Genomic DNA, 288,358 nt, shown 5'->3' with positions numbered 1-288,358 from the left:
CTGGGCCCCTAATATACAGTATATACTGTGCCATTGGGCCCCTAATATACAGCATATACAGTGCCATTGGGCCCCTAATATACAGCATATACAGTTCCATTGGGCCCCTAATATACAGTATATACAGTGCCATTGGGCCCCTAATATACAGTATATACAGTGCCATTGGGCCCCTAATATACAGTATATACAGTGCCATTGGGCCCCTAATATAACAGTATATACAGTGCAATAGGGTTCCCATACGGGGACAGTCTGGACTTTGGTTCTGCATAGGTATGAAACTCCAGAGTTGAATTCTGAACAATGGCACCATGATAATACTCAGAACCCACAGGTTGCCAGTCCAGGCCTGTTTGGCCATACCATTTGAGAGCCCAACGTTTGGCTAGGATTTGGCCACCCATGCACCGGGGCTGTATCAGACTTATCCAATTGCTGGCCTGGGCCCAATGATCAGCTTCTCACTGATGGTATTGTATAACCTGCCTGACAGATATCCGGCTACTTTACAGGCAGGTACTGGTCCGACAGGCCCTACTGTGTGCCACATACAGGGGCCAATAAGGCAGCACCTCAAAGGGTGGTTCCTTAAGCTGTAGGGTTTTGTGTATTATTTATATTATACCCCCTGACCTGTGTAATGGATCAGAAGAACTTTTCTACCTGCTTCTCATAACATCCCACTATATTCTGGTGATAAATCTCCCGCGAGTAGGATCCTATGGAACAGGCCAAGAAGATATATCGGCCTCAGGGGAGTAGGAGCCTACAGGCAGGGTGGGATGGTTGAGGGCAGCAGGGAATATTAGGAGCCTATTTGCAGGATAGAAGGGAAGCCATTCCTTATTAATCACACCCAAGTAATCTGTAGGTTGCTAAGCGGCACCATTAAGTCTATAGGTTAATCCTGGATGTAGGAACGTACCACCTTGCCCACCATTCCACACATCTGATTACTCTATTGTTGCTGCGGTGTGTGTGTGTGTGAGGAGCTTGACCGAAGGATGCCTTCCTATTGGGATTAATACCGTGTAGGGAAATTCCAAATATATTTTGACATTTTCACGCCCCATTAAAGGAACAAGTACTCTTTTCCGCCTTTCCCCTTTTATGTTGTTGAGCGCCGGCAGCCAGCATAGGAAGCCACTTGTGCCTCTCTGAGTGACTCAGTCTAGCGGCGGCGCCTGTTCAAAGGAGATCGGGGAAGTCTCTGCTCGACTGCAGTAAGGAGTGAAAACCCCAACTCCTGGGGAACACCATTCCCTGAGCTGTGCCATTCCCTGAGCTGTGCCATTCCCTGAGCTGTGCCATTCCCTGAGCTCTGCCATTCCCTGAGCTGTGCCATTCCCTGAGCTGTGCCATTCCCTGAGCTCTGCCATTCCCTGAGCTCTGCCATTCCCTGAGCTGTGCCATTCCCTGAGCTGTGCCATTCCCTGAGCTCTGCCATTCCCTGAGCTGTGCCATTCCCTGAGCTGTGCCATTCCCTGAGCTCTGCCATTCCCTGAGCTCTGCCATTCCCTGAGCTGTGCCATTCCCTGAGCTGTGCCATTCCCTGAGCTGTGCCATTCCCTGAGCTCTGCCATTCCCTGAGCTCTGCCATTCCCTGAGCTCTGCCATTCCCTGAGCTCTGCCATTCCCTCACAGTTATAACATGACTAGTCACGTCTATACCCCTCGTCCACCATGCTGACTAAAGATGGACACCTCACTGAGAGCCTCCGATATGAAGAGAGACATGAGAGTGTTACATGAACACCCAGGAAGGATCGGGTTTCTAGTAAGGAGATTGGATCACAAGGCCTCTCCTAATATCAGTTCACCTCTAACCTCACCAGTTCCACCCAACTGCCCCTTGTGTAAATACAGCCGGACATGTTGCGCTTGGTTGCTGACCAATACACGGGAAGCTGGGATTTCATAGATGAATCAGTAGAAATAGCTAGTAACGGTGCATAAAGTTCTATTATTAGACCTGAAAGGTGTCCTGGGGTATTATGTATAACTTTGCTACTATGGGTACATTTTGCCCAAACTCAGAAGAACACCCAATGCCGGCCACAAACTGCCAGATCCGTTCATTTGGACAGACCAGGGCATATCAATGTGTCGATGCAGTTCTCATCCAATGGGATTTTCAAATCTCCCCCCACCCCGGTAGTCCAGCTTTTTGACAGGCCCAGGGTTACAGTCAGTAATCATGGGGGGCCCATACTACTACTCCCTCCCTCCAGGGCTCTAACTCAGGGGTCCTCAAACTTTTTGGACAGGGGACCGGTTCACAGTCCCTCAGACTGTTGGGGGGCCGGTCTACTCCTGTGTCGGCGTTCTGCTCTGCCCAGCGCGTCACGTGGCGATACGGTGATGTGCTGGGCAGAGCAGAACACCGACACAGTAGTAGACGGAGGAGGAGACTGCCTCCAACTCATTTATGCCTCAAACTATAGGCCACGGGGGTGGGGGGCCGAGTAAATGGCCCGCAGGAGGCCAGGTAAATGGCCTGCGGGAGGCTGAGTAAATGGCCCGCGGGAGGCCGGGTAAAAGGCCAGCGGGCCATAGTTTGAGGACCCCTGCTCTAACTATTAGTCCACTAGTCACCTGGGCCCCCTGGGTGATGGGCCATTCCATCAATCAATACAGGGCCCTATTGCAAACAGAAAGCCCCTTGCTTGTATGTCTGTGCCCCTGATCCACCTCAGCTACCCCCAAATTATGGTAAAACCCAGCCTATATTTCTCCCAAACCCCACAATCCCACGGCTCCGTCTCAGCCCCCCCGTCAGGGGACCCCACCTTACATATAAATAGCAATATGCAGCCCCTACAATGACATTGGAAGAGAGTGGTGGGACGGGGCGCCCAAGGAGCAAACCATGGCAATAATGCAGCAGAGAAGCTGTTCTGCCCCACTGCTTTCCCGTAAGTGGGTATTGATTGCCCCAGCCTCCCGCGGCACAGTGCATTTAACACTATGAGAGCAGGCACGCACCCGGCGCCTCTACAGGAGGAAAGTGCCAGAATATTTCCAGAGGTTAATAAAATTCTCTTTAGCAACAGGGGCCGGGGATGAATGACAAATAAGCAGATTAAATTGCAGCCTTAAATAAACTGGGAAGTGGGAGAGTCCCCATCTAGTGGATGTGCTAATGGACGAGCGGCCCCTCTGTTCCACCTAATGGGCTGCCCTATAATGATTTTGCTCAGCTGCTCAGGGCGCCTTAGGGAGACAGGTGCACGGCGTTCCTCCTCAGGCGCTGGCTGCGAGCACCGCCAAAGCCAAAGCCGATATGTGATATTCCCGCCTGGATGTGTCACGGCACAGAGTCGTGCCTCTCAGCCTCCGGGGCTCCTGCCTTCTTAATTTAATTAGTCATCCTCTAATTACTTGTTAGCAGAGATGCTCAGCGCCTGGGTGGCTTCCCATTACTCACAGCTTGGAAACACAAATAGACTGTTAGCTCTTTGACTCAGGGGCCTGCTTTGTAGTTCAACTCTAGCTGCGTATTATTTGCCTAGCTCTTACATGCACAGTTCTCCTCTAGTGTAATGGCCGGAGCCCAGAGCAAGGTGGCCCAGTAGAACAAGTCAGTACCAAATACATTTTCCAAACTCTTATTTTGGCCCCTGCTAAAGGCACAACGGTTTCTCTCTGAATAGTTTAGTTGGGCTTTTGTCTAATTCTGATGAATCACCCTGTGCTTCTAATTCATTGGCCTGTCCTCCTGACTGATCCCGCTCTCCTCCTGACTGATCCTGCTCTGCTCCTACTGATCCCGCTCTGCTCCTACTGATCCCGCTCTGCTCCTACTGATCCCGTTCTGCTCCTACTGATCCCGCTCTGCTCCTACTGATCCCGTTCTGCTCCTACTGATCCCGCTCTCCTCCTGACTGATCCTGCTCTGCTCCTACTGATCCCGCTCTGCTCCTACTGATCCCGCTCTGCTCCTACTGATCCCGTTCTGCTCCTACTGATCCCGCTCTGCTCCTGACTGATCCTGCTCTGCTCCTACTGATCCCGCTCTGCTCCTGATTGATCCCGCTCTCCTCCTGACTGATCCCGCTCTGCTCCTGATTGATCCCGCTCTCCTCTTGACTGATCCTGCTCTGCTCCTACTGATCGCGCTCTACTCCTGATTGATCCCGCTCTGCTCCTGACTAATCCCGCTCTGCTCCTACTGATCCCGCTCTGCTCCTACTGATCCCGCTCTGCTCCTGATTGATCACGCTCTGCTCCTGACTGATCCCGCTCTCCTCCTGATTGATCCTGCTCTCCTCCTGATTGATCCCGCTCTGCTCCTGACTGATCCCGCTCTGCTCCTGATAAATCCCGCTCTTCTCCTGACTGATCCTGCTTTGTTCCTGATTGATCCCGCTCTGCTCCTGATTGATCCCGCTCTCCTCCTGATTGATCCCGCTCTCCTCCTGACTAATCTCGCTCTGCTCCTGACTGATCCCGCTCTGCTCCTGATTGATCCCACTCTGCTCCTGATTGATTCCGCTCTGCTCCTGACTGATCCCGCTCTGCTCCTGACTGATCTCGCTCTGCTCCTGATTGATTCCGCTCTGCTCCTGACTGATCCTGCTCTCCTCCTGATTGATTCCGCTCTGCTCCTGATTGATTCCGCTCTGCTCCTGACTGATCCCGCTCTGCTCCTGATTGATCCCGCTCTGCTCCTGACTAATCCCATTCTGCTCCTTATTGATCCCGCTCTTCTCCTGACTGATCTCGCTCTGCTCCTGATTGATCCTGCTCTGCTCCTGACTGATCCCGCTCTGCTCCTGACTGATCCCGCTCTGCTCCTGATTGATCCCGCTCTGCTCCTGACTGATCCCGCTCTGCTCCTGATTGATCCCGCTCTGCTCCTGACTGATCTCGCTCTGCTCCTGATTGATTCCGCTCTGCTCCTGACTGATCCCGCTCTGCTCCTGACTGATCCCGCTCTGCTCCTGATTGATCCCGCTCTGCTCCTGACTGATCTCGCTCTGCTCCTGATTGATCCCGCTCTGCTCCGGACTGATCCCGCTCTGCTCCTGATCGATCCTGCTCTGCTCCTGACTGATCCCACGCTGCTCCTGATTGATCTCGCTCTTCTCCTGACTGATCCCACACTGCTGCTGATTGATCTCGCTCTTCTCCTGACTGATCCCCATCCACAGAGAACCTGAGCCCATTTTGGTGCATTCTGGGTACAAGACAGCCATACACTCTGCCATAGGTTCTGCTGCATCTTGCACCCACACACTGTGGATCTCAGGCAGAGCCGTATCCATAGGAAAGGTACATGTCTTTGCACTCCATCTGAGGACCACAACCCATAAGGCAGAGTGTAAATCACAAAAAATATAGTGCAGAAAGGCAGATAAAACATAATAATAAGGACCAATTGCAGACTTGTATATGGAAAATCACTGGCTCCTTTGTGCACCCACAGAGGTGCAAATCCAGTTTTTCCTTCTGTGGTTTAGTGTAATTAGGTGCCTATCACATGACCAATATTATTCTTAGAGCCAATGACAGGGCCCTTAGTGTATAACGCTCTTATGGCTGACACCTAGGAATCACTCTACCTAGATCCAGCCCCTGCCGACATCCAACAGAATGAACCTGTATCCCACTCTGTGCCAGTGATGCCCCCGTGCCCGGGCGGTGGGTGGGCAGGAGGAAACTGGAACACTGCAGTCCTTAATTTGTCATCTAAAATGAGCTTCCCGTTCCTTTTATAATCTCATTGTTGTCAGATGGTTCTGCGGTGCATTAAACTGCTTCGTTAGCGTTTGTCATTAATTAGCCGGAGCCCATTTATAGACTCAGTGTCACGTAGCCATGATTAAAGGGAGCTGCCCTCCCACATAAATATATGTGCCATGCTACGCACAGGATTCAGAGTAGGATGTTACATAAAAACCCTGACTCTATGGGCTGCTAAACCCCGGGGGCTTCGAGGAACTCACCAAAGCCACAACCTCTGACTCTGCAGCTACTCGGCCAGCCGGGCAGTACCAACAGGTTGCTTATGTCTCCTACAACCTGCAGGGAAGATCCAGACAACATTATTAAAGGGAAACTAAATAGGAAATAATGCATACTATTTTTAAATACTGAAGTTTTACTGAGTCACTTGACATCAGTAAGCACTTATCAGTAATGCATATGGATATCATTTACAGCATATTGATGGCTCCTGTGTGTTATATGCAAGGGATAATGTACCCCCTAATGTAAATGATGTAAGAAGGATAAATACAGTGCCAATCCCATGTATAATACCCCAGAACACACGGCAGGATAAATACAGTGCCAATTCCATGTATAATACCCCAGAACACACGGCAGGATAAATACAGTGCCAATCCCATGTATAATACCCCAGAACCCACAGCAGGATAAATACAGTGCCAATTCCATGTATAATACCCCAGAACACACGGCAGGATAAATACAGTGCCAATTCCATTAGTGCTGGGCGGTATACTGCCATATACTGAATACCGTTTTTTTAAAAAAAAAAACTGATAATCATTTTTTAAATACCCCCATACGTCACGTTGCACCCCGTGCGTACGTGACGTCAGTACGCATGGGCACTAAGTTCCATGTATAATACCCCAGAACACACGGCAGTATAAATACAGTGCCAATTCCATGTATAATACCCCAGAACCCACAGCAGGATAAATACAGTGCCAATTCCATGAATAATACCCCAGAACACACAGCAGGATAAATACAGTGCCAATTCCATGTATAATACCCCAGAACCCACAGCAGGATAAATACAGTGCCAATTCCATGTATAATACCCCAGAACCCAAAGCAGGATAAATACAGGGCCAATTCCATGTATAATACCCCAGAACCCACAGCAGGATAAATACAGTGCCAATTCCATGTATAATACCCCAGAACACACGGCAGGATAAATACAGTGCCAATTCCATGTATAATACCCCAGAACACACAGCAGGATAAATACAGTGCCAATTCCATGTATAATACCCCAGAACACATGGCAGGATAAATACAGTGCCAATTCCATGTATAATACCCCAGAACACACAGCAGGATAAATACAGTGCCAATTCCATGTATAATACCCCAGAACCCACAGCAGGATAAATACAGTGCCAATTCCATGTATAATACCCCAGAACCCACAGCAGGATAAATACAGTGCCAATTCCATGTATAATACCCCAGAACCCACAGCAGGATAAATACAGTGCCAATTCCATGTATAATACCCCAGAACCCACGGCAGGATAAATACAGTGCCAATTCCATGTATAATACCCCAGAACCCACAGCAGGATAAATACAGTGCCAATTCCATGTATAATACCCCAGAACACACGGCAGGATAAATACAGTGCCAATTCCATGTATAATACCCCAAAACCCACAGCAGGATAAATACAGTGCCAATTCCATGTATAATACCCCAGAACCCACAGCAGGATAAATACAGTGCCAATTCCATGTATAATACCCCAGAACCCACAGCAGGATAAATACAGTGCCAATTCCATGTATAATACCCCAGAACACACGCCAGGATAAATACAGTGCCAATTCCATGTATAATACCCCAGAACCCACAGCAGGATAAATACAGTGCCAATTCCATGTATAATACCCCAGAACCCACAGCAGGATAAATACAGTGCCAATTCCATGTATAATACCCCAGAACCCACAGCAGGATAAATACAGTGCCAATTCCATGTATAATACCCCAGAACCCACAGCAGGATAAATACAGTGCCAATTCCATGTATAATACCCCAGAACCCACAGCAGGATAAATACAGTACCAATTCCATGTATAATACCCCAGAACCCACAGCAGGATAAATACAGTGCCAATTCCATGTATAATACCCCAGAACACACAGCAGGATAAATACAGTGCCAATTCCATGTATAATACCCCAGAACACATAGCAGGATAAATACAGTGCCAATTCCATGTATAATACCCCAGAACCCACAGCAGGATAAATACAGTGCCAATTCCATGTATAATACCCCAGAACACATAGCAGGATAAATACAGTGCCAATTCCATGTATAATACCCCAGAACCCACAGCAGGATAAATACAGTGCCAATTCCATGTACAGGTATCGGACCCCTTATCCGGAAACCCGTTATCCAGAAAGCTCCGAATTACGGAAAGCCCGTCTCCCATAGACTCCATTATAAGCAAATAATTCAGAATTTTAAAACTGATTTTCTTTTTTTATGTAGAAATAAAACAGAACCTTGTAATTGATCCCAACTAAGATATAAATAATCCTTATTGGATGCAAAACAATCCTATTGGGTTTAATTAATGTTTTATTAATTTTTTAGTAGACTTAAGGTGTGGAGATCCAAATTATGGAAAGACCCCTTATCCGGAATACCCTTGGTCCCAAGCATTCTGGATAATGGGTCCTATACCTGTATAATACCCCAGAACCCACAGCAGGATAAATACAGTGCCAATTCCATGTATAATACCCCAGAACACACAACAGGATAAATACAGCGCCAATTCCATGTATAATACCCCAGAACCCACAGCAGGATAAATACAGTGCCAATTCCATGTATAATACCCCAGAACACACAACAGGATAAATACAGCGCCAATTCCATGTATAATACCCCAGAACCCACAGCAGGATAAATACAGTGCCAATTCCATGTATAATACCCCAGAACACACAGCAGGATAAATACAGTGCCAATTCCATGTATAATACCCCAGAACACACGGCAGGATAAATACAGTGCCAATTCCAAACCTTAATTAAAATCCACCCATGGGCCTGGCCCCACAAGTGCCGTAATGTCACAAATATTTATAAAACAGACCACTGAGACTTGCGACAGTAAGGCACGAAGGCAAAGTGTGCTCATGGCGCCTATATTTTTTGCACTTTTCACACTACCTAGGAGGTCATCAATGATCCCTCATATCTAACAATACTTATCCCCTGTGCTAATTGCACTCACCTACAACCACCTTTAAAAACAATGACTAACGATCACTATTATCACTAAGAACAGTTCTAAGCTCTGCTTGTATCCCGTAAGGATGGCTCAGCTAATGGAATTGCCACCCGCTGGTCCGTATTGTGTCACCCAGACATTCTGCACCTAACAGCTATTTGCTGCTCCAACACCCCTTGTGTCGCGCATCACCTTCAGCCACCTAGATCCTGGGTGCGAACGGCCATACCATTGTGCTTTATGGGCCCTGTCTGCAGTCACATTTTATGGAAAGGTTTATGAATGGAAGAGGGTGCTAAGGAGGAGCTGAGTGGTTTGAAAATAAGTTGTTAAAATCCCTTTATCTTTAAAGCAATTCTGCATTTCTGAAGGTGTCAGAGGTGCTGCAAATTCTTTCTTCATAACAATGTGCAAATACCTGTAAAGTAACAGCGTGATCCATCCCAAGGCCGCTATTACTGGTACTGAGTCCTGGGACAAAATACGTTTGAGTGGATCTCCACTTTAAATATATATATATATATATACATACATAATAGAACTGTCCAGGTACTGCGCATTAGCTACTCTAATCAGTAGCTGCTATAGGCACCATCTCTCCCTACTATACCTGCTATCCCACAGCCCCAGTCCCTTCCCAGGGGCTATTATCCCCCCACTGCTACTATAGGCACCATCTCTCCCTACTATACCTGCTATCCCACAGCCCCAGTCCCTTCCCAGAGGCTATTATCCCCCCACTGCTACTATAGGCACCATCTCCCCCTACTATACCTGCGCTGCTACTATAGGCACCATCTCTCCCAACTATACCTGCTATCCCACAGCCACAGTCCCTTCCCAGAGGTTATTATCCCCACACTGCTACTATAGGCACCATCTCTCCCTACTATACCTGCTATCCCACAGCCCCAGTCCCTTCCCAGAGACTATTATCCCACTGCTACTATAGGCACCATCTCTCCCTACTATACCTGCTATCCCACAGCCCCAGTCCCTTCCCAGAGGCTATTATCCCCCCACTGCTACTATAGGCACCATCTCTCCCTACTATACCTGCTATCCCACAGCCCCAGTCCCTTCCCAGAGGCTATTATCCCCACTGCTACTATAGGCACCATCTCTCCCTACTATACCTGCTATCCCACAGCCCCAGTCCCTTCCCAGAGGCTATTATCCCCCCACTGCTACTATAGGCACCATCTCTCCCTACTATACCTGCTATCCCACAGCCCCAGTCCCTTCCCAGAGGCTATTATCCCCCCACTGCTACTATAGGCACCATCTCTCCCTACTATACCTGCTATCCCACAGCCCCAGTCCCTTCCCAGAGGCTATTATCCCACTGCTACTATAGGCACCATCTCTCCCTACTATACCTGCTATCCCACAGCCCCAGTCCCTTCCCAGAGGCTATTATCCCCCCACTGCTACTACAGGCACCATCTCTCCCTACTATACCTGCTATCCCACAGCCCCAGTCCCTTCCCAGAGGCTATTATCCCCCCACTGCTACTATAGGCACCATCTCTCCGTACTATTGCTGTAATGCCTACACAAAAGGTCAATTTATGTTGTGTTTTGTAGCTTTTTTCTTCTCGTACCTACAGTTGCTGATTGAGGGGACCCACTATGTGTGGGGCCCAGGGCATTCACTTCTGAAGGACCCTCTTAAAGACAGCTCTGACTATGTACTTCAAGTATCACCACAAACAACTTGGGGTAATTTGGCCACTGGTTCCCTAACTAATTAGTTTATAGCTCGTTCACATTCATTAAATGAGAAATGGAGACTCCTGTCCCCAGGAGCTATTAGGTGGCTGTAAATACTGAGGCTTTGATCAGACAAACAGTTGACAGTGCTATGCCATCAGCCTTTCATAATGACAAAGCATGAGTGAATGAGGCTCGCTGTAAAGGCGCATCCCTACTTCATCTATTTGTCTATGAGAAAACACCTACCTGTGACTTATCCACAGCTCATTCAGGGGCATCAACCATAACTTTCCCCACCGCAAACCCCCCACCTCTGATCCTGCTACAGACCCATAGAAATGTTTACATGAACTACAAAGGAACTTTGTACTCGTGCAAAATTAAAAACCTCTGAGAGAGTTGGGATCCCTTATTATCTAAGTTTTTTCACAAGTCTTTTAGCTCCTTCCTTCTCAAAGAGCTCCCAAAACAAACACACACACACAAACAAAGCTAAAAAAAGAAGAGAAAGAATGGAATGGGTTCCTGAAAGGATCTAAGCAAGTCATGGATTGACACCCGGCTGTGCTGGGAGACCCCATGGCAATCGGCTCCATCGCGCTGTGTGCTTGCAAGGAACGCAAAAATACAGCTCAAGGAGGAAGCTAACCAAACAGCCTATAGTAACCAAGGGACTGGAACTGCTCAGTAGAGTAAAGGGGGCCATACACGGGCCAATTGTAGCTGCCAATATCGGTCCCTTAAGGTCAACATACATCTTCAGATCCACTCGCTTGGCAATGTTGCCAAGCGTGCGGATCTTCTCCCGATATCCCCCACCTATGGGTGGCCGATATCGGGAGAATCCAAGCTAATTCGATTGTTTGGCCCTGGGGCAAAACGATCGAATTATAACGACGGGCATAGGAAAAGCATCAACCCATCCGACTAGGTTTTTTAACCTGCCCAATCGAGATCTGCCCGATTCCAGGTCAGATATTGGTCAGGCAGGCCCGTCGGTAGCGTCTATACATGGGCCGATTAGCTGCCGAATCGCTCTAAGGGACTGATATCGGCAGCTAGAATCGGCCCGTGTATGGGGGCTCATTGATTCAGTCCCCGAACTGACTGCGCCCATTACCGTCGTTATAATTTGATCGTTTGGCCCCAGGGACCAAATTAGTCTAAATTTGCCCGATATAGGTAAGGATATGGGGAGAAGATCCGCTTGTTTGGCGACCTCGCCAAGCGAGCGGATCTTAACGTGTATGGCCACCTTAAAGTTAATCACAGATTATTTCATGGGTTCCTTCAGCACGGATGCCATTGACTATTCTGCACAGGGTCCTTTTTGTCTTTTATATCTATATATCAGCGGAAGCAGCCATGCTTTTTCATTTTCAGAGCAACCAAGTGTCACTGATAGACTCCAGGGGGATGATGCCCTCTGGTGGCCAAATGGCAGATGCTTCCCAAGGGATTTAAAAGATGGCACTTCTTATGCAATGTTGCACCCTTGTTTGAATCAGATGGCAGGAGAAATAAAGGGATTTATAAAGAATAAACATGGCTGCTCCCATTCAAGACTGATTATTAAAAACGTCCCTTTAACATTGGGTTCAATGTCAGTTCCATGCAGATACACCCTAAGCTAGCCATACACAGGCAGACCGATTCGGCATCTGGCTTTGTATGGCGCCCTCCAACCAATATCCAGCCAAAAGTCACACAGATGGTAAAGAGCTAGGTTTGTTTTTTCGGTCAGATCAAGGACCACATTGGCTCGTTGATGCGGCCCTCACTCGATCACACAATTTTTTTTGCCCAAGGAGTCTACTTTCCTTTCTCTTTTAACCCATAATTCCAACAATACCTAGGATATCAAGTTATCACCCACAATCTTATCCTCATTGAGCTATCAGCTGGGTTCTAGGTGTAAGGTGTATATAGAAGAACAAAACTTCTATATACTGTGTTTAATGCTCCCAACTCCAATTGCAGGAACAGAGAACATGGAGCCGGATTTATACAGATCAGCTGGGATTCTCATTGGGTGTTTCCATTGATATGACTTTATCTAATATAAATATTACATTTAGAATACAGGGAATGAACAGCTTTATGGGATCTCCTCAGCCCAACTGTCACCTCTATATCTAAACGCCACACAGAGAAGTCGTAGAGCAATTTGGGAAGGCCATTAAGTTTTTATTGAAGCCGAAAGCTGTTTTACAGCCGTCGCTCCACAAACAGAAGGAGCCTCACCTTTATGTTCCCAAGCGATGGGAGCGCAGCACAATGTCGGCCGCCCGTTGCACGCACTTGTCAAGTATTCGCCTGTGGGAAATCTGGTGAGAAATTCTTCTTCTTTTTTTCTCTCTTTTAGCCATGGAAGACACCTCTGTTTCTTTACCCTTTGCAATAAACAGCTGCCCGCTAATTGCAGATAATTAGCACTTGCTATTTATGGGGCTCTTTACAGACCGATGTACATTGGGAAACTCAGTGTGTGAACAGCAGGTTCCAAAGGGAGATGTTAGCATTTCTTTTGTCGCAAGAATTTGGCATGCCCCTGGAAGTGGGACGCAATGAGACAGGGAAGCTTGCACTCTTTTATGAGGGGAGCGTTTGCTGCAAAGTAGGCCGACGGACTTCCCAAGCCTCCGACTGGCACAGAGCCTTAATACACGTCCCATACATAAGGGTCTCGCCAACGTATTCCTCTAGAATCCTCTCAGAAACACTCTGCTAAGCAATGAAGCACCATTACTTTGTAATTGTATTTCAGGCACTTTTTCCCAGCATGCTTTCTCACAGCCACTGAATTACCCCCAAGTGCCGCATCTCCTCAAATTTAAGGGGCTTAGTGAAACATACAAGGCCATTAGTCCACATAACTACTCTGTACCGGGCCCCCCGGCAAAATAATCTTCAGAGGGACCCGGCACAGAGTAGCAAACTTACCGGGCCCCATCGCCCTGATGCCACTGGCACCTGGTTGTGGGCTGAGGTTGGCTTCTAAAGCTTTTCAATGCATGGAACCCCCAAGGGATCAGAATAAGCACTCACCCCAAATCTCCCTTAACTGGCCTTCAGGCTGGGCCCCCTTAGCTCATAACGAGGTTACAGATATATAGAAACATTGGGGTAACAGTCACCCTGCTATAGTTCCAGGGGTACCCAGGGCACAAATAAGCACTCACCCCAAATCCCCCCTTCACTGGCCTTCAGGCTGGGCCCCCTTAGCCCATAACAAGGTTACAGATATATAGAAACATTGGGGTAACAGTCACCCTGCTATAGTTCCAGGGGTACCCAGGGCACAAATAAGCACTCACCCCAAATCTCCCCCTAACTGGCCTTCAGGCTGGGCCCCCTTAGCCCATAACAAGGTTACAGATATATAGAAACATTGGGGTAACAGTCACCCCAATGTATATGAAACAGAGGAAGACAAGGTTCTTTCTGTGCCAGTATTCAGATCGATGCTCTCATTCCCATCCCATATATAAGATGTCTGGAGGCAAAAATTCTAAGGTTCTAGGTTGGATCAGTATCAGTCGGCATGTGCCATTAATACCCCGGGGGGGGGGGGGGTGCTGCTGTTATAATATATTATTATAGCAGATGAGCTAAGAGTTAATTAACTCCTGTGTGCCCTCATTGTGTAGATCAGGGAGGTCTCTGCCCTGCAAGAAATGGAATCTCATTCTTTAGGGACCTTATTTGAGGAAAAAAACGTGCGTCACTGCGAGCGAGCCCCCCCCATGCCCATAGTTTGGTGTTTAGCCATTATCAGGCTTCCCCCCCCCACCGGGCATTAGTGCAGAGAGGTGACCTCCCAGAAGGTGCCTATTATTAGGGATTTTCAGAAAGCCCTCGGCGGGATGTGCATTGTGATAAGGGGCTGTGTTGATCCCAGGGAATGCGACTTTTTTCTTCCCGTGATACCTTTTGTGAGACTATAATACAATATAATACAGGGGCTGGAGAGCTGGAATGCCTGCGCGGCAGCCCCACAAGGCTTCAGGTTCTGCAGGTATTTTCCCACCAAAAACAAATGCCACGGGCAGTGACTGGGAGCAGAGCGGCCCCTGAACTGGTTCCCAGGCTGAGGGATTGGGGTTTGTCCCACACTAGCGCCGGGGTGCCTGTCTCCTACTGCCCCTGCTAGGGGTACTGTTAGATCTCAGTATCTGTGCTTATTGGGCCCAGGGTGGGGGGCACGGCACACTAATGGGTTTATCAGAATCAGGATATATAATTACTTATCCAACTCCCATGAGAATCAGCATTAACTGTGGCTGCTCCATGGGCAGAAGGGAGGTTTAATATAAGCCTTAATCACCAACTAACCAATGGTGCTGCCCACAGTATCAAAAGTCACCCCTCTCCTTACCCCCGGCCATTCTATACTATACTCTATACTGGCATATGGGGGAGCTATTTGTAGCACAGTGGTTGGCTCAGCTGCTATGCTGGGTCATGTTCAGAATATACAATTCTAAGCAGGGCAGTAGGTGCTTAGATTTGTAATATTTACCCTTTTTATATATATATATATATATATATATATATATATGTGACACTGAGTTGAAGAGTCATGAGAAACACTTTGCTGAGCCTTCTGGTCCACCTTTCTGATAACTGGCACCTAAATGTGACAGCTAGGTTTGCTTGTGTTTCGTAAGGGAGAAACAGCACCACCTGGTGGAAGAGCAGCAACACTACAGCCTACAATTATAGGAAGGGGTTTAGTTACTGCACCACTGTAGATACTAAGAATTAACTGAGGTCATTTGAAAATGGAAGGCAAGTGCAAAAATTGGGCACAATCTGCCATCTTTTTGCCACAGGTTCCAGCAGTCCATGGTAGAGCACAAAGACCTTAAGCCACCCTCATGAATACATTGCTGCCGTCTTATCAGCAGTGCTGTACTCATGAGGGCTGGCACGTAGGTATCTGCTCCGGTGAACTACAAACACCCCACAGCAAGGCATCTTACGGGGGCAATGAGTAAGACTTAAGGATTAAGTCAGTGGCACACTAGGCTTTTTCTAAGCACAGGAATGCCCCATTCCCCAAACCCTAACTGATTATCAGTTATACAGACCACTAGGCCCTCTGTACCCCTGGGCCCCTTCCAGAGAGCCAATTGTCTGCCTTTAGTGCCAAGCCACAGTATTGCCATAGGATTCCTACAGTTTGTAGTAGAACTACACAGCACGACTACCCATAGTTACTATCCCTGCGCTCTACCCCGACAGTGAGCAAACTGTATGGAGGCAAATTCCTTCCCAGTGGTTCAGGTGTCTCTTGCACTGGATGTTCCAAAAGTCCGGATAATGTGAATTATAGATGTGAGGCTAAAGTATCCCCGGGAGCTGGGCTAAGGTGATAGTGTTACTGTCATTCATTATTCACGAGTGCACGGGGTCATTCATTCTTAGTGTGGGGGGGGGCTGCAATGGATTCTTCTGCCAGCGCCACATCAGCACGTGGCTGTAGGGTTATTTGTTGGATATTTTAGAAACTATTGGTCTTTGTTGTACCCAAAGCTGCTGTGTTTTTACTCTGAAACACAAGATCCATGCCAACAAAAGATAGAGATGACCCCTAACAGCAGCAGTGTCTGGGGGGGGGGTAACTAGGTACATCGGGGTGCAACCTTTATGAAAGGCTTTGGGTGTCGGGAAATGCAATTTAACATGGTTGAAGGTAGGACACTTTTACCCCAAGGACTTATGTCCCCAGTGACCAACCAGCTGCTTAATTCCACCCCTTCATTTACCCTTTAATGCCTCTCAGTGGTCCCTTTACTGCATTTGATTCCTCCAAACTTATACCGACCTATGGGGCCGCATTAGTTCCCAGGGTCAGGGGGCTGTAGCAACCACTGCCGCCCCTGCTGTAAATACAACCAATAGCGACCCTGCTGCGGCAGATACACTAGAGTTCTGTAAAGAAAAAAACAACTGCATTATTGGTAAAAAAAAAAAATTGGGGTGTAATTTCACACTTCCCGCTATGTTAGTGAATGAGCCCTGAAGGAAGGAAAGTTGGGAGAGCTTGTCACTGGCTCCCTGCTACAGGGAAACACGGCCTTATCTTAGGTGTCATTCACCCTCCAGAGCCGGGCAATAAACTGGGTACGGGCCATAAATGTCAGGAACACACAGGTGGCACCAGGCCCTCCAACCATGTGACCCCTGGCGTCTGGTTTATTTATTTACAAAGAATGTTTCCACCTGAACTGCTACATTGCTCTACGCTGACTTGTTTACCTGCCGGGAAGCAGAAAAGGGTTTTTCTTCTGACTGTTGGTAACACCAGGGAAGAACTGCAGTAACCTTGTAGCGGGGCTGGAATTCAGGGAATGAGCAGGGAGGCAGCAAGGAATCCAGGGGCAATTGTGCCCTTTCCTAGTTACATATATTGTATGGGCAAGTGGGTAACTACAAGTCACTTATCCCCACTCTCAAATGGCAGCATAGTCAGCAATAGCCCACTTGGCTGCTTTGTGACTCCCACTACTGTCATGTATTGACATCACATCTGTGCACAGAAAATATATACATTACAGGTTTCTGCCATTCAGGATACTTAGATTCTCCCCATCAGCTCCCCATCCTGGATCTTGTTAGGCCATCTTTTGTGTGTCAGTGGCACTGCTCATGCTCAGTGGGCTCTAGGAAGTTCAGTATTTTATTCAGCCTGCCTACATTATACAGGCCCCATTGTATACTAACTCCATAGGCACCCTCTCTCCCACAGCCCCAGTCCCTTCCCAGAGGCTATTATCCCCCCACTGCTACTATAGGCACCATCTCTCCCTACTATACCTGCTATCCCACAGCCCCAGTCCCTTCCCAGAGGCTATTATCCCCCCACTGCTACTATAGGCACCATCTCTCCCTACTATACCTGCTATCCCACAGCCCCAGTCCCTTCCCAGAGGCTATTATCCCCCCACTGCTACTATAGGCACCATCTCTCCCTACTATACCTGCTATCCCACAGCCCCAGTCCCTTCCCAGAGGCTATTATCCCCCCACTGCTACTATAGGCACCATCTCTCCCTACTATACCTGCTATCCCACAGCCCCAGTCCCTTCCCAGAGGCTATTATCCCCCCACTGCTACTATAGGCACCATCTCTCCCTACTATACCTGCGATCCCACAGCCCCAGTCCCTTCCCAGAGGCTATTATCCCCCCACTGCTAATATAGGCATCATCTCTCCCTACTATACCTGCTATCCCACAGCCCCAGTCCCTTCCCAGAGGCTATTATCCCCCCACTGCTACTATAGGCACCATCTCTCCCTACTATACCTGCTATCCCACAGCCCCAGTCCCTTCCCAGAGGCTATTATCCCCCCACTGCTACTATAGGCACCATCTCTCCCTACTATACCTGCTATCCCACAGCCCCAGTCCCTTCCCAGAGGCTATTATCCCCCCACTGCTACTATAGGCACCATCTCTCCCTACTATACCTGCTATCCCACAGCCCCAGTCTCTTCCCAGAGGCTATTATCCCCCCACTGCTACTATAGGCACCATCTCTCCCTACTATACCTGCTATCCCACAGCCCCAGTCCCTTCCCAGAGGCTATTATCCCCCCCCCTGCTACTATAGGCACCATCTCTCCCTACTATACCTGCTATCCCACAGCCCCAGTCCCTTCCCAGAGGCTATTATCCCCCCACTGCTACTATAGGCACCATCTCTCCCTACTATACCTGCTATCCCACAGCCCCAGTCCCTTCCCAGAGGCTATTATCCCACTGCTACTATAGGCACCATCTCTCCCTACTATACCTGCTATCCCACAGCCCCAGTCCCTTCCCAGAGGCTATTATCCCCCCACTGCTACTATAGGCACCATCTCTCCCTACTATACCTGCTATCCCACAGCCCCAGTCCCTTCCCAGAGGCTATTATCCCCCCACTGCTACTATAGGCACCATCTCTCCCTACTATACCTGCTATCCCACAGTCCCTTCCCAGAGGCTATTACGCTACCATCACAGGCACCATACAAATAATTTAATATTTCAATGTATCTTTTGTATAAATATTGAATATAACGTTCTTACATGATTACCAATATATAAGAAATAGTTCATTGCGGCCGGGAGTTCATTGTTCCAAAGCCGCATTATAATGCAACGGAACAGCTCAGTCAGTGAGTATGCAGTAGGCTGAATGCCTCAGTGTGACCCCGAATACTTTACGACTCACCGGTGAAACATTCCAAACATTGGGAAACCCTCCCTTCCCTTTATGCAACAATGTCATCATCAGCATCCGGAAAGCTCTGCAATATCAGTGTAGTTAGTGTATCATTATCCCTGTGCCGCTGCCTATAGCAATAGCCCAGCAGAGCCCCCTGCAGGTCACAGTGAGTACTGCGCTTTCCCGCCCAATGCGCTCATTATAGAGCCCTGTATAATTCATGTCACAGCCAATGGCCTTCGTGTTAAAGGAACCAGATTTATTTTATTTTATTTTGGTAGATAGCACAGACAATATCAATTGATCTTAATACGGCGACTCACCTCTACATTACCTGCCACTACCAGCTACAATTTTATGCTTTTACGGCGCTTATCTGGTTTATGGCCGATAAGTGTGGTGAGTAACACGAGGCGGTGTCAGGAGCCACAGCACTCCTCGTACAATAAACGGCTCCTGAGCCGCGGCCAGCAAGGTTGATTCTACTATGACAGCACTTCGCTATTTGGATAATTACTGATGCGAATACAATTTTCAAGGGGAACATTCCAAGCGCGAGACTGTGCCAGGGTAGATGGTGTTCGGCAGAAGGGAGCGATTGCTTTATGGCCCTGCAAGAAACTAAATAAACCCTTATCTTTGTGATAATAAAATCAGACCTGATATTGAGACAGTAGCCTAACATCTATGTGACCTGTCTTCATATGGGCCTCGCAATGACCTCTGGATCGTTCCCTCGGGAACCGCCATTGAGCGGCGATACCGGTAGAATGTGTTTTGTGTGGGATGAGACTTTTATCCCTGTCCCTATTTCCTGGAGCACTGAGTGTACCGACGGATATGTTGGAGAAAACAAGCAGGCAACGTTATAGAGTTGGGGTACCAAATAGATATTGGGGCAGCAAGGGGGTTGGGCATGCAGAGAGAGGGCTGGGTTTTTATGAATAGTAGGTGGGGCTTTGGCATAATCAGGGGCTTGGTCATAAGCGCTCAGATCCTTTTCTGTTTTTTGGTAGGGTTCAAGGGGCAGAGGTGACCAATGGTTTAATAACTGGGGGACCCCTTGGGTGGAGGGCCCTGCTAACTTGTATGGGGCGCTGTGATTCCTGTGGTGGCCTGTGTCCACCCTTTCAGGTCATCTTAAGCGATGGGATCTATTCATAGCCAGACAAGTATCTATGGATAGGGCAGGCCAACTATTCATGTCTATGCAAAATGGCCTGGTAGAAACTGATAGTGATAGGACTGGGGCTGATACAGCAATTTATTGAATGTATCCTCTGCACCTCCATTCGGGAAATGATACAGTCAGCAAAGGGCCCCTGTGCAGAAGCAGTGTAAGGGCCCTGCTGAACACATGCAGTTTGGTTCTATGCGCAGCAGGGGGTGCTAGAGCCACTCAGTGCTGTCACCTGCTACACAATGAACCCATACACCCCAAAAGATCTACTTTCTTAGCTTCTACTCACTGTAGGGTTGCCGGGAAGGAGGTTTTGACCCTGCACTGCCCAGTTTTGCTATAGAAGTTACCAAAAAACATAATTATAGATGCAAGAATATTAACCAATGAGAATTCTACTGATAAAAAACTTTATTATACTGTACATTCAAAAGAACTGACCAATGAGAATGCTGATTCCCAGCACAGTGTCAGGCCCCTTGCTGGTACCTTACATATAGAGATAATGATGGCATTTTCCCCTCATTATATGGCACAGGAATCAGACATGGGGATAAGGGCAGACTTGTTCAGTGCTGGGAAACTGGGTTTAATGCTCCCAACTCCAATTGCAGGAACAGAGAACATGGAGCCGGATTTATACAGATCAGCTGGGATTCTCATTGGGGGATTTTTTGCATTTTAAAGCAGTCGCTGGCTGTGGGGATTCGGGGGAAAGTTTTATTGTGCGATATTGCTTTAAGAATACAACCCTGATGTTGCTGGACTACAGCTCCCAGCATGCCTCTGTCTTCATTATATGTTACATTATTCTGGGATTTGTAGTCCAGCAACAACTGAGTAAAGTTTGGTTGAGCAGTGCTGTGCAGCAGGGTTTACATCCCCTTTAAAGAATGAAATATAAATCCACTGAGAGTGGGCCCTTATCTGAAGATGAGGATTATGGATACAGTTAGGGGTTCATGGAAGAAAGTAGTGCGAGTGAGTACACAGGCAGTGCTGAGCAAAGTTTACACCAGTGAGGATGAGAAGGGATTACCCAGTAGTAGAATGGTTCCATGACTCAGGCTTTAGGTCACACCGAGTGCCCCCAATCAGTGAGGCTGAGGAGGTCAATGAACCAACGTGAGTAACAAGGGAAGGGTGGGAAGCGCCTTCTCCACTTGGCACCTTGTTATTGACATTGTGACAGATGAACTGTAAGTGTAAGGGACTCAGCAGGAGAATTGCATCAGCTCTGGAAGTGGCGCGTAGGGCACACTCATTTATCACTCTCAGCATTTACCCTTTCACGGGTGACTGAATACTTGCGCAATAATCTCCTTAGAAAACAAATAAAATAGAAATTAATGGCAGGAGGGTCCTCAGGTGCCCTTATTTATTTTCTCGGTTTTGGGGTATTTGACCTTTCATGTGATATCACTAAATAACATGCTACTGCGGCTACTGCCTCCTCAAAGGTGTTGGTCGCTCCATGGCTCCAGGGTACTTGTGCCTACTGATACTGGGGGGAGTCGGGGCTACTGCCGCCTCAAAAGTGTCGGTCACTCCATGGCTCCCAAAGCGGCCGGCATCGATAGATACAGGGTACTTGTGCCTACTGATACTGGGGGGAGTCAGGGGCTACTGCCGCCTCGAAGGTGTCGGTCGCTCCATGGCTCCCATAGCAGCTGGCATCGATAGATACAGGGTACTTGTGCCTACTGATACTGGGGGGGGTCAGGGGCTACTGCCGCCTCAAAGGTGTTGGTCGCTCCATGGCTCCCAAAGCGGCTGGCATCGATAGATACAGGGTACTTATGCCTACTGATACTGGGGGGAGTCAGGGGCTACTATGGGTATGCGGGGGCATGTTGGGACACCCAGGTTTAGTTACACCAATGAACACCTATAAGGGCACCGGTATAGGAAATGTATTACACGCCAAGGCTTAACGTCACACTAAATGCACATCAGTGCGGCTGCACAGGTCAGTGAACCGGCGTGAGTAACGGCACGAGGGAGGGAAGGGCTTCTCCCATTGGCACCTTGCTATTGACTTAATGACAGATAAACTGGACATATCAGGGCGACTCAGATTGAGAGCAATAGAACTGTTCATTATTTCGTATTTGTTCATTATACAAACAAAGAGACTGTAACAACTGTCAGTTGGAGCCGTTGGATCCTTTATCATTAAAAAGGGAGTTTGCACAGGATTTCGAGTTTCACCTGTGACTAAAAAATGTTGCAATGAAAAAGTCCCGATGGGTCGATGTCTCTGAAGGTTCTCTGAGTAGCGTTAACGAACAGTAATCCACATGGCGGGAAGACACCAGGAGCCACACATTCCAGATAATAGATGTACTAATGGTAGTTGTATCACATAAAACTTGTGTATAACAGAAATGGTGTTACCCCTGTTATAAAATATCAGGATATTAGAAGGAATCATGAAAGAGTGATCTGTATTGAATCCCTCAGCCCTGTGCCTTAATATGGTCAAGGGAAACTCTGCAGGCTTCTGATTCCTCTTTAGATTTTAAAATAAGGGGTACAGTATGCCATATATCATGGTCATTGGAAAAGGTGCCCCAGATGCATTGAAAGCTGCCACTAGGAATGTCAGGTCCTTCATGTGCTGCAATGTCTTACTCACACGTTGCCTTTTCTTTCTTTTTAAACTCACTGTGGTCTATTTTACTCTAGGCTATTCTATACACTTTCTTCTACCAGTATCATTTTGTTTTATATAGATGATTGGCCTCACTGGAAAACCAGGTGAACTGCTGTTCTCCATAACCATACATATATATATTTATATACCCAACCCATTTAGTAATCCTGTGGTCCTATCAGCTGTATGAGAGCAAATTGGACATCAACTAATGTGTTGAAATTGTACAACATTGATCAAATCCTCCAATGAGTGATTATGGAATAGCAGGTATAGTAGGGAAAGATGGTACCTATAGTAGCAGTGGGATAATAGCCTCTGGGAAGGGACTGTGACTGTGGGATTGCAGGTATAGTAGGGTGAGATGATGCCTATAGTAGCAGTGGGGGGATAATAGCCTCTGGGAAGGGACTGTGGATGTGGGATAGCAGGTATAGTAGGGAGAGATGGTGCCTATAGTAGCAGTGGGGGTATAATAGCCTCTGGGAAGGGACTGGGGCTGTGGGATAGCAGGTATAGTAGGGAGAGATGGTGCCTATAGTAGCAGTGGGATAATAGCCTCTGGGAAGGGACTGGGGCTGTGGGATAGCAGGTATAGTAGGGAGAGATGGTGCCTATAGTAGCAGTGGGGTATAATAGCCTCTGGGAAGGGACTGGGGCTGTGGGATAGCAGGTATAGTAGGGAGAGATGGTGCCTATAGTAGCAGTGGGATAATAGCCTCTGGGAAGGGACTGGGGCTGTGGGATAGCAGGTATAGTAGGGAGAGATGGTGCCTATAGTAGCAGTGGGGGATAATAGCCTCTGGGAAGGGACTGTGACTGTAGGATAGCAGGTATAGTAGGGAGAGATGGTGCCTATAGTAGCAGTGGGATAATAGCCTCTGGGAAGGGACTGGGCCTGTGGGATAGCAGGTATAGTAGGGAGAGATGGTGCCTATAGTAGCAGTGGGGGGATAATAGCCTCTGGGAAGGGACTGGGGCTGTGGGATAGCAGGTATAGTAGGGAGAGATGGTGCCTATAGTAGCAGTGGGGGGATAATAGCCTCTGGGAAGGGACTGGGGCTGTGGGATAGCAGGTATAGTAGGGAGAGATAGTGCCTATAGTAGCAGTGGGGGGATAATAGCCTCTGAGAAGGGACTGTGGCTGTGGGATAGCAGGTATAGTAGGGAGAGATGGTGCCTATAGTAGCAGTGGGGATAATAGCCTCTGGGAAGGGACTGGGGCTGTGGGATAGCAGGTATAGTAGGGAGAGATGGTGCCTTTAGTAGCAGTGGGGGGATAATAGCCTCTGGGAAGGGACTGGGGCTGTGGGATAGCAGGTATAGTAGGGAGAGATGGTGCCTAAAATAGCAGTGGGGGGATAATAGCCTCTGGGAAGGGACTGGGGCTGTGGGATAGCAGGTATAGTAGGGAGAGATGGTGCCTATAGTAGCAGTGGGGGGATAATAACCTCTGGGAAGGGACTGTGGCTGTGGGATAGCAGGTATAGTAGGGAGAGATGGTGCCTATAGTAGCAGTGGGGGGATAGTAGCCTCTGGGAAGGACTGGGGCTGTGGGATAGCAGGTATAGTAGGGAGAGATGGTGCCTATAGTAGCAGTGGGGGGATAATAGCCTCTGGGAAGGGACTGGGGCTGTGGGATAGCAGGTATAGTAGGGAGAGATGGTGCCTATAGTAGCAGTGGGGGGATAGTAGCCTCTGGGAAGGACTGGGGCTGTGGGATAGCAGGTCTAGTAGGGAGAGATGGTGCCTATAGTAGCAGTGGGGGGATAATAGCCTCTGGGAAGGGACTGTGGCTGTGGGATAGCAGGTATAGTAGGGAGAGATGGTGCCTATAGTAGCAGTGGGGGGATAATAGCCTCTGGGAAGGGACTGGGGCTGTGGGATAGCAGGTATAGTAGGGAGAGATGGTGCCTATAGTAGCAGTGGGGGGATAGTAGCCTCTGGGAAGGACTGGGGCTGTGGGACAGACATACTGGCAGATGAATGCATTCCTGGCTAATGTGATAACAGTCTAGATTATTAACGTTAGATTAGTGGGTCAGTGACTGGCACAAAAGCCCAGACATAGCAGTGTTCAGAAGTCGCTATCTAATCTTAATCAAAATAAAAATATAACCATATCAGGTTTCCATCTATTTGATTTGATATCGTTCCACATTCTGTTGGTTCCCCTGCAGTGCACTCTCCCTACAGTCTAGTAATATGGGGGCGTTACATACAGTCCTGTATAAAGGCCTCTAAAATGTAGACTTGTGCCAGTTTGTTTTAAAGGGATACTATCATGATTTTTATAGGGTAATTTTTATTTATAAATGACCCTGTTACACAGCAAATAATTCCCTCAGCCATTTAAACTTTTATTCTTGAACCAACAAATGTATTTGTAGCTGTAATATTGGTGTTTAGGCGCCATCTCAGTGCCTTGTGCCTTTCAGCCAGCGCTACACATTAGAACTGCTTTCAGCTAACCTATTGTTTCTCCTACTCCCATGTAACTGGAGGAGTCCCAAGCCGGACTTGGATTTCTTACTATTGAGTGCTATTCTGATACCTACTGGGAGCTGTTATCTTGCTCCCTTCCCATTGTTCTGCTGATCGGCTGCTGGGGGTGAGGGGGGGGGATATCACAATTACAATTGTATCTCGTTGCAGGGGGCGAGTATTCTGGGCTCTGCCAAAAGCTACTTTTCTAATTAAGTTTAAGAAACTTTGTATGTTTTTTAGCATGCAACGGCCAGATATTTTCCTACACAACTGGGAAACAGTGGCGAGACTGATAGTTAATAACCTTTATAAAGAACAAGGGGCTCACAGTACTGACCCAATCAGCTGTAGCACCAAGGGGAGCAGTAGGGCGCCCCCTAGGGCCCATACAGGGAGCACCAGTGTTATGTATGTATGTTCTAGTGTAGTATATAGGAAGTGGGGCAGTTACCCTGCATGACCTTGCTAAAAAATTACCCCTGGGTAAAGGAATTTTTCTGTTTATTTTATTTGCATAATTTATTGGTGCCATTTACCTTAGTCATGAGCTGGGAGCAACACAAATACAGGTTGTTCCCAGAATAAATAAGCAACGCGTTTGAACCCACAGCCGCCAGGTGCCCATTAGCACATACCTCGCATAATTATTATTATTGGTCATATAAATACCGAAGACATTTTTGTGTTGTTTGTATATTTGCACTGGCTCTGCTGTATGCTTTTCCGTACTAAGCAGCCATAAAAGCTCTATTCCCCTGAAGCCTACTCATCAGCCCAGTAGGGATCTGTCTGCACAACCTCCAACCTACAAGTAGATGACATCAACTGCCATTCCAGCATCGAGGCTCCTACTCACCTCCTCATAAAAGGCGACTAAATTAGTCTGGCAAGATCTGTTACGCATAAAACCATGCTGGCACAAACTAATAGTCTTGTGATTTGCAATGTATTCAAGTACCCTATCCCTTATTACCCCTTCCAAAAGCTTTCCCACTACTGATGTCAGACTAACAGGCCTATAGTTTTCAGGCTGAGAACGGGATCCTTTTATTAATAACGGCACCACATTAACAATCCGCCAGTCTCTCGGCACCATGCCAGACCTCAATGAATCCTGAAAAATTAAGTGAAGAGGTTTGGCAATCACAGCGCTCAGCTCATTTAATACCCTGGGATGAATCCAATCCGGCCCTGGACCTTTGTTTACCTTTACATGTTCAAGTCTCTTTTGAATTTCCTCCCGAGTGACCCACACGTCAGTAGCTAAATTACTAGCACTGGGTATATTAAAAGGAAAGCCTTCATTAGCTGGCTCCTCACAGACAGATGAAAAATAAGAGTTCAAAATTTCTGCTTTTTCCCTGTTCTCATCAACCATCTGACCCCCCCCCCTGTGATAATAAGAGTCCCGCCTCTTGATGCTTCATTTTTTTTACTATTCACCGGATTCGGCCGAATCCATGGCCCTGGCCGAACTGAATCCTAAAAAATACAACTTTTTGTCATGTTAACACGGAAGTAGTCGGATTCGGTTACAGCGGATTCGGGGAAAAACTGGATTTGGTGCATCCCTAATTTCTACTTTAGCTGCTTGATAGCTTTTTTGCTGCTTTATATGCTTCCTTGTACCTGATGAAAGTTTCTGCTGTCCCAGCTACCGGTAACTTGAATGCTTTAAAAGCATGTTTTTTTCTTACCAACTTCAACACTATCACTTTTATTAAACCATAAAGGTTTTGCTTTTCGATACCTTTCCTTGGTTACAAGGGAAATATACTGACCTGTATCAGCTCCCAGCATCCTCAGTCACAGTACTGAAACATTAAATCTAATTTGTAGAGTGTAAGCTCTTTTGGGCAGGGCTCTCTTCACCTCTTGTATCGGTTATTGGTTGCTTTATATGTTACTCTGTATGTCCAATGTATGTAACCCACTTATTGTACAGCGCTGCGGGATATGTTGGCGCTTTATAAATAAATGTTAATAATAATAATAAATCTTATGTGTTTTAATCCCCAGCTGATTTATGCCATATTGAAGGTCTTTACTGCCATCTAGTGGGCAGCACAAGAATGTACACACCCAAATGATTTCAACACTCCTGAGCTCATAAACAATTGACCCAGGTGCTACCAAGTGAGCATTTTAGGTACAAATATAAGAATACATAAGACCTATCTATGAAGCACTGAGGTTGGTGGAACAGTCAAAGCATTTTCCACCTTCCCCAATCCAGCAAGGTAAAACAAGCTATAATATATCACCCCTATATACAGTAATGTATAGAGGTTATTACAGAAAAAAGTGCAAAAAAATGATATTATTATAAAATCTCTTCTAATTCCTTGACCTCAGTGTGTGACTTGTGCTTCTCTAACCATACAATGTTGTGATGCCATTTATTAAGAGTAGGTGCTACATTACCCTAAAGCTTTACATTACAGCATTAGCAGCCTGGAGCTTCCACCCATTGCTTTGGAGGGAAGGGTAGCCCCACAGTTAGGGTATCTCTGAGATACTGATGGATGGGGGGGGCATAATACATGTACAGCTAATGGTTGCTTGGTAACGTTTATGAGTTGGGCTCCCAATTACACACAAGTACCAAATTCTGTTCCACATTAATGAAATATTACCAGCAGGGGGTGCCTCATTACTGTCACATTTTATTGCGATTTGTTTTAGCAAATCTTTCAAAGCTTTCCCCCAGCTTGAGACATTCATGCAGACCCTTCTGAATTCATGGAAAGCCCTATGTATTTTTAGCCCCCAATGTCTCTTCAAAGACCATTGCCAATAATAATAATGACTGCTGAGGGGATGCAGGTTGGACACAAGGTTGCCACCTGGCTGTTTTTTAGTGGCCTGGCCAGTAAAAATTATGTTTGATAGCGTTATTATTATTAGTTGTTGCCGAACTACAAATCCCAGAATAATGTAACATATAATGAAGGGTGAGGCATGCTGGGAGCTGTAGTCCAGCAACACCAGGGTTGTATTCTTAAAGCAATATTGCACAATAAAACTTTTTCTAAACTTTTCCCCAAATCCCCACATCCTCCAATGAGAGGAACAAGTCTGTGCTTATCCCCCTATCTGATTCCTGTGATCCCAGCACTGTGTCAGGCCCCTTGCTGGTACCTTACATATAGAGATAATGATGGCATTTTCCCCTCATTATATGGCACAGGAATCAGACATGGGGATAAGGGCAGACTTGTTCAGTGCTGGGAAACTGGGTTTAATGCTCCCAACTCCAATTGCAGGAACAGAGAACATGGAGCCGGATTTATACAGATCAGCTGGGATTCTCATTGGGGGATTTTTTGCATTTTAAAGCAGTTGCTGTGTAAAGATTGGTTAAGCAGGGTTTACATCCCCTTTAATGAATCAGATAAGTGAGTATAGGATTGGCTAGACCAGGGATGACTTTGAAGCAGTTGACCGGCTTCAATATATTGCGAAAAAAACAAGGCATCCTCTGCACTCACCCATTATCAATATACTGTATATAGGACATTAAGCTACCAGCAATTCCCTCCCCTTTAAGCAAAACAGGGATTGTTTGTCAAACAATAGACTATTTGACAAACAATCCCTGTTTTGCTTAAAGGGGAGGGCATTGCTGGTAGCTTAATGCACAGAATGGCTTAATGCCCTATATATACTGATAATGGGGGAGTGCAGGGGGGCTCTTGTTGTTGTCTATATGTATTTTGTGGTCACAGCCTCATTGCACCCCCGCCTAATGATTGAATATTTAGTGGTTAAGCACAAGTTTGCCTTTTTTTGCTATAGTACATCATTTGACATATCCAGAATAGAAATGGTTTGTGCCTTTACACTATACATCCTTGAGCTGTAGGAGAAATCCTGGGAGTCCCACAAGCTCTCGAGGTCGAGGTTTAGTAGGTAAGGGAAGCATTTCATCCACGGATCATCGTTTCGTTGCACGATCATAACCCACAGCTCATGGGATCGGGCCGGCCGGCTGCGGTGTATTTGGCAGCAAATCATGGGAAGCTTTTAATTAAGGATGTGGCCGAGATCGCGCCAGTAAACAATCTTATATAAAAGGAAGACAAAGAGCAGGTATAATGCAGACCCTGGCCATTCCGTTATTTATCATTTCCTAAATGAAGCTCATGAAATGGCTCTCCTTGAAGATTAGAAGTGCTCATTTCCCCTACTTGGATAAACACGAGCAGCTCCAGACTCCTCTCCGTCATGACAAATTGCTTCCCATGTGTCAACACAAAGGAAGTTGTTCTTCATGGCTGGTCTAAATCTGCCTGCTCTGACATATCCTGTAACTGCCGGCGCTGCTGCCTCGCTCTTCCCAGCCTCTAATTCACTCGGCGCGTCCTGTGGGACCAGACTTTCCCTCGCCGCTCTCTCTCCTAACGCACAAGGTCACATATCGGAACTGGAGATTTGGGATAACACATCCTGCCTGACTTATGGCACAGTTTATAATGATACGCTTGGGGGCCGCTGTCAGGCAAAGCCGAGGGCAGACAGCCTGTTACTCTGGGGTCCCATCCCCATTCTCACAGGGGTCCCCCTCAGCAGAGAATGTCCCTGGCAAAACTACAAATGGCATAACATTACATTGTGTAATAATTCTTATTTGCTTGCCCTTACTTCAAGGATGTTCAACCTGCGCCCCTGCAGCTGTTTTTTAAGTACAAACATCTGTCATTCAGATAATGGATTGGTCCTTTGTTGATTGGAGCCCGAGTTTTGCTATAGAAGTTGCCAAAAACATAATTACAGATGCAAAAAAATTCACCAATAAGAATTCAATAAGAATAAAAAACTTCATTATAAATGCAGAAGAAGTGACCAATGAGAATGCTGATTCCCAGCACTGTGTCAGGCCCCTTGCTGGTACCTTACATATAGAGATAATGATGGCATTTTCCCCTCATTATATGGCACAGGAATCAGACATGGGGATAAGGGCAGACTTGTTCAGTGCTGGGAAACTGGGTTTAATGCTCCCAACTCCAATTGCAGGAACAGAGAACATGGAGCCGGATTTATACAGATCAGCTGGGATTCTCATTGGGGGATTTTTCACATTTTAAAGAAGTTACTGGCTGTAGAATTCTCATTGGGAATTTTTTTTGCATCTATAATAATGTTTTTTACCAACTTCTATAGCAAAAATGTAATTACACATGGAAACCCATTCACCAATGAAAATTCTACTGACCAAAAACTTAATTAAAGATTCAAGATTGCTGGACAACAAATCCCAGAATAACGTAACATATAATGAAGGTTGAGGCATGCTGGGAGCTGTAGTCCAGCAACATCACTGGTCAGTTCTTTTACATTTGTAATTATGTTTTTTTATCAGTAGAATTCTCATTGGTGAATTTTCTTGCATCTATAATTATGTATTTTGGCAGCTTCTATAGCAAAACTAGGGGGCTCAGTGGGACAGCATCATGGCTGGGTTTGTATCCCCTTTAATGAAATAAAGAAAGTCCAAAGAGTGACTAATCTGATAAAGGCCATGAAAGATCTCTGTGAAATAAATCTGGGCAAGCTATCATTGGTAACACTGAAGAAGAGGCGCTTAAGGTGCTTGGCTTCATTCTCTACTACTACTACTACCAAAGGTTGCACTTATCATCATAGTTCTGTTAAAGTTAGCTATATCTCCCAATTCCATCAATTCTACCTTTGCCAACATAGAAACTTAGTCCTAGACCTAATCCTTACACCCCCACTCCCCCAGAATGGGATCTATTTTTCTCAAGATCAAAGAGTTTGCCAAAGCCTTCCAGGAATCCACTTCCAAACCTGCCATGGCCTTACCCCTCCACCACGCCTTTGCGAAATAGCATTTTTATTTTGTTCAGTACCTTGGAGAGCAGCTAAGCCTGTTTGAGTCACTAACTGACACTTAGTCCCTCGCTGCCACTCCCATTTACCCAAGCATACTGCCCAGAACCCACAAGGCTAAATCAGTGTTTCTCTGTGTGGAAGGTTCCTCCATTTTGTAATAACACAGGCTTCTAAATAACAAAATTCTGCATCAAAGCGCTCAGAATTTTAGCATATAACTTACTAGTGAAAGCAATGAAGGGCAGCTTACAGGTATGGGACCTGTTATCCAGAATGCTCGGGACCTGGGGGTTTCTGGATAAGGGATCTTTCCGTAATTTGGATCTCCATAACTTAAGTCTGCTAAAAATCATTCAAATATTAAATACACCCAATAGGGCTGCTCTGCCCCCAATAAGGGGTAATTATATCTTAGTTGGGATCAAGTACAGGTACTGTTTTATTATTACAGAGAAAAGGGAATCATTTAACCATGAAATAAACCCAATAGGGCTGTTCTGCCCCCAATAAGGGGTAATTATATCTTAGTTGGGATCAAGTACAGGTACTGTTTTATTATTACAGAGAAAAGGGAATCATTTAACCATTAAATAAACCCAATAGGGCTGTCCTGCCCCCAATAAGGGGTAATTATATCTTAGTTGGGATCAAGTACAGGTACTGTTTTATTATTACAGAGAAAAGGGAATCATTTAACCAATAAATAAACCCAACAGGGCTGTTCTGCCCCAATAAGGGGTAATTATATCTTAGTTGGGATCAAGTACAGGTACTGTTTTATTATTACAGAGAAAAAGGAATCATTTAACCATTAAATAAACCCAATAGGGCTGTTCTGCCCCCAATAAGGGGTAATTATATCTTAGTTGGGATCAAGTACAGGTTCTGTTTTATTATTACAAAGAAAAAGGAAATCCTTTTTAAAAATTAGAATTAATTGCTTATAATGGAGTCTATGGGAGATGGCCTTTCTGTAATTCAGAACTTTCTGGCTAATGGGTTTCCGGATAAGGGATCTCATACATGTCCTACTTCTTTTTTAAGCGTTAGTTGTCCTTTAATGTCCTGTTTTACAACAAGTCATCTAATGGCATCCCCTGTACGTGTATTTCCCCTGTCCGACCGTCTCTCCTATTACCAGAAGTGCCAGCTCATTCAGCGTCGCAGTCAGAGTTTATTTTTGCTGTTCTATATTGTCCCTATTGCGTAGAGGATGTTTTCCTGGATGAAGTAAATTATAAAAAACAAAACAAAACAAAAAGTAAAGAAAAAACATCCGTGTTTTATTTTTCAGATGCCCTTTGATGAGTCACGTTATTAGAAGCGCAGATTTCTATTTTGAAAGGAAGGCGGCGCCAGAGAAGAAGAACAGCCAATCGGAAGCACAGAAAGTGGCTCTTATGGAGCTAAATATATTTTGTTCCCATCACTAGGGATATATATGTATATCAAACAAACAAACAAACAAGAGCAAACATCTGTCTCCCATCCTTGCTGGAGGGGGAGAGGATACTGACAATAATGAGAATTTCACTTACCTCTTATCGTAAATTCCATTTCTTCTAGTCCCGACATGTCAGTACGCATGGGCAGTATTGCCCCCACAGCTAGGAGGTAGGACCTATATACCAAAGCCAATCAAAATTAGCCCTTACCTATAAGACCATGTGACTTCCTCCTCACCACTGTTATACATTTGCCAAGCAATACAAGAAGCAAATAATTGGGATGGGAAACCCCGTACTGACATGTCGGGACTAGAAGAAATGGAATTTACGATAAGAGGTAAGTGAAATTCTCATTTTCTTCTTCGTCCCTTCCATGTCAGTACGCATGGGATCTACCAAGCCATGCCCCTAAAATATAAGGGGTGGGAATAATAATATCAACAGATGCTAAAAACAAATCAAGCATCACAAGAAAAAACGGACCATTCCCGGCTACAAGAATCCTCTCAGGGACCAGAGGGATTTCCACACTACGGTTGCCAAAAACATCCAAGCCCGGCTCGGGAGGATCCTCTGCCAACAAGAAGAAAATGGTCACAATCATAACTCTGACACTGGGCAGTTCACTGGTGTTACCAGCCCCGCAGCAACCGACCAGTTAACCACAACTCTGATGCATTATCCACTAGAGCTGTCTCTATGCCCCCAATCCTTAGCACTAACCTGGGGCCCTAGAAAAATAATTGTGACACACAAGCCTCTAGCTCCAAAGCACACCGGTATCAGCTTAAATTGGTGTTGAGAGCCGTCAAACTCAACACCCCCAGAGATCAGCCAAAGATAATCCAAGCACAGATCTGAAGCAACGAACAGTGAAAGGGCACACTAGCCATCAAGCCCCCCTATGGCACAAACAAGCTAGGGACTCCAGCCTGTAACAGAGCATGACAGGCTGAAACCCAACTTCCTACCACTCACTGTAGCTACCAACCTTGAGAGGCTTCCTAACCAGCAATGTTAGGGCCAGGTTTAGGAACTGTACACGACCTGCAGATGGAAGATCAGCTAACCAGTAAAACATGACTGGAATCAACTGGAAAACATGCATGGAACGACTGGTGCACAGCCAGCCCATACTCAATGTACCATCTAGCCACCCTGCATGAAAGTCAGAAGCGCCATATACTATGCATGCTAAACAACCAGCGGACAAACCAACACCCTGCCAGAAAGCAGCGGTGGACATGTCAAGAAAAGCACCAGCTGCCATCCCTGCATGCAAGAGCCTAGAGTGAAAGACAGCTAACACACAAGCAATAGCAAAAAAAACTAGCGCTATGCTTGCAATACATGACTCTGCAACCACTGACGGACTGTTCAGATACTGTAACTGCAAAGAAACCGCTCCCCAAACTAGCCACTGCTAGTAAGGAGTGGAATACAAGGTGAAAAACAAGCACCCACACATGCCAAGAAAGCAGCTAAGGTAGACAGCCACAAGCGCCAAGGCACACCATGACATGAACCAAAGACCATATCAAAGGCAGCCAACCACATGCCTGCACCAAGGACCACAGCATGACTGGCAACCATATACGCCAAGGACTAAGCCAAGGCCAGCAGCCACCTGCGCCAAGGAGCACACCAAAACTGGCAGCCTCCTAAACAATTGCCAGCATCCTATGAGCCTAAGCTCCTAACCAGGGCCAGTCTCCCTGGGAGCCAAAGGACAGAAAACAGGGCAAGTTGGCAAGCAAACCAAGGCTAAAACCGGGGTCAAATGAGCCACAAACCAGGACCAAAGGCCAAAATTGGTAAAACGCCAAGCAAGCCAAAGGCCAGAACTAGAGCCAACGGCCAAGCAAGCCAAAGGGCAGAAACAGAGCCAACAGCCAAGCAAGCCAAAGGCCAAAACCAAAACTGGAGCCAATGGCCAAAACCTGAGCCAATGGCCAGGCAAGCTGAAGGCCAAAAACAGAGCCAAAAGGCCAATCAAGCCAAAGGTCAAAACCTGAGCCAAAAGGCCAGAACCAGAGCCAAAGGCCAAGCAAGCCAAAGGCCAGAACCAGAGCCAAGCAAGCCAAAGGCCAGAATCAGAGCCAATGGCCAAGCAAGCCAAAGACCAGAACCGGGCCAACGGTCACACCAGCCAAAGGCCAAAACCAATGGGTAAGTGAGCCAAAAGGTCAAAACTGGAGCCAATGGCCAAAACCAGAGTCAATGGCCAAGTAAACTAAGGCCCAAAACAGAGCCAAAAGGCTGAAACCAGAGCCAAAGGTCTGAACCAATGGACCAAGCAAGTCAAAGACTAAACTAATGTCCAAGCGAGCCAAAGGTCAAAACTGGAACCAATGGGCAAGCAAGCCAAAGGCCAAAATCAGATCCCACTGCCGAGCAAGCCAAAGGACAGAACTGGGAAAAACGGCCAAGCAAACCAGAAGACAGAACCAGCGGCCAAGTGAGCTAAAAGCCAGAATGGAAGAAGCAGCCAAGTGAGTCAAGGCCAGAACCAGGGCCAGCGACCAAGCAAAGAAAACTGCCAAACCAAGGACCAGTGGCCACTCAAGCCAACAAGGACCAGCAGGCAAGCAAGCCAGAGTCCAAAACAAGGACCAGCAGGCAAGCCTATAGCAAAAATTCTGCTGCCAGGGGTGAGAGGCAGTAGCAAAGCAAGCCAAAGGCCATAACCCGGAACCACAGCCAAGGGCAACAAAAGCCATAAACAGACCCAACAGCCAAGCAAGCCAAAGACCGTAATCTGGGCCAACAGGCACACAAGGCAAAGTCCATGACAAGGACCGGCAGCCAAGCAAGCCAAGGCTATAGCAGAAAGTCTGATGCCAGGGGTCAGAGGCAGTAGACAGATGAGCTCGAGGCCATAAGCAGAAACTGCAGCCAAGTTAGGCAAAGGCCATAGACCGAACCAACAGCCAAGCAAGCCAAAGACCATAATCAGGGCCAACAGACACACAAGGCAAAGTCCATGAAAAGGACCAGCAGCCAAGCAAGTCAGGGCTATAGCAGAAAGTCTGATGCCAGGGGTCAGAGGCAGTAGACAGATGAGCCGGAGGCCATAAGCAGGAACTGCAGCCAAGTGAGGCAAAGGCCATAGACATAACCAACGGCCAAGCAAACCAAAAACAATAATCACGGCCAGGGTCAGGCACACAAGGCAAAGCCCAAAACAAGGAACATCAGTCATGCAAGCCAGAGACATAGCAAAAAACTGGCTAACAGGGACCAAGAACAGCAGTCACGCTGACCAAAGGCCATAACCAGGACAACGACCAACAGGCACGTAAGCAAAGGTCATAGCACAAGCCGGCAGTCATGCAAAATGACAGTCACAGAGCAATCAAACATTTACTAATGTTGGCTCCTATCATGCTAGCAGACAGAAATATGCCTGTAAACACACCAGAAAGAAAAAGGAGTTGTTGAACTACAACTCTGTTCATACCTGGTAGGAAAAAACTGCCTTTTAAGCCAAAGACCCAACCAGGGCCTGCAGAAATAAAATAAGCAGGAAAAGGTACAACACTGCCACAGCAGAAACCCCAGTTAAACCAGGAAGCCCCTGATGAAATAAGAGCTGCTATACCTGCTGTGTCTGCACAGTAGATTTGACTCACAAGGAATTCTACATATATGAAATAGCAATAGCAAGGAGCCCAAGAAGCATACAAGCACCTAACAAGATAACACTGGCTTGTAGGTAAAGGCAAATTCCAGTCAGAACCCTGGAGGAAGACTGGTTAAAAGGTGCAGACTCCCTGTGAGAAAAGGAGATACCATACTGCTACAGCAGTGCAACTCCCAGCCAGTCTGGGCACACCTGGTGTAATAATGAGCTCCCATACCTGCAGAGTCCGCATGGTAGACTCAAAGAAAAGCTAACAATATGAAACAGCAATAGCAAGGAGGCCTAGAAGCATACAAACACCTTACAGGATAAAATTGGCTTGTAGGCAAAATGCAAACTCCAGTCAGAACCGTGGAGAAAGGTTGGTTATAAGGTTCAGACTCCCTGTGAGAAAAGGAGATACCATACTGCTACAGCAGTGCAACTCCCAGCCAGTCTGGATGTACCCAGTGTAATAATGAGCCCCAATACCTGCAGAGTTTGCATGGCAGACTCGACTCACCAAGAAACGCTAACAATATGAAACAGCAATAGCAAGGAGGCCTAGAAGCACACAAACACCTTACAGGATAAAATTGGCTTGTAGGCAAAATGCAAACTCCAGTCAGAACCCTGGAGAAAGGCTGGTTATAAGGTGCAGACTCCCCGTAAGAAAAGGAGATACCATACTGCTACAGCAGTGCAACTCCTAGAACAGTCTTGGAAGCACCTGGTGTAAATGAGCACCCATACGAGCACCAATACCTGCACCCATACCTGCTGTGTCTGCACAGAGGACTCAGGCTTACAGTAAAAACACTAAAGATATCAATAGCAAAGTGCCCTAAAGGAGCACTTACACCTTACCAGATAGCAGTGAGTAGTCAGCAGCATGGCAACTCCCACAGGAACCCAGACAGCCTTCAGCTGAGGGACATAATTAGCTCATTAGTATGCAGGCCTCTCAGTGCACTGAGCATTTCAAACACACAGTGAGACTGAAGATTCATACTCACCAGATTCAGGCTTAGTTATCACTAGCCCATATCCATACCCATGGCCCTTTAGTCCGAAATGTCTTCAAAGGCTCAAAACACCATAGGAAAAAGGAGACTCAATTGATCACAGGCAGGAAAGTGGAAATACCCACGCCTGTATACTTTCCCACTAAGCAGCTGTTCACATACTGTGCAAACATGGGAATAGAGCAGGGGGCTATTTTAGCACAAGGCTAGGACCATGGGTATGCCCACACCTGCATTTCTTCCCAATAGGTGAAAGTTTGATTACTTTACTTATTGGGGCATCAGGTAAAATCTTCTCCATTACCTGGGAATCATCCCTCTATGTATACACAGAGGTAAAAAATAAAATAAATAAATAAAATGACAAAAACAAAAGAAAAATCAAACTGTGAAATCACAAAATGGTGAGGAGGGAGATCCTACCTCCTGTTCAGTAGGACAAAAAATAACAGTGGTGAGGAGGAAGTCACATGGTCTTATAGGTAAGGGCTAATTTTGATTGGCTTTGGTATATAGGTCCTACCTCCTAGCTGTGGGGGCAATACTGCCCATGCGTACTGACATGGAAGGGACGAAGAAGAAAACTTATTTCCACAAACATGAAAATAATCCACAAATAGACAGTTCTCTTCAAGGCAAGATAAATCACTAAGAGGCCCCATTTGCTCAATGGAATACAATGGTAGTAATATTTCTGGTCACTATCCTGTCACCCTAAATCCTAATGGGAGCCGGCCCAAAGGGTTTCCAGAAGTTCAACTGCAACAGGGGATTCAAGGGATTCTGACACTGTTACACAGCAAATAATTCCCTCTGCCATTTAACAAATGTATTTGTAGCTGTAATATTGGTGTGTAGGCGCCATCTCAGTGCCTTGTGCCTGAGTCTGAGCTTTCAGCCAGCGCTACACATTAGAACTGCTTTCAGCTAACCTATTGTTTCTCCTACTCCCATGTAACTGGAGCAAACCCAAGCCGGACTTGGATTTCTTACTATTGAGTGCTATTCTGATACCTACTGGGAGCTGCTATCTTGCTCCCTTCCCATTGTTCTGCTGATAGGCTGCTGGGGGTGAGGGGGGGGGGATATCACGCCAACTTGCAGCACAGCAGTAAAGTGTGCCTGACTCTGAGCTTTCAGAAGGAGCCAGCACAACACATTAGAACTGCTTTCAGCTAACCTATTGTTTCTCCTACTCCCATGTAACTGGAGGAGTCCCAAGCCGGACTTGGATTTCTTACTATTGAGTGCTATTCTGATACCTACTGGGAGCTGCTATCTTGCTCCCTTCCCATTGTTCTGCTGATCGGCTGCTGGGGATGAGGGAGAGAATATCACTCCAACTTGCAGCGCAGCAGTAAAGTGTGACTGAAGTTTATCAGAGCACAGGTCACGTGGCAGTGGCACCCTGGGAAATGAAGAATATGGCTAGCCCCATGGGAAAAACAGATTACAATGCAGGATTCTGCTGGAGAAGCTCTATTAACTGATGTTTTCCCCTTTAATGAAAAACTGTTTGTTTTTTCTTTACATAGCATAAAGTATTGGTTAAAAAAATGCCCACTAAGTCAAAATCACATTCCATTTAGTGCATTTTTACTATCTTGTGTTAGTGGCCCTTTAATGCAGGAAACATACATTTTTCATTTGGTTCCCATGTTTAAAGGAAGTTATAGAAAGCAGCTGAGCATCACCATCATATGATCATAAATAACAGATGCTCTTTTATTGTTCTTTACAGAGAATGTCTATTCCAGAGCAGCAAGGAATGTTCTGTGCTTCGCTTTATTCAAGTATATAGGGATATGCTGGAAAACCTGAGGCCCAATAACACTGCACAACACACCAAGTACCTTCCTAGAAGGGGTAAAACACATTAAAGGGCATGTAAACCCTGATGCACTGCACAACCAAACCTTACTCAGCTGTTGCTGAACTACAAATTCCAGAATAATGTAACATATAATGAAGGTTGAAGAATGCTGGGAGCTGTAGTTGAGCAACATCAGGGTTGTATTTTTAAAGGGGATGTAAACCCAGCCATGATGCTGTCCCACTGCGCCCCCTAGTTTTGCTATAGAAGTCAAGAAAATTCACCAATGAGAATTCTACTGATAAAAAAACCTCATTATACACATTTTCCTGCACAGTAAACAGACTTGGCTTTACCCAATAGATTTCTTCAGTAACAGGAAACATTAAAGACACAGTAAACTTTGTCTTTCCAATAAATTCATCACCCTTTCGCCCATTTTAGTTAAGTGCCAATGGGTGTCTCTCATACAGGGTAGCCACTCTTGGAACCTTTAAAAGCCTAATTTCCGCTTATTAAGGGGGAACTGTGGCTCTTCAAATATAGAGAGTGCAACTGCCCTATTTAAAGGAGAAGGAAAGGCATTTTACTGCCAATAGATTCGCCACATCAGTGCCACCTAGAATGCTATATATCTCCAGAAAGCTTTACCATACCTGAGTAAAGAGCCCTAGAAGCTCCATCTGTTTGTTTAGGATAGCAGCTGCATTTTAGCTCGGTCTTAGTATTTTCCGTGCTGCAGCTTTAGCTGTTGGCAGCTCAGATCACACATTCTGATGGGAGGGGGAGTGAATTATTATGGGAGGGGGGGAGCAGGAGAAGGGAGAGAGGAAGGAGCTGCCCAGGGAATTAAGGGTTTATCTGAGAGAGGAAGTCTGATACCAAAGAACATGTTTACACAAAGGAGACTTGGACCAACTGGCAATCTGGGCAGCTAAGTGGCAGATGAGATTTAATGTGGATAAATGTAAGGTCATGCACCTGGGATGTAAAAATATGCAAGCCCCGTATACCCTTAATGGGACTGCACTAGGCAAATCCATAATGGAGAAGGACCTTGGAGTCCTTGTAGATAATAAACTTGGCTGTAGCAAGCAATGCCAGGCAGCAGCTGCAAGGGCAAACAAGGTTTTGAGCTGTATTAAATGGGGTATAGATTCACGGGAGGAGGGGGTTATTCTTCCCCTTTACAGAGCGCTGGTAAGGCCCCATCTAGAATATGCTGTTCAGTTTTGGTCTCCAGTGCTCAAACGGGACGTTATTGAGTTAGAGAGGGTCCAGAGAAGGGCAACTAAGCTGGTAACGGGTATGGAAAGTCTCAGTTATGGGGAAAGACTGGCCCAGTTGGGTCTGTTTACACTGGAGAAGAGGCGCTTAAGAGGTGACATGATAACTATGTATAAATATATAAAGGGATCATATATTATGGTTGAACTTGATGGAAGTATGTCTTTTTTCAACCCAACTTACTATGTTACTATGAGACAAGAAATCAGGTGTTTCTTTTGATAGAGGACTCAGTGCAGTGTTTCTGTGAGTGCTTATGGCTGTATTTACAATAGACCTTTCTGATTAAGCTTACTTAGTTTTTACCTTTACTTCTCCTTTAAATGCAGTCCATTTGGTTGTAAACTGTTAAAATTTGATACTCCAGAAAGTCTTTTTAAAAAAACACCCCTTCTAACACTTGCTGATATCTTTTCAGCAGGTGTTTCCCCTTGGGGTCTCCGTAAATAATGTTCTGCATAATGTTGAGATAAATATAATATATATATATAGATTCTGGTGCTCACAGCAAGTTTGGTCCGTCCCACGTGCAATTTTTAAAATGCTCAAATGATTAACTGTACAACAGTGAGCTATGTATTAAATAAGAAAATAGAAGTCACTGAGGAGTTCCACGACTATATGAAAGCAATAGGTCGAGTTTGTTTAAACAGGTCACAGAGAAAAGGAGATCCTTACGGTTTAACAGTATTACATCATTTTTTTTTATAGTACAGGTATCGGACCCCTTATCCGGAAACCCATTATCCGGAAACCCAGAAAGCTCCAAATTACGGAAAGCCTGTTTCCCATAGACTCCATTTTAATCAAGTAATTTAGATTTTTAAAATTGATTTCCTTTTTCTCTGTAATAATAAAACAGTACCTTTTATTTGATCCCAACTAAGATATAATTACCCCTTATTGGGGGCAGAACAGCCCTATTGGGTTTATTTAATGGTTAAATGATTCCCTTTTCTCTGTAATAATAAAACAGTACCTGTACTTGATCCCAGCTAAGATATAATTACCCCTTATTGGGGGCATAACAGCCCTATTGGGTTTATTTAATGGTTAAATGATTCCCTTTTCTCTGTAATAATAAAACAGTACCTGTACTTGATCCCAGCTAAGATATAATTACCCCTTATTGGGGGCATAACAGCCCTATTACATAGTTACATAGTTACATAGTTACATAGGGTTGAAAAAAGACCTGTGTCCATCAAGTTCAACCCATCCAAGTAAATCCAGCACATCTAACCCACACCTACCAATCTATACACTCACATACATAAACTATAAATACAACCACTAGTACTAACTGTAGATATTAGTATCACAATAGCCTTGGATATTCTGATTGATCAAGAACTCATCCAGGCCCCTCTTAAAGGCATTAACAGAATCTGCCATTACCACATCACTAGGAAGGGCATTCCATAACCTCACTGCCCTCACCGTGAAAAACCACCTACGCTGCTTCAAATGGAAACTCCTTTCCTCTAATCTAAAGGGGTGACCTCTGGTGCGTTGATTGTTTTTATGGGAAAAAAGAACATCCCCCAACTGCCTATAATCCCCTCTAATGTACTTGTACAGAGTAATCATGTCCCCTCGCAAGCGCCTCTTTTCCAGAGAAAACAACCCCAACCTCGACAGTCTAACCTCATAGTTTAAATCTTCCATCCCCTTAACCAGTTTAGTTGCACGTCTCTGCACTCTCTCCAGCTCATTAATATCCTTCTTAAGGACTGGAGCCCAAAACTGCACTGCATACTCAAGGTGAGGCCTTACCAGGGACCTATAAAGGGGCAAAATTATGTTCTCATCCCTTGAGTCAATGCCCTTTTTTATACAAGACAGCACTTTATTTGCTTTAGTAGCCACAGAATGACACTGCCTGGAATTAGACAACTTGTTATCAACAAAAACCCCTAGATCCTTCTCCATTAAGGATACCCCCAACACACTACCATTCAGTAGATAGTTTGCGTTTATATTATTTCTACCAAAGTGCATAACTTTGCACTTATCAACATTGAACCTCATTTTCCAGTTTGCTGCCCAGTTATCTAATTTTGTCAAATCGCTCTGCAAAGCGGCAGCATCCTGCATGGAACTTATAGTTTTGCACAATTTAGTGTCATCAGCAAAAATAGAAACAATACTGTCTATGCCCACCTCCAGGTCATTAATAAACAAGTTAAACAGCAAAGGACCAAGGACTGACCCCTGCGGTACTCCACTAACCACACTGGTCCAATTAGAAAATGTTCCATTTACAACCACTCTTTGTACTCTATCCTTCAGCCAGTTCTCTATCCAATTACAAATATTATGTTCTAGGCCAATATTCCTTAATTTGATCATTAACCTTCTGTGAGGTACTGTATCAAACGCTTTAGCAAAGTCCAAGTAGATGACATCAACTGCCATTCCAGCATCAAGGTTCCTACTCACCTCCTCATAAAAGGCAACTAAATTAGTCTGGCAAGATCTGTTACGCATAAAACCATGCTGGCACAAACTAATAGTATTGTGAACTGCAATGTATTCAAGTACCCTATCCCTTATTACCCCTTCCAAAAGTTTTCCTACTACTGATGTCAGACTAACAGGCCTATAGTTTTCAGGCTGAGAACGGGATCCCTTTTTAAATAACGGCACCACATTAGCAATCCGCCAGTCTCTTGGCACCATGCCAGACCTCAATGAATCCTGAAAAATTAAGTGAAGAGGTTTGGCAATCACAGCGCTCAGCTCATTTAATACCCTGGGATGAATCCCATCCGGCCCTGGACCTTTGTTTACCTTTACATGTTCAAGTCTCTTTTGAATTTCCTCCCGAGTGACCCACGCGTCAGTAGCTAAATTACTAGAACTGGGCATATTACAAGGGAAGCCTTCATTATCTGGCTCCTCAGATGTATAGACAGATGAAAAATAAGAGTTCAAAATTTCAGCTTTTTCCCCGTTTTCATCAACCAACGTACCCCCCCGTGATAATAAAGTTCCCACCCCTTCTTGCTTCATTTTTTTACTATTCACATAATTAAAAAATAATTTTGGATTCTTTTTACTCCTAGCTGCAATATCCCTTTCCATCTCTATTTTAGCTTGCCTGATAGCTTTTTTGCATGCTTTATTTGCTTCCTTGTACCTGATGAAAGTTTCCGCTGTCCCAGCTAACTTGAATGCCCTAAAAGCACGTTTTTTCTTACCAACCTCGACAATAACACTTTTATTCAGCCATAAAGGTTTTGCTTTGCGATGCCTCTCCTTGCTTACTAGGGGGATATACTGTTGTGTATACCTACAAAGCAATGTTTTAAAGATGTTCCATTTTCCTTCTGTGTCTAACCCCATGAAAAGCCTTTCCCAGTTGACACATTGCAGAGATGCCCTTATACTGGCAAAGTCTGCACGTCTAAAATTGAGTGTTTTAGTTACTCCCTTATAGCGCTGTCTCTGCAGCATTATCTCAAAGGAGACCATGTTGTGATCACTGTTCCCCAAATGCTCACCCACACAAATGTTAGAGATAAGTTCATTATTATTAGAAATCACCAGGTCCAAAATAGCGTCATTCCTAGTGGGTTCTTGAACTGCCTGAAATAAAAAGTTGTCATTTAGCATATTTACAAACCTACTAGCTTTTTCTGACTTAGCCACCCCATTACTCCAGTCAATGTCCGGATAATTAAAGTCCCCCATAACAACAACTTGACCCAGTTTTGAAGCCTCCTCCATTTGCAACAATAGCTGGGCCTCATCCCCCTCATCTATACGGGGTGGTTTATAACATACACCAATGATCATTTTCTTTGTGACCTTCAGCCCTACTGAAATTTCTACCCAAAGAGATTCGACGTTTTCATTGGTAATGTCTTTATTACATGGCTTTAAGTCTGACTTTACGTAAAGACAAACCCCTCCACCCTTTTTAATCTCTCTGTCCCTCCTAAAAAGTGTATAACCATTTAAATTCACAGCCCAGTCGCATTTATCATCCCACCAGGTCTCAGTGATACCTATTAAATCATAATTTTCAATACATGCAATAGCTTGCAGCTCCCCTAATTTACCCGACAAGCTACGCGCATTAGCCAGCATGCAGCGGAGATTATTACTTCTCCCTCTGGGTATAATTAATGGTTAAATGATTCCCTTTTCTCTGTAATAATAAAACAGTACCTGTACTTGATCCCAACTAAGATATAATTACCCCTTATTGGGGGCAGAACAGCCCTATTGGGTTTATTTAATGGTTAAATGATTCCCTTTTCTCTGTAATAATAAAACAGTACCTGTACTTGATCCCAACTAAGATATAATTACCCCTTATTGGGGGCAGAACAGCCCTATTGGGTTTATTTAATGGGTAAATGATTCCCTTTTCTCTGTAATAATAAAACAGTACCTGTACTTGATCCCAACTAAGATATAATTACCCCTTATTGGAGGCAAAACAACCCTATTGGGTATAATTAATGTTTTATTGGTTTTTCAGTAGACTTAAGGTATGAAGATCCAAATTACAGAAAGACCCCTTATCCGGAATACCCTTGGTCCCGAGCATTCTGGATAACGGGTCCTATACCTGTACAGTGAATTAGATGGCACAATTTACATCATTAGCAATTGTTATAGATGACATCACTAATTACATTATAAATACTAAAAAAAAAAAAATTTTAATTAAGTTTGGGAAACATTGTATCTTTTTTTAGTGTTCAGTGCAGGAGATCAAATGGAAATGAGCAACTTTTCAGAAAGAGTCCTGCACTGTGGGCTAAGCTGTCAAAATCGGGATAATTGGGAGGTATGTTTTTATTTGCTTTAAAAATAGATTCCCTTATGTTCCGACTCATTAGAAGAGTATATTAACAAAAATACAAAAATGTAAACTACTGATACTGATAGGCTGCAATAAAACAATGCAACTAGTGCACCAACTGTAGAATGGCAGTACTTTATCTATAAGACATTGCAGAAACTTCATTTCAATTCGAGGGAGCAGATTATACTTACCCTTTAAGAAGCAGCAGTCATTTTTTTTTTTATCCAGCACAGAATTTGGAAGTGCTTCCTCAGGCTCTTCTTTTAATTGGTCTGTTCTGTGTGTCCTGTCATAGCCGAGGGCCATATCCTTGTCAAACAAACTCTGCAAAGGTCTTGCGTACTTTACATGCCTGCCAGCTAGCCCACTGTCCGGCATTTGTTGCAAATATTTTGTTTAAACAGTTATTTATGTATACGTATTCAGTACTGGGGGGTTTGTTTAATGTGATGCTGACACTTTGCAAAAACAAATATTGCATTTAGCCTTTTTCCTGATCTCAGCCCCCGCTCACCTGTCCGGATCCTGGATGAGCGGGACTTGTCAGAGCAATGCTTTCTGCTCCAACTTATACAATAATGAAGATCTCTAGGCTTGTTTTGCTGGTTGATGTATTTACAAAAAGTTTAAAGGGGACCCGTCACCCTAAGAAATAATTTCAAATCATTTTCTATCATGTTAGTTGAGCAAAATAAACTTTACTTACACTATATAAATAATTTTTTTTTTATTTTCCCTTCAGCCTTGGAATTGACAGTCACAGCCAGCAGGCCGCCGCCATTTTGTGAACACTGTTATTAAGGCAAAGCTTTGTATCACCCCAAAATCTTATGCATTTGCCATCTGCTATCTAGGAAGTGCTGAATGGAAAGTTAAAGTTATTGTAATTAAACATCTAAACTGTCAATCATATATTGCCTGCCCCGTCTCTATGCCGCAGGCTTAAGGTCCCCATACACGGGCCGACTATAGCTGCCGATATGGGTCCCTTGGACTGATTCGGCAGCTAATCGGCCCGTGTATGGGCAGAACAGAGCGGCCTGGCCGACCGATATCTGGCCTGAAATTGGCCAGATCTCGATCGGCCAGGTTAGAAAATCCGGTCGGATCGGGGACCGCATCGGCTCGTTGATGCGGTCCCCGATCCGACTGCCCCATTGCCGGCCACATAATCCGATCGTTTGGCCCCAGGGCCAAACGATCGGATTATTTTTTTTTTACCTAAATGCTCCCCGATATCGCCCACCCGTAGGTGGGGATATCGGGGGAAGATCCGCTCGCTTGGCGACATCGTGTATGGCCACCTTTAGAAAAGACTCATCTAATACATCAGAACTATGGGGCACATTTACAAATGCACGAACGCTCCGCGACTTTGTCAACTCCCGCGCAACTTTTTCATACGCTGGCATGACTTTTCCGTACACTTGCACAAAAAAAACAGAAAGGTTTTCCCACTGTTCACAATCGTTTGGTACGAAAATTTTGTGACTTTCGGATCGCCAATATGATATTATCGTGACTAATACAATTTTTTCGTAAGCATTTTCGTGAAATTTTCGTATCCAATCCGAATTTATTCTATTCAGGATTCGAACTTGTGAGATAAATCTGCCCCTATGTCTTTGTCTTTCATGATTTTGTGTCTCATTTTTACTATGTTTCAGCTTTTCAAATACATCAGAATAAGCAGAGACTATGGTGGTTAATACATCTGAGATTGCAAACAACACTTAAGTGGCTATACTCCCAGTCACTCCTCACCACCACATAGGACCCCATTTTAACAATCATAAAAAAGGGCCATAAAAAATGTAAGATTTCTAGCCTTTATAAATATCTAGTTAAGGCTAGATGTGAATCTGATACCTTGAAATGCAGAGCTATGTGGGAGGACGACCCGGGGTACCTAACAATGGAATGAGGTGTTGGTATCTACTAAGCAGGTATCAATTAACTGTAGGCATGAGATGCTCCAACTGTACCTGGGGATATTGTACCCCAGAGAAGCTTCATAAAATATACCCAGAGGTATCTGACCAGTGCCCTAGATGCTGAAATAACATTGGCACCCTATTACACATGCTTTGGTTATGCCCCCCAGTTGCACAGCTAGTGGGCCAGTATTCTGGATAAAATAGGCACTGTAACGAACCAAAGTATCACCCTTGATCCCAAGCTATGCATACTGGGGATCACCACGGGTCAGAATCTAAATACTAACACAAAATTATTCTAAACCAAAGTGTTCTTTCAGGCCCGTAGGCTTATCACTCTTAACTGCAAGTCTCAATTTGCACCCACCTATGAGGCCTGGCTCAAGGCCGTTAACGTTGCATGTTATCAGGAAAAATACCCCCTGAGGAGGAGAGGCAAATCCAACACCTTTGATAACATCTGGGATAACTGGCTCTCTTGCCACCCCTAAATGCCACCGCACAATGGGAATTATAACTCCCCCTCCTCCAGGTACTGTACATTCAACCTCAGCTGCACTTAAGGTCCCCATACACTGGTAGATCCGCTCGCTTGGCGATGTCGCCAAGCGACCAGATCTTCTCACAATATCCCCCACCTATGAGTGGGCGATATCGGGAGAATACAGGGTAATTCGATAGTTTTGGCCCTGGGGCCAAATGATCAAATTACAATGACGGGCATAGGCAAAGACGGTCCGGGGACCGCATCAATGTGCCGATGAGGTCCCCGATCCGACTAGATTTTCTAACCTACCCGATCGAGATCTGGCCGATTTCAGGCCAGATATCGGTCGGGCAGGCCCGTCGGGAGTGCCCATACACGGGACCGAGGATCCAAGGGACCGATATCGGCAGCTACTATCGGTCTGTGTATGGGGACCTTAACCAAAATCAGGAAAATTGTCTCCCAATACATTTCTAATTCTGATGTAACCACTGGATGTCTGTTTATATCTGAATACAAAACAATAACTCTATGGAATCTCCTTTGACCTGTGATATTATATCTGTGAATGCCTACAATGTTTTGTCATCTGTACAATAAAGACTTACCTGAACAAAAAAAAAAAAAAGCAGAGACTATGGCTATTTTCATGTTGCCCCCAGTGTGCTGAGTTTAAGTAAATTTGACTACTTTTAATGGAACATCAGAAAGATGAATATATATATACTTTTTTACATTTGACCATTTCTGCATGGCCTGTATTATGTTTGCCAGTTGCATCCTTATGGGGCAACTGTAGAGTACTGCTGGTCCGTTGCAAAGCAATATTTTGGGCCTGTAAAGACCTTATTCCATTTCTGAGAGAATTCATTTTGCTTTGTAATTCCATTTCTCTCAGAATTTGTTTCCTGTGTTCCGTCTTTAGGGCAGTTCCTAGGGCATGTACTGTCCAATGTTTGGCATGTATAACACGGGGTTGCTGTTTGCATATTCCTGTTAAAGGCATGCCTTTGGGCACTGTTTGTGTTTGTTACTTTGGGTAGTGTCATTGGAATGACTGTCTTTGTTTATAACACAGATACATGGAAGGAATTTCCAGTTACGCCTATTGTATTTACATTTCCATTTCTTGATCTGAATGGCTTACATTTCTGTAAAACACTAAGGGGTATATTTATCATATTGTGTAAAAAGTGGAGTGGAACATTACCGGTGATCCGATGCTTTGGTTTGGTTTTGTAACTGTTGAAATCTAATTGTTGTTTGATTGCCCCGGGCAACATCACCGGTAATGATTCACTCCACTTTTTACACAGCGTGATAAATATACCCCTAAAACATTGTTGCATTAATCCAAAAATCTCATCATAAGCAATGTTTAAAAATTCACATTTTACCTTAACGTTTGGATTAGCAGTGCAAATTAACAAATTCTTGTATTCAGGGCCATCTCTATTGCCAACGTGGAAAACTGCCCATAGCCTCTTAGCAAAGACCAATGGATTCTCATTTTGCCTTGTATTGTATGAGGCCGATACCAAATGGATGTAATATTGTTAGTAATTCATCCACTGTATCATCATAACGTCCTTTGCCTTATTTAATAAAACTTTTGCTTGGTCAGTGGGGTTTGTAACCAAGCAATTTGCAAGACAATAGTTGCATGGAAAGTAATATGTACTTTAGGCTGTAATTTACCAATATCATTTGGAAATCATCCATGTTTAATTATAATAAATACATACAAAACAGCACTAAATCTAAATACAATATATAACTGATATTTACAAAGGTAATTATAAGTGTGGATATGTTACATATAATCCCACTGCCTCCCTTATACTCATCCTTCCACTGAGTCAGGCATCTGTGTCTATTATTTGTAGTCCTCTGGTACATACCTAATAATGTGAACTCTCTGACAAAGAATACTGCAAGAAATAATGGGACAAAGGCTCTAACTGATAACTTATACAACAAATTATTAAATAAATTATTGTCAAGACCCTTCACTCAAAAGATCACATTTTCAAAGCACTCAGATTATAGAACAAATTCAGAACTTTTTACACAGCTGGAACGGGCCATTTCCTGCAAACATGGCAGGTAAAGTGACTAATGTCAGTCCTTTAGAACGATCCGCCAGCTTATCTGCCTGTGTCGGGGCACTAACGACGGGCCTGCCCAACCGACATCTGGTCCGAAATCGTCCAGATCTCGATCAGGCAGGTTTGATTTTTGTGTCGGACTGGGGGCCGCATCGGCTCGTTGATGCGGACCCCGAATTCATGGTACCTATACCCGCCATTTTGGCCCTAGGGCCAAACGACCGAATTAGGGTCATTTGGATATCAACTTTCAAACATGTAATCTAGAAATGATCAACTCATAAACTGTCTCCAAACGAAACTACGAAACAGTACTATATTATCATAATAAGGAAAGACCCTTTATCCGGAAAACAGCAGGTCCTAAATCTGGATAATAGATCCTATCTCTGTAGTATAAATTCCAGAAAGATATAGGAATATAAATAGCTCTGGCGCATTTGTCACGGACTCCTTTGGCCTACAGATGAAGCCCCATAATATGGAGACCTCGGAATAAAAATATAAAACAGATAGATATTTTAGTTATAGATGATGAAGGTACTGCTTCTGTTAGTATTAGTAGTCGTACTAACACAAGAAACTCTACTAGTTATAAATCAATAGAAAGAAATATAACCGGGTTGCACTATGCTGCTATTTTGGCCACTAGACCTGAAAGTCAAAACCCTGACACCAGCATGCCAAATAACACGCGTCATTTCTACTCATCTGTTATCCAATAACAGCTGCCATGCTGTGTTTTTTTTAACCCATAATCATCCCCCCCATGAAACCATCCTGTTCCAAGGGATATCAATACTCTTTAGTGGTGCCGGTAAGCATTAGGTAGCTTCTAAATTCCACTTTTTATTCCACTTATATACTTACACCCCTGCAATTGGTGGTGTACACATGGAGCTCCTTCAGATCCCTGACGATCCCCTTTAAAGGAAAACTATACCCTCAAACAATGTAGGCCTCTATAAAAATACATTGCATAAACAAGCTCATATGTAAAACCCTGCTTCATCTAAATCAGGGGTGGCCAATATGTCGATCACGGTCCACCAGTCGATCCCAGTGGATTTCTGGTGGACTGCGATCGAGCCGGGGATGCGGAAGTGCTGCATGAATGCGTTCGTACTCTGCATCGTGTACATACGCATTCACACTGCACTTCCGCATTCCGCGTCGGTCCGGTCAATCGCGACTGGACTGAGCCTGGCCACCCCTGATCTAAATAAACCATTTTCATAAAAATATACATTTTTAGTAGTATGTGCCATTGGGTAATCCTAAATAGGAAACTGCCATTTTAAGAATTAAAGGCCGCCCCCTGGGATCATAGGATTCACAGTGCACACAAACAAGCCAAGGCACACATACATGTTGGGTCCCATCAGCCAATGAATGGGCAGAGTTCTCCCTTTTGCTTCCACACTACTTCCTGTACAGCTGCATTATTTCCTGACAGCTGATCTCTGAGGGAGCACACAGCCCATCACAAAATGGCGGCTCAAGGGAAAGGATGTAAAAGGGCAATATTTACTGATATATATATTCCAGTTTGGGTGAGATTCTTTAATAGGTCACTTAACATAATATAAACTATCTGTTGGTTACATATTCATTCTGGGGGTATAGTTTCCCTTTAACCCCTTACAGTCACAACCCTGCTGCCTGTCCAAGGTCCCGCTCAACACGCTGAAATTCCAAGCGTGGTGAAACACGAAATATCTAAATGTGAATGTCAGCTATGTTAAAGGAGCCAAGGAAATGAACGCAGACTTGTTCCGAACATTTCTCCAAGCTGGTCTGTTCCATTTCCTGAAAACATGGCAGCTGAAACAAACAGAATTTTGCAGCAGCGCTCGCCTTTGAAACGCTCTTGGCCGATCATGGTAGGGACGATTACACAGACACAAATTGTAACATCACTTCCAGATTTGCCTTTGTTCTCTGTCACTAAAACATTATGTTCTGTGACACGGTTCCATTAGGACCTCATCCAAACCAAGGTCACGCACTGTACCTTAAACAAAGATTTTCAAGTATTTGGCTGTACAAATCTGTAGCACCCCAGCACCCTGCCAGGCAGAACGTGATTATGCAATAAATATATCTGCTGAAGAAAATTGCAGAAGGACGGAAGGCTGCGGATAGTTTGGGCGAATTTGATTTCACCAAAAAAGGAAAGCCAGCATTTAAGGTATTACAATGTTTATAATATGAACATGATTTATGGAGCTCCACATTGCGAAAGAAAACACATTTCAAAGCTTTAGGTTCAATAGAAAATGCAGCTGACATTCGAGGCTTTAATCATTCTTAAACAAATGTGTTAAAAAGTGACTTCACTTTTACACTATAAGAAACATTGTATGAGAAATATTTATTTAAGGGATAATCTGAATAAGAAGAGGCTGCTGGGCAACAGATAAAGAAAAGCAATGTTCCGACTGAAACAAAAAGCAAAAAGTATCTGCACACTCAGAAAAAGTAAACACAAAAAGAAAATGTATTAATTACAAAATCATATCATAAGAAAACAAAGCCCAACACATTTCAACCCAATAAAGGGTCTTCATCAGAGGCAAAAAAATGAAAAAAAGGGGCCCCTGATGAAGACCCTTGGGTTGAAACGTGCTGGGCCTTGTTTTCTTATGATATGATTTTGAAATTTTCTTTTTGTATTTACTTTTTCTGAGAGTGCAGATACTTTTTGCTTTTGTGATTATCTTTGGAGTTACTGAATGGGTTTTCTCCAGTGTCTTTGCACCTCCATTATTTATGATAAGGTGTGCATTTTGCAATGAAAATGTAGCATTAGCCGACCTTTTCCAGGGTCTTTCTATTAGGGATGCACTGAATCCACAATCTTACAATCTTACAATATACAGAATTACACACAGGGAGGACAAGTGTTATAATAAATACAATAAATAAGTATAAATACACAGGGAGTAAGTGCCATGTGGTATGAAACACAGTAGGAAGGAGATCCCTGCCCTGTAGAGCTTACAAACTAAGTAGACTTAAGGTGGCCGACGGTACCTATAACTGCCATTCTAATTCGATTGTTTGGCCCCCTAGCCACCTACCGTGTACCTTTAAGGTATGGAAAACCAAATAACAAAAGACTCCTTATCCGGAAAACCCAGGTCCCTAGCATTCCATAAAATAGATCCCATACCTTTTACTATATAGTATCCTTTCCATTGCCAAATTTCACGACATGAACATACAGAACTGTATAATCCAGATATCAATATTCATCTGACCCATTTTCAAGTGTCACAGATATGTGTGTCATACTGGTGGAAATTACAATTGTTAGAAACGTGAGAAATGAATAATTAGAGAAAATCCAACAAATTGTGCCACTACGACTTTTCTAGTTGAAAAGTTGTGACTATAAAGCAAAACTATTTGAATCTAATATAAGTATATAATTTTTAGATATTTGTTAAAGGGAATGTAAACCCTGCTGCACTGCACTACCAAACTTTAGTTGTTGCTGAACTACAAATCCCAGAATAATGTAATATATCATGAAGGGTGAGGCATGCTGGGAGCTGTAGTCCAACAACATCAGGGTTGTATTAAAGCAATACTGCAATAAAACTTTTCTTGAACATTTCCCCAAATCCCCACAGCCAGCGACTGCTTTAAAATGTGAAAAACCCTCCAATGAGAATCCCAGCTGATCTGTATAAATCTGGCTCCATGTTCTCTGTTCCTGCAATTGGAGTTGGGAGCATTAAACCCAGTTTCCCAGCACTGAACAAGTCTGCCCTTATCCCCATGTCTGATTCCTGTGCCATATAATGAGGGGAAAATGCCATCATTATCTCTATATGTAAGGTACCAGCAAGGGGCCTGACACAGTGCTGGGAATCAGCATTCTCATTGGTCACTTCTTCTGCATTTATAAAGTTTTTTTATCAGTAGAATTCCCATTTGTGAATTCTCTTGCATGTTTAATTATGTTTTTTGGCAGCTTCTATAGCAAAACTAGGGGGCGCAGTGGGACAGCATCAGTTACATACCCAGACAGGGGGTGTTGATTTTACAGCTATTACTTGAGTTAAAACTTGGATTAATGGGTGATGACATACATTTAGAATCATGTCCCTGATGCTCAAGGCTGTCCTTGGTCTCCATAGATTTATTTTTCATAGTTTTGCCTTGAAATAGTCAGTAATTCATCCAGAAAAGCAGTTGTATAATTTCACTGGATTAAATAACTGCAATTCTACTGTGTAAACAGATACATGTGTTTAACTGGCTTATTATAAGTCATTATAATTCTGCATGACTCTGTATACAGAACTGTCTTTTCAGTCAACAATAAATATGTCTGTGCAAATAGAGATAATTTTTCATTGGTTGGTGATACTTCCTTGGCAATAGGTCTTGTCTCTTTAAGTCTTCCATCCTCCAGTTTTCCTGTGAAGCCACCCACCACATACAGTACAGCCTATTTCTGGGGAATAAGTAGCTGAATTCTTTGGTGTAGTATTCTGATGAATTTACTGTTAAACACATGTGCCAGCTATTATTCCAGCTAAAAGCCGTTTGTCCATAATATAAATGTCCTGCCCAGAAGAAATGCTATGCTGCAGACCCTATGCACTGCTGTAGGTCAGAATCCCACCCGGGTATTCAGTTTCCTTTATTCCATTTCCATTATTCATTACATATTTGCCATATCAGCTCCGATAAAATGGCAGAAAATAGAATAAACAGAGTTTCTGTAACTGCTATTTTTACTGTATCAGTTATTTTACTTTTGATAAAAGGGACTGAAAACTGCATGGAATGTGGAGTCGTGCGCTAGGCACTTTTATGGCAGAGGTTAGTGTGATTCAGTTTAATCTGATATGGATTATAGAGGTGGATGTGGCCCTGGGCAAAGTAGTGAAATTGGGGCCAGCTAAAGCTGTATGCCTCACACTGACGTTTCTATTGATGCCGCTGAATTTTCATGAACTGGGGCTCCTCATAAAATGGATGTGGTCCTCAGTACAAAGTGGAGAACCTTGTTCACAATCCAGCTGTGGCGTTTTGGGTAATGCTAAAGGTCATATTTATCAAAGAGTGAAAATAGGGCTTCCTCTACAGTATTGTAGGGGGATCAGAGAACTCTTTCCCATGTTTTTCTGTCTGTGACATCATCCACCCCGTTTACAGACCGGAGAAAAAATCCGATTGCCTGGGAGCCCCAGTGCACTTCTGGGAGAAAGGAAGCGCCTGAATTTGGAGCCAAAAATCAGGGGTGGGGCCAGCAGGTTATAAAAGGAGCCCCTGCTGTATTGCCGGCCAGAGAGAACCAGATCCGGAGTGAGAAACCAGCCACTTTGCTTTGCATCGAGCTTCAGACTATAAAGAGAGAGGTCTACTTAGTTGCTGGTGACTTTCTTTACCTCCATGTGAATCTCCAGTGTGTGTTCCCTGTGCGAGGACAGGTGTTTACCGAGTGTCTGCTACATGTGGGCAACTGCCTATCCAAAGGTAGAGGTATTTTGGGGCAGGTAGTGCTACCAAATGTTACCTAAAGATGGCCATACACGGCCAGATTTAAGTTGCCAATTTGAGTCCTTTTGAGACCAATTTGGCAGCTTATCTGCTCATGAATAGGGACCCCTTACAGGCCTCCCCAATTGATATCTGCCCAAGAATCGGCCAGGTGTCGATCAGGTAGGTTTGATGTTTTTCTGTTGTTGGCCACAGGGCCAAATGATCGAATTTCAATGGCGGGTGTAGGAAGCCTTTTGACCGAGGACCACATTGGCTTATTGATGCGGTCCTTGGTCCGATGCATTCTTCACCCATCATCGTAATTTGATTGTTGTGCCCTAGGGACAAACATTTGAATTAGCTCAATATCGCCCACCTCAGGTGGGCACATCAGAAGAAGGTCCACTCATTTGCCGACCCCGCCTGCAACACCCGGGACTCGCGGTTTGGGTGGGTTCAACAACGCAACATCAAAAACATTGCAGGTGTGGTTTGAGCCTTTCAGCCTCCTTCCCGGCCTATAGCAATAGCAGTATTGGGGAGCTTGAGAAAGGGTCCGGAGGGGCCCGAAACGTTGCTCTTGGTTTTTATATGTACTTGGGCAAATAAAATAAATTTTTTTCACGGCTTGCATCTTCAGTGTGCTACTGGATTTTTTTTGCTCCTTCCTGGCCTATGACCTAACTGAGTACCGCTTCCAGGTCTGGCGGCATCTATTTATAGGCACGTGCCTGCCCTGCCCCGTAGTGATGTCATATGTGGGTTGGGTTTGGGTCTATAAATAGATGCAAAGTCACGGGATGGTTCAGGTGGAGAAGGGGCTGGTTAGGGTTGGGTGCGGGTCAACAATTTGCCGTCCGCACATCACTAATGGCCACCTTAAGAAAAAAGAAGTAATCAATACCAGAAATATGGATGCGATTAAGATCCTTCTGGCGTTTCCACATCACTTACTAAAAATGTAAACACTGATAATAAATATACACCATGGGATGCCTGGAAAGGTAGCGCTATTATAGAAAATATCCTAAGCCGGCATCATGGCTATACAGTCAGTACTTCTGTCAGCGGAGAAAGAATGTGAAAGACTGGCTTAAGTATGTTACAGAATGGCAGACTGCTCGGAGGTATTTAAAAACAAGAACCAAACCAGGAACACTTGATGTACATCAGTATGACTGTATGATTTGTCTAACATATCTAGTGCACAAACCTCTGGCCCTCCAACCTTGTACACATTTCATAATACATTCATTATGCCTCAGTGCCTATGTTTCAGCAGTGGGAACTCCTTTCTGTATGAATGTGAATCGCCCCATAGATAGTTGTTACTCACAGGAGCAATATTTCAACACTTGCCTTGCACAATAGACATGTACAATAATGGGGATTTGACCAACCAGAATGACAGCCTCCCGTGTAGACCTGTTTTTATTTTATTGCTCTATTTTTCCCCTTTGTACTGTTTTTATAGAGGTCACTCGTGCAGCATAGGAACAATCCTATGTTTGTTCTGTTTAGCTACACAGTATTTTACAGTTTAACTAAGAAATCAAAGCAACGACATGAATTACACCGTTGTTAATCTTCTCTGTATCAATAACCGTGACATTTATAAGCTTGTATAATATCATTTGCTTCTGCCGAGAATTACTTTAAATCTGGTGTTGTTTGCTCTGGTAGTCAATCGGCTTAATTGACACAGATAAGAAGCCATGGGTAGCCCTCACAGGTCACATGTCCCCCTTGTGCAGTATTTATTCACATACATTTAGTAGATATATAGACAGAGCAGAGTGCGCAATGAGTATCGGCGCAGACGTCATTATCTTTCCCACAATGATCAAATAGCCAATAATGTAAAATATTCTTCTCCAGTTCAGGTAAAAATGTTTTCTTTGAAGCAGAAGTCCTGCTTTTCACTGCATTATCTTTGCTACCCATCCACATACTAAACAGCGGCATAACTATATGGGCAGCAGACTTGTAATCCCCAAAATCTATAGCCACCAATAACCACCAGACTTTCTATCTAATCATATCTCTCAATGTCTTTGTAAATACTTGTACATCGCCCTTTTTTAAACCACAATTAATTTCCATCAGAAAAGATCTCATTATTTAATCTCATGGGGCCACAGATAGTAACCTGGATCCACGAAAGTGGGTCATCTAGGAGGTGCCTGCAACCAAGTGAGGAAACTTCTGGGGATGCACCGAATCCAGGATTCCACATTTCCTCATGTTGTGGTGACCCCCAACCATAAAATTATTCCCAAGACCATCGGAAATATGTGTTTTCCGATGATCTTAGGCGACCCCCAAAGGGGTCCCGACCCACAGGTTGAGAACCGCTGATCTAAACTATGTCTGAGCTTATAAATGATATGTTCACTTTATTTAGAATAGCACAAGTCTGCTCTAGGTATAGTAGCCCACATCAACCAATCAGATCTATTTTCATCTGGTTGTTGCTTGCTATGGGTTAATACAGCTGTAACCAGTTTTATTGATGCTCTGTCCCTTTAGAGATTGGCTATAGGAGATAAAACATAGGGGCCCATTTACTAAACAATTTTGAGATAAATTCGTATTTTTTCTAAATTATAGAACATTTCCAAATGTATACAAAAGAGTTTTTCGTGGTTTTGATAAATTTCCACTAAAAAAAATCATATTTTGCATACAGAATACGAACATTTTGGAATTCGTTAATGCTTTGGTTACACTTTCATCGGGGCTATATTTTCGCCAGGTTTGATCTGCCATATTCATATGGAAAGGTTCCAGAGCCAGCAATGGAAGGCTTCAAAGCCAGAACTGTTTTCGTAGCGTTTACGAACTTTTTGCCCTGAAAATTTAGTGACTTCTAGAACGCTAAAAGCATTGTCGATACATTTTAGAACTACAGAAACTATTGTGGTTACTTCGAATTTATACCATATCGAGTTTCAAGGCCAGAGAAAAATGCATTTTAGTAAATGTGCCCCACAGACTTACTAAACCCTTATACTAAACAAATATAGTTGAAAAATACCAATGATGTAATATAACTATATTATAGGCTTGATAAAGGGCTGGTTTAAGCCCGAAACGTTGCTGTGTGCACTTGAGTAAAGTCACTTTTTTCTACAACATTTCCGGAGTGCTGCTGTTTTTTCATTTTATCCTGGATAACTATATTATAGATACTAAGGGGCTGATTTACTTACCCACGAACAGGTCGAATTGAGTCCGATTGCGTTTTTTTCGTAATGATCGGTATTTTGCGATTTTTTCGTATGTTTTGCGATTTTTTCGGATTCTTTACGAATTTTTCGTTACCAATACGATTTTTGCGTAAAAACGCGAGTTTTTCGTATCCATTACGAAAGTTGCGTAAAAAGTTGCGCATTTTTCGTAGCGTTAAAACTTACGCGAAAAGTTGCGCATTTTTCGTAGCGTTAAAACTTAAAAGGTGCAAAGTTTCGCATAAGTTTTAACGCTACGAAAAATGCGCAACTTTTTACGCAACTTTCGTAATGGATACGAAAAACTCGCGTTTTTGCGCAAAAATCGTATTGGTAACGAAAAATTCGTAAAGAATCCGAAAAAATCGCAAAACATACGAAAAAGTCGCAAAATGTTCGTTTTCAAGTCGGAACTTTTCCAATTCGGGTCGGATTCGTGGGTTAGTAAATCAGCCCCTAAGAAGCAGAGTTATCAAAATGTGCGATTAAACAGAAAAACACACCCACTTTCTATTCATTCCTATGGGCAAACGGTGAACTCTAATTTTCACACATTTATACATGTGCTTCTAAAAATCCCATAGAAATGACTAGAAAGTGGGTGAATTTTTCTGTGGTGACCTCTAATCTGACATCTAAGTAGTTTTATGCCCATCATAAAACACAAATTATGTTTAGTATGCCTTCCAACTAAAGGTGGCCATACACGTTAAGATCCGCTCGCCTGGTAAGGTCGCTAAGCGAGTGGATCTTCTCTCGATATCCCCACCTGCGGGTGGGCGATATCGGGTGAATTCAGGCTAATTTGATCGTTTGGCCCTGGGGTCAAACGATCGAATTAGAACGATGGAATAGGTCCAATTGGTTTGGCGCCCGCATCAATGAGCCAATGCGGTCCCCGATCCGACTTGATTTTTTAACCTGCCCGATCGATATCTGTCTGGTTTCAGGCCAGATATCGGTTGGGCAGGCCCGTCGGTAGTCGCCATACATGGGCCGATAAACTGCCGAATCAGTTTAAGGGACCCATATCGGCAGCTACAATCGGCCCGTGTATGGGGACCTTTAGTCTGGTTTATATAAAATACACCACAAAAAGTATTACATAAACACTGGAGGTGACATTACATTTGCCTTGCGGGGTTCTGTCTGGACCCTGGGGAGTTTTATTTTTCTGTAAATGTATGGATTATATAGGCACCGAGGGCGATTCTGGGCCAAACCCTGCCTGAGGCACGTACATTGCTAGTAAATGTGTAACACAAGTCCCCCAGCCTTAGTATGTTACCTGAGAGACCAGTGAGATACTGGCCAGGGGGCAACCATATAAGTGAATACAGGTCACTACACATGACTATAACCATAACACATTAACTGTAACATTACAATGAGAATGCCAAGGTGTAACACATGTAGTGGCAGTAAGAACATACCCGGGACTAGTCCCCCCATACACCCTGTAAGGGACAAGAAAAGCAATTACCTGTGAGGCAGCTTCTTTCCTTCAGGCTGGCATCCACAGCGCGGGAAAATCGCCTTCCTTTGGGCGTGGCTCTATCCTTAGCAGTTTGGCGATGGGTTCCTGTCAGGGCAGGGCCTTGTTTGTGGCCCTCGTCTCACTGCCAATCAGAGCAGGGGGCGTGTCTCCAGGTGTAATCTGTGCGGAACGTTTCCCCGCCTCTGAGTAAGGCCAGGCGGATAGGGTGATTGGGCCCCGAAGGTACCATTGGTGGTGCGCACAGTATATAGAATATAGCCGGACTGCTGGGCATTCTTACACCGCGGGAAATGGCCGCCAGAGACGGTAAGGAAGGATTTATTGCTATTGCACTGCCTAAAGGATTGGGCCTGTAACTCTGGGGGTGAGGGGTGAGGAATTACAGGGTGAAGGGTAACTTAGCCATATATAAAATACACGGAGAAACAACAATTAGTTTGAGCAAAGAAAGTGGGTTGAAGATACTGAGGGGCCCCTGAGGGTGAATGGGAATTGTGAGGTGAAGGGTTAACTGCAACTGTCAATGAGAAAATGGTTTCCAGGGATTGTGAGGCATGAAATGTGAGGGAAAAGGCAGTGGGGCCTTTGGGCAGGGATTGTGGGGGGAGGAAAACGAGGGACAAGTAAATATATAATATGGGCAGGAATTGAGGGGAGGAAGGTAGGGGGGGAGTAAATATATAATATGGGCAGGAATTGAGGGGAGGAAGGTAGGGGGGGAGTAAATATATAATATGGGCAGGAATTGAGGGGAGGAAGGTAGGGGGAAAGTAAATATATAATATGGGCAGGAATTGAGGGGAGGAAGGTAGGGGGAAAGTAAATATATAATATGGGCAGGAATTGAGGTGAGGAAGATAGGGGGGGGAGTAAATATATAATATGGGCAGGAATTGAGGGGAGGAAGGTAGGGGGAAAGTAAATATATAATATGGGCAGGAATTGAGGTGAGGAAGGTAGGGGGGGAGTAAATATATAATATGGGCAGGAATTGAGGTGAGGAAGGTAGGGGGAAAGTAAATATATAATATGGGCAGGAATTGAGGTGAGGAAGATAGGGGGGGGGAGTAAATATATAATATGGGCAGGAATTGAGGGGAGGAAGGTAGGGGGGGAGTAAATATATAATATGGGCAGGAATTGAGGGGAGGAAGGTAGGGGGGGAGTAAATATATAATATGGGCAGGAATTGAGGTGAGGAAGATAGGGGGGGAGTAAATATATAATATGGGCAGGAATTGAGGTGAGGAAGGTAGGGGGGGAGTAAATATATAATATGGGCAGGAATTGAGGTGAGGAAGATAGGGGGGGAGTAAATATATAATATGGGCAGGAATTGAGGTGAGGAAGATAGGGGGGGGAGTAAATATATAATATGGGCAGGAATTGAGGTGAGGAAGGTAGGGGGGAGTAAATATATAATATGGGCAGGAATTGAGGTGAGGAAGATAGGGGGGGAGTAAATATATAATATGGGCAGGAATTGAGGTGAGGAAGGTAGGGGGGGAGTAAATATATAATATGGGCAAGAATTGAGGTGAGGAAGATAGGGGGGGAGTAAATATATAATATGGGCAGGAATTGAGGTGAGGAAGGTAGGGGGGGAGTAAATATATAATATGGGCAGGAATTGAGGTGAGGAAGGTAGGGGGGGAGTAAATATATAATATGGGCAAGAATTGAGGTGAGGAAGATAGGGGGGGAGTAAATATATAATATGGGCAGGAATTGAGGTGAGGAAGGTAGGGGGAAAGTAAATATATAATATGGGCAGGAATTGAGGGGAGGAAGGTAGGGGGAAAGTAAATATATAATATGGGCAGGAATTGAGGGGAGGAAGGTAGGGGGAAAGTAAATATATAATATGGGCAGGAATTGAGGGGAGGAAGGTAGGGGGGGAGTAAATATATAATATGGGCAGGAATTGAGGTGAGGAAGATAGGGGGGGAGTAAATATATAATATGGGCAGGAATTGAGGTGAGGAAGATAGGGGGGGAGTAAATATATAATATGGGCAGGAATTGAGGTGAGGAAGGTAGGGGGAAAGTAAATATATAATATGGGCAGGAATTGAGGGGAGGAAGGTAGGGGGAAAGTAAATATATAATATGGGCAGGAATTGAGGGGAGGAAGGTAGGGGGAAAGTAAATATATAATATGGGCAGGAATTGAGGGGAGGAAGGTAGGGGGAAAGTAAATATATAATATGGGCAGGAATTGAGGGGAGGAAGGTAGGGGGAAAGTAAATATATAATATGGGCAGGAATTGAGGGGAGGAAGGTAGGGGGAAAGTAAATATATAATATGGGCAGGAATTGAGGGGAGTAAGGTAGGGGGAAAGTAAATATATAATATGGGCAGGAGAAGGCATGATGTAGAAATGGAATGATAGTGACAGTGTCAATAAGTTATTTTGAGTATCCATACTAATTTCTATAGGAGTGGATCTACAGAATCTAAGGATGAGGCTGGACTGGACAAAGTTTATTATCATAATGATTTACTACTGGAAGGTAGTGCTCGTCAATATGAATGTTTAATGTGGATAAAGTGGGGCAGAAGTAAAGAGTAAGGAGTAAATAGCCAGTGGCTATTTGAAGGAGGTGGAGCAGCGAGTACTTATAGTGCACTTACGCTTACACTGCCAGTGCATATCATATGGATCACTAGCAGCCCAATGAGTCCCCATGATATTTAATGTGGTGTCTCTGCTATCACCTCTAGGTCAAACTTTTCCTTATATTACATTGTAGCCAAGTGAATAATTTGAAACTCACAGAGAAAAGGGGTTTGAAACACTGACAAAGCGCATGGAAACTGTGGTCTATACAGGTAAGCGCTCTCTAGAGATATACACTGTATGCACATTTGCTTTGCTCCTTACTCTTTCTGTCTCGTTCCTTAGTGCTGTGCATGACTTGTTTTGTACATTGCATAATGAACAATGATATTAACTAATGTCAATATTCTTCTGTAAATTGTATGCAAGAAACTATACACGTGCTGATGTACCTGGTATGCAACATTGTAAGTCTATGTCGAATGAGATGCTGAAAATTCTATTATCTGTTTTGCTGCTCCAGACTGTGACAAAAGGGTTTTACAGTAAGGGCTGATACATTCATTGGGTCTCATGTGCATTTGTAATGATTTTTAACGCATTGAAAATGCATAAAATATTGTGCAATCTAAAGTAATTCATAAATACTCCCAAGTTCTTATTCAAGGCATTTAAACCGTCACCTTTTTTTAGGGTGTTTTCCTATTTTTGTTGCCAGGAGAATCACAAACCTGTTATTTATACATCCAACCTTTTAAAGTAGAAAATTGACTTAGTCTTTAAAGGACATGGCAACCACAAAAATAATTTTTTGCCTAATAAAAGAAAACATAACTCTAAGCAACTTGGAATAAACATCCATTATATATTTGTAATGGTTTTTGAGTTATTTTTATATATAATTGCTATTGAAAGCAGTGTCTGCCTGTCCTTTTCTATTCTCTGCCCTGGGGGCTCTGGCGTGTTAAACAATGTAACACAAGGCAGCAGATTTTACAGACCTGACTCAATGGAGGAGCCTGGACTTTGCAACATTGTTTAAAAGGTAACAACCAGGAGTTCAGCAAATGCTGCTTTCCATGATGTTTTCTTTTATTAGGCAAAAAATTATTTTTAGGGTTGATTATCTAATTAGCTAATTAGAGTCCTTTAAAGGTTATGGCATATGGTAGCCATACAAGTTAAGATCTGCTCGTTTTGCGAGGTCGCCAAATGAGCAGATCTTCTCCCAATATGTTCCCTAAAGGTGGCCATACACAGGGCGATTCTAGCTGACGATATTGGTCCCTTAGACCAATTCTGCAGCTTATCGGCCCGTGTAGGGGCAGCAATGATGGGCCTGATATCGGGCAGATATCAATCGGGCAGGTTAAAAAATGTAGTCGGATCAGGGACCGCATTGGCTCGTTCATGCAGTCCCCTAACCGACTGTGCCCATTACCGTCATTATAATTCGATCGTTTGTCCCCAGGGCCCTATTAGCCTAAGTTCGCCCGATATCGGCCACCTGTAGGTGGGGATATCGGGAGAAGATCTGCTTACTTGGCGACCTTGCCAAGCGAGCGGATCTTAACTTGTATGGCCACCTTAAGGTGGGTGACATTGGTCTAATTTGATCATTTTCCCCCCATCATCTTGGGTCACATGGGGCCCTCCGTGTCCACATAGTGTAAAATAAAGTTTGTTAGTGTAAAAAGTGTGTGTTTATACACACGCTTTTTACACTAACAAACTTTATTTTACACTAACATATACAGTTTTTTGGGAGGTGAATGGTGTTGCACAAACCTATGCACATTCAGCACAGTTTGACAAGTGTATTAATACTTTTTTAATACTCTAAAGTTTTTAATTGCCCAGTGTGACTAGCTTGCCCAGAAATCACACTGCATAATTACCTTTTACATTTTATATCAGTAAGTTTTTTTTTATTGCATATTCAGTTCTGTATTGATTACGTTTTTCTGCCTGTAAAATAAATATTGCACAGCAAGGCTAGAGAAACTGGAATTCTAACCACTGATCTTACTTTGCCTTGATTCATTTTTGGGGATTTTTAGTTTTTGATTTAAAATTTTCGATATAATTGCATTTTGCATTGTTCTTGCTATTAAAAATGTTATGCTCAATATTTTAATTCCATTCAACATGCATATTGGGTATCAAACTGTTTAGAGCAGTGATCCCCAACCAGTGGCTCGGGGTAACATGTTGCTCCCCAACCCCTTGGATGTTGCTCTCAGTGCCCCCAAACCAGGGAGTTATTTTTGAATTCCTGACTTGGGGGCAAGTTTTGGTTGAATAAAAACAAGATTTCCTACCAAATAAAGCCCCCTGTAAGCTGATAGTGTGCATAGAGGCTGCCTAATAGCCAATCACAGCCCTTATTTGGCTCCTCCATAAACTTTTATGGTGCTTGTGTTGCTTTCCAAGTCTTTTTACATTTGGCTGATGAGTAAGAAAGGTTGGGGATCCCTGCTTTAGAAGAACACATCTACTAACCTATTTTACATACTTTGAACTTTTACAATGTGTAATTTCCAAAAAGATTTGATTTTATGGCATTTACTTATTCTAAGGTGTCTATTGGCCTTGCAGTATAAAGTATACGTATTTCTTGGTTTGATGCTTTTATGTAGCATACTGTTGTAGGAATTCTCATTTGGTAATGACATTCTCTTGGGACATGGGACTTTTTTGTCATAGAAGAATTATGCAAACATTGAGGTAGATTTAAAAAACATAGGTTGTTCTGGAAAAATAGTATATAGTTTTCCTATGTAAACGAAAACTTCCCCTCAGTAAAGTCCCTTGAAATAAGAATTTACAAAATGCTAAACAGGCCAGTAGGCGCAGGGCTTTTAGCACCTGTTTCTCAAATAGTTTTTTTTCCATGACAATTTACAGTGATAATTGCATCAGGAAACAGTTTCTTCATTAGTAAATTCTGTCAGGCCCTGCCTCAACCAGCAGAGGGCACTCCTGTTACTGATCATGATGTTGGCAGTGTCAAAACTGTTAAAATAATGAAATCGAAACAAAATATATTTAAATTGCAAAAGTGCTTAAAAGAGCCCTGGGCAATATTACAATTTGTATGTGTAGGTATAGGTCCCCTTCCATAGCTGCATGTGTAATCAAGACCATATGCTGTTTTGTGATAGTGGTAATACCAGTTTATACCTTTACATTATAATTACTGTTGGCTGAAGCATTAACTGAATTGATTGTTGTTATCAAGGCTCAAATGTCAAAGGGACGTACTGTAAATATTGAGCTTGTTTTCTGCCCAGGCCATTTCTTTATTGCTTTTATTATTGTTAGTTCTTTAGATAAACAGCTTGCTGCTATAGAGTTTATAATAATGCAGCATTTGCCCTTTTACTCTCTGGCCACTGAGGCTATAGTAAGGGGCCCATTCATGAAACTATGATTTTTTTTTTTTCTAATTTTTAGAACTTTCACGATAATATTGTTAAAATTGCAATTTTCATGGTTTTCGTTAACTTCCTCGAAAAAAGTCGTAATTTTCGCAAAGACTACGAACATTTCGGATTTCATTCAAGCTTTGGTATCGTGACTATATATTGGCCAGGTTGGAGCTGCAGAGTGCCATTGAGCCCTATGGGAGACTTTCCTTGGGCCGGGTTGGGGCTGCAGAGTGCCATTGAGCCCTATGGGAGACTTTCCTTGGGCCAGGTTGGAGCTGCAGAGTGCCATTGAGCCCTATGGGAGACTTTCCTTGGGCCGGGTTGGAGCTGCAGAGTGCCATTGAGCCCTATGGGAGACTTTCCTTGGGCCGGGTTGGAGCTGCAGAGTGCCATTGAGCCCTATGGGAGACTTTCCTTGGGCCAGGTTGGAGCTGCAGAGTGCCATTGAGCCCTATGGGAGACTTTCCTTGGGCCGGGTTGGAGCTGCAGAGTGCCATTGAGCCCTATGGGAGACTTTCCTTGGGCAGGGTTGGAGCTGCAGAGTGCCATTGAGCCCTATGGGAGACTTTCCTTGGGCCGGGTTGGAGCTGCAGAGTGCCATTGAGCCCTATGGGAGACTTTCCTTGGGCCGGGTTGGAGCTGCAGAGTGCCATTGAGCCCTATGGGAGACTTTCCTTGGGCCAGGTTGGAGCTGCAGAGTGCCATTGAGCCCTATGAGAGACTTTCCTTGGGCCGGGTTGGAGCTGCAGAGTGCCATTGAGCCCTATGGGAGACTTTCCTTGGGCCAGGTTGGAGCTGCAGAGTGCCATTGAGCCCTATGGGAGACTTTCCTTGGGCCGGGTTGGAGCTGCAGAGTGCCATTGAGCCTTATGGGAGACTTTCCTTGGGCCGGGTTGGAGCTGCAGAGTGCCATTGAGCCCTATGGGAGACTTTCCTTGGGCCGGGTTGGAGCTGCAGAGTGCCATTGATTCCTATGGGAGGCTTCCAAAATCATGCACTAAAGTTTCAAAGCCAGAAAGGTTTTTGTGCCGTTTACGATTGTTTGGATCCGAAAATTTTGTGACTTTCGGATCGCAACCACAATCCCAATTGTGCTTTTAAACAACCAAAAATTGTTTAGTGAATGGGCCCCTAAGTTTACCTTCAATGTCCTGTGCTAATCAGGAAGGTAGGACGACAGAATAATTATACAAGACCTTATAATCAGACAACAGAGTGATGTATGGGATAAATTTAATGTACTGGGTATGTTCTATGGAAGCACAAAGACTAGTTCTTACAGCACTTGTCATTCCATAACATTGCATCACTTTTGAGCTGTTTTGACTTGTCATTTTCATCTATTTTAGGGTGACTTCCTCTAGTGGCTTTTTCCTTGGAATAAAAGAACGGTTAAATTAGCTATTAGTCACTGGGAACTAAGAGGGTTCTACTCAAATGTAGCCGATGGCTGTGGCCTGTGGAATCTGGCAGCCTACTCACTGCTTGTGCTGTCATGCCACTTTCTCACAGTAAGGGGTGTGCTCTTGTGACAAGCCAGTTTTAGAAGCAGTATTGGATCAAACAGTCCCTTTTGATTGGCCAAAATAGTAATACTAACTACAAATACTGGATTTACTTTATGCACAATAAAAAGTCTATAAAGCTGTATCCATATACTGTACGGTTTTGGCCTATCCATTTGGCATTATTTGTGTGAATACTGAATACAGGTATGGGACCTGTTATCCAGAATGCTCGGGACCTGGGGTTTTCTGGATAAGGGGGTCTTTCGTAATTTGGATCTCCATAATTTAAGTCTGCTAAAAATCATTTAAATATTGAATAAACCCAATAGGATTGTTTTGTCTCCATTAAGGATTAATTATATCTTAGTTGGGATCAAGTACAGGTACTGTTTTATTATTACAGAGAAAAGGGAATCATTTAACCATGAAATAAACCCAATAGGGCTGTTCTGCCCCAATAAGGGGTAATTATATCTTAGTTGGGATCAAGTACAGGTACTGTTTTATTATTACAGAGAAAAGGGAATCATTTAACCATTAAATAAACCCAATAGGGCTGTTCTGCCCCCAATAAGGGGTAATTATATCTTAGTTGGGATCAAGTACAGGTACTGTTTTATTATTACAGAGAAAAAAGGAATCATTTTATAAAATAAAATTATTTGCTTATAATGGAGTCTATGGGAGATGGCCTTTCCGTAATTCGGAACTTTCTGGATAATGGGTTTCCAGATAAGGGATCCCATACCTGTACTTGAATATTGGCCTTCTTAATGTAAAAGAGAACAATAAAAGTAGGACACTAATGTAGCCAAGAAACAGCAGAGAGAAAGAGAGGTTTAGTGTTAGGAACACTATGTGATCCAAAGGCAAGGGGACTCAAAGGTATTTATTGTCAGAAGATGTGTTAGAAATGTAGATGCCTCCTCTGTTTTTCCTATGTTTTAAATATTATTAAGTAATGTATCTGTTAAGTGCCCTGCCAAAAATGTGTTTAAAGTAGCATTTCAGTGTCCTCATATTCCCTTTTTCATTTTAAAGTGGCGGTTCACCTTTAAGTTAACCTTTAGTATTTTATAGAATGGCCAGTTCTAAGCAACTTTTCAATTGTTCTTCATTATTTATTTTGATAGTTTTTTTTAATTATTTGCCTTCTTCTTCTTCTTCTAAATCTTTGCAGCTTTCTAACTATTGCTTTGTGAAACTACAGTTTAATTGTTATTACTTTTTAATACTTATTTATCTGTTCAAGTCCTCCCCTACTCATATATCAGTCTTTCATTCAAACTATACCCTTGTTGCTAATTTGGATCCTAACAACCAAATAGCTTCTTAAACTCCAAACGGCTGAGCTGCAGAACAAAAACTGAACTAATTTAAAAACGACAAGTAATAAAAAATAAAGACCAATTGCAAATTGTTTTAGAAAATTACTCTCTACATTACTCTAAAAGTTAACGCAAAGGCGATCAACCCTTTAATGCTCAGCTCTTTGCACTTAAAGTCTTAGTTTGGTACCTAAGGAGCTGGGAGATTGTGATTTACCTTCAGTGAAGTGAAATACAGGTAAATTGTTTTGGGGCTATAGATGACTTTTAAAGGGACTATAAAGCCTACATAAAACTGTTCTGCAATAAATGCAGAAAAATGAGTTACAGATGCAGTAATTATATAGTGACATTTTCAACTTTATTTAAACACCTTAACAAACACGTTAACCTGCTATTTTACCATAATACAGAAATGTACATAGTCGCAACAGTATGAATTATTGTCCCCTGTTTGTACTGTCAGTTTAAAGATGTGGCCGAGGCAGATGCTGGAACATTAGCCTAAAGGTGGCCATACACATTAAAGTGATACTGACACTAAAAAACGACTCCTCGAAATATGAATGTACATAAAAAGTTGCCTATAGGTCATGTTGACTGATTTTCGCTGAGAGATTTGCTTTTGTAAATAATTGTTGCTTGAAGTTCCTAAACCTGACTGTTTTGCCAACTTGACTGTCCCTTCTTAGCCTGTCAGTTACAGCTTCTAATGCTAACAGACATCTGCTGCACAAATATGGCCGCCCCCTTATAGTTGAACATGGGGTATCAGACAGGTAATATAAAAGCATTGGGCAAATATTTTATGGCAAAAATAAAGGTCATGTAAAGACAATGTTATGATAGATGTAAAAAAAGGTTTAATTTCTGGTGTCAGTATCTCTTTAACATCTGTTCGCTTGGCCAGGTCACCAAGCAAGCGGATCTTCTCCCGATATCCCCACCTACGGGCGGGCGAATTTAGGCTAATTTGGTCGTTTGGCCTTGGGGCTAAACGATCGAATTAGAATGACGGTAATGGGCGCAGTCGGTTGCAGTCTGATTCAATTTTTTTAAATATTTCCCTCGTTGCTGCCCCTACACGGGCTGATAAGCTGCCGAATCGGTCTAAGGGATCAATATCAGCAGCCATGTGGCCATCTTAACAGTGTGGGGTTTGGCTCAGTTTTAAATTTAGTCAATGGGCTCATTTACAACTACAGTTCATGGTGCAAATATCGGTTATAGATCTCCAATAGCAGTCACTGAGTGAAGATAAGAGGGTTGATTCAGTAAAGGTCGCTAAGTTTTATCGCTAAAGTATTAACGTATGCGTTAAGTTGCATATCGCGCGTTAAATTTCGCGTTACCGCATGGGTTAATTTGCGCGCCAAAATAATACTAACGCATGATTCACAAACACTTAGACCCACTAAATATCGCATTTGTCTTGGGGCAGGCGGTAATTATAGAAAAGTACAGTTCATGAGCTTTTGGCAACACAATATGGACTTTGCAGTGGGATTTATTCAAGTCTGTGTTGGCCCTAGAGTGATGCAGCCTCCAGTTTGTATGGGCATTTTCATAAAAGTAGTTTTACGAAAGTAATGCCGTGCGTTTTTTCGCACGCGACGACTATTTATGCGCGATGCGTTGATTAACGCACGTTCCGTCAAATACCGCAGGAAAATAGTCTTTGCGACTTAAATAAAGCAAAAAGCATTGCGTCTAAATTAACGCATATATACTTTTAGTGAATCGTGTGTTAAAACGCGAAAAATTAGACGCAATAACATTTTTAACGCATTCTATAAATAGCGCACGTTTTAACGCACTTTAGTGAATCAACCCTAAGGTGTTTTCGCAGCCAGCCTAGCCCCTCCCTGACCCATATGTTCTGACTGCCAACCCCAATACCGAATGGACAGCATCAATACATATTGATCCAAACAGTACACAAAAATGATTTCTCTTGGCAGCAGAACCTAAGCCCGTGCTAAACATGCTTTCTAACTTGATGCTTTGCCAACAACTAAGGTATCAAATTATAACAGCTGCTCTATTAGACTTAACCACAGCAAGAAATAAATGCACCTAATGCTTCAAATTGTAATGCTTTGAGGGACACCCAGGCTAACTGGTCTGCTACTGGGAATTGGGGTAAAACTCATTATTCTTTAAAAACATACATTTAGAAAAACGGAAAGCGATTGAAACAGTTATTATTTGCTGGATTCTATTTGAAAGCAATGTGTTTTTTCTGAAGGTGAATTAGCCCTTTAAGCAAAAGCAACAATAAAATGATAAGTTACATGATGTTGAAAAAATTCAAAGACAGAGGACAACGTGCTGTAGAACAAGAGCACCAATTATGTTTTCCATGGGAAACAAAATTATTTTGCTTTTCAAATAACAAATGCCCAACTTAACCATGAGAATCTGCACCAAATCACAAGCAGCGTGATGCTACAAATTAAAGTGACCCTGTCAACACTAACACATTTATTCTTAGATAGAGGTTTCCTACATCTGTGTATATATATATATATATAGCATAGTAGAGGGAGGGCACACACCAGAAAATGTCTGGGTGCCGGGTGAAACGTTGGAATTACATGACTCAGCACTAGGGATGCACCAAATCCAGGATTCAGTTCGGTATTCAGCCAGGATTCAGCCTTTTTCATCAGGGTTCAAATTCGGCCGAATCCACGGTCCTGGCCAAAATCAAATCCGGAATCCAAATTCTTTCAGGTCCTAAATAGTGTTGATTTTTCCACATTTAACAGTTTCAGGTCCTAAATTGTGACCAAAACGTTGATTTTTGCACATTAAAGAATATTTTGTTTTTCACCAAGACCTGTGAATGCTGAGTCCTCTGTTTCCTATATATAGCTATATATATTTATATATCTATATATAACTCACGGTCAATGCAGCCGGCACTTGCGTATACTGTAGAGTAGGATGCCTGAGTGCAGTCCAGTATCACTGGTGGATTTATATATATATATATATACAGTGGTGTGAAAAACTATTTGCCCCCTTCCTGATTTCTTATTCTTTTGCATGTTTGTCACACTTAAATGTTTCTGCTCATCAAAAACCGTTAACTATTAGTCAAAGATAACATAATTAAACACAAAATGCAGTTTTTAAATGAAGGTTTACATTATTAAGGAAGAAAAAAAACTCCAAATCTACATGGCCCTGTGTGAAAAAGTGATTGCCCCCCTTGTTAAAAAATAACTTAACTGTGGTTTATCAATTTCAATTTTCAATTTCAATATCAATTTCTGTAGTCACCCCCAGGCCTGATTACTGCCACACCTGTTTCAATCAAGAAATCACTTAAATAGGAGCTACCTGACACAGAGAAGTTGACCAAAAGCACCTCAAAAGCTAGACATCATGCCAAGATCCAAAGAAATTCAGGAACAAATGAGAACAAAAGTAATTGAGATCTATCAGTCTGGTAAAGGTTATAAAGCCATTTCTAAAGCTTTGGGACTCCAGCGAACCACAAATGGCAAAAACATGGCAAAAACATGGAACAGTGGTGAACCTTCCCAGGAGTGGCCGGCCGACCAAAATTACCCCAAGAGCGCAGAGTCAACTCATCCGAGAGGCCACAGAAGACCCCAGGACAACATCTAAAGAACTGCAGGCCTCACTTGCCTCAATTAAGGTCAGTGTTCACGACTCCACCATAAGAAAGAGACTGGGCAAAAACGGCCTGCATGGCAGATTTCCAAGGCGCAAACCACTTTTAAGCAAAAAGAACATTATGGCTCGTCTCAATTTTGCTAAAAAACATCTCAATGATTGCCAAGACTTTTGAGAAAATACCTTGTGGACCGACGAGACAAAAGTTGAACTTTTTGGAAGGTGCGTTACCCGTTACATCTGGCGTAAAAGTAACACAGCATTTCAGAAAAAGAACATCATACCAACAGCAAAATATGGTGGTGGTAGTGTGATGGTCTGGGGTTGTTTTGCTGCTTCAGGACCTGGAAGGCTTGCTGTGATAGATGGAACCATGAATTCTACTGTCTACCAAAAAATCCTGAAGGAGAATGTCCGGCCATCTGTTCGTCAACTCAAGCTGAAGCGATCTTGGGTGCTGCAGCAGGACAATGACCCAAAACACACCAGCAAATCCACCTCTGAATGGCTGAAGAAAAACAAAATGAAGACTTTGGAGTGGCCTAGTCAAAGTCCTGACCTGAATCCTATTGAGATGTTGTGGCATGACCTTAAAAAGGCGGTTCATGCTAGAAAACCCTCAAATAAAGCTGAATTACAACAATTCTGCAAAGATGAGTGGGCCAAAATTCCTCCAGAGCGCTGTAAAAGACTGGTTGCAAGTTATCGCAAATGCTTGATTGCAGTTATTGCTGCTAAGGGTGGCCCAACCAGTTATTAGGTTCAGGGGGCAATTACTTTTTCACACAGGGCCATGTAGGTTTGGATTTTTTTTCTCCCTAAATAATAAAAACCCTCATTTAAAAACTGCATTTTGTGTTTACTTGTGTTATCTTTGACTAATAGTTAAATGTGTTTGATGATCAGAAACATTTTGTGTGACAAACATGCAAAAGAATAAGAAATCAGGAAGGGGGCAAATAGTTTTTCACACCACTGTATATATATATATATATATAGAGAGAGAGAGAGAGTTTGAAAGGCAGTGCACTCACCCAAAAAAAGGCAAGAAAGGCCCAGGTTCTACCGCAAAAAATAATATCAATATGTAGAACAGTCATAGGACTTACTGTAAATTATGTGCAAAAATTTTAATGGTGTAGGTCAACGTTTCGGTCCTACACAGAGAACTACTGGTGAGTGAATTTGTCCCGTTTTGCCGAAAAATTTGCGAAACAGGCAAATTTGTGAAACGGTAAAAAATCCGCGAAACACGTTTGTCACAATGCTTTTTTTTATGAGCAACAGATTTTTCGCGAAACAATTTGCCAATGGTGAAATGCGGAAATTTGCTGCAAATCCATGGCTGGTGAAATAATTCACTCATCACTACAAAGGACCTTTATCATATATATGTATATATATATATATATATATAATACACAAGAGCTATGAATATCCTGTAAATTATATTCTTATAAACAGAGTACTCCCACAACACAATGTGCCATTTGTATCGTAAGGAGACATGCAGTCTAATCTGTGTATGTATCTGTCTCAATGGGTTCCCCCTGCAACTTACTCGACGTCTGTATCTGTAACTCCTTGGTGACTTATACTATCCTTATAAATGACAGTAGGAGGTACATCATGCACAGCGTATCTTCTGTGTATATATACTGTGTATATATAGCCCCATCCTGGGGAAATAAGGATGAAAGATGAGGCATTCCCTTCTTATGAACTGTGATGAACTCAGTTTCAGCTCTTTTTTTAAATATACCCCAGAGATGTAATTGAGTATCAATTAGTAATAGTTATTAGCAATTAAGCCATTTTGAAATAGGCTTTTAGAACCTTTTGAATCACAGATTGTTTCTTTTTTTGGCCTGAGTGCAATAATAACCAGAATGCAATAATTCGTCCCATAAAATGACTTAAGCTTTAAGACCTGTATCTTTCCAGCAATAGAATTTACACAGTGTCAGCATGAAACATTTAAAGCCTTGTTTATGAAAAGTACAAATAAACAGCTGCCTGCTTTTGGCATTTTACACCTTGGCCTGATACAGTTCGCATTTGGCACCAGAAGTGGTGTACAATGGCTTGCACCTCTCTCTATAGCAGTCATCAGTATTGGGCTCCCTTGCACCTGTCCCGGCTTGCCTCTACTGGCGTGAATGGCGGCACCGGAGGGGCTGTGCTAAAGTGTTTCTACATTGGGCTCTATGAGCCTTGATTTTGCATCCCTGCGCTTGCACCTAACCTTAGTAAGTAACCAGAGACCAAACTCAGAGGCCTTTACCATGATGGTGTCAATAAGATAACTGTTATTCAGAATAATGGTTACCCATTATTGAGCCTGATTTGGTTCTAGTTAGGGATGCACCAAATCCAAATATTTTCGAATTTAGCCAAACCTCAAATCCTTCGTAAAAGTTTGCATAGGTAAATTAGGATATGAAAGGGTTAAAGAGAGAGAATGTTTCAACTTCCGTGTTTATGTGACAAAAAGTCATGTGATTTTAAGGATTCGGTTCAGCCAGGAGCGTGGATTTGGCTGAATGTGAATCCTGCTGAAAAAGGCCGAATCCTGGATTCGGTGCATAACTAGTTCTAGTTATATCTGATAAATATTTTCCCATCAGGTGTTCACTCAAGGTTATATTCTGTGGCTGAATATAAATATAATATATAAAAATAACTGTTCACTGAAGTTTTCGGTGGCAGAGTCACTTCTATACACTGCAGTACTGAATACAAACATACAGATTACATACAAAAATACAATCGATAACCAAAATTGATTTACCAAGAGGTAAAGAGGGCCCTACTCAATAGAGCTTTTAAGGGGGTAAAAGGCACGAGGTGTGGGGAATAAGCAGTGAATTTAATGATGTATATATCGTTTTTCAACTTCTTGTGTAGAAACAAGATAAAAAATGTGTGCTTATTGGCCGACGAAATGCACAAGAGAAAGGGATCTTCAGGGCCCACAGGAAATAGATACAAGCTGCAAAGCTCCAGAAACAACATAAGGAATGTGCTGACAGCAGAAAGACAACAAATCCCAAAGGGGTCATCTTAGATCAGAGGCCACCAAGCTGGGTAGGCTGCTTTGGTGCATATTCCCTGGCCTACATAGGGTATGCATTAGGTACTATGGCATGGCTGGTAGGCAGTGTTTTATATTCATGTAATATTGTTGTGAGACCATAACCATCACTGCACTGATGAATCTGCTTTTTAAGCTGTACTGAACTACAGGTATGGAATCCATTATCTGGAAACCTGTTATCCAGAAAGCTCTGAATTATTATTAACATTTATTTATAAAGCGCCAACATATCCCGCAGCGCTGTACAATAAGTGGGTTTCATACATTGGACATACAGAGTAACATATAAAGCAATCAATAACCGATACAAGGGGTGAAGAGAGCCCTGCCCAAAAGAGCTTACAATGTACATGGAAAGCCTGTCACCCATATACTCCATTTTTATCAAGTAATTCAGATTTTTAAAATTGATTTCCTTTTTCTCTGTAATAATAAAACAGTACCTGTACTTGATCCCAACTAAGATATAATTACCCCTTATTGGGGGCAGAACAGCCCTATTGGGTTTATTTCATGGTTAAATTATTCCCTTTTCTCTGTAATAATAAAACAGTACCTGTACTTTATCCCAACTAAGATATAATTACCCCTTATTGGGGCAGAACAGCCCTATTGGGTTTACTTCATGGTTAAATGATTCCCTTTTCTCTGTAATAATAAAACAGTACCTGTACTTGATCCCAAATAAGATATAATTACCCCTTATTGGGGGCAGAACAGCCCTATTGGGTTTATTTCATGGTTAAATGATCCCCTTTTCTCTGTAATAATAAAACAGTACCTGTACTTGATCCCAACTAAGATATAATTACCCCTTATTGGAGGCAGAACAGCCCTATTGGGTTTATTTAATGGTTAAATTATTCCCTTTTCTCTGTAATAATAAAACAGTACCTGTACTTGATCCCAACTAAGATATAATTACCCCTTATTGGGGGCAGAACAGCCCTATTGGGTTTATTTAATGGTTAAATGATTCCCTTTTCTCTGTAATAATAAAACAGTACCTGTACGCTTCCAACTAAGATATAATTACCCCTTATTTGGGCAGAACAGCCCTATTGGGTTTATTTCATGGTTAAATGATTCCCTTTTCTCTGTAATAATAAAACAGTACCTGTACTTGATCCCAACTAAGATATAATTACCCCTTATTGGGGCAGAACAGCCCTATTGGGTTTATTTAATGGTTAAATGATTCCCTTTTCTCTGTAATAATAAAACAGTACCTGTACTTGATCCCAACTAAGATATAATTACCCCTTATTGGGGCAGAACAGCCCTATTGGGTTTATTTAATGGTTAAATGATTCCCTTTTCTCTGTAATAATAAAACAGTACCTGTACTTGATCCCAACTAAGACATAAATAATGCATGCAAAACAATTCTATTGGGTTTAATTAACATTGTATTGATTTTTTAGTAGACTTAAGGCATGAAGATCCAAATTACGGAAAGAACCCTTATCCAGAAAACCTTTGGTCCCCAGCTTTCTGGATAATGTGTCCTATACTTGTACTGCCTATGTAGCATATAAGCACCCACATGCAAACTGAGGCCCCATCTCTAGTTACCTCTCAGCACAGGTGTTTCAGTACCTCACTAGATCATGGCACATAAATATACTGCACATATGGGATCCCATATCAGAAAACCCAATATCCAGAAAGCAATGAATCATGGGAAGGCCATCTGCCATAGAGTCCATTTTCAGCAAATATATATTTTTTTTAATTATCCATTTCACTGTAATAACAAAATTTACCTTGTACTTGATTATAACAAAGTTGCATAAGTCTATGTTTGGCTTATGTAAAGTTTAAATGTTTAAACTTAGTTTAAGCATAAACTTATGTTAAAGTGATCCTAATTACAGAAAAAACCCTTATCTGGAAAGCCACAGGCCCCAAGCATTTTGGATAAGGGATCCCTTACCTGTATCTGTAATATACAATTTATTTATTTACAGTGTCTGTAATGAAGTATTGGGCAGTTGGTTAGCACCGGGGAACATTAATGCCACATCCATGTATCCTAATATTTGCTGCCAATTTTGCCCAAAGTGGAATTTACACTAAAGCTGGCCTTTGGTTAAAGGGGATCTAAAGATACAATAAGATACAATTTCTGCTACTTGTGTTGCTTGAGGAACGAATATAAAAATTAGATGTACAAAATTCGAGCTTGAATAATTCAACAGGAGATTTTGCACTATTGGGGAACTTTTGAAATTTGGGGAACATTTAAAATGGAAAATGGAAGCCATTTATTGAAAGAACTGGTACAGGTATAGGACCCGTTATCCACCTCCAGCTTTATTAGAGAGAAATATGCCATGGGCAGCCTGAGGATAATGACAATCATAGTTCAACAGTAGTAGAACTGTATTTAATGGTAATTAGCACTTGTGCTTTCATACCTATTATTGGAAGTGATGATTGGATCCAGGGATGATTGGATCGAGTTTTTAGACTCTCTGATGTTTCTAAACTGCAACTCTCCGAACCTTCTTAACAGCTAGCAGATGCAATTTATTGCCCAGCGTGCATTTGAATGTGTCCAGATATGTCTATTTTTAATGCAGTATTAATCCCTGGCCCATTCCAAAAACAGCTGTGCGTGTCTGTAATTATCTGCCAGGTTTTGTCCATGATTGTACTAGTGTGGAAATGCAACTACTCTTACGAATGTGGGCATTTACATAAGGTAAATCCAAGCATGGCATTATCTGTGTGTGATAAAAAGATACATGTCGTAGTGACCTTTCAGTACTGGATCTCCCTTCATGCCCAGCTGCTGCTGCCTCTCACCCGGCTTCAAGGTCAGCCCCTGGCACAACACGTTGCTTATGGCAGAATAAGGACTGGATTTACTGTGTTAATCTTATTTACATGGCAGAGCCAGTGGTTGCATTTTATGGTATACACATCGGCGCCTTGTTCCCTGGTTTTATATGCCAGACTGGCTGCTTGGATCCAGACAACAAGGCAAGGTATTAGTGGCTGTCTGACATACACGAAACATCAGGACTATACAGAAAATGCCACCCTTCAATTTAGCCTCCATAATGTACACAGACAAATCGTTATGTATATACATATCTCAGACACTGATGCATTTTTACAGTTTGTAACAGCCAGAAGTTCTGAGCTAAAGCTCGTCTTACTGCAGTTTAAACAAATGGTGCACCTGGAATGGGCAAATCTATACATTTACTTTTTCTCCAGCAAAACATGACTGTGTAAGGCACAAAAGGACAAGGCTGCATGTCAGAATTTAGGCTGATGCCACACGTGACGTTTTTACGCTGCATATTTTCTAATTCTCTCAGCGGCTGAAAAACGCCCGATATCATCATCCATAGAAATCACTTGAAAAGACTCGAAGCAAACCACACAATGCGGAAATACGCTAGAAAAAGCCTTAGCACGGATTTTTCAAGCGTTGGCCGAAATACGCCAGTATTTGCACAGCAAGCTATTCCTATGTATACACAGAGGCAGCTGCTAGACCTAGCGGAAATACGCGGCGTTTTTTACTATTTCACACTATTAGCACCATGGAAACGGGATTTGCGACGTCACCAGTACTAGGCTGAAAACGCCATAGTCAGGGGCTGTGTGGCTTGTGTGGCGTTTTGAGGCTGAGAAAAAACGCAGCGTAAAAACGCCACGTGTGGCATCAGCCTTACACCTGACACACCCAATGGAGGAGAGTTATAGCGCACAGAAAAAATATGCTAACTCCTGTGAAACTAGTAAAATACTTGTATGGGGGTCTGTTTTATGGCTGTATGCCATTGGCATTTCCCAACGAGTACCATTTTAACATGCAGTTCTTTATTTTATTATTTATTAGGGACATGCTTTTTCTCTGAAATATAAGAAGGATCTTCAAGGAAAGGAAGGGACCTCTGTCATCGGCTTCTACGTGACTTTTTTTTCTGCATAGTTTAGTGCTAAAAATCCAAATCAAGAAAAAAAAAACCCATGGTTAGTAAATAGGCACTTGGACACTACCAACCCCCGAATTACCACCACCATCCTATAAATGTTTCACTTTTTGGTTGAGTCTACTATATATATGCAGCTGACTTCCACCTAGCAAATGCTAATACTATATCCTAGAAATGATGCAATCCCCACTTACATGGAAACCCCAACTTGTGCATGATTTTACAAAAATTGTGTCTAAATTAGCACCACAATTTGCACAATTTGTTGAGACCACAACCTAGTGGATGCCTTAAAAGATACTGGGAATTTAATTATAGGGAAAAAAAATTATGGGTAAAAAAACATGGGAATTTGCACCAAAAAAATTATACTTTACACCATACAAGGGTGGTCCTAAACTGTATACACACAAATCCATTATCTGGTACCCAGTGACCTGAGGTTACCCTTAAGGGTAAAGACACACGGAGCTACTAGTAGCAGCTACTTGTCGTGGCTACTAAAATAGACAATGCTGATCATTTACTGATAATTGTCTCTTCCTGTGTTTTAGCAGAGGCAATTCTCAGTATTGTCTATGGCAGGGGATTTTCTGGTATTTAGTAGCTGTTACATGTAGCTGCTACTAAGTAGCTCTGTGTATATTCACCCTAATACTACTAATTGTAGTTGAACACTAAGGGGCAGATTTATTAAGACATGAATGCTTGGAGCGTTCATTCGAGCGCTCCGAGCGTATTTCCGCTGAATTTTTCATGTCTTGCGTGACTTTTTCGATACCCATGCAACTTTTTCGTACGCTTGCGTGACTTTTTCGAACACTTGCGCGAAAAAATCGGAAAGGTTTTCCTGCTGTTTACAATCGTTCGGTACGAAAAATTTGTGACTTTCGGATTGCCAATACGATATTATCGTGACTAATACGATTTTTTTCTTTAGCATTTTCGTGATATTTGCGATCTTCAGAAATTTTTGTATCCAATCCATGAATGTGCCCCCAAAACTTGTTAAAAGCAAGCTTTGACTGATTGGACTGAAACTCCTGCTTCCTTCAGATCTGGGTAAGAGAAGGTAGAGAGAGCCAGCAGATACATCTGTATCCAACATATTATTAAGGTTAGTAAATGGCTTTGCCCCAGGTGTGTAAGGCCTTGTGGTATACAAAGGGTTGCCACCTCTGCTGGTGTTTGGGGGGGTCAGTGACAACAGGGGGGTGGGGAAGAGGCGGGGCCTCGACATCATGGGACGTGGAAGAGGTGGGCCCGTGACGTCACTGGGTGGGGCTATGATCCCCGATCACTATGTTAATCTCAGTTCCTAATTTGGAAAACTGGGCAGGAGGTTTTGACCAGGACAGCCCTTCCGAAAACTGGGCTGTCTGGGTCAAAACCGGACAGGTGGCAACCCTAGGTATGCAATGTAGGGATGCTGTACTTTTAGTAATTTGGCCCCACTGATATTTTAATTTTTTCAAGAGAGAAGTGTGAAGATTTGAAAATAAATGTATATATACCTTTTTTTTACCTATATGCAAAATGCATACAAAGGTCAGGAAAAAAAAGTCTCCAATGTTTTGGCCTTATGAAAGGGTATATCTCCATTTTAATTCATTGCTGTTGAGCAAGGAGCTTGTGCCATGCTGAACTTTAAGACTAATGTTTGGAATATATCCACTCGCAGGGGTCCTGTCTAAATATTTATTAGAGCAGTGGCAGTTTAAGGCTGTGTATCCTATTGCCACTGATACACGGTCCTGCTCTTCCCCTCCCAGCCATAAAGATTCCGCTGAGTGCTTAGAAAAGGGAATAGAATGTGGGAAGGCAAAGAGAGAAATTTGTGAGGCTGAAATGAGTTGGAAGGCATGAGTGCGGAACAAAGAAGTACGAATTTAGCGATGAACAACTGAAACGGAACCCTGAGAGAAAAGCAGAGAAAGTCGGAGAAACTCAGCTTGGCTAATTCAGGAAGGATCTACTTTCCGGACTTTCTGATGAGTCGGACTCAGCACCCATATTAATCACAGGCTGGAGAGCAGCTGGTTTCTTGATCAAGAGTTTGTTACTGAGAACTTTGTCACTTTCTGAACTCTGTCCTGTCATCGCTCTTCCAAGCCCTCTTTTATGTGCAAGTCTTTTACTGTGTTGGACACTGATTGCTAAGGCACTTTTTTCAGTCGCCATAGATTTGCCCATCCCTTGCAGAGGGTGAGTTTATCAAAGAGAGCACATGAAGGGTGAAATTTGTTTAATCACAACCATAAAAGAAACCATAAAAGGGAGGGGGCATGATTTGCTGTTGATTTCGAGCTAAATGACTTAATAAAAATGGATGAGAAGAAATTTGCATTCCATGAAGACATCTCATTGGTGTAAATGAGCTTGGATGCAGGTCAGTGCAATGAACTCTTGTAATATGGGTGTGAAAAGAGAAAGGATGGGGAAGGATTTGAATAGTCACTGAGACAGCTGAGAAAGGGGTGTAACACAAGTCAGTGGTTAAAGAGTGATTAAGCTTGCTAGGGAGTAGAAAAGATTTAGGGGTATCACTTAGCTCATAACTCATGAGTTACTCTCAAAAATCACAGTGCAGCGTGGTTTCACATTGCAAAGTATTGTCTGTTTTCTTAGCTTGTGTACATTAATGTTTGTCTATAGCAGTGGTTCTCAACCTTCCTAATGCCGCGACCCTTTAATACAGTTCCTCATGTTGTGGTGACCCCCAACCATAGAGGAGCGGTGTCTCGGTTCCTAAGACCATCGGAATGTGTTTTCTGATGGTCTTAGGTGACCCCTGTGAAAGGGTCTTTCGACCCCCAAAGGGGTCCTGACCCACAGGTTGAGAACCGCTGGTCTATAGAGCTCATTGTTTCATATGCCAGCTCTGGGGCTAGGAGCCATTCCAATACCTGTTTCTAGAGTGGAGTTTTAACTGTGCTCTAGAGCTGGAGCTGGCCTGGAACTGAATCAGAGCTGAAGGCAGAATGGAAAAGGGCTCAGAATGTAGGAGTTAATGATAGTGTTTTAGGACTATTCAATTTCTTCTGGTTTAATGTGTTGCTATATGAATGCAAATTGCATTGTCTTTGCTGAACATGGTAAAAAGTAGCTGGAGTAACAATACAAAGCTGCTCTGGAAAAGCTCCTGGTCAGGAAAAGGGCTTTTTGGAACAGCCAGGGAATGAAGCTGACCATTTGTCATGGCTGTGGAGCCAGCTTGAGTCTAGTCAGAGCTAGACTGATGGAGCCAGTGAGGAGCGGGGGCAAGCAAACCCACAGCCTTGCCAACCCTATTTCGTGCCATGGAGTAGAGATGGTGCTTGGCAGCTTTCCAGCTGGGATTGATTTTCAGCACCCAAAATGTATGGTAATGACATACAGTGGTGTGAAATTCTTCAGAATAGTTGAAAAGGAATAAAAAAAAAAAATATGAATTAGTTGTGTAGAGAAGCAACTTGAAAGGATATGAGATGAGATTATGATTATTTATATAGAACCATCCTCTCCTGCAATGTTTTACAGAGGGAAAACAGATACAAGATAAAACAGTTTCATATACAGACAAGCATTTCAGCAGAATATATGCACAGTCACAACTGCATAGTTAGGAGACAGTTGGGTGAGGGCCCTGCTCATGAGAGCCAACATGATGTAAAGATTAGTTGTACCGATGGTATATTATCAGCTTGAAATTGGGGAAAGCTAAACCAACAGGCAATCATAAAAAATGACAGCAAGATTATTTTCTTTTTTAATCCAGGTACAAAAAGTTTTATGGTTTTTCAAATGAGATCAGCCTTATGCATCTAATTCAATTAGATTCATACTAAATGGAGTTCCTGATTGGCTTGGATAGGTACGGGAGAATCTATAGTTAACGAATCATATCTTAAAGGGGACTTGTTAACCATAATACGCTGTACAGCTGTACACCTTATCCAAAAACCTGTTATCCACAAAGCTCCGAATTACAAGAAGACCATCTCCCATAGACTCTATTTTAAACAAATAATTACATTTTTTTTTTAAATTATTTTCTTATTTATATGTAATAATAAAACAGTACCTTGTGCCTTGAGCCTAACAAATATATAATTAATCCTTATTGGAGGCAATACAACACTTAATTTAATGTTACAATTTTTTTGATTAGTAGACTCACAGTATGGTACCGTATATACTCGAGTATAAGCCGATCCGAATATAAGCCGAGGTACCGAATTTTACCTAAGAAAACTGGAAAAACGTATTGACTCGAGTATAAGCCTAGGGTGGGAAATGCAGCAGCTACTGCTAAGTTCCAATAATCAAAATAAATACCAATAAAATTAGGGGCATCAGTGGGGTATATGTTTTTTAATATATATTTCAAAGAGCGGAGAAGCGGAGAACAATAGGCACTGGATGGTCTGGTTACGGGTGGCCTAATTTGCACACAAAGGACAGAGGGTGCTAGTCTGGAGGGACCCATGGCACCCAACTCGACTTTTTCAGCACATTTTGGGTGCTGAAAAACTAGGCTTATACTCGAGTATATACAGTAATCAAAATTATAGAAGGATCCCTCATCAGGTCCCAAGCATTCTGAATAACAGGTCCCTTTGCAAATTAAACATGAAATTCCTGTTATAGCTGTATTTCTGAGCAGTTAGTCATCTCCTGACTGCCCTGCCTGAGGCATAGAGGCAGGGCAGGCAGTTACCTTCACTTTCAATTCATCACTTCATAGATGTCACTGCAATCCTCCCATTCCCCCTTACTCTGTGCATGGGGATTAGGCCCTTATTCCGGCACATACACAAGATTTTGGGGTGATACTAAACTTACCTTAATAACAGCGTCCACAAAATGGCACCTTCCTGCTTGCTGTGATTGTGAATTTAAAGAATGAAGGAAACAACATTTAAATAATTTTTATAATGTGAGTAAAGTTTATTTTGCCCAACTAACATGATCGAATAGGATTTGGAATTATTTCTTAGGGTGACAGTTCTCCTGTAATGTGAGATTTGTTGCCATAGTTCACCTAGGCAGCTGGGTTGGGAGTACTGGGACAATGTTTATCATGCTGAACAATGATGAACCATAACACATAACCTTTTAAAAGAGATATAAAGCCAAAATGATGGTATATATATTTTATTTAAAACCACCAAAAAGTGGTAATTAATGTCTATGGTTTCTGTTTTGTTTCGAGCTAAACAGGGCAAACAGGGAAAATGAAGTGTTTACCAGGATGCAGGCACCCTTCCCTTCACCCTTTGTTGTAATTGTTTTAGTAGCTTGACCAAAACAATTTTGGTAACTTATGCAGGGAGAGGAAATCTAATTATCAAACTGTAAAGACCAAACATGGCAAAGCTTCAGTTTCCCTGTTTAGCTCAAAAGATAACAAAAGCCATAGCTGTTTAATGATCCAGACAAAAAAAAGTGTGTTCAGCGCAAGCATCCCACACTGCCACACACTGAGATTCCCATGCAGGAAGCCAGCCTTTTTCTCCCTCTCAATTAGAAAACAGGGCCCCTATCTCACACAGAATCACCACAGAAGCTCAGAAAGGACTGTACTGTACAAAACAAAACACTGTCATGATTTTTATGGGGTACTTTCTATTTCTAAATTACACTGTTTACATAGCAAATAATTCCCTCTGCCATTTAACATTTTATTCTGGAACCAACAAATGTATTTGTAGCTGTAATATTGGTGTGTAGGCGCCATCTCAGTGCATTGTGCCTGAGTCTGAGCTTTCAGCCAGCGCTACACATTAGAACTGCTTTCAGCTAACCTATTGTTTCTCCTACTCCCATGTAACTGGAGGAGTCCCAAGCCGGACTTGGATTTCTTACTATTGAGTGCTATTCTGATACCTACTGGGAGCTGCTATCTTGCTCCCTTCCCATTGTTCTGCTGATCGGCTGCTGGGAAGGAGGGGGGGGTATCACTCCAACTTGCAGCTCAGAAGTAAAGTGTGACTGAAGTTTATCAGAGCACAGGTCACATGGCGGTGGCACCCTGGGAAATTAAGAATATGGCTAGCCCCATGGGAAAAACAGATTACAATGCAGGATTCTGGCAGAGAAGCTCTATTAACTGATGGGTTTTAAAATAAACATGTTTTCCCATGACAGTGTTCCTTTAAGAGGTAAACCCGATATCCAGAAAGCTCCGAATTATGGAAAGTCTGTCTCCCATAGACCCCATTTTAATCAAATAATTCAGATTTTTTAAAAATGATTTCCTTTTTCTCTGTAAAAAAACAAAACAGTGCTTTGTATTTGATCCCTACTAAGATGTAATTAATCCTTACTGGATGTAAAATAATCCTATTGGGTTTAATTAATGTTTTATTGATTTCTTAGTAGACTTAAGGTATGAAGATCCAAATTACGGAAAGACCCCTTATCCGGAATACCCTTGGTCCTGAGCATTCTGGATAACGGGTCCTATACCTGTACCTGCTAGCTGGACCGGAGTGTACAACATAGAGCTACCAGTGGCTCCTGAACAGGGCAGTTCTTGTTTGCAGCAGGTACTGGCATGTAATACAATGAGGAGAGTAGGGGTTTGCCTGCAAACAGAAAATACAAAACATACAAGATCTTGCTATGATGAGGGATTAAGAGAGACTATTTATTTTGTGGGTGCGGATACTATGTGTAATACCTGCTCATTTAGATGGTATTATTGAGAAAAGAAATGTGCGTGCATGTTTTGTGGTTAAGCAGTCTTTACAATTATTACAATGAAAAGGAAAAATTGTGTGTGAAATTCTTTAGGTGTGTGATGATTTATGAGTAATAGTGGATAGTTTGTGTTGTACTACATAGTAACATAGGAAAATCGTAATTAGGTTAAAAAAAGATGCACGTCCATCAAGTTTAACCTTATTGCCTACAAATATAACCTGCCTAACTGCGATCCAGAGGAAGGCAAAAAAAAAACCATCTGAAGCCTCTCTAATTTGCCTCCCATAACCCTGTATTCCCTCACTTGCTAAATACCCACCCAACCCCTCCTTGTACCTTTCTAATATATCAGCCAGTACGACTGATTCGGGGAGAGAATTCCACAACCTCACAGCTCTCACAGTAAAAAATCCTTTTTTAAATGGAGTGGGTGCCCTCGTGTCAGCTGGAAGGACCTACTGGTAAGTAAAGCATTAATGAGGTTATTATATGATCCCCTTATATATTTATACATAGTTATCATGTCACCTCTTAAGCGCCTCTTCTCCAGTGTAAACAGACCCAACTTGGCCAGTCTTTACCCATAACTGAGACTTTCCATGCCCTTTACCAGCTTAGTTGCCCTTCTCTGGACCCTCTCTAATTCAATCAAAATGTCCTATTTGGGCACTTGAGACCAAAACTGAACAGCATATTCTAGATGGGGCCTTACCAGCCCTTAAGGGTGACGACAAATGGGGCTACTAGTAGCAGCTACTTGTCGTGGCTACTAAAATAGACAATGCTGATCATTTACTGATAATTGTCTCGACGTGTGTTTTAGTAGAGGCAATTCTTAGTATTGTCTATGATAGGGTATTTTCTGGCATTTAGTAGCCATGACAAGTAGTATGTATGTCTGTATGTCTTCACCCTTACTCCTTTGAATGGCTACCCTACACAGCAGGGTATTTATATAAACTATAGTAGGGTTTCTGTAGCAAACACCCCAGCTGTACCAGTGCAGGAACGGCTGCCCCCGGGGCTACAGAGCGGGGTATTTATATAAACTATAGTAGGGTTTCTGTAGCAAAACCCCAGCTGTACCAGTGCAGGAACGGCTGTCCCCGGGGCTACACAGCGGGGTATTTATATAAACTATAGTAGGGTTTCTGTAGCAAACACCCCAGCTGTACCAGTGCAGGAACGGCTGCCCCCGGGGCTACACAGCGGGGTATTTATATAAACTATAGTAGGGTTTCTGTAGCAAACACCCCAGCTGTACCATTGCAGAGATGGCTGCCCCCGGGGCTACACAGCGGGGTATTTATATAAACTATAGTAGGGTTTCTGTAGCAAACACCCCAGCTGTACCATTGCAGAGATGGCTGCCCCCGGGGCTACACAGCGGGGTATTTATATAAACTATAGTAGGGTTTCTGTAGCAAACACCCCAGCTGTACCAGTGCAGGAATGGCTTCCCCCGTGGCTACACAACGGGGTATTTATATAAACTATAGTAGGGTTTCTGTAGCAAACACCCCAGCTGTACCAGGGCAGGAATGGCTGCCCCCGGGGCTACACAGCGGGGTATTTATATAAACTATAGTAGGGTTTCTGTAGCAAACACCCCAGTTGTACCATTGCAGAGATGGCTGCCCCCGGGGCTACACAGCGGGGTATTTATATAAACTATAGTAGGGTTTCTGTAGCAAACACCCCAGCTGTACCAGTGCAGGAATGGCTGCCCCCGGGGCTACACAGCGGGGTATTTATATAAACTATAGTAGGGTTTCTGTAGCAAACACCCCAGCTGTACCAGTGCAGGAATGGCTGCCCCTGTGGCTACACAGCGGGGTATTTATATAAACTATAGTAGGGTTTCTGTAGCAAACACCCCAGCTGTACCAGTGCAGGAATGGCTGCCCCCGGGGCTACACAGCGGGGTATTTATATAAACTATAGTAGGGTTTCTGTAGCAAACACCCCAGCTGTACCAGTGCAGGAATGGCTGCCCCCGGGGCTACACAGCGGGGTATTTATATAAACTATAGTAGGGTTTCTGTAGCAAACACCCCAGCTGTACCGGTGCAGGAATGGCTGCCCCCGGGGCTACACAGAGGGGTATTTATATAAACTATAGTAGGGTTTCTGTAGCAAACACCCCAGCTGTACCGGTGCAGGAATGGCTGCCCCCGTGGCTACACAGCGGGGTATTTATATAAACTATAGTAGGGTTTCTGTAGCAAACACCCCAGCTGTACCAGTGCAGGAATGGCTGCCCCCGGGGCTACACAGCAGGGTTGTACCAGTGCAGGGCAATGCAATATCATATTTTATGACCATTTTTGGTGTTACTGTTCCTTTAAGACAATGACAGCTTCAGCAAAACTAAAATGTCAAGCTGATCCAGTTATACCTTCAGGGATACAACACTATGGGAAAATAATAAAATAATCACCCATTAACCTGTTAGATATGGAAATACCATTAAATACAAAGTAAAAAAAGCAACAAAAAGTAATTGGGCTGTAGAATTTTTTCTTAATTGGGTTTCTAGCTGGAAGGGTATTTCTAAAGGATGTCCAGAAAGCTTTGTGTTTTATTAGTTTTTTTTTTTGCCCACCTCTGCTCTGGGAATTTGCAGTGTGCAGAGAGGGTAAAAACAGAATCTAATATGTTATGAAATGTGGTATCTAATAGTTTGGCACGTGAATGTAAATATAAACACTCCAACCGTGTGTGTGCAAGACTGAGGCGGAAGAAGTGGTAAGCTGATTTCTATGTCTAAACACCACTGCATACCTTCCTGTCTCTTATATATGTTTGAAATTCCATTTGCCCAGCATTCACAAACCATAAAGACTGTGCCTGGATCATGTGATGCCAGTTATGCCCTTACAAACTGTATATTAATTATACATGGTGCCCGACACTGATTTACTCTTTGTAGTGCTGTTTCCATTAGATTGAATTTACTGTTTCACTTGATTCTTTAGTGACACTGCCACATATGCCTATTGATGGAACACATGACTTGACCACTGTCTGTCCGCCTTAGGTGTCAGTGAGGTGGCAGATAGACAGGCAGAGATCACCGTTATCTAGTAGGTAACCTGCCAGAAAAGAGAAAGTGCTACAGTAAAGTTAAATGCAGTAGAGACATACAGGGGGTGTCTAAAATACCCTAAAGGAATTAGATTTACCTTAGGATGTATGGCTTTTCCTGCAGTGTGTCGTAAGTTGGATTTTATATATCAACTGATTCTGCAGATAGGAGTTTAAGGGGAGCTTCATGGTATTTTGCTGCCTGTGGCACCAGACCTAGTGCTATTGCAAAGCTCTAATTCTGCTAAAATAGCAGATTTTCTGGGTTTAGAAAAAATGTTTAGGTTATACATTACCAGAGAGCATCAAGTTCAACCCTTCCAAGTAAACCCAGCACACACAAACTATACTTACCTATCTATCCACTCACCTACAGACCCATACTGACCTATCTATCCACTCACATACAGACCAACACTGACCTATCTATCCACTCACATACAGACCCACACTGACCTATCTATCCACTCACATACAGACCCACACTGACCTATCTATCCACTCACATACAGACCCACACTGACCTATCTATCAACTCACATACAGACCCATACTGACCTATCTATCCACTCTTATACAGACCCATACTGACCTATCTATCCACTCACATACAGACCCATACTGACCTATCTATCCACTTACATACAGACCCATACTGACCTATCTATCCCCTCACATACAGACCCATACTGACCTATCTATCCACTCACATACAGACCCACACTGACCTATCTATCCACTCACATACAGACCCACACTGACCTATCTATCAACTCACATACAGACCCACACTGACCTATCTATCCACTCACATACTGACCTATCTATCCACTCACATACAGACCCATACTGACCAATCTATCCGCTCACATACAGACCCACACTGACCTATCTATCCACTCACATACTGACCTATCTATCCACTCACATACAGACCCACACTGACCTATCTATCCACTCACATACAGACCCATACTGACCTATCTATCCACTCACATAGAGACCCATACTGACCTATCTATCCACTCACATACAGACCCATACTGACATATCTATCCACTCACATACAGACAGACCCACACTGACCTATCTATCCACTCACATTCAGACCCACACTGACCTATCTATACACTCACATACAGACCACACTGACCTATCTATCCACTCACATACAGACCCACACTGACCTATCCACTCACATACAGACCCATACTGACCTATCTATCCACTCACATACAGACCCATACTGACCTATCTATACACTCACATACAGACCCATACTGACCTATCTATACACTCACATACAGACCCATACTGACCTATCTATCCACTCACATACAGACCCATACTGACCTATCTATCCACTCACATACAGACCCATACTGACCTATCTATCCACTCACATACAGACCCATACTGACCTATCTATATACTCACATACAGACCCATACTGACCTATCTATCCACTCACATACAGACCCATACTGACATATCTATCCACTCACATACAGACAGACCCACACTGACCTATCTATACACTCACATACAGACCACACTGACCTATCTATCCACCCACATACAGACCCACACTGACCTATCTATCCACTCACATACAGACCCATACTGACCTATCTATCCACTCACATACAGACCCACACTGACCTATCCACTCACATACAGACCCATACTGACCTATCTATCCACTCACATACAGACCCATACTGACCTATCTATCCACTCACATACAGACAGACCCACACTGACCTATCTATCCACTCACATACAGACCCACACTGACCTATCCACTCACATACAGACCCATACTGACCTATCTATCCACTCACATACAGACCCATACTTACCTATCTATCCACTCACATACAGACCCATACTGACCTATCTATCCACTCACATACAGACCCACACTGACCTATCTATCCACTCACATACTGACCTATCTATCCACTCACATACAGACCCACACTGACCTATCTATCCACTCACATACAGACCCATACTGACCTATCTATCCACTCACATACAGACCCATACTGACCTATCTATCCACTCACATACAGACCCATACTGACCTATCTATACACTCACACACAGACCCATACTGACCTATCTATACACTCACACACAGACCCACACTGACCTATCTATACACTCACACACAGACCCACACTGACCTATCTATCCACTCACATACAGACCCATACTGACCTATCTATCCACTCACATACAGACCCATACTGACCTATCTATACACTCACATACAGACCCATACTGACCTATCTATCCACTCACATACAGACCCATACTGACCTATCTATCCACTCACAGACCCATACTGACCTATCTATCCACTCACATACAGACCCACACTGACCTATCTATCCACTCACATACAGACCCATACTGACCTATCTATCCACTCACATACAGACCCATACTGACCTATCTATCCACTCACATACAGACCCACACTGACCTATCTATACACTCACATACAGACCCACACTGACCTATCTATCCACTCACATTCAGACCCATACTTACCTATCTATACACTCACATACAGACCCACACTGACCTATCTATCCACTCACATACAGACCCATACTTACCTATCTATACACTCACATACAGACCCACACTGACCTATCTATCCACTCACATTCAGACCCATACTGACCTATCTATCCACTCACATACAGACCCATACTGACCTATCTATACACTTATATACATAAACCCATACTGACCTACCTATTCATCAATACTAACTGTAGATTTTAGTATCACAATAGCCTTGGATACTATGCATGTTCAAGAACCCATCCAATCTGCCATCACAACATCACTAGGAAGGGCATTCCCCAACCTCACTGTGAAAACCCCCTTATGCTGCTTCATATGAAAGTTCCTTTCCTCTAATCTAAAGGGGTGCCTCTGGTGCGCTGATTTTATGTTTTTATGGCCCATGTGTGATGACCATGGATAGAAATCCTTGACTGTGAAACAGAAATGTAGGTAGATAGATGAATGGTAGAATGGCTAAGAAAGGTAGAATGGGAAAGTACAAGGATCTTGCTTTTGTTTTTGTATTGTACTTTGCATGTTAAATCCCATGAAGACTACAGAAATAAAATTAGATATGGATCTTCGTGTCATTCCCATGTTTTCCAGTTAAGAGCTGTTGTTGCTAAGAATAGACATGGGGAGCCCTTTGAGCTGCTAATTTCTCGTCTTAATTCCCACGGAGGCTGCTGTTCAGATGAGCGTATGTTTAGACAGTGGCGCTATTTAGTTGGAGCAGTGCCGACTTCCACAACATCAGTAAATGTTCCTCAAAACTCAGAGCAGCCAGCATGTCTCAGGAACGAAAAATAACCTCTTAAGACATCAGCCAGACACAAAGCAGCTGGACGCAGAACTAAAATATTACTCTTTTATTGTATATCTCTTGTGGCCCTGAGATAACATATTTATAGAGTATAAACAGACTCAAAATAACATTGGCTGCTCCGGCAAACCCCAAAGGGCGAATTCCACGCAGAGATAAATATCTTCAGCAGGAACAAGATGTGTGAGCAAAAACTACACTGCCAGATGAGACAAGTGTATAGATATAGCCATCTTCTCTTTTTACTAAAGAGTCTGAAAGGTAGCCCATAATCTGTGCCTACAGTCATTTAATAATATATTGTTCTTTTATTGGGGGTAACTGTAACTGATGCAGCTTGTTCTGGTGAGGGAGAGCACAGGCAGAGTGGTGGCTCATAGCTGGTGCTGATAGTCGCTGTGATCCATTTCTTCCTCTAATTCATACCAGTTGACAGTTTTGGCCTACAAGCAGCAATTTAAATTGGCATGAAGTGTGCGCTACTAGGGAAATGCAGCCTGCATGGTGTGTGTATCATTAGACACTTATGTAGCTGTGGTGTTGCTAAAGTCACCTATCAACCCTGGTTGCCCTTTTAGAGTAAGCCACGTGAATGTCCCACTCCTCCCACCCGACAATCCACTCCCCTCCCCTGCCCTTACCAGCTGGCTTGTATGCCACCATGCCAGTAAATGACAATAAATTATACTGTCAATTAGAACCCTTGCATATTAAGCTTCATTTGCACCAGTAATACAGGTATAGGACCTGTTATCCAGAATGCTCGGGACAAATGGTATTCCGGATAAGGGGTCTTTCCGTAATTTGGATCATCATACCTTAAGTCTTCTAAGAAATCAATAAAACATTAATTAAAACCCAATAGGATTATTTTACATCCAGTAAGGATTAATTATGTCTTATTTGGGATCAAATACAAAGCACTGTTTTATTTTTACAGAGAAAAAGGAAATCAATTTTCAAAATCTGAATTATTTGATTAAAATGGGGTCTATGGGAGACAGGCTTTCCAGAATTAGGAGCTTTCTGGATATCGGGTTTCCAGATAAGGGATCCCATACCTGTATATACTTGGTGCCAAATTTAAATGTGAATGTGGAGCAAGCTGCAGTGTATGGTTTTAAGAAGTAAATACTATAATCTTTTTTTTTTTTTTTTGGAATTCGTTCTGTCCTGAGAATTTGTGATTTCTAGAAAACTAAGCCAATAGGAATTCTGGGTGTAGTGCTTTTACACGTGTCAGTAATTTTGGGGTGTAATTGATGGACGTGAGTATACATTAAAAAGATACTGACATCACCTACTTTCTCTATGAGGAGGCAGTCAGGTTTATAAAACAGTCAGTGGTAGAAACGTCAAGTAACAATTACTTACAAAAATAGATCAGCGAAAAACTATCAATATGACCAATTGGTAACTTTTAGGGGCACATTTAAAAATGCTCAAGCCTTTGGGCTTGAACATTCAGATACTAAAACCACATGAGAGTTCTTCATCCTTCATCATCCTTTAGTGAGTCCAAAGGCTCAAGCATTCTTAAATGTGCCCCCTAATGTACATTAATATTTTTAAGAATAGTTTTTAAGTGCCAGTATCACTTTAAGATGGATATAAGGAAACACCTTTGAATGTTCTTTTGAGGCACATCTAATAGATAAGGCTTCATAGGAAGTACAAAGGTATCTTTATGTTATAAATGGGCTACTGTTCAGCTTTATAGTTTGGTCTATTGTAAACACAGAGTGAACCAAAACATATTTTTTTTACAATGCAATTGTGTAGCGTGATGGCATTTAGATTGGCAAACAGTGGTTTCTTGGGTAATAATCAATTGTAGGGTGTAAGAGAAGTTGTCTAGTGAGCAGGTAAATTGCAAGTGTGCTTTATTTGCAGCCGGAATAAGAGAGCTCACATCTCAGAGGGTGCATAAGAGTGGGGTTGGCATGTTAGTAAAGCAAACTGAGTCACAGCTATCTATCCTATAATATTGGCTTTACATTATGATCCTTTTTTATATATGTGTGTTCCCTACCCTAAATTGGAAACCTGAAAACAGACTAAAGCTGGCCATACACGGGCAGATCCGCTCGCTTGGCGATGTCGCCAAGCGAGCGGATCTTCACCCGATATCCCCACCTACGGGTGGCGATATCGGGGAGGCATGTTGGTGAATTCGATCGTTTGGCCCTGGGGCCAAACAATAGAATTTTGCACCTGGCAATGGGGCAGTCGGTTCGGGGACCGCATCAACGAGCCGATGCAGTCCCCGATCCGACTGGATTTTCTAACCTGGCCTATCGATATCTGGCCAATTTCAGGCCAGATATCGGTCGGCCAGGCCCCTCGGTTCTGCCCCTACACGGGCCGATAAGCTGCCGAATCGGCCCAAGGGACCCATGTCAGCAGCTATAATCGGCCCGTGTATGGGGACCTTAACAGTCTTATTTTGTTTAAGGCAGTGATCCCCAACCAGTGGCTCGGGGGCAACATGTTGCTTCCCAACCCCTTGAATGTTGCTCTCAGGGCCCCCAAACCAGGTAGTTATTTTTGAATTCCTGACTTGGGGGCAAGTTTTGGTTGAATAAAAACAAGATTTACTACCAAATAAAGCCCCCTGTAAGCTGATAGGGTGCATAGAGGCCCCGAATAGCCAATCACAGCCCTTATTTGGCTCCTCCATGAACTTTTATGGTGCTTGTGTTGCTCTGGCTGTGGCTCACGAGTAAGAAAGGTGGGATCCTTGGTATAAGGTATAGGTCACCAAGTTTTCTGCCTCTTTTGCCACCAAAAACCATAGCTTTACACCCTTATCTCTTCCATAGAAAGATGGGAATAAAGTGTAAGCATTATGACTGATGCTTTTTGGTTAATTCTTTCACACCCAATGGCAACAGTCACACAATTCCCATTGAACATAACAGAGGGTGGCAGTGGGCTTTTTATAGCCATGAGGTTTTTAGGCAGCAAAAAAACACAGTTTATAATCCACAAATTGACTTATATGTCTTATTCAAAATATTCAAAATAAAAGTTACTGCCAAGAAATATTTAGTTTGAAATTGCTGAACCGACAGATATAATCTGCTGGTCAGTTCTTCCATTTAAGGAATGTATATTCAAAAAGAGGTTGAAATGAAAAGCCTGAAAATCATTTAGGCCTTAGAACAGTTTCCTCTGATATGTAGAAAATAAAAATACTATTTAAAACCTGTTTATCATCAGTTCTACTACCGTTGTGTTCAGAATAACATATATTGTCACTTGCTTTTCTGTGCAGTGGGGGGTTCTGATTTTTAAAATAATGAAGTAAAAGCCTTCTGTAGTAGAAACTGACCCGCCTTGGCTGGAGGGGAGCTGGCTTCTGCTACATTGCTTCTAGAACTGCGGTTCTCAACCTGTGGGTCAGGACCCCTTGGGGGGTTTAACGACCCTTTCACAGGGGTCGCCTAAGACCATTTGAAAACACATATTTCCGATGGTCTTAGGAAAAATTTTATGTTTGGGGGGCACCCCAACATAAGGAGCTGTATTAAAGGGTCGCGGCATTAGGAAGGTTGGGAACCACTGTTCTAGAATCAAAACCAAGAATGCAGAGAGGGTCAAACAGATATTGATTTCATTTACAGGTAGTTCTAAAATCAATGTAGATGTTTAATACGCATTGGACTGTTGTATTAGGTTTGATCATGTGTGCAGGAAAAACAGCAGCAGCACAGACGAGGGCTGTCCAACTGCGGCCTTCCACAAGATTTTTATGGCACATAGGTTGCTCAAGAGCTCTACTGACTGTTTTGGATGACATTTTATTGTACTCAGGCTTAGTAATTTGTGGGGCAACAAAAACTCAACTTGCACCCAACCCTGACCTGCAAAATGTTGCCATTGTAGGACAGGCACCCAAGCCATACCTGCGTCTCTCCGCTCTGTACATTAATTCTACCTGTACCTTAGGTTCCAAGGAGAAGAGAAAAAGTGTGCTTACCCAGTCTGACCCATACCCAAACCTGCAATAGTTGCTCAGATTTCAACCCTAATCTGCCCCTAACCCGCCTGATCAACCTGCACATCCAATGGCCCCTGAAATGACTAACAAGCTCGATATCTGGAAAAGTTAGACAACACTAGAACATTCTAGCTCTGGTAGAGACTTTATAGAGGTTAATGTTTCCTATAATCCGATCCTTTTTGGTAGCTTCAACACCCCCACCCATGTTTGAAAATGACAATGGTTTGTATTTGCACGACCAGGAACAGTAAACTGGATGTGATGTTACAAAATAGTTACTTTTCTTGGCTTTGGGGTGGAAATGGAACAGTGACAGTTGATCGGTACATTGTCGCTGTATTGTAAATTTCAACATATCTTAGGAGCTGTGTTTCACAACGATAAAAGCTAATCATTACATATCATTACTTATCTTTCTATTCAGCCCCCTACTATTCATATATCTGCCAATCTCTCAAACCACTCCCTGGTTACTAAGGTAAATTGGACCATAGCAACCAGATAACTGCTGAAATTCCAAATGGAGAGCTGTAGAACAAAAAGTAAATTAATTAAGAAACTACCAATAATAAAAAATGAAGATCAATTGCAAATTACTCTCTACATCATACTTAAATATAACTCAAAGGCGAGCAACCCCTTTTAATACATTACTACCTCTTGAGCATCAAATAGTTAATATTAGCCTCATTTGAATCTAATGTAAGTATCTATGGCCTGTCGAGAGCTATTTGGAAGTGTAAGTTGGCTGCAGAGGCACAGTTTGCAGATCCATGATAATTAGAAATAACATTTATTCCTGTATTCTCTAGTAACTGGAGTGCTGTAACTCCCTCTTATTGCTCCACTTATCCCAAGAGCCTCAGTAAGAGGCTCAGTCGCTGATTAGGAAGTTCTCTGTTGAAGTGCCATGCTAATGTTGTCTCTCAGAACATAAATACGCCAAGATTAGTCTGTCTCCAGTGAGAATTCAAATGGTTCTTTCAAGATTCAGTATTATTTTTGTATGCTTTTCTTTTTCACTTTTTTTTGTCTGTTTTTGCAATTTAATAAAGTGTCTTCTCTTCTCTCAGAACTAGTACAGGTATAGGACCTATTATCCAGAATGCTTGGGACAAAGGATATACCGGATAAGGGGTCTTTCCATACCTTAACTCTACTAAAAAAATTAATTAAATATTAATTAAACCCAATAGGATTGTTCTGCCCCCAATAAGGGGTAATTATATCTTAGTTGGGATCAAGTACAGGTACTGTTTTATTATTACAGAGAAAAGGGAATCATTTAACCATTAAATAAACCCAATAGGGCTGTTCTGCCCCAATAAGGGGTAATTATATCTTAGTTGGGATCAAGTACAGGTATTGTTTTATTATTACAGAGAAAAGGGAATCATTTAACCATTAAATAAACCCAATAGGGCTGTTCTGCCCCCAATAAGGGGTCATTATATCTTAGTTGGGATCAAGTACAGGTACTGTTTTATTATTACAGAGAAAAGAGAATCATTTAACCATTAAATAAACCCAATAGGGCTGTTCTGCCCCCCAATAAGGGGTAATTATATCTTAGTTGGGATCAAGTACAGGTACTGTTTTATTATTACAGAGAAAAGGGAATCATTTATCCATTAAATATACCCAATAGGGCTGTTCTGCCCCCAATAAGGGGTAATTATATCTTAGTTGGGATCAAGTACAGGTACTGTTTTATTATTACAGAGAAAAGGGAATCATTTAACCATTAAATAAACCCAATAGGATTGTTCTGCCCCCAATAAGGGGTAATTATATCTTAGTTGGGATCAAGTACAGGTACTGTTTTATTATTACAGAGAAAAGGGAATCATTTAACCATTAAATAAACCCAATAGGGCTGTTCTGCCCCCAATAAGGGGTAATTATATCTTAGTTGGGATCAATTACAAGGTACTGTTTTTATACTACAGAGAAAAAGGAAATCACTTTTAAAATTCTGAATTATTTGATTAAAATGGAGTCCATGGGAGACAGGCTTTTCGTAATTTGGAGCTTTCTTGATAACGGGTTTCTGGATAAGGGATCCCATACCTGTAATACCAGCATTAAGTAACCCTTGTTTTTTTGCATTAACGCTCTTACTTATTGAGCTTGTTTAACCCATTTAACAAGGGGAAAAAAAAACTACAATTCTAATAATTTAACTATGGATACTCAGGGGGAAATTAAGAGACTAGAACAGGTAAAGGTTAAGAAAGGTTCGGGACCAGATGGTATTCATCCAAGGGTACTAAACAAGCTCTACACTGAGATTGCCAAACCTCTTTTCTTAATTTTTCAGTATTCTAGGTGTGGCACGTGGCAAACTACTAATGTGGTTCCACTATTCAAAAAGGAATCTTCTTCTAAGCCTAAAAAACAATAGGCCCATGGGCGCTGCTGCCATGAGTCAAGTTGAGAAACCCGCCTCAGGCAGCAGCAGCCCCCAAGTTACCAGAGCTGCCAAAAAGCCACTCCTGGTAACTTCAAGACTTCAAGGCTGTTGTGATCTCTGCACTAGCAATATGGGCGAGGTGGCATCCAAAAGGTCACCTCAGAATAGCCAAATGGCCAGAAATGCCCCTGAATAGGCCTTTTAATCTGATTAAAGTGATAGGACCGCTTTTATAATGGTTAATAAAGGGATAAGATACTTTAATACATGGAAAATAACAATATGATGAGTTTGTAGCAGCATAGTTTTATGCATGCGTAATAGATCTTGCTAGACTTATTTAATTGCCTTGTATGAGAAGGTGAGCAGGTAGAAAATATATAACACCAGAAAATATACTGAGAATTGCCTCTGCTAAAACACACATAGAGGCAATTATCAGTAAATGATCAGCATTGTCTATTTTAGTAGCCATGGCAAGTAGCTGCTACTAGTAGCTCTGTGTGTCTTCAACCTTATTCTCATTTATGGATGATCTGTTGGTTCAGTGCCATTTGACCACATATGCACTATGTTGTGTTCTGTTTTATTGTAGACATTGTTATCTGGCTATGCCGATATATCTGTGTGTGGGGATATATTCTGTTTGTTGGACATGGAACCAGACTACCCTGTAAGTGCAGGAACTACTTCCATAAACTTTCAAACATTTATATCTTTCAAAAATTACAAAACCCCCTGGGGACTAATCACCATTATCCGGAAACATTTTGTGTGTGGGAGCAGAAGATGAAAAACAAGCAATATACAATGCCAGAAATAGCACAGGCTATTAGTTTTGTGCTAAGAACACATGCATTATAACAGAGAACAGTAGGTGAGGCCTATAAACCCTATACCTGCGTGGCTTCATCCATAGGCACCCATACATTTATACTTACATTCTTATTAGATCAGATATGTGGACATTTCATAATATTAGACACTTAGGGGCCGATTCATTAAAACACGAGTTCGAATCCCGAATGGGAAAAATTCGGGTTGGATACGATCATTTCTGAAGATCACGACTTTTTCGTCGCCGCCGCGACTTTTTTGTATCTTGCGCAAATTTTACGTCGCCGTCGCGACTTTTTTGTATTGAACGATCGTAAAACCTTTTCGACTTTGATCCTTCTGTGCATGATTTTGGAAGCCTCCCATAGGAATCAATGGCACTCTGCAGCTCCAACCCAGCCCAAGGAAAGTCTCCCATAGGGCTCAATGGCACTCTGCAGCTCCAACCCGGCCCAAGGAAAGTCTCCCATAGGGCTCAATGGCACTCTGCAGCTCCAACCTGGCCCAAGGAAAGTCTCCCATAGGGCTCAATGGCACTCTGCAGCTCCAACCCGGCCCAAGGAAAGTCTCCCATAGGGCTCAATGGCACTCTGCAGCTCCAACCTGGCCCAAGGAAAGTCTCCCATAGGGCTCAATGGCACTCTGCAGCTCCAACCCGGCCCAAGGAAAGTCTCCCATAGGGCTCAATGGCACTCTGCAGCTCCAACCTGGCCCAAGGAAAGTCTCCCATAGGGCTCAATGGCACTCTGCAGCTCCAACCCGGCCCAAGGAAAGTCTCCCATAGGGCTCAATGGCACTCTGCAGCTCCAACCTGGCCCAAGGAAAGTCTCCCATAGGGCTCAATGGCACTCTGCAGCTCCAACCTGGCCCAAGGAAAGCCTCCCATAGGGCTCAATGGCACTCTGCAGCTCCAACCCGGCCCAAGGAAAGCCTCCCATAGGGCTCAATGGCACTCTGCAGCTCCAACCCGACCCAAGGAAAGTCTCCCATAGGGCTCAATGGCACTCTGCAGCTCCAACCCGGCCCAAGAAAAGTCTCCCATAGGGCTCAATGGCACTCTGCAGCTCCAACCTGGCCCAAGGAAAGTCTCCCATAGGGCTCAATGGCACTCTGCAGCTCCAACCTGGCCCAAGGAAATTCTCCCATAGGGCTCAATGGCATTCTGCAGCTCCAACCCGGCCCAAGGAAAGTCTCCCATAGGGCTCAATGGCACTCTGCAGCTCCAACCTGGCCCAAGGAAAGTCTCCCATAGGGCTCAATGGCACTCTGCTGCTCCAACCCGGCCCAAGGAAAGTCTCCCATAGGGCTCAATGGCACTCTGCAGCTCCAACCCGGCCCAAGGAAAGTCTCCCATAGGGCTCAATGGCATTCTGCAGCTCCAACCCGGCCCAAGGAAAGTCTCCCATAGGGCTCAATGGCACTCTGCAGCTCCAACCCGGCCCAAGGAAAGTCTCCCATAGGGCTCAATGGCACTCTGCAGCTCCAACCCGGCCCAAGGAAAGTCTCCCATAGGGCTCAATGGCACTCTGCAGCTCCAACCCGGCCCAAGGAAAGTCTCCCATAGGGCTCAATGGCACTCTGCAGCTCCAACCCGGCCCAAGGAAAGTCTCCCATAGGGCTCAATGGAACTCTGCAGCTCCAACCTGGCCCAAGGAAAGTCTCCCATAGGGCTCAATGGCACTCTGCAGCTCCAACCCGGCCCAAGGAAAGTCTCCCATAGGGCTCAATGGCACTCTGCAGCTCCAACCCGGCCCAAGGAAAGTCTCCCATAGGGCTCAATGGCACTCTGCAGCTCCAACTTGGCCCAAGGAAAGTCTCCCATAGGGCTCAATGGCACTCTGCAGCTCCAACCTGGCCCAAGGAAAGTCTCCCATAGGGCTCAATGGCACTCTGCAGCTCCAACCTGGCCCAAGGGAAGCCTCCCATAGGAATCAATGGCACTCTGCAGCTCCAACCCGGCCCAAGGAAAGTCTCCCATAGGGCTCAATGGCACTCTGCAGCTCCAACCCGGCCCAAGGAAAGCCTCCCATAGGGCTCAATGGCACTCTGCAGCTCCAACCTGGCCCAAGGAAAGTCTCCCATAGGGCTCAATGGCACTCTGCAGCTCCAACCTGGCCCAAGGAAAGTCTCCCATAGGGCTCAATGGCACTCTGCAGCTCCAACTTGGCCCAAGGAAAGTCTCCCATAGGGCTCAATGGCACTCTGCAGCTCCAACCCGGCCCAATGAAAGTCTCCCATAGGGCTCAATGGCACTCTGCAGCTCCAACCCGGCCCAAGGAAAGTCTCCCATAGGGCTCAATGGCACTCTGCAGCTCCAACCTGGCCCAAGGAAAGTCTCCCATAGGGCTCAATGGCACTCTGCAGCTCCAACCTGGCCCAAGGAAAGTCACGGTACCGAAGCTTGAATGAATCCGAAGCTTTCGTACTCAGCGCGACAATACGAATTTGTTGCGTCAGCGTCGAAAAATTTGCACAAGATACGAAAAAGTCGCGACGGCGACGAAAAATTCGCACAAGATACGAAAAAGTCGCGACGGCGACGAAATTGTCGCAAAAATAACGATCATTACGAAAAAAACGCATTCGGAGCGTTCGTGGATTGATAAATCTCCCCCATAGGGTAAAGACACACAGAGCTACTAGTAGTAACTACTTGTCATGGCTACTAAACACCAGAATATCCCCTGCCATAGACAATACTGAGAATTGCCTCTGCTAAAACACATGTACAGACAATTATCTGTAAATGATCAGCACTATCAGCGCTGCGGAATATGTTGGCGCTTTATAAATAAATGTTAATGTAATGTATCTATTGTATTAGCCACGACAAGTAGCTGCTACTAGTAGCTCCGTGTGTCTTCTCCTTATAGAAAGACTGTATTGGGTGGAATGGAAAAACGACAGTACGTGATATGAGTAATAAACGTGTGTTTAGCTGCTGGGGCCGCGTTAATCTTTTAGGCTTTAGACATATTTTGTGGTCAGTGATCAAGTGTTTGTAGATGTTTGTCTTTGTTTTAAGTAGGTTTTTTTAAGTAGGCAGATTAATGGGATGGGTATTTCCTTGGCAGCTGCATCCCTCTAAGGTATGAGATCAATGTTCTGGTCTTAAAGGCCCAAGATACTCCTATCTTCTGCATGAACAAAAATAAATAGGGCTTGTGCTTCTTTTAATTAATAAAAGATTTTTACTAGGCAGTGTATATACAAAAACAAACCTTAAAATGAAGTTTGCCATAGTTTCTAAGGGCCAATTCTACATTGACTGCAAGATATTAACCTACATATGTATCAGTTTTAATTTATATTGACTAAATATTTGTATACATTTTAATATATTTTTGGGATGGATAAGCTTGTTTTCATTGTACGCTCATAGCTAAAATAAAGTTTATATCTTTCATTGTAGCAGCATATGGGAGCTAGTCGTAAATATTGGAAAAATCTGTTTCCTTGTATTTGCTACTGTATATCCTGTATTAATGTATATTTGCTGTCTGCGTGGCTACAGTTGTGCATGATCCCCACACAAACACAGTGGCCTTATGAGAGTAATTGCGCCTTTTTAGTGTATTTGGAAATAAAGTTCATACTGTATCAAATTCCTTCTTTGAATGACATAAGTTTTGCGCCCCTTGGTGCTCTCCTCTCTTCCCAAGATATTTTTACATTAATGATAGAGCTCAGAAATGTGATCCTGTATACAAAGCTTGAACATTCCCTGACATTCCTGCATTTTAAGTTGTCCCCCATTTAACACTGCTATTTTGTGTCCCACCATTTCAGTGGGGGCTTTACACAAGGTTTCCCACATTTTAGAACAAAAATGTTTCACAGCTTTGCTAAAAATAGCTGAAAAATAGCTGTTTGGCCTATGTGAATGCTATTTTTAGTGACAATAAGCTATTTAAGATACCACTGGGCTCTTTTAGTATATAGATTGTAAGCTCTACGGGGCAGGGACCTCCATTCTCTTGTGTCTTTGTCTCTTAACTTGTTGCAACTGTATTTATCTTGTATCTATCTGTATTTATTGTTATACTTTGTATTTATCTATTATTATCTTAATAACACCCTGTTTGTATTAATGTATTCTACTGTACAGTGCTGCGTACATAAGTAGCACTTCATAAATAAGGATATACATACATTAGTTTGCACCTCCCATGGCCATACACAAATCATTTATTGCATAGGTAAATATATATATTATAGGTAGTCCAGCTTGCAAAACCTGTCTCTTAGGGGCCCATTCATGAAAGCACAATTCTTTTTTTTCAGAAAAAATCATATTTTTTCTAAGCTAAAGAACTTTTCATAATGACCATGATAATATTGTTAAAATTATGGGACTTTTTCGTGGTTTGCGTTAACTTTTACGAAAAAGTCATATTTTTCGCAAAGACTATGACCATTTTGGAATTCATTCAAGTTTCGGTATCGTGACTATCTTTTGGCCAGGTTGGAGCTGCCATTGAGTCCTATGGAAAGCTTCCAAAATCATGCACTGAAGTTTGTAAGCTTTTCTAATTTTTCTGAAGTTTTTCCCGCCGTTTACGATCGTTCGGATCTGGAAATTTTGTGACTTTCGGATCGCAACCACAATATTTCCATATGACCAAGAAAAGAATTTTCGCACATCAGACATGATTGTGGCTACTCTGAATTTTTTCCAATTGTGCTGTTAACTAGCGAAAATTGGTGCTTTAATGAATGGGCCCCTTAGTCTACACCACAGTTTCCTGGATTTTACACCGTTTTTTCAAGGTTCCCTAAAAAAAAACAAAAAATGGGGATTCTACCGTACCTGCCGTTCATGTATTCTTAGTGCAAGGGTAAAAGGGGAGGATATCTGCAGACTGACAATCTGCCCCTACCAGGGCCGGAACTAGGGGTAGGCAGAAGAGGCAGCTGCCTAGGGCGCAACGATTGGGGGGCGCCAGGCAGCCTCTCCTGCCTACCCCTAGTGCTACTTTGTCATTGCCTCCGCCGCTTGTCATTAGCGGCGGAGGCAATGACCGATCTAATCGCACCGCCCCCCCCCCTGCGCCTCCCCCTATGCTTTGGCGCGCATGCGCTGTTGGGGGGGGTGGGCGGAGTTGGCCGACCAGGTTGCCTAGGGCGCCCGGTCGGCTTGACCCGCCCCACTTATAAAATCTTCTATTTGCGCCTGCAACACAAAGCATTGAATCCACCCAGGTGCAGGCACACACAGCCGAAATCCGCCAACACCGAGGGACAGATTTACTAAAACTCTAACATTTCTCATATTTTTATTTCTAAAAATTCGACCAAACTTATTTCCACGAATGTCTGACATTTACTAAAAAATTCGAAATGAAAAAAGTCCGTGTGGGGAAAAAGTTGCAGAAACTGTGACCTGTTTTTAAATTGTCGTCCCGAAAGCTCGAATTCTTCATATTGTCACATAAAAACCAGCATCAAAAATCCAATATGGATACAGTTTTGAGGCAAAAGAAGGATCTTTCTGGAAAGGGACATCTGCCATTGACTTCTACATGATCTCGGCAAGTTTTAGCTGGTGATTGTTGGATTCGGATTTTTAGCCATTTGGACATCTAAAAAGTCGCAACTTTAAGCGCTAAAATTTTTTCAGCGTAGGGGGGAAATGTCATTTTGTGCTTATCCACAGTCTTACAATCCGCACTGCATGCCCTTGCCCTTAGTCAACTTTTGTGCTGACTAAATGTAAGGGAAATATGTTTACTTACTAAAATAGGTGCTAAATTGCATCAATTTCAAATAGTAATCAGCAGTAGTAAATTTTGCTTAGTCTTCTAAATTTGAAAAAGGAAAGCAAGATTCTAATTGGTTGCTATTGGTTGCCGTGTAGTTGTGTACTAGAAATGAGCTTCATGGTCTCAATACAATATATTACATCACTACAGTTAACTGTATCTATAGAGCAAGGGGGGATCGGCAGGATCCACTCTGTCATTACAGGGCAGGAATGTTCCATTTTAAAAAGGCTATATATTACTTGCTAACACAAATGCGCCTCTTATGTGCTCCTTTCTCACAACAGGAAGTGGCCATGTACAGACAAATACTTTTTTTAAAAAAAATCTGGAGCTATTTATATTATTATCTTATATGGGAAAATGTCTATTTATCAAATCCATAAATCAGTTCTAACAGATGTCCTGTTGTGGCCTCTTTGTGGGCAGACTAGAATACTTCTGCCCCTTAATTTCTAATTGAAGAAAACAGATTATTTCACGTGGTCTCTTGGAACAAAACACTAATTAGTAACAAGTTGTGCTTAATTATAACAAAAAGAGTAATGGGCTGATATTATAGGAACCACACGCAAGCATTGTCCCAATGTCAGAAAGGCGCCTCGAAACAGGTCTCCCAGTTTCTGGAGATGAACCAGTCCCATATTACAGGTATGGGATCTGTTATCCGGAAACCCATTATCCAGAGAGTTCCGAATTATGGAATGCCTGTCTCCCATAGATTCCATTTTAATGAAATAATTCAGATTTTTAAAATTGATTTCCTTTCTCTCTGTAATAATAAAACAAAACGTTGTACTTGATTGTACTTGATCCCAATGTTTAAATGATTCCCTTTTCTCTGTAATAATAAAACAGTACCTGTACTTGATCCCAACTAAGATATAATTACCCCTTATTGGGGGCAGAACAGCCCTATTGGGTTTATTTAATGGTTAAATGATTCCCTTTTCTCTGTAATAATAAAACAGTACCTGTACTTGATCCCAACTAAGATATAATTACCCCTTATTGGGGGCAGAACAGCCCTATTGGGTTTATTTAATGGTTAAATGATTCCCTTTTCTCTGTAATAATAAAACAGTACCTGTACTTGATCCCAACTAAGATATAATTACCCCTTATTGGGGCAGAACAGTCCTATTGGGTTTATTTAATGGTTAAATGATTCCCTTTTCTATGTAATAATAAAACAGTACCTGTACTTGATCCCAACTAAGATATAATTACCCCTTATTGGGGGCAGAACAGCCCTATTGGGTTTATTTAATGGTTAAATGATTCCCTTTTCTCTGTAATAATAAAACAGTACCTGTACTTGATCCCAACTAAGATATAATTACCCCTTATTGGGGGCAGAACAATCCTATTGGGTTTAGTTATTGTTTTTTTAGTAGACTTAAGATATGGAGGTCCAAATTACGGAAAGACCCCTTATCCGGAATACATTTGGTCCCGAGCATTCTGGATAACGGGTCCCATACCTGTATAATAAGGATGTAATGGGATCATATTCCATAATTTCTTAATAAATTGTATATTGTTCTGTAGACTGCCTTTTTTTCAGACACATAAATGAACCCAGCCCATTGTTTTCTATAGAGTCCCAGACTCACCGTGCTTTGGGTTGTCATCTGACCATTATTTTACTGGCCTGACTGGTAAAAATGATACTTGACGCCAATGTTATTATAGGAAAGAATGATAAACAGTATAGAAATAAATGATTTTGCCACAATAATGAAACATTGCATACTTTTTATCTAAATAAACAGGTCCCTTAAGCCCTAGGGTTACGGGTGGTAGCTATTTTAAATATATCTTAAATCTTATCTTAAATTATCTGAAACAGTAATATGTCTTACTAGTTTGCCCGTGTAGCATGTTATGATCTAATCTGGAAGGTCACAATAGGCATTTATGTACAACTAAACGTTTGTTGTTTAACTTATAATACAAGGGGAGGGCCGGCAGGTCCATGTATGTGTATTTGTGTATTGTGTCACTGGAGCCAAACTAAACTGTACTGGTTTGTTGTTCTAGTTTTATTGGCAATTATCTTCCAAGAAAGCTGCAAGCAAACAGCAGAGAAGCTTTCCTTTCCTTCACTCGCCCCAAATCCTGAATGTAGCCATGTCGGTACAATATAAGAAATGGCAAATGCCTCTACGAGTTGTTGGCTTACCATGCGTGTTATGTCATGGATATATTTTTTATATTTACTTGTGAATGTTAGAATATGCGCCTGTAAAAATGTTCATTTGTGCTGCAGTATTAGCATTATATTTCAGTTCCATATGCAAGCCTACAGGGCCATACCCTTCTGAGAAGCAGCCAAGAACACCTCTGTGCTTTGGGTCTAATGGACAGTATGGTTCACTTACACTGAGTAGCCACTTGGGGAGCTGACCATCTGTAATCATGGGGCCCCATATTACTAAGTTAGCAGGCCTCTCTCCACAGGGGACTCCAGTTATTAGACCAGTGGCTACCGGGGCCTCCTAGAGTAATGTCCCTGGCATGCATGCCCACACCCCTGATCCACCATGGATCATTTATTGCAAACTTTACCCCTAACTTGTCCGGGCTGCTTCCCAATTATTTCAAACTCTTCCCACAGCACTCCAAAACCATGCCCACTCACAATAAGCCACACCTCTTTTTAAATCCACGCATATGAGGCCCTTGACTATAGTACCCTTATATTCCCCTGATAGTAGTATTGGGCAGGGAAGCCGAGTGACATGTTTTCAAATCATTTTCAAATATTTTCGATTTTCTAGGAGTAAACTTTGCGATATCTGGAGCAGTGTTCAATGAATGAACTGAGTAGAACCAAAGCAGTCTGTAAAATGCTTTTTTTTTTTAGAAGGTGCAAGAGACAGTACTCTTTAAACAGTTTCACTTCATTGAGACATGTAAAATACATAGGACATGTATACTTCATAGTTCATACATTCCTGATGTGAACTTTACGGGGAGTATTTCTGTGTTAGGTATTTCTGTGAGCACCTGAGGGCATTACATAGCTGAAATAGTCACAAATCACTGCCAGAAGCGGCTTAGTAATTCATTGTGTACTAGGGAGCAATATGTGCTCCGTGAGTAGGTGAAGAGCAGGGGCAGACAGTGATGGGAGCACCTATGGGTGTAGTCTGAGATACTTCAAATGCCACCACGTCCTTAAGCTGGCCATACACGCACCGAAACAAGGTTTGGTATAATATTTGGTGCATGTTTGGGGGATTGACAAGGCGACCAATTTCACAAAAGCAGGACAAAAGATTGTGTTCAGGGGTCGTTGAAGGCGTCTGAGCAAAAGCTGCGTTTACAGCTGAATCATTAGATAGGGGTAGAATATTGTTGTTTTTTTTGTATACTTTTATTTTTATTAGTTTTTAACATATTTTGTAGACATAGCATATTGTTTGCTGGATGCATTATCAAGCTTAGAGAATCTTTTACATTCAATTGCATATTTACGTGCATAATATGGGAGGGGGGGGATAAAGAGGGAAGGAGAAAAAAGAAAGAAAAAAAAAAACAGAAATCAACATAACTTTTTGCGCTCTAGGTTTCAGTGTTAGTATGAGATATTCATTGTTATTGGTTTACGTTCTCCCACATTTGTCTATTATTTTTTTTCAGGTTGAAGGTAAGGACCCTACCCATAGCTTTGTGTTCTAGAGAGACTGTCTTTATTTAGTATCCAGGTGTCCCATATCTGCAGATATATATTCAGTTTTTAGAATATTGTTTTTAAAGGTGGCCATACACGTAATGATCCGCTCGCCTGGCGAGGTCGCCAAGGGAGCGGATCTTTTCCCGATATCCCCACCTACGGGGGGGGGGGGGGGGGTGGCGATATTGGGGGAAATTAGGCTAATTCAGTCTTTTGGCTCTGGCCATTATAACGACTGTTAAGGGCGCAGTCGGCTCGGGGACTGCATCAATGAGCTGATGTGGTCCCCGATCCGACTGAATTTTTTAACCTGCCCAATCGATATCTGCGCGACTTCAGGCCAGATATCAGTCGGGCAGGCCCGTCATTAGTGCCCATACATGGGCCAATCAGCTGCCGAATCGGTCTAAGGGACCAATATCGGCAGCTACAATCGACCCGCGTATGGCCACCTTAACTCCATATCTGACTCTTCAGCCCTGAACATTAAGGTGGCCATACACGTGGCGATCTGACGATGTTTCGTACGACCATCGGTCGCACGAAACATCGTAAGATCCGCCACACACCATTCAGGGCTGAATCGGCAGGTAAGGAGGTAGAAACAATAGGATTTCTACCTCCTTCTGCCGATTCAGCTCTGAAGGGAGAATTTTGGTCAGGCGCCTTCTATGGCGCCCGATCAAAATTTTCAAACTTGTCCGATCGGCGAGTCGTCCGATATCGGCAGCTTCCTGCGATATCGGTCGACTCGCCGACATGCCATACACGCACCGATTATCGTACGAAACAAGGTTGCGTGTATGGCCACCTATAGTGGAGGTTATGAGCAATCGTAATTGTAACATGTATGGCCACCTTTAGGCCACAGTTCACTACAGCCGTACATTTACTAATGACATGTACAGTGGTGTGAAAAACTATTTGCCCCCTTCCTGATTTCTTATTCTTTTGCATGTTTGTCACACAAAATGTTTCTGATCATCAAACACATTTAACTATTAGTCAAAGATAACACAAGTAAACACAAAATGCAGTTTTTAAATGAGGGTTTTTATTATTTAGGGAGAAAAAAAATCCAAACCTACATGGCCCTGTGTGAAAAAGTAATTGCCCCCTGAACCTAATAACTGGTTGGGCCACCCTTAGCAGCAATAGCTGCAATCAAGCGTTTGCGATAACTTGCAACGAGTCTTTTACAGCGCTCTGGAGGAATTTTGGCCCACTCATCTTTGCAGAATTGTTGTAATTCAGCTTTATTTGAGGGTTTTCTAGCATGAACCGCCTTTTTAAGGTCATGCCACAACATCTCAATAGGATTCAGGTCAGGACTTTGACTAGGCCACTCCAAAGTCTTCATTTTGTTTTTCTTCAGCCATTCAGAGGTGGATTTGCTGGTGTGTTTTGGGTCATTGTCCTGCTGCAGCACCCAAGATCGCTTCAGCTTGAGTTGACGAACAGATGGCCGGACATTCTCCTTCAGGATTTTTTGGTAGACAGTAGAATTCATGGTTCCATCTATCACAGCAAGCCTTTCAGGTCCTGAAGCAGCAAAACAACCCCAGACCATCACACTACCACCACCATATTTTACTGTTGGTATGATGTTCTTTTTCTGAAATGCTGTGTTACTTTTACGCCAGATGTAACGGGACACGCACCTTCCAAAAAGTTCAACTTTTGTCTCGTCGGTCCACAAGATATTTTCCCAAAAGTCTTGGCAATCATTGAGATGTTTTTTAGCAAAATTGAGACGAGCCTTAATGTTCTTTTTGCTTAAAAGTGGTTTGCGCCTTGGAAATCTGCCATGCAGGTCGTTTTTGCCCAGTCTCTTTCTTATGGTGGAGTCGTGAACACTGACCTTAATTGAGGCAAGTGAGGCCTGCAGTTCTTTAGATGTTGTCCTGGGGTCTTTTGTGGCCTCTCGGATGAGTTGTCTCTGCGCTCTTGGGGTAATTTTGGTCGGCCGGCCACTCCTGGGAAGGTTCACCACTGTTCCATGTTTTTGCCATTTGTGGATAATGGCTCTCACTGTGGTTCGCTGGAGTCCCAAAGCTTTAGAAATGGCTTTATAACTTTTACCAGACTGATAGATCTCAATTACTTTTGTTCTCATTTGTTCCTGAATTTCTTTGGATCTTGGCATGATGTCTAGCTTTTGAGGTGCTTTTGGTCTACTTCTCTGTGCCAGGTAGCTCCTATTTAAGTGATTTCTTGATTGAAACAGGTGTGGCAGTAATCAGGCCTGGGGGTGACTACAGAAATTGATATTGAAATTGAAAATTGAAATTGATAAACCACAGTTAAGTTATTTTTTAACAAGGGGGGCAATTACTTTTTCACACAGGGCCATGTAGATTTGGAGTTTTTTTTCTCCTTTAATAACGTAAACCTTCATTTAAAAACTGCATTTTGTGTTCAATTATGTTATCTTTCACTAATACTTAAACGGTTTTTGATGAGCAGAAACATTTAAGTGTGACAAACATGCAAAAGAATAAGAAATCAGGAAGGGGGCAAATAGTTTTTCACACCACTGTATGTTTTTGTACAACTGTTTTAACTGGAAGTTTCATTTCTCTACACCTGAGAAAAATGCACAAAGCATAAAAAAGGATTGATAAAAAGGATTAAAGGAAGGATGTAATCCACCATTTGCTATTATTTTCTCAATGGGCCATTGTTCTTGCTGCTGTACCTGCTGTACTAGAGAAGATAAAATGGGTAAAACAAACACAGAAATAAATTAGGCAGGTGAAGCTTACAGAATGACAGTGCCAGTATTTGCCCTCCCAGCATTCATGCTCATATTATCCAGGATGCAGATGGAATAAAGGATTTTTCATTTTTTTAACTTATATGGTGCTGTTTACTACATATATGGTTTGTATTGTTGCACTAAGGAAACTTACACAAGTTGTATAAAATTGTGGTGAAGTTTTGTGCTAGATTTTTTCTGTACACTTCAACAAGTTTACAGATGACCTGTACTACAATGTTTAATGTATAAAATGCTCTGCACTACACCTTACAGTAGGTTGTGGTTATTTGGAATTTTGTTTCTCTAATTGCCAAGTGATGTTTGAATATTAAAATCAAATTTTCAAGTTACACCCAATACCTACCTCCCAACATTTGGAAAATTTAAAGATGGACAAAAAGAAATGGCCTGCTATGTGCGGCAATAATAATGACCTAAACATCCGATTGGCTGGACCATCTCTAAATAATCTGATTACATCAGAGAAATAACAGTACTGTGAAACAATGTATGTGTATTGGGAATATTATTTGTTAAATCATATTCGAGGAACAGATTATATTAAGGGTGAAGACACACAGAGCTACTAGTAGCAGCTACTTGTCATAGCTACTAATATAGACAATGCTGATCATTTACTGATAATTGTCTCTACGTGTGTTTTAGCAGAGGCAATTCTCAGTATTGTCTATGGCAGGGTATTATCTGGAGTTTAGTAGCCTTGAAAAAGTATCTGCTACTAGTAGCTTAGTGTGTCTTCACCCTATAAGGTTGATCTTAAACAAAGAAGCAAATGGAGAAGAGTATTTGTGTGGGAAGGGGGGGGGGGAGCATACATATCCTGGCTCATTCTCTGACTTTGTGGGTACTGAGTGGGAAATTGCTAGGGTGTCTGTATCATACAATGCTGGGGCCACTGTGTAAAGCAATGTGTTGGCCACTGTGTCTTCAAATGTTGTGGCCAGTGTGTGATGAAATGCTGGAGCTACTGTGTCATAAAATGCAGGGACCCCTTTTTGATACCCCCTATTTATTTTAAAATATTTAGGACATTTGCTAATAATAAAGTTATAAAGTGTAGTGTCAGGCTCGGCACAATTGAGTTGAGCTTTATATACCCGTTACATATGTTATTCCCAGGGTTGTATGTAGCAATCATAGGAATATCAGATCATGGGAAAATATACTAGTAAAGTTGTATTGTGTGCTTTATACCAGTGGGCCTGATGAGATCTGTGCGCTTGGTCCCAGCCCATATTGGCCACCTACCGGGCTAAGACCAAACAAGTGATTCTCACCATGTATGGCCAGTCTGGGTCAGTGTTATAGGTTTTTATATTACATTTTTAGTTATTTATTTGCTTTTTAGGCTATTGTTTAACTTCATATGCATATATATTACCTGCATATCCATAGGATAGAACTTCCTTTTAAGGCACTTGTAAAATCATAAATAAATAAATAAAGATTTATTATCCTCTACGAAGCCTTAACCTTGCAGTCATTTATCTTCAAGTTGACCAATAGCATACATTTCAAACAAATATTTCCTAGAATGTTTGCAACGCCTGTTTTATTAATGAGTTGGCGTAGACCAGGGTGGGGCCCCTGCGATGGAGGTCACTGGGGTCTGTTTGCTTCCCAGGCCAAAATTGCCAGTCCTCCCCTGCATGCAAGTATGCAGAAAAGGAAAGATCTGTGTGCACAGTAAGCTATTTTCTTAGCTTTTTATTTAATTCTATGTAATAAAAAATGAATGAAACGTTAAACACTATAGAGATGATCTTATTAAAGGGAAACTTTACCCCCAGAATGAATACGTAACCAACAGATAGTTTATATTACGTTAAGTGACATATTACAGAATGTTACCAAACTGGAATAGATATATCAGTAAATATTGCCCTTTTACATCCTTTCCCTTGAGCCGCCATTTTGTGATGTGTGCTCCCTCAGAGATCAGCTGACAGGAAATAATGCAGCTGTACAGGAAGTAGTGTGGGAGCAAAAGGCAGGACTCTGCACATTCATTGGCTGATGTGCCCTGGGCAGCTGCATCTTCTGCCTACCTTACCTCCGGCCCTTTTGGAAAGGTTGGTGTTACTTATAAACAGATAATGGTGCTGCTAACCAGACCCAGTTAGAAAATGCTGTGAACTCAATAGTGGGGTATCCCAAGGGATCATTTACTGACAGCAGGGCAGGGAGCAACGTGCAAAAGCCAGATGCAAGCCACCATGTTTTTTTGCACTTTGCAACAAGAACTTATTGACACAGACAGAGGCAAGGCAGGGGGAGGCACAAAGATCAGTCAAGGATCAGGCAATCAAGAAATAAGAGTTGAGAATCTGCATTGCCTTACATAAATGATGCTGGATTTTGAGCAAATTTAAAAATGCAAGTTTGGCCACATGGCCAGGTTTAATGTGGAGGTTTAATAGATTAATAGTCAGTAGTACAATCTCTAATTGGACTAGGGCTCTGAGTGGTGGGATTGCCTACATTGAAGAAGATGTATCATAGGTATGATAATTATGGATAAATATATAAGAGGACTGCATAAATGTCTCTGAAACATCATTTACCATAGATCAGTGCTTGTCAAACCTCTCTTGTAGATCCAACATTTTCAGGGTCCCGTTTACTTTATAATAGTTTTACAGATATAGGGAGGTCCGCCCCACAGTGATCAACTGCCATAGATTCTTGCCGAGGATACAAGGGCATCCCTTGAGATTAAAAGGAAGTAAATTCCATTTAAAGGGATTTTTTTACAGTAAGTAAAAAATTGTTGTCCTCTCCTATTCATCTTTTGGTCTCTCACTCAAACCATAACAAGGTTGCTAGGGTAAGTTAGAACCTAGCAACCAGATCGCAACAGAAATTTTAAACTGGAAAGCTAGTACTTTACTTAAATGTTTTTTTAAAAATGAACTTTAGTTTTAGTTTTAAAGCTGATCTACAGGTCCCTGTTTCTAAAGCATTTACAATGTAATTCAGTAGGGTAAAGGTGTTGTAAGACTTTAAAAAGTAAGGTAAAATTGCTCAGAGTTCATTTTTGTAAGAATATTGCACCTAACTAATTAACTGGATGTCATGGTGGAATGGAGACTGAGGTAAATGGCTTGTTGATTAAAGAGTTTTATCTAAGATTTAAACATTTTTACTGCTGTCTTTCCCGTGTTTTATTATGTAGTTTTCCAATGTGGGCATTTACTATACTACCTGGTTGCTAGCACAGTAGACCCCAGCAGCCAGGCTCAAATTTAAAAGACAATCTGAAAATGAATAGGGGAAATAAAAGGGGTGAAATACAGTTATGGTAACACAAATCTATGAAAGAAAGTCTGATATTTTAGCGATGCTTACGACATAGTAACACTTTAGTTGAATTCTCCAGTTAAAAAAAGGATCCATCTTGCATGGCTATTGGAGGATGCTGGGAGCTGTACCATAGCCAGTGTTCAGACCTGAACTTTGGTGCTCTTGCCTCATCCAGGGACTCCCTTTAGCAGCCACATCATTAAATTAGTGAGCTGCTTGCTCTTTGTTACTCTTTGACAAACAATTCCAAAGGGACTTAATCTGGCTCCGACTGCTGCGCAGCACAAGGAAGGCAGAGCTTGGGAGAGCAGGTTTTTTAGAGGCGTGGGAGAGACGGGCTCAGATCACTGGCTCAGCTGGATGTGTTGTTCTTCTCTCTTCCAGACCAGCGCGCTGCCTGCGGAGGCTTCCAGCATTCTTCTGAGCCCAGAGCAACTTCCAATGAAACAATGAGGGAAAGTCAGAAGGAGTATGCGGACGATAATGACAACGGTATCCACATTATCAATATCAAGGCTATTGAAGACATTGGATATGTCCAGTCTGATGGCATGGTAAGTTGCACGTGTTCCAACAAAGTCTGTTAGATTTGTAGCACATATGTTACTTTGGTACCAGACGCCAAGTGTTGGGATAGTGGAAAATACTCCTCCTCTCATTCTATTTCAGCATAATGGGAAAGTACAGGTATAGGAGCAGTTATCCGTACACCCGTTATTCAGACAGTTCCGAATTACATTTAAACAAATGATTCTTATTTTTAGAAATTATTACCTTTTTTTCTGTAATAATAAAACAGTACCTGTACTTGATCCCAACTAAGATATAATTACCCCTTATTGGGGGCAGAACAGTCCTATTGGGTTTATTTAATGGTTAAATGATTCCCTTTTCTATGTAATAATAAAACAGTACCTGTACTTGATCCCAACTAAGATATAATTACCCCTTATTGAATGGAAACAATCCTATTTCATGTTTAATTGATTTTTTAATAAACTAAAAGCATGGAGATCCAAACTACAGAAAGATCTCTTATCCGGAAAGCCCAGTTCCCGAGCTTTCTGGATAACAGGTTCCCTACCTGCACCTGGAATCTTGTAATATAGCAAACAGATAGTTTTAAAATCTTGATAGAACATTATAACTTTTACATCTCTCTCACTTGGGACCATGCCGTTAGGGCGGCAGATTGTGCTGTTCCACGGCTTCCTGAACACTAGTGTAGGTGGCATTTATTTAAATTTTGCATCTCACCATTTCCTTAAACTTTTAGCTCCAGCAGAAACTTCTGACTGTACACAGAATTCATGTAACTATATATTCAAGCCTAAAAATATATCCTGTTCTTGGGAACGTTGCCCTTAGTTGCAGTTGAAAAGGAAATGCGCCCTTGCTGTATAAGGGGTTAACCATGGCTGCTTGGGGATTGTTATAGTGATTACTTATTAGATCTATATCTCAACCAAGCAAGCTGGACTGATAGGTTTCTGGTTCTGTGCCTCTACTTGTAATGTGAACCCCTTAATCTGATAATCATACACAGGCACCCCATGGATGAAATAGTTAAGGCCTCATATCTGCCCAAAACTAAGGTTTCAGTAAACAGATATGATTGGCTCTACCCTAGAACTAATCCCTTCTACAAATCATTTTAACCCTTTTGTCTGGGCTAAGTCACACTCTTTAATGTCATTGCAGCCTCTGTAGTGTCTGGTCTGCTTTGCACCCATTTTTGTCAGTGTAGGAACCTTCGTGTTAACGTCTGTCAATGAATTTATATTTAAGAACTGCACAAGAATAGAATGGAGAATTCCGGATGTCAACATCATTGCGTTTCTCATGTGCAACTTCCCTGTATAAAAAGGAAAGTTCCTTTAGCATACAATCACCAGTGAATTTATACAATTCTTCAAGATAGGCTTAATAAGTAAATGCATGATAAGTTTTGCACACCAGGCCTTCAGGGTCAGTTTAAAGGAACAGTAACACCGAAAAATTTAAGTTTTTGAAAGTAATTAAAATATAATGTACTGCTGCCCTGCACTGGTACAGCGGGGGGGTTTGCTACAGTAAAGGTGGCCATACACGGGCAGATCCGCTCGCTTGGCGATGTCGCCAAGCGAGCGGATCTTCACCCGATATCCCCACCTACGGGTGGCGATATCGGGGAGGCATGTCGGTGAATTCGATTGTTTGACCCTGGGGCCAAACGATCGAATTCTGCACGCGGCAATGGGGCAGTCGGTTCGGGGACCGCATCAACGAGCCGATGCGGTCCCCGATCCGACTGGATTTTCTAACCTGGCCGACTGATATCTGGCCAATTTCAGGCCAGATATCGGTCGGCCAGTCCGAACGTTTCCGCCCCTACACGGGCTGATAAGCTGTCGAGTCGGTCCAAGGGACCGATATCGGCAGCTTCTATCGGCCCATGTATGGGACCTTAAGACTACTATAGTTTATATAAACAAAGCTGCTGTGTAGCCATGGGGGCAGCCATTCAAGCTGGAAAAAGGCACAGGTTACATAGCAAATAACAATCTCTGTAGAATACAATGGTGTTTTATCTACCTGCTATGTAACCTGTGCCTTTTCTCCTTTGTTTATATAAACTATAGTAGTCTTACTGAGGCAAACACACCGGTTGTACCAGTGCAGGGCAGCAGTAAATTATATTTTAATTATTTTTATACACTTTCATTGTTTGGTGTTACTGTTCCTTTAACAACTTGACAATAATATCTAGTAATATAGTGGGGCTTTGCTACTAATAGCTGTCATGCTTTCTAGGCATAATTTGATTACTACAGGTATCTTTCCAGGTACGGGCACATGGGGCACTTTGAGTGTTGTGTTGTTAAATGGGAAGTTCACCTTGAATCTAACTTATAGGGGCTGATTTACTAAGACACGATTTAGAATCCGAATTGGAAAAATTCCGATTGGAAACGAACATTTTGCGACTTTTTCGTATTTTTTGCGATTTTTTCGGCGTCTTTACGATTTTTGCGTAAAAACGCGATTTTTTTCAGCGTCTTTACGATTTTTGCGTAAAAATGCGAGTTTTTCGGCGTCTTTACGAAAGTTGCGCAAAGTCGTGATTTTTCGTAGCGTTAACACTTGCGCGAAACGTCGCGCCTTTTAAGTTTTAACGCTACGAAAAAGGCGCAACTTTGCGTGCAAGTGTTAACGCTACGAAAAATCACGACTTTGCGCAACTTTCGTAATGACGCCGAAAAACTCGCGTTTTTACGCAAAAATCATAAAGAAGCCGAAAAACTCGCGTTTTTACGCAAAAATCGTAAAGACGCCGAAAAAATCGCAAAATTACCGATCATTACGAAAAAAACGCAATCGGACGCATTCGGCCCGTTCGTGGGTTAGTAAATGTGCCCCTTAGTGTGTTATAGAATGGCTAATTCTAAGCAACTTTTCAGTTGGTTTTCATTTTTTCTTTTTTTATAGTTTTTGAATTATTTGCCTTCTTTTCCTTCTTCTGCCTCTTTCCAGCTTTCAAATGGGGGTCACTGACCTGCAAGTTTATTGTTACTGTTTTTATTACTTACCTATCTATTCATCTCCTATTGATAGTCTACTCTCTCATTCAAATCAAAGTCTGGTTGCTAGGGTAGTTTGGATCTTACCAACGAGATAACTGTTGAAATTCCAAACTGGGGAGGTGCTATATAAAAAACTAAATAAACTACAAATAATAAAAAACAAAGACCAACTGCTAATCGTCTCAGAATAGCCTCCCTCATAGTGTTGCACTGAAATCACCTTCAGGGCTTGTAGCAGTGCCTGTCAGGTATTAATTGCCTGGAAACCCTTTAATATAGTTTAACGAGCAATAGTCGCCTAACATGCACTGGCACAAACCTTTGCTGCTAACTTGAGCACAAGTCCATGGGGTTTGGGTGCTATAGAACATCTTTGTAATTAAATAAAACCGCTGTAGTCAAACTGGCCAAAAGCACCCGCTGTGCTATGGCAGTATTAGTGTTGTCTGAAATACACAATATGCCCTCACCTATAACTGCTAACATACCTTGGGCATCTTGGCTGTGATTTGCTGGTCCCCCAGCCTCTGCTTCAGCTGACAATTCATTGGGAATATATCCTGATCTGCAATATTGTGATCAGGGGTTGAGAAACTCACCTCAAGCCCCAGTGCCCCTAAAGTTACCAGGGGGGGCAAAAAGCTGCAGTCAAAATTCTGATTTTTGAATTAAAATTTCGGCTCTTCTAGTGCAGAGAGTGCAATTGTACAGGTATGGGATCCCTTATCCGGAAACCCGTTATCTAGAAAGGCCATCTCCCATAGACTCCATTATAAGCAGATAATTCTAATTTTTAAAAATGATTTCCTTCTTGATCCCAACTAAGATATAATTACCCCTTATTGGGGGCAGAAGAGCCCTATTGGATTTATTTAATGGTTAAATGATTCCCTTTTCTCTGTAATAATAAAACAGTACCTGTACTTGATCCCAACTAAGATATAATTACCCCTTATTGGGGGCAGAACAGCCCTATTGGGTTTATTTAATGGTTAAATGATTCCCTTTTCTCTGTAATAATAAAACAGTACCTGTACTTGATCCCAACTAAGATATAATTACCCCTTATTGGGGGCAGAACAGCCCTATTGGGTTTATTTAATGGTTAAATGATTCCCTTTTCTCTGTAATAATAAAACAGTACCTGTACTTGATCCCAACTAAGATATAATTACCCCTTATTGGGGGCAGAACAGCCCTATTGGGTTTATTTAATGGTTAAATGATTCCCTTTTCTCTGTAATAATAAAACAGTACCTGTACTTGATCCCAACTAAGATATAATTACCCCTTATTGGGGCAGAACAGCCCTATTGGGTTTATTTAATGGTTAAATGATTCCCTTTTCTCTGTAATAATAAAACAGTACCTGTACTTGATCCCAACTAAGATATAATTACCCCTTATTGGGGCAGAACAGTCCTATTGGGTTTATTTAATGGTTAAATGATTCCCTTTTCTCTGTAATAATAAAACAGTACCTGTACTTGATCCCAACTAAGATATAATTACCCCTTATTGGGGCAGAACAGTCCTATTGGGTTTATTTAATGGTTAAATGATTCCCTTTTCTCTGTAATAATAAAACAGTACCTGTACTTGATCCCAACTAAAATATAATTACCCCTTATTGGGGGCAGAACTAGTGCTGGGCGGTATGACCAAAAATTTATATCACGGTATTTTTTTTATTATATCGGTATCACGGTATTTGACGGTATTTTTTTTTCCCCATGCATGATTAGGTGACCACCCCAAACACCCCCCCCAACCCCAAACACCCCCCCATCCGCACCCCCCACCCCAAACAACCCCTCCATCCCCTTCACATAAATATAACTTACTGGCCAGGCAGCCGCAGGCACCCCCGACAGCTCACAGAGCCTCCTGGCAATTTTTCTTACTATTTCCGGGTTGCGCGCGTGACGTCAGCACGCACAACCCGGAAATAGTAAGAAAAATTGCCAGGAGGCGCCCACACCGGTATGCCGGTAAGTTAAAAATTTTTATCATTTTTTAAAAAAAAAAAAACGGTGTTCGGTGTATACCGCCCAGCACTAGGCAGAACAGCCCTATTGGGTTTATTTAATGGTTAAATGATTCCCTTTTCTCTGTAATAATAAAACAGTACCTGTACTTGATCCCAACTAAGATATAATTACCCCTTATTGGGGCAGAACAGTCCTATTGGGTTTATTTAATGGTTAAATGATTCCCTTTTCTCTGTAATAATAAAACAGTACCTGTACTTGATCCCAACTAAGATATAATTACCCCTTATTGGGGCAGAACAGTCCTATTGGGTTTATTTAATGGTTAAATGATTCCCTTTTCTCTGTAATAATAAAACAGTACCTGTACTTGATCCCAACTAAGATATAATTACCCCTTATTGGGGCAGAACAGTCCTATTGGGTTTATTTAATGGTTAAATGATTCCCTTTTCTCTGTAATAATAAAACAGTACCTGTACTTGATCCCAACTAAGATATAATTACCCCTTATTGGGGCAGAACAGTCCTATTGGGTTTATTTAATGGTTAAATGATTCCCTTTTCTCTGTAATAATAAAACAGTACCTGTACTTGATCCCAACTAAAATATAATTACCCCTTATTGGGGGCAGAACTAGTGCTGGGCGGTATGACCAAAAATTTATATCACGGTATTTTTTTTATTATATCGGTATCACGGTATTTGACGGTATTTTTTTTTCCCCATGCATGATTAGGTGACCACCCCAAACACCCCCCCAACCCCAAACACCCCCCCATCCGCACCCCCCACCCCAAACAACCCCCCATCCCCTTCACATAAATATAACTTACTGGCCAGGCAGCCGCAGGCACCCCCGACAGCTCACAGAGCCTCCTGGCAATTTTTCTTACTATTTCCGGGTTGCGCGCGTGACGTCAGCACGCACAACCCGGAAATAGTAAGAAAAATTGCCAGGAGGCGCCCACACCGGTATGCCGGTAAGTTAAAAATTTTTATCATTTTTTAAAAAAAAAACGGTGTTCGGTGTATACCGCCCAGCACTAGGCAGAACAGCCCTATTGGGTTTATTTAATGGTTAAATGATTCCCTTTTCTCTGTAATAATAAAACAGTACCTGTACTTGATCCCAACTAAGATATAATTACCCCTTATTGGGGCAGAACAGTCCTATTGGGTTTATTTAATGGTTAAATGATTCCCTTTTCTCTGTAATAATAAAACAGTACCTGTACTTGATCCCAACTAAGATATAATTACCCCTTATTGGGGGCAGAACAGCCCTATTGGGTTTATTTAATGGTTAAATGATTCCCTTTTCTCTGTAATAATAAAACAGTACCTGTACTTGATCCCAACTAAGATATAATTACCCCTTATTGGGGCAGAACAGCCCTATTGGGTTTATTTAATGGTTAAATGATTCCCTTTTCTCTGTAATAATAAAACAGTACCTGTACTTGATCCCAACTAAGATATAATTACCCCTAATTGGGGGCAGAACAAGCCTATTTGGTTTATTCAATAATTAAATGATTTTTAGCAGACTTAAGTTATGGAGATCCAAATTACGGAAAGATCCCTTTATCTGGAAAACCCCAGGTCCCATACCTGTACTATCTGCACTAGCAATGTGGCCCCGCTCTGTGAGTGGGAGTGGCATTCCCTAGGCCGCCTCAGGGTGGCAGTAGGATAAGAGCTTAGTACAGATATTTTTGCAAGGTCTCCACAAATATTTTTTTTAATAACAAGCCAACAGATAAGCATGTATAATACACTAAAAAGGTTGCATGCATTATTGCTAAAGTTCACATATCTCCTAGTTTTTAATTATTAATAAATCATAACAGCAATTTAATTATATTTTCTTTGAGTTTATTTAAAGGCTTCCCTTAACCATTGTACTGTAAGCTTGCCAAACCGGTTTCTCCAGTCTCACATTGACTTTTACGGTAAAAAGGGAAAGTCGTTCTTACCGCTAAATCATTTTTCAGTGATATAGGTTGTGGGGACAATGAGGGTGTAACCAAACAGTTTAAACAATATAAATTGTGTGCACTAACCCCGGGGCGGGCCAAGCCGCCGGGCGCCCTAGGCAACCCGGTCGGCCACCTCGCCCGCCCCGCCCCCTCCGTTGGCGCGCATGCGCAGTTCGGGGGGGTGCGATGCCGTGGGTCATTGCCCCCGCCGCTTGTCATTAGCGACGGGTGCAATGGCAAAGTAGGAGAACTAGTGGTAGGCAGCAGAGGCTTCTGCCTGGCGCCCCATAATCATTGCGCCCTAGGCAGCTGCCTCTTCTGCCTACCCCTAGTTCCGGCCCTGACTAACCCTATAAATATGGGTTTGGGCTATAATAGGTTTGGGCTAATAGAACCCACAATCTGGTTGGGGGAAATGACAAATTCAAAAAAAAAACAAAAAACAGTCCCGCCTCTTCTAGGCTCCCAGAACATTGCCACCGGCATTGGGAGCACCTGATGCTGGCGGCCATGTTATTCAGCGTGTATGCACATAATGAGCGAGACACTAGTGATGTGCGGGGTCAGTGACCCCCATTTAAAACTGCAAAGAGTTGGTAGAAGAAGGCTTTCCCCAGCAGGCCTAATGCCAAGTGTAGGGCTGAGCAGCTATGCAGAAGGCAGGTTACTCATTCACACTGACTCATTCAGTCATCCTTTCAACTGTTCAGGTGACTCCAGACACTCAATCAATGCTGGGAATCGCTGAAAAACACCGCTATTGTGAAATACTACTAATGTTTGCACCATCCTATATGATTTTCCCCAACCATATTATATTCAGGACTATAGCACGCATTTCCGAATGCAGCCGCAAGCGTAGTTGTGCTATTGTTCATTCAGTTGCTCTCCTTACAGTTATCTGCACCATTGCCCCCTAGTAGTCTGTCTGATGAATGGCACACAATGCCTATTGATGCCAGAAAGCCCTGAAGCTACCACCACCCTGAACATGGCAGAAAACCCAGGGTTAAAAAAACATGGCTAACTGCAAGTGCAGTGTGCAAAGGGAAAATTCGGGCACATGTTGCCATGTTATTTTTCCCACAATGCACAATTTCAGTCAGTGCACTCAACACAGGAGGTGGGGCAAGGCAGTGGTGCTGAGCGCAACTATGCAGAACTGCAACAAGCACCTTCAGAACATTTAAAAGGGATGTAAACCCTGCTGCACAGCACTGCTCAACCAAGCTTTACTTGACTACAAATCCCAGAATAATGTAACATATAATGAAGGGTGAGGTATGCTGGGAGCTGTAGTCCAGCAACATCAGGGTTGTATTCTTAAAGGAGACATATTGGATAAATGGGAAAAATGCTTATTTTGTAGGCAATTATGAATAATATCTGGTGCTGGTTTCACTTTGTGCTAAAAATTAATCCTCTCTGTAAAAATGGCCCATTTATTGGAGCTCCCTATAGATCCTATCCAGTCCAGATCCATCCAGTGTCAAATGAAGAGTGGGCGTGTCCTAACGGTCCCTGCCAGAAGCACAGTAGGAGGGGGAGAGCCAATCACAGCCCTGCACTCACACAAACAAAGACAGGCTTCAGTTCCCTATCAGGTCAGCCTAGCTGCTGATTGGTTGCTATCCTACAGTGCAGTGTATGGAGGGCTGCCGGCTCCCCAGCTCATCCTGAGAATTCAGCCAGCAGGAAGTGGAACAGATGGGCGGGGCTAGTGGGGGTTTTGTTGAATTTCTTAATAAATCAGTCAGAAACACAACTCAGAACAATCCTTCTATATCTAGAGGAGTATAATTCACTGGTACATTCATAATTTTTATAGGAAATGTCTCCTTTAAAGCAATATTGCACAATAAAACTTTTCCTAAACTTTTCCCCAAATCCCCACAGCCAGCGACTGCTTTAAAATGCAAAAAAATCCCCCAATGAGAATCCCAGCTGATCTGTATAAATCCGGCTCCATGTTCTCTGTTCCTGCAATTGGAGTTGGGAGCATTAAACCCAGTTTCCCAGCACTGAACAAGTCTGCCCTTATCCCCATGTCTGATTCCTGTGCCATATAATGAGGGGAAAATGCCATCATTATCTCTATATGTAAGGTACCAGCAAGGGGCCTGACACAGTGCTGGGAATCAGCATTCTCATTGGTCACTTCTTTTGCATTTGTAATGAAGTTTTTTATCAGTAGAATTCTCATTGGTGAATTTTCTTGCATCTATAATTATGTATTTTGGCAGCTTCTATAGCAAAACTGGGGGCGCAGTGGGACAGCATCATGGCTGGGTTTACATTCCCTTTAAAGATGGCGTCAAATCACAGAAACTTAGCAGGATAACAACTGCAGTAGCACTTTGTGAATTACATATTTGCAGATTGATTATTTGAGTCAGGGATCAGAATTAGATCTGACTCACTGAAGTAGGAATTTTACATGATGCCTTTACTGTCACTGATGCTGTATTTTCACATTTTATTTGCGGTCTTTAGTTACTCTCTAAGTTTAGCGCCACACGTGACATTTCCTTGGCACTTTTTTTGCAGAGAAAAGTCACATCGACAGAACACAGAGAATTTTCACTGGCAGCCTCCATTAACCAGAATGAAATGCAGCGGGTAAGGAGAAATATGCCTGCCTGCAGTTACAGGTGATAATTACACTGTTGCCATGTCCCTTGGGTTCTTCTAATTTCAAGGGATGCTGTGGTGTGAAAAATGGTTTCTGCCCTATAGTTTGGATTGAAAGCTACTATTATGAATACAGGGTCAGACTAGGGGGTGCAGGGCCCACCGGGCTGCCGCCCCAGGGGCCCCGCACCGCCCCCCAAGGTGCCTCCTCTGGCCGCGTCCCCCCCCACTGCCGGGCACCCCTAACCCCCCCCCCCCCCCCCCGAACGACGTCCTCCCCTGAACGCGCCTATGTTTAACACGTCAGGGGAGGACATTGGAGGCCAGAGGAATCGGCAATAGGGTTGGGTCTGGGTCTGTGGGGCCCACCGGGTATTTTCCCGGTGTCCCGGCGGCCCAGTCCGGCCCTGTATGAATATCATACCCAGTGGGCTTTTGGATGGAAAAACTTACTACCCTAAGAACTTTCGCTGTTGATCTTTTTTTGTTCTGTAGTCCTTATTATTTGATTTTTGTATTATAAGCCTATCTCACATAAACCTGGAATATCAGAGGGGTCAATTACAAACATGCAGGAGGTCCAAAACTGATGCAACGAAGAACACAAAAAGTACTTGTGCCCAAACATGTTCCTGCACTTCCCCGTGGTTGCAAGTACGCCTAAGTATGCTGAGAATGTTGCACAAGTGCGCTGAGAAACCCTGGATTTTCTGCTACCCTGAAACTGGCAATAGACTCAACAGATCTGTGTCAAAATGCATGTGCAATTGCAATCATGTTGGCGCATCAGGCACATTTGCGTAGGATGCAGCTTACTGAGTGACCGCAATTATGCCGGAATTATGGGGAAAACACTGCATTATGGGTGAAGCACATGAAGATTATAGCAAACAATAAGATACAGGTATTGGACCTGTTATCCAGAATGCTAGTTTTCCAGATAAAGGGTCTTTCTGTAATTTGGATCTCCATACTTAAATAATAAATAAATCTAATAGGATAGTTTTGCTTCCACTAAGGATTAATAATATTCATATTTGCTTGGTATATCTGCAGTGTCTCGCTACCTATGGGCTTGTACCCATGTTCCCAGAGTTCCCAGATTACTAAATACATAGGAAACAGGTTTCAATTTCCTTTTCCACTGACTGCCTCCTTGTTTACCAAAATACATTACCTGGATTAACATCAGCTTTATTTGGCCTGACAGCACACCTCATATTACTGAGTCATTATAACCCAAAGGAAAGTTCAACTCACAGCTGACCCTTAGGGGCAGATTTAGAGCTGAGCACAGTAAAGTTCCCGCTCTCCACTCATTCTGATGGGATTTTAAGAGGCGTCAAGGGGCTCATCATTTGGGAAATATGCATCTAAAATTCCCATAGGAATGAAAAAGGAAGTGGGGGAATTTTACTGCGGTGAGCTCTAATTTCACACATTAATACGACTGCCCCTGTGTCAGTAGGCAGGGCCAAGCGATTTGCAGTGCAATGTTAAAAAGAAAATGGGCAAAATAGACAGATTGCGCAGAGTAAAAAATGTTTTGAATATAGTAAATGTAATCTATAAAGGCTGGAGTGGGCAGATGTCTAACATAATAGCCAGAACACTACTTCCTGCTTTCAGCTCTCTAAGCTCTTAGCAGTCAGTGACTTTAGGGAGGTTGGGGTCATATAGGACATAACTGTTCAGTTAGTTTGAAAAAAGTCACTGACTAACTAAGAGATTAGAGAGCAGGAATAAGTATTTAATTACAATTACTTTCCATTCAGCACTTCCTAGATAGCACCTAGATGGCAAACCGAGATGGTTACACATGGGCACAGCATGCCCCCAATCAAAGCAAAACTAGAACCTGTTTAACCCTTTCTGTTTGACCCGGTCGTGTTGCATACAAACCGGAAAGGAACAATCTACTGAACCATTAATGTATCCAGCGTGTAAAGGGGCAATGCTTCACATGCTCTGACAAACGGAACCATATGTTTCAGCAGCCTGTAAATCTAATATCAACAATATTTTTTCTAAATAAAACATTACGTTGATTTCAGCTTGTGCCTTGAGTGGATACCCCGTGTCCCTGGGGCATGGCAGATCTGTGCCTGGGTTTTGGTCTCATAGGCAGCCTGTTTATTAGATTTGGCTGCTTTCACTCTCTAGCAATTAGTTTCTTCAAGGATCCTCCACTGGTTGCCTGAGTGCAGAGCCCCTGGGGCCGACGCTGTGTGAAGCTTCTGTCTGCAGGAAGCCTGAGCTTTAAAGATACCGGAAAGTTGTCAGACAGAACTTTTTACCACTTATAAATGCTGATTCTCCGATTTTAAACCTGATAGAGTTCGTTTTATTTAAGACATATCTATTGCTTTTGTTATTTCTGACACTAAACAAGGAAATGAAACCAGTTTCACTTTAGCAATCCCTGTCACTTCCTGGTCCCAAAGAGCAGATGAAAAGCTGATAGAACAATTACCAGTCCACTGAAAGCCCCTGATAGTGAACTGTTCAGAGTCTTAGCTTAGGTTTTGTTTGTTCAAAGGTAGATAAGGCGCTTTAAACAAATTGCCATGTTTATTAAGGGAGTGGGGGAGGAAGTTTAGTAAAACAAAAGCCCAAATTTGAATTAGTGTTAAAAGAATAGGCAGAAAACAGAAGTCCTATTTGTTGTGCTCATTTTTAGCAAATTTGTTTTGGGTGTATACTTTCCCTTTATTAAATTTGTTGTTGTAGAATTTTCATAAAAAGGTAGAGTTTTGGGGAGCTGGTTAACTTAAGATGTATTTCAATATGCAACATCAATGGTTGGGCTACAGCTTACTGAGTGGTGTGGGTTCTAATGTTTCTCTTCCCCTTTAAACATTTTAAACATCAAAGTATTAGATGAAAGATTAATGCAAGTTCATTAATTTCTATTCAAGCCTAAGCCTATTGCAACAAAAACTGATACTTTTGACAGTTTGGATTATGGGTCATTTACCAAACCGTGTTGATGGGCCAGTCCAGGTGCTGCACCCTAGAACCTGTAGCAGGCTGGGTGGGAGTCTAATAAAATCAGTGCACCAGTCAACATGCACTTCAGGGACTCATTGGTTTCAGTAAAATCAAGTTTATTTCCCATCTAAAATGATGTGTAACCTTAGACATTATAATGTTTACACATAACTCATTCTACCATTTAACATTTTATTCTTGAACCAACAAATATATTTGTAGCTGTAATATTGGTGTGTAGGCGCCATCTCAGTGCCTTGTGCCTGAGTCTGAGCTTTCAGCCAGCGCTACACATTAGAACTGCTTTCAGCTAACCTATTGTTTCTCCTACTCCCATGTAACTGGAGGAGTCCCAAGCCGGACTTGGATTTCTTACTATTGAGTGCTATTCTGATACCTACTGGGAGCTGCTCTCTTGCTCCCTTCCCATTGTTCTGCTGATGGGCTGCTGGGGGGATATTTCCCATGACTATATTACAAAAGTTGTCTACCCTACCGGGACCCTCCATGCAGGGTATGCAGCTGAGAAATGGTGCAGGTGTCATTTCCCTCAGTTCCGGCTTCCCCAATACAATAAAGGCTGGGAGAGAACACAGAACAAATCTGTGATTATTGAGTGAAATTATTTGAGTAAATAGAATATGTTTTTGAAACTAAAAATAGTGAGTACACAATGCTCGATGTCCAGGGGAAATCCCCTTGTGCTAATTGCAGTGAGAGGTTTAACCTGTGCCAGTCATATATTTGCTAAGCACATCACTAACCCAGCAAACATTGCACTATTGTTACCATCCAGTATAAATGGAAAGAGCTGTGTTATCCTAAGCCAAAAGTAGGCCTTTTCTTTAAAGGGGTGCTTCACATTTGAACTTTTTAATATGTTATAGAATGGCAAATCCTATACCTGTAGAGGTATAGGATCCGTTATACGGAAACTCATTGTCTAGAAAGTTCGGAATTATGGAAAGCAATCTCCCATAGACTCCATTTTAAACAAATGATTCTAATTTTTAGAAATTATTTCCCTTTTCTCTGTAATAATAAAACAGTACCTGTACTTGATCCCAACTAAGATATAATTACCCCTTATTGGGGCAGAACAGCCCTATTGGGTTTATTTAATGGTTAAATGATTCCCTTTTCTCTGTAATAATAAAACAGTACCTGTACTTGATCCCAACTAAGATATAATTACCCCTTATTGGGGGCAGAACAGCCCTATTGGGTTTATTTAATGGTTAAATGATTCCCTTTTCTCTGTAATAATAAAACAGTACCTGTACTTGATCCCAACTAAGATATAATTACCCCTTATTGGGGCAGAACAGCCCTATTGGGTTTATTTAATGGTTAAATGATTCCCTTTTCTCTGTAATAATAAAACAGTACCTGTACTTGATCCCAACTAAGATATAATTACCCCTTATTGGTAATCCAAACTACAGAAAGATCCCTTATCCGGAAGACCCCAGGTCCTGAGCATTCTGGATAACAGATCCCATATCTGTACTTCCATTTAGCGTGCAGAGGTATTAAGGTTTAAAAACCCTGGACTGGATTGTTATCACCCTAATAACATGGGGTTATAGAGACTTTCACAATGCATAGAATATGACTGCTACAAACACCGTAATTATAAGAGAATATTATAGGCTAGGTACAGGTGCTGCATATGTGAACAGTATACTATCCAGCCCTGTATAATGTATTGTTGTTATTGGACTCTTTTTGAATAACCAGCTAGAGGATTTTTTTAAAACCCTGGAACCTGGATGCATTCCCTTCTGAATCTGGATAAACACCAAAGCAACAGAATCCTTTCCAGGTTTATGGAAAGCCGGTATTCAGGCTCGTTAATTGCCCATGGCTGGAAGTAATTGCTGACTTGCGCTGGTTCTGAACACTTACGGGGAATGGCTGCTTTTCTGATAGAAGGGAAGATTTTGTAGACGTAATGATATTTGGGAACTGGCGGTGGGACCCGGCCCTCCATGGCAAGGGAACACCTTTACCTGAGAACAACTGAAAATGATTCAGGTTTTTAAGACTTAAAAGCAGATGATGTGCTGGAAGTCAATCTGACACCAAGGGAGATACTGGGAGTTACTGGCTCGGTGCAAGACTCCTGTGGTTTTGTTTTCCGTAACCCTGTGGATTGATTGTTGCCTTGCTATGTACCGGATCCCAAGATACCTACGATAATGGCTGCTGTACTTGATGAGTGCGTGCACGAATCTCCCATACCCATGAACAACATAAATGTCGATCTGCTAAGCCAGGTTGGACTTACTAATGTAAGTAATTATACATTATTTGGCTTACACTGGCTATCTATCTAGATATTCTGGCGAATACCAGAGGGGCTGCTGTACGCTGCCATAGAACTACTTTCCATTGGACCTGTGGGAATGTGGGGGTGCTTATGGGCCTCATTGTGCTTTATATGCCAGGGCATATTTTGAATGTCAGGGCTTGCCTGGGATTGGCCAATCATAGTGGGGCACTAAAGCAATACTGACTTTTAAATGTGGCCTATTTACAAGGGAAGTTAAATGGACTCTCTTATTTTGAATTAAATATTGAATAACAACGTAATGTGTATTGAACATTCTTATTTTGCATGTTTACCTTTGTGTGAGTTGCCCTATTGCCATTGCTGCTCAGGGGTCCTAGCTGCCTGAGGTGGCCAAGTTCTTGTTGCGTCAGAAGGGGGCTGATGGGGGCCTAATCACAATATTGTTCTCTGCACTAGAAGAGCCAAAATTCTGATTTAAAAATCGGAATTTCGGCTCTTAAAGTTACCAGGAGCAGCTTTTTGGCACCCCTGGTAAATTTCCAGGCACTGCTGCCTGAGGCGGCCTATTGCATGCCTTATCCCACACATTCGCCATTATACTGAAAGGAATATATCGCCATTTTTGGTCAGTATTATTTACAAGAGGATCCTGGGTTTAAAAGTTATTGAATTATATGAGTTGTTCACCTTTCAGTTAACTTTTATTATAGTATGTCCTATTCCTAGCAACTTTGCAATTGGTCCTCATTAATTTTAATAGTTTCATTATTTGCCTTCCCCATCTACACCTTTCCAGCCTTCAAATATTTTCACCTACCCTGGCAGCAAAAAACTGATGCTCTTTGATCTTACAATTTTATTGTTTTTATTCCTTAAGTTTCTATTCAGCCCCTTTCCTATTCATATTTTATTCTCTCATTCACAGCACTGCCTGGTTGCTAAGGTAAACAAGACCATAGCAACCGAGTAGCTGCTGAAATTTCAAATTGAAGAGCTGCTGAACAAAAACCTAAATAACCCCAAAAATGAAAACCAGTTGAAAATTGTCTCGAAATATCTCTCCAGATTGGAATATAAACTACAATATGATTACTAGGTTTTGGAATGAAAGATGAATAGAAGAGGGCCTTAGTACAAAAATAAGAGTTCAAATCCTATCTGCCAGGTTAGCTAAACCCAACATCCCTGCAGAGTCAGACTAATAATGCAAAACATAACAATAGAAGGCCAGCTAGGGAAATAAATGTCTACACTAATAGATACTAAGGGGCCGATTTATCAAAATGTGAGTTTAGAGCTTAATACATAAAAACTCACCCACGTTCTGTTTATTCCTATGGGATTATTAGAAGTGTATTTATCAATTAGTGTGTTCTTACTTTCCCCCATTGATAAATGTGCTTCTAAAAATCCCATAGGAATAAATAGAATGTTGTATTAAGCTCTAAACTCAATTTGATAAATCTGCTCCCAATAGTTAACTGAACTTACCAGTTAGTTGCAGTACCACTTTTCCACCAGATTTGGCCCCAGACAGTTATGTGTGCTTGCTGATATGATACTGAGGTTTGAAAAGGCAAGTCATTTTGCATTACTTACATGGTTCCAGTTTCATTTAGAATTTCAATGTGTTAGAGTCCCCACCAGTCATTTATTCTGCACATATATAAACTATAGTAGGGTTTGTAGCAAACACCCCAGCTGTACCGGTGCAGGAATGGCTGCCCCCGGGGCTACACAGTGGGGTATTCAGGCCCGGATTTGTGGAGAGGCCACAAAGGCCCGGGCCTAGGGCGGCAGAAGTTTAGGGGCGGCATGCCGCCCCGCCGCAAGAACATTTTTTAATTTTGCTCCCATACGGAGCAGTCGGGACCTCTCCCCACTGCTCCGTATGGGAGTTAAAAAGAGCGTTCGCGCATGCGCTGGCGCTTTGCGCATGCGCAATGGGGAGCTGGCGCTTTGCGCATGCGCACTGGGGGCGCGTTTGCGCATGCGCACCGGAGGCGCGTTTGCGCATGCGCACTGGGGTGCGCGTTCGCGCATGCGCATGGGGGACTCCCACAGGGGCGGCCTCGGGGCGCACCGAAGAGAAATCCGGCCCTGGGGGTATTTATATAAACTATAGTAGGGTTTCTGTAGCAAACACCCCAGCTGTACCAGTGCAGGAATGGCTGCCCCCGGGGCTACACAGCGGGGTATTTATATAAACTATAGTAGGGTTTCTGTAGCAAACACCCCAGCTGTACCGGTGCAGGAATGGCTGCCCCCGGGGCTACACAGCAGGGTATTTATATAAACTATAGTAGGGTTTCTGTAGCAAACACCCCAGCTTTACCAGTGCAGGAATGGCTGCCCCCGGGGCTACACAGCGGGGTATTTATATAAACTATAGTAGGGTTTCTGTAGCAAACACCCCAACTGTACCAGTGCAGGAATGGCTGCCCCTGGGGCTACACAGCGGGGTATTTATATAAACTATAGTAGGGTTTCTGTAGCAAACACCCCAGCTGTACCAGTGCAGGAATGGCTGCCCCCGGGGCTACACAGTGGGGTATTTATATAAACTATAGTAGGGTTTCTGTAGCAAACACCCCAGCTGTACCAGTGCAGGAACGGCTGCCCCCGGGGCTACACAGTGGGGTATTTATATAAACTATAGTAGGGTTTCTGTAGCAAACACCCCAGCTGTACCAGTGCAGGAATGGCTGCCCCGGGGCTACACAGCGGGGTATTTATATAAACTATAGTAGGGTTTCTGTAGCAAACACCCCAGCTGTACCAGTGCAGAAATGGCTGCCCCGGGGCTACACAGCGGGGTATTTATATAAACTATAGTAGGGTTTCTGTAGCAAACACCCCAGCTGTACCAGTGCAGGAACGGCTGCCCCCGGGGCTACACAGTGGGGTATTTATATAAACTATAGTAGGGTTTCTGTAGCAAACACCCCAGCTGTACCAGTGCAGGAATGGCTGCCCCGGGGCTACACAGCGGGGTATTTATATAAACTATAGTAGGGTTTCTGTAGCAAACACCCCAGCTGTACCAGTGCAGGAATGACTGCCCCCGGGGCTACACAGTGGGGTATTTATATAAACTATAGTAGGGTTCTGTAGCAAACACCCCAGCTGTACCAGTGCAGGAATGACTGCCCCCGGGGCTACACAGCGGGGTATTTATATAAACTATAGTAGGGTTTCTGTAGCAAACACCCCAGCTGTACCAGTGCAGGAATGGCTGCCCCCGGGGCTACACAGTGGGGTATTTATATAAACTATAGTAGGGTTTCTGCAGCAAACACCCCAGCTGTACCAGGGCAGGAATGGCTGCCCCGGGGCTACACAGCGGGGTATTTATATAAACTATAGTAGGGTTTCTGTAGCAAACACCCCAGCTGTACCAGTGCAGGAATGGCTGCCCCCGGGGCTACACAGCGGGGTATTTATATAAACTATAGTAGGGTTTCTGTAGCAAACACCCCAGCTGTACCAGTGCAGGAATGGCTGCCCCCGGGCTACACAGCGGGGTATTTATATAAACTATAGTAGGGTTTCTGTAGCAAACACCCCAGCTGTACCAGTGCAGGAATGGCTGCCCCCGGGGCTACACAGCGGGGTATTTATATAAACTATAGTAGGGTTTCTGTAGCAAACACCCCAGCTGTACCAGTGCAGGACTGGCTGCCCCCGGGGCTACACAGCAGGGTATTTATATAAACTATAGTAGGGTTTCTGTAGCAAACACCCCAGCTGTACCAGTGCAGGAATGGCTGCCCCCGGGGCTACACAGCAGGGTATTTATATAAACTATAGTAGGGTTTCTGTAGCAAACACCCCAGCTGTACCAGTGCAGGAATGGCTGCCCCCGGGGCTACACAGCAGGGTATTTATATAAACTATAGTAGGGTTCTGTAGCAAACACCCCAGCTGTACCAGTGCAGGAATGGCTGCCCCCGGGGCTACACAGCGGGGTATTTATATATAAACTATAGTAGGGTTTCTGTAGCAAACACCCCAGCTGTACCAGTGCAGGAATGGCTGCCCCCGGGGCTACACAGCGGGGTATTTATATATAAACTATAGTAGGGTTTCTGTAGCAAACACCCCAGCTGTACCAGTGCAGGAATGGCTGCCCCCGGGGCTACACAGCAGGGTATTTATATAAACTATAGTAGGGTTTCTGTAGCAAACACCCCAGCTTTTTATTTTTCATTACAGTAAAAATAGAAATGGTTATTGTATAAAAAAAAAAAAACTTGTCCCCAGAGCTTACAGTCTAAGTGGCATGTGTAGTGATTGAGAGATTTCGAATGAAGTGCAGCAGAGGGCAGTGCCTGACTTCTTTGGTTGCAAGTGATTAAACTGGGTGTGGAGAAATGCAGATAGGGGACCGGTTCCACTGACAAGGTGCTGCATGGGTTTCCCTGGGACCTGCCTGCTCTGGGCTCTACTCACTCTCTTACAGATGTTTGTATTGTGTGTAAACCATTTGCGTTTATGAGGGGGGAGTGGGGCGACGCTGGAGCCCACCCACCTCTCCCTGCTGGGCAGTTACACCGGTTAGGTTTCCTCAGTCACACACTGCTGCTCTCATTGCTTCTCAACACTTGGAGACAGAGGGACGAAAAGAGATTTCAACTTTGATTCCAGAGCAGTTTGCTGTGTCTCAATGGTTTCTGTCACAGTGAGTATCAACTTGTCATTCTTTCTTTTAGGCACTGGAAGTCTGTGTTTACTGTGAGTTTTAAAGGTATTTAAATACCTTTTTTTTCCCTATATTTGGATTTCTTTTGACATGTTTCATTGCATCTTTGCAATGAAATACAAAATAAGATTTTATTATGATTTTCCGTATCTCAAACATTTGCCTTTTCCTTAGGAAACTGCTGATGTTTTTAGCCCTTTAGTTGACAGATACAATTTTTACCTTGATAAGTCATTTTAGTAGTTCCGTGTATTTTAATCACTGAATGAAACGTTATCCACTTTGAATAACAAAAACAAAGTAACATCTTGCAATTAAACTGCTTTAGGAAAAATACAGGTATGGGATCTGTTATCCGGAAACCCACTATCCAGAAATTTCTAAATTACATCTCCCATAGACTCCATTATAAGCAAATCTTTTTAAAAGTTATTTTCTTTTTCTCTGTAATAATAAAACAGTACCTGTACTTGATCCCAACTAAGCTATAATTACCCCTTATTGGGGGCAGAACAGCCCTATTGGGTTTATTTCATGGTTAAATGATTCCCTTTTCTCTGTAATAATAAAACAGTACCTGTACTTGATCCCCAACTAAGATATAATTACCCCTTATTGGGGGCAGAACAGCCCTATTGGGTTTATTTAATGGTTAAATGATTCCCTTTTCTCTGTAATAATAAAACAGTACCTGTACTTGATCCCAACTAAGATATAATTACCCCTTATTGGGGGCAGAACAGCCCTATTGGGTTTATTTAATGGTTAAATGATTCCCTTTTCTCTGTAACAATAAAACAGTACCTTGAACAAACTAAGATATATCTGATCCTTATTGGGGGCAAAACAATCCTATGGGCTTTATTTCATGTTTAAGTGATTTTTCTTATGGTATAGAAATCCTAATTATGGAAAGACCCTTTATCCGGAAAACCCCAGGTCCCCTGAGCTTTGTGGATAATAGATCCCATACCTGTACTGTTTTGTATTAGATAAAAAGGAAACATTTTATATATATAATAGCTATCCATGTAACTGGAAGCATTATAATGATCTCTGTAAGATTCAGCTCTTTTAATTGAATGATCTGTGCCTGACATGCACACAGGGATGCCTCCGGATAGGTTTATAAGGAGAGAGATCATTCTTTAGGAAGTTTGGCATGAAGAAACTTGCGCTGCCCTGCTTATCTGAATAAAACTGTACTAAGCAGGAACTGAGCTGTTACAGTACATTTGTGCCGGCTGCGCTTGATAGCCGCCTTAAGTTTCTATCCTGCTCTTATCCTGCTTGTAGCAGCAAAACCACACAGACTTTTTTTATAAAGGCCCCGGCTGTATCTCAGTCCCACCGTGGGGTCTGCCTTTGTGCACTTTCAGGCTAAGAAACCGACAAGTATAAGGTATAGGCAAATGAAAATGTTGTTAAATGGGTCATTTGCTGTACAATTGAGTAATTTATCTAACAAAGTAACATTTCCTCCCACCCTACTCATCCCACTGCCCTGCAACGATGAACCCGGATACGTTAGCCTTTGTGTAAAGCATTAGTGTGTGAAATGTCTGTTTTGTAACTGTATAACATTCTTAAGTAAACTATACCGTGTACTGCATTCTTTACCATATGAAAAAGTGAGATTCCTGTAATATTTATAATTCTAGGCTTTGTTTAACTATCAGTCACTTGGAAACAAATGGTTTAATTCCTATTGTTATAATTTAAAAACAGATTTGTGGAATGGAAACCCCCTTCCATCGGCTGACTTGAAATGGGATGCACAGTGTATAGTGTGATTGCCGCACCCATTGCATTTAGGAACATCTGATTATTATCTAAAAATCAATAGTAGTGGGGTTGATAAGGCTTAGGGGCTGATTTACTAACCCACGAATCCGACCCGAATTGGAAAAGTTCCGACTTGAAAACGAACACTTTGCGACTTTTTCGTATGTTTTGCGATTTTTTCGGATTCTTTATGAATTTTTCGTTACCAATACGATTTTTGCGTAAAAACGCGAGTTTTTTAAAACTTAACGCTACGAAAAATGCGCAACTTTTCGCGTAAGTTTTAACGCTACGAAAAATGCGCAACTTTTTCCGCAACTTTCGTAAAGGATACGAAAACTCGCGTTTTTACGCAAAAATCGTATTGGTAACGAAAAATTCGTAAAGAATCCGAAAAAATCGCAAAACATACAAAAAAATCGCAAAATACCGATCATTACGAAAAAAACGCAATCGGACTCCATTCGTGGGTAAGTAAATCAGCCCCTTAGAGTTGAATATTTTAGTATTGGACTAGATTCATTTTCAACCTGCTTCCAGAGCTAGGACAAATGCTCAAATCCAGTTCTAGAACTGCACTAGAGCAGCTACACGTTGTAGCAGGTGTAAAAGTACTTGAAGCAGCAATGTCCAACATGGCAGAAGATAAACATTCTAGTAAGAAATGAGCTACTCCAAAGCCCCTGCTGCATAACCTTACTCCATTCTGACTTCTCAGCTCTACTTTGGCAGCAGCAGCACATAGTAATAAATTATTTCAATTAGTAGCGCTACCCTGACTCCAGATCTTTTGAGTTGGAGTACTGCCTATCCTAAAGGTTTGTTTTGCCTTTATTATCAAGCGCCGCTTCAGAAGCAATACTTCAGACCTATTCATTACAGCTTCTTGTTCTGGCTGCAGTTCAGCTTGTTTTTCCGTGGCTTTGTATAAAATTACTTGGGTAAATAAGCATATGATCAGCAATAAACAATGGTTTGTAAGCAGTTGCTTTGTAAACGGTTCAGTAAAGCAGCTGAAAAAAATGCATCCTGCAGTCTTATTGGATTGGTCCTGTGGAGAGTTTTTGGTAAGCATGGTAATTCATAGTACAGGTATGGGATCCCTTATACGGAAACATGTTATCCATAAAGTTCTGAATTACGGAAAGGCTATCTGCCATGGACTCTATTATAAGCAAATGATTCAAATTTTTAAAAATGATTCCTTTTTCTCTGTAATAATAAAACAGTACCTGTACTTGATCCCAACTAAGATATAATTACCCCTTATTGGGGCAGAACAGCCCTATTGGGTTTATTTAATGGTTAAATGATTCCCTTTTCTCTGTAATAATAAAACAGTACCTGTACTTGATCCCAACTAAGATATAATTAATCCTTTTTGGATTCAAAACAATCCCATTAGGTTTATTTAATATTTAAATGATTTTTTTAGCAGACTTTAGTTACGGAGATCCAAATTACTGAAGCACCCTTATCCGGAAAACCCCAGGTCCTGAGCATTCTGGATAACAGGTCCCATACCTGTACCAGTTCATCTCCATTGCTTGTGTCCAGTTGTGCTGATCGCAATACTAATGTTGGTTAAGTGCCACTGGTGCTATTAGCCTTACATATACATAATACAAAATATATATTATTATATTAATTTATATACATATATATGCAGACAAGTTTTACCTCTCTTTACCTCTATTAGTTGGGAAACGCATAAGACCAAAATGTATTCGATTTATTTCCAGGTATGAAAAACCCACTAGGATCTGTGCGACTTGGCTTGTTTGGGCAGAGACCAGGAATAATTTGTTTACTTTTTGTTTCTTTTATTTGCAGTTACTAAAATCCTTGGGAACAGATCAGGATAGCGCCTGTAAACATGGCTTATACTTTAGAGATGGGCAGAAGAAGGTGGATTATATCCTGGCATATACCTACAAGAAATCCTCCGGCAGCAGAACACCAAACAAAAAAAACCATCACAGCAACTCCGTACATAGCTTGCACAGCACAAAGGATGATCACCATCTCCCCGGGGGAGCAGCCGACCTGGAGGCAATGGAAGCAGAGCCTAAAATGGATTATCATGAAGACGACAAGCGTTTCCGCAGGGAAGAGTATGAAGGCAACCTGATCGAGACTGGTCTAGAACTGGAAAGAGATGAAGAGGTAAAAAGAATGAACATTATTATGTTAGTGTGTGTAATCGCCAGGCAATCCATAGAGACAACTTAAGGATGTAGATTCTGAAATGAAAACATGTTTCCCTGATCTACCACCCACATAGTTAGCCAGATGGTGACTCTGATTGTTCGGCTCTTCGAACAAGTCCAGCTGTGTAGCAGTCTTTATAGATTCTCTACATGACCTGATCAGTATCTGCCAGAATTTATTTCTTGCTCCAAACTCTGTCCATGTTGGGCCCTGCCAATTTACTGGCTGAACAAACACTGGTTGAAGCTCAAACAGGTGATATGGTCATTTTAATATTTGTGCAATTTACAGAATGCATGTGGGAAAGTAAGGTAAACCTTTCTCAAGAAGTTAGGAGCAGCAAGACTGGGGTTTACTATAAGAGATGTGTATAAATGTGGGTAGTATGGAAAGGTAGTGGCTCTTAGGGGAATGGAGGAAATGACCAGGAATATACAGAGAGACTATACATACCTGTACAAGGAGACAATAGACAGTAGGGATGCACTGAATCCAGCTTTTTTTTTTTTTTTTAAAGATTCCATTTCGGACGAATCTACAGTCCTGGGTGAACCAAATCCTAATTAGGATAAATTTACATATGCTAATTAGCGTTCAAAAGGGTTAAATGGTAGGGCAATTTTTAACCCTCCTGAAAATTTGGAGTTCGGGGATTCGGCCGAACCCAGAAAAGTGGGTTCAGTATATCTCTAATAGACAGTAGTGAGGTAAAGAGGAATAATGGGTTTTGAAAAAAGGAAAGAAAGGTTTGGAAGTCAGGAGTTGTCTAGTACTAGAATTTAAGAAAGATTGAGGAGGGAGTGGTGCAGGGTCGGACTGGGCCGCCGGGACACCGGGAAAAATCCCGGTGGGCCCCAGCGGCCCAGTCTGACCTTTGCCGGCGCTCCCCCTACTGACTGTTCCTCCCCGATGCGTTCAAGTTATACGCGCTCTGGGAGGACGTCAGGCGCCCTGGGGGTGGTTAGAGGACACGGCTGGGGCACCCACAGGGCCCCTGGGGCGGGAGCCCCGGTGGGCCCTGCACCCCCTAGTCCGACCCTGGAGTGGTGGTAGTCTGGGAGGCCAGATGGCAATAGGTCACAGTAGCATAAAAATGGCCATGGCCAAGGATAAAATAACACTGCAATTCCAAAAAATGCGCTGGCACACCGTGGCAATTCAAAGCAGGGAAACCCCCTGCGTATTTATTAGTGCAAGTCCCCGCTTTGAATTGCAACGGTGTGCCAGCGCATTTTTTGGAATTGCAGTGTTGTTTGAGAGGGTGCCGATCCCTCTTTTGCGCATCGAGCACCCACCCGGCTATGTTTTTTTTTGGAAGGTCAGTGTGTGCGGGTGAGTGCTTTCTCAAATCAAGAATAAAATAAGGCAATGGCCAAGTGTATTTGTTTCTTGAGAGATAAAGGGACTGATCTATGTTAGATTATGAAGGAGAAATGACTGATTGTATTTATAGGATTAGAGAATAAAAGGTAAGAGTCAGATATTACCCCAAGGCAGTGTACTGAATACACAGGCTATATGAGCTTGCCTTCAGTATTAACTGTAAAAGGAAGTAGGGTCGGGATTGGGAAGAAGGACAACCAGTTCAGTTTTTGCTATAGTCGTTTGAAATAGTGTTTATTTGTCCTGAAGTAGCTATCACGGAGGCCAGTTATAGATAAGGGTTAATGAAAGTCTGAATGTCATCACCATAGAAATGAAATTTAAAGCTAAACATGCAAGGTCTCCCAAAGGGTATGTACAGGGAGAACAGTTCAGAATCTTGGGCCATAACCCAGGCCCGGACTGGCAACCTGTGGGTTCTGGCAAATGCCAGAGGGGCTGCTTTAAGATGCCATAGACACTCAGGGCTTATTTTGAAGTCCAGACCTGGTCCAACCCTTCTCTTGTAAATAAGATGGTGGCGGCAGTCGGGAACCTGACTGCCGGCAGCAATGAATTAAAAATTCCTATGTTTCTCCTGAAAGTATTTGTCGCCCTGTGGTGTCTGTGAACAAATGGCATAACAAGATCAAACAGCCCCGGTAGGCAAATAGAACTAGACAGGGCTAGGAGTCCCCCCCCAGCTAATATATGCTATACTAATACACACCTTGTTTGTCCCTTTGCAATATGCATCTCATCTTTACAACCAGTTGACTGTTTTTTTCTTCCATTATGAATAACGAAGTCCCTGCTGTACTGGTGCTTTTCTTTTCACTTGCACAGTTAAGATTGAAAAGTAACTTATGGAGTTCATGTAAAAGAAATGTTGAGTTCATTCACAGAAAACGTGTGCCTATATAGGTGGTTACTGGGCAGGAGTATTGGTCTCCTAATAGGCAGTTGTTTCAAAGCATGATTTATTTGGCTTTAGTTGTCCTTTAAAAAAAAAATATATGTTGTGTTTCCTGAGAAGTAGATGGGAGCTGAAGTAAGTGTAATATAATATTTAACTTGCACACTGAGCTGTTATCATGTGTGCTGAGAGACTAATAAACGTCAGCTGAACAGCTAGCAGTGTATCATGTAGAAAGTCACTCGCTCTGTAAAGCTGGTAAACAAAACTGTGAGCTTTTGTGCTTTCCCCTAAAGGCTTTTCTCTTAAGGTGGCCATACAAGGGGCGATTCTAGCTGCCGATATCAGTCCCTTACACCCACTTGGCAGCTAATCGGCCCGTGTAGGGGCACTAACGACGGGCCTGCCCAACCGATATCTGGCCAGATATTGATCGGCAGGTTTAAAAAATTTAGTTGGATCAGAGCTGATGCAGTCCCTGAACTAACTGCGCCTATACCCATCATTGTAGCCTGAAATAGCCCAATATCGCCCATCCGTAGGTGTTGCTCACCAACCCCTTGGATGTTGCTTTCAGTGCCCCCAAACCATGTGCTTATTTTTAATTCTTGGCTAGGAGACCAGTTTTGGCTGCATAAAAACCAAGTACAGGTCCTTTTCAAAAAATTAGCATATTGTGATAAAGTTCATTATTTTCTGTAATGTACTGATAAACATTAGACCTTCATATATTTTAGATTCATCACACACAACTGAAGTAGTTCAAGCCTTTTCTTGTTTTAATATTGATGATTGTGGCATACAGCTCATGAAAACCCAAAATTCCTATCTCAAAAAATTAGCATATCATGAAAAGGTTCTCTAAACAATCTATTAACCTAATCATCTGAATCAACTAAGTAACTCTAAAAACCTGCAAAAGATTCCTGAGGCTTTTAAAAACTCCCAGCCTGGTTCATTACTCAAAACCGCAATCATGGGTAAGACTGGCGACCTGACTGCTGTCCAGAAGGCCATCATTGACACCCTCAAGCAAGAGGGTAAGACACAGAAAGAAATTTCTGAATGAATAGGCTGTTCCCAAAGTGCTGTATCAAGGCACCTCAGTGGGAAGTCTGTGGGAAGTCTGTGGGAAGTCTGTGGGAAGGAAAAAGTGTTGCAGAAAACGCTGCACAACGAGAAGAGGTGATCGGGCCCTGAGGAAAATTGTGGAGAAGGACCGATTCCAGACCTTGGGGGACCTGCGGAAGCAGTGGACTGAGTCTGGAGTAGAAACATCCAGAGCCACCGTGTACAGGCGTGTGCAGGAAATGGGCTACAGGTGCCGCATTCCCCAGGTCAAGCCACTTTTGAACCAGAAACAGCGGCAGAAGCGCCTGACCTGGGCTACAGAGAAGCAGCACTGGACTGTTGCTCAGTGGTCCAAAGTATGTCATTTGGAAATCAAGGTGCCAGAGTCTGGAGGAAGACTGGGGAGAGGGAAATGCCAAAATGCCTGAAGTCCAGTGTCAAGTACCTACAGTCAGTGATGGTCTGGGGTGCCATGTCAGCTGCTGGTGTTGGTCCACTGTGTTTTATCAAGGGCAGGGTCGATGCAGCTAGCTATCAGGAGATTTTGGAGCACTTCATGCTTCCATCTGCTGAAAAGCTTTATGGAGATGAAGATTTCATTTTTCAGCACGACCTGGCACCTGCTCACAGTGCCAAAACCACTGGTAAATGGTTTACTGACCATGGTATTACTGTGCTCAACTGGCCTGCCAACTCTCCTGACCTGAACCCCATAGAGAATCTGTGGGATATTGTGAGGAGAAAGTTGAGAGACACAAGACCCAACACTCTGGATGAGCTTAAAGCCGCTATTGAAGCATCCTGGGCCTCCATAACACCTGAGCAGTGCCACAGGCTGATTGCCTCCATGCCACGCCGCACTGAAGCAGTCATTTCTGCAAAAGGATTCCCGACCAAGTATTGAGTGCATAACTGAACATAATTATTTGAAGGTTGACTTTTTTTGTATTAAAAACACTTTTCTTTTATTGGTCGGATGAAATATGCTAATTTTTTGAGATAGGAATTTTGGGTTTTCATGAGCTGTATGCCACAATCATCAATATTAAAACAAGAAAAGGCTTGAACTACTTCAGTTGTGTGTAATGAATCTAAAATATATGAAAGTCTAATGTTTATCAGTACATTACAGAAAATAATGAACTTTATCACAATATGCTAATTTTTTGAAAAGGACCTGTATAATGCCAAACAGATCCTTCTGTAGGCTGCCAGTCCACATAGAGGCTATTAAATAGCCAATTATTGCTCTTGGCACTACCAGGAACCTTTTTTTCATGCTTGTGTTGCTCTCCAATACTTTCCCCATTTGAATGTGGCTCACGGGTATAAATGTTTGGGGACCCCTGGTGTATGGGCACCTTTACACTGCTCCCGGTGCTGTCTTGCTTGTATGGCCCCATTCTAACACCACAGTGAAGGAAACTTTAGTAAGCCATCTACTGTCTGAAGGCTCTAGGGCAGTGATCCATAACCAGTGGCTCGAGAGCAGCATATTGCTCACCAACCCCTTTCACGTTGCTCCCAGTAACCTTAAATTAACCTCTTAATTTCTTGGAGGCAAGTGGACTTGGAGACACATTTTGGAGGCATAAAACAATGTATACTGCCAGACAGAGCCTCCTGTTGTCTGCCCATCCTCAAGGGGCTAGCCAATAACCATCCACAGCCCTTACTGGGCACCTCCAGATACTTTTTTCATGATTGTGTTGCTCCCAAACTTTTTTTTATGTTTAAATGTGGCTCTTTGGTAAAAAAAAAAAAGGTTGGGGAACTGTTGTAGGCAACACTCTGTACCTACACTGTTGCCAACGACAGTTCCTTGGACCATATGACCAGATGCTTCTTTACATGCCCACTGTTCTAAAAGTAGCGCTGCTTGCATTACAGTGTGGCGTTAGGTTCAGAGGGTGCTTATTTTCTATTGCTTTGATGGACATTACATTGCGCCAGTATATAAGAAGTGTGCTGGTAGCACAATTATGCTGTATATACTAGTATACTTTAGCCAACATTAGCTCATTTAGCTATTAGCCATATGATTTCTCTCTCATGCCACGGATGGTCGTATCCAGTGTAGTGCTGGGTTACATTTTAAGACCATATGTGTTCTCTTCTGCTGTTAACCTTAGATGCATGCCTGATGATGGTGAATAAGCAGTTCAGGCTCTGAATGATTATATCAGCGATCCCCTACCAGTCACTTGTGAGTAACATGTTGCTCACCAACCTATTAGATCAGTGCTGTCCAACTGGCGGCCCGCGACCCCCCTCTGTGTGGCCCCCCACCTGTCTGGCTGCTTTGATGGCTTACTCTTGTGTAAGCTTTAATGGTATCAGTACTGTGATTAACTGCCCCCCCTGCATGGTTCTCACCTCAGATTCAGGCTGTAATCAGGCTGTATTGTTTGAATATGTAATCCCCTGTACTGTTCACACCTTTTAATATCTGCATTGTTCACCCCCTGCAGTGTTCACACCTCAGGCTCAGTCTGTAATCACCCCCATTGTTCCCCTGTTCACACCTCAGGAGCAGTAGAAACCCACAAATAATCCCTGCACACTACAAACAGAACATATACTGAGGTGGTACTGCAATTAAAAAGTTTTTTAATATATAGTTATTGTGCAGACTGTAGGAGCAGTGCCAGCATTGTGTCACTGTAGGCTGCCTGTGTGTGCCATACACACAGGCATCATATGACAAGCAGAGTATGGCACACACAGGCAGGATAGGGAAGGCAGAGTTTGGCACACACAGGCAGAGTAGGGAAGGCAGAGTATGGCACACACAGGCAGGGTAGGGCAGGCAGAGTATGGCACACACAGGCAGGGTAGGGAAGGCAGAGTATGGCACACACAGGCAGAGTAGGGCAGGCAGAGTATGGCACACAGGCCAAGTTTGGCACAAACCAGCCAAGAATGGCACACACAGTGAAAGTATGGCACACGCAGGCAGGGTAGGGAAGGCAGAGTGTGGCACACACAGGCAGAGTAGGGAAGGCAGAGTATGGCACACACAGGCCAAGTATGGCACAAACCAGCCAAGAATGGCACACACAGTGAAAGTATGGCACGCAGGCAGGGTAGGGCAGGCAGAGTATGGCACACACAAAGGCAGGGTAGGGAAGGCAGAGTATGGCACACACAGGCAGAGTAGGGCAGGCAGAGTATGGCACACACAGGCCAAGTTTGGCACAAACCAGCCAAGAATGGCACACACAGTGAAAGTATGGCACACGCAGGCAGGGTAGGAAAGGCAGAGTATGGCACACACAGGCAGAGTAGGGCAGGCAGAGTATGGCACACACAGGCCAAGTATGGCACAAACCAGCCAAGAATGGCACACACAGTGAAAGTATGGCACGCAGGCAGGGTAGGGCAGGCAGAGTATGGCACACACAAAGGCAGGGTAGGGCAGGCAGAGTATGGCACACACAAAGGCAGGGTAGGGCAGGCAGAGTATGGCACACAGGCAGGGTAGGGCAGGCAGAGTATGGCAGGTTTTTGCTGTACTACAACCATTAATATGGGTATGGTCATGTGATAACATGGGTGTGGTTTCAAGTAGGTGTGGTTTCAAAAAGGGGAGTGGTCAAAACTGGCTTCCATTATCGGCCCTCCACCATGTAGGTCGGAAAAATTCCGGCCCTCGGTACAACAGAAGTTGGACAGCACTGTATTAGATGCTTTAAGTTCTTAGCTCTGGGGCAGGTTTTGGTTGCATAAAGACTGTTTTTTTTTTTTTGAAACCGATATGAATTTTCTACATACCCCCATACCGGTGTGCGTGAATACTTCCGGGTGCGCACGTGACGTCAGCGCGCACACTCTACAAAAGCGCCATCGCTAGGACGCATTCAGAGTCAGATACCAATGTGAGCTGTCGGGGGGTGCCTGGCCAGTAATTATATTTTATGTGAAGGGGATGGGGGGGGGTGTTTGGGGTGGGGGTGGGTGGGTTATACTTATGTGAAGGGGATGGGGTTGTGTGTGGGGGGGTGGGATGGGGTGGGGTGGGGGGTTATATTTATGTGAAGGGGATGGGGGGTGTTTGGGGTGGGGGGGGTGTGTGCGGATGGGGGGTGTGTGGGGGGGTGGGGGGGGGTGTGTGCGGATGGGGGGGTGTGTGGGGTGGGGTTGGGGGGGGGTGTGTGGGGTTGGGGGGGGTGTGCGGATGGGGGGGTTTTTGGGGTGGGGGGGGTGCGTGCGGATGGGGGGGTGCGTGCGGATGGGGGGGGTGGGGGGCTGCGTGCGGATGGGGGGGTGTTTGGGGGTGGCGGGGGGGGTGTTTGGGGTGGCGGGGGGGGGGTGCGGGTGGCGGGTGTTTGGGGTGGTCACCTAATCATGCATGGGGAAAAAAAAATACCGTCAAATACCGTGATACCGATATAATTTTGAAAAATACCGTGATATAAATTTTTGGTCATACCGCCCAGCACTATTACTATGTTACTATGTAGGCTGCCAGGGGCTACCACATAGCCAATCACAGCCCTTTTTTGGAACTCCAAGAACATTTTTCATGCTTGTGTTGCTCCCTAACCCTTTATACATTTGAATGTGGCTAATGGGTAAAAAAAAAAAAAAAAGGTTGGGGATCCCCGGTTTCTATAAAGGTACTCCTTTGCAGGTAGGTTTAGGTGCTACAAAGAAGCAAGATTAATCCTTAGGAGAATTTCTCCTGGGCTAGGCTTTAGCAGCACAAACTTGCCTTTGTTAGCAATAAATGTAATTAAGGTTTGAAAGCCATGGCGTCTGTTATTGCAGGGGAAGATATTGAACATCCTACAGTGATGTGCAACTTGCAAGCTTGGGAAACCCTATACCACTAAATATTTGGCAACACCCTGGCAATGCATTTCCATGCCCACAGTGGCCAATACTGATTTCATAAATACCACCAGCCTTATTAAACAGGAAAGCATTCTTTGTTTTGACGAGGCAACTTCGGTTGACTTTGGAGAATGAAGCACCACATAAGTTTTCCCACTGGCGATTTACTTTACTGCTATAGGAAAGCATTTTAGGGAGATTTTTTGCCCGCAGTAGCACAGATCTAACCACAGGCGACATCTCCCCATTTACCATAAGCCTAATAATTACAGAGAATCTACAGCCAGAACTAATGTATATTTATTCACTATTGCCATCGGCACTTAAGGTGCTGTCTCCCCCATTTGCGTGATCTAGTCAATTTTTGTGTTTCATAGGAACACCCCAAACAAGGTACAATTCTGACTAAAGGCCTGAAGTGAATTTATTTCCATGTGAAGCTGGCATGGAGGTTGGACCCTGCAGGGCATAAAATCATATATCTCATAACAGCTAGTGAAAAGTCAGGTCAAATTGCACTCATTATGCCATGCCAGAGACTCAGCGATGCATGCTGTAGAGCTATGTGCAGAAGTATTTGTTTCAGGGGATGCTACATACCATCCCTACCCTACGTAAATAATCTTACACCCTAAAAGTAATTCAGTGTGTGACTGTAAACTTACAGGATTCTTACTGTAAGTCTAAAAATACTTGCACGGAACAAAAAAAAAAAAAGCTTAAATCTATATCCCAGAATGTCCAAATATCTAAACTTTTTATTTGTAAAATGTTATTTATGTCAGGGCTGTGGAGTCGGTAGATAAATTCTCCGACTCCAACTCCTCAGTTTCTGATACTTCCGACTCCTCTGTTTCTGATACTTCCGACTCAGACTCCTCTGTTTCTGATACTTCCGACTCCTCTGTTTCTGATACTTCCGACTCCTCTGTTTCTGATACTTCCGACTCCTCTGTTTCTGATACTTCCGACTCCGACTCCTCTGTTTTTAATATGCTAATGTATTTTATACATACATACATTTAACCACAGAACTACTGGCTAGGAAGCCAGCACTCTACTGTATTCCCCAATTAAAGCAAAAGACAAACACAATGAAAACAACAAGGTTTTGTTTTGTGGCTGGATAGTAATAGCTGGCATAAAAATCAGGAACAGCAACTTTACCAGTTCAAAACAAACCACATTCTTTGGTAGTTTTAAGTTTAAGAATGTGGTTTGTTTTGAACTGGTAAAGTTGCTGTTCCTGATTTTTATGCCAGCTATTACTATCCAGCCACTTTAAAAAAAAAAATTCATTAGTTATCAGTGAGAGTTAAGGTGCCCATACACTATATCAGTGCTGTCCAACTTCTGTTGTACCGAGGGCCGGAATTTTTCCGACCTACGTGGTGGAGGGCCGATAATGGAAGGCAGTTTTGACCACTCCCCTTTTTGAAACCGCACCTACTTGTTATCACATGACCATACCCATATTAATGGTTGTAGTACAGCAAAAACCTGCCATACTCTGCCTGCCCCACCCTGCCTGTGTGTGTGCCATACTCTGCCTTCCCTACCCTGCCTGTGTGTGCCATACTCTGCCTTCCCTACCCTGCCTGTGTGCCATACATTCACTGTGTGTGCCATTCTTGGCTGGTTTGTGCCAAACTTGGCCTGTGTGTGCCATACTCTGCCTTCCCTACCCTGCCTGTGTGTGCCATACTCTGTCTGACGAAGGGGCGTGCCCCCGAAACGTTACATGGTTTGCTACTATTAAAATCAGCAGGGTTAATCCCGCTAAAACAAATCCTGTTGTGCCGGTATTTTGTGCAGTTTTGGACCATACTCTGCCTTCCCTACCCTGCCTGTGTGTGCCATACTCTGCCTTCCCTACCCTGCCTGTGTGTGCCATACTCTGCCTTCCCTACCCTGCCTGTGTGTGCCATACTCTGCTTGCCCTATGCTGCCTGTGTGTGCCATACTCTGCTTGCCCTATGCTGCCTGTGTGTATGGCACACACAGGCAGCCTACAGTGACACAATGCTGGCACTGCTCCTACAGTCTGCACAATAACTATATATTAAAAAACTTTTTAATTGCAGTACCACCTCAGTATATGTTCTTTTTGTAGTATGCAGGGATTATTTGTGGGTTTCTACTGCTCCTGAGGTGTGAACAGGGGAACAATGGGGGTGATTACAGACTGAGCCTGAGGTGTGAACACTGCAGGGGGTGAACAATGCAGAGATTAAAAGGAGTGAGCAACACAGGGGATTACATATTTAAACAATACAGCCTGATTACAGCCTGAATCTGAGGTGAGAACCATGCAGGGGGGCAGTTAATCACAGTACTGATACCATTTAAATCTTACACAAAGGTAAGCCATCAAAGCAGCCAGACAGGTGGGGGGCCACACAGAGGACAGTGGACAGCACTGCACTATATGATCCGCTCGCTTGGCGATGTCGCCAAGCGAGCGGATCTTCACCCGATATCCCCACCTACGGGTGGGCGATATTGGGTAGCAAGTAACTTAAAAAAAAAATAATCCGACGATCGGATTACATTTGTGGTTATGGGGCAGTCGGTTCGGGGACCGCATTCTAACCTGGCCGATCAAGATCTGGCCAATTTCAGGCCAGATATCGGTCGGCCAGGCCGCTCTGTTCTGCCCATACACGGGCCGATTAGCTGCCGAATCGGTTCAAGGGACCCATATCGGCAGCTATAGTCGGCCTGTGTATGGGGACCTTTAGGCTAGGTTCCCAGTGGGCATTGTGTTCCCTGTAACAGAGGAAAACGACGCAGTGGAGCTGCCACACCGTAACTGTGCGTTACGTTCCATTTAGTGAAGCATACAGTCAATGAAAAGCTTCATGGTCGCTCAGCGTGTTCGTTTATGCACTGCGTGCATTGGGCTTTATTCTTATAGCAGAGAAGTAATTAATTATGACTGTTTGTGAATTGGGACATTTAAACTTGCTTTATTTTTTTTTTTATTCCCATTTAAATTTAGTAGGAGTCGGTTCATTTTTTTCCGACTCCAGGTACCCAAAATTGCCTCCGACTCCTCGACTCCGACTCCACAGCCCTGATTTATGTGTCATTTATTTTAGTGGTTGTGTAGATACAATTTCATTGGTGCAAAATGGTATTCGCCATCCTTTTGATACAATATCTACTTAGGTAAAGCGATATCAGAATCTGATATTTCTGGCTCAACATTGTGCATCATATAAAATGGATTTAAAATTAAAAGTGAGCGTGGCTTTGGCAACCGTTTAATTCAAGCCATATAGCACCACATATACTGTTGTCTACTGCATATGGTGGCAGTTGGGAATTGAACTCCATACTTTGCACTCGCGGCATACCTTGTATGTATATTTTGGCAAATGTGCAGTATTGTGATCCTATGCCACATGGGAAAAACCAACTAATTTCAATTCACTTCTTATCCTTTTGCTGCAGACTAAACAGCACGGCGTTGGCTTTGTAAAGATCCACGCTCCTTGGAATGTTCTGTGCAGAGAAGCTGAGTTTATGAAACTCAAGATGCCCACAAAAAAGGTATGTGCTCACAACATGGGCTCTGACTGCTTTACAGCGGCAGATACTCATAAATAACATTGGGACACACTTATATATAGTGCCCTTTCTGTCTAGATTGCTGTTAGGCCCACATCATCTTAAAAGGAAAAAAGTATCTAACGGATAAGTTTGGGATATTGAACTCATGTACACACCCTAAAATAGTGAGATAGTTACTGCTTGTGGGGATACACAGGCTTTCTAAACAAGCTTGTTTTTGGTGAAAGTTGGCCTTTAGTAAGGTCACACTATTCTTTTGGAAGAACAAATGTTATAAAAAAAAAATTATAACAAACACTATTCCAATAATAACTGCAAAACCCATACAATGTTTAAATTCAACTATTTGGAAGCCATGATGTTGCTTTGTTTGTTTCAGTTCTATCAAATCAACCAGACTCCAGGCCTGATGCAGAAACTGAGCTCTTTTATTCAGAAAATAAGCGAACCAATTCAGCCCAAGGTTGCTGGGCTCCGACCCCAGACAGTAAAGCCTCTCTCCTACCCCTTCTCCAGGGAGAAGCAGCACTTGTGAGTATTACTTGTACTATTTACATCTCTTTGTTGGGTAAAACGTGGAGGCATAATTAGCTGCTTTTTCCCATTGGTTCTCTGCATAGGTCCAACATGCTGCTTTTTTCTGTAAGTTTGTACCCAGCCTTCAAGGTTCTATAAATCATTCTATGGAACAGGCAAAATCTGTATAAATAAATCTTTGACCTGTTCTTTAAGTACATTGTAACTTAAAGGGGTAGTTCACCTTTACATTAACTTTTGTTATATTATAGAATGTCCTATTCCTTGCAGTTGGTCCTTATTTTTTTTTATATTATGCTATATCTTTTATAGTTTTCAAGCTATTTGGCTTCCACTTCTACATTTTTCCAGCTTTCAAATGGGGGTCACTGACCCCGACAGCCAAAAACTATTTCTCTATTGCCCTCTCCTATTCATTCTTTCCTTTAACCCACTGTCTGGTTGCTAAGGTAATCAAGACCCTAGCAACCAATTAGCTACTGAAATTCCAAACTGGAGAGCTGCTGAACAAAAAGTTCAAATAACGGAAAAACCACAAAAAAATAAAACGTGAAGACCAATAGCAAATTGCTTCAGAATATCAATCTATAGTCACAGTATGAGTTTATGCAAATAATTGGTTGTTTCCATGTGTCTCTCTGTATGGTAGATTTAAAGGAACAGTTCAGTATAAAAATGAAACTGGGTAAAACAGACTGCGCAAAATAAAAAATATTTGTAATACAGTTAGGTAAAAATGTGATCTATAAAGGCTGGAGTGAGCAGATGTCTAACATAATAGCCAGAACACTACTTCCTGCTTTCAGCTCTCTAACCAGTGACTTTAGAGAGGGGCACATGGGACATAACTGTTCATCAGTTTGTTTGTGAGCACACAGGTCAGATTCAAAAGCAAACTAAATGAACAGTTATGTCCCATATACCCCCCCTCAAGTCGCTGATTGGCTACTGACTGCTAACAGCTTATAGAGCTGTAAAGGAGCAAGTAGTGTTATGGTGACTTAAGGGAGGGGGGGCATATTGGACATAACTGGTTAGTTAGTTTGCATTTGAATCTGACCTGTGTGCTCACAAATAAACTGATGAAAAGTTATGTCCCATGTGGCCCCCCTGGTTAGAGAGCTGAAAGCAGGAAGAAGTGTTCTGGCTATTATGTTAGACATCTGCCCACCCCAGCCTTTATAGATTACATTTTTGCCTAACTAACTATATTAAAAACATTTTTTAATTTGTGCAGTCTGACTATTTTACCCATTTTCATTTTTACACTTTAACCTGTGTGTTGCCTACTGAGTGTGTGGATTCACAGCAGTGCCGCTTTCCATTTAATTCTGCTGCACTGGCAAGTGTCCTGGTTATGTACCATCATTTATGTAACACATTTACACATACCCAAAGCGTTAACCTTTTGCCTTTTTTTTACTGCTTTGTTGAACAGATTCGATATGTCAGACAAGGACTCGTTTTTTGACAGCAAAACAAGAAGTTCCATTGTAAGTGTTACAGATCTAACACCTACTAAATGAGATAAGTGTTAATTGCTCCCTTATTCACTTTTAGCAATGATTAAAGCTCCGCAGCATCTGGTTCCCAATTAAACAGAAATAAAGAGCGAGCGCTTCCCCATGAGTATTATGCCTCCGGGAACTGATCTTATAAAAGCACCCACATCTTCTTAGTGTTTTGTGTCTTTATTTGGTCTCTGTAGACTTTCCACCATTCCACTCAGAGGACTTATATCTTGCACTTTACCTGTTTTGTTGGCAGGTTTTCAAATAACTACTGTCCTCTAACCAACAGGTGTATGAAATCCTCAAGCGAACAACCTGCACCAAAGCTAAATACAGCATGGGTAAGGATAAAATGAGAGATCTCTGACCGTTTATGGCTAAGGTTACTAAGTTTTGAAATGGGGTCTCCCCATAGGACAGTGGTTCTCAACCTTCCTAATGTCGCGACCCTTGAATACAGCTCCTTATGTTGTGGTGACCCCCAACCATAACATTATTCCTAAGACCATCGGAAATATGTGTTTTCCGATGGTCTTAGGTGACCCCGTAAAAGGGTCATTCGACCCCCAAAGGGGTCCCAACCCACAGGTTGAGAACTGCTGCCATAGGGTGCGCAGAGCAGTGGTTTAGGGCCCAGTTGTGATGATTAATGTGGCCATAAGGTTCCCATACACGGCCCGATTCTAGCTGCCGATATGGGTCCCTTAGACCGCTTCGGCAGCTAATCGGCCCGTGTAGGGGCACTACCGACAGGCCTGCCCGACTGATATCTGGCCTGAAATCGGCCAGATCTCAATCGGGCAGGTTAGAAAATCTAGTCGGATCGGGGACCACATCGGCTCGTTGATGCGGTCCCCGGACTGACTTTGCCTATACCCGTCGTTATAATTCAATTGTTTGGCCCAAGGGCCAAATGATTGAATTAGCCTGGATTCTCCCAATATCGCCCACCCGTGGGTGGGGGATATTGGGAGAAGATCCGCTCGCTTGGCAACATTGCCAAGCGAGCGGATCTGAAGGTGTATGGGCACCTTTTACTCTGAAAAATTCTGGGATAAACATCTCCATGTTGCTTCAGGGGTTTCCGTGATACTGACACTATTTCTTTTAAAAGTGTCCTTTCCTATAGCTGCAGCAGTTTTTACATGTTCACGTGAAATACTCTTCATAAAACAGATTGGCAACCACACAACTTCTCCCATACCTGCATGTAAAAGGCATAGAAGTCTATACACGCACCGTCACTGAGGCATGTCCCACACCCTTTGCTGTTGGTTATACGTTTAAGACACTTCTTTGTTACTACAGATCAAGGAAACATGTTTACTTACAGAGCACTATTCAGCGGTTCCACATCCCCAGTCCACCCACTTATCTTAATAATGTAGGGGCACTGTTCTCATGTTTGTATGACCAGCACGGCACAATCATCCCCTTTTATACCATGTGTTGAGTAAGGGAGTAGGCAAATTAGATGGATTTTCCATTCACAGCATAAAGTTTAGAGAGCCGTCTTAGGAAATATTTAAAGACTGGCTGAAGTATCTTACCAGTGTTTCCTAACTAACTAAGTAGATCGTTGCTTTTAAAAAGTAGATGTGGAAAAAAACTGAAGCACTGCTGAAATGAGTTTTATGAAGCCCGAATGAATTAGGTTTATCCTAGGCAGTTTTTTTTTTGTGCTCCATTAAACATTTAGGGTAATAATACTAGGTTGGGAATGGCCAACTTGCTGCCCTTAACTTGTCAGCCTATGCCTGTTGGCGGGAATGCTGATAGTTGTAGTTTTACATTATTTGGAGGGTCTCCTGTCAGACATCATTGCACTTTAAGCACAAGTGATGCTATTTTGTTTATTAAATGTGTTGCGTATTGAAAGTCACACTGAGAATATCTTGATATCAGGGGTGATGCCCTGGTTGATCTGCTAACTGCCTTATGCCCACTGGATTGACTTTTACAACACCAAGTTGTTTCTAAGGCTGAGGGCACACCAAGGCTGTAACTAGGGGTAGGCAGAAGGGGCAACTGCCTAGGGCGCAATAGTCATGGGGCGCTAGGCACATACCTCTTCTTTTGCCTCCCCCTAGTGCTGGGCCCTTTTTACTGGGTTGCCAGCACCCGGCTAGCTTGGCCCGGCACTGGGGCGCACACAGCATTTGTGCCACTTTTCTCAGCCTAATGGTTTAACTTTTTTTTGCAAGCTATGAGAAGCAGATATGCTCCCTTACGCACTTCAGTAAAACTGCATTTACAAGTACAGCTTCCAGCTCTGGTCGGCTACACAAAGCGGATCCATGCAGGGATCGGGCCCCAAAACACACATTATCAGGACGATCCCCACTTCATGTAGCTGAGCAGAGGCAGAAGCTATACTTATCTATGTAGTTTTACTGAGATGCGTATGGGAGTGGATGAGCTTCTCTCAGCCTGCAAAACAAATGAAGGCTGAGAGCAGTGGAGCAAACGCTTCATGTGTCCTCAGCCAAAGGAGCATATTAATCCTATATTTAGAGGGGTATAATGCACTTGTACATTCTTAATTTTAACATATGTCTCCTTTGAACTGTAGGTCTTTATAATCCCAATTCAGTCCAAATCCTATTGGTGAAAATGTTGATGACAACTTAGATTGCAGTTTGTCCCATAGAGCAACCATTTGTGCATGAAGGGACTCCTTAGCTGTTTTAGTTTTGAAAGAAATCCATAGGCCTCTCTATTGTTATTATACAGCCAGGGCTGATGAACCCTTTCTACTTCAACTTTGTACTTCTTATTTATTTCTATCTATTGCAATATTTGTTACCGAGTTCTTCTCATCAGAAGTTCTTGAGTAATGCCACTAAAGCAGGAGTACCATAACTCCCTGGCCTGGCATTTCGCTGACAGTTGCAGCTTTAAATTAGCATGCATGCCGTAAATTATAGTGCTTTAAATTAACATTTTGCTCTTCCTGTCCTTAAACCCTCTGTGTTTAACAAGGCAACAACTTGAGGGAGAGGGAGGCTCATATAAGTCAAAGATGCCAACAAACTCCAGATAGAAACTTAGCACCCCTGCCAGTCTAATAATACAGGGAATGTTTGCTTTAATGTCTCATATCAAACTGACCTTTGTTATAGGTCTCTGTGGTGCTGATATTTCATGACTAAATTAGTGAAAAAAAGGAAAGTAACTAAAGATAGACTAATTATATGGCTTGTTTGAACAATAGGCTAGTGACGGTAAGGATGTGACAGCCGGAGGTGAAATGATCTGCCTCAGCTATCATTATATGCATTTAGCTTTAATGATAAACCGCTCTCATCCTCTTCTGGGACAGTCACCACATGGGGTGCTGTAGGGTTTATGTGCAGATGCATAGGTCAGCACAGTTTTGCCATTGTCTTTACTTCTTTGGTTGGGTGTAAAAATGAAACCATTTATCTTTTTTTTTTTTTTTTCTTTTTGTAGGAATTACCAGCTTGCTTGCCAATGGTGTGTACAGCGCTGCCTATCCACTGCATGACGTGAGTATGACTCAAGCTTAGTCTGTTCTATGTCTCCTACAGTGTCTTTCTCCCTAATTCAGTCTATAGCTGGTCTGTCATAGAGGCTTTACATAAAGCTGGCTGAGATTTGGCAAATAATATACCTCTTGTGATGGACTTCTCACCCAGTTTCTGGGTCTGTTGTGATACCTGCAGCTTTGAGCTATGGTTTTACCTGAAGTGCATTGTAGGAACATTATATTACGCAATTTTAAAATTCCTGTCACTACAAAGGCACAAAGCACACACACCCATACAATACAGATCAACAGTTAATGCATCGGGCAAGTCACACCCTGTTTCCCGTTTAAATGCTTTCTAGGTTGTTTGCATTATATACAGAAATACATGTTTTTTACACATATATATATTTGCCTAGAGCAGTTATGCGCTGGCGCAGTATGCTATATAAGTAACTTTTTTTCTCTTATCTAGGGTGACTATGAAAGTGAAGCCGAAGCCAATGATAGGAAGGTGAGTGGTTATAACAGTACCCGAGGCAGTATGCAGTTGTTGTTGTTTGCAGTTTCTATCATCTGACATTGTACTGTTGATATTGTGACATGAGTATTTTATTGGTGACGTATCCTAGATGGAGCATGTGCGCCTTGAACATGTTACAGGTCGGTTGCCAATAAATGGGAAGTGATTGATCACATTCAACATTCTATCAAGGAAAGCACTGCACCTTGAATGTGGTGACAGATTGACCCCCTAGTCAGTCGAGTATTTTTGAGCAAATGCTTATAAGTTACCACTAAGCACAGATTATTATAGGAAGTGATGAGAGCAGGAGAGACTGCCACTGATGGCTGCAGCAGTCAAAAAGGGCTTTCTTGCGTCCATGTCTTTCTCTGCTTTCCTCAGAGTTCGGGGAACTGGTCTTTCTGAATTTTGTTTGTAGTTTTATGTTACATTCCACAGCCTTGTGATTTATTGCCAAACAGGGCAGATAAAAGCAAGCCGAGAATCGGTCCCTATGCTTATTGTTGTCCTTACACCTGGGGCTATAGGTTCGGCCTGGATGCAGGCACACGGAGCTGATTTCTGTGCATAACTGCATATGGAGCAGTTTCGTGCCGAAATCGGCTGTGTGTGCCTGCAACCAGGCCGAAGCAATAGCTCCAGGTGCAGGCACAACAATAAGCTTTTTGAAGCATACGGTGGATCTTGGCCTATGTTCGTTCGCAGGCTGAGAATCCGCCCAGTTTGGCAGGAGCCTAAACGTAAAGGAGATAAGAATCATAAGATTATAATCTCCCTTGTTTTGTTTGACATTTTAGCCCTGACAAGCTCTATCGCCATTGTACTAAACACCGAGGTAACCCAGTGACCCAACTATGAATAGCTTAATAATCGATACCCTGTACTGATAGAGTAGCAAACACGTGGCTATAAGAGACCTCTAAAATGTAAAAGTTTGTTGTAATTTTGATTTACAAAGACAGCCTGGGTGGTCATATGTAGCAAAAAAAAAAAAATGTACTAACAGTATGGTATTTCTTAAAACCATATGTACTGTATATACTCGAGTATAAGCCTAGTTTTTCAGCACCCAAAATGTGCTCAAAAAGTCACCCTCGGCTTATACTCGAGTCGGGTGCCATGGGTCCCTCCAGACTAGCACCCTCTCTCCTTTGTGTGCAAATTAGGCCACCTGCAACCAAACCCTCCAGTGCCCTGGCCCGCTCCCAAATTTATCTTCATCTACCATCCTCACCTGTCCCATTCTGCACTAGACATTTCACTTTATATTCTATATAAACTATATATAGTTTTGAAGGCTTTTAACTCTTTGTGTTTTAGCTTGGTTGCTGAGTACTCTTAAGGTATCATTGTTGATAAAACAATTGTTTTTGTTGACCCTCCACTTACAGAGCTAGTTTACAGTTTTTATTTGAAATAAATATTTAAAAACATATACCCCACTGATGCCTCATTTAATGTAATTTTAGTGGTATTTATTTTAATGAAACCTAGCAGTTGCTGCTGCATTTCCCACCCTAAGCTTATACTCGAGTCAATAAGTTTTTCCAGTTTTCTTAGGTAAAATTAGGTACCTCGGCTTATATTCGGATCGGCTTATACTCGAGTATATACGGGTATTTGGAACCTATTCTGGGGAATTCAAAATTGTTAAATATATATATGTATGTGCAAATCAAAGCATCATAAATATGTAAGGCAAGGGTTTCTCACGTTATCCCAGTATAATAGTATAAAATATACCTTGGTACAGTAGTGTAAACAAAAATAGAAAAACACACTTTGTCTTACTGCCACCAAAAGTGACAGGCTATAGTAGCAAAGTCTTGCCATGGAACCACAGTGTCTCTTGAGCTTTTATTCCTAGTGATACTGATAAGCACAGGGAAGTTGTGATGTGTTTGAGTATATCTAGAACACTCGCCAAGTTGTCTGTGTGTGTGGGTAGGAAGGGGGCGATACTTAGCCTCAGTCGGAACACTTACCAGCCAAGTTTCAGACTGTCTCTGGAAGCAACACCTGCACAGAGAATTATTCATTGGAGCGTGTGATTTATTAAATTTTATTTTATTGTTGGCAAGCAGTTGTATACAAACCTAATATCAATAGGTGCAATGACAGGCGTCGCATAGAGTAGGGGAAAGTTTAGTGCCATTGCTCTCTGGAGCAATAGAAACTCGTTTAATGGAGTGGTGAATGTATATGACTGTCATATATATATATATGTATACCAGGAGTCTACGTGCCTCGAAGCATTATACTGACCAATTTGATAGAGGAGGAATAACCAGCTAGGGTTGTTTTCCATACTTGAAAGGAAATGTAATTTAAAGCTGCTTTGCAATTTACATTCATTTCAATGGATTTATAGGGGTAGTTGAGCTTTAAGTTAACTTTTAGTATGTTATTGAACTAAACAGTAACACCAAAAAATTGAAAATATATTACAGAAATTAAACTATAATGTACTGCTGCCCTGCACTGGTAAAACTGGTGTGTTTGCCTCAGAAACACTACTATAGTTTATATAAAAACCCATGGGGGCAGCCATTCAAAAGGAGAAAAGGCACAGGTTACATAGCAGATAACAGATAAGACACCATTGTATTCTACAGAGTTTATCTGCTATGTAACCTGTGCCTTTTTTCCCGCTTGTGATTAAGCAAAAACAGCCTTGATGCACTTTGTTTTCCCAGGAAGTATGTATAGCATTAAACCTGTTTAATGTGTATATATTTACTATATATTTTATGCCCCAGGTATATATTTTTTTCATGAGTTTTAAAGATATTTAAATACTTGTAGTCTCTGAAAACTAACTATATATAATGTGTCTCTTAGCTGCTGTGTGACGAGTGGGCAAGTTACAGCGTTTTTTACAAGTACCAACCAATTGACCTTGTCAGGTAAGAGAATTATAATACTGTTGCTATTCCTGCAATTGGTTTTCATTATTTTTTTTTTTGTCGTATTTGAATTATTAGCCTTTCTCTTCTGCCACTTCCTAGCTTTCAAATGGGGGTCACTGACCCTGGCAGCCAAAAACTATTGCTCTGTAAGGCTACATATTTATTGTTAACTTTTATTCCTTATCTTTCTGCGCAGACTCTTTTACTATTCATATTCCTATCTTTTGCTTTAACCGCTGCCTGGTTACTAGAGTAAAAGAGACCCTAGCTGCTAAAATACCAAACGCAAAGGTGCTAAACAAAAAGCTGAATAACTAGAAATGGATGCGTGACATACCTAGCTTAACTAAAGAAATAAGGGTCGATCCTTTAAAGCAAATTCCAGACTTGGCAATATCTATAGCAGACAGGTATATACAAATGAAGTTCCTTAACCGGGTATACCTTACGCCACACAGGCTTTCCAAGATGTTCCCCGGCTGTCCAGCTGTGCAGAACTTTTGGAGAGAAATCGTTAACTATATCTCTGATGCCCTAAGCCTTCCCCAGATTCTGTCACCAATTGTTTGCCTACTGGGAGTGGCAGAGGACTTAGGTCTTACACACCACTCCAGACTTTGCTACCTCCAGCTTCTCTACTATGCCAAAAAAGCCATTCTTTTACAATGGAAATCCTTGCCTCCACCGAAACCCTACCATTCTGGAGAACTCTAGTCAACAACACCCTTACCAACCAGAAGCTGACCTACCTCGCACAGGGTTGTCCTAAAAAATTTCATGCAATATGGGGCCCCTGGTTGATCTTCCATGAAACCCCAGAAAACTCCATAGACAGCATACCACAACAATGAAGACAAACTGGTTCCAATCTCCCCAGCTCTACACTCTGCCTCTCTTCCCTCTTCCTTACTCTTTCAACCTGCTCCCCCTCTGATTTTTGTTCTTTTTGTACTTTTATGTTAAGTTGAAAAATGCAAAAATAAAAAGCTAGATTATCAATGTCTACAACATATTAAAAGTTAATTTAAAAGTGAACTACCCCTTTAAATACATATCCGTGCCTTACTTGAGGCGTTTGCACCCACAGAACATTAGTTGACCTGTAGATGAAAAGGGACTGTGACTTTGTGAGATCAAATATAAGCTCCTAGAACTGAACGTTTTTTTTCTGTGTCTTTTGTCTCTTGCTTCTCTAGGAAATATTTTGGGGAGAAGATAGGCTTGTACTTTGCCTGGCTGGGAGTTTATACTCAGATGCTTATTCCAGCTTCAATTGTGGGAATAATAGTGTTCCTGTATGGATGTGCCACCGTTGATGAGGATATTCCAAGGTAAAGCCCAGTGACATTCCTTACAAATAGAAGAAGTGGTTCCTCATACAGGGAAACAAACAAAAGCTATGCGGTCACTTAGACTGCCAAGAGTTAACTTTTTCTCATAACCGGCACATACAGTGAGTACTGAGGGGCTGTTCTATTTACAATATGAAAGTATGTATATATGGACACCAGAGGAAATAAAAACTAGATCTGATTGAATGAGTGTGTTGAATATTCCACAACCGTGTACGTATGTAACCAGCTACGGGTATCGGACCCCTTATCCGGAAACCCATTATACAGAAAGTTCTGAATTACGGAAAGGCCGTCTCGCGTAGACTCTGTTTTAATCAAATAATTCACTTTTTTAAAAATGGTTTCCTTTTTCTCTGTAATAATAAAACCGTACCTGTACTTGATCCCAACTAAGATATAATTACCCCTTATTGGGGGCAGAACAGCCCTATTGGGTTTATTTCATGGTTAAATTATTCCCTTTTCTCTGTAATAATAAAACAGTACCTGTACTTGATCCCAACTAAGATATAATTACCCCTTATTGGGGCAGAACAGCCCTATTGGGTTTATTTCATGGTTAAATTATTCCCTTTTCTCTGTAATAATACAACAGTACCTGTACTTGATCCCAACTAAGATATAATTACCCCTTATTGGGGCAGAACAGCCCTATTGGGTTTATTTAATGGTTAAATGATTCCCTTTTCTCTGTAATAATAAAACAGTACCTGTACTTGATCCCAACTAAGATATAATTACCCCTTATTGGGGGCAGAACAGCCCTATTGGGTTTATTTAATGGTTAAATGATTCCCTTTTCTCTGTAATAATAAAACAGTACCTGTACTTGATCCCAACTAAGATATAATTACCCCTTATTGGAGCCAAAACAATCCTATTGAGTTTAATTACTGTTTAAATATTTTTTTAAGATAGGAGATCCGAATTCTAGAAAGGCCCCTTATCCAGATACCCCCAGGTCCCGAGCATTCTATATAACTTGTCCCATACCTGTACTTGGATAAAATGAAATGTTTTTAGTTTGTGAGGAGCAGGCTCGTATAGACGTAGTAAAATATTGTCTGTATATTTCATACGTTTTACACATGCGGTTTTTTGTTTTGTTAGGCCCTCAATGCGACCGTTACTCCGTGCTATGTTCTTTAACTCCTGCTCATGAGGCTGTGCCATATTAAATAACACCTTAACTGTGATAAAACAGCACAAGCATTATTATTTCTTGAACTGCATATTTCTTAAACCCTTTCAAATGACAAGACTGTTCTTAATTGCCCATTGTGCTGTCACAATCAGTTCTGATGTTTGTACAAGTCAGAACTTGTTCTGTGACCCAAACCAAAACAGACATGGTTGGGGACCATATAGAGAATAACAATTACCTATTTTGAAATATTGATATGTATAATCCAGTCTCATAAGATTCTTTTATAGCTTACTAATAAGCATAAAAATCTGATAATTGTGGCTGCGCCTGAAGTCAACGCTTCAGCCTCAGCCAGTTTTGTGTTGAATTCTGCTTAGTGTGGCTGCAACTGGGCCAACGTAATGACCCTGGGTGCAGCCACAACTAGGGATGCACCGAATCCAGGATTCAGTTTGGGATTCAGCCATTTTCAGCAGAATTCGGCCAAATCCATGCTCCTGGCCAAACCGAATCCTTAAGATCACATGACTTTTTGTCACATAAACACGGAAGTAACTTTTAACCCTTCTGTATCCAAATTTACATATGTAGATTGGGTTCTGTATTTGCCCGAATCCTTTATGAAGGATTTGGGGTTCGGCCGAATCCGAAAATAGTGGATTTGTGGTTTCTGATTCTTCAAGCGTAGGGGCAGATTCTTGGCCTGCATTTATCCTCAGGCTGAGAATCCGCCCCGTGTGGCACTAGCCGAAAAACTTGTGTGTTATTTATTGAGCTAAACTGGGCAAACAGGGACAATGAAGCTACTTGTCCTTGAAAGGTAGTTAATTCGGTTACCAGGGTGCATATAATCCCCCTGCATTATGGGAGCCTGAAAAGGAGGGAGGTTTTATACTGGTTATCTAATTATCTACCTTGCAAGGACCAAAAAAAAACCTCATATTTGTTTGTGATTAAAATAACAAACAGCATGTTCAGCAAACCCCATTTCTAAACCAACGTTTTTCTTCCTAGCATGGAGATGTGTGACAATAGATACAACATTACCATGTGCCCCCTGTGCGACAGGACTTGTAACTACTGGAAGATGAGCTCTGCGTGTGGTACAGCCAGGGCCAGCCATCTCTTTGACAACCCAGCTACAGTATTCTTCTCAGTCTTCATGGCTTTATGGGGTAAGAATGGCCAATCAGGATTCCTATCAGAAGTCTCCTGGTCATATAAATGCACACACAATTTCACACAGTGAATTATATTACATATGCTAGATCCAGAACTGGTTAATGAATGGCCTACTCTTGTTTATTCCATTTTTATTGTATTTGTGTTATATCTGTATCTGTACAGTATATTTTTTGGGCGGGAAGTAAAATTGGATTTTCTTTGAAATTGCTCCTGTGCCTTCACACTTGTACTCTTAGGTTGGCCGCACACGGGGAGATTTAAGCTTCTGATTTGAGACCTTTAGGGCAGTGGTACATGAGGAGATTAGTCGCCCCGTGACAAATCTTCATTGTCGCAGGTGACTAATCTCCCCGCAATGCCATCCCACCGGCTAGAATGAAAATCGGCAGTGTGATGGCATACGCATCGCTGCAATGTCCCGCAGTCGCCCGAAGTTGTCTTGAGAGGAAACTTTGAGCGACTGCGGGACATCGCAGCGACGCTTATGCCATCCCACCAGCGATTTACATTCTAGTCAGTGGGATGGCATTGTGGGGAGATTAATTGCCCGCAACAACGAAGATTTGTTGCGGGGCGATTAATCTCCCCGTGTACCACTGCTCTTAGATCAATTTGGCAGCTCATGTGCCTGTGTATGGACCTCCTCGACCGATAACTGGCCATAAATTGGGCAGGTTTGATTTTCCCGTTGGATTGGGCTGATGCAGTCCTTGGTCCCATTGCTCCTGAGAATTGCCTCTGCTAAAACACGTAGAGACAATTATCAATAAATGATCAGCATTGTCTATTTTAGTAGTTGTAACGAGTAGCTTCTACTAGTAGCTCTGTGTGTCTTCACCCTAAAGACCCAGATTTGTGTGTTTGTTGATCCTTTGGTGTGCTACCTAATGAACCGCAGGCATGGTAGTTTAGGGTGAAGACACACAGAACTACTAGTAGCAGCTACTTGTCGTGGCTACTAAAATAGACAATGCTGATCATTTACTGATAATTGTCTCTACGTGTGTTTTAGCAGAGGCAATTCTCAGTATTGTCTGTGGCAGGGGATTTTCTGGAGTTTAGTAGCTGTGAAAAAATAGCTGCTACTAGTTGCTCTGTGTGTCTTCACCCTTAACTTAAATATGGCTTTGTCTGGTTGTGATCAGAAAAAAAACCCTCTTCCTACCATATTTCTTTGCAGTTGGACCTGTTTTCTGGCAGAGTGAAAGGGTATTTAGAAACTGATCACTGCACACAAGCATTTAAATAGTCCAATGTAAAAACTGTAATTATTTATAAGATCTTAGGGAAAGCTTGCAAGCAGCGACAAATTTGAAAGACACGAAACCTGATATGTGGCGTTTTATATATTTATATAATGTCCTGTGCCCTAAACAATCCAATTTGGTTTCACGTTTTTTTTTTTTTTCTTCTCTTCAGGTGCCAGAGCACCTTGTTTGTTTTTAATAATGAGTCTCCCTAGGTGACCGTCAGGGTGGTTACCTTGCACAGTCACTCTGCTGGTTAGAACATGTGCATGAATTTGTTGCAGAGATCTTCTTACAAAAACAAAAATGGTCATTTGGAAAACAATTTACAGTGTAAACTCTCTTGTGTGTTTATATATAGGAAATGTGTTTAAGAGCACGCCTTCCCAGAGACAGTTTTACTGAGCTTCCATGAAAGCGCATTTGTAAAACACTGTTCACATAGAACTGGGGGTATCAATGTTGGGGGACCTATCTGGTGATCCTTATGGTATAAAAAGCCTTTCTGCAGTCAAGTATTCACCGAGCAGAGCAGTGAGACACCCAACATTAAGGGCGAAGACTCACACAGCTACTAGTAGCAGCTTCTTGTCGTGGCCACTAAGATAAACAATGCTGATCATTTACTGATAATTGTCTCTACGTGTGTTTTAACAGAGGCAATTCTCAGTATTATCTATGGTAGGGTACTGTCTGGAGTTTAGTAGCCATAAAAAAGTAGCTGCTACTAGTAGCTCAGTGTGTCTTCACCCTAAGGTGCTCCCAAGTATGCAGCTTTACTAACAACCTTCATTGTCTTGTAAACTAAAGGTGGCCATACACGGGCCATCCAGCTGCCGATATCTCTTGGACCGATTCGGCAGCTTATCAGCCCGTGTAGTGGTACCAACGACGGGCCTGCCTGAAATCGGCCAGATATCAATCCGGCAGGTTAAAAAATTTAGTTGAAATGGAAGCAGATCCCGGAACCAACTGCGCCCATTACCACCGTTTAAATTTGACCAAATTAACCTAAATTCACCCGATATCGCCCACCCGTAGGTGGGGGATATCGGGAGAAGATCTGCTCGCTTTGCGACCTCACCAAGCGAGCGGATCTTAATGTGTATGGCCACCTTAAATCACCCCAGTCCCCATGAGCCTAAATAATCCGTAACATACACATAATATGGTTTGGCCAACATAAACCTACACACGACATGCCATAGCCATCATGAGATAGAAATCATTTTTATTTGTACCTGGACTGCTGGGAAATGTTGCTCTTGTCTGTGCTGGGTTTTCCCTATCCTTAATATATTTGAGTCTCCCGTTTTAATACTGTACAGAGGGAATCCTTCTGGTGCTTCTTTTAAGTGCATGCTATTTATTTACAATATAAAAAAAGGGATTAGGCACATCTGTTAGTATTTGGTTCTCAGAGGATCCCTAGAGATCGCTTAGTCTCAGCGGGTTTGTGACAATGATTGTGTTTGCCATATGGTCAGAAGTTGTTTCCCAGATTTCAACTGCATTTTCTCTGAGAACTTCCTGAGTGAAGTGGTAGAAATATGTTTATCGGCCTCCCAGCGACGGGACCAAAGCTGTGCTTGGGCACCAGCTTGCACACTGTAAAACCCAATAAAGGAAAATGAAAAAATGTACCATCTGGTATCAGGATAACCACATTGCGCCTGTGGCTGCAGTTTTCGTTTACCAAAATTACCCCCCCCCCCGGAAGACTCATTAGAGCAGGCATAGGATCCTTAGGTGAACTTCTCTGTGAGCTTACTGACTCTTATCTCCAGCCTCTAGACTTGAAATTAGTTATTTAAGGACAGTGAACATGTGTTTTAAACCTTAAAGGAGAAGCAAAGAAAGCTTTACCATACCTGAGTAAAGAGCCCTAGAAGCTCCCTCCGTTTGCTTAAGATTGCAGCTGCCATTTTCGTAGCTTCCTGCTGCAGCTGTAGTCGTTGGTAGCTCAGATCACCCATTTCTAAGCGAGGGGGGAGTGCGTTCTTATGAATTCTTATGGGAAGGAGGAGAAGGGAGAGAGGAGAGAACTGAGCAGACTCGTGCCCCAAACCTCATGATCCTTCCTGCGACCATTGGTCCCCAGAAAAGATCTTTTCTTTTCTTTCCTAACATTAAGAGCTGAATCGTTGGATTTTCAGGTAGAAGCAAAATAATTATACCCCTATCTGACAATTCAGCTTTAATGTTTTGCCAATGACAGTATGGAAAATATTTGTTGGGCACCTTCAAATTTTCCATCCTGTCCAAACAATGAGGCAACCAATATCCGAGGCTTTTGCCTTTATCGGTTGCCTCTTCTCCCACCATACACGCACCCACTACTGTACTTTGTTCCATATATCAGTTTGTGTATGGCCACCTTAGGGTGCTGGAATGTTCCTGAGTAAGCCTGTGTTTCCTACAAGACTGATATAAAGAGCTGAACGCCGATAGAGGCTTTTGAAAAAAGAAGCAGGTCCTGTCAGATTAAATCCATGATAGAGGGTTAACTTGTCCCTGTAGGACGGAACCTTCATAAACACGGAAACAGAGCCTATATAACAAAGCATTTATTATGTTAGGATTAGTTACATTTAACATTTTTCTAGTCTTTGTGCGGTGCCATAAAGTTAAATAAATCCTGCTCTGTATAAATACAGAAATGTCACCAGTTTGAGGGATGGAGCTGGGAAGTTGCAGATTTCCTGAGCTGTTTGTTCTGCGGGAGCTTTCCACTGGGATGTGTCGCTTCTTCTCGGGGTGTGATTGGCTCCTTGTCTGTTTCCCCGGCCAGTCACACACAGACTGATTGGATGTGTCGGTGCCGTGAACTGGATCTGTATGTGTGTTATGTTGTACGTTAACTGCAGGGATGTTTAGGTCTCGCCAAAATGTGCGTGCCAAGCTGAATTCCCTTGTGCTGCCTTGCTCACCCTGTCTTTGGAAATGCCACCTACAGGTATTATGTAAATCCCCATGGGGAGAAGATTCTGATGTAATCTAAGCAAACTGTTTTTTTTTTTGTTTTTTTTTACTTTCATCTGTCATTAATATACATATCTGCCACAGGGTATATATACAGTATGTATTAATTATAAGCAGGCCCGGACTGGCAATGTGTGGGTTCTGGCAAATGCCAGAGGGGCTGCTGTAAGGTGCCACAGACAGTCACTATTTATTGGGCTGGGGGGGCTGTTTGTGCCTCTGGGTACTGGGAATGCCAGGGGGGCTGTAAGGTGCCACAGACAGTCACTATTTATTGGGCTGGGGGGGCTGTTTGTGCCTCTGGGTACTGGGAATGCCAGAGGGGCTGCTGTAAGGTGCCACAGACAGTCACTATTTATTGGGCTGGGGGGGCTGTTTGTGCCTCTGGGTACTGGGAATGCCAGGGGGGCTGTAAGGTGCCACAGACAGTCACTATTTATTGGGCTGGGGGGGCTGTTTGTGCCTCTGGGTACTGGGAATGCCAGGGGGGCTGTAAGGTGCCACAGACAGTCACTATTTATTGGACTGGGGGGGCTGTTTGTGCCTCTGGGTACTGGGAATGCCAGGGGGGCTGTAAGGTGCCACAGACAGTCACTATTTATTGGGCTGGGGGGGCTGTTTGTGCCTCTGGGTACTGGGAATGCCAGGGGGGCTGTAAGGTGCCACAGACAGTCACTATTTATTGGGCTGGGGGGGCTGTTTGTGCCTCTGGGTACTGGGAATGCCAGGGGGGCTGTAAGGTGCCACAGACAGTCGCTATTTATTGGGCTGGGGGGGCTGTTTGTGCCTCTGGGTACTGGGAATGCCAGGGGGGCTGTAAGGTGCCACAGACACTCACTATTTATTGGGCTGGGGGGGCTGTTTGTGCCTCTGGGTACTGGGAATGCCAGGGGGGCTGTAAGGTGCCACAGACAGTCACTATTTATTGGGCTGGGGGGGCTGTTTGTGCCTCTGGGTACTGGAAATGCCAGAGGGGCTGTTGTAAGGTGCCACAGACAGTCACTATTTATTGGGCTGAGGGGGGGGCTGTTTGTGCCTCTGGGTACTGGGAATGCCAGGGGGGCTGCTGTAAGGTGCCACAGACAGTCACTATTTATTGGGCTGGGGGGGCTGTTTGTGCCTCTGGGTACTGGGAATGCCAGGGGGGCTGTAAGGTGCCACAGACAGTCACTATTTATTGGGCTGGGGGGGGCTGTTTGTGCCTCTGGGTACTGGGAATGCCAGGGGGGCTGTAAGGTGCCACAGACAGTCACTATTTATTGGGCTGGGGGGGCTGTTTGTGCCTCTGGGTACTGGGAATGCCAGAGGGGCTGTTGTAAGGTGCCACAGACAGTCACTATTTATTGGGCTGGGGGGGGCTGTTTGGACCTCTGTGCAGGGCCATTTTGACTCCCAGTCCAGGCCTGTTTATATGCACCCACTATTTGTCATTTCATGTACTTCAGGATTAACAATAATGCCAATTAAATTAATACATTTCCTTCCACTTACATAAAGTATCCTAAATTTGGTTTGTTGCAAACATAGACCATAATGGTTCCGGTGGCATAGTAAGATCAAAAAGAGAGTATTTGGAGTATGGGTAGTTTTATCATCCAGCAGAAATTCAAACTAAGGCGTGGCACTGAATGTGCAACAGCTTCTACCACCTAACCATATAACACACCCTCTGGCACCATTCAGTTAGTCATAGTCTAGTATGGGATGACATTATTTCATTTATTATGTATCTACAAAGCAATATTAACCTCGGGGGGGGGAACAGGTATAGCTGTGTATGCCAGGTGCTTCAGTCAAATCCATGCCATCTTCAAGTCTGATTTGTAACATCCACAGTCTCATTGTACAGGTATGGGATCCCTTATCCGGAAACCCGATATCCAGAAAGCTCAGAATTACGGAAAGCCTGTCTCTCATAGACCCCATTTTAATCAAATAATTCAGATTTTTAAATTTATTTTCCTTTTTCTCTGTAATAATAAAACTGTGCTTTGTATTTGATCCCAACTAAGATATAATTAATCCTTATTGGATGTAAAATAATCCTATTGGGTTTAATTAATGTTTTATTGATTTCTTAGTAGACTTAAGGTATGGAGATCCAAATTACGGAAAGACCCTTTATCCGGAATACCCTTGGTCCCGAGCATTCTGGATAACAGGTCGTCCTATACCTGTACCGTGAAAAGATCACTCGTTCTTTCTCCCCTTCCCTCAAGCCTTTGTTTACAACTAGGGTCATAACTTGGAGTAGGGAACAGGAACTGTAAGGGGCTGAAACAACAGTCTTGTTATGTTTATGGATAATATGTTATTCCCTAAGTTTAGGCTTTTGCGCCCAGTAACTTTATCATTGCGTACAAACACTTACATTTAAATTTGTAATACAATTTACAAATCCATATAAACCTCACAAAACCAGAACATTGTTGAAGGAATCCTCCTTCCATTTATCTGTATTTAAAATTTCTGAATGAAGTTGTGCACTGAGTCTAATTTGCCCTAATTTTGCAGCTGCCAGCTTCATGGAGCACTGGAAGAGAAGGCAGATGCGCCTCAACTACCGATGGGACCTAACTGGGTTTGAAGAGGAAGAGGTAAGCGTAGTTCATTGGGGAGGGGTTTTCTTTCTCAGAAAAAGTAAAAAAAACAACCTAAGACACGAAGCATAACCATGCAATGGTATTGTAAGCTCTGATGGGCCCTCTTTACTGCTTGTCGCTCAGTATTTGCATGTAGTTTGGATGTTTGACTATGTATGTGCCTTTATTGTACAACACAATAACACTTTATCTCAGCTGTACTGCTTCCATGGCCTGCTGTCTATTAGAAGCCTGCAAAACAAGCCTACATGCAAGCAGATACTGTCAACATTGCAAGAAATATTCAGGCACATATAAAAACGGCTGTATATTTGTTTTGTGTGTTATCCCAGTTTAATGGTTTCAAGCAAATATTTGACTTTAAATTGCCTGTAAATCTGGTGTGTGATTTTAGATGCTAACGAGGAAAAATGTAACATTGCAACTAAAATCCATGTTGCAGATTTTCTTTGATATATAACAGTTTTCTCATCATAACAATTACATAGCAAAGGTACATTAACTTTAAATAGAAGTTTTATGTTTGTACCTGTTTAGCACATAATTATTATTATATTAAAAATGGTTTCCTTTTTTCTCCCCCCTTATTGGGGGCAGAACAGTCCTATTGGGTTTATTTAATGGTTAAATGATTCCCTTTTCTCTGTAATAATAAAACAGTACCTGTACTTGATCCCAACTAAGATATAATTACCCCTTATTGGGGCAGAACAGCCCTATTGGGTTTATTTAATGGTTAAATGATTCCCTTTTCTCTGTAATAATAAAACAGTACCTGTACTTGATCCCAACTAAGATATAATTACCCCTTATTGGGGGCAGAACAGCCCTATTGGGTTTATTTAATGGTTAAATGATTCCCTTTTCTCTGTAATAATAAAACAGTACCTGTACTTGATCCAAACTAAGATATAATTACCCCTTATTGGGGGCAGAACAGCCCTATTGGGTTTATTTAATGGTTAAATGATTCCCTTTTCTCTGTAATAATAAAACAGTCCTTATTGGAGGAAAAACAATCCTGTTGGGTATAATTACTGTTTAATGTTTTTAGCAGACTTTAGGTAGGAGATCAGAATTACAGAAAGACCCCTTATCTAGAAAACCCCAGGTCCTGAGCATTCTGGATAATGGGTCCCATACTTGTACAACCTTAGGTCAGCCCCTCTAGTTCACAAACAGGTTATAGGTATAAAGAACATTTGTATAACCCATTCAATAATATCTAGGGAAACAAACATCCAGATCTCACTGTAAATGAACTTCAAGCTGGGCTGTTAGATGTGTCTAGGAGGGCAGATAGCAAACTCTAATTCATGGATCCAAACAGTATCCCAGCGCTAACAGTACTCCGCTCCATTCCCATTTGGTACCATTTGTTTGTGCTGAACGTGTCATATTTCAAATGTGGTCACCTGAAACCCCCAAGTAATGTTTTTTTGTGTTTTTTTTCCCTTTTTTTTGTATCTTTTTGTTTTTCCCCATGTTTTGTTTCCTGAAGGGCATGGTCAAGGTTTGAAAACTTTTATTTTTATTTACACTATTTCTATCTCACCACTCCACTTCCTGATCACCAGTCTGCCACCAATCTTGATACTCTGTCGTGTTTATATACAAAAGTAAATGTGCGGTGAAGGGCTATTTTTTATTTTTCACCTACCACTGAATATTTCTTTTGCTTTCACAAAAAAAATCACATCTTTCATATCTTGTCAAATTTCCTCTTATCCAGTTATTAGCTGGTTATTTTTCTTTGCACTGTGTCTGTCAATCATGGGTCTGTGGATGTGTCACAAAAGTGCTTGTGCTGATGGTAACTGCATATTATTACCTTTCCTTCTAATCTTGGTGTGGGCAGTACTTTAACACCTTGCCTGCTGGGGCACTTTGATCGTGCCAAGCTGTGTGTTGCCAGACAGAACACGCTGTGGCATGAATTAAAGAATAACTTGGAAGTGGAAATGCTACAGTGTTGGCAGTCAGGTCCATGAAACCTGCCACTGTAGAATTTACAGCAGGTGAGTGGTTAAGGGTAAATATACCCTTGTTAGAATATTAAACTTAATTTGTTTTCCATTTATTAAACAGTAAAGTATGCTTTTTAAGTATCAAGAACATGTTCCATGTATGTCAGGGGTGGGCAAACTACGGCCCTCGGGCCACGTTGGCCTTTTTAATCCATCCCGCTGACTCCTGATTGGTCGCGCCCCGTGCATGTGTGTGATGTCGGTACACAGGGGTCACAACCGTATAAAAGTGTTCTGATGCAGCGGGGGGGCGGGGGGCAGATGCAGCCGAAGGACAGAGGAAGCAAGCCAAAGCAGGAGGTCACTGGAGGATGGAGCTGGGGGGAGCCGCAGGAATCTGTAGGTCGCTGGAGGGGGGAGATGGAGGATGATGGGGGGGGGGAGCTAGTGGGAGGAGGCTGGGAAGGACGCTGGGGGGAGCTGGAGGATGCTGGGAAGGAGCTGCAGGATGCTGGGGATTGGAACTGGAGGATGCTGGGTGGAATGCTAAGGGGGGGGAGCTGGAGGATGCTGGGGAGTAGAGCTGGGGGGAAGCTGAGAGGCCCCGTGATTTCTTATGGCGGCCCTGGGTGTAACGCTGGCCTGGCCCAGCCTGTCTGTAAGTCAATGTTGCCACTGAGCCAAAAAGTTTGCCCACCCCTGCTGTATGTGGTGCTAACATACTCCTTAGAATGCAGCAGGAGATGTAATTATATTTTGTTGTTGCTACTATTCTTTTGAGCAGTAGTGGACAAAACATACAGAATTGTTCCTCATGGCTTCCCATTGTGGGTAACCATGTATTTGTCAGTCAGTAACAATTGCACACACGTCACTGCTGCTTTTCTAGTGAAACTAACGGCAAAAAAAACCAGACCTCATCTGGTAACATTAGTCTTACTGTTTATTTAATGGAAAGCAAAATGAAGATAAACTGTGTATAAACATGGGTATATGTTCCCTTTACCATTAAATCAGAGGTGCCTGTTGACTGTCTGTGAAATTCCACTGAGATTGGCTGTTGCTCAGTTTATTTGTTCTTTCTCTGCAGGATCATCCAAGGGCAGAATATGAGGCTAAAGTTCTGCAGAAATCTCTGAAAAAAGAATACAGGCACAAAGAGGTATTAACAATCGTGGTTTCTTCTCATTGCAAGATTATTACTATAGGGAGACCATATGACTCCACATAGCACTTCTGTGTACCAAGTCAAATCCAAGGACCAGTGACTGGGAAATTATGGTTCAGAAAACTTATGTTGGAACTTATTTTATAACACTGCAAGTTTATTAACCTGGGCTGTTCTTGCTGTGAAGCATGGTAAGAACCTTGCCTCGGGTCCCATTTTACTAGGTGTGGCTTGTTGCTGCTCCTAACTAAGAACCAAACTTCTATTTTTGCTTCTGGAAATTAAATGTTTTGTGATGCAATGCCATCGCCCTCGGAACCAGGTCAGGTGGTGGTAGCACCTAAGAAAATTCTACTTGGTCTTGGGCCTGTCTGCTCAAGCACCCACTTGCCTCCTACCTCACTGTGCCATCAGGTCATGGGAATAATGCCCCACCCCTCATGCCCCTGCTACCTACCCCTAGTTCTGGCCCTTGCCTCCCTCATCCTGGTCAGAGTGCAAGTGAGGTAAGTAGGTGGATGGCATCAGTGCTACTACCCCAGGCAGAAGCAGAAACACCCCTGCAATCAACAGTTAATTTTGATTTAGTGTATTGCATTTACCCCCATATGTAATGAAAGGCACTAGGTTTTCCCAGGTACAGTAAACAATAGCAACCAATAAGATGTTAGCTTGTAAACAAGTGACTAGTAAATGCTTCCAGCTGATTGGTTGCTATATGTTACTGCACTTGGGCAAACTGGTGCCTTTTATTATGTAACCCCAGTTACTTGTGAGCCACAGTCAAATGTAAAAAGACTTCATGTTCATGGAGGAGCCAAATAAGGGCTGTGATTGGCTATTAGGGGCCTCTATGCACACTATCAGCTTACAGGGGCTTTATTTGGTAGTAAATCTTGTTTTTATTCAACCAAAACTTGCTCCCCAACCCCTTGGATGTTGCTCTCAGTGCCCCCAAACCAGGGAGTTATTTTTGAATTCCTGACTTGGGGGCAACATGTTGCCCCTGAGCCTCTGGTTGGGGATCACTGCCCAATAGTATAATAAACTACATTTCTGATTAGTAGGTTGCAGCACTGGTATGTGTTAGTAATTAATCAACCCCCTTGAACCATGAGCAACTCATAGGTAAAAAAGCACTGGCTCCATTGTGTTCCTTAATGGGTAGAGAAGAATTTCACTTATACCTGTAAGAATCCAAACTTGCAACGAGACAATCGAAGATTGGCTTGCAGTTGTGTTCTGCTGTGTTAGCTTTGTGTTAAAAATCTAGAGTGCCACTGTGTTTTTTAAGGGTTAAAAGTCTATTCTGCAAAGAATATCCACACCCAAGCCAGTTTTAAAACATGTTGTGGTGAATTATCTGTGCTGTACTAACTGTATGTCGGTAACATTGGCTAGCAAGCCCTTTCCTGTTCCAGCTGTAGGAAACTAAAATATCTTGATGGGCAATTTGAGATGTTCAGTAGGCAGCAGGTTTGAAAATCACCTACAGGGCAATTATTATTATTAACATGTATTTATAAAGCGCCAATATATTCCCAGTGCTGTACAATAAGTGGGTTTCATTTCATACATTGGGCATACAGCGTTCCATACAAAACAACCAATAAACGATACAAGGGGTGAAGAGGGCCCTGCCCAAATGTGCTTACGATCTATAAGGAGAAAGGTGTGGGAATGGGCAAGATCAGAATTAAGCAGTGTAAGAGATGTAGCACAGGGTATTGCTTTTAGCTGCACACCGAGGTTGTGCTAAACTTAATGAGGGGAAGCTTCTCTAAATAAATGTATTTTTAGGGATCTTTTGAAGGCAGAGAGATTGGGAAAAGTCTAACGAACTCCAGAGAAGGGGGGCAGCCCTTGCAAAGGCTTTAATGCGAGTGTGTGAGGAGGGAATGAGAGAGGAGTTGGGGAGAAGGTCCATAGAGGAGCGTAACAAGCAGGTTGGATGGTATCTAGAGATGAGTTCAGAGATGTAGGGTGGGGCAGAGTTATGGACTGCTCTAAATGTGAGGGTCATATGTCTGAACTTTATTCTGGTTGGTAGCGGAAGCCGGTGCAGGGATTGGCAGAGTGGTTTCAAGGATATCCCTCCTACACCATCCATAAAATAGTTTCTAAAGGGATGGTTCAGCTTTTAGTATGTTATAGAATGTACTATTCATGGCAACTTTGCACTTGTTCTTCATTATTTATTTTTTTACAGTTTTCAAATTATTTGCCGCCTTCTACATCTTTCACGTGGTAGCCAAAAACCAATTGTTCTTTGAGGCAACTATTTATTGTTACATTTTTATTCTTTATCATTATATTCAGGCCTCTCCTAATTGTGTATTCCAGTTTCTTATCTTATCACAGCACTGCCTAGTTTCTAGGGTAAACAAGACCCTAGCGACCAGATAGCTGCTGAAATTCCAAAATGGAGAGCTGCTGAAATTCCAAAATGGAGAGCTGCTGAACAAAAATCTAAATAACTACAAAGAAAAAAATGAACAATGAAGACCAATTGCAAATGTTCTTAATATTAATGTCTGTCATACTAAATATTAGAGATAAAGAAGCCCTTTAGAAGGAGTGGCATAAATACAGTTTGAACCACATTGTGTAAGAGGGGTACTGTCATCATGTGTTTGCCCTACACCCTGTAGCATAGCAGGGAAAAACAAATTATTTGGGGGAGTATGAGAAATGACTTTCATAAATTTAATTTCTAATAAAGGTTTGGGAGCTTTTTGCTCTGATTCTATAGCTAGAAGCGTGGCAGAACTACTGTGTTACCCATGGAAGTACAAAAGTGCCTTTATCCTCTGAGTAGCAAAACATAAAACAAAAAAGGCTCCAGTTCAATAAAACATTAGACATTGTTTTCCGCCACATTGTTATGATGACAGCATTCCTTGTATATTTTGCGGATTATGCATACTTGGCAAAGGTTTGTTGACAGTTTCTCACTCACTGGTCAAACTGAACAATGGTTTATAACCGTATTGCATGATCCTTTTTTCTCCCCTTGCAACTGGCATCAGAAGCAACAACATGTCCCCGAAGACAACCCAAACAAGTGGAAGCAGAGAGTTAAAACTGCTATGGCTGGGGTGAAATTGGTACTTTTTTTTTTATACACCAAATTTCCAACAGAATAGACTACTCATGATACAGAAACCTCCATTGATATTTTCTCTTTGCTCAGCATACCTGAGGGGATTGCAAGCCACTGTGGGTTCCTAGATGATCATCATCAGGACCGCCATCAGAAATTATGGGGCCCCTCACAACAAAAATGTGGCCCCCCTCCTCCCACACCCCGCCCCCAATGGCCCCTCCCCCAGTGAGCCCTCCCATTAGTACAAAGGACACAGACATTGGTAGCCAAGGCCCCCCCCCACCCCCAAACATTGCTGGCCCTCCCCCCGTGTCCTCATACTATGGCCCGTTCCCCGCTGCTTTCTGTTCCCCCACTCCCCCATATGTCCTCTCCCCCCCAGCATCCTTTAACTCTCCCCCAACTCTCCCCCAAGCACCCCACCCCCCCCAGTGTCCACCTGCTTCATCCTGCTCTCCCCCAGCGTCCCCCTGCTTCCTCCGGCTCCCTTTTCCGTCTCTCCGCTGCATCCTCAGCTTGTGTTCTCAGGCTCCCTGCTGCATCCTCTGTGCACGGGGCGCAACCAATCAAATTACGCGCTGACCACCTGTAGCACCCATGACAGGGCCCATAATTTTTAAAGATAGAAGTATCGGGGCCCGGGATGACTGTGCCCCCCTGATGGCGTCCCTGATCATCATAAACATTGCATGATTGCCAAACTGGAAAAAAAATGACATTTAAAAAAAGCAAGTTCTCAAATCAAATAAAATTTTCTATATTAGTTATCTCCCTTCAGTAGAACTAATGACCGAAGTGTGAGCAATAATCATTCACCACTGCTGGCGTTACTGACCCTTACACCAGATCCACTATTTTCGGATTGGGCCAAACCCTTCATAAAGGATTTGGCCGAATGCCAAACTATCTTCCATGTTTAAAAGTCACGTGATTTGGATTGGGTTCGCCCAGGAGTGTGGGTTTGGCCAAATCCTACTGAAAAAGGGCGAATCCCGGATTAGGTGCATCCCTAGTTATTTATTTGTTCTGCTAAAGACAGTTTGCAATGAAATGAATGGTATTCATAGACTGAAACATCCACTTATTTAGCAAAGTTGCCAAAGCAGCTGATCTTTGATTGATCAAGGCCAACTCAGGTGATCAGATTGCTTGACCCCCTAATAACAATCTGATAATATGGGGGGGGGGACATATCAACAGCCTTATTCAGTGTATGCCTGATGTTATATTTGCCCAGCCCAACAGCCATCTGGAGGCCATTGTATTGGCAAATGTGCACATATATTTGGGTTTTCTGATTCGGAAAATGGCTGCATATCCCCTCAGAATGCTGAATCATTTCATTTTTGGTAGCATCACCTCAGTATACTTTTATTTTTTTCCCACCCCCAACATCACATCACCGGATCCTGCATGGCTAATTTTTGGCATGGTTGGCAGTCACTTGTTCCACCCATTGTGTTTCTGTGAATCACTTGTGTTTGTGCATGCCGCACCCTGTGTCTGAGGAGTGGTTTGCCATTGTGTGTGTGTGTGTATATGTGTGCATTTTAGTAGTTCTAGTATAAATCTTTCACTAAGGTGAAATCACCCCATTTTATATATTTATATATGTGAAAATCTGTGCCTTTTTCCTCTGAATTATTTTACTGTTACAATAAGACAATATCTGGCAACTGATCATAAATAAGCTGCATAATCCATGATGTCCACAAATCCAAGAAAAACCCCTTATCCAGGAAACCCGAGGTCCCAAGAATTCCGTATAACAGATTTTATACCTAGAATTCTAATCTGTGACCAACATAAAGGCAAAAGCTTGAGATGAATGTTGTGTAGAAACAACATTTCCTTTTCCCTATCACCAAAACAGTTATTTTAATTCCAGACACAAGAATGTCTGCTGGCTTTGGTTTTAGTGTAGCTTGATTTTTCTTTTTTCCTATTATTACAGTAATATGCTCATTTATGTGTACCATTTCCGACACAATTGTCACTTTTATTTTAGACTGAAAAGGAGAAGCTCACCTGGAGAGACAGGTTTCCAGCTTACCTAACAAACGTGGTGGGCATCATTTTTATGGTAAGTCTTCTTCAATTCCCCTGATTTAGCTACAAATATTTCAATATACTGTAAAAAGTGTGTTACTTTGCTAGCACTGCCACCTTATTACTTCTTGGTAAGAAGTTTTACAACATACGCAAGTAACCCATTATACGGATTGTTTTTAAACTTGCCCTTATTGTTACTTTTGTACAGTCATACAACTATCAATACTCTTAACATTCCTATGCTTTGCTCACCAGATTGGCGTGACGTTTGCAATTGTGTTCGGAGTCATCATGTACCGAATATCCACTGCTGCGGCCTTAGCGATGAGCTCAAACCCAAACACCCGTGCGAACGTGAGGGTCACTGTCACAGCGACGGCAGTGATCATCAACTTGGTGGTGATTCTGATCCTTGATGAAGTGTATGGGGCAATTGCCCGGTGGCTTACGCAGATTGGTATGTTGCTCTTATAAGGACCAAAAATTATACCTGCATTACAATATGTCGGTGGTTTTAGGACAGCAGTACAGAAAGTGACAGCTACTTTCATAAATGTAATTGCTTAGAACATTGCTGGGACTACAGATGGTAACAAAACTGACCTGTCTGTTTCATATCTATTTGCTCAGAGGTCCCCAAAACTGACCAGACATTTGAAGAACGCTTGATATTCAAGGCTTTCCTGCTGAAGTTTGTGAACGCTTACACGCCCATTTTTTACGTGGCTTTCTTTAAGGGCAGGTTAGTTATCCCTCTCGATTGCATTACAAAAAGGGAAATTAAACTGATACTGACAACCAGGGCCGCCATCAGGGGGGCACAGGGGGGACAGTTGTCCCGGGCTGTGGGAGGATGCTGGGGGGGGAGCCGGAGGATGCTGGGGGGGGAGGCGGAGGATTGGGGGTGGGAGCTGGAGGATGCAGTGGTGAGCGGGCCATAGTATTGAGAATGGGGGAGGACCAACAATGTTTAAGGGGGCCCTGGGCTGGCTAGCAATGTTTTAGAAGGTCCCTGCCCTGGCACCAATGCAAAACGTAACCCCTGGCTACCAGTGTTTTAGGATGTTTTAGGGGGGCTTTGGCTACTAATGTTTTAGGGAATCCCTGGCTACCAATGTTTTAGGGTACCCTGGCTACCAATGTCTGTGTACTGATGGGAGGGGCCATTGGGGGGCAGGGCGTGGGAGTAGGGGGGGGCCCAGAAAATTTTGTTGTGAGGGGCCCTGTGATTTCTGATTGCGGCCCTGCTGACAACTCCAAACCAATCTAATGTCAGAGCTGGACTGGATTGTACTAAACACTGCACAAACTTGGGGTAATCTTATGTCTGGAAGCAAGTGATGCCAATTTTAGAGGTGTTTACATCACTATAAAGAGCAAACTTCATAAATAAAAGTATTTTTGTATTTTCGTTAGGATTGTTGGACGGCCTGGAGATTACTACTATATATTTCAGTCATTTAGAATGGAGGAGGTAAGCAATGGCTTAGATGTAAATGTATTTGGGAAGGGGATATAGTGGGTAAAAGAGGTGATTAATTCTAAAACTGAACACACACAGGGGGTAATTGAAATGGGGGCTGTTGAGGTCTAGAAGGCAATAACATGTAATATGGCATCACCCCATCATTTTAAATCCAATATGTACATATTTTGAACTTACTCACTATTAAATGGGAGATACATGTCATAAATATGGTAGTCATGTATTCAAAATCTGTCTGTCAGAGGTTGGACTGGTCACTATTTATTAACATGCTCTCTGGTCCCAAATGTAATCTATTTTCCTTATGCATCAATGTTACATCTTAGTCAATGACTTGTTTCCTATAGTGTGCCCCTGGTGGTTGTTTGATGGAACTGTGCATCCAGCTGAGTATCATTATGTTGGGGAAGCAGCTGATTCAGAACAATCTCTTCGAGATTGGAATCCCGTGAGTCCTTTGCTTATGTAACGAATAGCTGTTTTGTGTTGTATGGTGCTCTGGATATTAAACCTTGCTCTTTTAACGCATTCAGGAAGATGAAGAAGTTGATCAGATACCTTAAGTCAAAAAGACAGTCCTATAAGGACCACGAGGAGCACTTAAAGAAGAAGCAACGTTATGAGGAGGATTATGACCTAGAACCCTTTGCAGGTCTGACTCCAGAGTACATGGAAATGAGTAAGTGATGAGTTGCTTTACTCGTGTCATGTGTTGTAATACAGATCCACACATATTCAAACTTACAAAATGAGGAAAGGTCCAAGTGACACTTAAATCCATTGTTGAAAGTCCATTATAACCTGAAGCGGTAAAAAAAATTGCTTCTGCCAAAAAGACTGGTTCTGCAAAAAATGTTAAACTATAACAAACTCTCCCTTACTTAATATCAAAAGTGTTACCTTTCCCTGGAGAGGCTGAAAGATTAGATAAAAAAGAAAAATAGATTAGATATACAGGTATAGGACCCGTTATCCAGTATGCTCAGGACCAAGGGTATTCCGGATAAGGGGTCTTTCTCCATACCTTATTGATACTAAAAAAATCAATAAAACATTTATTAAACCCAAAAGGTTTGTTTTGCCTCCAATAAGGGGTAATTATATCTTAGTTGGGATCAAGTACAGGTACTGTTTTATTATTACAGAGAAAAGGGAATCATTTAACCATTAAATAAACCCAATAGAACTGTTCTGCCCCCAATAAGGGGTAATTATATCTTAGTTGGGATCAAGTACAGGTACTGTTTTATTATTACAGAGAAAAGGGAATCATTTAACCATTAAATAAACCCAATAGGGCTGTTCTGCCCCCAATAAGGGGTAATTATATCCTAGTTGGCACCAAATAAAAGGTACTGTTTTATTATTACAGAGAAAAGGGAAATCAATTTTAAAAATCTGAATTATTTGATTAAAATGGAGTCTATGGGAGAAAGGCTTTCCGTAATTTGGAGCTTTCTGGATAACGGGTTTCCGGATAATGGATCCTATACCTGTATTATATAAAAAAAAGGGCAATATCTAGTAGCTTTCCCGTTGCAGTAATTGAAGTCTAAGTCATTGCCAATATCTGTACTTTCTCTGTGATCTTCCATCTTAAAAAAGAAACCTTATGTCCCTTTTTCAAAAAAAAAAAAGCCTATGTAGTAGAGTTTCCTGTTTTTTTAGTTTGATTTTCCTCCGTTTCTTTAGTGGGTGGTTGGTAAATAGCAGGCGTATACACTTTCAAGTGGGTTTTAATCACCCTGATTACCCTAATTACCTTTTACTTTGCTTCTTCCCTGCAGTAATACAGTTTGGTTTTGTGACCCTGTTTGTTGCCTCTTTTCCACTGGCTCCCCTCTTTGCTTTACTGAACAACATCATTGAAATCCGGCTAGATGCAAAAAAATTCATCACTGAGCTCAGGAGACCTGTAGCCGTCAGAGCAAAGGATATAGGTAAGTGCCATCGCTTGTAAAAAAAAAAAACTGGGGATGCACCGAGCCCACTTTTTTGGGATTCAGCCAAACCCTGAACCTTTCCTGAAAGATTCGGCCGAATACCAAACCGAATCGTAACTTTTCATTTGTGTGATGAAACATCACATGATTTTAAGATTTCAGATTCGGTTTGACCAGGACCCTGGATTCAGCCGAATCCGAATCCTGCTGAAAAAAGGTTGAATCCCGAACCAAATCCTGAATTCGGTGCATCCCTAAAAAATACTCTCTGTGCAGAATGTGACCATGTAAAGCAACTTACACCAGAGAATATAAGACTTGTCTGGCTAATGCCATATCATTTTTACAAAGTTTAGGGAAATATCAAAATATGAGTTTAAAGCTCACCACAGAAAACCTCACCCATTTTCTATTTATTCCTATGAAATTTTTAGAAGAGTATTTACCAAATGGTGAACTAAATATGCTTCTAAAGTTCCCACAAAAATAAATGGAAATTGGGTGAACTGTGGTGAGCTCTAAACTCACTTTTTGATAAATCTGTATCCACATTTTTCATGTTGACCCTTGGGCCAATGATCAGATTATAATGGCCTATAAAGACTAAACCTGCCTGATAAATAATCTGTCTGATCCTTTGCCAGATATTGGTCAGGCAGGGTATCAGTTTGGCTCCACACATGGTCCAATAAGCTACTGACTCGGTGTGTAGGGGTGGAGTACCCAGCGCCAATTGGACCAGCTTTACTTGTAACAAGTGACTCCAGTCTCTGTATTCCCAAGAGAGTCCAAATGCAGATTTTAAAAAGAAGTTTGTGGTATAAACTCCCACCTTTGAGATGGAAAGAGCTGCAGAGAGCAGTGTAGCCTACTGCCCATTACTGTTAATACAGTGTAGCATTATCTGAGGAGATCAAGCTATGAATGCAAGCCTGAACTCCATCAATAGAACCTGTTATAGTTGTGCAATGTCCATTCCAATTTTGTTGCAACATCTTTTCCAGCTTCATAACACATAAACAGCCCCTACAATAACAGGGCCCCTTAACTTTGTACCCAATACTGTCCCTAACATTCATACATTCATGCCTTGGGATGTCCAAGATTAATTGAAGACAAAAAAAGCTTTTTCTGTTTGTTTATATATGTCTGCCATGCAAAAAATTGCAAAAGGCTGCTTCTGAAACCCTGAAGCCCTTAGTTGGTGATCTTGTTCCAAAGCAGGGACTCCTGCTTACACTTCCCACTGTGGGGGTGGAAAGAGCAGCACTCAGGAATGCCTTCTGAGCTGAAAGTATGTTTCATTTACCTTGTGCATTGGTTTGACAGTGTATAAACAGGATCATCTAAAAATGTTTAATTGAACATTGTAGGTAAAGTAGTCATCATCTCCACTTAGCTGTGTATTCATTGATGCATTGCAGGGCCCCACAAGTTCATCTTTCTATGAGCATACATTTTATATATATTATATAGTGAAGAGAACTCTCTTTTTAATTTCTTAACCAGTTGTAATTTTCATAATTCTAGGTATCTGGTATAACATCATTCGGGGACTCGGCAAGCTTGCTGTGATAATCAATGTAGGTATATATGTTTTGGGTATGTTATGCGCTCTTTCTATTACCATGCATCTCATACTTATAATTCTTTAAGCCATATGTAACACTGATAGTAGCCATATTGTCTTTCACATTTTTATATACAGGTATGGGATCCCTTATCGGGAGACTCGTTTTCCAGAAAGTTCCGAATTACGGAAAGGCCATCCTCCCATAGACTCCATTATAAGCAAATAATTCTAATTTTTAAAAATGATTTCCTTTTTCCCTGTAATAAACAGTACCTGTACTTGATCCCAACTAAGATATAATTACCCCTTATTGGGGGCAGAACAGTCCTATTGGGTTTATTTAATGGTTAAATGATTCCCTTTTCTCTGTAATAATAAAACAGTACCTGTACTTGATCCCAACTAAGATATAATTACCCCTTATTGGGGGCAGAACAGCCCTATTGGGTTTATTTAATGGTTAAATGATTCCCTTTTCTCTGTAATAATAAAACAGTACCTGTACTTGATCCCAACTAAGATATAATTACCCCTTATTGGGGGCAGAACAGCCCTATTGGGTTTATTTAATATTTAAATGATTGTTAACAGACTTAAGTTATGGAGATCCAAATTACGCAAAGATCCCCTATCTGGAAAACCCCAGGTCCCGAGCATTCTGGATAACCATTCCCATACCTGTACATGGCACCTGTTAGAAACAACGATTTGGACACTTTTTTGACTTAAACTATGCAAAACTCTCTTTACATGCTACAAAGCAACTTGTATATCTATAATAACTAGATATAGTACAGGTTACAAATAGTCATTTACAGACAAATATTGAAGAACTTAATAGCAAATGCATTTTATATTATCAGCCGCCTTGTACTTGATACAGGACATCTTTTTACTGGGAACTGATGGATAATGATGTTGTTGTTTCTGCTTAGGCCTTTGTGATATCTTTCACATCCGACTTCATACCACGGCTTGTTTACCTCTACATGTACAGCCCTGATGGCACAATGCATGGCTTTGTCAACCACACACTCTCCTACTTTAATGTCACTGACTTTAAACCAGGGACTGAACCCAGCGAGCCTGTAGATCTTGGATACAAAGTTGAATTGTGCAGGTAGATCGGTCATATTATTTGGAAGTTTAACTTCTCAAAAACTGTAAAAAATAACTCACGAGCGATGTCGGCATATTTAATTTCACAAACGATGTTCTCTCTCCCACAGGTACAAAGATTACAGAGAGGCACCATGGTCTCCGCATAAATACGATATTAACAAAGACTATTGGGCTGTGCTGGCAGCACGACTGGCTTTTGTTATAGTTTTCCAGGTAACCTAAAACCTCTTCTGGGGTTGGCGATTTCTCAGCTTAGTTCATGTAAAAATCTAGATGTTTAGAAATGTAAAAAAAAATGCTATTAAATAGGGATGCACCAAATGCTGGATTCAGCCCGAATTCTGAACCGAATCCAGGATTTGGTGTATCCCTACTATTAAATATACTTTAAGGCTTATTAAGGGTTGTCATTAACCAATAACCTTACCAAGCAGTGCCCGTACATGTTAAGATCCGCTCACTTGGCGAGGTCACCACGCAAGCGGATCTTCTACCGATATCCCCACATACGGGTGGGCGATATCAGGCTAATTTGAATGGCCGGTTATAGGCGCCGTTGGTTCAGGGACCACATGAATAAGCCGATGCAATGGAAAAAATTAAACCTGCCCGAATTCAGGCCAGATGTCAGTCAGGCAGGCCCATCGGTAGTGCCCATACACAGGCAGATAAGCTGCCAAATTGGTCTAAAGGACTGATATCGGCAGCTAGAATCCGCCCTTGTATAGATTAGGGGCCCTTTGCAGTGCAGGAAGACTGGGGCCCACATCTGAAGGAGAAAAACAATAGTATTAAGTAGCTATGCCTTTTGTTAAGGGTACATTGCATGCCCTGTGTTTTGTGAGACTGTTCTCTTTCATGGATTCTCAACAAGCATTTAATTTAACAATCCGTGTGTCTGTGTATGACTTACCTGTAGGCATCCGTTTGTTTTATGTCGTCCAAGGTAACAAAAATCCTTTGCTTTGCAGAACTTGGTTATGTTCATGAGTGATTTTGTAGACTGGATAATTCCCGATATTCCCAAAGATATCAGCGAACAGATCCACAGGGAGAAAGTCCTCATGGTTGAGGTGTTCCTGAAAGAAGAGCAGGGAAAACTGCAAATGCTGGAAACGTGGAAGGAGCACGAACGGAGAAAAGGAGAAAACTGCAACAGCCAAAGCCCAGGACTTTCCCGCAGTCAGAGAGGAAGTTCGTCGTCTATGTATTCTCATCGTGTGGATGTTTAGAGAGCGCGCAGGGCAGTTTAAGGCATTCATTCCACTGATAGAAATTATCAGCAGCTTGACCCACCCAAGAGCCCATGAGTTCATCTTTCAAGTTTATTACCTTTTACCCTTGGTGGAATTTGCAGGACCATGTGTTTACATGAGCAGCAACTGTTTAGAACATGTATCTGCATGGGGGGAAAATTAGCAATAGTATAGGTTAATTTAATCTCTATTCGGTTTTCTTTTTGTTTGTGCCTTGTGCTGGAGATCCTGCGAAACTCTTTAAGCTTTACTCGTAGAATTAACCCCTGTGACTGCTGGAGGTCCATTGAAATATTTTGCACAGAGTTCGGCCCGAGACAAGCCCCCAGTTGCGTGGATATCTTTACTGGACATGCCTGTGCTGACATTCCACAGTGGACAATGTGTTTAAGTGCAGGCACCCTAAACTGATTCTTGGGATGACCCTCTCACGAGCCAAACACACATTGGAAGGCGGATGTATTGGTTATCTGTTGCACCACGTACCTCTTTGGTCATGAAGAATTTTTACTGTACTGAACAGTTCAGTTTAACGCAGCTCGCTAAGCCGATGCTGTCCGTTGCAGCGCTAACAGGTTACGCCTTCAGAGAGAATATTTTTATAGAAACTACCTATGCAATGTAAAGATTTTCCTTTCTTTATATAAATCTTTTATACCTATTTATTGATAACAAAGTTTATTAGGAAGCGGTATAGTCCTGCTTCCATTTAGTCATTTCATGCCGGAAAAAAGAAAAAAAATCTGCACTGGCCTTCAGTACAAGAAAACCCTCTGTGGTTAATGAAATTCAATTGCCTTGTCTGTTCTGTTTTATTGTTTTTGTTTTTTTGGGGAATTTTCATAGTTTGACAAAAACTGTTTTAACTTGTTTATGCAACCTAAACTGTTACCTGCAATGTGTAATGTGTTTTTGTCTGCAGGCGTCGGCTGCCTTTTAGGACTGGCAATGTTCCATAACATAAAGCCTGAGCTAGCCGTCGTTCTACGCACTGACCAACCAAAGACATGAAAAGGGCTATAATAGCTTCAGCACCTCAAGAACGTTTCATACCGTCCTAAAGTCGGAATAGTTGTCTAAGTGACGGAAGTCACGATTTTACGGTTATAAGTGCCTGACCATATTAGTTGGCTGCAGCAGATATTCTGCCGGGTTACTTAATCAGCATTATCTTCACTATTATTAGACTGATTCAAAATGACAAGTGTTGTGTGAGGGTGTGGGGTTAAACATGCAGTAAAATCCAAGTTGGTGTTTAATTTCTTTATTTGCAAATGAAAAAAATGTATATTTTAAACAAGGGTGGTGGTGAGCAACCCAGAGCAGCCTGCTGATTGGTCAGGGCTTTCTATCCACAAACCCACAGAATTAACAAGAGGTAAGTGTAGAGCCTGTGTTCTTAATGGGACTCGACCCTTAGTCGCTACTCTAAAATTCCAGTCCTGTTGTTTCAGAAACACCGGTCTCCATTTCAAAGCAAAAATCTCACATATATTTATTTCAAAAAAGGATAATTTTACACACACAAAAAATTGTCTTCCAAGATTGACTAACCACAGTCTGGAGCTTTCAGCATGTACATGTGTAAAAGCTACAGGCCCTTCTATCTAGAACTTCATACGATTGTTAGAGTTCAGGTTTACATTTCACCTTGACAATAAGTAGCCTGATGTACAGCTTCTATTGGTTGGCAACATAGCATGGAATAAGAACGAAGGTTGGAAACGGAGATGATCTTTATACGTTATGGCACATTTACATGATTATTACAAATTCCTTTCTTGGGTTTTTTTTTTGTTTTTTAAGTTAAAATCTTGATTTTGGTGAAAATTATATAAATAAAATCTAATATGCAGTTAATTAAACAAGATACTGTGTTTTTCTTATATATTTACACCTTTGCGTGTAGTGCAACATTCTTTCCTTATAAGATGAAATATATTGTAATGTCGGTAAATGGGCCTCGTTTGGGATAAACTGTTACACCAAATGAGAAACCTCTTTGTATCCGATGTCTGGCAGCAGAATAGGCAGATCATTGCGTAAACTTACTCTATTTGTGTCTTGCTCTGCAGAATTGTCTATCCTTACCAAAACAGCAAATACAGGTATGGGATCCCTTATCCGGAAACCCCTTATCCAGAAAGCTCCGAATTATGGAAGCCCGTCTCCCATAGACTCCATTTTAATCAAATAATTCAGAATTTTAAAACTGATTTCCTTTTTCTCTGTAGTAGTAAAACAGTACCTGTACTTGATCCCAACTAAGATATAATTACCCCTTATTGGGGGCAGAACAGTCCTATTGGGTTTATTTAATGGTTAAATGATTCCCTTTTCTCTGTAATAATAAAACAGTACCTGTACTTGATCCCAACTAAGATATAATTACCCCTTATTGGGGGCAGAACAGCCCTATTGGGTTTATTTAATGGTTAAATGATTCCCTTTTCTCTGTAATAATAAAACAGTACCTGTACTTGATCCCAACTAAGATATAATTACCCCTTATTGGGGGCAGAACAGCCCTATTGGGTTTATTTCATGGTTAAATGATTCCCTTTTCTCTGTAATAATAAAACAGTACCTGTACTTGATCCCAACTAAGATATAAATAATCATTATTGGGTACAAAACAATCCTATTTTCCAACTTTTTATTGATTTTTTAGTAGACTTAAGGTATGGAGATCCAAATTACGGAAAGACCCCTTATGCAGAATACCCTTGGCCCCGAGCATTCTGGATAATGGGTCCTATACCTGTACTTGATGCCTACCAGTCATGTGTGAAAGTAATGGAATCTAAGGGGACTCTAAAGTAAAACAGTATGCCAATTTTGATTCATTTTCTGGGAATACCATATAAGAAAGGTTCAGAACCAAAGCCAGGGTAAGTTATGGATCAGAACCTAACTGCAGAAAGGTTATGCTTTTGTTAAGCCTCAAGCGAAATCAAATAAATATGACATTTCTAGTGTTTAACTACAAACAATGTCATACAGGTTGTTGGATTAAGCATAGACAATAACCTTCAAACGCCTGACAAACGCACAATGTTCGGTTTGCTGTTGGAACTTTTCTGAAGCGTTCAGGAGGTGCAGCTGATATAGAAAGGGGTCCACTTCTAAAAAAAATATAATATATGGGAAGAGTTAGCTTAAAATGAGATGTGGACTTGAGTTCACTTGACTCTTGAGTTAGAGGAAAACGTTTCCGATACCTCAGGGAAAATAATTTAAAAGGTTAGCCCTGAATACAAGTGCAGGCCATCAAACTTGGAGATATTTAGAAAAAGATTTGAATCTGATAAAGATTTGAATCTGATAAAAAGGAAATCTGCTCAATGTGGCTTCCTTTCAGATTCAAAAGACGAGACTTTGCCTATACAAAAATGTACTCGTCAGATTTCATTGCTTGACGTTGAATATGAGCGCTAGAAGCTGGAATAGGAATAGAGGTTAAGCTGAATAGAGCTATATGTAATGAAGCCTAATGGTAATAGACTTACGTCCACTGTGCTTATGGTTTGGGTCTAGGTTGGTAGAAGCAAAATTGAAAGAAAGCTCGAGAGGCTGTAAAAAAAATTAATTTCCCCTACAGTCAGTAACTTGTTGCACCACATTTAGCTGCAATTTCTGAAACTATTCTGACTAGTGTCCAACATTGCAATGCAGACATGTTGACCCTCTCCTCCATGCAGAACAGATTTGGCTCAGTAACATTTTCAGGTTTTTAGGCTTTTCAGGTCATCTCAGCACTGGGTAAGTCGGAATAAACAAGGTCAGATTTAGCTTTTTGTTGAACCCTTAAGGGGCCCATACACGTTAAGATTCGCTCGCTTGGTGATGTCGCCAAGCGAGCGCATCTTCTCCCGATATCCCCCACCTACAGGTGGGCGATATCGGGCAAATTTAGGCTATCAAATTAGAACTGTAATTGTGCTGTAAAAAGTGCAGTCAGTTCGGGGACTGCATCAACAAGCTGATGTGGTCCCCAATCCGACTAAATTTTTTAACCTGCCCGATCGATATACGGCCGATTTCAGGTCAGATATCAGTCAGTCAGGCCGTCGGTAGTGCCCATACACGGGCCGATAAGCTGCCGAATCAGTCAAAGGGACCCATATTGGCAGCCAGAATCGGCCCGTGTATGGCCACCTTTAGGGTACTTATATGGCCCCCAGGAGGTGTGCCCACACAAATCCAGGTCTATGGATAAGACCATGTCTAACAGAAAGAAGATCAAGTGTATCAGTGAGTCAAGCTGTTAAAAGGTCTAATAAAAGGTGAGAACTTTTAAGAACCAGTAAGATCCGTTAACCAGTTTATTTCCTGGGTAAATTACAGCAAAAATAACCTAAACTTAGAACCAGTTTATAAAAAAAAAAAATTGTGTATATTTTCCATTAAAGACAAAGTAACATTTTTCCAGTGTGTATATGAAAACATTTGAAGATGACGGCCTGTATTTTCAGACTCTTCTGCTCTCACAGAAATTACCAGTTTTTCTGGTTCAACATGTAACCGGATCAAAATAATGACTTTTTGGTCATTCAAGAAATACATAACGTATCCCCTTTACATCTCATTACTGAAGCTAGTTAGATGACGACCCTGGAATAAGGTAAATATGTTCTGATATAATCTATAAATAGCACAAATACGAATAAAATCACACAATATCCCTCTTTTTGATTAAGACAGATGTTGTGGTTCTCATGGTGGCAATTTGAATGGTGAATTAAGTTATCCAGACCTTCTCTACTGCTAGGCATAATCTTTATCAGGCCTTTCCTTCCTCTAAATGTGATCATCTCCAGATGTCATCTACTTCTTAGCATGATCTTCTCCAGCCCTCCTTTAGTTCAGGTATGTTCTTCTACAGATCTAATCTACTTCTTAGTGTGATCTTCTCCAGCTTTTACCTACTGCCAGATATATTGTTCTCTTTATTGGTTTGATTCAGAATTCCAGGGTATAAATATGTACTAAGGGGCAGGCAAAATACCCTTCATATTTTTTATATGATCTGTTTAAAAATATTTCCTAGTTCAGTCCCAGTGGCCTATCAATCTGGCTGATTCAGTCCAAAATCAGTAGTTATTGTTCAAGGACTCATGATCTCAAACCTCCAAGAAGAACTGGTCTGGCCTAATTTCATAACTAATATCTGTCAATTTCTGATTCAATCTAATTTGATAACATTTATTTGGAATGATGAATTGCCAATCACTGCGGGTCAGTAACAGGACATACTGGATGGTCCAGTTTACTGTTTTGGCAAATGCACATGCAGTCTGTCCGGGATGGAACCCCCCCATCCCTTATTGAACTACATCCAGCAGCCCTGCAGTTGGTAGGAGATGGGACACGGCCTACAAAAGACCAATATGAGTAAAGTGCACAGAGCACAAGCCTATGGGTCCAATGACTATAGAATGAGTTTGTAGCTTTTAGCTGAGCCGACTGTAAGGGTGTGACCTTGGCAAGATCTTTTTGTCCGTAGTGTTTGACTCATTCTACCAAACATATGTCATTTAAACAGGAAAGCTGGTTGCAGTCTAACAAAGTCCACAGATATAAAAGTCTTATCAGCAAATCTTCCTTGATAAAATCCGGTTGTGGTTTTAGTTATCATCTTGTTCCGACAGAATGGTAAGAAGGAATTTGGTTTATGTTGCGCTGTAGTAATATACACAGATATGAGATCCGGTGATACAAACACTTTCTCTGCATAGGGTGACTTGTCACTTTGATGATTTCATTGCATTTTGCAGTAGATGGGGGGCAGAGTGAACTGGCCGGACAAGTATGAGGTATACTGAATACAGAGTCCGAATTTGGGGCGATTCTGTGCCTCCCTAATATACTGTATATTGTCAGCTTGGGAACTGACAGCCGTCGGGAATATGAGCGCACATCCGATTCCTGTTTTCCTCCTTTTGTCATCAGCTTTCTTTTTTTTTTTTGTTCAGGCAGTTTTTATTGTGGTCAAATCATATGCACTAGTACAAACATAACACCGTTAGCAGTGCACAAGAAGATATTACATACTTGTTACATCATACATCTTACAGCATACCCATAGTGGTAGAGATAAGTATCCGGAGACCTCGAGTATCTTAAGGTAGATGACTCTGTAGGAGTGGATATTGGAGAACCCAAGGGATTAGCAGTGGTTTTGGTTCTAGATACGAGGGGGGGTACTATGTAGCATGGGCAGCCCAACTACCCCAGGTGCCGAGTTGCCCCTTTCTGCTCAGCGATTGCCTTTCTTGTAAGCATACCCCATTTACAGCCTTGAGCCATAGATCATAAGTAGGTGCTAATTGCGCTTTCCCGTTAAGAGTCTTCGAGCTTGGAAGGGTACCTTGGCTAGAAATACCTTTTTGTCAACATTTAGCTCTAGACCAGAGGTGATACCTAATAGGCATAATTTATGAGCAGGGATGGTGTTAGTATCTGTTACTGCCCGTAATTTGTCCAGGATTTTTACCCAGTAGCTTTTCAGCAGGGGGCGCGTCCAAAGGACATGAAGTAAGGTGCCAGTTTCTGCCTGACATCTGAGGCATCGGGGGGATGTTTCTGGATATATGTTATGCAGCTTCTCAGGGGTATAGTAAGCCCGGCGGATAAGACATAATTGGAGCATCTCGTTTTAGGGGAGACTAACACCTCATTCCATTGCTCATGGAAACCTATGTCACCTTCCCACGCATCTCTACATTTCAAAGCAGAAAACTTATAACTAACTTCAATTATATATTTGTATAAGGTAGAAATCTTGCAATTTTTGTGGCCCATTCTTATGAGTGATAGTAGTGGGTCTTCAGATGTGGCAAGGAGAGACCGGCAAAATAAGCCGTTTGAGGGTCATTTGTAAGCTGTGGTATAGTAGCCATTGAGAGGATGGTAGTAAGTAGTGGTGGGGAGGGGGGGGGTTTCTGCCGTGTTCCCAAGGATTTTGTTAAGCCACTAGGGAGTAGATGGGTCAATGGTGCTAGTTCTAAGGAGTTTACGGGCTTCGTCATAGGCTTTTCGTACTGCTGCTTATATGGGGTTAGGAGGAGATAGTGGTGGCTGGACCAGTACTTGCCATGAGGTCAGATAAGAGGGTAGCAGGTCATTCCAGGCGTTATATAGTGCTGAGCTGGGACCATCTGGGGTGAGGGAGCACATATGCCACATTTGCATCGCCAGATACAATATATGGAAATCAGGAAGGGCCATCCCTCCTTTAGTTTTGGGCCTTTTTGAATGTAGTAAGCTTCACCGGGCGCGGCCATGTCCCCAAACTAATCCAGTTTTTTAAATAATGTTTTTGGGGGAGCCAATGGCGTGTGCCTTATACATAATCTTAGGTTGGATCAACATTTTGATGAGTTGAATGCGACCTGCTGGTCCTACTGGTAGGTTACTCCAGGCTGCAAATTTGGCACTTATCCAGTTGAGCATTGGGCCCAGGTTTAAGTCATAGTATGTAGATATAGGGAGTGATATTTCTACCCCTAAATAAGTAAATAGGTTTGCTGCGGGGAGTGGGCTTATGGTGGGGCTAGTTCCATTCTGTTGTGGGTTGACTAGGAAGAGCAGGGATTTAGCTTGACTGACCTATAGCCCTTAAATGTAGCCAAATACTTCAGTAAGTGTTATTAGTTCAGTTAAGGATTGCCCCCCTGTCCCCTGCGTATAACTGCAGCTTGTGAGTGCGGTGGGATATCCAGCCTTGTATACTGGGGTCCTGACGGGCAGCTGCAGCAAACGGCTCTATGGCTATTGCAAACAGGAGGGGGGACAGGGGGCGACCCAGTCGAGTACCTCTAGTTAGCATGAATGGGGATCCATCATCTCACCCAACTCTAAGGGAGGCAGTGGGGGATTTGTAGAGTAGGCTAACCAAGGAAGCAAATTTTGTCATCAGCTTTCACATTTAGCTCGTCCTGATCACACTTAGGTTTAACAGTATTGTGAAGATGAGGACAGTTCAGTGTAAAAATGAAACTGGGTAAAATGAATAGTTAGTTTGGATTTTTTTCCTATCTATAAAGGCTGAAGTGGGCAGAACATAATAGCCAGAACTCTACTTCCTGCTTTCAGCTCTCTAACCAGGGGGGGGGGGGGCACATGGGACATAAGTGCCAGTTAGTTTGTGAGCACGCAGGTCAAATTCAAATGCAAACTTACTGACAGTTATGCCCCATATGGCCCCCCGTCAATTCACTGATTGGTTACTGACTGCTAACAGCTTAGAGAGCTGCAAAGCGGGAAGTAGAGTTCTGGCTATTATGTTAGCCATCTGCTCACCCCAGCCTTTATAGATTACATTTTTGCCTAACTAACTATATTGAAAACATTTTTTATTTAACACAGTCTGTCTATTTTACTCAGTTTCATTTTCACACAGACCTGTTCCTTTAAAGGACCCCCCCGTGCGGTCCTGATGCACTCATTGCATTCTAAGTGCCACAGCTGGCTGACTAGCTGCCGCTTCTAGTTCCCTGTTGGCGCCTAAAGATCTGCCATGTAGCTGTAAGTGCTATTGTTACACCATGAAGGGTTGGGCTGCGGTCTCCACCTTTATATACAGAGAAATGACTGGCGATGGGCTGATAGTAAGGCAGATTAGATTCACTTGCCTGGCCCTACATTAAGCTGCTAGGCTTGACTTCTGCCTTTATATCCGGGCTGGAAATAGGGGTGTACGGGAGGAGCACTAGAAAGGTACCTGTTCTGTTTACCCCCAGTCCGGGCCGGTTGGGTTGCCTGGGGTGCCCATTCCGCTTGACCCGCCCCTGGTTTATATTCCGAGAGAAATAGAAGCTGAGAGCAAAACCACTGAGAAAAAGAAACATCATTTTGCCCCCCGAGCTCAGGAGAAATAGTTCTGTTAATACATTTGATAGCAATAATTATTGGTGGGTTTCATAACCCTGTGTGTATTTATTGGGTCTTGTATAAACAAACTGGATCGGTTCTCTCTGTTCCTTTCTAAAGCTTCCCATACACTATAAGATCTGCTTGTTTGGTCTAAGGGCAAGGTTGTTGGAGGCCAAATGATTAGATTACAGCACAGAAAAAATATGACCAGTCAGAGTGAGGATTGCATCAATGAGCCTGTCCAATCAACATTTGCCTGGTTTTTTAGCCAGATATCGGTTGGTTAGGCCTGTGGGAGGGTCTTGTACACAGGAAGATAAAATGTCAAATTGGTCCGCAGAGCCCGAATTGGCAGATTTCCCAGGTATGGTCTCCATAAAGGGTTGTAAGCCCAGCCATGATGCTGTCCCACTGCGCCCCCTAGTTTTGCTATAGAAGCTGTCAAAAACACAATTATAGATGCAAGAAAATTCACCAATGAGAATTCTACTGATAAAAAACTTCATTATAAATGCAGAAGAAGTGACCAATGAGAATGCTGATTCCCAGCACTGTGTCAGGCCCCTTGCTGGTACCTTACATATAGAGATAATGATGGCATTTTCCCCTCATTATATGGCACAGGAATCAGACATGGGGATAAGGGCAGACTTGTTCAGTGCTGGGAAACTGGGTTTAATGCTCCCAACTCCAATTGCAGGAACAGAGAACATGGAGCCGGATTTATACAGATCAGCTGGGATTCTTATTGGGGGATTGTTTGCATTTTAAAGCAGTCGCTGGGGATTTGGGGAAAAGTTTTATTGGGCAATATCGCTTTAAGAATACAACCCTGATGTTGCTGGACTACAGCTCCCAGCATGCCTCACCCTTCATTATATGTTACAATATTCTGGGATTTGTAGTCAAGTAAAGCTTGGTTGAGCAGTGCTGTGCAGCAGGGTTTACATCCCCTTTACTATACTAGATAATCCTAATGGTGGAACCAAAAACATGTCTTTTAGGAGGAGAGCCTTTCTTCTAAATGTTAGGAAACTTCAATGAACCTCCAAAGTGTTTTTTATTCCCTCTCCCACTTTTATATAGTACAAATATCAACTGGTCATATAACCCACTGATCTCTAGTGTAAGCAAACCCAGCTTGTTCAGCTTGTCTTCACACAGATCTTCCAAGACCTTTATTAATTCAGCTGATGCTTTCTGTACCGTTGCTAGATTGAATTCATGTCAACAGTGCCAAACAGACTGGGCGGAGGCCTCCAATGAAATGGCATGGGAGAACATGTTTCGCCAATAAATCCAAAACCACGTACACACAATTGACTTCAGATTGATGCAATAACAAGGTACGTGGTACAAGGTAATTAGAACAATATTTGAGTGATGTATGCATGCCAGAACAGAATTATATGTTGAGACTAGCAACGATATAATGGGAATATCCTATTGGTAATGACTCTGTAAAACAAAAGGACACATTACAGAAGTACAGAGAAGGGACTGGAGTAAGAGATGAAGGCAGAATGGGTTGTGCTAGGGAAGAGGACTCAAGGGCCTTGTGATTAGATATAAGGAGGATTCGTAGGAACATTATAGAATTCTATCCCAGAAGCACGTGGATTGGCAGATACAATGGATAATGGCAAGCCACACGGCTCCATTGCTCCAACAGTGACTGGAAAGGTTCCCTCTCCATATGCACATATAGATCCCCAACATCTTAAAGGGGAATTAAACCCCCAAAACAAATCTGGGTAGAAATGCTGTATTTCATGCACTGAACATAATGCAGCAGGCTAAAGTACCAGAACCTCTATACCAGTAATGATCCGGTCACTCACCCGTGGGCACAGGGGGGTCAGTGCCAGCAGCCCAGAGTATGTGCCGGGAATCAGCAGAAAGAACATGGGGGGCTACTGGGGGCATCTTCAGGGGCACAGATCTGCTAAAGGGCCGTGGGGGCCTTGGGCTGGTACAGAACCGCAAAATGTAATTGCAGCATTTCTACCCTACTTCTTTTTTTGAGCTTAATTTCTCTGTTAAAAGTCAATAAAATGTATAATTCCACATATTAAATTGCGCATCTCTCACCCAAAGACGTATATTAATGGCAACATAATTGTTTCCAAAACTCTGCTTTGCATGTAATGAGGCCGGCAGCATGAGATCCATCCTCGGCAGTTAATCTGGGAGGGAACAGGCACAAAGTTTACAAGATAAAGCCCTAAGGCTACTGTCCCGCCTGGGCATTGCCAGGGACTTTGTTTGAATCGGGTTTCAGATACTTGCAGAATAAAATAAGCCCGGCCTCGTATCTGCTGATGCTCAATGTAAAGAGCTGGGATTGTGTGTGGGCTCCTCTCTATGGCAGGGATCCCCAACCTTTTATTACTCACATGTAACAAGTGTTGGGGAGCCACACAAGCATAAAAAATAGTCCTTTGGGGATGACAAATTAGGGCTGTGATTGGCTATTTGGTAGCCCCATGTAGACTGCTGGCCTGCAGGAAGCTATACTTGGAATAAAGCTGTAACTTTGTGCTTAAAAACTTTCCTCCCAGCCAGAAATGTAATTGGGCCCCTACATTGGGGCCACTGGGATCAACCTCCAAGGGGTCGGTGAGCAACATGTTGCCCCTGAGCCATTGGTTGGGGATCCCTGCTCTATGGTAAGGGGGAGAGAGTGGTGCTTGCACCCAAGTGAAAAAGCTGACACGACTCTTCCAGTTTCTTTCTCTTGATGGGTTGAGGCCCAAGGCGTGTAATGGATCTGCCCCTAGTTCCACAGTGCTAGGAACCTGCATAACACAGACCAAAGGGAAACATCTTAACATGGACCAACAGTCCCTCCAGTGATCCCCCAACCAGTGGCTTTGGGGTAACATGTTGCTCCCCAACCCCTTGGATGTTGCTCTCAGTGCCCCCAAACCAGGGAGTTATTTTTGAATCCCTGACTTGGGGGCAAGTTTTGGTTGAATAAAAACAAGATTTCCTACCAAATAAAGCCCCCTGTAAGCTGATAGGGTGCATAGAGGCCCCTAATAGCCAATCACAGCCCTTATTTGGCTCCTCCATGAACTTTAATGGTGCTTGTGTTGCTCCCCAAGTCTTTTTACATTTGACTGTGGCTCACGAGTAAGAAAGGTTGGGGACCCCTGCCCTACTCCATTCTTCTGGTACTGCCTGCCTAACCAGGTCTTTGCTTCTGCCTGAGGAGAACTCTTGTACTTCATACAGGGATCCTTTTTAACAACAAATCTCCTTCTTTAGGGTCTCCCTCTGTTATTATGGGGAACCTCAAACAGCTCGGGAGCCTTCCACATTATAAAACACAGGCATACAAGTCCTTATCATGATGCACATAGCAGCTATAGCGCCTCTCTCCTCTATGGATCTGGAATCATCTCATACTGTAGGTGCAAAATATTGGTGCTGAGCAGAACCCAACAGAACCTGGAACTGACCCCCCTTACCCAGTAAATACTCCTGTACATCTTTATGTCTTGTTTTATTTACTTTAGCTTTCTGTTGGGTCAGTTGTTCCTAAGGGATCTTTCTGATGAAATGAGGAGATGCCGGGGTTGAATGAGGAGATGCCGGGGTACTTTCTTTAACTATTTGCAAAACATTCCTACAACACAGGGATCACACACACGGCCATACAAAGCTGTCAACTTGGCCCCCCCAGACTGGACTGGCAGCTGATTGGTTTGTGTATGGGGCCTCCCGTAGGCCTACTTTATCTCTTTCTAAACGTTGGCCTGATGTTAGCTGAGTAAGTTAGAAAACGCAAGACACATGTCTATGTGATCCTCCTCTGATGGGCCTTTCTAGGCCGCCATTATGATCCAAATGTTGTCCCAAATGATCAGATTGTGCTGATTGGGCCAAACGTGGTGGCTAACGCAGGTAAAGATCTGTTTATTTGGCAGCGTTGCCAATGTATGGCCGCCGTAACTTTATTCCGCTTCCCCTACTTGTGGCCCTAACCCCAATGATAAGTGTAACACTCAGGGGCCCAGGGACAGACAAAGTTGTGGCTATTGCCGGAACTCACATACCTGCCCCCCCCCCCAGTGCATTTCCCCAGATCCCCACATGCAGCCAATGTAGTAAATGGCCCCCTGCTCACACTCTCACAGGCTTTAGTTACACTGTTGTACTTACAGCAAATAGGATTTAGTTGGCTCGGGCTGCACAGTATTAGCGCTTATCTGGTTTCCGGCTCTGACTCTGATAAGGAGCAGCGATGCACAAAAGTGAGCGCATTATGATCTTTTGTTTCCTTGGTTACCGGGGAAAACATGTGCAGCAATGAATACAATGAATAGCAGCAATGAATGTTCCAGTATTTCACCATATTGGAATCTGATAGAAGTGTCAGTGGCACTGCACGTGCTCAGTGTGCCCTCAGCTGCTTTTGGGAAGCTGAGCTGGGGGGTCATTGCAAATTATCAAGCAGAAAATGAGGTTTGTCTGTCATAGAAGCTGATGCTACAGGGCTGATTATTAATTTCTGATGCAGACTGCACTGGTTTCAGAGCTGTCATGCAGTAATAATCTGTATTAGTTACGAATCAGCCTTATATTATGACATTCCTATTCTATATATACAGTATATTGTGAGCGGGTCCATCCCATAAGCGGCCGGCAGGTACAAGGCCTGTATGTGTGAAGGCCACGCCCACTCAGAGGGGTTTCAGGGAACTCGGCATATTTCCAGTTGCCTCCCGGCCGGTATTTGTGGTTGCCGGGGAATTTGTAATTCTCTATAAATCCCTCCCTCACCTTCTCTGCTGCCAATCAGCCTTTACAGTCACAGACACACCCCTGCCCCGCCTGTTCACTCGCCCAATCGGCCCATTTCCCAGGCCTGATTCAGAATTGATTGCAGGATTTGGATGAATCATTAAAGGGGTTGGTCACCTTCAGGTTTAGTTTGTTAGCAAGTTTTCAATTGATTTTATTTCTTATACTTTTATAAATATTTGCCTTCCACTTCTGACTCTTCCCAGCTTCCAAATGGGGGTCACTGACCCCGGCAGCCAAAAACTATTGCTCTGTGAGGCTCCAGTTAATTATTATTGTTACTTTTTATTACTTACCTTTCTCTTTAGAACCTTCTCTATTCATATTTCTGTCTCTCTTTCAAACCACTGTCTGGTTGCTAGGTTAAATTGGGACCCTAGCAACCAATTAGCTGCTGAAATTGCAGACTGGAGAGCTGTTGAGCAAAAAAGCTAAATAATTCCAAAACTGCAAATAATAACAAAATGAAGACCAATTGCAAATTGTCTCAGAATAGCACTCTCTACATCAAGTAGAACCAGGTGAACAGCCCCTTTAAGGCTCTGCCAAACTGAATCCAAACCCATAAAATCATGTGACTTTAAAGCTCTGGACCTATCCCTCCCCGTGTGTGTGGGATTGGCCGTCGGTTCCTTCCTACTGCACATTTCTGATTTATTATTTGGAACCATGGGGGCCCTTTTGGGGCTCAGCCGCACCCCCTTTAGCTGAGGCCATGTCTGGGCGCCTAGGAAAGATAATAGCGCCTAAAGATATTATTCCCGGGGATCCTACAAAACTGCTGCACGTGGGAAATGTTCTCAGCTTAAAGAAAAAACAAAGTCTCAGGGTGGGAATTACAGGCGGAACCTGTTCCTCGGGGGGAAGGGGAGGCTATTTCCAGCTGCGCAGGGTTCATTTTAGGGGGATATGACTCTCATAGCTCATCCTGGGCCCAAAGGAGTCGGAAGTGGGACTAAGAGTAACACATATTGGCCCCTGTTTGTTTTGTGCCCATAATGCTGGGTAAGGGGAACTCGCACCGTCTGTAAGTGTAGAACCATGTTCTGCCTGCCGGGCACATTTATGCTTATTCAGTAGTTTGGGGCTTTCAGTAGAACTTCTAAAAAAGCCCATTATTTTAGGTTGAAAATAAACTAAAGGCGGCCATACACGTTAATATCCAGTCGCCTGGCGAGGTCACCAAACGAGCGGATCTCCTCCCGATATCCCCCACAATCAGGTGAATTCAGGCTAATTTGGTCGTTTGGCCCTGGGGACAAATGAGAACGCCAGTAATAGGCACAATCGATTCGGGGACGGCATCAACGAGCCGATGTGGCCCCTCATCCGTCTAAATCTTTTAACCTGCCCGATCGATATCTGGGCAATTTCAGGCCCGTCGTTAGTGCCCCTACACAGGCCGATAAGCTGCCGAATCAGTCTAAGGGACTGATACTTAGTACAGGGGAATCCCTATGTGCTATAGTTTTATGGTATCTCTCTGTACAGGCTATGAGCAAACCTAGGGGGCTGTTCCTGCTGAATTGTACTTAGTACAGGGGAATCCCTATGCTGCCATAGTTTTATGGTATCTCTCTGTACAGGCTATGAGCAAACCTAGGGGGCTGTTCCTGCTGAATTGTGCTTAGTACAGGGGAATCCCTATGCTGCCATAGTTTTATCTTATCTCTCTCTACAGGCTATGAGCAAACTTAGGGGGCTGTTCCTGCTGAATTGTGCTTAGTACAGGGGAATCCCTATGCTGCCATAGTTTTATGGTATCTCTCTGTACAGGCTATGGGCAAACTTAGGGGGCTGTTCCTGCTGAATTGTGCTTAGTACAGGGGAATCCCTATGTGCCATAGTTTTATGGTATCTCTCTGTACAGGCTATGAGCAAACTTAGGGGGCTGTTCCTGCTGAATTGTGCTTAGTACAGGGGAATCCCTATGTGCCATAGTTTTATGGTATCTCTCTGTACAGGCTATGAGCAAACTTAGGGGGCTGTTCCTGCTGAATTGTGCTTAGTACAGGGGAATCCCTATGCTGCCATAGCTTTATAGTATCATATATATATACATATAATTGTATTCCTTTTTACCACTGTTTTTATGAAATTATTCTTTAGGCCTTGTTGCAGTTTGACACATTCCACATGTTGCCCTCTGGTGGCTGCACAGATAATTACATCATGCTATACTACAGCCCCACACATGCTATCCTACAGCCCCAGTCCCTTCCCAGAGGCTATTATCCCCCCACTGCTACTATAGGCACCATCTCTACCTACTATACCTGCTATCCCACAGCCCCAGTCCCTTCCCAGAGGCTATTATCCCCCCACTGCTACTATAGGCACCATCTCTCCCTACTATACCTGCTATCCCACAGCCCCAGTCCCTTCCCAGAGGCTATTATCCCCCCACTGCTACTATAGGCACCATCTCTCCCTACTATACCTGCTATCCCACAGCCCCAGTCCCTTCCCAGAGGCTATTATCCCCCCACTGCTACTATAGGCACCATCTCTCCCTACTATACCTGCTATCCCACAGCCCCAGTCCCTTCCCAGAGGCTATTATCCCCCCACTGCTACTATAGGCACCATCTCTCCCTACTATACCTGCTATCCCACAGCCCCAGTCCCTTCCCAGAGGCTATTATCCACCACTGCTACTAGAATGTATATAGATATTATAGAATGTGTATAGATAGTATAGAATGTGCATAGATATTATAGAATGTATATAGATAGTATAGAAAGTATATAGATATTATAGAATGTATATAGATAGTATAGAATGTGTAGACTCTGGAACCCGCCTCGGAATCAAGCCATTTGTGACCTACTGTCCCGTCTCCCACCTACGTCCCTGTTACCAATTTCCCTTTCCCAGACCCACTGGCACTAAAGTTTCTTTTCCTGTTCAGCTCTAAGTAACATTTATTGGCGGGCAGCTATTTGCCCCATCTGCAGAAGTGCCCCCTTGAGGTCAGGTGAGCAGCCTTACAAGAGGAGGCCAGGATATAGGCACCACACACTGGGCTTTGCAATGTGGCAAAAACTAAACGCCAGTACAGTATTGCTGGGCGACTCCTTGGCTGATATCCATTACTTGCCCAAAGGCAATTAGAAGTCTCTGCAATGCATTCCTAATTGCATAAAAGCGATAAAGAGAAATGTTAGTTCCACAGGCGGCCAACCTACCCCCCCATAGGACTCCGCCCCTGCAGGTTGGTATAAATACCAGGAAATTGGGCAGCACAGAGCGGCTTCCCTTCTGGACAGAGGCACTGGAAGCAAGAAGATGGCGTGGGGGCTATTCACTGCTCTGCGTGAGCGGGACCGTGCTCAGTAGGCCACTTGAGGTAAATCCAACGTTACCAACTTTTTTCTTTTGTTAAGGGGAAATAATCTAAATTTGTAAGTAGAAGCTACACACACATTCCTTTTATTTACTTAACTGCATGGTGTATTTATATTTATGAGTAGGATCTGCCATACTGATCTCATCAGACCAATCGGATCAAAGGGATGTTGGTTGCTACAATGTAGGCAGTGATGGCCCTATGATGATTTTAGTGCTTTTTGAATTAACTTTATAATTATCAGTAAATATTGCTCTTTATATTTTACCTTGAGCCACCATTTTGCTATGATCTGTGTGCTCCCTCAGAGATCAGCTGACAGGAAGTGATGAAGCTCTAACTGTAACAGGAAGTTGTGTGGGAGCAAACGGCAGAACTCTGTCCATTCATTGGCTGATGGGGCCTAGCATGTATGTGTGCCTTGGCTTGTTTGTGTGCACTGTGACTCCTGTGATCCCAGGGGGCGGCCCTTAGTACTTAAAATGGCAGTTTCCTATTTAGGATTACCCAATGGCACATACTACTAAAAAAGTGTATTTTTATGAATATGGTTTATTTGTTTGAAGCAGGGTTTTACATAGGAACTTTTTTGTGCAGTATATTTTTATAGAGGGGGTATAGTTTTCCTTTTAATAATGATATTCCCACCAGTCAGTCTAACAGCTCTTATTGCTTTTCCAGCTCCTGCAGTTCTTAGACTTCCCATCTGGGGGCGAGACCATTGTGAGAGGTACTGTGTTTCAACATTAAATATATTCCTATATAAAGTATATTTAGGTTTGGACTGTGTTGTATCAGGTGTGCCAAGAATATCCAGGGGAGCCAATGGGTGATCATTATCATCATCATCAAATATTATCTATACTGACCTTTTAGCTGGGCTTTCAGGGGTATCTAGGAGAACAAATATGCATTAACCCAAAGTGTTTAGGCTAAGCCCCCTCCCTGCCGGGCCCCCAGTTGGTAGACCACTGTACTGTTATGAGTCAATGAAGCCAAGCCACACTGCTAGGTTGCAAGATCCCCCAATGAGAAGTATCATTTCAGGAGTTGCTTATTGCCACATTTTTTCCCCTAAGTAAGTAAGTGGTTGATGGGCACATATGGTCTGGGTAGCAGGATGGCAGAAGAACCACAGGATCAAACATACGGTGGGCTAAATTGCCAAAATAAAAAGAAATCTGGCCTTTCAATGGTCACCCAAGTGGGCAGAGTAGGTTTGGAAGGCGTGTAGGTTCTTCAGCTGATGTTACACACACCAAAGAGATCATTGTCTGGCTGGATTTACTCACTCAGAATTTGCTCCATTCCAACCAGAACCAGAGATGTTGGCCAGTTTGGTAGAAACAAGTCACATTAGTTGACAACCCAGATAAACATCATTTCAGGAGTCGCTTTTCACCTTTTTTCCCCCAACTAGAGTAAGTGGCTGATGGCCATGTTTGACAAACTGGTGGTCCAGGTAGCAGGATGGCAGAAGAACCCCAGGATAGCGCACAATGTGGGCTAAATTAGCCAATAAAAATCTAAATCTGGCCTTTTAATGGTCACCCAAGTGGGCAGAGTAGGTTGGGAAGCCGTGTAGGTTCTTCAGCTGATGATACACTCACCAAAGAGATCATTGTCTGGCTGGATTTACTGAGAATTTGCTCCATTCCAACCGGAACCAGATCTTGACCAGTTTGGTTGAAAATGTTGTTTGGGTTCAGCTGAAACTAGGAAAAGTGGCAAGCAGATACATTAGGTCAGGATGGCAACAGGAATATATTGTATCAACTGTGGACCTTCAGTGTTAAGGCTACCTACACCCACTGACTGCCAATAGTAGACAGTGGATCCTGGAAGTTATAGTTTATGAAAAGCTGAAGGGCCATTGGTCAGAACCTGTTCCCCTTTCCCAGAACCTGTTCCCCTTCCCTTACCACCACTAAAGACAGCTGCCATGTCATGTGCTACTGTGATTAGCTCTTCTAGCCCATGGTGGGACCTCCTAAATCTGCTGAGGCCTTAGCCATGTACCAAAGCATTGCTAGGTGACCCTTGCCTTTCAACCAATGAATATTGCAAACCTTTCCCCTTACTGTAAGGACTGCCTACTAATTATCTCTAATTATCTCTTGGGTTTATACCCCAAAGATCAACCTGAAGGCCTCCCTATAGAGGGCATCATTGGATCCATTGAAAAGATGAATAAAGGTAAGAAAGAAAACCTGTCTCTGTATATTGCTGCCTATTACGTCAGGATTTTGACTTTGGGTTAATGGTTTGCAAATATCAAAGTGATGTACCAATAACGATATCAAGCCCCTTCTAATGACTGATTTTCTCCACTGCCCAGGAAGAACCAGGCTGCTGCAGCACGGAGACATGGCCATCCCAACCGGGCACAGTGCCATTCGCTGCACCAGCAAAGACTGCTATTGGCCTAAATCTGCTAATGGACTGCTCAATGTTCCCTATACCCTGGCAGCAGAATACAGTGAGTAGTACTTGGGGGAAGGAGGGATCACTATGATGACCTGGGTCACCAACTCCATCACAAGGGATTTTGCACTGGCGTGGGGCAATAGAAAGCTATTGGGGGTACAGTTATGGCTATTAAATGTGTATTTTTGGCCCTAGATGTACAGGACAGAGCCACTATAGCAGCAGCCATGTTGGAATTTTCTACCCTGACCTGCATCCGGTTTGTTCCCCATACTAATGAGAGAGATTTCCTCAATATCATATCAGACAGTGGGTAAGTAAATGGGGAGAGTCCATGGAACATTCACTGAGAGGCCAACAAACCATATCCTAGATACATATGCAGTGGGCAGATTATATTAAATATCAATATGGCCGACAACCAAACTCATCCTAGGAATCAAGTCTGCTACATGACCAAACTGTATAGTATTGTATTAAGACAAGTAGAAAAAATAATACAAAAGGGGAGCACTCACCAGGATAGCAAACTGTGAAGCCCAACCGTGCCACCACGCTTCCAGCCGCCCCCGATAGGGCCAATATGTCAGCAAGGAACGTGAGTAAGAAGCGGAGCACCGGTATGCTTCTTATTAAAAACATATGTTTATTTCCATATTTAAAAGCATTACAAAACGTCATCCCCACACAGCTTAACGAGTTTCATGGCTGTATGCACATCCTCAGAAGCTGAATCTGTGACCCATCCCTCAAAGGTTTACATAGGCCCAATTGTCCACTCCCACTTAACCACTTAATAATCAAAAAATTCTTTTAACCCCATAGGTGAAAAGATGATAAGTAAAAGCAAGAAAATCATATAACACAAACCTCATATCAGGGAGTCGCGGGCGACTAATCTCCCTGTGTGCCAGAGCCCTTATAATACATGAGTGATACTCAGAGTTCCCTGTATAACTCAGCCTGCAGCCTTGTGCCTTTATATGGGCACAGAACCCCTCAGTGACTGCTAATATCCTTATCATTTACAGTAGGGGGTACATTATCCCTTATAATACATGAGTGATACTCAGAGTTCCCTGTATAACTCAGCCTGCAGCCTTGTGCCTTTATATGGGCACAGAACCCCTCAGTGACTGCTAATATCCTTATCATTTACAGTAGGGGGTACATTATCCCTTATAATACATGAGTGATACTCAGAGTTCCCTGTATAACTCAGCCTGTAGCTAGGAGCACTATATTAGTTATATAGTTCCAAGCTTTGATATTTATACCAATATTAATATTTTATGTTTCCCTCAAACCCCTCTTTGCAATCAGTGAGCTGCGGCGGAACTCTGACCGTGCCGGTGGGAATTTCTCCAGCCCCGGATACACAGAAGCCGTACCCTCCTTTCAGTGACTGTATCTGGACTATGATTGCCCCGGTGGGGTACAAGGTGGGGGAGCTTAATGGATATATACATATTGGCAGCTGTATGTGGGGGTCATTACTCTACTTACTGGGGTATATAAATGGGGTAATAATATTACGTAGATCAATAATCTACGTCAGTATTGCTTTGGTTTGATCCAGCAGGAATCCCCCCTACTGACTGTGTAACGTTACTCCCCCTACTGACTGTGTAACGTTACTCCCCCTACTGACTGTGTAACGTTACTCCCCCTACTGACTGTGTAACGTTACTTCCCCTACTGACTGTGTAACGTTACTCCCCCTACTGACTGTGTAACGTTACTCCCCCTACTGACTGTGTAACGTTACTCCCCCTACTGACTGTGTAACGTTACTCCCCCTACTGACTGTGTAACGTTACTCCCCCTACTGACTGTGTAACGTTACTCCCCCCTACTGACTGTGTAACGTTACTCCCCCTACTGACTGTGTAACGTTACTCCCCCTACTGACTGTGTAACGTTACTCCCCCTACTGACTGTGTAACGTTACTCCCCTACTGACTGTGTAACGTTACTCCCCCTACTGACTGTGTAACGTTACTCCCCCTACTGACTGTGTAACGTTACTCCCCCTACTGACTGTGTAACGTTACTCCCCCTACTGACTGTGTAACGTTACTCCCCCTACTGACTGTGTAACGTTACTCCCCTACTGACTGTGTAACGTTACTCTCCCTACTGACTGTGTAACGTTACTCCCCCTACTGACTGTGTAACGTTACTCCCCCTACTGACTGTGTAACGTTACTCCCCCTACTGACTGTGTAACGTTACTCCCCCTACTGAGTGTGTAACGTTACTCCCCCCTACTGACTGTGTAACGTTACTCCCCCTACTGACTGTGTAACGTTACTCCCCCTACTGACTGTGTAACGTTACTCCCCCTATTGACTGTGTACCGTTACTCCCCCTACTGACTGTGTAACGTTACTCCCCCTACTGACTGTGTAACGTTACTCCCCCTACTGGCTGTGTAACGTTACTCCCCCTACTGGCTGTGTAACGTTACTCCCCCTACTGACTGTGTAACGTTACTCCCCCTACTGGAAGGAGGGAAGTTCTGAGTTGGGGGGTCGGCCGGGAAACTGAATACAAAGGCCCATAGCAATAATATCAGCCCGATGAGTTCCATTTCCCAATATCCCCATTTAATTCCATGTTTGGGCCAATAGTAAACTCAGTCCCCCAACTCCTGTCTCCTGTACCTTTTATTGTGTTGGGTTGGGAACCCCCAAATACTGTTCCACTGATTCTTATTCTTAGCACCCCCCATTTTCTAAACGCTACTCCTCCTACAGTTTTAGGGGTACAACACTCAAACTCCCCACACTTCTTCGCCCTATAGCGGAGCAGGTTGCTTGTGTGTTTCTAAGGGATCCCGCCCCCCGTCTTCTTGGGGAGCCTCTCCGAACCCCCCAATTATCCCACTGACATTGACAGGGAAGAATTTCAAACTGCTGCCACACTTACAGCTTTGACGCTGCACCCCCCAAACTTGAAGCACATAGTCATGGGGTCCATCTGATTAAAAATATGATGATTGTTGGATGCCCAAAAGTGGGCAGAGCTGTGAACAACCAATCAGATTTTACCTAATGACTTTCAATGGGGAAATTCAACCTGCTGCCATTCTCACAGTATTAACCCCAGGGTCCCCAAACTTTTCACAGTTGGTCACTAGGGGACTGCACTTTTAGTTTTGAAAAAGTGGGTGGGGCCACTAACAGCCAATCAGATTTCACCTATTGAAATGCCAGGGTTCCCAAACTTTGCACATTTTGTCACTGGGTGACTGCGTCCCAAGTTTAGAAAAGTGGGCAGAGCCAACAACAGCCAATCAGATTTCACCTATAGACTTTCATTTGGTTTACATTTAAACTGCTGCTATTCCTTAGATATTAATACTAAGGATTCTTAATAAATCATTGATTGTTTGTTTTTTTAATCAAATAACTTTCAGGAGTTTATGTGAGTTTCTAAAAACACCGGTTAGTAAATGCCCCCCCCATAGTTTCTCGGGTGTCTCAGCAAAGCAAAACTCCAGTCCCCCCTCCCTGTTCCCCCAACCTTTCCCTGTCTCTCTAATAAGCAAACAGAGCCGCTCAATGTCACACAACAATGGAAGGTTTATTGTATAAATCTGTCTCTTTACAAAAAGAGAAAAGATTTAATATTGTTGTCAGCCTTCTGTTTGAAGGGCGACTTCTATTTGATTTAGCATCAGATGCACTTACAAACGCTTGCAAGTGTTTTCTGAATTCCATATTTCTTTCCTTTGCTGCAGAGGAGGCTAGCCATCGGGGACCAGATGTTATTAAGATGTTATTGTGGGGCCCGAGGATGACAAATGGGCCCCTGTGCCCCTACCCCACCCCCCGATGGCTGCCTTGTAGCAGAATTAAGTGTAAAACAACTGTATTTTTCCGAGTCTATCTTGGAAACGTTTCCCCAACTCATCCGAGCGGCTTCTTCAGTTCAGATGGCAGGTAGGGAATTCCCCGGCACTTAAACCCTTGAGGGTAGAACAGTCACAGACATCCAATCCCAATGATTCCATTAAACGTATCCAGTTAGGGGTTGGCTGAAACTGACAGGGGTAAGAAGGTAAGATCCAGTCAAAGTGGTACCATGATTCCCATTGATGCGGGTTTTCATCCTTCAAAGTACGACTGGAACAGAACAGTCACAGACTTCCAATCACGGCGATTCCATTGAACTTATTCGGTTAGGAGTGTGTTGGCCTGGTCTCTTTGCCTGTCTTTATTGATGAGCCAATGGCTGTGAATCCATGCCTGCCGACAAAACTTGCTCATCGCTACCTGTCTCTCATTTAGTTTCCATAAAGGCCCAGTCTGGGGACCCACAAGTTCTCAGAGCTCCTTTTAGAGGTTTGTATTCCTTCTCTTCAGCATTGCGTGCCACAGTATCAGCCCAATGGTGTCAAGTCCTAATAACGCCAAGTTGTATGTTCCAAAGGGCGGTGGGAATCAAAAAGCAAGTACTGCTCTTTCAGTTCCCTTGAAGGTGCCCAGGGCTTTCTTTTCCACTTTTTCCATGAACCAGTTCAGTAGAACTGGAGACACAGGCAAACCCATAACACCACCATGTTTTTGTCCATAGAAAACTCCATTGTGCTTGAAGTAGGTGGTATTGAGACACAGGCCCAGTAAGGAACAAACTTGTTCTGGATTCAGCTTTGTTCTGCTGTATCAGCCCAATAGTGTCAAGTCCTAATAACGCAAAGTTGTATGTTCCAAAGGGCGGTGGGAATGAAAAAGCAAGTACTGCTCTTTCAGTTCCCTTGAAGGTGCCCAGGGCTTTCTTTTCCACTTTTTCCATGAACCAGTTCAGTAGAACTGGAGACACAGGCAAACCCATAACACCACCATGTTTTTGTCCATAGAAAACTCCATTGTGCTTGAAGTAGGTGGTATTGAGACACAGGCCCAGTAAGGAACAAACTTGTTCTGGATTCAGCTTTGTTCTGCTGTATCAGCCCAATAGTGTCAAGTCCTAATAACGCCAAGTTTTATGTTCCAAAGGGCGGTGGGAATCAAAAAGCAAGTACTGCTCTTTCAGTTCCCTTGAAGGTGCCCAGGGCTTTCTTTTCCACTTTTTCCATGAACCAGTTCAGTAGAACTGGAGACACCGGCAAACCCATAACACCACCATGTTTTTGTCCATAGAAAACTCCATTGTGCTTGAAGTAGGTGGTATTGAGACACAGGCCCAGTAAGGAACAAACTTGTTCTGGATTCAGCTTTGTTCTGCTGTGAAGGGTGGTGCCTTGTTTCAGCCGTTTCCTCACTCTGTTTGTCACCAACATACAATGGCGCTTTGACACCCTTACCCCGGCGGTTTCACAGCATTTCACACCTCCAGGCATGTACTTTGAAGGATTAACACCCTCATCAATAAGAATCATGGTACCACTGTGACTGGATCTCACCTTCTTACCCCTGTCAGTTTCAGCCAACCCCTAACTGAATACGTTCAATAGAACCATTGTGATTGGATGTCTGTGAGTGTACTACCCTCAAGGGTTCAAGTGCCGGGGAATTCCCTACCTGCCATCTGAACTGAAGAAGCCGCGCGGATGTGTTGGGGAAACGTTTCCAAGATGAACTGGGAAAAGTCCAGTTGCTTCAGACCTAATTCTACTAGATAGAGCAGGTGTTACAGCTCGGCAGATGTTTTTGCGCCACCTGAGGAAGAGAAAAAGGATTTATCATATGAATTCAGTGTATTAGATAAAATGTTGAAATAAATATATAAAGGACAAGGAATAATTCATTGTTGGGGTACCATTATCTTAGGTAACATTTTAGTCGGGTTCTCACATATATGGGGAATTTATAAATAGTTCGAGTTTGATTTTTTTTTCACAATTTAAGATATTTTGCGCTCAAAGAACCTCAAATTGGAATTATGCTTCGAAAACTCAAATGTCTGTTATTAAGTGCAAAAAACCTTAAAACTCCAATGTAAAACTTCACCATCTAAATGCGAGTGAGTTTATATAGAAGTAAATGGGAGTTGCCCTGGGCAAAGTTGTGCCATATTTTTTACAAATTAGTTAATTCGAGGTATTTGAGTTTTTTTTATGTGAAAGAGTTTTCCATATTAATAAATAAGAAGAGAATTTGATATGTGAGTTTATTCAATGTAGAAGAACTAACCAATTCCCCAACAAATGAGCCAGTAATATATATAATGGGTACAGTAGGTAATATTATCCCTACCTCACACAAAGAACAAGGAGCTCAGAGAGCTCATCCAGATTAGCTCGGAGGGGGCTCCCTCCTCGCTCAGTTGTTCATCCTGGTTATAAAAGAGAGAAGATGAAAAATGAATATTTCACAGGGCAAATGAATACAAAGTTTGTAACAGTTTTCTTTTTCTGCTTACACTGTCACTGCTCTCCCCTGATGACTCCCCAGAATCAAAATAGGGCTCGAATGGGGGCATGTCCCTTCGGTTCTCCTGGTTAAGATAAGAAAACATTATTTTATGAGATCAACTCCGATCAGTACAGAATATGATAAAACAAATCTTTAACATTTCATTAATTGCACTTTCATCCGTTCATTGATTATTTTCTGCTTACCTCACAGTGACAGGAATGGTCACTGTCACTGGATTCCTCCGATGATGTTGGCTGTTGAAAAGACAGGAAAAGGGGATTAAAAATAAAGTCAGTTACAATCTTTAGACGACAGTCTGCGTTTTGCAGTCTAACCCAACCTATAAAACTATTCCCATTAATTCAGCCCCACAGAACTACATTAACTCAGTTCCCTAGAGAAGATGCTAAAGTGAATGTTCTGTAGGGCGATCTGATGCCGGGATTGAAATTGTAATATAATTGTCTTTGCTGCTTACCCCAAAGAGTTTGATGGGCTGACACGGAGGCATGCCCCTTCGATTCTCCTGGTTAAGATAAGAAAACTCAGATCAGTACAGAATATGATAAAACAAATCTTTACAATGTCTTTAATTGCACTTTTCCGTTCATTGATTATTTTCTGCTTACCTTGCAGTGATAGCAATGGTGGAAGGGGAATGATGACGAATGATGATGTTCTTCCTGGATAAAACAGAGAGAAGATCAGAAACAAATATTTCACAGCGCAACTGAACGCAAAGTTTGTAAAAGGTATTTTTTCTGCTTACGTCATCTTGGCTCTTTTCAGGCTCCTGACAGTCCTAATGGGAATACAGAAAAAGGGGATTAAACTCAGTTCAGTTAAACTCCTTATTGCAGCGCAACACAACATATAAACGTAACATATTGTGCCCATTGCTGCTTACCTGTGGCAGAGCGTCGCCTGCTCCCTCCTAGTTTTGGGGAAAAAAAGATAAAACTTGTATAAAGGAAAGTAATATAATACTGAGTGGCGCCATTTTCACAATATGTCTCCCTTCCCTTTTACTTACCTGACAGGTGTTAATGTCAGTGGGAGTCTCAGCTGGTTCCTCCTGGTTAAGAAATAGAAAAGGCCCAGATCAGATCAATTCAATGTAGTAATGAGGATTTTGAGACAGGGTATAAATATGACAAAGGGACACGGTAGGAATGACATTAATATGGCTGCTAAAGTGTAAGAGAGCAGAAACAATTATTCCTTCTTACCTGGCGAGTCTGAGCCCCGGGTGTTTCTGGGCGCTCCTGGGTAAGAAAGGGAAATGAAAAAGATGAGCGAGGTTGTATGATTTCTGTTGTAAATAAGCCGATTGGCTGATAAGTGACTTTGATTTGTACTTATCCCTCTCTATTAGCCTAAAGGTCCCCATACACGGGCCGACTATAGTTGCCGATATGGGTCCCTTGGACTGATTCGGCAGCTAATCGGCCCGTGTATGGGCAGAACAGAGCGGCCAGCCTGACCGATATCTGGCCTGAAATTGGCCAGATCTCGATCGGCCAGGTTAGAAAATCCAGTCGGATCGGGGACCGTATCGGCTCGTTGATGCTGTCCCCGAACCGACTGCCCCATAACCACAAATGTAATCTGATCGTTTGGCCCCAGGGCCAAACGATCGGATTATTTTTTTTTTAAGTTCCTTGCTACCCGATATCGCCCACCCATAGGTGGGGATACCGGGTGAAGATCCACTTGCTTGGCGACATCGCCAAGCGAGCGGATCTTATAGTGTATGGGCACCTTTATGCTTACCTCAATCTCCTCGCCAGGCTCAGCAATCTGCTCTGGTTCCTCCTGATGAAGAGCGATACGATTAGTTATGGGATCAACTTACTATAGTTCTGTAGCTCATTATCATTAATTAACTCAGTTTCAGCAAATAAAATAGTTCCTTTACTACTTACCTGGCAGATGTTGGTCTCAGGGGTCGGCGGCTCTGGGCAGATGTCAATGCCACATCCAACCGACGGAACCTGATTAAGAGAGGAAAATAAATCAGATTCACACATTTCTGGATTTTTCACCAAAAACCTCAATCCTCATTTTCACAAGAATTTCCATGTGCTTACAAACAATACAAATCATGGAAACCCCTTGAGCCAAATATTCAATAAAGGCTACAATTTGCCCAGCGCGGCTCCCACTGACAGCTTTTAGATTGCGTCATTTTCTATTAGGGTCTTTACACTTGGTAAATCACAGAAATATTGTGTAATTAGTAAAATACTCAATTTTTAGGGCTAAAAAGGTGCGATTCATAAAAACAAACAATAATGTAGGGTGTCAACTCCTTTTCTGCTTACCAGGCAGGTGGTGGTCTCCGGAAGAGCCTGGGAATGAGATAAACAAAGTGATGTTATTTTATAGAATTAACGGCCTATCATGTATCAAGATCTATATAAGGCACAAAATGACTAAAGATATGTTTAGTACTGGGGGAAAAAGTGCTTTTGAGAAGATATCATTCATGTGTATAAATAAATGCAGTCTGTACATGAATTTATTCTGATATGAATTCAAAGGGGAAGGGGCTGTCTCTTGCCAGGGAACCAAACATATTGAAAAGGGTTTCAGCCAATAATAATCTATTATATATATTGATATGTTATAGAATGTGTCAGATATGGTTTGTGGTAATGAATGATTTTGTAGATTTAGATATAAAAGTGGGAAAGTAGAAATGATGGGGGAATGGGGTCAGTAGTGAATATACCAGTAAATTCTCAGAGTTATTAAGGGCCTGTGACAAAGTCACATATAAATCTATAGGTCAGTAAATAATAAGGTTTCAGTAACACAAATAACCAGGAAAGTTGTGTTTTTTACATTTGGCCAAATTGCTGCTTACCACAATGATGTCGCCGGCGGGTTCGTCTTGGTGGTTCTAGGAAGGATAAAATCATGTTTTATTACAAGAATAAACGAGCAAAAATGGCCAAAAATAATAGTAAATGAAATGGCTGGAAAAGCACAAATAGTGAGCAAAGTGTGATCATTATATTGTGTTAACCAGTTCCTCCCTGCTTACCACGACGACCACATCGGCTTCATCTTTTTCAATCTAGGAAGAATAAAAACACATTTTATTACAAAAATTAATGAGAAAAAGGCAAACAGATTGTAAATGCAATGGCTCGAATAGGGCAAATAGTCAGTAACGTGGGATTTTTATATTGGGTTAACCAGTTATTCTCTGCTTACCGCAAGAAATTCTCTCGGGGGCTTATTCCGTTTTTTCTAGTGATGAATAAAAAAAGGTTTTATTATCAAAGGAAATGAGCAAATAGGCAAAGTAGAATGAATTCAGCAATACAATAGGGCGAGCAGATCCCTTGGGAATTCAGGGACACGTCTGAAACTGCAATCAGTGCTGCCCTGCAACATGTATTTATTAGACGTGTCCCTGAATTTTCAAGTGATCTGGTCTCCCTACAATAATATATATATATGTTTAGGATCCTTTATACGAAAACCCGTTATCCAGAAAGAAACAGTACCTGTACTTGATCCCAACTAAGATATAATTACCCCTTATTGGGGGCAGAACAGCCCTATTGGGTTTATTTAATGGTTAAATGATTCCCTTTTCTCTGTAATAATAAAACAGTACCTGTACTTGATCCCAACTAAGAAATAATTACCCCTTATTGGGGCAGAACAGCCCTATTGGGTTTATTTCATGGTTAAATGATTCCCTTTTCTCTGTAATAATAAAACAGTACCTGAACTTGATCCCAACTAAGATATAATTACCCCTTATTGGGGCAGAACAGCCCTATTGGGTTTATTTCATGGTTAAAGCCTCAGGTCCCGAGCATTCTGGATAACGGGTCCTATACCTGTATATAGCAAGGCTATGAATAGCACTATATGAGTGATATTAGAGTAAAAAGAATAAAGTACTTACCCTCGGCACGCAAGGCAAAAACGAAAGTAAACGCCGAAACATTTTCTCTCACTTTCTCTCTATGGAGACAAACAGAAATATCCCTTTAGTTACAGTAATTAGTGAGTGAAAAATGAGTGAAACTGTCAAAAAAATTGCTGTGTGGGTCAGAAACACGACGCGCAACATTTCTTTTCATGTCCGTCAATTTTTTTTGACAAATTGTTTCCGAATTTTTGTGCCATTTCGAAAAAACAATACACCAAAGCCCCCACAGCGCCAGTATTAAACTGATTCGTTATTATTATCTCTTATTCCTGCTAACGTTGGCACCAACACCCCTAGAGCTCCACCTACCTCAGTCACCTGATCAAGAATGAGCCAGTTTGGCCGCTGCTTGGGCACTTTGACTGTGACATTGTGACATCACAACGACATCACTCACAACAAACTCTAATTACATTGACTCCAACCTTTCTGAGGTTCAAACCATTGTGACATCACACGTGCAACTGGGGCCTGGGAATGTGGGTTACACACATATAGTTACATAGGGTTGGAATAACAATGTCACGTGACCAGCCCCAGCTGGGAATGGGTGTCATGTTACAGATGGCAGTTGAAATGGCAGATCTGTATTCCTGCACAGGCAGCGATGGGTTAATGTCTGTATAATAAATCCCATTGACTTAACATTGAGGCCGACTGTGAGGGATTGTAGCGCAGAGAGGGAATTGGTTAGAAACGTGAAATTTACCACATTTGAAGAGGTTTGCAACCTGTGTCAGAAGATACCCCGCACAAGGGTATAAGTTTTACCCCCGGGGCAAGAGTGGTCCCCAAATTTGCCCCATTGACTTATAATGGGGATTGTGGCAAATAACTAGTTTGTCGTAGACCCATGAATGAGGTGTCAAACCGTGCGGCTTATTCGGGAATGGGGTGTTATGACTTTTCTAAGGGGAGGGAGGTTAATTGCCCCAGCAGGGGGCAATTAACCACCGTTTGTCGTAGACCCATGAATGAGGTGTCAAACCGTGCGGCTTATTCGGGAATGGGGTGCTATGACATTTCTGAAGGGTGGGCGGTTAATAGCCCCAGCAGGAGGCAATTCTCCACCCATAGACTTAAGATTGAGACCAACTTTGACTGAGTACCGCAAAGTTTGTCGTAGACCCATGAATGAGGTGTCAAACCGCACGGCTTATTTGGGAATGGGGTGCTATGACTTTTCTAGAGGGTGGGAGGTTAATTGCCCCAGCAGGGGGCAATTAACCACTGTTTGTTGTAGACCCATGAATGAGGTGTCAAACCTTGCGGCTTATTCGGGAATGGGGTGCTATGACATTTCTGAGAGGTTGGCGGTTAATTGCCCCAGCAGGGGGCAATTAACCACCGTTTGTTGTAGACCCATGAATGAGGTGTCAAACCGTGCGGCTTATTCAGGAATGGGGTGCTATGACTTTTCTGAGGGGTGGACGGTTAATATCCCCTGCAGGGGGCAATTAACCACCGTTTGAAGTAGACCCATGTATGAGGTGTCAAACCGTGCGGCTTATTCGGGAATGGGGTGCGATGACTTTCCTGAGGGGTGGGCTGTTAATTGCCCCAGCAGGGGGCAATTAAGCACCGTTTGTCGTAGACCCATGAATGAGGTGTCAAACCGTGCGGCTTATTCGGGTATGGGGTGCTATGACTTTTCTGAGGGGTGGGCGGTTAATTGCCCCAGCAGGGGGCAATTAACCACCGTTTGTCATAGACCCATGAATGAGGTGTCAAACCGTGTGGCTTATTCGGGAATGGGGTGCTATGACCTTTCTGAGGGGTGGACGGTTAATTGCCCCTGCAGGGGGGCAATTAACCACCATTTGTTGAAGACCCATGAATGAGGTGTCAAACCGTGTTGGCTTATTTGGGAATGGGGTGTTATGACATTTCTTAGGGGTGGGCGGTTAATTGCCCCAGCAGGGGGCAATTAACCACCGTTTGTCATAGACCCATGAATGAGGTGTCAAACCGTGTGGCTTATTCGGGAATGGGGTGCTATGACCTTTCTGAGGGGTGGACGGTTAATTGCCCCTGCAGGGGGGCAATTAACCACCGTTTGTTGAAGACCCATGAATGAGGTGTCAAACCGTGTTGGCTTATTTGGGAATGGGGTGTTATGACATTTCTTAGGGGTGGGCGGTTAATTGCCCCAGCAGGGGGCAATTAACCACCGTTTGTCATAGACCCATGAATGAGGTGTCAAACCGTGTGGCTTATTCGGGAATGGGGTGCTATGACCTTTCTGAGGGGTGGACGGTTAATTGCCCCTGCAGGGGGGCAATTAACCACCGTTTGTTGAAGACCCATGAATGAGGTGTCAAACCGTGTTGGCTTATTTGGGAATGGGGTGTTATGACATTTCTTAGGGGTGGGCGGTTAATTGCCCCAGCAGGGGGCAATTAACCACCGTTTGTTGTAGACCCATGAATGAGGTGTCAAACCGTGTGGCTTATTCGCGAATGGGGTGCTATGACTTTTCTGAGGGGTGGGGCTTATTCGGGAATGGGGTGCTATGACCTTTCTGAGGGGTGGACGGTTAATTGCCCCTGCAGGGGGGCAATTAACCACCGTTTGTTGAAGACCCATGAATGAGGTGTCAAACCGTGTTGGCTTATTTGGGAATGGGGTGTTATGACATTTCTTAGGGGTGGGCGATTAATTGCCCCAGCAGGGGGCAATTAACCACCGTTTGTTGTAGACCCATGAATGAGGTGTCAAACCATGCAGCTTATTCGCGAATGGGGTGCTATGACTTTTCTGAGGGGTGGGGCTTATTCGGGAATGGGGTGCTATGACTTTTCTGAGGGGTGGGCGGTTAATTGCCCCAGCAGGGGGCAATTAAGCACTGTTTGTCGTAGACCCATCAATGAGGTGTCAAACCGTGCAGCTTATTCGCGAATGGGGTGCTATGACTTTCTTGAGGGGTGGGCGGATAATTGCCCCAGCAGGGGGCAATTAAGCACCGTTTGTCGTAGACCCATGAATGAGGTGTCAAACCGTGCGGCTTATTCGGGAATGGGGTGCTATGACTTTTCTGAGGGGTGGGGCTTATTCGGGAATGGGGTGCTATGACTTTTCCGAGGGGTGGGTGGTTAATTGCCCCAGCAGGGGGCAATTAACCACCGTTTGTCGTAGACCCATGAATGAGGTGTCAAACTGTGCGGCTTATTCGGGAATGCAGTGCTATGACTTTTCTGAGGGGTGGACAGTTAATTGCCCCAGCAGGGGGGCAATTAACCACCGTTTGAAGAAGACCCATTAATGAGGTGTCAAACCGTGCAGCTTATTGGGGAATGGGGTGCTATGACTTTCCTGAGGGGTGGGGGGTTAATTACCCCAGCAGGGGGCAATTAACCACCGTTTGTCGTAGACACATGAATGAGGTGTCAAACCGTGCGGCTTATTTGGGAATGGGGTGCTATGACCTTTCTAAGGGGTGGGAGGTTAATTGCCCCAGCAGGGCAGCACTGCTATAGACGGTGCTTGTACAGTGGAATAAGTTAGTATGTGGGATAGATATTTGTGAGTGCAGGTATATATACAGCATTACTAAAGGGGATGTAAACCCTCCCTAATACTCTCCCATGTGTGCCCCCCAAACTTAAATATGCAAGAGAATTCTCCAATGAGAGAGTCTGTCATCTCTCTGTTGCAATAAAGCAATGGCAATACTTTGACATATTTGTTTGTTGAGCCATAAACGTTAACAAATATTATATGGGTGGATAGAAGGCTAAATGCCCCCCAGGCCTGATCACGTGATCAAAGAGCAGACAGTCAATTGCCCATAGGGCAGGCTGGGGAAAAAATAGTGTTGTTGGATGATATTGCGTTAGGATTTTCACTGCCCCTGATATTCCTAGACTACAGTTCCCAGCATGCACAGGACACCATTAAGTAGGTGCTCCAATCAGAGGCCCCATGGCAGAGGAGGGATCAAAGGAGACTCAAAATTGGGGGTATTTCTTGGGCGAATCAGGGGGATTACTGTCAGGGTGCAGCAATTTTTTTTTATTGTTCTACTTAACATCCAGCTGACTGGGGTCCCTGCAGACAAGGGCCCATTGTTATAATAGCAGCCCTCAATATACAGGTATAGGACCCATTATCCAGAATGCTTGGGACCAAGAGTATTCTGGATAAGGGATCTTTCCGTAATTTGGATCTCTACTAAAAAAATCAATAAAACATTAATTAAACGTAATAGGATTGTTCTGCCCCCAATAAGGGGTAATTATATCTTAGTTGGGATCAAGTACAGGTACTGTTTTATTATTACAGAGAAAAGGGAATCATTTAACCATTAAATAAACCCAATAGGACTGTTCTGCCCCAATAAGGGGTAATTATATCTTAGTTGGGATCAAATACAGGTACTGTTTTATTATTACAGAGAAAAGGGAATCATTTAACCATTAAATAAACCCAATAGGGCTGTTCTGCCCCCAATAAGGGGTAATTATATCTTAGTTGGGATCAAGTACAGGTACTGTTTTATTATTACAGAGAAAAGGGAATCATTTAACCATGAAATAAACCCAATAGGGCTGTTCTGCCCCAATAAGGTGTAATTATATCTTAGTTGGGATCAAGTACAGGTACTGTTTTATTATTACAGAGAAAAGGGAATCATTTAACCATTAAATAAACCCAATAGGGCTGTTCTGCCCCCAATAAGGGGTAATTATATCTTATTATTATAGAGTAAAGGGAATAAGTTTTAAGTGATTTAAAAACTGATTTTAAAATGGAGTCTATGGGAGACAGGCTTTCCATAATTCCGAGCTTTCTGGATAACATGTTTCCGGATAAGGGATCCCATACCTGCATAGGCGTTTATTGCAAGCTGCAGTCCATCAATTTCTGATTGGAACTATACAGCTCTTGAAGATCTAGGTCCCTTTTATATTCACTTCTGGTTCTGACTCCTAAACACATGTAGCAGACCCCAGCTGATTAACAGACCTGGAAGATAACGGCCATCTGCTATTTTGTTTCAAGAGTCAGATCTAGAAGAAAGATATGGACAAACACAGATAATGCCTTCAATGGCAATTACACAGACCGTTAAAGCCATTTATATTAGGACGGTGCTTAAGGTCCCCATACACTGTAAGATCCGCTCGCTTGGCGAGATCGCCAAGCGAGCGGATCTTCCCCCGATATCCCCACCTACGGGTGGGCGATATCGGGGAGCTTTTAGTTAAAAAAAAAAAAAAGTAATCCGATCGTTTGGCCCTGGGGCCAAACGACCGGATTATGAAGGCGGCAATGGGGCACTCGGTTCGGGGACCGCATCAACGAGCCGATGTGGTCCCCGATCCGACTGGATTTTCTAACCTGGCCGATCGAGATCTGGCCAAATTCAGGCCAGATATCGGTCGGCCAGGCCGCTCTGTTCTGCCCATACACGGGCCGATTAGCTGCCGAATCGGTCCAAGGGACCCATATCGGCAACTATAGTCGGCCCGTGTATGGGGACCTTTATAATGACATTTTCTTTCATGGTGCAAGAAACAGTGTTTAAGTTCCCCTTTATGTTTATGTTGTTACAGAATCTCCGATGGAATAAATATGTCCCTACAGTGGGAGCAGCCGTGCAGCACAGATCCCATAGGGTAAGGGATCATTCATTCCTCCCTGACGTTCCAGATCCAACTAATGAAGCAGAATTTCCAGTCCCGCTGGGATACGCTAAGGAGCCCGGAGCCTGAGGGTGGAAGCCAAGAGCAAGGAGCAAGAGCCCAATTCACTGAAAGCCGCTGTACAGACGAGACATAAGCTTCCCTTGCCTATCTGTGCCCGGCTGGCTTGGCATTCCAGGAATCTGGCATCTCCCATTGGAACCGACAGGCTACCTGAGCAGGTACAGCCATGGGCAGTGGGCACCTTACCTGGAACCTTGGCACAGACACTAGGGCAATAATATAAAGTTCCTGGCACTTTGTTGCCCCCCCCTATAATGCTGCCCATAATAGCCGTGGGGACCGTTCTTGGGATTTTCTTGGCTCTGTGCAGTTCGGTTTTCCTATACAGCTGCCTGAAGGGGAAGAAATACACCTGGGCAGGTGGGGATGGCACTCCGGTGACAATGGCATATCGACGGTATGTGCAGCTTGTGTCCCTGGGTATTGGGGGGTAACATCTCTTTCCTGGGAATGGGAAATCTTAAACAGACTGGAAGAGAATGGGAATTATTCACTTAAATCTGCAGCACATTTATTTGCGTCCTGTAATTACCCCCCCTGCTGTTTGTCTTTTATCTGCTGTATAAACAAACCCCTGCCCATTCAGTCTGCCCTCTGTTGGGTTCAGAGGAAACTTAACATTTATATGATATTATTTCTAAATATTGGTGGCAGCTCCCACCTACCATATGTATATAAAGAAACATACAGAAGAGGAATATTATGGGCATAAAAAGCTCTATCTTCATACTGTCCCGTCTCATGAAAACACTATGGCAACTCCCTCCTGTATGTATAAATACAAGTACAGTCTGAGAGTATGGCTTATTGTGTGCCCAGAACATTCCTTCTCTGTATATTTGTATTTATACATATGGGTAGGAGGTGGCATAGTGTTTCCCTTTGACAGTACAGTATGGGGGTACAGCTTATTGTGTGCCCAGAACATTCCTTCTCTGTATATTTGTATTTATACATATGGGTAGGAGGTGCCATAGTGTTTCCCTTAGACAGTACAGTATGAGGGTACAGCTTATTGTGTGCCCAGAACATTCCTTCTCTGTATATTTGTATTTATACATATGGGTAGGTATTTTATTGAATGTATAAACTTTACAAATCATAAACATTTCAGAAGCAAAAAAGCATCACATTATTAACCAATAAAAACCACCAGAATAAAATCACATGACAGACATAACAATATACAGAGCTGCCATATTTACTGCGCCGCACACTCACGCACCACTGCGCATCTTTAGAGCCTATTCTGCTTCTGCCCCCACCCCCTGTGTCACCCCTTCTTTTGGGGGACTCTCTGCCCCCTCCTGGTCAACCACCACCTCCTCCCCTGGGGACTCCCCCTGACTCTCCTCCCCACTCTCTTTTCTCTCTCTCTTCTTCCTGTCCTTCCAAAGAACATTCCGCAACCATATTGTGCCAGGCGTCGGGGTAAGAGTTGTGGGCGGGGCCTAACTTTAAGAACAAATTGAAGCGGGGTACTCCCAGCAGCCATGTCAGTACTCCCCGCAGCCATGTCAGTACTCCCCGCAGCCATGTCAGTACTCCCCGCAGCCATGTCAGTACTCCCCGCAGCCATGTCAGTACTCCCCGCAGCCATGTCAGTACTCCCCGCAGCCATGTCAGTACTCCCCGCAGCCATGTCAGTACTCCCCGCAGCCATGTCAGTACTCCCAGCAGCCATGTCAGTACTCCCCGCAGCCATGTCAGTACTCCCCGCAGCCATGTCAGTACTCCCCGCAGCCATGTCAGTACTCCCCGCAGCCATGTCAGTACTCCCAGCAGCCATGTCAGTACTCCCAGCAGCCATGTCAGTACTCCCAGCAGCCATGTCAGTACTCCCCGCAGCCATGTCAGTACTCCCCGCAGCCATGTCAGTACTCCCCGCAGCCATGTCAGTACTCCCCGCAGCCATGTCAGTACTCCCCGCAGCCATGTCAATACTCCCCGCAGCCATGTCAGTACTCCCCGCAGCCATGTCAGTACTCCCCGCAGCCATGTCAGTACTCCCAGCAGCCATGTCAGTACTCCCCGCAGCCATGTCAGTACTCCCCGCAGCCATGCCAGTACTCCCAGCAGCCATGTCAGTACTCCCCGCAGCCATGTCAGTACTCCCCGCAACCATGTCAGTACTCCCCGCAGCCATGCCAGTACTCCCCGCAGCCATGCCAGTACTCCCAGCAGCCATGTCAGTACTCCCCGCAGCCATGTCAGTACTCCCCGCAGCCATGTCAGTACTCCCAGCAGCCATGTCAGTACTCCCAGCAGCCATGTCAGTACTCCAGCAGCCATGTCAGTACTCCCAGCAGCCATGTCAGTACTCCCGCAGCCATGTCAGTACTCCCAGCAGCCATGTCAGTACTCCCAGCAGCCATGCCAGTACTCCCAGCAGCCATGCCAGTACTCCCAGCAGCCATGCCAGTACTCCCAGCAGCCATGCCAGTACTCCCCGCAGCCACGTCAGTACTGCCCGCAGCCACGTCAGTACTCCCAGCAGCCACGCCAGTACTCCCAGCAGCCACGTCAGTGCTCCCCGCAGCCATGTCAGTACTCCCCGCAGCCATGTCAGTACTCCCAGCAGCCATGCCAGTACTCCCAGCAGCCATGCCAGTACTCCCAGCAGCCATGCCAGTACTCCCCGCAGCCATGCCAGTACTCCCCGCAGCCATGCCAGTACTCCCCGCAGCCATGCCAGTACTCCCCGCAGCCATATGAGTACTCCCAGCAGCCACGCCAGTACTCCCAGCAGGCTTGCCATACTGCACTCACACCCGACACACTCACAGTATTGATATTAACATTAGTGCCTGGCAATGAAACAGTTAATGGATCCCAGGAATCTGCACACGAAGGACCCACATTCCCACCCGCAGGACTCCCAGCAGCCATGTCAGTACTCCCTGCAGCCACGTCAGTACTCCCCACAGGCTTGCCACACTGCACTCACACCCGACACACTCACAGTATTGATATTAACATTAGTGCCTGTCAATGATACAGTTAACAGATCCCGGGAATCTGTACACGAAGGACCCACATTTCCACCCGCAGTACTCCCCGCAGCCATGCCAGTACTCCCAGCAGCCACGTCGGTACTCCCAGCAGCCACGTCAGTACTCCCAGCAGCCACGTCGGTACTCCCAGCAGCCACGCCAGTACTCCCAGCAGCCACGTCGGTACTCCCACCAGCCACGTCAGTACTCCCAGCAGCCAAGTCGGTACTCCCAGCAGCCACGCCAGTACTCCCAGCAGCCACGTCGGTACTCCCAGCAGCCACGCCAGTACTCCCAGCAGCCACGTCCGTACTCCCAGCAGCCACGTCGGTACTCCCAGCAGCCATGTCGGTACTCCCAGCAGCCACGTCGGTACTCCCAGCAGCCACGTCGGTACTCCCCACAGGCTTGCCACACTGCACTCACACCCGACACTCTCACAGTATTGATATTAACATTAGTGCCTGGCAATGAAACAGTTAATGGATCCCAGGAATCTGCACACGAAGGACCCACATTCCCACCCGCAGTACTCCCAGCAGCCACGTCGGTACTCCCAGCAGCCACGTCGGTACTCCCAGCAGCCACGCCGGTACTCCCTGCAGCCACGCCGGTACTCCCTGCAGCCACGCCGGTACTCCCAGCAGGCTTGCCACACTGCACTCACACCCGACACAAAGTATTGATGTTGCCATTAGTGTCTGGCAATGAAACAGTTAATGGATGCCGGGAATCTGCACATGAAGGACCTACATTCCCACCCACAGGAATCACAGTCCCTTTAGGAAAAGCAGAGCGTTTGAACCACTTTCTCAGGTCACTTTTCTCCATTTCCTGGAATCACTTGTGATTATCAAAAACCTCTCCCCGGGGCTCTATAACTGCCAGAACCCTGGTAATGTTACTGTCACTGTCCCCCAAGTCCTTACTCATATAATCACGTTTATGAACTGCTTTAGCTCTCTGTGCCCCCTAAGGCCCCCAGTCCAGCCGCCATGTTATCAATACTCCCCTCCAAAATGTTCCTTTTCTCCTCCAGAATATTAATGTCTCTCAGGGCCCTGATTATCTGGTTCTGATTGGGCCCAGCTGAGCCCACAGTCTCTGGCTTCCCAGCGCCATTGCTGGCAGCTGTCTCTCCCCCATCACACAGGGGCATTGCTCCTACCTGGGCCATTGCAGCAGTCTCAGGGCTCTCTCTCAGCGCCTCCTCAGCCTCCTCCATAGCAACACAGCCTGCAGCACTTCCTTCCTGGGTCCCAGCATGCCTTGCAGCACTTCCTTCCTGGGTCCCAGCGTGCCTTGCAGCACTTCCTTCCTGGGTCCCAGCGTGCCTTGCAGCGCTTCCTTCCTGGGTCCCAGCGTGCCTTGCAGCGCTTCCTACCTGGGTCCCAGCGTGCCTTGCAGCGCTTCCTTCCTGGGTCCCAGCGTGCCTTGCAGCGCTTCCTTCCTGCGTCCCAGCGTGCCTTGCAGCGCTTCCTACCTGGGTCCCAGCGTGCCTTGCAGCGCTTCCTTCCTGGGTCCCAGCGTGCCTTGCAGCGCTTCCTACCTGGGTCCCAGCGTGCCTTGCAGCGCTTCCTTCCTGGGTCCCAGCGTGCCTTGCAGCGCTTCCTTCCTGGGTCCCAGCGTGCCTTGCAGCGCTTCCTTCCTGGGTCCCAGCGTGCCTTGCAGCGCTTCCTTCCTGGGTCCCAGCGTGCCTTGCAGCGCTTCCTTCCTGGGTCCCAGCGTGCCTTGCAGCGCTTCCTTCCTGGGTCCCAGCGTGCCTTGCAGCGCTTCCTACCTGGGTCCCAGCGTGCCTTGCAGCGCTTCCTTCCTGGGTCCCAGCGTGCCTTGCAGCGCTTCCTTCCTGGGTCCCAGCGTGCCTTGCAGCGCTTCCTTCCTGGGTCCCAGCGTGCCTTGCAGCGCTTCCTTCCTGGGTCCCAGCGTGCCTTGCAGCGCTTCCTTCCTGGGTCCCAGCGTGCCTTGCAGCGCTTCCTTCCTGGGTCCCAGCGTGCCTTGCAGCGCTTCCTTCCTGGGTCCCAGCGTGCCTTGCAGCGCTTCCTTCCTGGGTCCCAGCGTGCCTTGCAGCGCTTCCTTCCTGGGTCCCAGCGTGCCTTGCAGCGCTTCCTTCCTGGGTCCCAGCGTGCCTTGCAGCGCTTCCTTCCTGGGTCCCAGCGTGCCTTGCAGCTCTTCCTTCCTGGGTCCCAGCGTGCCTTGCAGCGCTTCCTTCCTGGGTCCCAGCGTGCCTTGCAGCGCTTCCTTCCTGGGTCCCAGCGTGCCTTGCAGCACTTCCTTCCTGGGTCCCAGCGTGCCTTGCAGCAGCTTCCTGGCTTGTCTCTGAACTGCAGCTCCCAGCAACAGAACTGCCATTTTCCACAGCAGAACTGTAACTCTTTGCAGCAACTTCGGCTTGGTCATCCAGGGTGTTCACTCGCTCGGGGACCTCGATTACAGATGGAATGCTGCCCGTACCGGTACTTTCTCCTCACAGTCTGGAGCTCACACAATTAAATCCCATTGGCTAGGGACTCTCACCATAGACATTTCCATCATCATCCTTCATTGGCCCCTGTTATTCCTGGGCTTTTGGCCTGGAAGCCAAGTGATTGAATCCCCCCAATTAAACCCGTTGCCCCTGTGGCCTAATTAGCCAAAAATCTCATTTGACCTTTGAAATGACTTTACGGAATAGTTCACTTTAAATGAACTCCTATGATGTAGCCAGTGACAGTCTAAGACAATTTGCAATTGGTCTTTTTTTGCAAACCCAGAAGCCCCTTGAGCTCCGCTGGCAATCGGGGGCCCCAGAACATCACTTCAAAAGGCGATCAGACTGCGGGCCCTTCAGACAGAACAGTTTCCAAGCAACATGTTCCGTGAATGGTGAAACCCTCCGTGTAGCTCCCCTCATTATGGAATTAACCCATTTTAGGATGCCAACACCGGGGAGCTTGGGGGTGCAATGGCTGAGCTATATAGGGGGGCAGTTTATGTTAAAGGTATACAATTAAGATACCGGGGGACATGGATTCAGAAAGGGCTTCTGGGAGTGAACCCCAACTCCTTGCCATAGGATTAGAAGCTGAGGCTCAGGCCGATCCTGCTGAAATAGGTTTGCAATGTTTTGTTCTTGTTTTTCAAGCGCAAATAGAGGGTAAAGGGTTCTGTTAATTTAGATTTGCCCTGCAGACTCAATGGGGGGGGGGGGAGAGACTACAGAACCAAGTTCTACATGCACAATTGTATCTATTTAAAACTTTTATAGGTTTGGAATCATTTGCCGCCTTCTGCCTCTTCAAATGGGGGTCACTGACCCCGGCAGCAAAAGCCTATTGCTCTGTGAGGCTCCAGTTTTATTGTTACTGTTACTTTATATTCCTTATCTTTCTATTCTATTCAGGCCCCTCTCCTATTCATTTGTCAGTCTCTCATTCAAACCAATGCGTGGTTGCTAAGGTTATATGGACCCTAGCAACTAGATAGCTCCTGAAATTGCCAACTGGAGAGCCGCTGCGCAGAAGTGCTAAATAATTCAAAAACCACAAATAATAAAAAATGAAGACCAAATGCCAAATGACCAAATTGTTGTAGATTAACCTTCCTAAAATGTGGAGCTTTGTGGAAACCGGGTTTCCAGAAAATAGATCCCATTCCTGTACTCTAGTCAACACATACACAGTGTCCTTGTGATCATTGGGCATTCAGCCTCAGCATTGGATCAGCCATTTTTTAACCCTTTCACTGCTCACCCATTTGCATTAGCATTCCTGAGACATAGATAGGGAGATCGGTGGAACTTTCTGTCTATAATTCCAGTGTCATTTGCACCCGGTGAAAGGTGGGGCAGAATGTTGGGCAGTTGTGCCCATTACAGTGTTTGCATGTCACAGACAGAATCTCAGCCATAAAGCAGGGCAGGACTGCTGCTTACAATGGGGGGATCAGATAGGATCTGTGCCACTGTGACAGAATGCTCTGTTATACAGATAGCTAGAATCTCAGCCATAAAGCAGGGCAGGACTGCTGCTTACAATGGGGGGATCAGATAGGATCTGTGCCACTGTGACAGAATGCTCTGTTATACAGATAGCTAGAATCTCAGCCATAAAGCAGGGCAGGACTGCTGCTTACAATGGGGGGATCAGATAGGATCTGTGCCACTGTGACAGAATGCTCTGTTATACAGATAGCTAGAATCTCAGCCATAAAGCAGGGCAGGACTGCTGCTTACAATGGGGGGGATTAGATTCTGACGGGCTCTTGGCCGCTCTTCTCTCCCCAACAGATGAGTATATACAAGCGCACTGAGCTGGTTCACCCTCTGGCCCCTGAGAATGAATATGTGGAGAAGTTCAGCCAAAGCCTCAACCACATCCCAAAGCTGCGCTACTCCCTGGGGTACGACCACCAGAAGAGAGAACTGTGTGTGTCTTTCCTAGAAGGTAGGTTGGTGAGGAGGGTCTCAGGGTAGGGCAGCTTTATGAGTCAGTAGGTACAGCAGATCTCCCTCAAGCCCCTTCTCCTCATAATGATGCCCTGCCAGGTCCGGGCTGTCCTCTTCTGGTGGGTCAGCAGCAGATACATCATGTTCAGTCGCCCTGTTTGTGTTGTTCTTCAGCTGTTGGTTGCCCACTTACCAAGGAGGAGGAGCCTGGGAGTCACCGCTACATTGGGGGCACTCTCACCAGCAATGGTGGGCAAACAGAAGCCCAGACCTCGCTGATGAATAGGACCCCACATACAGTTTGGGACGAGGCTCTGCTGTTCCCCTTATCAGAGGAGGAACGAGTAGAGGCTGAGCTAACACTCACCTTGAGGCACTGTGACCGCTACTCCAGGCACCAGGTAGCCGGGGAAATCACCCTGAGTCTGGCTAATCTAGGGGTTCCCTTTGGAGCAGCTCGGTGGGTGGGACTTTAGGCCTCCTGAGAAGGTAAGTACTGCCCAGTGTATGTGGTGTAAACTAATAGAAAAGCAGAAGGGGAGCTGCAAGGGCATCTTCAGGGGCACAGATATTCCCTACTAAAGGGCTGGTATAGAAGCTCAAAAATATGTGCAGCCTAATCCTTGTCAAGCTTTAGTCACAGAACCCCTCAGTGACTGCTAATATCCTTATCATTTACAGTAGGGGGTACATTATCCCTTATAATACATGAGTGATACTCAGAGTTCCCTGTATAACTCAGCCTGCAGCCTTGTGCCTTTATATGGGCACAGAACCCCTCAGTGACTGCTAATATCCTTATCATTTACAGTAGGGGGTACATTATCCCTTATAATACATGAGTGATACTCAGAGTTCCCTGTATAACTCAGCCTGCAGCCTTGTGCCTTTATATGGGCACAGAACCCCTCAGTGACTGCTAATATCCTTATCATTTACAGTAGGGGGTACATTATCCCTTATAATACATGAGTGATACTCAGAGTTCCCTGTTGTAGCACGGTGGATTTTATTTTGATTTTATAATGATTTACAATATACATCTGCTTTGACATATGAATCAAATCTTAGGTTTGAGTCAAGTTAAAGCAGCAGATTTTGGGACAGCTATTGTTCAAGGTACAATGTCTTTGTTTTTTTGTATATTGCTGGGTAAACAGTAAACACAGGTATTGTTACCCAGCAAATATCCTTGGAATAAACAAACAGACAGCATATAGACAATACACTTTATGTACAACTTATTTGAGCAACAAATAAGGCCTTCTACAAAGTCTAGTTAATAGATTTTGTTCATGACAAAAGTTTGTACACAAGTCAGCACTTGGTGTTGGGGGTTTTGCTAAGAACTCTAGTATAAAAAGGAGCCTCCACCATGGGTCAGTAGCTTCGCCTAGGACTCCTGAACGAGTGCCGGGACAATTGGATCATCGATTGGTTATCGGGAACCTGAAGGTCTTGCGCCAAAGGTTGTGGGGCTCCCCGATTGTGCTGAATTGTGCAGAACTGGCTATACTTGTAACTAATCATACTAAGATAAGTAAATCTATTTAATTCTATTATTACTTGTGTGTGTGTAAGTTATTGCTCACTAACAGTCTATCAGAAGGCTTAATCATTGATCCTGCATATTTATTAATATTTGTCATTAATGTCAATTAATACAAATTATTAATATTGATAAAGGTTAACCCCCTTTATTACACCTGTATAACTCAGCCTGTAGCTAGGAGCACTATATTAGTTATATAGTTCCAAGCTTTGACATTTATACCAATATTAATATTTTATGTTTCCCTCAAACCCCTCTTTGCAATCAGTGAGCTGCGGCGGAACTCTGACCGTGCCGGTGGGAATTTCTCCAGCCCCGGATACACAGAAGCCTTACCCTCCTTTCAGTGACTGTACCTGGACTATGATTGCCCCAGTGGGGTACAAGGTGGGGGAGCTTAATGGATATATATATTGGCAGCTGTATGTGGGGGTCATTACTCTACTTACTGGGGTATATAAATGGGGTAATAATATTACGTAGATCAATAATCTACGTCAGTATTGCTTTGGTTTGATCCAGCAGGAATCCCCCCTACTGACTGTGTAACGTTACTCCCCCTACTGACTGTGTAACGTTACTCCCCCTACTGACTGTGTAACGTTACTCCCCCTACTGACTGTGTAACGTTACTCCCCCTACTGACTGTGTAACGTTACTCCCCCTACTGACTGTGTAACGTTACTCCCCCTACTGACTGTGTAATGTTACTCCCCCTACTGGAAGGAGGGAAGTTCTGAGATGGGGGGTCGGCCGGGAAACTGAATACAAAGGCCCATAGCAATAATATCAGCCCGATGAGTTCCATTTCCCAATATCCCCATTTAATTCCATGTTTGGGCCAATAGTAAACTCAGTCCCCCAACTCCTGTCTCCTGTACCTTTTATTGTGTTGGGTTGGGAACCCCCAAATACTGTTCCACTTATTCTTAGCGCCCCCCATTTTCTAAACGCTACTCCTCCTACAGTTTTAGGGGTACAACACTCAAACTCCCCACACTTCTTCACAATATAGCGGAGCTGGTTGTTTGTGTGTTTCTAAGGGATCCCGCCCCCCGTCTTCTTGGGGAGCCTCTCTGAACCCCCAATTATCCCATTGACATTGACAGGGAAGAATTTCAAACTGCTGCCACACTTACAGCTTTGACGCTGCACCCCCCAAACTTGAAGCACATAGTCATGGGGTCCGTCTGATTGAAAATATGATGATTGTTGGATGCCCAAAAGTGGGCAGAGCTGTGAACAACCAATCAGATTTTACCTAATGACTTTCAATGGGGAAATTCAACCTGCTGCCATTCTCACAGTATTAACCCCAGGGTCCCCAAACTTTTCACAGTTGGTCACTAGGGGACTGCACTTTTAGTTTTGAAAAAGTGGGTGGGGCCACTAACAGCCAATCAGATTTCACCTATTGAAATGCCAGGGTTCCCAAACTTTGCACATTTTGTCACTGGGTGACTGCGTCCCAAGTTTAGAAAAGTGGGCAGAGCCAACAACAGCCAATCAGATTTCACTTATAGACTTTCATTTGGTTTACATTTAAACTGCTGCTATTCCTTAGATATTAATACTAAGGATTCTTAATAAATCATTGATTGTTTGTTTTTTTAATCAAATAACTTTCAGGAGTTTATGTGAGTTTCTAAAACCACCGGTTAGTAAATGCCCCCCCCATAGTTTCTCGGGTGTCTCAGCAAAGCAAAACTCCAGTCCCCCCTCCCTGTTCCCCCAACCTTTCCCTGTCTCTCTAATAAGCAAACAGAGCCGCTCAATGTCACACAACAATGGAACGTTTATTGTATAAATCTGTCTCTTTACAAAAAGAGAAAAGATTTAATATTGTTGTCAGCCTTCTGTTTGAAGGGCGACTTCTATTTGATTTAGCATCAGATGCACTTACCAACGCTTGCAAGTGTTTTCTGAATTCCATATTTCTTTCCTTTGCTGCAGAGGAGGCTAGCCATCGGGGACCAGATGTTATTAAGATGTTATTGTGGGGCCCGAGGATGACAAATGGGCCCCTGTGCCCCTACCCCACCCCCCGATGGCTGCCTTGTAGCAGAATTAAGTGTAAAACAACTGTACTTTTCCGAGTCTATCTTGGAAACGTTTCCCCAACTCATCCGAGCGGCTTCTTCAGTTCAGATGGCAGGTAGGGAATTCCCCGGCACTTAAACCCTTGAGGGTAGAACAGTCACAGACATCCAATCCCAATGATTCCATTAAACGTATCCAGTTAGGGGTTGGCTGAAACTGACAGGGGTAAGAAGGTAAGATCCAGTCAAAGTGGTACCATGATTCCCATTGATGCGGGTTTTAATCCTTCAAAGTACGACTGGAACAGAACAGTCACAGACTTCCAATCACGGCGATTCCATTGAACTTATTCGGTTAGAAGTGTGTTGGCCTGGTCTCTTTGCCTGTCTTTATTGATGAGCCAATGGCTGTGAATCCATGCCTGCCGACAAAACTTGCTCATCGCTACCTGTCTCTCATTTAGTTTCCATAAAGGCCCAGTCTGGGGACCCACAAGTTCTCAGAGCTCCTTTTAGAGGTTTGTATTCCTTCTCTTCAGCATTGCGTGCCACAGTATCAGCCCAATGGTGTCAAGTCCTAATAACGCCAAGTTTTATATTCCAAAGGGCGGTGGGAATCAAAAAGCAAGTACTGCTCTTTCAGTTCCCTTGAAGGTGCCCAGGGCTTTCTTTTCCACTTTTTCCATGAACCAGTTCAGTAGAACTGGAGACACCGGCAAACCCATAACACCACCATGTTTTTGTCCATAGAAAACTCCATTGTGCTTGAAGTAGGTGGTATTGAGACACAGGCCCAGTAAGGAACAAACTTGTTCTGGATTTATCTTTGTTCTGCTGTGAAGGGTGGTGCCTTGTTTCAGCCGTTTCCTCACTCTGTTTGTCACCAACATACAATGGCGCTTTGACACCCTTACCCCGGCGGTTTCACAGCATTTCACACCTCCAGGCATGTACTTTGAAGGATTAACACCCTCATCAATAAGAATCATGGTACCACTGTGACTGGATCTCACCTTCTTACCCTTGTCAGTTTCAGCCAACCCCTAACTGAATACGTTCAATAGAACCATTGTGATTGGATGTCTGTGAGTGTACTACCCTCAAGGGTTCAAGTGCCGGGGAATTCCCTACCTGCCATCTGAACTGAAGAAGCCGCGCGGATGTGTTGGGGAAACGTTTCCAAGATGAACTGGGAAAAGTCCAGTTGCTTCAGACCTAATTCTACTAGATAGAGCAGGTGTTACAGCTCGGCAGATGTTTTTGCGCCACCTGAGGAAGAGAAAAAGGATTTATCATATGAATTCAGTGTATTAGATAAAATGTTGAAATAAATATATAAAGGACAAGGAATAATTCATTGTTGGGGTACCATTATCTTAGGTAACATTTTAGTCGGGTTCTCACATATATGGGGAATTTATAAATAGTTCGAGTTTGATTTTTTTTTCACAATTTAAGATATTTTGCACTCAAAGAACCTCAAATTGGAATTATGCTTCGAAAACTCAAATGTCTGTTATTAAGTGCAAAAAACCTGAAAACTCCAATGTAAAACTTCACCATCTAAATGCGAGTGAGTTTATATAGAAGTAAATGGGAGTTGCCCTGGGCAAAGTCGTGCCATATTTTTTACAAATTAGTTAATTTGAGGTATTTGAGTTTTTTTTATGTGAAAGAGTTTTCCATATTAATAAATAAGAAGAGAATTTGATATGTGAGTTTATTCAATGTAGAAGAACTAACCAATTCCCCAACAAATGAGCCAGTAATATATATAATGGGTACAGTAGGTAATATTATCCCTACCTCACACAAAGAACAGTGAGCTCAGAGAGCTCATCCAGATTAGCTCGGAGGGGGCTCCCTCCTCGCTCAGTTGTTCATCCTGGTTATAAAAGAGAGAAGATGAAAAATGAATATTTCACAGGGCAAATGAATACAAAGTTTGTAACAGTTTTCTTTTTCTGCTTACACTGTCACTGCTCTCCCCTGATGACTCCCCAGAATCAAAATAGGGCTCGAATGGGGGCATGTCCCTTCGGTTCTCCTGGTTAAGATAAGAAAACATTATTTTATGAGATCAACTCCGATCAGTACAGAATATGATAAAACAAATCTTTAACATTTCATTAATTGCACTTTCATCCGTTCATTGATTATTTTCTGCTTACCTCACAGTGACAGGAATGGTCACTGTCACTGGATTCCTCCGATGATGTTGGCTGTTGAAAAGACAGGAAAAGGGGATTAAAAATAAAGTCAGTTACAATCTTTAGACGACAGTCTGCGTTTTGCAGTCTAACCCAACCTATAAAACTATTCCCATTAATTCAGCCCCACAGAACTACATTAACTCAGTTCCCTAGAGAAGATGCTAAAGTGAATGTTCTGTAGGGCGATCTGATGCCGGGATTGAAATTGTAATATAATTGTCTTTGCTGCTTACCCCAAAGAGTCTGATGGGCTGACACGGAGGCATGCCCCTTCGATTCTCCTGGTTAAGATAAGAAAACTCAGATCAGTACAGAATATGATAAAACAAATCTTTACAATGTCTTTAATTGCACTTTTCCGTTCATTGATTATTTTCTGCTTACCTTGCAGTGATAGCAATGGTGGAAGGGGAATGATGACGAATGATGGTGTTCTTCCTGGATAAAACAGAGAGAAGATCAGAAACAAATATTTCACAGCGCAACTGAACGCAAAGTTTGTAAAAGGTTTTTTTTCTGCTTACGTCATCTTGGCTCTTTTCAGGCTCCTGACAGTCCTAATGGGAATACAGAAAAAGGGGATTAAACTCAGTTCAGTTAAACTCCTTATTGCAGCGCAACACAACATATAAACATAACATATTGTGCCCATTGCTGCTTACCTGTGGCAGAGCGTCGCCTGCTCCCTCCTAGTTTTGGGGAAAAAAAGATAAAACTTGTATAAAGGAAAGTAATATAATACTGAGTGGCGCCATTTTCACAATATGTCTCCCTTCCCTTGTACTTACCTGACAGGTGTTAGTGTCAGTGGGAGTCTCAGCTGGTTCCTCCTGGTTAAGAAATAGAAAAGGCCCAGATCAGATCAATTCAATGTAGTAATGAGGATTTTGAGACAGGGTATAAATATGACAAAGGGACACGGTAGGAATGACATTAATATGGCTGCTAAAGTGTAAGAGAGCAGAAACAATTATTCCTTCTTACCTGGCGAGTCTGAGCCCCGGGTGTTTCTGGGCGCTCCTGGGTAAGAAAGGGAAATGAAAAAGATGAGCGAGGTTGTATGATTTCTGTTGTAAATAAGCCGATTGGCTGATAAGTGACTTTGATTTGTACTTATCCCTCTCTATTAGCCTAAAGGTCCCCATACACGGGCCGACTATAGTTGCCGATATGGGTCCCTTGGACTGATTCGGCAGCTAATCGGCCCGTGTATGGGCAGAACAGAGCGGCCAGCCTGACCGATATCTGGCCTGAAATTGGCCAGATCTCGATCGGCCAGGTTAGAAAATCCAGTCGGATCGGGGACCGTATCGGCTCGTTGATGCGGTCCCCGAACCGACTGCCCCATAACCACAAATGTAATCTGATCGTTTGGCCCCAGGGCCAAACGATCGGATTATTTTTTTTTAAGTTCCTTGCTACCCGATATCGCCCACCCATAGGTGGGGATACCGGGTGAAGATCCACTTGCTTGGGGACATCGCCGAGCGAGCGGATCTTATAGTGTATGGGCACCTTTATGCTTACCTCAATCTCCTCGCCAGGCTCAGCAATCTGCTCTGGTTCCTCCTGATGAAGAGCGATACGATTAGTTATGGGATCAACTTACTATAGTTCTGTAGCTCATTATCATTAATTAACTCAGTTTCAGCAAATAAAATAGTTCCTTTACTACTTACCTGGCAGATGTTGGTCTCAGGGGTCGGCGGCTCTGGGCAGATGTCAATGCCACATCCAACCGACGGAACCTGATTAAGAGAGGAAAATAAATCAGATTCACACATTTCTGGATTTTTCACCAAAAACCTCAATCCTCATTTTCACAAGAATTTCCATGTGCTTACAAACAATACAAATCATGGAAACCCCTTGAGCCAAATATTCAATAAAGGCTACAATTTGCCCAGCGCGGCTCCCACTGACAGCTTTTAGATTGCGTCATTTTCTATTAGGGTTTTTACACTTGGTAAATCACAGAAATATTGTGTAATTAGTAAAATACTCAATTTTTAGGGCTAAAAAGGTGCGATTCATAAAAACAAACAATAATGTAGGGTGTCAACTCCTTTTCTGCTTACCAGGCAGGTGGTGGTCTCTGGAAGAGCCTGGGAATGAGATAAACAAAGTGATGTTATTTTATAGAATTAACGGCCTATCATCTATCAAGATCTATATAAGGCACAAAATGACTAAAGATATGTTTAGTACTGGGGGAAAAAGTGCTTTTGAGAAGATATCATTCATGTGTATAAATAAATGCAGTCTGTACATGAATTTATTCTGATATGAATTCAAAGGGGAAGGGGCTGTCTCTTGCCAGGGAACCAAACATATTGAAAAGGGTTTCAGCCAATAATAATCTATTATATATATTGATATGTTATAGAATGTGCCAGATATGGTTTGTGGTAATGAATGATTTTGTAGATTTAGATATAAAAGTGGGAAAGTAGAAATGATGGGGGAATGGGGTCAGTAGTGAATATACCAGTAAATTCTCAGCGTTATTAAGGGCCTGTGACAAAGTCACATATAAATCTATAGGTCAGTAAATAATAAGGTTTCAGTAACACAAATAACCAGGAAAGTTGTGTTTTTTACATTTGGCCAAATTGCTGCTTACCACAATGATGTCGCCGGCGGGTTCGTCTTGGTGGTTCTAGGAAGGATAAAATCATGTTTTATTACAAGAATAAACGAGCAAAAATGGCCAAAAATAATAGTAAATGAAATGGCTGGAAAAGCACAAATAGTGAGCAAAGTGTGATCATTATATTGTGTTAACCAGTTCCTCCCTGCTTACCACGACGACCACATCGGCTTCATCTTTTTCAATCTAGGAAGAATAAAAACACATTTTAATACAAAAATTAATGAGAAAAAGGCAAACAGATTGTAAATGCAATGGCTGGAATAGGGCAAATAGTAACGTGGGAATTTTATATTGGGTTAACCAGTTATTCTCTGCTTACCGCAAGAAATTCTCTCGGGGGCTTATTCCGTTTTTTCTAGTGATGAATAAAAAAAGGTTTTATTATCAAAGGAAATGAGCAAATAGGCAAAGTAGAATGAATTCAGCAATACAATAGGGCGAGCAGATCCCTTGGGAATTCAGGGACACGTCTGAAACTGCAATCAGTGCCGCCCTGCAACATGTATTTATTAGACGTGTCCCTGAATTTTCAAGTGATCTGATCTCCCTACAATAATATATATATATATATGTTTAGGATCCCTTATACGAAAACCCGTTGCCAGAAAGAAACAGTACCTGTACTTGATCCCAACTAAGATATAATTACCCCTTATTGGGGCAGAACAGCCCTATTGGGTTTATTTCATGGTTAAATGATTCCCTTTTCTCTGTAATAATAAAACAGTACCTGTACTTGATCCCAACTAAGATATAATTACCCCTTATTGGGGGCAGAACAGCCCTATTGGGTTTATTTAATGGTTAAATGATTCCCTTTTCTCTGTAATAATAAAACAGTACCTGTACTTGATCCCAACTAAGATATAATTACCCCTTATTGGGGCAGAACAGCCCTATTGGGTTTATTTCATGGTTAAAGCCTCAGGTCCCGAGCATTCTGGATAACGGGTCCTATACCTGTATATAGCAAGGCTATGAATAGCACTATATGAGGGATATTAGAGTAAAAAGAATAAAGTACTTACCCTCGGCACGCAAGGCAAAAACGAAAGTAAACGCCGAAACATTTTCTCTCACTTTCTCTCTATGGAGACAAACAGAAATATCCCTTTAGTTACAGTAATTAGTGAGTGAAAAATGAGTGAAACTGTCAAAAAAATTGCTGTGTGGGTCAGAAACACGACGCGCAACATTTCTTTTCATGTCCGTCAATTTTTTTTGACAAATTGTTTCCGAATTTTTGTGCCATTTCGAAAAAACAATACACCAAAGCCCCCACAGCGCCAGTATTAAACTGATTCGTTATTATTATCTCTTATTCCTGCTAACGTTGGCACCAACACCCCTAGAGCTCCACCTACCTCAGTCACCTGATCAAGAATGAGCCAGTTTGGCCGCTGCTTGGGCACTTTGACTGTGACATTGTGACATCACAACGACATCACTCACAACAAACTCTAATTACATTGACTCCAACCTTTCTGAGGTTCAAACCATTGTGACATCACACGTGCAACTGGGGCCTGGGAATGTGGGTTACACACATATAGTTACATAGGGTTGGAATAACAATGTCACGTGACCAGCCCCAGCTGGGAATGGGTGTCATGTTACAGATGGCAGTTGAAATGGCAGATCTGTATTCCTGCACAGGCAGCGATGGGTTAATGTCTGTATAATAAATCCCATTGACTTAACATTGAGGCCGACTGTGAGGGATTGTAGCGCAGAGAGGGAATTGGTTAGAAACGTGAAATTTACCACATTTGAAGAGGTTTGCAACCCCTGTCAGAAGATACCCCGCACAAGGGTATAAGTTTTACCCCCGGGGCAAGAGTGGTCCCCAAATTAGCCCCATTGACTTATAATGGGGATTGTGGCAAATAACTAGTTTGTTGTAGACCCATGAATGAGGTGTCAAACCGTGCGGCTTATTCGGGAATGGGGTGCTATGACATTTCTGAAGGGTGGGCGGTTAATAGCCCCAGCAGGGGGCAATTCTCCACCCATAGACTTAAGATTGAGACCAACTTTGACTGAGTACCGCAAAGTTTGTCGTAGACCCATGAATGAGGTGTCAAACCGTGCGGCTTATTCGGGAATGGGGTGCTATGACTTTTCTGAGGGGTGGGCAGTTAATTGCCCCCAGCAGGGGGCAATTAACCACCGTTTGTCATAGAACCATGAATGAGGTGTCAAACCGTGCGGCTTATTCCGGAATGGGGTGCTATGACTTTTCTGAGGGGTGGGGGGTTAATTGCCCCAGCAGGGGGCAATTAACCACCGTTAGTCATAGACCCATGAATGAGGTGTCAAACCGTGCGGCTTATTGGGGAATGGGGTGCTATGACTTTTCTGAGGGGTGGGCGGTTAATTGCCCCAGCAGGGGGCAATTAACCACCGTTTGTCGTAGACCCATGAATGAGGTGTCAAACCGTGCGGCTTATTCGGGAATGGGGTGCTATGACTTTTCTGAGGGGTGGGCGGTTAATTGCCCCAGCAGGGGGCAATTAACCACCGTTTGTCGTAGACCCATAAATGAGGTGTCAAACCGTGCGGCTTATTCGGCTTTGCTTTGTACCCCCGCTTACTTAATTGTGCGGCTTATTCGGGAATGTGGTGCTATGACTTTTCTGAGGGGTGGGCGGTTAATTGCCCCAGAAGGGGGCAATTAACCACCGTTTGTCGTAGACCTATGAATGAGGTGTCAAACCGTGCGGCTTATTCGGCAATGGGGTGCTATGACTTTTCTGAGGGGTGGGCGGTTAATTGCCCCAGCAGGGGGCAATTAACCACCGTTTGTCGTAGACCCATGAATGAGGTGTCAAACTGTGCGGCTTATTCTTGAATGGGGTGGTATGACTTTTCTGAGGGGTGGGCGGTTAATTGCCCCAGCAGGGGGCAATTAACCACCGTTTGTCGTAGACTCATGAATGAGGTGTCAAACTGTGCGGCTTATTCTTGAATGGGGTGGTATGACTTTTCTGAGGGGTGGGCGGTTAATTGCCCCAGCAGGGGGCAATTAACCACCGTTTGTCGTAGACTCATGAATGAGGTGTCAAACTGTGCGGCTTATTCGGCTTTGCTTTGTACCCCCGCTTACTTTATTGTGCGGCTTATTCGGGAATGGGGTGCTATGACTTTTCTGAGGGGTGGGCGGTTAATTGCCCCAGCAGGGGGCAATTAACCACCGTTTGTCGTAGACCCATGAATGAGGTGTCAAACTGTGCGGCTTATTCTTGAATGGGGTGGTATGACTTTTCTGAGGGGTGGGCGGTTAATTGCCCCAGCAGGGGGCAATTAACCACCGTTTGTCGTAGACTCATGAATGAGGTGTCAAACTGTGCGGCTTATTCGGCTTTGCTTTGTACCCCCGCTTACTTTATTGTGCGGCTTATTCGGGAATGGGGTGCTATGACTTTTCTGAGGGGTGGGCGGTTAATTGCCCCAGCAGGGGGCAATTAACCACCGTTTGTCGTAGACCCATGAATGAGGTGTCAAACTGTGCGGCTTATTCTTGAATGGGGTGGTATGACTTTTCTGAGGGGTGGGCGGTTAATTGCCCCAGCAGGGGGCAATTAACCACCGTTTGTCGTAGACCCATGAATGAGGTGTCAAACTGTGCGGCTTATTCGGCTTTGCTTTGTACCCCCGCTTACTTTATTGTGCAGGAAATACCACTGGGGGCATATGGGGCTATTATATGAGAGAGTACAGACTGGGCAGGTATATAAGCTTGGGAATCCCAGCATGCTTTGCTTTGTACCTCTGGATACATTATTGTGCAGGATATACCACTGGGGGCATATGGGGCTATTATATGAGAGGGTACAGACTGGGCAGGTAACTAAGCCTGGGATTCCCAGCATGCTTTGCTTTGTACCCCCGGGTACATTATTGTGCAGGATATACCGCTGGGGGCATATGGGGCTATTATACGAGAGGGTACAGACTGGGCAGGTAACTAAGCCTGGGATTCCCAGCATGCTTTCCTTTGTACCCCTGGGTACATTATTGTGCAGGATATACCACTGGGGGCAGCTCCTATGATACAGAAACTGTGCCGCTGACCTGATTGGTCACAGACTGGGCAGTACAGTGTTTGGGAAATAAGGCATAGATTCCACTTTTCCCTTTCTAATGCTAATTTAAACACAAGTGTGTAATACAATAGTGAGTGTTTAATAGGCTGGGTGGGATCTTTGGCTGGTAGTGGCTGCCTAACTGATGGGCCAGATTGGGCAGTTCCATTCATCAGGCCCCTGGGACCCAGATACATGGGAGGGGGTTGTATATAGGGGCAGGGTTGTCTTGTTGCACTGAGCCCTACGCACTCCTCAGCTAGGGGTATTCTCTGTGCAGGGAAGGCACTGAGGCCATTGTATTAAAGGGTTAATGGGCTTCCTGAGCAGAACTGCAGGGAGAACCCCACTGACCAATTGCGTTGGCCAGTGAGAAGTTTGGAGAGTCGCAGCTGCTTTTCTGTATTGGTGCCGCCTGTCACTCAGGTCTCTTAAGCGGCCTGTGCCAAGTCTTTCCTGCCCCCATTGTCCCCGGTGTTAGTGTGGCTGTGTGCGAGGGCTGAAATCTCTGTGTGAGCACTAACACCTTCCTGCTTGGCTTCTAATGGACCTTCCCTCTTGTCTCTCACTATAATGGGTTTTTCCATCAGCACGGCGCCCCCACCAGCGACACCAAAGTAAAGTACAACAGCCGCAGCGCCCAGATGTACCGGGAGAAGATCAGACAGCTGGCGAATGCTGCCATGTCTAAGCCTGGCACTGATGTGAGTGAGCGAGGGAGGCCATTGGGTAACAGTGCCCACAAATGGCAAAGATGGATATCATTGTGTGTTTGTATTGGTGCTCTTGGTACCGTATCCATGGCCCGGTGCAGCCGTCAGTCACCGAGATTTGTCAGTGCATCACCTCACCCTATTGGATGCTGATCACAGCATTAGTTTGGGCCTGCCTGGTATATAAATGGGCACGGTCACCATCAGGGGCACTGCAGTCAGGGGCTCCGTGACAGAGGGAGGGCAAGAGCTGGAAAGGCGCAGTTAGTGGGTCAGGAAAGGGTTGGACTTGTGGGGAAAATGTGGGTTCTGACATCTGATTTGGTCAGGGTAGATTAGGGTGTAAGCAAGGGGCCTTTTTTTCATTGGGGCCCCATTTTACTTGTTGGCAGGGCCCTCCAACCAGGGGCCCAGATGAATGAGCCTGTGTACTTGTGCCACATGAGAAGTGTTTATAAGATGAACCTCTGTCTCTTGCCAGCTCTGGATCGATGGGATGAACTGCGCTCTCGTTCAGCCGGCAGAGAAGAAAGAATCGGACTTTTTTGCAGAGATGACCCAGGTAAGCGCTGCTCCCGTCACTGTCATGGTTACATTTCACGGGCGCCATTAACTGGACCCATTGTAATCGCTCACCTCTTCAGCCTTCCAGCTCCTGGGAGGCAACCCCAGCATCAGAACCCGCATCTACCCTGTAACCCCTGTAACAAGAACTATACGCTCCCCGGAACCTGCTGATTCTGCAAGTGAGTGTGTATTTGTTTTTATAACTTCTTTATTATGAGTTGACATAGAAAGGTTCCAGTCATGTTAATATTCACATCTAGTGCCTCCTCTTTCCTTCAACTCAGGAGAGAAGGTGTAGCGTTATTTTTACCTTTCCCTTAATGGTTTTTAGCAATTCAGTGTCTATTAGATTAACTCAGTATTAGAAAATAGTGTAACATTGTCGGCTTATAACCGATAAGTAGTAACTACCTCACCGGGTCTGTCCTTGTGCTGCTTGCTATTGGTTCCCAGTCTGAATGCACTTGTTTGATAGGACTATGAAAGTTCTGCAGTCCTGTTTGGGGGGGTTAGTACTGTATGCATTCCACGGGGACCATATCTTTTTGTAGTTGGTGAGTCTGTTATCTTTTCTCGCCGACATTTTTCCCATTGTTGCTCTCCTACCGATCGCTTGTATGATTTGTTGTAAGCTGCTTTGTCCGCCTGTTTCCCAGTGCCTTGCTATTTCCGTAGTTGTGGCGTTAAACACATGAAGTAGAAGTTTTCTGTTATGTTTGTTTTGGGAAGTATAGTAGTAATGCTGTTTCAGGAGTTTTTGTGATGTTTATCTCTGTATTGATCCAATGAAAGACTTGTTCCCACAGTTCCTTTATTTGCCGGCATTCCCACCACATGTGGAATAATGTGCCTTTCTGATTGCATCTTCTCCAGCACGTTACAGGGTATGTGCCTGTTATTCGCTCTCATTTCTCTGGTGCCATATGCCATCTGAGTAGGAGCTTTTTATATGCTTCAATGTGGTTGGTGCATCTCGTTGCTCCTGTAGTTGTGCTGAGTATTTCTTGCCATTGTTCCTGTTTGATTGTTATTTTTAGGTCCTGTTGCCATTTTGTCATGTGTGGGTGTTTATGATCTTGTGGGATTGCTAATAAGAATTGGTAACATTCTGAGAGGGATCCTTTTCTCCTCCCCTCTAAAGCACATAATTGTTCCATTCTGGTTTTGTGTCTTAATGTTTTATATGAGGGCATATTCGTGCTTAATAGGTGCGTGATTCCCATGTATTTATAATACTCCTTATTTGGGATTTTTCCTGGAGTTCTTTGAATGTCCTGTAGGTGTTAATTAGATATAAGTCTGCTATTCTGTTGATACCTTTGTCCGTCCAAGTCGGGGAGATTGTGGGTCAGGGGCCCAAAGCTGCTATTGGTGTTATTGGGGAGGGGAATTCTCCCAGTTCCCCTTGTTTTGGTTGTGCCAATTTGAAAGTCCAGTTCTGGTGGTTGGTGATATCTGTGGTGTTTCCGGTCTCTGGGTTTTTGGGATCCGTAGTAGTTGGGGTATTGTCATATTGGGCAGGAAACTATATTTTCAATGTCAAGCCATTTTTTGGTGTGTCGAGGGCTGTGCATTTGGGCTGCTGTGCCCGGTATTGTAGCCCTGTAGTAGTGCAACAGGCTGGGAACCCCTAATCCGCCATTTGTTACTGAGTACTGAAGAATTTGAGTTGCAATTCTTGGCTTTTTATTGGCCCATATAAAATTGTTAATATGTGACTGCAGAGTCTGAAGGTATGGTAGGGGGAGTTGTATCTGAATTGTTCTGAAAAAGTATAGAATTCTTGGTAGGGCGTTCATTTTAATGGCCACTATTCTGCCTAGCCATGAGATACACTGTGCTTTCCATTTCTGGTAGTCATTCTGAAGGGCTTTTTGTAGTGCTTTGTAGTAAGCTTGAAACAGTAGTTCAGGGTCTTTTGAGAGTTTTACTCCTAAATATTTTATAGAGTGCTTCCGCCATTCAAGTTTTCTTTCATAAGTTGTATTTCTGATGTTGGGATGTTTATCGGGAGAGCTTGTGTCTTACTTGCGATTATCTTATACCATGATATTTGATATAATTGTTCTAGTTCCTTCAGTAAGTTAGGGATTGATATGTGAGGGTTGCTGAGTGAGAGTATTATGTCTTCTGCAAAGCGGCCTGTGGTCTGGGGGCAGCCTGTGTTTGTGTTCCTGTGATGTTGATGTTCGCTCTTATTTTGCATGCTATTGGTTCTACCATTAGGGCAAATATTAAAGGGGACAGGGGGCAGCCTTGTCGCGTGCCATTCGTGAAGCAGAAAGTCTCCGACAGGATCCCTGCTGCGTTTACCCTAGCTGATGGTAATGAGTAAAGAGTCATTACTGCCTTTATGAAATGAGTTCCTAGGTTACATTTTTTGAGTTTGTTCCATATATTCCCAGTGGATCCTGTCGAAGGCCTTTTCTGCATCTAGAGATAGCAATAACGCTGGTGTTTTACATTGTTTTATTATTTGCAGTAGTGTGTGGAGCTTTCTAGTGTTATCTGGGGCCTGACGTTCCATCACAAATCCGACCTGGTCTGTGTTTGTCAAGGAGGGTAACATTTTATTAAGTCTATGTGCGAGTATTTTAGAATAAAGCTTTAGGTCAGTGTTTAATAAGGCTATTGGCCTAAAATGCTGACACATATCTGCTGGTTTCCCTGGTTAAGGTATAGTTGATATGTGCGCCTGTAGGAATTCTGGAACAATTTCACCTGTGTCCGTGATGTCTGTAAATAACTGTAAAAGCCGTGGGGCTAATTCTTTGGCAAATGTTTTGTAATAGATATTTGTATATCCATCTGGACCTGGGGCTTTCCCAATTTTGAGTTGTTTTATTGCTTGTTGTACCTCCTTTATTGTGATTGGTGAGTTAAGGGTTTCTTTTTGGTTTTGTGTGGGTTGTGGAAGATTCATTGATGTAAGGTACTGTGAAATAGTTTCTGCTGTAGGTTTTGGTTCGGTGTTATTTGACGTTAGATTATATAAGGGGGTGTAGTAGTGCTGCGAAAAGATCTGCTATTGTTTTGTTCTGCAATATAGGGGATCCTGGTTAGGGCCTGTTTGTTTCTCAGCTGTGGGGCTAGTAGTTTGTCTGCCTTGTTGCTTTTAGTATAATCAGTTTGTTTTAGAAGCTTTAATCGGTTTTCTGTTTTATTCAGTAGAGCTTGGTTTAGTTCTCTCTTAGTGTTTTGAATATCCTGGGCTAGTTGTTAGTGGGGTTATCGTGGAATTGCTTTTCTAGGTGTTTTATTTCTTGTTCTAAAGTGATTGGTTGTTTTTCAGTTTCCCTACGTTTCCTTTAGCCATAGCTATAAATTCCCCTCTCAGGGTCGCTTTATGTGCGAGCCATAGGTATTGTGCTCCTACCTCTTCTGATTTATTGTTTTTAAACTATTTGTTTATGTTTTGTTTTATTGGGTTTTGGTCCTCTCTTCGTGTGAGGAGGGAGTCGTTCAGTCTCCAGGGTTCTATGTTACTAGTAGATCTTCCTCGTCCTATTTCTACACCTATTGGGGCGAGGTCCGACCAGTTTTGAATTCCTATCCATGCTTTGGTTATTGATGTCGTGGGTTGTCTGTAAATATCATGTCTATTCTAGAGTGCATGGAGTGCCTAGGGGAGTAATAGGTAAATTCCTTAAGCTCTGGGTTTTTTGCTCTCCATGTATCCACTAGTGCTAAATTATGGAAAAGATCCCTAAACTTCTGTGCTGCTTTTACCTGTTGTTTGGTTATTGTTTTTTTCACTGTTCTGGCTATGTCTTGGATTGGATCCATTATCTTACCCCCCAACTGTCCCGCTTTTCACGGGACAGTCCCGGTTTTTACAGCGCGTCCCGCTGTCCCGGATTGTTCAATGAATGTCTCGCATTACGGAAATGCAGAACATTCATTAAACTATCCAGGCCAGTGGGACGCGCTGGCTGTAGCGGAGCACTCCGGCTCCGTCTCTTCTTGGGCTCCTGCTCCTTAATCGGCTCCTCGTACGGCGGCGACAGGTCCTTTTATAAGGTTGCGCCCGTGCGTACGTGTGACGTCACACGTACACACAGGCGCAACCTTATAAAAGGTCCTGTCGCCGCCGTACGAGGAGCCGAATAAGAAGCAGGAGCCGCAAGAAGTCTATGGGGGCCGCTATGTATGGGGGCATTTTCTATTGGAGGTACTCACTATGGGGGCAATTGGGGGGTACTGTGTATGGGGGGCACTGTGTAAGGAGGGCTACTGTGTAAGGAGGGCTACTGTGTATGGGGGGACACTGTGTAAGGAGGGCTACTGTGTATGGGGAGCTACTGTGCATGGGGGGGCTACTGTGTATGGGGGGACACTGTGTATGGGGGGCACTGTATGGGGGGGCACTGTGTAAGGAGGGCTACTGTGTATGGGGGCACTGTGTATGGGGGGCACTGTATGGGGGGGCACTGTGTAAGGAGGGCTACTGTGTATGGGGGAACTTTTTATGGGGGCATTGTGTATGGAGGGTACTTTCTATGGGGGCACTGTGTATGGGGGCTACTGTCTGTGGGGCAATTGAGGTCATGGTCTATGGGGTCAATTGGGGGCACTGTCTATGGGGGCAAATGGGGCACTGTGTATGGGGGGCACTGTCTATGGGGGTGCTGTCTATTGGGCCATCGTGGGCACTATTTTAACTATTTTAAAAATGGGGTGTGGCACTTGGGGGCATGGCCAAAAAGTGGGCGTGGTCCAAAAAAATTGCCGCACAGCGCGCGCCAAGTCTTTTTGTCCCTCTTTTCATTTTTCAAATGTTGGGAGGTATGCATTATGCAATTAAATCTCCCACTATAATACATTTCCCGCTTTTATATTCCAAGAGATTTGTGAGTGTTTTGGTGAGGTATTGTAGCTGGTTGTCGTTAGGGACATATATATTGATCAGTGTGTATACCTGGTCACCTATATTGCATATCAACATCAAGTATCTGCCCATAGAGTCCGCATACATCAGGTGCATATGAAATGATACTTGGGAGCTTATTCGCTTATTACGCCTTTTGATTTGGTTTTGGAGTAAGCGTGGTAATTGTGGGGATAGTTCCTGTTATAAAAGTTTGGGTGATTAGACTTTTTAAAATGGGTTTCTTGGTAAAATATCAGGTCAGCTTTGGCTCTAAAAGCCTCATTTAGGGAGAGATTTTGCGGGGTATTTAATCCCCTGGCGTTTATAGAGTATACATTAACCATCTCTGCATTTTGATGTATGCTTTACCCTTTGGGTTATTAACATTTTTGTCACAAATATTTTTCTCCATTAGGACTTTGACCCGGTGAGTAAACAAATAACATTTAACTGGTAACTGTAAAGAGTGTAATTTTCCCAGCTTCTGTTGCTGGATTTCAGGTAGGTAGTGTATTATCATTAGTCTATAGGTTAGTTGCCTTCCTGTGGCACAGTATTTATTTGTTGATACTGTGCCCTTTTATTTTCCAAGGCTTTTGCCGTTGGAGTGGGGAGGGGGGAATGCGCGATGGACTTCAATTTGCTCCGCATTCTCTGAGCTGCTTTCAGTTGCTTAATGTCTATTTTAGTGGTAGATTGTGAGGTTCACCTTGTGCATAGTTATGGAGTGTGCCATTCCCTGGGAAGCTTACGAGGTGATGGTGTTTGCGGAGGGGTGCGTTTGGATGGAGATGTTGGGAGTGGGAGGTTCCAGTGTTGCTTTGGCCTCTGGGGAGTTGAAGACAGTCGGTGAGCCATTTCTAAGCGCTATAAGCTTAACCGGGAATCCCCATCTGTACGGGATCTTGTTCTGCCGGAGCTGTGTGGTGACTTTGGCGTATGCTTTCCTTTTCATTAAGGTGGTTTGCGAGAGGTCTGTGTAGATTTGCCGGTCTGCGTATTTAGCCGGCCAATTTTCTTTCTTGCGTGCTGCTTGTAAGAGTCTCTCTTTTACTAAGTGGATCTTCGTCAGCACATCTCTGGGGGCTGCTTCTGGAGCGGATCTCGGCTTTGGAACCCGGTGGATTCTATCTATTGTCAAGTCTATTGGAGGTGCATTTGGTAGAATTGCCTGTAATAGTTCCGTTAGCTCTCCAGTTGGCGTGGGGGAACTGATTCTGGGATGCCCCGCAGTTTCAGGTTATTTCTGCGGGAGCGACCCTCTAGGTCCGCTACCTTGTTTGTGAGACGCTCAACCTCCTTCTCTAGTTTGTTCTGTTGGTCCGCTAGCTCGTTATGGGCCTCTGCGTATTCTCCCATTTTGGTTTCAATATGTGCCGTGCGCTCTCTGAGCTGTTTTAGGTCGGCTTGTAGGGTTTTTTGAGGTCTAGCAGTATGCGTTTTATATCTTCCGCTGGTGCCTATTTCTCCCTCTGCAGTTTCATGCTGCTGATCTAAAATGGCGTCTCGCGACGCGTGAGTGTAGGGTTGCGGCGTAAAAAATGCAGTTATCTGCTTTGATGCTTTTTTGTTGGGATTTTTAGGACCCGTGTCCATTCAGCAGTGCTTTCTTGTCCCAGGTATGGTGTATGGGTAGGCTTTTTAGTGCTAATTTATCGCTTTTTTAGCTCAGATTGTCGGAGCTCGCCGGAGTTACATCCGTCAGGTTTGCTGGGTAGCTCCTCCCTCCCCAAGTGAGTGTGTATCTGATATGCCGCCCCCACCTCAGTCTCCATGGCGCTCTGTGTAATACAGATATTATTGTGTTCCTACAGATGCAGAGAGTGGGCCCAGTGTGGACAATCTAAGCACATCCCCAAAAGCTGCCGTGGGTGAGTCCATTTCCATTCTGTAGATTTGCTCACATGTAGGTTGGAAAGGGTAAAGCTAATTGCACCAGGAGAAGCGTATGTAGGACCTTGGCGAGTGTCCTGAAGTCAGGTATCTGTTAACCCAGGGCTAGTCTAACTGCAACTTTCAGCAGGATCCAGAACAATCCCAGCTGCAGATTGAGGTTTGGCCACTAGAGGGCAGCACAGGAGCTGGGAATAGAGAATAAAGGTGGCCATACGTGGGCAGATTTCCGCTGCTGATTCTGGTCCTTTAGACTGATTCAACAGCTTATCTGCTGTATATGGGGCCCCCCAATGGGCCTACCCGACTTGTATCTGGCCTAAAATTGTCCAGGTCATGATCCGGCAGGTTTGAATTTCCCATTGGATCGGGGACTGCATCAGCTCGTTAATGCAATCCTCAGTCTGACGGCCCAAATACCTGCCATTTTAATTCAACCATTGGGATAATATACTGTAGGTGGGAATATCGGGAGACCTCGCCAAACAAGGACCTCGGTCCCATGGTGCCTATGCCCGCTGTTGTAATTCGGTCATTCAGCTCGGTATCTCTCTCCTTAGGTGGGCATCTCAGGAAGATCCTCTCGTTTGGCAACCTCAACAAACGGCAGATCTTACCGTGAATGGCCACCTAAAGTCCAGGTATGTTCTTCTACAGATCTAATCTACTTCTTAGTGGGATCTTCTCCAGCTTTTACCTACTGCCAGATATATTGTTCTCTTTATTGGTTTGATTCAAAATTCTGGGAATCTGGCCTGAAATTGGCCAGATATCGATTGGGCAGGTTAAAAAAATTTAGTTGGATCGGGGACCACATCGGCTCGTTGATGCGGTCCCCAAACCGACTTTGCCTATTCCCGTCGTTATAATTCGATCGTTTGGCCCCAGGGCTAAACAACCGAATTAGCCTGGATTCTCGCGATATCCTTTACCCGTAGCCAGCGGATCTGAACGTGTATGGGCACCTTAAGTCTACAATGTCCCCCAAACCCAAAGAAAAAAAGTTATAAAAAGGAAAAGAAAAAGGTACATTGTCGCAGCTGTAAGGGGGTAACCCCTGGACTGTTGTGGGGGGGTTATAGGAGATTTCATTTAAGGCAGCCTGTGGGGTTTGAGCAGAGCCGGGCTCATTCCCTGGGGTTGGAAGTTCTGAGCTATTCAAGTATTAAAGGTTATGACATGTTATGTGCTGTTCCAAATAAAGCGGCTGCGGCCTTTCCCCACCAATGCCCTTGTGCCCTGTGTATTTATTATTTGCTGTATGCCTATTGCCTGCTACTAGCCCCATGTCTCAGCCACACGGCTCCATTGCTCCAACAGTGACTGGAAAGGTTCCCTCTCCATATGCACATATAGATCCCCAACATCTTGTAAAGGAGAAATAAACCCCCAAAACAAATCTGGGTAGAAATGCTGTATTTCATGCACTGAACATAATGCAGCAGGCTAAAGTACCAGAACCTCTATACCAGTAATGATCCGGTCACTCACCCGTGGGCACAGGGGGGTCAGTGCCAGCAGCCCAGAGTATGTGCCGGGAATCAGCAGAAAGAAGATGGGGGGCTACTGGGGGCATCTTCAGGGGCACAGATCTGCTAAAGGGCCGTGGGGGCCTTGGGCTGGTACAGAACCCCAAAATGTAATTGCAGCATTTCTACCCTACTTCTTTTTTTGCGTTTAATTTCTCTGTTAAAGGTCAATAAAATGTATAATTCCACATATTAAATTGCGCATCTCTCACCCAAAGACGTATATTAATGGCAACATAATTGTTTCCAAAACTCTGCTTTGCATGTAATGAGGCCGGCAGCATGAGATCCATCCTCGGCAGTTAATCTGGGAGGGAACAGGCACAAAGTTTACAAGATAAAGCCCTAAGGCTACTGTCCCGCCTGGGCATTGCCAGGGACTTTGTTTGAATCGGGTTTCAGATACTTGCAGAATAAAATAAGCCCGGCCTCGTATCTGCTGATGCTCAATGTAAAGAGCTGGGATTGTGTGTGGGCTCCTCTCTATGGCAGGGATCCCCAACCTTTTATTACTCACATGTAACAAGTGTTGGGGAGCCACACAAGCATAAAAAATAGTCTTTTGGGGATGACAAATAAGGGCTGTGATTGGCTATTTGGTAGCCCCATGTAGACTCTGCAGGAAGCTATAATTGGAATAAAACTGTAACTTTGCGCTTACAAAACTTGCCCCAAGCCAGACATTTAATACTGGGCACCTACATTGGGGCCACTGGGAGCAACCTCCAAGGGGTCGGTGAGCAACATGTTGCCCCTGAGCCATTGGTTGGGGATCCCTGCTCTATGGTAAGGGGAAGAGAGTGGTGCTTGCACCCAAAGTGAAAAAGCTGACACGACTTTTCCAGTTTCTTTCTCTTGATGGGTTGAGGCCCAAGGCGTGTAATGGATCTGCCCCTAGTTCCACAGTGCTAGGAACCTGCATAACACAGACCAAAGGGAAACACCTCAAACATATTAACATGGACCGACAGTTCCCTCTACTCCACTGATCCCCAGCCAGTGACTCGGGGGCAACATGTTGCTCCCCAACCCCTTGGATGTTGCTCTCAGTGCCCCCAAACCAGGGAGTTATTTTTGAATTCCTGACTTGGGGGCAAGTTTTGGTTGAATAAAAACAAGACCAAATAAAGCCCCCTGTAAGCTGATAGGGTGCATAGAGGCCCCTAATAGCCAATCACAGCCCTTATTTGGCTCCTCCATGAACTTTTATGGTGCTTGTGTTGCTCCCCAAGTCTTTTTATATTTGACTGAGGCTCACGAGTAAGAAAGGTTGGGGACCCCTACTCTACTCCATTCTTCTGGTACTGCCTGCCTAACCAGGTCTTTGCTTCTGCCTGAGGAGAACTCTTGTACTTCATACAGGGATCCTTTTTAACAACAAATCTCCTTCTTTAGGGTCTCCCTCTGTTATTATGGGGAACCTCAAACAGCTCGGGAGCCTTCCACATTATAAAACACAGGCATACAAGTCCTTATCATGATGCACATAGCAGCTATAGCGCCTCTCTCCTCTATGGATCTGGAATCATCTCATACTGTAGGTGCAAAATATTGGTGCTGAGCAGAACCCAACAGAACCTGGAACTGACCCCCCTTACCCAGTAAATACTCCTGTACATCTTTATGTCTTGTTTTATTTACTTTAGCTTTCTGTTGGGTCAGTTGTTCCTAAGGGATCTTTCTGATGAAATGAGGAGATGCCGGGGTTGAATGAGGAGATGCCGGGGTTACTTTCTTTAACTATTTGCAAAACTTTCCTACAACACAGGGATCACACACACGGCCATACAAAGCTGTCAACTTGGCCCCTCCAGACTGGACTGGCAGCTGATTGGTTTGTGTATGGGGCCTCCCATAGGCCTACTTTATCTCTTTCTAAACGTTGGCCTGATGTTAGCTGAGTAAGTTAGAAAACGCAAGACACATGTCTATGTGATCCTCCTCTGATGGGCCTTTCTAGGCCGCCATTATGATCCAAATGTTGGCCCAAATGATCAGATTGTGCTGATTGGGCCAAACGTGGTGGCTAACGCAGGTAAAGATCTGTTTATTTGGCAGCTTTACAGTATTAAAGAGGAGCACTCACCGGGCCGAATCCACTGCATCTGGAGCCCGTGCTATTGCGTCACCAAACCCCCCGATCCAGGCGCAATTCATCCAAACAAAAATATGGGCGGAGCACTGGGAATCCAAATTGATTAAAAAGTCACTTTTCTGATATGATATAGGTCAAGTCCAAAAAAGCCATAATCCACAAAAGTTGCAAATGAAGTTCACGTATAATATGCAGCCATTTTATGTACTGGTTTTATGTTTATGTACATTATGTTATATACCTTATATCTACCTTATTTATGGCTCATAAGTAAATCAGGTAGATATAAGGAATATTATGAATATGTTCACTCAGTTACTAGGTTAAACAAAACTAGAACATAGAATCTATACATAAAATGGCTGCATATTATACAGGAACTTCATTTGCAATGAATCAGTTTGGGATCCCAATGCTCCGCCCATATTTTTGTTGGGACATTTGGCAGCTTTGCCAATGTATGGCCGCCGTAACTTTATTCCGCTTCCCCTACTTGTGGCCCTAACCCCAATGATAAGTGTAACACTCAGGGGCCCAGGGACAGACAAAGTTGTGGCTATTGCTGGAACCCACATACCTGCCCCCCCCCCCCAGTGCATTTCCCCAGATCCCCACATGCAGCCAATGTAGTAAATGGCCCCCTGCTCACACTCTCACAGGCTTTAGTTACACTGTTGTACTTACAGCAAATAGGATTTAGTTGGCTCGGGCTGCACAGTATTAGCGCTTATCTGGTTTCCGGCTCTGACTCTGATAAGGAGCAGCGATGCACAAAAGTGAGCGCATTATGATCCTGCGTTTCCTTGGTTACCGGGGGGAAACATGTGGCGCCCCAAACTGAGCTCTCAGGGTACCTTTATTCTAACTTTTAGCATGTTATAGAATGACCTATTCCTAGCAACTTTTCAATTGGTCTTTATTATATATTTGTTATAGTTTTTGAATTATTTCCTTTCTTCCAACTCTTTGCAGCTTTCAAATGGGGGTCACTGACCCAAGCCAAGCCAAAATTGGGCCGGACACTCGCACTCAGACAAATGGCCGCGCGGATACGTCCAGCCTGTGTGACTTGCGCTATTGCGTATATAAATGTATTAAATATCTTACTGAGCCCCCCAAAGCTTTCCCAATCCCAGGGAACATGAGTGATGGGGAGGCCGATGCTGCCACTGGGGGGCGCCCAGCTGGGAAAGGCTCTTACTCAATTCATATCTGTACTTGTCAGAGGGAGAAATTAAAGGCAAAATTAAACTGTCTGTTCCCTTTTATGGGCAAAATACAAAGAGAGAAGAAATGGGGGGAAATACAGTCGCATTTAACTGGAAATGTAACGCCGAGTCAGAGTTTCCTTAGGTGGGTAGTTGGTTGGTGGGTGGGAGGGTGGGTAGGTTGGTTGGTGAGCAGGTGGGTATGTAGGTTGGTTGGTAGGTGGGTAGTTGGTTGGTTGGTAGGTTGGTTGGTAGATGGGTAGGTTGGTTGGTGAGCAGGTGGGTAGTTGGTTGGTGAGTAGGTTGGTTGGTAGGTGGGTAAGTTGGTTGGTGAGCAGGTGAGTATGTAGGTTGGTTGGTAGGTGGGTATGTAGGTTGGTGGGTAGTTAGGTAGGTTGGTAAGTTGTGGGTAGGTTTATGGGCAGGTAGGTAGTTAGATAGGTTGGTGGGTAGGTAGGTAGGTTTGTAGGTGAGTTGGTAGGTAGATGGGTGGGTAGGTAGTTAGGTAGGTAAGTTGTGGGTAGGTTTATGGGTAGGTAGGTGGATGGGTGGGTAGGTTGCTAGGTGGGTGGATAGGTTGGTAGGTAGGTAGAGTGGGGGGTGAGTCCAATAAAGATAATGGTTCCCTCGCATCCCATTGGCTGTGGGCAGTCACGCAGTCGAAGCCCATGATGACCCTAATTAGACTGCTAATTACTCTCTCTCTATGGAAGTGATTAATGTGCAACAGGAGAGATCTGGCGGCTGCCAACGCCGGTAACGAGGGGGGATAATGGGGTATTGGCATCTCATGTGAGTCCGGCGCCGCTAATTATTCCCCCCCCCCCCCGTTTCGTAAATCAGAAGCCGACCCAGAACAGAGCGACAGTTGCATCACCGGCAGCGACAGTTGCTGTTTTGTGGATCTGGGATGTCAAAGCTGCAACCCCCCCGGCTGCTGATACAGGGGAAGGAAAAGCTAAAATATTTGGTTGGTGCCGAGGGTACTTTCTTCTACAGCACTACTGGGCCGCCATGTAACTGCCCTGGGTGGGGCAAATGCACAGTATGGTACTTGTGGGGCAGGGGATGATTGGCAAGAAGAAAACCCATGGTGGCGCAGCTCTCTGGTAATAACATACCCCGGGCCGGTGTGACTTTTATGGTAAGTGAGCCCAGAGCCCACTGAGCACGTGCAGTGCCACTGACACACAAAAGACGGCCTAACAAGATCCAATATGGGGGGCTGCCGGGGGTAACTGTGAAGGCCGGGATCATTACTGCTATAGGGCTGCTGCCCCTCTGGGCTGGTACAGTAAGTACAGGATATAAAATACAGCATTTCTAGCATTTTAGGTTTAGTTCTCCTTTAACTGTATGCGCATCTGCCTTACAGTAAGTACCAGGCTCCGTTATGCACCCCCAGCAGCCTCTAATTTGCCCGTCTGAATGATGGGTAGGGGTGCTGCCTACATGCCCCCCCCCCAGCCCCCCAAACAAGAATTCCCATACAGAACTGACCCCCTATGATCCTAATTCCCAAACAGAAATAATAACAGCGTCCTGTGTTTAAAGGGGAAATTCAACATAAAGTGAAGGGTTCCCCTACTAAAGTTACCCCACCCCAAATGGGTGCTAAACTGTACCTACTAAACTCAATAAACCAATCGCCTGTGCGGATTCGGCTGTGGCTATTTTTATGTTTAAGGTGCAGAAAGCAGTGCTGGGGGGGCTAAATAGTGTTATATACACACACTACATAACAGGGGGTGAGGGAAGGGGATAGAAAGCTATTTTCCCCCATCCCTGTCTATAAAATGTATTTGTATAGGAATCAATAATCAGCTGCAATACTCTCATTGGCCACTGGGTGGCAGAGCTGTATAACAAATAAAGTGAATCACCCTCACTGTTGAGGCTATGAGCAAAGCTAAAGGCAATGTAAACCCAAAATAAAGGATTTTTCAGGAATAAAAGTAAATATCATTTATTGGAAGAATACCGCTGTGTTGCAGGAAACAAAGCACAACAGAGCGTAGAACTATATCAGAAATGTATTGGCCTATGTATGGTGCCTGCCCAAACGCCAATGTGCCCCTCCCCCCAGGGCTCCATCGGCCCCCCATTATGATCTAGTCGGCAGCCTGGGAGCCAAATAATCAGACCATCCCAGTTTGACTCAGAGATTGCGGCTTATGCCCAGCTTTAGGCCGGCCCAGTTTAAAGGGCAATGGAGTCCTGTTGGTACCAGCAAGTCAGTGGGCCTTAGTGTATAATGGGCCGGGGGTGGGTTCCTTGGTGCCCCAGTCCCATGGCCAATAACATAACTGATATATTATTGCTATCAAAGGGATGGTTTACCTTTAATCTAACTATGTTATCGAATTACCTATTAATAGCACCTTTTCAATTGGTCTTCATTATTTATTTCTTATAGTTTTTGAATTATTTCCTTTCTTCCAACTCTTTGCAACTTTAAAATGGGGGTCAGTGACCCCGGCAGCCAAACCCTATTGCTCTGTGAGGCCCCAGTTTTATTGTTATTGTTACTTTTTGTAACTTTCATGTCTATTCAGCCCCCTCCTATTCATATACCAGTCTCCATCCAAACCACTCCCTGGTTGCTAGCGACCCTAGCAACCAAATAGCTGCTGAAATTCCAGGCTGCTGAACTGAAAATGGAATAACTAACAAAAACTACAAATATTAAAAAAAAAAGACCAATTGCAAATTGTCTCGGATTGGCTACATCACACTAACAGTTGACTGAAAGGTAAATAAGTGGAGTTTCTTTCCGTGCCAGAAACGGTTTTTATACTGAGTTATGAGCCCCCTGAGTACAGTCGGGGCCAAGACGCAGATGGAATCGCACAAATATCCATTACTTCTTCCCTTGTTCCTGCGGTGAATTGTTTGTATTGGGCCGGACACTCGCACTCAGACAAATGGCCGCGCGGATACGTCCAGCCTGTGTGACTTGCGCTATTGCGTATATAAATGTATTAAATATCTTACTGAGCCCCCCAAAGCTTTCCCAATCCCAGGGAACATGAGTGATGGGGAGGCCGATGCTGCCACTGGGGGGCGCCCAGCTGGGAAAGGCTCTTACTCAATTCATATCTGTACTTGTCAGAGGGAGAAATTAAAGGCAAAATTAAACTGTCTGTTCCCTTTTATGGGCAAAATACAAAGAGAGAAGAAATGGGGGGAAATACAGTCGCATTTAACTGGAAATGTAACGCCGAGTCAGAGTTTCCTTAGGTGGGTAGTTGGTTGGTGAGTAGGTGGGTGGGTGGATGGGTTGGTTGGCAGGTGGGTAAGTAGGTTGGTTGGTAGGTGGGTAGTGGGTAGGTGGGTATGTAGGTTGGTGGGTAGTTAGGTAGGTTGGTAAGTTGTGGGTAGGTTTATGGGCAGGTAGGTAGTTAGGTTGGTGTGTAGGTAGGTTTGTAGGTGAGTTGGTAGGTAGATGGGTGGGTCGGTAGGTAAGTTGTGGGTAGGTTTATGGGTAGGTAGATTGGTTGGTAGATGGGTGGGTAGGTAGGTAAGTTGTGGGTAGGTTTATGGGTAGGTAGGTTGGTGGGTGGGTAGGTAGGTAGAGTGGGGGGGTGAGTCCAATAAAGATAATGGTTCCCTCGCATCCCATTGGCTGTGGGCAGTCACGCAGTCGAAGCCCATGATGACCCTAATTAGACTGCTAATTACTCTCTCTCTATGGAAGTGATTAATGTGCAACAGGAGAGATCTGGCGGCTGCCAACGCCGGTAACGAGGGGGGATAATGGGGTATTGGCATCTCATGTGAGTCCGGCGCCGCTAATTATTCCCCCCCCCCCCCCCCCGTTTCCTAAATCAGAAGCCGACCCAGAACAGAGCGACAGTTGCATCACCGGCAGCGACAGTTGCTGTTTTGTGGATCTGGGATGTCAAAGCTGCAACCCCCCCGGCTGCTGATACAGGGGAAGGAAACGCTAAAATATTTGGTTGGTGCCGAGGGTACTTTCTTCTACAGCACTACTGGGCCGCCATGTAACTGCCCTGGGTGGGGTAAATGCACAGTATGGTACTTGTGGGGCAAGGGGATGATTGGCAAGAAGAAAACCCATGGTGGCGCAGCTCTCTGGTAATAACATACCCCGGGCCGGTGTGACTTTTATGGTAAGTGAGCCCAGAGCCCACTGAGCACGTGCAGTGCCACTGACACACAAAAGACGGCCTAACAAGATCCAATATGGGGGGCTGCCGGGGGTAACTGTGAAGGCCGGGATCATTACTGCTATAGGGCTGCTGCCCCTCTGGGCTGGTACAGTAAGTACAGGATATAAAATACAGCATTTCTAGCATTTTAGGTTTAGTTCTCCTTTAACTGTATGCACATCTGCCTTACAGTAAGTACCAGGCTCCGTTATGCACCCCCAGCAGCCTCTAATTTGCCCGTCTGAATGATGGGTAGGGGTGCTGCCTACATGCCCCCCCCCCAGCCCCCCAAACAAGAATTCCCATACAGAACTGACCCCCTATGATCCTAATTCCCAAACATAAATAATAACAGCGTCCTGTGTTTAAAGGGGAAATTCAACATAAAGTGAAGGGTTCCCCTACTAAAGTTACCCCACCCCAAATGGTTGCTGAACTGTACCTACTAAACTCAATAAACCAATCGCCTGTGCGGATTCGGCTGTGGCTATTTTTATGTTTAAGGTGCAGAAAGCAGTGCTGGGGGGGCTAAATAGTGTTATATACACACACTACATAACAGGGGGTGAGGGAAGGGGATAGAAAGCTATTTTCCCCCATCCCTGTCTATAAAATGTATTTGTATAGGAATCAATAATCAGCTGCAATACTCTCATTGGCCACTGGGTGGCAGAGCTGTATAACAAATAAAGTGAATCACCCTCACTGTTGAGGCTATGAGCAAAGCTAAAGGCAATGTAAACCCAAAATAAAGGATTTTTCAGGAATAAAAGTAAATATCATTTATTGGAAGAATACCGCTGTGTTGCAGGAAACAAAGCACAAAGTCGGAAGCTTATTGGCCTATGTATGGTGCCTGGCCAAACGCCAATGTGCCCCTCCCCCACCAGGGCTCCATTGGCCCCCATTATCATCCAGTCGGTTGCCTGGATGCCAAATAGAGATCATCCCAGTTTGCGGCTTATGCCCAGCTTTAGGCCGGCCCAGTTTAAAGGGCAATGGAGTCCTGTTGGTACCGGCAAGTCAGTGGGCCTTAGTGTATAATGGGCCGGGGGTGGGTTCCTTGGTGCCCCAGTCCCATGGCCAATAACATAACTGATATTGCCAAGGGGCGGTTTACCTTTAAGTTAACTGTTACTATGTTATAGAATGGCCTATTCCTAGCAACTTTGCAATTGGTCTTCATTATTTATTTGTTATAGCAGGAGCACCCCGTCTTCCTGGCATCAGCAGGAGCACCCCCTATTCCTGTCATCAGTAGGGTGCACCCCGTATTCCTGTCAGTAGGGTGCACCTCGTATTCCTGTCATTAGTAGGGTGCACCCCCTATTCCTGTCATCAGTAGGGTGCACATCGTATTCCTCTCATCAGTAGGGTGCACCCCCTATTTCTGTCATCAGTAGGGTGCGCTCCCTATTCCTGTCATTAGTAGGGTGCGCCCCCTATTCCTGTCATCAGTAGGGTGCACCCCCTATTCCTGTCATTAGTAGGGTGCACCCCCTATTCCTGTCATCAGTAGGGTGCACCCCCTATTCCTGTCATCAGTAGGGTGCACCCCCTATTCCTGTCATCAGTAGGGTGCACCCCCTATTCCTGTCATCAGTAGGGTGCACCCCCTATTTCTGTCATTAGTAGGGTGCACCCCCTATTCCTGTCATTAGTAGGGTGCACTCCCTATTCCTGTCATTAGTAGCAGCACCCCCTATTCCTGTCATTAGTAGCAGCACCCCCTATTCCTGTCATTAGTAGGGTGCACTCCCTATTCCTGTCATCAGTAGGGTGCACCCCCTATTTCTGTCATCAGTAGGGTGCACCCCCTATTTCTGTCATCAGTAGGGTGCACCCCGTATTCCTGTCATTAGTAGGGTGCACCCCTATTTCTGTCATTAGTAGGGTGCACCCCGTATTCCTGTCATTAGTAGGGTGCACCCCCTATTTCTGTCATTAGTAGGGTGCACCCCGTATTCCTGTCATTAGTAGGGTGCACCCCCTATTCCTGTCATCAGTAGGGTGCGCTCCCTATTCCTGTCATTAGTAGGGTGCGCCCCCTATTCCTGTCATCAGTAGGGTGCACCCCCTATTCCTGTCATTAGTAGGGTGCACCCCCTATTCCTGTCATCAGTAGGGTGCACCCCCTATTCCTGTCATTAGTAGGGTGCACCCCCTATTCATGTCATCAGTAGGGTGCACCCCCTATTCTTGTCATCAGTAGGGTGCACCCCCTATTTCTGTCATTAGTAGGGTGCACCCCCTATTCCTGTCATCAGTAGGGTGCACCCCCTATTCCTGTCATTAGTAGCAGCACCCCCTATTCCTGTCATTAGTAGGGTGCACTCCCAATTTCTGTCATTAGTAGGGTGCACTCCCTATTCCTGTCATTAGTAGGGTGCACCCCGTATTCCTGTCATTAGTAGGGTGCACTCCCTATTCCTGTCATCAGTAGGGTGCACCCCCTATTTCTGTCATTAGTAGGGTGCACCCCGTATTCCTGTCATTAGTAGGGTGCACCCCCTATTTCTGTCAGTAGGGTGCACCCCGTATTCCTCTCATTAGTAGGGTGCACTCCCTATTCCTGTCATCAGTAGGGTGCACCCCCTATTTCTGTCATTAGTAGGGTGCACCCCGTATTCCTGTCATCGGTAGGGTGCACCCCCTATTTCTGTCATTAGTAGGGTGCACCCCCTATTCCTGTCATCAGCAGGGTGCATCCCCTCTTTCTGTCATTAGTAGGGTGCACCCCCTATTCCTGTCATTAGTAGCAGCACCCCCTATTCCTGTCATTAGTAGCAGCACCCCCTATTCCTGTCATTAGTAGGGTGCACCCTGTATTCCTGTCATCAGTAGGGTGCATCCCCTATTTCTGTCATTAGTAGGGTGCACCCCCTATTCCTGTCATTAGTAGCAGCACCCCCTATTCCTGTCATCAGTAGGGTGCGCCCCCTATTTCTGTCATTATTAGGGTGCACTCCCTATTCCTGTCATTAGTAGGGTGCACTCCCTATTCCTGTCATTAGAAGGGTGCACTCCCTATTCCTGTCATCAGTAGGGTGCGCCCCCTATTTCTGATATTAGTAGGGTGCACCCCCTATTCCTGTCATCAGTAGGGTGCAACCCCTATTCCTGTCATCAGTAGGTGCACCCCCTATTTCTGTCATTAGTAGGGTGCACCCCCTATTCCTGTCATCAGTAGGGTGCAACCCCTATTCCTGTCATCAGTAGGTGCACCCCCTATTTCTGTCATTAGTAGGGTGCACCCCCTATTCCTGTCATCAGTAGGTGCACCCCCTATTCCTGTCATCAGTAGGGTGCACCCCCTATTCCTGTCATCAGTAGGTGCACCCCCTATTCCTGTCATTAGTAGGTGCACCCCGTATTCCTGTCATGAGTAGGTGCACCCCCTATTCCTGTCATTAGTAGGTGCACCCCCTATTCCTGTCATCAGTAGGTGCACCCCCTATTCCTGGCATCAGTAGGTGCACCCCCTATTCCTGTCATCAGTAGGTGCACCCCCTATTCCTGTCATCAGTAGGTGCACCCCCTATTCCTGTCATCAGTAGGTGCACCCCCTATTCCTGGCATCAGTAGGTGCACCCCCTATTCCTGGCATCAGTAGGTGCACCCCCTATTCCTGGCATCAGTAGGTGCACCCCCTATTCCTGTCATCAGTAGGTGCACCCCCTATTCCTGGCATCAGTAGGTGCACCCCCTATTCCTGTCATCAGTAGGTGCACCCCCTATTCCTGTCATCAGTAGGTGCACCCCCTATTCCTGGCATCAGTAGGTGCACCCCCTATTCCTGTCATCAGTAGGTGCACCCCCTATTCCTGGCATCAGTAGGTGCACCCCCTATTCCTGTCATCAGTAGGTGCACCCCCTATTCCTGGCATCAGTAGGTGCACCCCCTATTCCTGTCATCAGTAGGTGCACCCCCTATTCCTGTCATCAGTAGGTGCACCCCCTATTCCTGGCATCAGTAGGTGCACCCCGTATTCCTGTCATGAGTAGGTGCACCCCCTATTCCTGTCATTAGTAGGTGCACCCCCTATTCCTGTCATCAGTAGGTGCACCCCCTATTCCTGGCATCAGTAGGTGCACCCCCTATTCCTGTCATCAGTAGGTGCACCCCCTATTCCTGGCATCAGTAGGTGCACCCCCTATTCCTGTCATCAGTAGGTGCACCCCCTATTCCTGGCATCAGTAGGTGCACCCCCTATTCCTGGCATCAGTAGGTGCACCCCCTATTCCTGGCATCAGTAGGTGCACCCCCTATTCCCCGTGGTACTGAGCTATGTTGCACAATGCGGCACTAATTAGCCCCATATTTGGCTTTCGTTGTGTAATTAGCCGGGAAATACCATTCCCACCCCGACTAAGGCACCCAAACATACACAGCACCATATATAGAGCAGCACCCGGGCTCCCTAGTGACATCACCCGTGAGTGTGACTGCACCCAAACGGGTGTCACAGCTACTTACCTGCACAAGTAGCCCTGTGACTCTAGCTGTAGTACTTACCTGCACAGCTAGCCCTGTGACTCTAGCTGTAGTACTTACCTGCACAGGTAGCCCTGTGACTCTAGCTGTAGTACTTACCTGCACAGGTAGCCCTGTGACTCTAGCTGTAGTACTTACCTGCACAGGTAGCCCTGTTACTCTAGCTGTAGTACTTACCTGCACAGGTAACCCTGTGACTCTAGCTGTAGTACTTACCTGCACAAGTAGCCCTGTGACTCTAGCTGTAGTACTTACCTGCACAGGTAGCCCTGTGACTTTAGCTGTAGTACTTACCTGCACAGGTAGCCCTGTGACTCTAGCTGTAGTACTTACCTGCACAGGTAGCCCTGTGACTCTAGCTGTAGTACTTACCTGCACAGGTAGCCCTGTGACTCTAGCTGTAGTACTTACCTGCACAGGTAGCCCTGTGACTCTAGCTGTAGTACTTACCTGCACAGGTAGCCCTGTGACTCTAGCTGTAGTACTTACCTGCAAAGGTAGCCCTGTGACTTTAGCTGTAGTACTTACCTGCACAGGTAGCCCTGTGACTCTAGCTGTAGTACTTACCTGCACAGGTAGCCCTGTGACTCTAGCTGTAGTACTTACCTGCACAGGTAGCCCTGTGACTCTAGCTGTAGTACTTACCTGCACAGGTAGCCCTGTGACTCTAGCTGTAGTACTTACCTGTTCACTTGTCATGATGATACTACTTACCTGGGCAGGTAGCACTGTGATTCTACCTTTAGTACTTACCTGTACAGTGGCCGCTATGATTCTACCTTTAGTACTTACCTGTACAGTGGCCATATGATTCTACCTTTAGTACTTACCTGTACAGTGGCCATATGATTCTACCTTTAGTACTTAACTGTACAGTGGCCACTATGATTCTACCTTTAGTACTTACCTGTACAGTGGCCATATGATTCTACCTTTAGTACTTACCTGTACAGTGGCCGCTATGATTCTACTTTTAGTACTTACCTGTACAGTGGCCATATGATTCTACCTTTAGTACTTACCTGTACATTGGCCGCTATGATTCTACCTTTAGTACTTACCTGTACAGTGGCCGCTATGATTCTACTTTTAGTACTTACCTGTACAGTGGCCATATGAATTTACCTTTAGTACTTACCTGTACAGTGGCCATATGATTCTACCTTTAGTACTTACCTGTACAGTGGCCATATGATTCTACCTTTAGTACTTACCTGTACAGTGGCCGCTATGATTCTACTTTTAGTACTTACCTGTACAGTGGCCATATGATTCTACCTTTAGTACTTACCTGTACAGTGGCCGCTATGATTCTACCTTTAGTACTTACCTGCACAGGTAGCCCTGTGACTCTAGCTGTAGTACTTACCTGCACAGGTAGCCCTGTGACTCTAGCTGTAGTACTTACCTGCACAGGTAGCCCTGTGACTCTAGCTGTATTACTTACCTGCACAGGTAACCCTGTGACTCTAGTTGTAGTACTTACCTGCACAGGTAACCCTGTGACTTTAGCTGTAGTACTTACCTGCACAGGTAACCCTGTGACTTTAGCTGTAGTACTTACCTGCACAGGTAGCCCTGTGACTCTAGTTGTAGTACTTACCTGCACAGGTAACCCTGTGACTCTAGTTGTAGTACTTACCTGCACAGGTAACCCTGTGACTTTAGCTGTAGTACTTACCTGCACAGGTAGCCCTGTGACTCTAGCTGTAGTACTTACCTGTTCACTTGTCATGATGATACTACTTACCTGGGCAGGTAGCACTGTGATTCTACCTTTAGTACTTACCTGTACAGTGGTCGCTATGATTCTACCTTTAGTACTTACCTGTACAGTGGCCGCTATGATTCTACTTTTAGTACTTACCTGTACAGTGGCCATATGATTCTACCTTTAGTACTTACCTGTACAGTGGTCGCTATGATTCTACCTTTAGTACTTACCTGTACAGTGGCCATATGATTCTACCTTTAGTACTTACCTGTACAGTGGCCATATGATTCTACCTTTAGTACTTACCTGTACAGTGGCCATATGATTCTACCTTTAGTACTTACCTGTACAGTGGCCATATGATTCTACCTTTAGTACTTACCTGTACAGTGGCCGCTATGATTCTACCTTTAGTACTTACCTGTACAGTGGCCCCTATGATTCTACCTTTAGTACTTACCTGTACAGTGGCCATATGATTCTACCTTTAGTACTTACCTGTACAGTGGCTGCTATGATTCTACCTTTAGTACTTACCTGTACAGTGGCCATATGATTCTACCTTTAGTACTTACCTGTACAGTGGCCGCTATGATTCTACTTGTAGTACTTACCTGTACAGTGGCCATATGATTCTACCTTTAGTACTTACCTGTACAGTGGCCGCTATGATTCTACCTTTAGTACTTACCTGTACAGTGGCCATATGATTCTACCTTTAGTACTTACCTGTACAGTGGCCACTATGATTCTACCTTTAGTACTTACCTGTACAGTGGCCGCTATGATTCTACTTTTAGTACTTACCTGTACAGTGGCCGCTATGATTCTACCTTTAGTACTTACCTGTACAGTGGCCGCTATGATTCTACTTTTAGTACTTACCTGTACAGTGGCCATATGATTCTACCTTTAGTACTTACCTGTAAAGTGGCCATTATGATTCTACCTTTAGTACTTACCTGTACAGTGGCCATATGATTCTACCTTTAGTACTTACCTGTACAGTGGCCATATGATTCTACCTTTAGTACTTAGATGTACAGTGGCCATATGATTCTACCTTTAGTACTTACCTGTACAGTGGCCATATGATTCTACCTTTAGTACTTACCTGTACAGTGGCAGCTATGATTCTACTTTTAGTACTTACCTGTACAGTGGCCATATGATTCTACCTTTAGTACTTACCTGTAAAGTGGCCACTATGATTCTACCTTTAGTACTTACCTGTACAGTGGCCATATGATTCTACCTTTAGTACTTACCTGTACAGTGGCCGCTATGATTCTACTTTTAGTACTTACCTGTACAGTGGCCATATGATTCTACCTTTAGTACTTACCTGTAAAGTGGCCACTATGATTCTACCTTTAGTACTTACCTGTACAGTGGCCATATGATTCTACCTTTAGTACTTACCTGTACAGTGGCCATATGATTCTACCTTTAGTACTTAGATGTACAGTGGCCATATGATTCTACCTTTAGTACTTACCTGTACAGTGGCCATATGATTCTACCTTTAGTACTTACCTGTACAGTGGCCGCTATGATTCTACTTTTAGTACTTACCTGTACAGTGGCCATATGATTCTACCTTTAGTACTTACCTGTAAAGTGGCCACTATGATTCTACCTTTAGTACTTACCTGTACAGTGGCCATATGATTCTACCTTTAGTACTTACCTGTACAGTGGCCATATGATTCTACCTTTAGTACTTACCTGTACAGTGGCCGCTATGATTCTACTTTTAGTACTTACCTGTACAGTGGCCATATGATTCTACCTTTAGTACTTACCTGTACAGTGGTCGCTATGATTCTACCTTTAGTACTTACCTGTACAGTGGCCATATGATTCTACCTTTAGTACTTACCTGTACAGTGGCCATATGATTCTACCTTTAGTACTTACCTGTACAGTGGCCATATGATTCTACCTTTAGTACTTACCTGTACAGTGGCCATATGATTCTACCTTTAGTACTTACCTGTACAGTGGCCGCTATGATTCTACCTTTAGTACTTACCTGTACAGTGGCCCCTATGATTCTACCTTTAGTACTTACCTGTACAGTGGCCGCTATGATTCTACTTTTAGTACTTACCTGTACAGTGGTCATATGATTCTACCTTTAGTACTTACCTGTACAGTGGTCGCTATGATTCTACCTTTAGTACTTACCTGTACAGTGGCCATATGATTCTACCTTAGTACTTACCTGTACAGTGGCCATATGATTCTACCTTTAGTACTTACCTGTACAGTGGCCATATGATTCTACCTTTAGTACTTACCTGTACAGTGGGCCATATGATTCTACCTTTAGTACTTACCTGTACAGTGGCCGCTATGATTCTACCTTTAGTACTTACCTGTACAGTGGCCCCTATGATTCTACCTTTAGTACTTACCTGTACAGTGGCCGCTATGATTCTACTTGTAGTACTTACCTGTACAGTGGCCATATGATTCTACCTTTAGTACTTACCTGTACAGTGGCCGCTATGATTCTACCTTTAGTACTTACCTGTACAGTGGCCATATGATTCTACCTTTAGTACTTACCTGTACAGTGGCCATATGATTCTACCTTTAGTACTTACCTGTACAGTGGCCACTATGATTCTACCTTTAGTACTTACCTGTACAGTGGCCGCTATGATTCTACTTTTAGTACTTACCTGTACAGTGGCCATATGATTCTACCTTTAGTACTTACCTGTACAGTGGCCACTATGATTCTACCTTTAGTACTTACCTGTACAGTGGCCATATGATTCTACCTTTAGTACTTACCTGTACAGTGGCCATATGATTCTACCTTTAGTACTTACCTGTACAGTGGTCGCTATGATTCTACCTTTAGTACTTACCTGTACAGTGGCCATATGATTCTACCTTTAGTACTTACCTGTACAGTGGCCATGTGATTCTACCTTTAGTACTTACCTGTACAGTGGCCATATGATTCTACCTTTAGTACTTACCTGTACAGTGGCCATATGATTCTACCTTTAGTACTTACCTGTACAGTGGCCATATGATTCTACCTTTAGTACTTACCTGTACAGTGACCACTATGATTCTACCTTTAGTACTTACCTGTACAGTGGCCACTATGATTCTACCTTTAGTACTTACCTGTACAGTGGCCGCTATGATTCTACTTTTAGTACTTACCTGTACAGTGGCCATATGATTCTACCTTTAGTACTTACCTGTACAGTGGCCACTATGATTCTACCTTTAGTACTTAGATGTACAGTGGCCATATGATTCTACCTTTAGTACTTACCTGTACAGTGGCCATATGATTCTACCTTTAGTACTTACCTGTACAGTGGCCGCTATGATTCTACTTGTAGTACTTACCTGTACAGTGGCCATATGATTCTACCTTTAGTACTTAGATGTACAGTGGCCATATGATTCTACCTTTAGTACTTAGATGTACAGTGGCCATATGATTCTACCTTTAGTACTTAGATGTACAGTGGCCATATGATTCTACCTTTAGTACTTACCTGTACAGTGGCCGCTATGATTCTACTTGTAGTACTTACCTGTACAGTGGCCATATGATTCTACCTTTAGTACTTAGATGTACAGTGGCCATATGATTCTACCTTTAGTACTTAGATGTACAGTGGCCATATGATTCTACCTTTAGTACTTAGATGTACAGTGGCCATATGATTCTACCTTTAGTACTTACCTGTACAGTGGCCATATGATTCTACCTTTAGTACTTAGATGTACAGTGGCCATATGATTCTACCTTTAGTACTTACCTGTACAGTGGCCGCTATGATTCTACTTGTAGTACTTACCTGTACAGTGGCCATATGATTCTACCTTTAGTACTTACCTGTACAGTGGCCGCTATGATTCTACCTTTAGTACTTACCTGTACAGTGGCCATATGATTCTACCTTTAGTACTTACCTGTACAGTGGCCATATGATTCTACCTTTAGTACTTACCTGTACAGTGGCCACTATGATTCTACCTTTAGTACTTACCTGTACAGTGGCCGCTATGATTCTACTTTTAGTACTTACCTGTACAGTGGCCATATGATTCTACCTTTAGTACTTACCTGTACAGTGGCCACTATGATTCTACCTTTAGTACTTACCTGTACAGTGGCCATATGATTCTACCTTTAGTACTTACCTGTACAGTGGCCATATGATTCTACCTTTAGTACTTACCTGTACAGTGGTCGCTATGATTCTACCTTTAGTACTTACCTGTACAGTGGCCATATGATTCTACCTTTAGTACTTACCTGTACAGTGGCCATGTGATTCTACCTTTAGTACTTACCTGTACAGTGGCCATATGATTCTACCTTTAGTACTTACCTGTACAGTGGCCATATGATTCTACCTTTAGTACTTACCTGTACAGTGGCCATATGATTCTACCTTTAGTACTTACCTGTACAGTGACCACTATGATTCTACCTTTAGTACTTACCTGTACAGTGGCCACTATGATTCTACCTTTAGTACTTACCTGTACAGTGGCCGCTATGATTCTACTTTTAGTACTTACCTGTACAGTGGCCATATGATTCTACCTTTAGTACTTACCTGTACAGTGGCCACTATGATTCTACCTTTAGTACTTAGATGTACAGTGGCCATATGATTCTACCTTTAGTACTTACCTGTACAGTGGCCACTATGATTCTACCTTTAGTACTTAGATGTACAGTGGCCATATGATTCTACCTTTAGTACTTACCTGTACAGTGGCCATATGATTCTACCTTTAGTACTTACCTGTACAGTGGCCACTATGATTCTACCTTTAGTACTTAGATGTACAGTGGCCATATGATTCTACCTTTAGTACTTACCTGTACAGTGGCCACTATGATTCTACCTTTAGTACTTAGATGTACAGTGGCCATATGATTCTACCTTTAGTACTTACCTGTACAGTGGCCACTATGATTCTACCTTTAGTACTTAGATGTACAGTGGCCATATGATTCTACCTTTAGTACTTAGATGTACAGTGGCCACTATGATTCTACCTTTAGTACTTACCTGTACAGTGGCCATATGATTCTACCTTTAGTACTTACCTGTACAGTGGCCGCTATGATTCTACTTTTAGTACTTCCCTGTACAGTGGCCATATGATTCTACCTTTAGTACTTACCTGTACAGTGGCCGCTATGATTCTACTTTTAGTACTTCCCTGTACAGTGGCCATATGATTCTACCTTTAGTACTTACCTGTAAAGTGGCCACTATGATTCTACCTTTAGTACTTACCTGTACAGTGGCCATATGATTCTACCTTTAGTACTTACCTGTACAGTGGCCGCTATGATTCTACTTTTAGTACTTCCCTGTACAGTGGCCATATGATTCTACCTTTAGTACTTACCTGTACAGTGGCCATATGATTCTACCTTTAGTACTTACCTGTACAGTGGCCGCTATGATTCTACTTTTAGTACTTCCCTGTACAGTGGCCATATGATTCTACCTTTAGTACTTACCTGTACAGTGGCCGCTATGATTCTACTTTTAGTACTTCCCTGTACAGTGGCCATATGATTCTACCTTTAGTACTTACCTGTAAAGTGGCCACTATGATTCTACCTTTAGTACTTACCTGTACAGTGGCCATATGATTCTACCTTTAGTACTTACCTGTACAGTGGCCGCTATGATTCTACTTTTAGTACTTACCTGTACAGTGGCCATATGATTCTACCTTTAGTACTTACCTGTACAGTGGTCGCTATGATTCTACCTTTAGTACTTACCTGTACAGTGGCCATATGATTCTACCTTTAGTACTTACCTGTACAGTGGCCATATGATTCTACCTTTAGTACTTACCTGTACAGTGGCCATATGATTCTACCTTTAGTACTTACCTGTACAGTGGCCATATGATTCTACCTTTAGTACTTACCTGTACAGTGGCCGCTATGATTCTACCTTTAGTACTTACCTGTACAGTGGCCCCTATGATTCTACCTTTAGTACTTACCTGTACAGTGGCCGCTATGATTCTACTTGTAGTACTTACCTGTACAGTGGCCATATGATTCTACCTTTAGTACTTACCTGTACAGTGGCCGCTATGATTCTACCTTTAGTACTTACCTGTACAGTGGCCATATGATTCTACCTTTAGTACTTACCTGTACAGTGGCCATATGATTCTACCTTTAGTACTTACCTGTACAGTGGCCGCTATGATTCTACTTTTAGTACTTACCTGTACAGTGGCCATATGATTCTACCTTTAGTACTTACCTGTACAGTGGCCGCTATGATTCTACATTTAGTACTTACCTGTACAGTGGCCACTATGATTCTACCTTTAGTACTTACCTGTACAGTGGCCATATGATTCTACCTTTAGTACTTACCTGTACAGTGGCCGCTATGATTCTACCTTTAGTACTTACCTGTACAGTGGCCATATGATTCTACCTTTAGTACTTACCTGTACAGTGGCCACTATGATTCTACCTTTAGTACTTACCTGTACAGTGGCCGCTATGATTCTACCTTTAGTACTTACCTGTACAGTGGCCACTATGATTCTACCTTTAGTACTTACCTGTACAGTGGCCATATGATTCTACCTTTAGTACTTACCTGTACAGTGGCCACTATGATTCTACCTTTAGTACTTACCTGTACAGTGGCCGCTATGATTCTACCTTTAGTACTTACCTGTACAGTGGCCACTATGATTCTACCTTTAGTACTTACCTGTACAGTGGCCGCTATGATTCTACCTTTAGTACTTACCTGTACAGTGGCCACTATGATTCTACCTTTAGTACTTACCTGTACAGTGGCCGCTATGATTCTACCTTTAGTACTTACCTGTACAGTGGCCGCTATGATTCTACCTTTAGTACTTACCTGTGCATTACCTGTACTTACCTTAACTGTGATTCTACCTTTAGCAGTGGTTGCAGTATTAACCTTCCAAGTGCTGGTGGCTATGGCTGCTGTGAGACATAACCCCGGCTACACCAGACCCCTCAGGGGAAGGTGCATTATGGGTACAGAGTGAAACTGTGCCTTTAAATCAGTTCCCCACCAGGCAGTGTCTCTCACAGAACAGCAGTCAGGGGGTCTATTGGAAATAAATGAGCCAATGGCAAATGCCGAAAAATAGGTCACCGGGCACACAGAGATTAGTTAACCCTAGCATTGCTGTGCACCATAAGCCAATCACATAACGCATAGGCTTACAGAGCCCAAACCTGAAATTCCTGGAAGGGGGAGCGAGTGACGTCACTCGTTTGTTAGTAAATAAGCTTATTGGCCGAGCGCACCCCGCAGCCCCCCGAAACCGAAAAGGGATTATTCATGAATGGCTTGTACTTGTATTATGGCAACAGGTATCCAAAGCCGGCATCAGTGAGTGCAGCGCAATTAGCCACATTTACAGATTAAAGGGCAAGTTGATACAAGGACTAAGCTGATCAGGTAATTAATACTGCCCTGCCGGAGTGCGAGCCCCGCGCCTACAGGTTTCACTTGTTTGATTAAACAGGTACAGGACATACAGGTGATTGTAGGTTTTATATCAGCCCCAAGAATTTGGGGAGCTCATGCATTCTACTGTGTGATACTTGCCTGTTGGCTATTAAAGGGGTAGGTCCACTTTTAAGCTAACTAGTATGTTATAGAGTGACCTGTTCTAAGCACATTTTCAATTGGTCTTCATTATTTATTTCTTATAGTTTTGAATTATTTGCCTTCTTCTTCTGTTTGCAGTTTTTAAATGGGGGTCAGTGACCCCGGCAGCCAGAAACTATTGCTCTGCGAGGCTCCAGTTTTATTGTTACCTTTTGTAACTTTCTTTTTTATCCAGGCTCTTTCTTTTATATATATAACTGTCTCTCATCCAAACCACTCCCTGGTTGCTAAGGTAACTTGGACTCTAGCAACCAAAAAACTGCTGAAACTCCAGACTGGAGAGCTCCTGAACTGAAAATTAAATAACTACAAATAGCCCTCTCTTTTATATATTATGGTCTTTCATCCAAACTACTCCCTGGTTGCTAAGGTAACTTGGACCCTAGCAACCAAAGAACAGCTGAAACTCCAGACCGGAGAGTTCCAGAACAGAAAATGAAATAACTAAAAAACTACAAATAGCCCTCTCTTTTATATATTACGATCTCTCATCCAAACTACTCCCTGGTTGCTAAGGTAAGTTGGACCCTAGCAACTAAAAAACTGCTGAAACTCCAGACCGGAGAGTTCCTGAACAGAAAATGAAATAACTAAAAAACTACAAATAGCCCTCTCTTTTATATATTACGATCTCTCATCCAAACTACTCCCTGGTTGCTAAGGTAAGTTGGACCCTAGCAACTAAAAAACTGCTGAAACTCCAGACCGGAGAGTTCCTGAACAGAAAATGAAATAACTAAAAAACTACAAATAGCCCTCTCTTTTATATATTACGATCTCTCATCCAAACTACTCCCTGGTTGCTAAGGTAACTTGGACCCTAGCAACCAAAGAACAGCTGAAACTCCAGACCGGAGAGTTCCAGAACAGAAAATGAAATAACTAAAAAACTACAAATAGCCCTCTCTTTTATATATTATGGTCTTTCATCCAAACTACTCCCTGGTTGCTAAGGTAAGTTGGACCCTAGCAACTAAAAAAACTGCTGAAACTCCAGACCGGAGAGTTCCAGAACAGAAAATGAAATAACTAAAAAAACTACAAATAGCCCTCTCTTTTATATATTACGATCTCTCATCCAAACTACTCCCTGGTTGCTAAGGTAAGTTGGACCCTAGCAACCATAAAACTACTGAAACTCCAGACTGCTGCTTCTGAACTGAAAATGAAATAACTAAAAAAAACTACAAATAAAAAATGAAGACCAATTGCAAACTGTCTTAGAATATTACTCTTTACATCATACTAAAAGTTAATGCAAAGTTGAACAACCCCTTTAAAGCTCCAGCAATGCTCATATATTTAAAGAGGGGTGTACACAAAGCAGGCAGGATTCTCATTGGAGGAAAGGCTTCTTTGAGCTGCGTCACTTTTAGAACCCTTTTCCGTTGTTGCGTGACTAAAGCTCCCAGAATGCTTCACCGTTTAATAATATTTTGGAGGCTGCTGGGAGCTGTAGTCCAAAATAACCTGGGAAACCAAGAGCTTTCTCTAGGGAAAATGTACTTTTCTGCCCAAACCACTTAGCCCCATGCTATGAGAGTCTGGGCACAGTTGAACTGCAGCCTATGGCGGGGGCCCCTCTGGCGTGCCTTGGCAGGGGAAGCATCATGGCAGCTCCTACCCCCAGGAATCAGTGCAGCCAAACAGATACACACAGTTCCAGCTGCAGAACGCCCTTTGTCCCTGTCATTTACAGAACTCCGGCGCAGCAAGAAGGGAGTGAAAGTAAAAATGAATTTGAGCTTCCGACACAGAATGAGTTTGTACAGAAGCTGAAAGCCATCAGTACCCGGGCGGAACCAGCAACTGGGCCAGTGTCCTGCCTAACCCAAAAACTTGGCCCGCCCCTGTATCTATCATCTATCTATCGTTTATCTATCCATATATCAATCTAAGTGCTCTATCAATCAAATATCTATCGAAGTGCTCTATCTATCTATCTATCATCCATCTATCTATCAATCTAAGTGCTTTATCTATCTACCTAGCTATCATATATATCATCTATCTGTATCATCTCACGTGTCTATCTAGCTCAGCCCCGGTGGGAATCAGTGCCCCTAATACCCTCTGGCAGTGCCAGCACCCAGCACCCTCAGCCCTGGGGGGAATCAGTGCCCCTGTAATACCCCCTGACAGTACCAGCACCCTCAGCCCCAGTGAGAATCAGTGCCCCAGATACCCCCTGACAGTGCCAGCACCCTCAGCCCTGAGGGGAATCAGTGCCCCTGTAATACCCACTGACAGTGCCAGCACCCTCAGCCCCAGTGGGAATCAGTGCCCCTGTAATACCCCCTGACAGAGCCAGCACCCTCAGCCCCAGTGGGAATCAGTACCCCTATGTAGTGCAGTAGGTTTCTTTTACTATGATTTGTATGATTTACAATTTATACATGCTTTAATATGTGTATGTATATATATATATATATATGGTTTAGTTAGTAAGTTTAATCAAGCAATTCTAGAGATAAGGGGAGTCCAGTGTCCTTGTACATATATTGTTGGGTAACAATACCTGCGTTTATTATGTAACAATAAACAATGACTATAGACTGTTTACCCAGCAAATACAACAAGCGGACGGCAGGCAGACAATGTCCAATGTATTTAAATAAGAACTTGAGGTATAAAGTTTGGTATCTGATCAGACACAATGGCTGACCATTTGTTAAACAATATTGTTCAAGTCAATAGTTGGGCTTGGGGGTTTTTCCTAAGAACTTTTGGCATAAAAGAACGGCCTCTGCCTTGGGTCAGAAGCTTCGCCTAGGACTCCTGAACGAGTGCCAGGATATTGGATCATCGCATGGTTATCGGGAACCTGAAGGTTTTGCACCAAAGGTTGAGGGGCTCCCCGAGTTTGCTGGATTAATGCTGAACTGGCTATCTTTGTAACCACAAAACCGTACGAAGCTAAATAAATGTTTTAAATTCTATTACTATGTGTGTGTGTAAGTTATTGCTCATTTAATAGTTTTTCATCAGAAGGTTTAATCATTGATCCTGTTAATATAAATAATATTGATAAAGGTTAACCCCCTTTATTACATTTGGCGTAGTCGGCAGGATTAACCCTTTTGGTGCTGTTAAATGCTGCAATAGCTTGTGCAGGAATTGTAGAATTTATGTTTTAGTTTGTATGGTAGTGTAGAAGCAGTATTGTAGTGGCTTGTGCAGGGCATACATACTGTTTAACAGATAGCAATAATGTTCTGCTGGTTAAAAAACAAGGTTAGAGGGGTAGATGATCAAACGAGCACCCTTCCCACGTGGGCTAGTTCCGGACCCTGGACCCACGTTGCTCGTGAGTTGGTTAAGTATCAGCAACCTTTTCAAGTGACGAACCCCGGTCACCAGTTGCTGAATTTGGATTTGTCTCGGTATTCCAAAAAAGAGCAGAAAGCTGCAGCACAAGTGGGTTGGTTGTGTTTTCAGGCGCTCATGGAGGAGACAATCAAAAGGGAGTCAGTTGAGCTTGAACTGCAGGCAGTTAAAGATCAACTGGTTGTGTTAAGAGAATGTTTTCGCTCCTCAGAAAAGTATCGTGAGGAGATGCAAACAGAGTTTTCAAATTATGTAGTAAAAACAGTAAATAAACAGCACAGAAAGAAAGGGAGGAAATCACCAGGAAATGGTGCAAAAGTTAAAGTAAGGGCTCTTGTAAATAAAGGAGACTGGGGGGAGTTAGCCCAATTGTCAAGCGCAGACTCAGATGAAGAGATTGAGATAGGAGATGATATAGAAGAAGAAGAATTAAGACCAATTGTAACTACCAAACAAAGGAGAGAAGTCACACAAAGAGCAGGCACTGATAATAGAGATCAGGATTATAGAGGAAGTGCAGAAGCAGCAGAACAGCAATATACAGAGGAAACTCGGTCATATACTGCAGGAGAATTAACAGAATTGGGTCAGAAATTTGCCCAGAAAGGTGGTGAAACTATTCTAGAATGGGTTTTGAGAGTGTGGGATTTGGGTGGGGATGGTATCATGCTCACTAGCAGGGAGGCAATAGGACTGGGGAGTATTGCAAAAGACCCAAGGGTACGGCTTTATCTCAGGAGAGCCCGTGATACTACTGTGGCTTTTTCCCTGTTACATTTGATCAGGGATTCAGTCCTACAAGTATATGATACCCCCACTGAAATGATGGATTCTACCTCATGGCATACTATAGGGGAGGGGATACAGAGGTTAAGGGAGTATGGATGTGTGAGTGGTTTGATTGCTGATCCATTAGCTTCAGCACCCCCAAATAAACCTACTGTAAAAGAGACATGGTCAGGACCAGACATGGCTCCCTTCACTGCACACATGAAAAATAAGCTGCTAGCAGGATCTCCCACCCATTTGAAAGCTCCATTGTTCACAATGTTAAGTGCTTTAGATGCCAAGCAGGGTGTAATACATGAAGCTGCAACATTGCTGGGACAGTTGGGAGAGTTAGAACGTATAGGGGAAAAAGTATCTAGACACCGTGTAATTGCAGAAAGGGGTACAGAAAGATTAAAAATTAGTCGGAGACAGTTGTTTTTTGATTTACTTCAAAGTGGAGTACCAAAGCCTGAAATTGATGGTATGCCCACAGTTGATTTGTTGAAACTCTGGAAACAACTAAAACACAAGGGGAGGCTGAAATCAACCCAACCAAAAAAGGTGGCAACCAGTGATATAGAGGATGTCCCTGTTACTCCTTCAGCTCCTCCTAATAAAGGGAAATTTAACCCATACAGGGAAGTGGCTGAGGAATTGGCAAGACATAAGGAGAGGAGTTGGGAGGTGCCCAGTCCTATAGATTGACAGGATGGCAGATCCTCTGTGCCACTGGTAAAAATTAACACAATGAAACCAGGGGATCAACGCCCATATATATCAGTGGCAATATATTGGCAGGGACAGTCAAAACCACAAACGGTTACTGCACTTCTAGATACAGGGGCTGAAGTAACTTTGTTTCATGGAAATCAAAAACGACAGAGTGCAGGAATAGTAGCTATAGAGGGATTGGGAGGTCAACATACACTGGCTCACAAGGTTCACTGCAGATTACAGATTGGAAAGGGTCCCATTTTTAAAGCACGTGTGTTAATATCTGAGCTACCTGATAACATACTAGGAATGGATATTTTAAGGGGCCAGACTATCCATACTGATGCAGGCATGTATGTATTTGGTACCTCAGTTCGTTCTTTTTCTGTTTCTGCAGTTAAACCAATTTTAAGGGGACATGCCAAGTGGACACCAGTGTACATCCCTCCGCCCAAGCACCCTGTCAATCTCAAGCAGTATCGCATACCCGGAGGCCACAAAGAAATTACTGAAACAATTCAAGCTTTGCTAGAGGTTGGAGTATTTCGGCCAGCAGTAAGTCCATTTAATGCTCCAGTAAAGAAAAAGGATGGAAGCTGGAGAATGACTGTGGACTATCGTGGGTTAAACAAAGCAGCTCCACCTCTTGCAGCTGCTGTTCCAGATATAGTATCTATTGTGGAGGACATTGCACAAACTGCTGGAGATTGGCATGCAGTATTGGATTTAGCAAATGCTTTCTTTTCCATTCCTATTGCTGAGGAATCTCAAGATCAGTTTGCATTCACCTGGGAGGGAAAACAATACACATTAACTGTAGTACCACAGGGGTACATGCATTCTCCCACATTATGTCATGGATTGGTGGCTAGGGATCTGGCCATGCTGCCTAACATGGACTGTAAGTTTTATCACTACATTGATGATGTTATGATCTCAGGCAGCTCAGAGGAACAAGTGAGAAAAGACTTACAAACAGTGGTGACATATATGCAGAAAAGAGGGTGGGCTATAAACCCAGAAAAAATCCAAGGACCAGCAACTAGTGTCAGATTTCTTGGAATGATCTGGGCTGGACCAGTCAAATCTATCCCACAGCCTGTGTTGGATTCAATTGCTGCCCTTAAACCACCAAAAAATGTGAAAGAAGCTCAGAGTTTGTTGGGTCTGCTTGGATTTTGGAGGCCTTTTATTCCACACCTGGGCCTCATTCTCAGACCTATCTACAATATAACTAGGAAAAAGACTGAGTTTACCTGGGGGTCTGAGCAGCAATTGGCACTTGACACAGCCAAAGAAACTGTAAGAACCCATCATTCACTAGGTCCTATACATCCAGATAAGCCATTTTTCTTAGATGTAGCAGTAACAGACCATGGAATGTCTTGGGGACTGTGGCAAAAAGGGCCTAATCCCAGGGATCGAAAAATACCTTTGGGTTTTTGGTCTAAGCAATTTTCAACTGCTCAGAAAAAATACAGCCCATTAGAGAAGCAATTGTTAGCTGCTTATACTGCCTTACAACATGTTGAGCCAACTACAAAGCAGCAATCTGTGACAGTAAGGACTGATTTACCTATTGCTGGATGGGTCAGACAAGAAGGGCTACAATCCCGCACAGGTGTGGCCCAGAAACAGACTTTGCAGAAATGGAAATGGTATCTGAGTGAAAGAGGGGGAATATCTTCCCAAGACCCTAGTCAGCTATCGCAACAAATTGCTGGTTTTGTTAACTTTGAATCTAATGTAAATCAATTGCCCCCACTGCATGCAGAGGAGTCACTATTCAAGGAAGCCCCACCATGGATAGAGTTATCAGCAGAAGATAAACTACGAGCATGGTTTACAGATGGCTCAGCTAAAGTGACTTACAAGGGGCGGATATGGACTGCAGCAGCTTTTCAGCCTAGTTCAGAGACTATAATTCATCAGACGGGAGAAGGAGGTTCTAGTCAATATGCTGAACTACAAGCTGTTTATATGGTTGTCCAAGAGACCTCAGGCGACTTGATTATCTATACAGATAGCTGGGCTGTATTTAAAGGTCTCACAACATGGCTTTGTATTTGGAAAAAAGATAACTGGCAAGTAAATGGAAAAGAGTTATGGGGCGGGCCTCAAGTATGGGATTTCTTATGGTGTCAAGGAAAAAAGAGATGTATACAAGTAGGCCATGTTAATGCTCACACTGGAAATCTGAACAATGAAATAGTAGATGGTCTGGCACAAGTCTCTACTGCACAACAAGAGGAAACTACCTTGGAAGTGTTGGGCAAATGGGCCCACAGTCAAACTGGGCACAAAGGAGTTCAAGGTACCTGGCAGTGGGCACAGCAGAGGGGAATACCTCTAACACAAATCCAAGTGAAGGACATAATTGCTAAATGTCCTGTATGTCAGGAAGCCAAGAAGTGGCCACCTTTGACCCCATTGCCTGGAAAAATTCATCGAGGACAAAAGCCAGGACAAGTCTGGCAAGTGGATTATATTGGACCCTTGCCTGGAGGAAGGGGTGGTTTAAAATATTGTGCGACTGCTGTGGACACATACAGTGGACTAGTACAAGTATTTCCAACAAAAAGTGCAGATCAAAAAACAACTCTAAGATTGATGCAACTGCTAATACAACATTATGGAATGCCTCAAGAAGTACAGTCAGATAATGGCACACATTTTACTGGACAGACCGTAAAGCAATGGGCGGAGGATAATGGTGTATACTGGGTGTTCCACATTCCGTATTATCCTCAAGGGGCAGCGTTGATTGAGAGAATGAATGGTCTCTTAAAGGAACAAATGCGCAAACTTACACCTACTCACACACTACGGGGATGGGATAAGGTGTTACAAGAGGCAGTATATTTATTAAATAATAGATCAGTTGGACATTTCACTCCTATTCAAAGAATGCTGGGAGAAAGTGGGGAGAATAGTTCAGATTGGGTAGTAACAGTTACTACAAAAGGTTCAACAGTCCCTTTATCTCAGTCTATTCCTGTATTTATACACAAAGATTTAGTTGTAGGAGGTGAAGAAGAACATACTATGTTACAAATTACATCCATATCAGTACCAACAGGAATTTTAGACATAGATCCAACATGTGACTTGCAATTCATCCCAGATTTTGATTTAACCACTCAGTGTGACTGGGATGTTGACGTTAGAAAAGATGAATTGGGGGAATATTGTGTCACTATTGTTCCTTTTGGTCGGGCACAGTTTAAGAAAGGACAAAAAATAGGACAAATAGTGATTTTACCAAAACGTTTGCAAGTGAAGGGAAATATTTATTCCACACAGTTAGGAACAAAGGTATGGATAGCTCCAAGTGTAACAGACAGGGGTAGAAAAACAGGTAGAAAAGGAGAAATTGTGGCCTGGGGTCCTGGGTCAACAGCATTAGTTTTAATAGATGCTGAAGATAAGCCTGTTTATGTTCCTCTTCACAGATTATTACCACTACCATGAGGAGTTTGCCTTGTCTACTGATGCTCGCGATATGTCTGATGAAAGTGACTGCGGAAAGGAATTTTTATCATGAAACGCTGAAAGCTACTGCTGCAGTATTTAATGTAACAAACTGTTGGATATGTGGCAAAATCCCACATGCGACTGAAGAAGGAATTCCACTTTATGGACTGCCATTTAATATGAGTTGGATAAACAGAACCGACCCTGAGTGGAACTTTTTTTTCAATATGACTACAAAACAATGTGCTATTGCTAGATATGCAGGTACAGAAAAAGAGCAACAGTTGAAGTTAACCCGGAAATCAACAGGGATTTTGTGTGTCCAGAAAAATCAAACCACTGAGACTGTGTGGTTAGGAAAAAGTCAATGTGACTATGTTGTCAACACAGTTAACAACACACATGTAATGGTGACAGGAAAAGGGGAAATGTTTTATATGTTTTATGTTAAGCAATGTTCATTTGATTTTAGAGTTACTACAAATGATACGCATATTTGCGAAAGATCAAGTACAAGCTCTCTGGTATGCTGTAAAATCTTACCATCTAATAGTACCAGGGTAGGAATATACTGGCAATATCAGTTATATCTAGCAACTTGTTCCCCATTGCCCAATCAGTTGTACTTTATTTGTGGGAATAATGTTTATAAGTGGCTACCATATAATTGGGCAGGAAATTGTTATATAGGAAATATAGCACCAAAATTTAGAGTATTATTTGAGAACCCAAAAGGGCATGTGAGAAATTGGAAACGGCATTTTGCCTCTTCTCATGTTAATGAATTACCCGAAGAGTGGGATACTTCAGAAGAAAACAGATTTGTTATGATTTTAATACCCCATTATGGAGTAGCAAAAGCTGTGCAAATGATGAGAAGAATGTCTAGAATAATTGAACATGCTTTAAACAACACATTAGATGGCTTGACTAGTCTTACCGAGGAAGTCAGACAAATGAGGTTAGTGGTTCTGCAAAATAGAGCATCGCTAGATTATATCCTAGCTTCAAAGGGAGGTGTATGTGCTCTGATTGGAGATGAATGTTGCACATATATCTCAGATAAAAGTCTGGAAGTAGAGGATGACATCTCTGAAGCTCGAAAGTCAGTAGCCAAATTACATGCCCAAAATACTGGTAGTTGGTTATTTAGTTGGTTGGGGCAATGGGGACAACAATTGTTTATGTATATAACATCATTTATTATATTCATTCTAGGAATTTTTCTTGTGATAAAAATAATCAGTGTCTGTATCAGTAAGTATACTACATCTGCAATAGAATCATTACCTATACGCAAAACTGGAATAATATATTAAATATTTCTCAATCAGTATTTTTGTAAATCAAAGGGTGGAATGTAGTGCAGTAGGTTTCTTTTACTATGATTTGTATGATTTACAATTTATACATGCTTTAATATGTGTATGTATATATATATATATATATGGTTTAGTTAGTAAGTTTAATCAAGCAATTCTAGAGATAAGGGGAGTCCAGTGTCCTTGTACATATATTGTTGGGTAACAATACCTGCGTTTATTATGTAACAATAAACAATGACTATAGACTGTTTACCCAGCAAATACAACAAGCGGACGGCAGGCAGACAATGTCCAATGTATTTAAATAAGAACTTGAGGTATAAAGTTTGGTATCTGATCAGACACAATGGCTGACCATTTGTTAAACAATATTGTTCAAGTCAATAGTTGGGCTTGGGGGTTTTTCCTAAGAACTTTTGGCATAAAAGAACGGCCTCTGCCTTGGGTCAGAAGCTTCGCCTAGGACTCCTGAACGAGTGCCAGGATATTGGATCATCGCATGGTTATCGGGAACCTGAAGGTTTTGCACCAAAGGTTGAGGGGCTCCCCGAGTTTGCTGGATTAATGCTGAACTGGCTATCTTTGTAACCACAAAACCGTACGAAGCTAAGTAAATGTTTTAAATTCTATTACTATGTGTGTGTGTAAGTTATTGCTCATTTAATAGTTTTTCATCAGAAGGTTTAATCATTGATCCTGTTAATATAAATAATATTGATAAAGGTTAACCCCCTTTATTACACCCTAATACCCCCTGACAGTGCCAGCACCCAGCACCCTAAATCCTCAGCCCTGGGGGGAATCCGTGCCCCTAATACCCCCTGACAGTGCCAGCACCCTCAGCCCTGGGGGGAATCAGTGCCCCTAATACCCCGACAGTGCCAGCACCCTCAGCCCCAGTGGGAATCAGTGCCCCTAATACCCACTGAAAGTGCCAGCACCCTCAGCCCCAGTGGGAATCAGTGCCCCTAATACCCCGACAGTGCCAGCACCCTCAGCCCCAGTGGGAATCAGTGCCCCTAATACCCACTGAAAGTGCCAGCACCCTCAGCCCCAGTGGGAATCAGTGCCCCTAATACCCCGACAGTGCCAGCACCCAGAACCCTCAGCCCCAGTGGGAATCAGTGCCCCTAATACCCCCTGACAGTGCTAGCACCCTCAGCACCGGTGGGAATCAGTGCCCCTAATACCCCCTGACAGTGCCAGCACCCTCAGCCCTGGGGGGAATCAGTGCCCCTAATACCCCCTGACGGTGCCACCAAACAGCACCCTCAGCCCTGGGGGGAATCAGTGCCCTAATACCCCCTGGCAGTGCCAGCAACCAGCACCCTCAGCCCCAGTGGGAATCAGTGCCCCTAATACCCACTGAAAGTGCCAGCACCCTTAGCCCTGGGGGGAATCCGTGCCCCTAATACCCCCTGACAGTGCCAGCACCCTCAGCACCGGTGGGAATCAGTGACCCTAATACCCCCTGACAGTGCCAGCACCCTCAGTCCCAGTGGGAATCAGTGCCCCTAATACCCCCTGACAGTGCCAGCACCCTCAGCCCTGAGGGGAATCAGTGCCCCTGTAATACCCCCTGACAGTGCCAGCACCCTCAGCCCCAGTGGGAATCAGTGCCCCTAATACCCCCTGACAGTGCCAGCACCCAGCACCCTCAGCCCCAGTGGGAATCAGTGCCCCTAATACCCCCTGACAGTGCAAGCACCCAGCACCCTCAGCCCCAGTGGGAATCAGTGCCCCTAATACCCCCGGACAGTGCCAGCACCCTAAACCTTGGGGGGAATCCGTGCCCCTAATTCCCACTGGGGCTGAGGGTGCTGGCACTGTCAGGGGGTATTAGGGGCACGGATTCCCCCCAGGGCTGAGGATTTAGGGTGCTGGTTGCTGGCACCGTCGGGGTATTAGGGGCACTGATTCCCACTGGGGCTGAGGGTGCTGGCACTGTCAGGGGGTATTAGGGGCACTGATTCCCACTGGGGCTGATGGTGCTGGCACTGTCAGGGGGTATCAGTGCCCCTAATACCCCCTGACAGTGCCAGCACCCAGCACCCTCAGCCCCAGTGGGAATCAGTGCCCCTAATACCCCGACGGTGCCAGCACCCAGCACCCTCAGCCCTGGGGGGAATCAGTGCCCCTATAATACCCCTTGACTTACTTGTGGCGCGGGGAGGGAGACGTTGCATCATGGTAGCGCCCTGGGGGGTTTCAGGTTTTTTCCCGGTACCCCAGCAGCCCAGTCCGGCGCTGGTATCCTTGGGGGCCCAATAATTACTGTCTTACACTGTATATACCTGTAAGTGTGTCAGTGCCCAGTGCTTGGGGGCCACATTATGACATGAAGTGTTGGGGGTCAATGGAACAGGAGAAAGTTTTATGGGTCTGTATTATGTATCATGTGCCTGGCTGCACAGGGGGGGCAATGGGGAGGGCAGAATGGGGCACAGTCTGCCACAGGGGCAATTCGCATCTCTCTATTCACTTGTACAGGACTTTTAATGAATCTGCCCCAGAGTGTGCCCAATTGTGTGTTATTACAGAATCACTGCATGGAGACGCACAGTAAGGGGATGACTTACGGCAGAGGTCGCAAACAAGGGACGGTTGTTAGTAAATACGAGACTTTGTGTCAAGTTTGGAAAGTAACAGGGAAACTTCCAGCCCGGGGTAACTGGGCGAGGCTGGGGTAACAGTGCCAGCCCGGGGTAACTGGACGAGGCTGGGGTAACAGTGCCAGCCCGGGGTAACTGGGCGAGGCTGGGGTAACAGTGCCAGCCCGGGGTAACTGGGCGAGGCTGGGGTAACAGTGCCAGCCCGGGGTAACTGGGCGAGGCTGGGGTAACAGTGCCAGCCCGGGGTAAGTGGGCAAGGCTGGGGTAACAGTGCCAGCCCGGGGTAACTGGGCGAGGCTGGGGTAACAGTGCCAGCCCGGGGTAACTGGGCGAGGCTGGGGTAACAGTGCCAGCCCGGGGTAAGTGGGCAAGGCTGGGGTAACAGTGCCAGCCCGGGGTAAGTGGGCGAGGCTGGGGTAACAGTGCCAGCCCGGGGTAAGTGGGCGAGGCTGGGGTAACAGTGCCAGACCGGGGTAAGTGGGCGAGGCTGGGGTAACAGTGCCAGCCCGGGGTAAGTGGGCGAGGCTGGGGTAACAGTGCCAGCCCGGGGTAAGTGGGCGAGGCTGGGGTAACAGTGCCAGCCCGGGGTAAGTGGGCGAGGCTGGGGTAACAGTGCCAGCCCGGGGTAAGTGGGCGAGGCTGGGGTAACAGTGCCAGCCCGGGGTAAGTGGGCAAGGCTGAGGTAACAGTGCCAGCCCGGGGTAACTGGGCAAGGCTGGGGTAACAGTGCCAGCCCGGGGTAAGTGGGCGAGGCTGAGGTAACAGTGCCAGCCCGGGGTAAGTGGGCGAGGCTGAGGTAACAGTGCCAGCCCGGGGTAAGTGGGCGAGGCTGAGGTAACAGTGCCAGCCCGGGGTAAGTGGGCGAGGCTGAGGTAACAGTGCCAGCCCGGGGTAAGTGGGCGAGGCTGGGGTAACAGTGCCAGCCCGGGGTAACTGGGCGAGGCTGAGGTAACAGTGCCAGCCCGGGGTAAGTGGGCAAGGCTGAGGTAACAGTGCCAGCCCGGGGTAAGTGGGCGAGGCTGGGGTAACAGTGCCAGCCCGGGGTAAGTGGGCAAGGCTGGGGTAACAGTGCCAGCCCGGGGTAAGTGGGCAAGGCTGGGGTAACAGTGCCAGCCCGGGGTAAGTGGGCAAGGCTGAGGTAACAGTGCCAGCCCGGGGTAAGTGGGCGAGGCTGAGGTAACAGTGCCAGCCCGGGGTAAGTGGGCGAGGCTGGGGTAACAAAAAGGGGCGGATCCCGCCTGAGAGGTTCCGGTGCCGCCCCAGTCCCAGCCCCGCCCCGCTGTGACGCCCCAGCCCCGCCCCGCTGTCACGCCCCAGCCCCGCCCTGCTTTGACGCCTCAGCCCCGCCCCGCTGTGACGCCCCAGCCCCGCCCCGCTGTGACGCCCAAGCCCCGCCCCGCTGTGACGCCCAAGCCCCGCCCCGCTGTGACGCCCAAGCCCCCGCCCCGCTGTCACGCCCCACTCCCAGCCCCGCTGTGACGCCCCAGCCCCGCCCCGCTGTGACGCCCAGCCCCGCCCCGCTGTGACGCCTCAGCCCCGCCCCGCTGTTCAGCTCTGCGCCTTTCCCAGCCATGGCAACGTCCCCCCAAAAGTCTCCTTCCAGCCCGAAATCCCCCACCCAAAGTCTCCCCCCTCCCGGAAGAAAGATGACTCGTTCCTGGGCAAGTTGGGGGGCACCCTGGCCCGGAGAAAGAAGGCCAAAGAGGGTAAGTGACTGGGTGGGGCTATTGGGGCAGTGGGTGGGGGCACTGAGCAATCATTTTACCCTCCCCGGGGCAACACGTTTTGCGCTGCATTCCTTAGCGCTCTCTGTAGCTCCGCCCACATAGTATAGGCGGCCCCCAGGGGCCCAAATGTACCGCAGGGCCCAGGCCGGACTGTGTCCCTAGAGCTTTAGTCACCGACCCACCCAGCTGCCAGTCCTGCCTATTCCTGCCCGGGATCTGCATCTGGGCCTGAAATACATTATATTACAGTGCGGTGTTGGGATGTGCCCGCCTCTTACCCCCTGTGCCCGCCTCTTACCCCCCTGTGCCCCGCCTCTTACCCCCTGTGCCCCGCCTCTTACCCCCTGTGCCCCGCCTCTTACCCCCTGTGCCCTGCCAGCTACCCCCTGTGCCCCGCCTCTTACCCCCTGTGCCCCGCCAGCTACCCCCTGTGCTCCGCTCTTACCCCCTGTGCCCCGCCTCTTACCCCCTGTGCCCCGCCTCTTACCCCCTGTGCCCTGCCTCTTACCCCCTGTTCCCTGCCTGCTACCCCTGTGCCCTGCCTCTTACCCCCTTTGCCCCTGCCTCTTACCCCCTGTTCCCTGACTCTTACCCCCTGTGCCCTGCCTCTTACCCCCTGTGCCCTGCCTCTTACCCCCTGTGCCCTGCCTGTTACCCCTGTGCCCCTGCCTCTTACCCCCTGTGCCCTGCCAGCTACCCCCTGTGCCCCGCCTCTTACCCCCTGTGCCCCGCCTCTTACCCCCTGTGCCCTGCAGCTACCCCCTGTGCCCTGCCTCTTACCCCCTGTGCCCCTGCCAGCTACCCCCTGTGCCCTGCCTCTTACCCCCTTTGCCCTGCCTCTTACCCCCTGTGCCCTGCCAGCTACCCCCTGTGCCCTGACTCTTACCCCCTGTGCCCTGCCTCTTACCCCCTGTGCCCTGCCTCTTACCCCCTGTGCCCTGCCAGCTACCCCCTGTGCCCTGCCTCTTACCCCCTGTACCCTGCCTCTTACCCCCTGTGCCCTGCCAGCTACCCCCTGTGCCCTGCCTCTTACCCCCTGTGCCCTGCCTGTTACCCCTGTGCCCTGCCTCTTACCCCGTGTGCCCTCCCTGTGCCCTGCCTCTTACCCCCTGTGCCCTGCCAGCTACCCCCTGTGCTCCGCCTCTTACCCCCTGTGCCCCGCCTCTTACCCCCTGTGCTCTGCCAGCTACCCCCTGTGCCCTGCCTCTTACCCCCTGTGCCCTGCCAGCTACCCCCTGTGCCCTGCCAGCTACCCCCTGTGCCCTGCCAGCTACCCCCTTTGCCCTGCCTCTTACCCCTGTGCCCTGCCTCTTACCCCCTGTGCCCTTCCAGCTACCCCCTGTGCCCTGCCTCTTACCCCCCTGTGCCCTTCCAGCTACCCCCTGTTCCCTGCCTCTTACCCCCTGTGCCCTGCCAGCTACCCCCTGTGCCCTGCCTCTTACCCCCTGTGCCCTGCCTCTTACCCCTGTGCCCCGCCTCTTACCCCTGTGCCCCGCCTCTTACCCCTGTGCCCCGCCTCTTACCCC

The 288,358-nt window shown here is 43.8% G+C and overlaps 4 protein-coding genes and 4 long non-coding RNA genes across 13 annotated transcripts; 4 read left to right on the top strand and 4 right to left on the bottom strand.

Annotated features, from left to right (window-relative positions):
• The first annotated feature begins 60,034 nt into the window (after nt 1–60,034).
• ano1 (anoctamin 1, calcium activated chloride channel) lies at nt 60,035–188,331 on the top strand. The gene is given in 25 exon segments (NM_001130327.1): nt 60,035–60,201; nt 115,777–115,946; nt 139,168–139,500; nt 151,187–151,285; nt 151,686–151,837; nt 153,282–153,336; nt 153,644–153,695; nt 156,808–156,863; nt 157,320–157,358; nt 160,212–160,276; nt 161,476–161,610; nt 163,796–163,956; nt 170,710–170,792; nt 173,856–173,927; nt 179,048–179,122; nt 179,347–179,548; nt 179,722–179,833; nt 180,508–180,565; nt 180,925–181,025; nt 181,111–181,256; nt 182,365–182,517; nt 184,051–184,103; nt 185,029–185,213; nt 185,323–185,428; nt 186,187–188,331. Coding segments are annotated over 25 exon segments (2,940 nt in total). The 5' UTR covers nt 60,035–60,185; the 3' UTR covers nt 186,448–188,331.
• An 18,824-nt stretch (nt 188,332–207,155) lies between these two features.
• Nucleotides 207,156–250,785, top strand: LOC105946102 (synaptotagmin-13-like). 5 transcript variants are annotated; one of them, XR_004222226.1, is made up of 8 exons: nt 229,383–229,867; nt 231,199–231,317; nt 235,574–235,689; nt 242,511–242,624; nt 243,115–243,195; nt 243,278–243,379; nt 249,885–249,941; nt 250,524–250,785. XR_004222226.1 is itself a non-coding variant. In XM_031900472.1 (5 exons), the coding sequence occupies exons 4-5, from the start codon at nt 229,220–229,222 to the stop codon at nt 229,852–229,854; spliced, it is 459 nt and encodes a 152-aa protein (XP_031756332.1). In that variant the 5' UTR covers nt 207,156–207,376; nt 212,936–213,051; nt 221,810–222,120; the 3' UTR covers nt 229,855–230,208. The 5 variants fall into 5 exon arrangements, 3 of the variants coding, with proteins under 3 accessions (XP_031756332.1, XP_031756333.1, XP_031756331.1); XM_031900472.1 differs by lacking the exons at nt 231,199–231,317; nt 235,574–235,689; nt 242,511–242,624; ... (2 more) ...; nt 249,885–249,941; nt 250,524–250,785 and adding exons at nt 207,156–207,376; nt 212,936–213,051; nt 221,810–222,120; nt 229,220–229,376 and having other exon boundaries at nt 229,553–230,208; XR_004222225.1 differs by lacking the exons at nt 242,511–242,624; nt 243,115–243,195; nt 243,278–243,379; nt 249,885–249,941; nt 250,524–250,785 and adding exons at nt 227,284–227,408; nt 229,220–229,376 and having other exon boundaries at nt 229,553–229,867; nt 235,574–235,630.
• Nucleotides 215,208–216,820, bottom strand: LOC116410274. Its single transcript, XR_004222230.1, has 3 exons — nt 216,228–216,820; nt 215,522–215,557; nt 215,208–215,381 (listed from the first exon to the last, which is right to left on the bottom strand). It is a non-coding gene; the product is annotated as an uncharacterized LOC116410274 (long non-coding RNA).
• Nucleotides 234,127–234,983, bottom strand: LOC116410273. The gene is made up of 3 exons (XR_004222229.1): nt 234,942–234,983; nt 234,776–234,854; nt 234,127–234,238 (listed from the first exon to the last, which is right to left on the bottom strand). It is a non-coding gene; the product is annotated as an uncharacterized LOC116410273 (long non-coding RNA).
• Nucleotides 235,970–237,545, bottom strand: LOC116410272. 2 transcript variants are annotated; one of them, XR_004222228.1, is made up of 5 exons: nt 237,261–237,545; nt 236,862–236,930; nt 236,710–236,751; nt 236,167–236,202; nt 235,970–236,012 (listed from the first exon to the last, which is right to left on the bottom strand). It is a non-coding gene; the product is annotated as an uncharacterized LOC116410272 (long non-coding RNA). The 2 variants fall into 2 exon arrangements; XR_004222227.1 differs by having other exon boundaries at nt 236,862–237,545.
• On the bottom strand, nt 237,845–239,456 carry LOC116410275. Its single transcript, XR_004222231.1, has 3 exons — nt 238,864–239,456; nt 238,155–238,190; nt 237,845–238,018 (listed from the first exon to the last, which is right to left on the bottom strand). It is a non-coding gene; the product is annotated as an uncharacterized LOC116410275 (long non-coding RNA).
• A 25,283-nt stretch (nt 250,786–276,068) lies between the features above and the next one.
• Nucleotides 276,069–278,833, top strand: LOC116410271. Its single transcript, XM_031900470.1, has one exon. The coding sequence runs from the start codon at nt 276,093–276,095 to the stop codon at nt 277,683–277,685; it is 1,593 nt and encodes a 530-aa protein (XP_031756330.1). The 5' UTR covers nt 276,069–276,092; the 3' UTR covers nt 277,686–278,833.
• Nucleotides 277,710–283,122, top strand: LOC101735039 (endogenous retrovirus group K member 6 Pol protein). Its single transcript, XM_031900469.1, has one exon. The coding sequence runs from the start codon at nt 277,728–277,730 to the stop codon at nt 281,163–281,165; it is 3,438 nt and encodes a 1,145-aa protein (XP_031756329.1). The 5' UTR covers nt 277,710–277,727; the 3' UTR covers nt 281,166–283,122.
• The last annotated feature ends 5,236 nt before the right edge of the window (nt 283,123–288,358 follow it).

Source organism: Xenopus tropicalis, chromosome 4, assembly GCF_000004195.4.
Source record: "Xenopus tropicalis strain Nigerian chromosome 4, UCB_Xtro_10.0, whole genome shotgun sequence".
Taxonomy (NCBI): Eukaryota; Metazoa; Chordata; class Amphibia; order Anura; family Pipidae; genus Xenopus; species Xenopus tropicalis.
Note: the sequence above shows the minus strand (reverse complement) of the source record. Positions and strands in the feature narration are given on the sequence as shown.

Bases quoted from the DNA above. Each gene is read 5' to 3' on its own strand.
- LOC105946102 (XM_031900471.1), top strand. The intron at 229,377-229,552 runs GTAGGTTGGTGA...GTTGTTCTTCAG, and splicing joins GTGTGTGTCTTTCCTAGAAG to CTGTTGGTTGCCCACTTACC.
- LOC116410271 (XM_031900470.1), top strand. From the start codon at position 276,093: ATGTTCTGCTGGTTAAAAAACAAGGTTAGAGGGGTAGATGATCAAACG.
- LOC101735039 (XM_031900469.1), top strand. From the start codon at position 277,728: ATGAAACCAGGGGATCAACGCCCATATATATCAGTGGCAATATATTGG.